The sequence below is a fragment of the Paroedura picta genome, chromosome 1 (genome assembly GCF_049243985.1).
Source record: "Paroedura picta isolate Pp20150507F chromosome 1, Ppicta_v3.0, whole genome shotgun sequence".
Classification (NCBI taxonomy): Eukaryota; Metazoa; Chordata; class Lepidosauria; order Squamata; family Gekkonidae; genus Paroedura; species Paroedura picta.
Window position 1 is genome coordinate 48,624,367 of NC_135369.1, and position 223,092 is coordinate 48,847,458.

Sequence of the window (223,092 nt, forward strand, 5' to 3'; positions counted from 1 at the left end):
AAATACTTTCACTGTGGCCAAAATTGTTTTGTAAAAACCATCTTAAATGATTGATAATGTAGAACAGCACCCATCACAGTCTATTCCTTGTCATGAGCATTCATGATACACAAACTAGAACAGCAAACTGGGATTTAAGTGAGGTAGGAAATAAACATGGTCCAATTCTCCTAAGCCCCAACTCCCCTAAATTAGTCTGGTAAGTTTTCAAATAGGGAAGTGGGAGAAGCAAGGGGAGCGTGTGAACATAGCATTCATGCGCAATGCTGACCAACCTCTCTTTAATCTCAGTTTCTTGTGATATTTGAGTGTAATTTTAAATGTCAAATGACACTAATGCTTTACTAGAACCTCTAAGGGAATTCTTTGTTGCTACCATTCTTTGTTGCTACCATTCTATCATAGCCTATTAGTGGTGAGCCCATAAAATCATTAGGGGACATTTTAAGCCAATGTATAGATTTTTTTGGTCCATTCCATTAGTCCTAATTCAAGGTAGTACACATATCTTGTTTTTGTTCTGTTTTGTTAAATTTTCCATGGACCAGATATGGCCATTTACAACACTGTCAGACCACTGGTCTTCCCAGCCAATGCTGTCTTTCCCATCCCTTCTGAGCTAAGACCTGTCACTGATTGAGCCTGGAATCTTCTGCTTGCGAAGTATAAATGCTTTGCTAATTGTGTGAGGCTGAGGAATGGTTTTCCCCATGTCAGTCCCCAAATACATTTTAGTGGGTCTGTGGAAATGACATGTTGGACATTCGACAATGTAGCTGAAAATAAGGGGCATTTTGGAATCTCACAATCTAATATTGTTATCCAGTTGTAGCTCAAATAAAAGTATAATATGGAAGTCCAATTTTTCTTATGAAAAAAGCCATATTCACATATACCATTAGTAGAATGGAGTTGTTTACCATGTCAGGATCACATGCCACTACATCTTGGGATACTATGAGGAAGGTGAATCATATACCTTTTTATCATCACTCACTTTTCTTGCAATTTGAAAAGATCCTGCCCACATAGGACTATTACTGATAAGGTAATGGTGTGAAATCTCACCATAGAAACGTACCTCCCATATCACTAACTATACATGTGAAGTTTCCAAACCAAATGTTATCAGTTGCTAGTAAATTCTGTGCATCTGGTGGCAATGTGCCAATAAAAATGGACTATTTGTGGCTTGTGAGAATTTTTAGGCCATTGATTCCAAGCCACACTGGTAACTTGATTTATTTTTTTTCTTTTTAAAGTAGTGGCTGGAAAACATAATCACTGTGTGGTGTAGTGCTTAAGAGCAGTGGCTTCTAATCTGAAGAACTGGGCTTGATTCCCCACTCCTCCACATACAGCCAACTGGATGACTTTGGTCCAGTCACAGGTCAATCAGAGTTCTCTCAGCCCCACCTACCTCACAATGTGTATGTTGTGGCCAGAAGAAGGGAAGGCAATTGTAAGCTTTGGGTATAAAAACCAACCCTAGTTCCTATAGAATTGTTATCTACCACTCGAGTTAGCTGACTCAGCTTGTGAGGAAAGGCCTAACATGGAACACAGCAATACCTGTAGGGAAATTCCCTATGTAAGACTGCAGCCAGTATGGGATCAATTTGTTTGCCACACTACTGGTATGCCTAACAAGTACCTGCCTTGCTCTTGGACACTTCCAGCTTAACTGTAGACTGCTTTTGGATCATGATTCTGGACTGTGCTACTGACCCTTGGATTTTAGCTTTGGGCTGAAATCCTAAAATCCTTGCTAGGAGACCTGTTGTCGCCTGGGACTTCCCACCTGGTGAGGAAGACAAGAACTTATGTATTTGAACTCATTGAATTAAAATGACTGATGATGGCATGCATTGGACTTAAGTAGTAAAAGTCAGTTACATAATATAACAAGTGATACATTGAATTTGCACTTACTATAGTATAACACACAATGCACAAAATAAATTTTCATTGCAGTGGATTTTTGTGTGTTAAATCAGCATGGCTTCTGCAGAGTAAACTCTTGCCTCAGTAGCCTCTTAGAGTTCTCTGACGGGGTTAACCACCATGTAGTTAAGGGTGTTTTGGTAGACATCATATACTTGGACTTGGCAAAGCTTTTGGCAAGGTACCTCTCCAAAGACTTCTGAGGAGCGTAGAGGCCAAAGTGTGTAGACCAGACTTGCTGTCTTGAGAGGTCTGCTGCCTACCTGGTGCATGAATAAAGGATGTAACAGAACGGCAGGACAGGCTCATCAAGTCCACAGATCATTATCCCTTCCTTCTCATCCATGTAGGAACAAATAATACTGCCCAACAGAGTATGAAACATATTAAGAAAGACTGTGGATCTGGGGGGAAATGTAAAGGACCTGGGAGCACAGGTTGTGTTTTCATCAGTCCTTCCTGCAAGTGGTCGTGGCTTAGGAAGAGGGAGAAAAATCATGCAAGTAAATGACTAGCTACATCACTGGTGTCATCGGGAAATGTTTGGATTACTGGATCATGGTCTCCGATGTCAATATGAGGAGTTATTATCAGGAGACGGTGTGTACCTCACAAGGGATGGAAAAGTCATTTTTGGGAGAATACTTGCAAACCTGGTGAAGAGGACTTTAAACTAGATCGAAAGGGGGAGCGAGACGAAAATTCAGAACTTGGTATGATGGCAAGAACTCAAGATGAGAAGAGTGCAAATCTACAGGGAATGGCACATAAGCAGGAAACTACTAACTTGCAAGGAAGTTCAAAAATCAAAACCATAGGGCACACAAGAAATGGATTACGATGTCTCTACACCAATGCATAAAGGTAAAGGTAAAGGTATCCCTTGTGCAAGCACCGGGTCATGTCTGACCCTTGGGGTGACGCCCCCTAGCATTTTCATGGCAGACTCAATACGGGGTGGTTTGCCAGTGCCTTCCCCAGTCATTACCGTTTACCCCCCAGCAAGCTGGGTACACCAATGCATAGAGTATGGGAAATAAGCAGGAGGAACTAGTAGTCCTAATAGAGGAAGGGGGATATGAACTAATAGGAATCACAGAAATTTGGTGGGATAATATTCACAATTGGAATACTAGAATCGAGGGGTACAATCTATTCAAAAGGGACAGACAAGAAAATAAGGGGGGAGGTGTAGCAATATATGTTAAGAATCTTCATACTTGTGAAGAAATACAGGTACCTGAGCATGAAAGTTCTGTTGAGTGTATTTGGGTAAATATAAAAGGAGTAGGAAATGAGAGTGGTATTATTGTGGGGGTCTGCTATAGACCACCAAGCCAGTCAGAGGACTTGAATGAGATATTGCTAGACCAAATTACACAATTTTCAAAGAGAGGGAAAACAGTGATCATGGGTGACTTCCATTACCCAGATATCTGTTGGAAGACCAACTCTGCTAAAAATACAAATTTCGTTAATTTCTTAACTTGTCTTGCCGACAGCTTCATTTTCCAGAAAGTAGAGAGGGCAACCAGGGACTGATATTTTAGACTTGATTCTCATCAACAGGGAAGAACTGATAGATGAGGTGGAAGTGGTGGTTACACTTGGTATTAGTGACCGTGTGCTTTTGGAATTTTCAATTGTGGGAAAGAGAAAACGTTTACATAGTAGGACATATAGACTGGACTTCAGGAAAGCTGATTTTAACAGACTTAATTGTATGTTGGGTAGAGTCCTGTGGTCAGAAAGCCTTAAAGAGATGGGAGTCCAAGAGGGCTGGAAGTTTCTTAAAAGTTAAATACTGAAGGCTCCATAAACAGCTGTCAAATAATTTGAGGAATAAAAAAAGGCATTTAAGAAATGAAAGGAAGGATGAGTATAAACAAATAACAAATAATTGTAGGGACAGTGTTAGAAAAGCTAAAGCTTTTTGGATTTGATATCCATCTTCAAATATTTAAAAGGGTGCCATATAGAAGATGGAGCAGAGTTGTTCCCTCTTGCCCTGGAGGGATGGACCAGAACCAATGGGATGAAATTAATTCAAAAGAAATTTCGTCTAAACATCAGGAAGAAGGACTGAGCGGTTTGTTCACCTTGCAGTCCAAGGGACTCACAAGAGTCTTCTCCAGCACCAGAGGTCAAAAGCCTCAATTCTTTGACATTCAGCCTTCCTTATGGTCCAACTTTCACAGCCATACATTGCAACTGGGAAGACCATGACTAGACGCACTTTTGTTAGTAGGGTGATGTCTCAGCTTTTTAGGATGCTGTCTAGATTTGCCATAGCTTTCCTCCCCAGGAGCAAGCGTCTTTTAGTTTCTTTGCTGCACTCCCCATCTGCAGTGATCTTGGAGCCCAGGAAAATAAAATCTGTCACTATCTCCATTTCTTCCCCATCTATTTGGCAGGAATTGAGAGGGCCGGATGCCATGATCTTAATTTTCTTGATGTTGAGTTTCAAGCCAACTTTTGCACTCTCCTCCTTCACCCGCATCAACAGGCTCTTTAGTTCCTCTTCACTTTCTGCCATTAGAGTGGTATCATCTGCATATCTGAGGTTGTTGATATTTCTCCCTGCAATCTTGATCCCAATTTGTGACTCATCTAACCCCGCCTTTCTCATGATGTGCTCTGCATTACAAGTTAAATAGGCAAGGTGACAGTATACAGCCTTCTCAATTTTGAACCAATCAGTCATTCCATGCCCGGTTCTCACTGTTGCTTCTTGACCTGCCTATGGGTTTCTCAAGAGACAGATTGTCAGGATTTTAGGCTGAGCCCAGCCTGCGGAGTCCAGTATAAAGTCGTATCCGAAATCCAACAGCCAGTTGCAGATTTCTAAAGAGCTTTATTAGACTAAGTCCACAGAACGCTAAAGCATGCCAAGATCTTCCTATGCAAAGATCTTGATAATAACAAAGTACAAGAGAACAAGCAAGGCAGTTATAGGGCTCACCAAATAAGGGAGGGGGAACCGTAGGTGTTTCGGCGGGAAAAAGAGAGAAACTACAGAGGTAGGTTGATTCCTAAGCGGTCAGATGGCCTTATCAAGCAGTTGGCACTTTGTTGAGACTTTGAGTTGTCTCCACAAGGACACTTACAGTGAGATTGATACATTCGCATGGAGCCTCTCCTGCTGGGAAAGGAAAGGGAGGCAGAAGACTTGGCGACAGGTTTATTGCTTCATGGCTTGGCCAGGGCCAGCTGGTGAGATCTAAAGAGTGTGAGAAATGAGGCACGGGGATGGCATGAATCGGGGTTCATGACACAGATAAGATGCTCTGGTATTCCCATCTCTTTAAGAACTTGCCACAATTTGTTGTGCTCCACACAATCAAAGGCTTTAGCATAATCAATGAAGCAGAAGTAAATGTTTTTCTGGAACTCCCTAGCTTTCTCCATTATCCAGTGTATGTTGGCAATTTGATCTCTAGTTCCTCTGCCTCTTCGAAATTCCTGCCTGTACTTCTGGAAGTTCTCGGTCCACGTATTGCTGGAATGCTGGAAGTACCAGTATATAAATGCATCTTTTTGCCATATGTAGTGGACTTGTCAGAAAACAAGGATATATTGGATTATGATTCATGAGATGCAAAAGATACTGAAAACATGAAATGTATGTTATTAAATATTGTACCAAATAATATTAAAATGTATAGTGAACTTGTTGAGTATATGGTAACTGCTGCTGCTGGGATTTTATATGTATCAAGGTGCAAAAAGAAACTTTACCAGAGCTTATGGACTGGTCAAATGAACTGCCTGTCTATGCAACAATGCCAAAACGTACATATTTGATGCACAATTGATCAATATCAGATTTTAGAAGAAAATGGAATTATCTTATACTGATCAATAAAAGTTAGATGGAAAGATACAATTGTATGTGTAAATATTGAAAATAATGTAGTATGCGATATGTGCTATTATGATGATCTTTGTCAGAATAAGATATGTACTTTATGATTTGTGAAATAATAATAATAATAAAATATTTCCTGCGTCCTGCTTACAAACACGGGATTGTAAATCTCACATTTGCAGTTCTATTGCATTTTCCCTCTGCCCCATTGCAACTTTTTGCCTCCTGACGAGGCTACAAGGGAAAGCAACACTAACTTCTCCCTCCAATCCTTGGCTTGTCAATCACAGCAAGCCACCAATCATAACATAGGAGTTCTCTCATGGACTAAAACTTCCCCCCCCAGCCCTGAAATTAATTTTTGTAAAGCACTTCTGCATTATTATGTAGTGATGCCACAACACATATGTATTTTTAATAGAAATCAACACTGCTCCGTTGCTATGGAGAAATGCCAGAATGATACAATACCACCACCCCCCTTTTGGAATTCATGTTCTTTTTAACTTTATTTCTGTCTGGGTGGCTTTAAACAAAGGTGCTCAGACCCCTGTTTGATCTGAAGAAGGCAAGCAGATCACCTGCCCCCCCCCTTCCCAGCTCATTCCCTCCCTTGAGATAACAGAAAAGGGTTTGTGTTTTGCCTACCTGATCTCCAAAAGACCATGGACACTTTAAAGAAGATTTTTATTTCACCTTTGACAATGTAGGTTTGCGGTTGTGCTACAACACGGATCATGCCATTAAAAAAAAGTTACTTGGAGCAAGAAATGGAGATGGGAGTGTGGGTGTGAGGGTGGGACAAATCTGCTGAGACTATCATGTGTTTCCCCCTCCATATGGTCTTATCCTTGGTTGCTCACTGGTTGCTGACCAATGGGACACACAATTTTGGGTGGTAAATCCAGTTTTCTAGATTCCCAAAATTGCAAGTTAAAAATGGCTAAATCGCAACCTGGCTACTGGACAGCCTCTAGTGGAGGTGGCTCTATATGCCACCAACATGCAGAGGCTGTCCAGGAACATTTTCCTAATGCGGAAATGGTCTAGTAGTTCTGTAATATGTAGTGCATATTTAAATATATATATCAAATATTTTAAAAAGAAACACCTTTATTTCTGTATAATAAGGAAAATTCAGCTGTCAAAAGACTTCTAAGCTTGGAACAAATACATTAATATCAGACGGTTTGGGTTTTTGTTTTTTATAATGCTGCAGTGAAAAACATGAATCACTATTAACTAAAGAATGTTGATGAGGCAGAGAAAGATCATGAGTTCCAATGATTAAGTTAGGCTGATTTAGCTACTACGGATTAATTTAAAACACTATGACTTTTATAGTAAACATTTGAGTCTACTTTCCAGTTGGATTGGGATATACATTACATGAAAAACAAGATTACTGAAGTGCACTGAGGTAAGAAAATCATTTAGTTTAAAGTCGGTGCAAAAGATTTCTGTCACGTCTTCAAAAATCTTCCTGCAGGGACCAGACTCTCTTCCTAATGAGTGTTTTTTTAACTGTTATTCCCAGAAACGATTGAATAAACCAGGAGAAAGAGGAGAGAAAACAAACATAACTTCCATGTGTTTCTGTTATGGAATGAGTGAAATTCAGTGTTTTATTTTTCTAATATGATAGCACTAGACCTCATCAGCACCAGTAGCTTGATAAGCACACAAAAATAATAGAGGCAGCTTTGTTATTGGGAAGAAAGTCCACTTGGCCTATTTTCCTAATGGCAATTATTTCCCATAGTCCTCTCTCCAGTAATTGGTTCTTCTATTGAAATGCTTTTAGGAAGTTTCTCTTGATGTTCCAATAAAATCTACCCTTTAGGCCTAAGATCTAATGTTGCCACCTGGAACAGGACAGAACCAGACCTTGTCCCCATCTGTGAAATATCTGAAATGTCACAATCTGTCTATTTGAAATGTCTGAATCTGGATGAACTCGCATTGCCATTGTTTGGGGAAAGCATGTTCAAGGAACTTGGCCAAATTGAGGTAGCAAGAGATGAAGTTCTAGGGTTACTAGGCAAAGTGAAAGCCATGGCATATACCCATGGGTATGTAAAAGGTAAAGGTAAAGGTAAAGGTATCCCCTATGCAAGCACCGAGTCATGTCTGACCCTTGGGGTGACGCCCTCCAGCGTTTTCATGGCAGACTCAATACGGGGTGGTTTGCCAGTGCCTTCCCCAGTCATTACCGTTTACCCCCCAGCGAGCTGGGTACTCATTTTACCGACCTCGGAAGGATGGAAGGCTGAGTCAACCTTGAGCCGGCTGCTGGGATCGAACTCCCAGCCTCATGGGCAAAGCTTTCAGACAGCTGCCTTACCACTCTGCGCCACAAGAGGCTCTTGTAGAGGGTATGTAAAACATTCAAATATAAAAAACTGTTGATCTATTAACGAGAATGTATATCTTGTTGCTAAGATCAGGCTCTGTGCTAAATGACTGGACAATAGCAAATATACCAGTTTTTAAGAAGGGGTCCAGAGATCCAAGAAATTACAGGCCTATCATCTGCCCTAGGTAAATTAAAAGAAACAGTTCAAGAGAATTATTAAGCACATCAGAGAACAAAGGCTGCAAAGGGAAAACTAACATGGCTTCTAAAACAGAAGTCCCATCTCATCAACCTCTTGGAATTCTTTGAACAAGTGAACAAGTATGTGCATAAAGGCAATTGGGTCAACATCACATATGTGACTTCGAAAAGGTCTTGACAAAGTACCTCACCTGATCTCCAGACTATATCACATCCCTGCTGATGACATCACATCCCTCTTGAGTTCTCTCCCCTCTGCAGACTCTACCCTCTCTATAGAAGCTCCTGCCAATTTATGGGAGATGCCAAGCTGGAGTTGGTAACCCTAGTGTCTAAGCCAGAGATCTCCAAACTTCTTGAACCTTTTAAACCCTGATACAATATGGTGGGTCCAGCCACCAAATGACTGCCACAACTTAACCTCCATCACATAATATCCTTGTGCAGTGGGGGCAGCTGTTACTCAAGAAATATGTGCTAAAGTAGAATCAGACAGCTCTCCCCAGGCCATTGAAATGGTATAATGATTGTTGGGAATACAAAATGTTATCCAGAATAATCCTGACCTAGAGGTCTCTGGCATGCTTATGCACAGAGTCAGTCTTTCCCCTTACTACTACAGCCCCAGTATCTCAGGATCCAGAAATCAGACAAAGGCACCAGAATAACTAGCACATCAGGAAACTTTCTGCTGCTGCTGCTGCTGCTGCTGCTGCTGCTGCTGCTGCTGCTGCTGCTGCTGATGATGATGATGATGATGATGATGATGATGATGATGATGATGATGATGTTAGCCAGTCAGTCAAGTCTGACTCTTGGCAATCCTATGGCTCAACTGTCACCATGATTTTCAATCTTGCACCACTACTTTTAGTTGTATAATGTTCTGGCCTGGTTCATTTTGATCATTACTAACCACTGCATTCTTTGTCAGCCTGGTTTTCTTTTACCACTGACCATTCCTAGCATAATTGCTTTCTCCACTGAATTGGATCACATGATATGGCCAAAGTAAGTGAGCCAGAGTTTCATGATCTTGTCTACCAATGATAAATCAGGCTTTTTGTACTGTAGTATTTCCTTGCTTGAGACTTATGCTATCCATGGAATCCACAGAAGCCTTCAACAACAGAGTTCAAATAAAACAATTCTTGTCTTGTCCAATTTTTTCACCATCCAACTTTCACAGCCATAAGTGGCTATTGGAAATATGATTGACTAAACTAATCTATTTTTGGTACTCAGGCTTATATCCTTGCTTTTCCATGTTTGGTTCAAGCCTGTCATAACCACTCCTAGATGTCAGAAATAATGTATTAGCAACAATTAATGAATGGATGTTGTAAGTCTGATCTGCCTGCACATCCCTGCAAACCGGTGTATATGATCTAATGGAACCTCAGGGTTTTGATCCTGCATAATTTAAACACATCACTTAATAGATACTCCTTTTTCTTTATGAGACAGTAAATAGTTCTCTTTCAGCATAGTGTTCATGGTCTCCATTGTATCTGTTGATGACTTTCACTCTTTTAAAATTATGAGGCCAAATTTTTACCCCTTATCATTTACTCAGAAGTCATTGCATTACTGTAATTTTCTATTGTCCTTCTCTGTGCCATTTCAAGCTAAATGATGACATAACTGTGGTATGGTCATATCAAGGACTTTTGCAGCGACACTATTTTCTACATTATTTTCTAATCTATTCCCTGTAATTCCATTTGCCTTCTTGATAATCTCTGTGCACTGGGCTGATGTTTTAGCGTCTAGCCAAATACATAAAACCCTAAATGCCCGATAAATGAAAAGGATGAATGGTTTTGACATTGACCTTTTACAAAAAGCCTATACTGTGTACAAAACATAGATATAAGTTATACCTAGTTGTAAAGTGATGCCTATTCATTGTGCCTTTTGAAATTTAGTGCTTTTGAGTAAAGCACTCAAGGGTGTTGATGTATGAGAAGGTCAATGCTAATGCAAAAATGTAGAGTAAACATGACTTTTAAGGCATCAATTTAGATTTGAAGCTATTTGACTACCAAAGAATGGTAGAGGTGATACAAAACATCCCATTACCTGGTCTCAGAGTTTCCAGAATAGTCAGAGAGGTGTAGAAACTAAAAATGCACAACAATATCACTGGCAATCATTGCCAAACAGATTGTGATACTAGTAGGCTTCAAATGCACATTCAGTCACAACTAGTGACATGCTAAACTGTAAAATATTTAATTCTAATTTTTTATTTATATTTCAGTTTCTATCCCACCACTCTCACTGAGAGTGAGAACCCAGTCCATAACTCTGAATCAGTTGGGCCAGAGGGTGCATGAAGATGTTGAACAGTGTAGGGGAGAGAACTACTCCCTGCAGAACCCCACAAGGGAGTTGATAGACCCACGATAACTGTCACCCTCTGTGTTTGGTTCTGGAGAAAGGACCATAGCTACTGTAAGGCTGTCCCCTGAATCCCAGCCCCAGTGAGGCAGCAGGCTAACAACTCATGGTTGACCACATCAAACACAACTGACAGGCTAGGATAAATGAGCTGACCCTATCCATTTGGTGCCACAGGCCATCCGTCAGGGACACCAGCACCATCTCCACCCCATGGCCAGGATGGAAGTCCAACTGGTATGGGTTGAACATCAAAGTTGCCTCCAAAAATGCTAGGAGCTAATCAGCAGTGGCCTTTTCATCCAGCTTACCCAGGAAGGCAGATGCAAGACTCAGTGGTAGCTGGCCAGGTCCCACAGATCCAACAATGTTTTTTTTCAGCGGGGGACAGATCCCTTCAGACTCTCCCCAGTAGTCAGGGAGAGCTTGACAATATCTCCCAGAGGGCTTCCTATCCACTCATCATTCGTCTTGAGCAGCCAGGATGGACAGGGATCAAGGGGGCAAGTGGCTGCCCTCACTGACCCCAGCTATTTGTCTAATTCAGCTACCAAGAGCCTTCTGAAGCCATCAAACATATCTCCCTGAGATAGCCAAGGAGCCTCCAATTCCCTTTTTGTATCAATCATGGCAGGAAGGTCACGGCGGAGTGACAAGACTTTATCCGCAAAATAGCTCACTAATACCTCACAGCCTAAATCCAATTGATTAGAGTTTGGGCACCCTTCATCAAGGCTACTAAGCATCCGAACTACCCTAACTTATTGTGCCGGATGAGAGCTCCTGGTTGTGATAGAGGCAGCATAAACTCATGTTTAGCCACCTTAAGCGCCAATCTCATACATCTTCATAAGCATGCAATAAGATGTTCCTGCCACCTCACCACAAGTCTTTCTCCACACTCGCTCTAGCCATCTCACTTCCCTCTTCCTCTCCCTCAGCTCCACCATATACCACAGGGCTAGTTTGGGGCGAGAGTGGAGAGGACTTCTAGGAGCAATCTTATCAATAGCATCCACCAGGTGATGCTGCCAGTCCTCCACTAGTGCTGACAATGAGTTACCAAGAAGCATCGGGTCCCGCAGAGCATTCAGTAATCCATTTGAATCCATAAGTCTCCACGGGAAGGCTACAATACATCCTCCATGCAAGTGGGGGTGTGGAATCTTAATCCGGGCCTTCAGGGCATAGTGGTCTGACCTCGGTCACCATTAGATCCACCTCTACCCCAGCACTAAAGATTAAGTCAAGGGTGTAGTTGGCCTGATTGGTGGGGCCAGTAACAACTTGGAAGAACCCTAGCATTGCCATGGCCAACAGTAGGTCTGAACCAGATTCAGGGATCGGCAAATCAGCATGGAAATTGGAGTCCCTCAAGACTATATGTCTTGGGTACTGCAATGCTCAGGCTGTCACTGCCTCCAGGAGGCCAATCAGAGCACCTTGTGGAGCGCTGGATGGAGGGCAAACCAAACAGATGACCAAGTTCTCCGCCAAACCCCACTCTATGCCAACATACTATACTCCTGAGATTGATGGTGCCAGGATAGCCTTGTAGGAGAAAGCCTCCAAGAAAAGTATTATCACCCTCCCCCTCCTTTCCCATGGAGCTGGGACTGATACCCAAAGTCAGGCCAGGTCTTTCAGGGCAACTGTCATGTCCTCCTGCACCCAGGTCTTGGTCACACACACCAGGTCTGCCCCCTGCCCTGCAACGTAGTTTTGCAGGGTGGAGGATTTGTTGTTAATTGGCCTAACATTGCAAAGGATCATAGATGGCTCTTCCCTAGCCTCCACCTTCACCATCCTAGGGATGGGCCAGAGGTCAGAAGGGCAGTGAGCATGTGCAGCCCCCTGACCATGAGATCCCCACAACCATCGACCTATTGGACCTCTACATCTCTCTGCTGTTCTCTTGTCAAACCTCCTTCCCCTATCATAACTCTCTTGACCCAGAATTCCTGGAATCCCTAACCCCACTTGGGTCCCCCCACTGAGTCCCTCCTTCTCCAGAGACCTCCCCACTAAGGAACTGGCCATATTCCCAGCAATACTCCCAGCAACTAGCCCTAGTATCTATTTTCACTAACCAACCCATCCCCCTCCCAAACTATCCTCCTCACAATAGCCCCCCCCCCAAGCTAACTAATACAGGAAAAAGTACCTATTAAACCTGGCTTCATAAACTTGCAACGAATTAATCTTGGTTTCAAGTAATGTCTGACTTTTTTCTAACATTCTCTGACAGATGTTTTATTGCTTAAAGATTGCTTTTTGCTGTTTTGTCATTGTTTTACATTTTGATTGTTTAAAGTTATTTTGCACTTGAGTTTATATTTTAATATTCTTTTAGTGAGTCATTCATGAACCTTCTTATGTAGAAAAACTGGTTCTGAATAGTCAAAATAAGTAAAATAATAAAGACCCATTTATGTAAAATACAGGTTGCCACCCCATTTGCCAAAATATAATGGATCAACCACAGGTGGAACAAGAAGAGCATCACATTCCAAGGGCTATTTTAGGTAAGAAATGGTTTCCTCCTCCCAGTAGTTTGCTGTATGATTCTTCAGCAATCATACACTAAAAGAGCATAGTTGAAAACTCAGAAGAAGCTCTTTGAAGTCCCAAATTGATATGTACCCAAGACACATCTTGCCCCAGCTGCCAGACCATTTTCAGCTATGGATCCAGTCATCTTGGGTGGGTTGCAGGGACAAAACTAGACAAAGCCCTGACAAATTGTGAATGGATATCCCAGGTGCTTTCAAAATGGAAACAGCTGCTGCTTTAACCTTAAATTCACACTGAGGCATGGGGTGGTGGCTAAAAGAAGGAGAAACTGACATAACAAGATTGGGATCCAACAGTCACTAAGGCTGGAGAGGCCAAAGGCAATGGTAGATAGTCCATAAACACTATTATAACCTGTCCTGTAACCAAGCAGGCCAGCACATGGACATTTTAAAAATAAAAAGCCCTGCTTATAGATGGCACAAAGAAATACAGATTTATAGAGCCTAGCACACAACTTTAAATAATGTGTGCAACTTTAAATCATGCATGCAAATCATGCATTGAAGTCATGAAATGGGTTTGAAATGCAATAAAATAGTTCAAACAGAAGCTGGGTCAAAACTAATGTTTCTGTAGGCATAAATACTAATAACCACTGAGTGCAATTTTTCTGCCTCACCATTCAACAGCAGCCTAAAATGCCACTCCAGGAACAGAATTTTTTTTTTGGGGGGGGGAGCCAGACTGATGGGGGGGAGGAGTTTCAGACTGTTGCAGGAGGGAGGAGGATGGAAAAATCATTCTCCATAGGTAGAATTTCTTGTGCCCTCCAAAATGGTAGTCTGGTTCAGATGCCTTCAAGTAGAGTGATGATGGGGTAACAGGCAATTTTACAGTATACACCTGGTGAACACTGACCAATGGAAGTGCTTCAAAATAATGGTTTTTTTAAAATATAAAAACTATTCTCAGTGCCTTAGTTTTCCTACAGAGAAACTATGCATAAATGCCTACTTCACCAAAGCTAAAGATGTTATTGTTTGTAAAGTGTCTGCAGTGTCTCAAATGAGGGGGGCTATAGAAATGCAAACTAGATGCCTAAGAGATTCTTCATCTATTATCTTCCGACAGGTTTCACTAAAAAGAGACACTTGGTTTTTATGTAAAAAGGAATCTTGAGTTCTCTCTTGAAAGAATGTTCAGAAAGAAACCATTTACAGGTATTGACCTCTAGATAATATGATAATCTCATAAAATGTTCATATTTGCAAAACAAAACACCGAAGATGGGGACCCAAAGTGCCTTACCACTGGTTCCAAACACCGAAGAAGTCACAGGATCATATCAGTGGTACTGTTTCCCAGCCAACCAAATGCTACAGAAGGTCCACAGCAGGGTCACAAAATCTCCTGTGATCTGGTCCCCATGAACTGGTACTCAGATTTCTGAACTTGGAAGTAACAAGAGGAAAAGTATAGGGGCAAGAAAAGGTTCAAAAGCAAAAGGGTCAACAATTCCATAGGACACTTTGAAGTCTTTGAAAGGTTCTTTGAATACAAGAACAGAAACAGAAAAGGCAATAATTATATAGCTATGTGACAGAACAGGCCCATTTTGATTCTGTAAGCCCTGTTCTACTTTGTCCACTCCTAGGCGCTGTCAACTTCTGGAAGGGCTACAAAGGCATCTCTCTGGGTATCTCACGACCATCACTGGCACTTAGATGAGGTTTTCCCACTGAGAAGACCAAACTCCCAGCTTCCCTGAGTGCTAGGCTAGATCAATTAGCATTTGAAGGAAGATAAGCAAGTGGCTAACATGCCCCTTCCCCGAAAGCTCAGAGGAAAAAAACTGGTTTGTTTGGAAACTTGCCACAAAAGAGGGGGGGCGCATTTCATCATGCCTCCCCCTTCCTGAGATTCCACACAGAAGGGAATCCTTTTCTAAAAATGTCTTGTAGTGAATCCCTAAAACCTAATAGAAGAAATACACAAGATAACATGTTTCAAAGTACAGAACACACATGCAAAATATTCAGTACTAGAAATCAAGCCGTTTCAGTACTAGAAATCAAGCGTTAGCAGCCGTCCTGGCAGGTCCCCCACCCGGGCTCCAGCCCCTGCCCACTGCCCGGGAAGCGCACCTGCTGGCTCTCGTAGTTGGCGGGTGCTCTTCCCGGGTGGCGTGGGAGGGCGCCCCCCAGGCTCCAGGTGTCCCCCACTGGCCAGGAAGCATACCCGCTGGCTCTTTGACCCAGTGGGTGTGATTCCCAAGCATGGAAGGCCATCCCCCTGGGCTCCAGGCCTACGGGCATGCTTTCTGGGGCAGCGGGGAGGGTGCCCCCATGGGCTAGCCGGGCTAGGCTTCCCTCCCCAGCCACCTCCCGCCTGCTGGATGATGCCGGGGCCTTGGGGCCTACCTGGTGTGTCGGCGGGCAGCACGGCAATGGCGAGCATGGGGCGAAGGTGGCCCACGTTGAGTGGTGGGTGGGACGGAGGCGATTTGCATCTCCCAACTGGTCAGTCCTGGGCCAAGGGGCCAATCGACAGCCGCGCCGATTGGCTGCCTTGGCCCCGGACTGACAAGCGGAAGGCCCAATCGGGAGTCGCTTCATACCTCCCGATTGGGCCCTCCACTTGTCAGTCCAGGGCCAAGGGGCCAATCGTTGGCCCCCCCATCCCGGACAGCGCCCACCCCCACATCCCTTACTGGTTTATTTATACTGCAGAGTGGTTTACAGATAATAATATCACACATAAGACAAAGTTCATTTCAAGCATCTGTCTTTCCTTGAAAGAAAGCCTGCAACTGCCTTGTTGTGTCCAGCAATGTGTCCCAATCTTAGGGCAAAGCTTTCCAGGACCACCTTTGTTGTTTTAGGTCTGGGGACTTCTGAGTCTGCAGCCAGTGTAGAGGTGCCCAGAGTTGCTCAGTGGGGTCCCCAAATCTGGACTGTTTCAGCTTTGCCACTTATTGTTGTGATCAAGTGGACTAACATCATCCTGCCTTCTCTCCTGTTTTATTTTGAAATTTGTACAAAAAAGAGAAGAGGGCATTTTGTGATAAGCTACAATGTATTTATTGAGTCTGCCATGAAAACACTGGAGGGCATCACCCCAAGGGTTAGACATAACTCGGTGCTTGCACAGGGGATACCTTTACCTTTACCTTTTTACAATGGATTTATCTTAAGATCACAAAGCATTGGCATCTGTTACACAAAGACAATTCCATATTTTGCATTGTTCCACTTTTGGAAGTAAATTATGTATAAGCTTACACATTTTCCCCAAAAAACATGCACAACAAAACAAGATGATAATGCATCAAATATTAGCACCAGTGACTTTTTATTGATGGTACAAAACTGTAGTTCAAAAATGGAGTACAAAAATGTAGAAATGAAGGTGATGGTCTGATAATTGCTGCAATCTTTGATGTCTCCCTTTATTCAGCATTGGTATGTAAATTTAGCACTTCCACTCTGTGGACCATTGTATCGTTTTCTGTATTTGTTAGCATAGTCTTTAGATTTTGATAGATTTTCTGACTTGAAATGGCACTGTTGTTATACCATGTACTTGAGGTCATTTGTTTCTCCCAGTTATTTTCAGTACATTTTTCACTTCTCTTTCTAAAACTGTAGGCTCTACTTCAAAAGAAGGAATCTGTCATATTTCTATTTTTCTTCAGTATATTATTCCCATCTTTTCTTTATTTTGTCCTGTTCAATTAATATATTTCCGAGTTGATCTTTCAGCAAGTCTAACCACGTTTTTAAATTTCGCTTTGATTTATTGAATCTTGAAGAATAGATCTCATGTTCTTCCCTTTTTGTTGTTTGGTTTATTTACACTGGTTATTATGATAGTTTGTCTCTACAAGCAAGTTGCTGGAACTATTTAGTATTTTGATTCTCTTTCTGCTACCTCATATTTCGCTTTTCATCTATCTTTGGCAATTCTGAGAGTTTCACTAGACACCCACTGTGGCTATTTATTTCTTTTGTCCAGGAGTAGTCTTTACTCATTCTTTCTTGCTAAAAACTGTGCTGCACTGCCAGGCTGCACCTACTTGGCTGGGTGGTTGTGCCAAGGCAGAGGATTTGTCAGAGCCCAGAGTCCAGGTTGGGAGATCAGAAGCCACAGGAGAGAGTTCACAGCAAACAGGGAGGGGAGCGGAGTCAAGCCAAGCCAGGGAGCAAGTCAAAACACAGACCAAATTGAGAAGCAATGTCAGTAGCCAAGCTGAAGGTAGAAGAGCTGGAACAGGGACAGAAACCAAGCTGAGGGTTGAAAAGCCAAAACTGAGTTGGAAGCCAAGCTGAGGGTCAAGGAGCTGGAAAAGGGTTGAAAGCCAAGCCGAGGGTCGAAGAGCTGCAACAGGGTCAAAAGTCAAGCCAAGAGTCTGGAACCAGGAATCACAGGAACAGAGTTTTGCCATAGTGAACTGGAACAGGAGTCTTCTGGGAAGACGGGCAGGGTAATACATGTGTTGTCCCCATGAAGGATCTTGTCTCAAGATCCTTCTGAAATAGCCAGAACCAGGTGGAGCAGCCCTCAGCCAAAGGGCCTGTACCTGGAGCTAATTCACATCAGAGGAAGGAGCTACAGCTGGGCTCCATCTACTTTGACAGTGAGCTGCCAAGCATGTTAATCTTTGGACAGCTGTCAAGGTAGATTGCCTTCAACACTGCTGCCACTCTGGTGAATGCACCGGGCTTCCAGGTTTCTTGGTCTGCTGTTGGTGATGCCACTCCTCTGACAAATCCCTAGAACTCAGGGGGGGAGGAGTCTTGTCCCGGGGTTTAGCATAGACTGGCATGAAAGGCTATGTCTCAGCCAGGCTGGGTCCAGGTTGATCATCATCCGGCAGAGCCGAGGCCAGGTTTCCCGGTCGGTCTGGGAGAGAATCAAGTTACAGCTCTGGACCAGCTTCCCTCTGGTCCTAGCACTGGTGGTACAGCCGGTGTGGGTATGACAATAACTTTGTTTTAACCCATAGTTCTTCTGGTTCATGTTCATTCCCAAGTCCCCAGGCCATGGATCATCCTCATTGCTCTCCTTTGCACCCTCTCGAGGGACCAGTCGTCCATCTAGTTTAGCATCTTGTCTCACACAGCAGCCAACCAATTCCTCTGGAGGCCCGACAACAAAGCATAGATGTCAAAGCTTTCTCCTAATGTTGCCTCCTAGCACTGGTATTCAGAGGTTTAGTGATTCTGAATGTGGGAGTTCTCTTTAGTCACCATGGCCCAGAAATTCTCTGTGAATCTGTCTAATCTCCTTTTAAAACTTTCTCTGCTTGTGGTCACCATTTAATCTTCTGGCAGTGAATTCCCCTTTTGTAACCACTCTCTGTGTAAAGAAGTATTTCCTTTTGTCTGTTCTGAATCTACTGCCCATCAGCTTCATTGATTTCTAGTATTTGGGGAAAGGGAGAAAAAATTCTTTTTCTACTCTCTCCATCAGTGCAAAGTTTTATGAACGTCCATCATGTCCTCGCATAGTTGTCTCTTTTCTAAGCTGAGGAGTCCCAGATTCTTCAGCCTTATAGGGATGGTGCTCTGACCCTCTAATCACCTTGATAGTCCTCTGTCTTTTGTGCTTTTTCCTGTTCAGCAATATCCTTTTTGAAATACAGTGACCAGAACTAGGTACAGTATTTGAACGAGGCTGTACCATAGCTCTATATAGGCACATTATAATATTGGCCATTATATTTTCAATCCCTTTCCTAATAATCCCTAACAAAGAGTTTGACTTTTTTGCCTCTGCAGCACACTGGTTTGACATTTTCATTGACCTATTTAGTACAGCAGCAAGATCTTTTTCTTTCTCAGTCTCCATGAGTTTGACCCCAGTTGTTGTTGTTGTTATGTGCGAAGTCGTGTCCGACCCATCGCGACCCCATGGACAATGATCCTCCAGGCCTTCCTGTCCTCTACCATTCCCCGGAGTCCATTTAAGCTTGCACCTACTGCTTCAGTGACTCCATCCAGCCACCTCATTCTCTGTCGTCCCCTTCTTCTTTTGCCCTCAATCGCTCCCAGCATTAGGCTCTTCTCCAGGGAGTCCTTCCTTCTCATGAGGTGGCCAAAGTATTTGAGTTTCATCTTCAGGATCTGGCCTTCTAAAGAGCAGTCAGGGCTGATCTCCTCTAGGACTGACCGGTTTGTTCGCCTTGCAATCCAAGGGACTCGCAAGAGTCTTCTCCAGCACCAGAGTTCAAAAGCCTCAATTCTTTGACGCTCGGCCTTCCTTATGGTCCAACTTTCGCAGCCATACATTGCAACTGGGAATACCATAGCCTTGACTAAACGCACTTTTGTTGGCAAGGTGATGTCTCTGCTTTTTAGGATGCTGTCTAGATTTGCCATAGCTTTCCTCCCCAGGAGCAAGCGTCTTTTAATTTCTTTGCTGCAGTCCCCATCTGCAGTGATCTTGGAGCCCAGGAAAATAAAATCTGTCACTATCTCCATTTCTTCCCCATCTATTTGCCAGGAATTGAGAGGGCCGGATGCCATGATCTTTGTTTTCTTGATGTTGAGTTTCAAGCCAACTTTTGCACTCTCCTCCTTCACCCGCATCAACAGGCTCTTTAGTTCCTCTTCACTTTCTGCCATTAGAGTGGTATCATCTGCATATCTGAGGTTGTTGATATTTCTCCCTGCAATCTTGATCCCAATTTGTGACTCCTCTAATCCCGCCTTTCTCATGATGTGCTCCGCATACAAGTTAAATAGGCAAGGCGACAATATACAGCCTTGCCGAACTCCTTTCTCAATTTTGAACCAGTCAGTGATTCCATGTTCAGTTCTCACTGTTGCTTCTTGACCTGCATATAAATTTCTCAAGAGACAAATAAGATGCTCTGGTATTCCCATCTCTTTAAGAACTTGCCACAATTTGTTGTGCTCCACACAATCAAAGGCTTTAGCATAGTCAATGAAGCAGAAGTATACGTTCTTCTGGTACTCCCTAGCTTTCTCCATGATCCAGCGTATGTTGGCAATTTGATCTCTAGTTCCTCTGCCTCTTCGAAATCCTGCCTGTACTTCTGGAAGTTCTCGGTCCACATATTGCTGGAGCCTAGCTTGTAGGATTTTGAGCATAACTTTGCTAGCATGAGAAATTAGTGCAATGGTGCGGTAGTTTGACCCCAGTAGCCTATACTTGAAGTTGGGGCTGTAATCCAGTATGCATCACCTTATCCTTACCAACACTGAACTTCTATGTTGTTGCCTATTCACCCAATTTGTGGAGATTCTTCTGGAAAGCTTCACAGTCAGCCTTTATTTTCACCACCCTGGATAATTTTGTGTCATCTGCAAGCTTTGCTACAATACCAGACACCTCTAGTTCCAGGTCATTTGTGAATAAGGTAAATAATCCCAGTCCCAGTATTAATCCTTGTTGGACCCCCCCCCCCCAATCTTATTTCTCTCCATTGTGAGAATTGTGCATTGATTCCTGCTCTTTGATTCCTGTCATTTAACCAGTTTTTAATCCATAAGAGAACTCGCCCTCTTATCCTATGCCAAATTTATTCAGAAGTCTTTGGTGAGGTACCTTGTCAAGAGCGTTTTGAAAGTCCAAGTATGTAATGTCTACCAGGATGTCTGGAAATTACTATGAAGCCCCTGACTATAGACTAGGCTTTTCAGTGAGTTCCTCTGTACTTCCTTTCTCAAAACCTCAGGATTGTTGGTTAATATAGCAGCATTTGTCCAGTTATAGAAGCGTAAGATGGGAGTACAGCAAATAAAACTCCCAAGAAGTATACTGCCAAAGTACAAGTTGATTCAGTTCACATTCAGGTTGCTGCTGAAAGGAAAGAGAGAAGCCTGATTGAGAGTTCTGTCCCTGTTAAAAGAGGCCAGATAACCTGACATCACATGTGGGGACATATGAGGGAGTACTCAGAAGGCATAGGCATAGGCATGCTGTCATAGGCATGCTGATGTTTGTTCAGTGTTGTACTGAGCCCCAATCTTCCATGTGCAAAAATCACATCTAGCTCTTGGGGCTGTGAAAACCATGCTGCTTATTCAGTTGGAGCCACATGTGATTCACACCTATCTGACACAATAAAATCAGAGTCCAGTAGCACCTTTAAGACCAACAAAGATTTATTCAAGGCGTGAGCTTTCGAGTGCAAACACTATTCCTCAGACTATGAACTACCATCATGACAGTGGGAATATGAGGCAGATGAGCACTGAGAGCACCTCACTCTGTGAGGCAGTTGAGCACTGAGAGTATATATGGTTATCGATTGGCACTGTTGCACGATCATTTTGAAATTGTAGTTGGTTTCATTGCATTGCAGCACAATTTATATCTTTTTGATCACTTTTGTACTTTGCCCCAGGAATTCATGATAAAGATTTCAACAGTTTAAAATGAAGTACTAGAATAAGAAGGAGAAGAGTTGGTTTTTATATGCCGCTTTTCTCTACCCAAAGGAGTCTCAAAGCAGCTTACAGTCGCCTTCCCTTTCCTCTCTCCACAACAGACACCCTGTGAGGTAGGTGAGTCTGAGAGAGCCCTGATATTACTGCTTGCTTGGAGCAGTTTTATCAGTGTTGCGGCAAGCCCAAAGTCACCCAGCTGGTTGCTTGTGGGGGAGTGCAGAATCGAACCCGTCATGCCAAGTCCGCACTCCTAACCACTACACCAAGTACGGACCATATGCCTAAGCATCCTCCCTAGAAAATTCACAAAGGCGGAGAACTTAAGTTGTCAACCATCCAAAAGGTCATTTGACACATACCACTGCCTAAGAGGAACCCTGAATACTCTTGAAAATACATGCTTTACATCAGGGGTAGTCAACCTGTGGTCCTCCAGATGTCAATGGACTACAATTCCCATGAGACCCTGCCAGCATTTGACCACAGGTTGATTACCCCTGCTTTAGTTTAAATGTGCCAATATTGGACTGGATGATTATTGATATATGTTTGCAAACATAATTTTTTTTACTGCAAGAAATACAAACTGAGCTAAGTTTTTCTGTTAAAAAACCAGCAAAAAATCCCAAAACCTTGAACTACTAAAAAGGATTCTAAATTATTTAACCTTTCCTATTTCCTAGTCATTGATTTGAGTGAAAATAAACATTTTAGCAGCTAAAGTGTCATTTAGAATCCTCCAGAACAGAATAACCTCTAAGTGATTTGTTCCTTTTATTCAAGCGAAACATATTCACACAGAGTATAATATTGAAAAAGCACTCTTCCACACTAATTGTAAATGCATGTGATTTGCAAGTATAAAAAGCTGGCTCTTTCCCTGCAGCTGTGCTGAGCCGTTTGCCCCTTTGGCAAAGATGCCACTCATCAGAAAGCTCACAAGCTTGGTTGCAATTTGCCCCCTAGGTTTTCTCTCACTAGGGTGGGGAGGGGGAAAGCATGGCCATTAGGCTTGCAAATGAGCCTTGAAAAGGGAAAAAGTGGAAGTCATCATACTGGAAACTCAATATTATTTTGCTATCCTACTTAGCAGAAGAACCACAGGAAGAAATGGATTGAACCGTGAAGTGACATCAGTTAAAACAGAAAAAAAGAACAAATAACTTTTGACTACAGTGTTCATGTATCAGTGTGAATATGAGAATACCAGTGCAATTACAAACTGAAGTATACACATCTATAATCCTATTGATGTCACTGGATTTCAAAGGGCATATCTCTTTTTAGGACTGCACTGTACACTGTTTGGTGAGAAAACCTGAAGATTTTTCACTCTTAACAACTGTTTCCATTCTGCCATGGACCTGTGAGATAGTTATCTCTTAGATTACTGATTTGAGTACAAGATTTCTTTTAATCATCAATGCTCCGTTATATGGAGATTACTTTGTGAATAAAAACAGAGGTTCAGTGTTTGAATTACTATCGATGTGTACCTAGAATAACATGGGGCCTAATTTATCCAAGTGGGGGACTTCCTCATACTGCTACAGTTTTTGAACTTGAAAATAAATGATTCGTCCATCTATTTCCACTGATGAAAATAATAAAAATCCAACATATGCTCTGTATTTGGACCAGCATACAGTAGAATGAAGGTTAGCTACTGGAATTCAGGATACAATTACAAGGTTTTTGTTACTATTTATTTATTTTGAATATTTTTATTATGTCCTTCCAAGATACCACTCCAGGGAACCTACCAAAGGCAACTTACAAAATTAAACATAAAAAATTAAAAGTTGATAATGAATACCCAGTATTACAGACCCAGCTGGAACAGAAAAATTAATAAATCACCGAGCAGTTTAAAAGAAATATAATAGTTTTCAGACTAAAAATATGATTTAAAATAGGGTAAAAACATAATCCCTTTTTAAAAATCCCTGGATTTAAAAACCCTTTGCCCTAGAGCCCCAAACAAAATAGTACAGGTTAGTACAAGCAAACCTCATGGACGGACATTGCATAGGAAAGTTGCCATCACTGTAAAGCATGGTCTTTGGAGGCCACCTGCCTCACCTCTGAAGCAGTACGGCTAGAGAGCAGAGCTTACAATATAGGCCTTAACTGGTGGGCTGGACAATACAGAAGGAGGAGATAGGCCTTCAAGTATTTATGATATATATTTATTATATACTTAGTGTACCTATACATATTTATATTTATATACATATTGCTTTAGGATGCTAGGGCTAATCCTGCGTTGAGCAGGGGGTTGGACTAGATGGCCTGTATGGCCCCTTCCAACTCTATGATTCTATGATTCTATCCCACCAGACCCTCAAGGAGGTCATGGGGCTCTGATTCTCCTTTTTAACTTCACAACAATTCTGTGAATTAGACTGTTTTTAGTCATTTGGTTTCTGGGAGTGTGATTAGTTTAGTTCCTGCTTGGATTTAGTGCTGCTACCTAAATGTTACATTATTTGTGTCTTCCTATTTTTATTGGCCAGGGTGGGGAGTGGAGTGGGACATTGTATTGCTTTAGATTTTGTCAGATCCTTATTGCTTTGATGTTGGTTATTGCTGTTTACTGATCATCTTTATCTGGTCACGTGACTTCAGGATAGGCATGCTGCTCTTTCCAGACAGGTGAGAGAAACGGGGAGCAGAGAGAGAAGAGAATTACATCACATGTATTTATCTTATTTATTTATAAATATAACATCAGCCAATGCATTGGTAACTCTATGGTGTTACTACAGAGTGTCCAGAGCATCAGCTGCCATCACATCATGACTGCCCCTTGGGTTCCTGAGAGCGCCTGGCAGGGACTTGGCATCCTTACCTTGGAAACCTTATAGAATATACTATGTCTGACCCTTGGGGTGATGCCCTCTAGCGTTTTCATGGCAGACTCAATACGGGGTGGTTTGCCAGTGCCTTCCCCAGTCATTACCGTTTATTCCCCAGCAAGCAAACTGGGTACTCATTTTCCAACCTTGGAAGGATGGAAGGCTGAGTCAACCTTGAGCTGGCTGCTGTGATTGAACTCCCAGCCTCATGGGCAGAGCTTTCAGACTGCATATCTGCTGCCTTACCACTCTGCGCCACAAGAGGCTACTATGATAAAGCCATCAGCACATAATGAACCACCATACATGGATCAGAAGAATTAAGACCTCAAGCGCAAATCTTTTCCTACTTTAGTTATAGTTAAGGCCCCTACTACTTGGAATGCCCTAGCCAAGGTTACCTTGCCAACAATAAGGAGAGTTGGTTCTTATATGCCACTTTTCTCAACCCGAAGGAATCTCAAAGCAGCTTACATTCGCCTTCCCTTTCCTCTCCCCACAACAGACACACTGTGAGGTAGATGAGGCTGAGAGAGCCCTGATATTACTGCTTGGTCAGAACAGCTTTATTAGTGCTGTGGTGAGCCCAACGTCACCCAGCTGGCTGCATGTGGGGAAGTGGGGAATGAAACCCAGTTCACCCGACTAGAAGTCAGTGTTCCTAACCACTATACCAAGCTGGCTCTACTTGGGTTCTACTTTTTCTTGGACAGTTTGCAACTGTGATACACATACAACAACCAGCATCTGGATATGCATTGCCCTAACAGGACCAAAGCAAAACACTTATCTAAAGTATATCTCAATTAATTAGCAGCATTTCTAATATTTTGCCTTGTCTGACGTTCTCCCACTTAAATGTATATATTATCTTTAAAAAAGAATGAGAGAGCGTTTTCTGGGGTTTATCTGTATGCCCTTTTGCTCGAAAAATTGTTTAGAACTGATTTTTGTTGCATTATATGATGTACAGTTGCTAGCTCTAGCTCTCCAAGGTTTTCAGCTGCTGATTTATTTAGCTACACCAACGACACTGCCTACAGCAACTCTGGGCAGTGATTCCCCCAGTGGCATGCATGAGCTGCCCTGTTCCACTGCAAAAATACATTCTGGCTAAATTTGCCCTGAGAGTTTGGAAAGATCTAAGGTCTTTGGAGACTGAAAATGTGTTTTTTCTTTGTTTTAGCTGGCAGGGTGAGCCGCTGGCATTTTAAAGTGCAAGTCATTAGCGTCCACCAGGGTGATGTTAATATGTCTGTGTTTCAGTCTCAGGACATTTTCCAGTTGCTTCTGCCACAACAATCTCTGCCATTTCAGTGCTTTTAAAGCCCCCTGTGGATTAAAGAAAGCTTTGCCATGCCAGCAGGAATCATGATAGTCTTCAGCTTGGACCAGTTACTACCTGGTTTATTCTTTGCAGTGGCTGACCCCAAAAGATGAACAACATTGGTATTCAGATTTAGGGAAGGAATGAGGGGGAGGGATGATGTTTAATAATGAATAATTATCTTACATGATGAAATCATAATGGAAGGATGTGGATGAATCTGCAACCAGGATATGTTGAGTCAGCATGTTTTTGCAACAGAATGGAAGGACTGCAACCAGTCCTTAAGCAGGGCGTCAACAGCCCGTTTTGCCTTTCCATCCGCAAGCAATGCTCCTTCCCATTCCAATATCATGTAGGCTCAAGCCTAATTTGTATTATGGGGTCAATTGCTGGGTTTTATCTGGGAAATCAAGTATGCAAACTGGTCTATGCACACTAGATTAGCTTCTATTTCTATGGCTGTTTTATTCAGAAAATGTATGTTTTTTCTCCAGAAAACCTGTGCAAGGCTACTTATGCTGCTGTATGGATAGCCATGCTTTGGACATGACATGCATAACCTATAATCCAAAATGGTCCACTAAGAATACCTTTGAGCTTGCAGTGTATCCCTTTTGAAGGCCTCAAAAGACAGATAGCAAATCCATACTTTTTTGAAACCAATAGTTTTGCTTACAGAACTGACAATGTGATTTCAGGATCCACTGAGTTCTTTTCCAGATTAAACAAAACAGGAAGAAAAAAATGCTTCTGGCAGAAAGCCAAGTCCTAGTTCATTACAATGTAAAAATGTTAACAAACTATTTGCAGTTTAAGTAGATTACAAAATTCCTCTCCCATTGCATAAGGGTGGCCATCTTTTGAACTAGCTTTTCTAGCTGTTCCTTTAGCAGCATTTGGAGCTGCAGTACTTAGTAGGTGTTCATGCTTAGCTTCATCAGCACAGTGCAGAAGAGCATTTATCCCAGCTTCATCATCTTCTGCCAATGACCCATTATGCACGGGGGTTTTAGCGCACATTCGGGGTGGAATGGCGGCGACTAAAATCACCGATAATGTACAGAGCCGGCTGCAACTGGCCGCAGCTTTGGTGCATGCCGCCGAAAAAGCCGCGTCAGTGAAACGCGGAAGAAAGCGCAGCTTCCGGGTGACCGGGGCACAACCAGAAGCGGCGCCCGGATCGGCGCGTGCATAATCGGTTACTCTGGGTTTTGCCGCCGTTGCGCCCCGCCCCGTGTATAACCGGTATGCGTCGCGTCTTCCCCCTCCGCATTTTCCATGTGACCCGAAATCGCCGTTTCGGCGGCTGTGCATAATGGGCCAATGTGGTGTTCAGAGAAATTCTCTTCTCTGTTTTATTTTCATAACAGCCTTGTCAGACAGGATAAGCAGATAGTTAATCAATTGCCCATTCACTAGGGGAACCTCATGGCCAATTAGAATCTGGGTCTCCCTGTCTTAAACCAACACGTTGACCAGTAATCTGGATCAGAATGCATAAATGTATCTACCTTGTAACTGCTCTTCTTGGTGATTTTTTCTCTTTTAGAATATTAGTTAGCTTAAACTGTATGGTACAGTCCTATGCAACATTAATCCAGTCTAAACTGTGCATAGCATTGTAGTGTCAGACCTCTATCAATTTAACATTCTGACTCCCCTTTCTCTGCTTCCTATCAGCTCCTTCCTATTTCATCTAAATCAGGGGTAGTCAAAACTGCGGCCCTCCAGATGTCCATGGACTTCAATTCCCATGAGCCCCTGCCAGCGAATTGTGGTCCATGGACATCTGGAGGGCCGCAGTTTGACTACCCCTGATCTAAATTATGACTCTGCTTGTGGTCATCTTAATTTGCTTCCTTACTATATTGTTACTCTCATTTATACATCATTCTATTAAATTCCAACAAATAACATTTTGGGGGGGAGGGGAATTAAAGCTAGATAGAGCTATTTTAAAATCCCCATCAGTAGGGACCACTTAAAAAATTGACATTTAATAGCATGACATGTGAAAATGGCTGCTCTATTAGATAGTTGCAGTTTTCTCACACTGGTCCTTATGTAATGTTTAATTTCTGTTTCTCCTCTCCAAATGATTGAATAGGGCCAGGGACAAAGATAAATAGGATAAACAAACAAAAACAAGCAAAGCAAATAGAGATGAAATGGACAGCAACCTTAGAGACCTGTTCTAATTAGTGCAAGGGTTTTAGAATCTATTTGGTAAATGCCATAAAGCTAAAGTGTGGAGCACAGGAAGAAGAGAAAAGAGGGAACTGAGGGCTTGGTCTTTCACTCCTCATGGAACAGCTGACTTCAGATATCCAGCATGTTTAATCAATTGCTGCTCACTTTAACTGGAAGAAATGTCACAAAGATTCTGCCTCCCCTGCCCAGTGGCTGTTCCCTACAGTTTCCAGCTCAGGCTCCAACCTAATTCTCATGTGCAAGTGTAATGTAACCTAATTGGAGGAAGTAGAAGAGGAGGAGGGAAAGTGTGGGCATTAAACTAGACAGGGGGTGTCTGTGTTTGGGCCATTCTTGTCACACATGGCTGACCTTTTACTCTGTCCTTCAGAGCAAAAATAATCCCAAGTTCTTAAGCGATGGAGCGGTGCCAGGTAAACTGTTCAGAAATGAGAGCCTGCAGTTGTTTCAATAATGGTTTCATTGTGCACATCCATGCCATCAAAAAGTGAAAAGCCATGAGGATGAACAGCAAAAATAAATAAAATATATTTATCCACATCTTGAAAATGCTGGAGAAGTCATATGGACTGTGTGGTTTCTTCCCTGATATTTGGCAGACCTGCAGAAGTATAAAAGAAAGTAGCAGGATAACAGAAAAATTCACGAGAGAAACCAGGGGCTATGAAATTGAAATAAACCCACAAGGGTTACAATTAAGATATTTCAAGAAGATTATCAAGAAAGATCAGAGAGGTTTTAAAAGTAAAGGTAAAGGTATCCCTGTGCAAGCACCGGGTCATGTCTGACCCTCGGGGTGACGCCCTCTAGCGTTTTCATGGCAGACTCAATATGGGGTGGTTTGCCAGTGCCTTCCCCAGTCATTACCATTTACCCCCCAGCAAGCTGGGTACTCATTTTACCAACCTCGGAAGGATGGAAGGCTGAGTCAACCTTGAGCCAGCTGCTGAGATCAAACTCCCAGCCTCATGGGCAGAGCTTTCAGACTGCATGACTGCTGCCTTCCCACTCTGCACCACAAGAGGCTCTTCAGAAAAGTAGAGTTTGCTAATTTAAGCAAGAACAAGCCTTGCAACAACAGAGATGTGCCTGATGTAGAGGAGTATGTGGTATGCATTGGTTATGTATATGCTCACTCTCCTCAACCTGAATGAAGGAAATACATTTATCACAAGCTGTCTGAACTGGCTGCCATCTCACCAGTACTGCAACAGAACAAGGCAACAAATAAGTACTTGTGTGTTGTTAAGCTGTAGCTAACTCCCAGAGAGCCTGGGTCAGGTAGCCTTTCCTGGCTCCCTTCCATGATGGTTTTTCAGGTCTTGACTAAAGTCCCAGGAGCCTCTTAGCTGAATACTGGTTTCCTACCCCTACTGTGTGTTCCCATGCTCAAAGCCAAATTGCCTTGCAGCTCCAGGAAGTTTACATTATTGTCCATGCCCAGAGGTGTGGTCTTTGTGATCTGCATTTTTTTCTTTGAAGACAATGCAATGTGAATTGTGCTCTATGTGAATTGTGAAAACTGAATTGTTGGTGGGGGAGGAGGGATTGTCTCTCTATATTCTTTGAACTTTAAAAACTTTTTAAAAGCATCTCATGGTTTTGTGATGCTATGTCCCTGTGTGTTCTATTCCTGAAATAAACTACAGAATCTTTTGCTTGAAATTCTGAGTTTGCCTGATTTGGGGGTACATGACATTCTGCCAAGAGCTTTTGAGGCAAGGGAGAAGCAAAGATGGTTTGTCATGGTCTTCTTCTAATATTCTTTGTCATCACTCTCCCATCCACCCTGCTTACCTTTCTGGATTAATGATATCAGGCTCACCATGCTGGCTTCCCTCCTCAAGTGACAAATGGACATGAAAAAATACTTCATGAATGAAAACACCCCACTGAATTGAGTTGATGAAACACGTAAGACATGGTACAGTATTGTACAAATATGTGAGTTGGAGATGGTAATGCTCTTCTGCTAAATTGGACCCTAGGACTCTCTTCTAGTAAGGTATCAAGAGACTGGCTTATCTACCATCAGTCTCCTGTCTTTTCAGAAACACTGGCTCGGCTTACCTGGCAGGGGAAACACCTTGATCAGCTATGAATTCCTGAACACAATTGATTTCTTCCCCATCAATTGTTATTGTGACATGTCTGTTTTTTGCAGTGGCCACAAGCCAGTTATGAGAGTAGCAGGTTACAACAGTCCATTAAAAACCCCATTAAAACCCCACTAAAACACATCTGAACATTCAATACAGACTCCTAAAAAACAGACTCCTAAAACAATAAAACCATGGCAGTCAATAACCCACTAGCCCCTTGAAATCTAATATAGGAGTGGGAGGAGGGAGCACAGATCACACGGTGGGTGCTTATGCTCTTAATGCTGAGGGGCCCATCAGATCTTCCTCACCATGCCGGCCTCAACCATAGACCTGGTGGAAGAGCTCCGTTTTGCAGGCCCTGCGGAATGCTGAGAACTCTTGGTCACCTGGAGATCAACTGTAATAGTGGGAGAACCCTAACAGAGAACTGATGCTTATAAAGTACTTTAGGTTAGATATTTTAATCGTTTTATCCCTGCACGTTTTTAAAAATAAGGCTTCTTAATTATATTTTGCAGTTTTGGGTCTTCAATTTGAATCCAGTATTTTATGCTTATTGGCTACAGCTACCATAGTAATTGTAATTGCAGGTAAGTAACATGGTTTGACTCCAGGTGGGTCCAACAGAGCAGCTGCTGAACAGAGACAGTGCAATGAAGTCATGAGCTAGCCCAAAGCTGACTGCACACTGTTAACTTACTCTATTGCTAAAACCTTTTCCTATCAGACTAGAATACCTATTTAAAAATCTATCATCTGATCCAACTAACTGCTCTGCTCAATCCTCTTAGCTTGGCTACCATTTTCCAAATGCCACAGTCTTCCACAGAACTATAACTGTATTGGCCCAGGGGCACCTATGAATTATTTATAGTAGTTCTGTCACAACTACTGCTATGATTAGGCACTGAACATATTAATAACTCTAAAAGCCTGCTTGTAACCTAGTAAAATAAAGGGAAGGGAGAAACAAGATACAAAAATAGGGAAAGCATTTTGCTCTGTTCTTTAAAAAAATAAATAAATAAGGGAGCACCTGGACTTGAACCAGGGACCTCTTGATCTGCAGTCAAATGCTCTACCACTGAGCTATACCCCCAGCTGAACAAATTGTTCTCTAACATACCCTATCAATCCTGCTAGTGCTGCCAGCTGTTTCTCTTTCATGTTCTTTCAGAAGCAGGTTTGTTAACTGCTGTGCTCATTGTATTTCTTGCCACTCACAGAACATATAATTATATTTCATCAAATCATATTTCTGGAATGCTTAAGAGTTTATATGAGCTTGTTTCAAAAGGGTTTTAAGTACCCTCTGCCTAGGGGGGAAAACCCAAATAAATTAATGTGAATTACTTTGTACGCATTTAGAATTATTGCAAAAGACATCCAGTGAAGGCAGCTGATGTCAAAACAAGCTCTCATTCTCTGAACATCATTTATCCATCCATCTTCCAGTCTCCTTCCTTAGGATGCCCTTTATCTTTATTTTGTAACCGTTTTATACTAGTAATTGATTATTTCAATTAATTGATGCTTGACTATCCATAGCATTAAAAGAAATCATATAAGAAGAAAATAGGATGCATAACAAAATAGGGTGCATAACAAAACCAGTAAAATATGCTAGTACAGTTTCTAAATGGTTCTTAAAATAAATGAGGCTATGTATTTATTGTACAGCATATGTAATATAGCCAAGAGATCTGGCCTACTTCCATGGGCACTGCAGAAATGCCTTGTCAGCTTGACCATCAAGTATCAGAACTGAGCTTGGAAGATGGAGTTGGCCCAGGTAAAGATCCTATCCTACAAGATGTTCCTGGGGTGAGACTCCTCAGAGTTCTCTGCATTGTTATGCCTGGCTCCTCCAGGCAGTGAATGGGGAGTAGTTTGTCCTGCCCAAGAACTTGAGGACTCCTCAGAAAGAATCTTCCAGGAAAAGTGACTGGCCCAGTGGTGGAGACATGAGCCCCCAGGGCCAGATGTTGTAAAGGCACAAGGTACCAACACAGCACTGGGGAACATCCAACTGTCTGTGGGGGTGAGGAATGAGTACCATAGCCATAAATATCCCAGGATAGGAGGCAACAGCTGTTGGTTCCCACTGCTTAGCAGAGGGAAGTAATGGAGGGTTGTCCATGATCACACTTAGGCAAGGTATCAAAGGTCCTATAGTACACTTCTGAGGGTTTTGAGATGATTTTTCTGGCCCTCTGTGGATGTCAGTATTGCAGCTTTTGTGACATTTATCAGAGGACCTCAGACAGGACCACCCACCCACCCGAGCCCCATTGTCCCATCTGCCGGTCATTGAGACACCATTGGAGCATATAGCCCTGGACTTCCCCGAGGGGCTAGATATTTACTAGTCCTGATAGATTACACCACTCAGTACCCACGAGGAGCATGAAGAATGCAGGAGTGGCACATGCTCTCGAGTATTACATTGTGCAGAGGATTGCCAAGGGAGAGCATGACAGATTGGGTGTCATCCTTCAAAATGGGGCCTAGCAGACACCGGAATACAGGGAACAGCCCGCAAATGGCTGAATTCCTTCCTCCGGGGCTGCGGACAGAGGGTAGTGATAGGAGAGAGAGAGTATCTAAAGAACACCAGCTAACATGTGGAGTCCCACGAGAAGTCCTCTCTCCTATCTTATTTAACATCTTTATGCGCCCTCTGGCTCAACTGGTGTGGAGGTTTGGGCTGGGCTGCCACCAATATGCAGATGACACCCAGCTCTTCCTCCCGATGGATGACCGCCCTGACTCTCCCCCAGAACCCTTAGCCAGATGTCTGGAAGCAGTGTCGTTTGAAGCTCAACCCTACAAAGACAGAGGTCCTATGGTTGGGTAGGAATGGATCATGGGGGGAAGCAAGTATGCCCAACCTGTGCAGCTCTCAGCAATGCACTCTGCCAGGAGCCTGGGTGTGATCCTGGATGCTTCCCTGACAATGGAAGCCCAGGTCACAAAGGTAGTAACGGCTGGCATTCTACCACCTCCACCAAGCCCAGAGCACCTAGCCACAGTGATCCATGCGACAGTCACCTCTAGGCTGGACTTCTGCAACTCGCTCTGGACTTCTATCCTCGTCCTTAATCCGGAAACTACAACTGGTGCAGAATGCTGCGGCCAGGATTCTCACTAAAACATCATGGAGATCCCACATCCAGTCAGTATACCAACAACTAGGCTGGCTCCCAATTGAATTCCAGATTAAGCTTAAGGTTCTGGTAATCACCTTTAAGGCCATACGCGGTTTGGGCCCAGTGTATTTGAAAGACTGCCTCCCTGCCTATACCCTCAAAAGAGTCTTACGCTCCGCCACGTCCAACTGGCTGCGGATCCCTGGCCCCAGAGAAGCATGTTGGGCCTCAACAAGGGTCAGAGCCTTTTCAGGCCTGGCCTCCACCTGGTGGAACAAGCTCCCTGAGGAGATCAGAGTCCTGCCTGAACTTCCACAGTTCTGCAGGGCGTGCAAGAGAGAGCTCTTCCACCAGGCATTCCCTTGAACACCTGCTGGTCCCCCAGACGCCCTCCTGTGACTGAAATAATTAATCCTCCCAATGTTAGTATTAATTGTTAATTATATTATAAATGTGGTATTGTAAACTTTTGGTGCTTTACTGAAAGTTGCTTTGATGTTACAGTCTGTATAACATTCCATGTAAGTTATAGAATGTAAACCGCCTAGAGCTGCAAAGAAATGGGCAGCATAGAAATCTAAATAAATAAATAAGGCAGGTCTTGGCATATGGCAAATATTCATGGCAATCTACCACCCCCAGGAATGGTTATGCCAAACCATCAAAAGTATGCTAGTGAACTGGAATCTGTACATGGATCCATTGCCATTTGCCATAATGGAGACTCACCAGGCCTCCACCAGATATGTGTAGAGCTCATGTACAGGCTGATGCCACAAAGAATCTTGGGGGTTGTGGGAAACCATTGGTTCCAGGATCCCCCCCAACCACAGGTGTGCCCCCCCCATGAATATGTGAAGCAACTCCAAGACAGATTACAAGACATCCGAGCAAGTCTGTGCCTAGGAGAACTTAGAGAATGCTCAGCAAGCCCCAAAGTGTCAATACAACAAGGGGACCAGAGGGCATGCCTACACCCTCAGTGATAAGGTGTTGGTGCACCACGAAATTTTGGGCATCGACCACAGCAATTCTTGGAGGGGCCCTTACCCCCATCATCTGAATGTTGGGACCCCTAACATATGAGGTACAGTGTGGGCCATCTTGGCAGCAATCCTTAAATATAAACAGCCTCAAATTGTGGAATAGGCAGGAAGAGGAGGAGGCTCACTTAGTGAAAGTGCCTGGGAAGTTGCCAGAAGGACTGGGGAGCCATCAAAGTCTAGAACCCTGAACTTGGAACATGCATTGTCCCGCGAACAAGTTATTTGTGAGGTTTTTCAGGGTACCCAGGAGTAGCCAGTCCCAGCCTACCAACCTCGCTGCAACCAGAAGACTCCCACAAAGGTTTGGCGTCACGCTGAAGCTTTAATAGAGCTTGCATAGATACAACAGAAGAGCCTCTTGTGGTGCAGAGTGGTAAGGCAGCGATATGCTGTCTGAAGCTTTCTGCCCATAAGGTTGGGAGTTCAATCCCAGCAGCCGGCTCAAGGTTGACTCAGCCTTCCATCCTTCCGAGGTCGGTAAAATGAGTACCCAGCTTGCTGGGGGGTAAACGGTAATGACTGGGGAAGGCACTGGCAAACCACCCCGTATTGAGTCTGCCATGAAAACGCTAGAGGGCGTCACCCCAAGTGTCAGACATGACTCGGTGCTTGCACAGGGGATACCTTTACCTTTACCTTTTAGATACAACAGGTGGTGCAGAAATAGCTAAGTCAGGGTTTTCTATCATACTCCCAGTTGACCCTTCTGAAGATCCTGAGTTTGAGCTATCAGAGTCACTGGATATCTTCTGGGAATCTCTCCTTTCCCAGATGCTGACTCTTCTGACCTCCACAACACTGGCAGTTCTGGACTGGCAGACGCCTAGAAGACTCTTCTCTCAGGTCTCTGTTGTTTTGTTACTTTGCTGCTCCTTGGTCTCCCTGACTCTTCCTTCTTCGACCTTTACCCACCATCTCTATCTCTCACCTGCTTCCTTTTTATACCCTTTCCCATCCTAACCCCTCCTCCTTCCTCAATCATCTGAAGTTATTTTAACCCCACCCCTCATAACAGCTTCTTTTCCAGGCTTGAATCCAGTCCTGTCGTTCCTGGCTCTTACCCTTATAGGAAGAAGCCTACAAGGAAGCATTACCACAAAGTAAGTTCACAGTAAACTAGTCCCTGGGCTTTTTACTCCCACTCCTGGTGTCTTCCCTTCTGGCATTTATCTCTTTTCCCCTCTGGGGTTTCTCCTGCCTTTGCATACTCTGAACCTGGCCCCACCCGCTGAGACAGCTCTTTGTTCTCAATCTCAGATAAGCTGCCTGTGGGTCTGTTTAGAGTATTGCCCACCTGCCCTGCAGCCTGCCATGGAGTCAGGAAGGGCCCCATGAATGCTGCAGGGCTGTTCTCCTTTCCTTGGCCAAGCCCCCATGTTTCCAACTCACCTGGGAGAGGGCTCTGGGAGATGGTGCTTGGGGGGACATCCTGACATTATTGATGTCCACTGGATGCTGGGACAGTTTGGTTTGGTGCTCAGCCTCCATCCAGCGTGGACCTACTTAACCCAACAACCAATATGGACCCACCCACCCTTGGACCTTGCTCTTATTTGGTGACTCAGGTTTGGCTCTGCAGTCAACGTACCTCCCGTCCAGGTGCCACTGGGTGTGGCCAGATAGGGCAGCACATTGAGCTTCTTAGAGCGCCATCATGTTAGTTACAAAACCTGATGCCACCATCTGTTTCTGTGTGGATTTTAGGGAGACAAATTAAATGACATAATTTGATGACTGATTAATTAATTATTGTGATTAATTATTCAGTTAGTAGCCCACGGGTCCACACAGTGGCTTGTGGCAGATAACAATCGGCATACATCAAAATAAAATCCCATAAAATTATAATCCCATTAAAACTCCATCTTCACCCACTGGCAGCTGTCTGTCCTCCCTTTCACTTGCTCCCAGATTTCCGGGGATACCCAAGCAGCCTGTTGTTCCAGCTAACTCAGGGAGGGGCCCAGATCTTCCTCACCTTGGCCCTGCCCAAAGACCTGGTGGAAGAGCTCCTTTTACAGCACCTGCAGAGTGGGGACCCAGCCAGATGAGCTGCCAGCTAGCGCTGCAGAAGCGCTTCCGCCGGCCCCCCCAGCTGGGGCCATGGATGACCCCCCCCCACAGGAGGTGACTGGGGGGGCTGAGGGCCCTGCCTTAGTGAGGGGGCTGCTGCTGCCACCACATCCACATTGCTCACTGCCCCGCTCCAGGCTGGGCTTCGGCATGCATCATGCTCCCTTGGCTCACTGCTTCTCTCTTTTCTCCCTTCTTTTAACTGCGGAGGGGGGAGGATCGGTGTCAGCCCTGCTGCAGAGCATGCGGGGCTTGCCGGACAGAGTTGGGCAGGATGGGGCGACTTTGGACCCGCAGGGGGTGGGGGTCGCTTTCTGGCCAGCTCTGAAAGGGCTGAGCAAAGTGTTTTGGCCTATTCCTCGGCAGGCGCAGGCGCAACCCTCCGGGCAGGCTGGACAGCTGCAGGAGCCAGTGGGGTGCTGGAAAAGCGTGTGCGCAGGCATATGCACAACAACTGAGGTGGCGTGGAGGCAGCCACTGCCACGGCTCCTCCGCCCACCACTGCCACCACATGCCACACTGCCGCTTGCCATCATGGTGCGGCTGGCAACCTGGCCACCCCGGGGAAGGAGCCAGACGACCCCAAATGGGGTCCCAGACCCCAAGGTTGAGAACCACTGACCTACACCATCAAAGGCTTATTCACATGCTCATCTTCTAACATTGTATATGGATTAAATGTCAACAATGCCCTTCTGTTCTCTATATAGGACAATCAGGTCAAACCCACCACCAATGGATAAATGGATATAAGTCTGATATAAAAAATCACAGGACAAAAAGTTGTAGGGGAACACTTCAAAGAAACTTCAAGAACAGACTAGAAAGGGAGATTGCAGAAATGCATGTTATTGCAACACTCAAAACAAGGGATTGGTTTATCTCACTACGTATGTTAATCTCATTCAACCATTCATATCCACATTACTTACAATCCCCTCTTTTTATTTTATTTGAGACAATGAGAGTGTTACGTGATGTAAGAAAATATGTAATGCTATTTAGAATCTGTCTGTTTTCAGGAAAGAATATCAAACAAAGCAGGGCTTGTCACTTGTGTGTTTGCCTCCATGCTTGGATGGAGATGGATGGGGATAACAAGTTACTTTTAATTACTTCTTTTCACAATTGGAAAAGTATCTGCCATTCATTCTACAGTTTTATTGCCCCAAGGTTTCTGTGAATGACAACTGAACACAAAGGACTGCTTTTCTAGCAAAGAATTATCATAGTGCATATTTAGACTTATGATGCTGTTTACTAATTTGCTACTAATTGACTCTCTCCTTACATCTGTACTCTTACGATCCCTGTTCCATTGTCTGAGGAAGTGTGCATGCACACGAAAGCTCATGCCTTCATTAAATCTTTGTTGAAATTAAAGGTGCCATTGGACTCAAATTTTGTCATTATTTTGTGACTGGAACACCATCTTTGATACCTTCTTCATTAGCATATTTCCTACTGCAATTACATAGGTGAACACCAAAACACTTCAGAACATAAGTGTTGGTTTTTATACTCCTCTTTTCAGTATCCATAGGAGTCTCAAAACAACTTACAAACACTTTACATCCCTCTCCCCCTGTAAGGTAGGTGGGGCTGAGAAAACTCTGACAGGACTGCTTTTTGAGAACTGCTGTATCAGGACTGAGATTAGCCCAAGGTCACCCAGCAGGCTGCATGTGGAGGAACAGGAAGGTTGCCAGATTAGAAGCGGATGTTCTAAGACACCACACCAAACAGGCGATGCTGCAAATCAGGAAGAATTAGCTGCATCAACATTCGTTTAATTCTATGACTGCCAACTCCAGGTTGGGAGACTCCTGAAGGCTTAGGGGAATATAACGTCATAGAGTCTGCCCTCCAAAGTAGCCACTTTTGCCAATCTTTGTAGTGTGGAGAGGAGTTGCACTTCCAGTAGATTTCCAGGCCCCACCTGGAGACTGGCAACTCCCCTTTACTGTTTTTTTTCCACCTTCCCGGAAGAGTCCAAAGTGTCACAGATTAAGGGCAGGAAAATGCTTGCTTTTATTTAGAGTTGCCAACTTTTGTCGCTCTTGCGCCTACCATTATGCAACTATAAGTCCGTAACTGTATGTTTCACTGTATGTTCGCACGGCCGGGCACCTTAATGACGTGAGAGAGACGGGCAAGGGTGGCTGTGTGATCCTATGCCTGAGCACAAGAGGAGGCTGCCCAGCCAGGAAATGGCAAAACCCGCGAGAGCCATCGGCAGGACTTTCCGCCCTACAGCACGAACCCTCAGCTGTGCTGCGTACAAGCAGGGACAGCAAGTACTGGCAGAGCGCATGCTCAGGACGGAGAGCTTGCCTGACGCAATTTCCAGTCGACTCTCACGCAGAGAGAGAGCGACCGGCCGAAGCGAAAGTATCCCCGAGCGGCCTTTCAGCGCTGAAAGACGCCACTTCTCCTGCCTTGCCTCTCCCAGGGGCTTCCTGCCCGCGCAGGCATTTCCGTTCCGCCTTAGTGGCGGCGCTCCAGTCAGAGAAACAGCAACGCAATAAAACTTGGGGCTATTCCCTACTGGTTCGCGGCGGCTTCTACCCCCCTCCCCCCGAAGGAAATCCGGCCGGTCGCGGCCATATCACTGTGTAATGGGGGGGGGGGGAGAGGAGAAGGGAGGCTGTCGCGATCTTTCAGGAGAACGAAGTGTGAGCCCTCCGGGTTCACGCGGTGTGGGGGCGTTCCCCAGCCCCTCTCGCCGCCCTCCTTGCTGACGTCGCGCGACTTCCTGCCAGGGCGCGGAGCTCCGGCCGGCCGGGGCTTCTGGGAACTCGCCTCCCCTTCCGCCCGGCGCTGGTGGTGCCTGAGCCGTGTCACGTGCTCCTCCTTGCTCGGTGTGCGGCGCGCGTGTGTGGGACCATGGCTGGGCTCCTGCGGACAGTGTGGCGGCGCGGCCCTTGCCTGTGGCCCTTCGCGCGGGGACCCGGCGCTGCTGCCCTCGCGCCCTCCTCGGCCCCGCTCCAGGCCGCAGCCTCCCGCAGCAGCAGGTGAGTGGCCCTGGCCGGCGGAGGCCTTGCTCGTCTCTTAATAACGAAGGTCACGTTCTTCTTTTTCACTATCCCGAGGCCGGCAAGTAATCCAGGCCGCAACCTTTGTAAGAGGAAGCGTCATTGAAATGGAGGAAACGTATTTAATTAATTGTATTTCTGTTCTGCCGCAGCCGGCTCGCGGCGGCTCAAAACCGTAAAATCAGCACAGTTCCATAAAGCAATCGTAATAAAAACATCAGTTTGCAGTAAAGAATGATACCATCGGTTGCTTACACTAATGAAACGTATATCAAAGGCTCCAGGATAGCTGTATGATTTTTGTAACGGGGTTCTTGTATAGAGGAGGAGCCTAGATGGTAACGGCATCCTGGCCTCAACCAAACTCCTGGTGGAAGAGCTCCGTCTTGCAGGCCGTGCAGAACTGAGATAGTCAGGGCCTCTAGGTCTTCTGGGGCCAGGACCGAGAAGACCCTCGTTGAGGCCGGGTGGGCTGCCTTTGGGTGGGGGACCACCAACCTGTTGGTGTTTGCCAAGCAAAGAGCTCTTTGAAGGGCGTAGGCAGACAGTCCCTTAGATACACTGCAGCTGCTCGAAAATGGGATGGATGTGGGCTCTCCTAGATAGTCCGCTGAGACCCCTGGTTGCTGCAATCTGTACCAGGTCAGGAACAAGGGCAGGCCAGAGTACAGTGAGTGGCAGAAGTCTAATCTCTAGGTGACCGTTGCACGGATCACAGTGAAATTAGATTACTCTTAGGAATTGATTGTATATCTGGTAGGATCTAGCAATAAAGTCACTGTCGTCTCAAATTGTAAAAGTATTGGTGAATCTTATTAGATATTACTTCACATCCTTGCAAGTGCAAGATAAGGGCCAGTGTTCATTATTTTGGTGGTGTGTTACATTTTTATTTTTTCTCTTTGAAGAAGAGTTGGCTTACAATCACCTATTGGCTTACAATCTCCCCACAACATTCCGTGAGGAAGGTAAGCCTGAGATAGCTCTGAGAGAGACTGACTCAAGGTCACCCATCTGGTTGCATTTGGAGGAATGGGGAATCAAACCCATTTTTCCAGACTCTTAGCCACTACACTGAGCTGGCTCTCTTTGCTCAAGTGAACTTAAGTGTCTGTGTTTATACACACATACATACATTTGAATAAATAAAAACATTTATTTACCCCCTTCCGTAATGCTCAGGGCGGTTCACATGAAACAATGGAAAAAATTCAGAGAAAATCAGTAGCCATAAATAATAGTAGAACAATAGTAAACAGTATGAACGGTAAATTTGAAACTGAAACATGTAGATCAGCGGTTCTCAACCTCCAGCAGCGTTCCCAGAAAAAAACCCAACATATATACAATCATGAACAATGGATCTTCTCACCATTGGTCAGTTTCAGTTTAATTTCTGTGAAAGAACACTTGCATAATTTTATGGTTGGGGGTCACCACAACATGAGGAACTGTATTACAGGGTTGTGGCATTAGGAAGGTTGAGAACCACTGATGTAGATGGACCCATGATAGGTCAGTTTAGAATGTTAATTACATGGGAGGGGAGGGAGGCTCTGGAGCCCAGTAGAAGAAGTTGGTTCCAATCGACCTCAACCAAAAGCCTGGCGGAAAAGCTCCCCTTTTGCAAGCTCTATAAGCTTGTGCGTCCTATCTTTTCAAATCTTCCAGGAGTCCTGTAAAAAGGATTGGCGCTGTGAGTGACTAGCTCAAAGTCATCTAATAAGGTTTAGGTTGAAGTTCAGCAGAGGTTATTTTCAGATGTTAAAGATGTTTTAAATACGGGATTATTAAAACTTTCAACAACTTGTTCCTCTTCCCCATTCACCTGCAGGTTTTTTAAAAAAGGGCACATAACAGTGTTGAATTTGTAGGTCTTGCCTGTATCATTGTGTCTTGGCCTAAATTTAATTTTGAGTGTTGTGGAGGAACAGCAGGATGAAAAAGTTAACTCTTGCATTTTCATTAGAGTGTGAAAGATGGTTTGCTATAGCAAACTAAAGTTTTTTTTAATACTGGTCAGCTAGGTCAGAAAGCCCCCAGTCAGGATGTCACTATATGTGTCTGCTAAGCAATGTGTCTTACATGAATAAGCCTCATTTTCATATTGGACTCAATTACACAAAATAGCAAAGTGTAGGAAAGAGAAAGAACTGCTGCTGTTCCTTGCTCTTGCCATAGCAAGAGCTGCTGATTCAGATTTAGCATCCATCTAAGCAGATTTGTACACCAAACATTGACAGACCATTGCCATCTAATTTAAGTAGTGACTCTAGAGGAAGCTTGGAATGAAATGCTGGCTGGCATATAGTAGAAGAGTTAGGTATCATTTCATTGAATGATATATCAAAACACAATTACGGTACGAAGTTGCATCTAAGATAAGTTGACCAGATTTTAACATTGGTAAAGCGGGACATCATTGACTGGGGGAGTTCTTGATTAAAAATTTGGTCTATATGGAGCAACAAAAAGTCTTGTAGAACACACAGAATGCAAAAATAGTATTGTAATATATATATTTTTAATTTCAACATAAGTACAATTTGCCAGGTACCCCTAGATGTCCCTCCAAAAGTGGGACAATCTGGTCACCTTAAAAGACCAAGTGGTATGGATGTCAGATGTTCCTGCATTTTCACACACACTTGTGCTACATGTTGCTCAGAAGTCTGGGAAAAGAGAGAAGGCAAATAGTTATTTTATATATGTATTTTATATAGTTCTGCAATGGAAAACAGCTCCTAGATAAGGGCAAATCATGTCTTTTTTAAGATTACAAGATAAGCGGACTGATTCTAAACCGAAGAAGTATAAGAAGAGCTGGATTTTATATGCCTCTTTTCTCTACCAGGAGTTTCAAAGCGGCTTACAATCTCCTAACCTTTCTTCTCCACACAGCAGATACCCTGTGAGGTAAGTGAGGCTAAGAGTGCCCAGATATGACTACTTGTTCAGTACAGCTTTCTCAGTGCTTTAACGAGCCCAAGGTCACCCAGTTGGCTGCATGTGGAGGTGCAGGCTCACCAGACTAGAAGCTGTCACTCTTAATCACTGCACCAAGCTGGTTTGCCAAGTTGCGCAACATCAAGTAGTTGCTGAAATCAAAAAGACTGAGAAAGAAACTGGTTATGGCAACAAAGATCATTGAGGTCTAAGCCTTCCCATGTTGCTTCTCCCCAGCAATTGATTTTCAGAGATTGACAGCCTCTGAAATTGAAGGTTCTATTTAGTCATCATAGTAATAATATATTTTGGGCTTCCACATTTGTGTTACTTGAAACTAACTGTGATGACAGATTGCAGGTACAATATTTGCAACAAAATTAAATTGTTAATGAGGTGCTTCATCATTAACTGAGTTGTGGGTACTTGCTCCATGTCATTTTTGATTCATTGAAAAGCATTTAACTTGGAGCTGATATGAACTTGTATCTTGGGATCCACACATTTCACAGCAGGTATTTTGTACTACAAGAAAACTGATGATTATTGTTTTCGTCTATATGCATAAAATCGTGACAATACACCTTGACAAAATGCTGAAGGTTCTGAAACCTATTGGTAGAAAAGCCCCTTCTCACTTAAAATACTGCTGTGGCCGGCCTTGCTGATGAAGGGAAGACACAGCCAAGCCATGCATGCCTCTTCACTACTCTGTTGTGGGGGTTGGTTTGTCTCCTGTTTCATCTGTGCAACAACTCTGTGCGGTAGGCCTCACATAGAATCATAGAATCATAGAGTTGGAAGGGGCCATACAGGCCATCTAGTCCAACCCCCTGCTCAACGCAGGACTAGCCCTAAGCATCCTAAAACATCCAAGAAAAGTGTGTATCCAACCTTTGCTTGAAGACTTCCAGTGAGGGGGAGCTCACCACCTCCTTAGGCAGCCTATTCCACTGCTGAACTACTCTGACTGTGAAAAACTTTTTCCTGATATCTAGCCTATATTGTTGTACTTGAAGTTTAAACCCATTACTGCGTGTCCTCTCCTCTGCAGCCAGCAGAAACAGCATCCTGCCCTCCTCCAAGTGACAACCTTTCAAATACTTAAAGAGGGCGATCATGTCCCCTCTCAACCTCCTTTTCTCCAGGCTGAACATTCCCAAGTCCCTCAACCTAGATCATCTTCGTCGCTCTCCTCTGTACCCTTTCAATTTTATCGACGTCCTTCTTGAAGTGAGGCCTCCAGAACTGCACACAGTACTCCCGGTGTGGTCTGACCAGTGCCGTATACAATGGGACTATGACATCTTGTGATTTTGATGTGATGCCCCTGTTGATACAGCCCAAAATGGCATTTGCCTTTTTTACCGCTGCATCACACTGCCTGCTCATGTTTAGTTTACAGTCCACAAGTACCCCAAGGTCTCGTTCACACACAGTGCTACCTAGAAGCGTATCCCCCATCCAGTAGGCATGCTTTTCATTTTTCTGACCCAGATGCAGAACTTTACACTTATCTTTATTAAATTGCATCTTGTTCTCATTTGCCCATTTTTCCATTGTGTTCAGATCTCGTTGAACTCTGTCTCTATCTTCCGGAGTATTTGCCAGTCCTCCCAATTTGGTGTCATCTGCAAACTTGATGAGTAGTCCCTCCACCCCCTCATCTAGATCATTAATAAATATGTTAAAAAGTACCGGGCCAAGCACCGAGCCCTGAGGTACATCGCTACTCACCTCCCTCCAGTATGATGAAACACCTTTGACAACAACTCTTTGAGTGCGGTTCTCTAACCAGTTCCCTATCCACCTAACTATCTAAAAATCCAGATTGCAGTCCTTCAACTTATCCATCAGAACATCATGGGGAACCTCGTCAAAAGCTTTGCTAAAATCCAAGTAAATGACATCAACCGAATTTCCCCGATCCAGCAAACCTGTTACTTGGTCAAAAAAGGAAACCAGGTTGGTCTGGCAGGACCTGTTGGAGACAAATCCATGCTGACTTCCTCGGATCACCAAATGTTTCATCTCCATAATCTGTCTGAGAGGCTCAATCTTTTTTTTTGTGCAACAACCCTGTCCACCCTCTAAAGCAGCCATTTCTGCTGATCTTTATAGAGAGCTGATTTTTATAATCTAGAAATGAGTAGTAATTGCAGGAGGTCTCCAGGTCCCACCTGGAGATTGGCTATTCCAGGGGTTAGAAATATTCCTTGAGGTTTGGAGGTGGGGCCTCAAAACGGTAAAATGCCTCAAGAGTCCATCCTCCAAAGCGGGAATTTTTGCCTGCAGAGCTGACCTTTATAGTCTAGAGATGAGCAGCAATAGTAGAGGCTTGCAGCCTGAGGGTGGAGGGGTGTGGGTATGACACACTTGGGCTGTGGGCTCTGGCAAACCCTTACCAGCAACAGTATGTATTTGTTTGGCAGGCCAACTGGATAGTAGAGATCATGGTGGAGGCTTGCAGGCTAAGGTTGGGGTGGTGTGGCACAGGTGTGTCCCACCTGAACTCTGGGCTCTGGCCAGTCCTTACCAGAAACAGTTTTTATTTTTTGGCGCAAACAGACGGACCAGCATGGGTCCTACGAGTCTGGAAAGTGCAGGAAGATCTAAATAAGGAACATTTGGACCCTGTAACTGTAAATGGTGAACCAGCAACTGTCTGGAGACACATCGGGGCTGAAGTGATTTTGCTCAAGCCTGGCCTGATAAATAACAATCAGTAGTTCCCATGGAAGTCCTATGAAATAGAAAAGCATAAGCGGCCCAGAATTTCAAGTGGAATTAGCTTGGGAGTTCACATACAAAGGGGTTTACAGGAAAGTAGACTGTGAGACTATGGGGGACAACTAGGTTTTCTGGTGTTATTAGGCAACAATTTGGCTTTGCGGACAAGAACAGGAACTGCAGTTGCCTTCAGTAGGCCTCAGAATGGCAGAAATCACCAGCCAAGTTATGCCCAGTGAAAGCGAGGTTTGGAGGTGGGACCTCAGAGTTATCACCATTGGTAAAATGAATTATGTTTACTTCCATCCTAAATGTATTGCTCATCAATTTCATTGGGTGATCCGAAGGTCTAACTATATGGGAGGAGAAAAGCGTAATTTATAAACCTCGGTTGTGTAGCATCCTTTAGTAGTCTTTTTTTCCTTCCAAACCAAAACGCCCTTTGCAGTGAAGAAGTTTCAATCTCTTACTCTTTTTTGGTTTACCATGTCTGCATCATTTCTAGCTTTTTGACATAGAAACACTGTACTGATCAGTCTGCTTGTATCTTTTTCCTGTCCTGCTTCCAAGGAGCTGAAAGTCATATACAAGGATCACCCTCTTTCATTTTACCCTCTCCACAACCCTGTAAAGTCGGCTAGGCTGAGAGAGGTCTCTGGCCTGGATAGCCCAGTCTAGGCCGATGTTGTCAGACCTCAGAAAGCAGGGTTGGCCCTGGATAGTAGTTGGATGGGAGACCTCCAAGGAATACCTGGGTTGTGCCACAGAGGCAGGCAATGGCAAACCACCTCTGAATGTCTCCTGCCTAGAGATTCCTACAGGCAGTGATTTGATGGCAAGTTTTATCGCCAGGCTGAGGAGAGAGTGTCATGGCTGAATGGATGCCTGAACTGGGGTATCCTAACACTAATGCTGTACCATGCTGGCTGTCCAAGTGCAGCTGCAATACAAGTGTTCATTTACAAAGAATCCCTAACTTGGAATTTGCCCTTTTCACTGCCACTGCAGAGGCTTTATGTTTTTATTGGCCAATCTTTCTTGTTTAGCCATGCCCATTTCTGGCCTTCTGTAAAGTTAGGGTTGGTTTTCACCTGGTGTTAGCAAATTGTCACTTGTTTACTTTGGGCCTCATTTGCCATTTTGTTGTCCCCTTATCCAGTTTGTTTAGAATTTGTGGCACTTTTGTGGCACTTTCGCCAGTGTGTTGAATTATAGTTTAAAATACTGTAACAAAATATGATGTTCATAGAATACTATAGTTATTTATTATTTTGATTTATATCCCACTACTCTTGTGGACTCGTGGCGGGTTATACAACAGAGCAACCCCACCCTCCTTAAATCGATCGCAAATCCCCCAGTACCATTCAAAACTCATAAAACGGTGGTATAATCCCCAATCTTCCCCTATCTACAGTCAAACAAACATCACAGGTGTAGCCAACCATCTCTTCATCTGAAGGAATGAAGTTTTGAAATAGTTACAAAAAGATATCAGATTCCTTCAGATGATGTTCCAGTATGCAACACATTAGACTTGGGGCGTCACCCCAAGGGTCAGACATGACCCAGTGCTTGCACAGGGGATACCTTTACCTTTACGTTTTAGACTTCAGAAGCATACAATGTAGAACAAGTAACTATATTAGTAGTAGCTGCAAGGATTTGTGTCACTGCAAAATAGAAGTCTGAAACTGTTTCATCAGTGATGGAATGGTATAGTCAGATCTGGAATACTGTTATAAACAACTAATTTGTTGGAAAGAACAACCAAATCAATAGATTTGTTAAAAAACTGAGTCTAATATGTTGCATAAAAAGGTAAAGGTACCCCTGTGCAAGCACCGAGTCATGTCTGACCCTTGGGGTGACGCCCTCTAGTGTTTTCATGGCAGACTCAATACAGGGTGGTTTGCCAGTGCCTTCCCCAGTCATTACCGTTTACCCCCCAGTAAGCTGGGTACTCATTTTACCAACTTCGGAAGGATAGAAGGCTGAGTCAACCTTGAGCCGGCTGCTGGGATTGAACTCCCAGCCTCATGGTCAGAACTTCAGACAGCATGTCGGCTGCTTTACCACTCTGCGCCACAAGAGGCTCTTAATATGTTGCATATTGGAATATAAAGTTTCAGGATAATTAAATTATAATTATAAATAAATTATAAGCAAACCCACATTCATCTTGGTAGCACAAGAAGGCGGTATGTGAATGCAAACTGTCCTCTTCTTGGTATAGACCATACAAAATTTTCCCCTACACTTTCTACCAGAGGGACCTTCAGCCACTTACTTTTCCATCTGATGTACAATTGTAAGGTGTTCATAGCCTAGAAGTCAAGGTTGTCATTGTCGTATTATGTCTTTGGCCTTTGCTTTTGAGGTATTTGAATTGTTCTAGACGGGAAGTTACCCTCAAAGTTAGTGTTATTGACCTCCTCTCAAGTTTGATGTAACCCATGGGGGGGGTGAGGTACTTCATTTCTGCTTGGGAAACTCCATTTTGTCTGTATAGGTGAGGTTGAGATGATAATCTAATAAGGACACAGAGCTCCTTATAGCCTTCAGTTTCATTATGTTGTGAACTTTGATGGGTTTGATGACTATTTTAATCACTATGCAGTGAATTGGGTTAAAATAATATTTAGAAAAATCATGTTGTAACTGCTTATTTAGTGCTTGATTTTTGACCTATTCAAACAGGAGATTTAAAAAACTTTGTAGATACTTCTGCATGTATCTTCCAAGTCTTCTGGTAATTGCTTTTGAAGAGACTGCTCTTTGTCCAGTCACGTTTATTCTCAGGTTCTTGATAGGATCATTAGCTAATAGGCATTTTGTAGTCTTTGACATTTTCTTCTCATTGTGTTAAAAATGCCATTAGTATTTTTGTCTTTCTCCTGTTAATATTATATCCTGCAAAGGATCCTTCAATATAATCCATTGCATTCTGCAGTGATTCTTGTAGATCCAAAACTGTTAATACCACATCATCTGCATACCTTTTCATTTTAAATTCTGTATCATCTACCTTTATTCTTTTAATTCCTGTGTCTTGCCCTGTATTTGTAACTAAGATTTCTAACACTAGGATGAACTGTTGGAATATCAAAGATCAATGCTAGCATGTTCCTTTGTCTATTAAAATGGTTTAAGTTTTTCTTTGATTAGAATTTTTCCTTGCTGTTTTCAATAAATGCCTTGGATCCTGTTCAAAAATTCAGGTACACAGTCCATACTCTGAAGTACATTTAATAAAAAAGGCATATTGTCAAAAGTTTTTCTGAATCCAAAAATAGAAATGCTGCTTTCTTTTCCCCTCCTTGTTCACAAATTCAACTCCTTGTTCACAAATTCACAAAATGCATATTATCTTCCATGTACCACTTTGGTATAAATCCTGTTTGATCATTATGTATTAAAAGTCTGGGCAGCACTTAATCTTTCTGCCATTATTGTAGTAAAAGTTTTGTAGTCCATATTCAATAATTTTGGTCCATATGACTCTGGTAGCATTGCTTTAGTTCCTTTATATATTAGTGTTGTATTGTATATGCTTCTTGCCCATAGTTGGTATTATCTTTCCTTGTGTTATCTCATTCATTATTTTTGTGATAGTATCATTATACTTCAACACGTTTATAGTACATCACTATAGTACATCCATTCAGACCTGGTGCTTGCCATTTTTCAATTTTTATTACCTGAGCAATTTCCCAGATTGTTATTGTCCTGGATTATTAATTCTTCCATGTTCAGATGTTAAATTTATAATCAGGATTTCTTTTCAATATTCCATTTCATTTTCTGAGATGGATTTCTTTTTGTAAAGCATTAACAAATGCTTCTTGTATTTTGTTTTTGCTATATGTGGCTTGGTCTCTTTACTTTATGCATTTTATCCCTTTCCTTTTTCCCTTCCTGAGACAGTATGCTAAATATGTTTTGGGTTTAAAATGCTTCTGCTTCAGAAACTAAAAATGCTTCTGCATCAGAATCTTGGATCTCTAGTTGGTTTTTTAATTGTCTCATTTCTGCTAATGTTTCTTTATTAAGATTTTAAAAAACGTTTTAAAATCTTTCTGAAGCAGGGTTTAAGAGTGGCAGTCCATTAAAATAAGTGGACTTAGAAGGATGTGATTTTGCTGAGGATGAGACTGGGTCTTGATGCATGATGTTTGTATATTATTTAAATAACTTGCTCTGGTTTGGTACATGTATTTAGGGTGGTAATTCTATTATGTATGCTTTCCAATCCTGGACTAAAGAACAAAAATCTCAGATTCAGTATGGAGTCAGTATAAAGGTAAAGGTATCCGCTGTGCAAGCACCGAGTCATGTCTGACCCTTGGGATGACGCCCTCTAGTGTTTTCATGGCAGACTCAATACGGGGTGGTCTGCCAGTGCATTCCCCAGGCATTACCGTTTATCCCCCAGCAGCAAGCTGGGTACACATTTTACCGACCTCGGAAGGATGGAAGGCTGAGTCAGCCTTGAGCTGGTTGCTGGGATTGAACTCCCAGCCCCATGGGCAGAGCTTCAGACTGCATGTCTGCTGCCTTACCACTCTGCGCCACAAGAGGCTCTCTATGGAGTCAGTATAGTATACAATGATAATGCAGTAGGGCAGAAGGTTATTTAGAAAAGAGGCTTCTACATTTTATTTCTTTCTTGAGTCACAGTTATTGACTTTAAAGCAATTTCAACTGGGTCCAGATTTAGAAATTGTTGATTAGTTCAAAGTCTGAAGCCATAGTTTTATGCGCAGTGTGTATGTTTGACCACTGAAGAAGGCCATTTAGTTGAAAAACATATGGTCATGTTGCATATTGTCCTTGTTTGAGAATATTGTATAATTTTACTCTGTTTTGAGGTTATCATTTGGGCCAATAAATTGTTTTTAATCATTTTGTAATAAATAAATGTATTCACATAATTGATGATTTTAACGTTTTATGTGGAGAATTTGAATCCTTAGGCCTTAAATTCTGATTTCTTTAATCCTTCGTGTTCTTAATCCTTGTTTTTAGGGGTTAAGTCCCCCCCCCTTGATTGATGTCTTCTGTCCGCTTCTGAAGACTTTAGTTTTGTTTGCCATGCCTCAGTTGTTAATTGCCCCACATCTGCATGGCTCAATAAACAACTCTGCAAGCTCTATAGGCAACAGAAGATTTATTGGAATGTGATACAAAAAACAGGAATTACTAGAGATGTAGATTGACAAAACAATTAAATGTAAATACATTAACATAGGGTGCGAACCACGGCCATACAAAGCATCATTTGACAGTTGACAGTATTACATCACAGGTAGATCCCTAAATAGGTTAAGGTAAACATGACGTTGGTGCCAGCCTGACCCCCTCTCAAGCCTGACGTGATTTAGGCCATCATGCAGAATCTGTCTGTAAGACTCACCAAGCCACTAATGGCACTTAAGGCAAAAAAACAAATTACTTACCATATCACAGCAGCATTACTTACCTTAAGCCTACTTAGACTCTATAACCAAATCCACAAACATTTTGGTCATTCTATTGCCCACTTAAACCTTATAAAATACCTTTCATTATAATTAATACCTAATTAAACAATATACCAGTTCACTCTATAAAAGCATATTTATTTATTTTATTGTATTTACATACCGTCCTCCCTTGCGACTCAGGTTAGTTTACATGAAACATAGGGGGCAGTACAATTCAACAAGTTGAAACAATAGAATGGTAACAATTGTCTCAGCAACCAGTAACAATAATTCAATACACTGGTTCTGACATCACTAGTGACAACGTTGTCAGTTGTGGTCCCATAGGTTGGTCTATGTATGGGAGCAGTTCTTGGGGAGGAATTTCTGGGGGGCCCAGCAGGAGCTGTTAATTCAAGTTGACCTCAACCAAATGCCCTGCAGAAGAGCTCCATTTTTGCAGGCCCTACAGAACTTTGGTATCTCAGATAGGACCCTGATCTCATCAGGGACCTCATTCCACCAGGTGGGGGCCAGGACAGAGAAAGCTCTGGCCCTGGTTGAGATCCAATGCACTTCTTTGAGGCCAGGAATCACTAGCCAGTTGGAAGTGGCAGAGCGTAGCGTTCTTTAAAGGGAATAGACAGTGAAGTGGTCCCTCAGATATATTGTGCTCAGACCGCATATGACCTTAAAGGTGATTACTAAAACCTTAAGTCTGATCCCAAAGTCAACTGGCAACCAGTGCAGTTGTTGGAGGGTGAGTCAGATGCGGGGCATCCACAGTGTTCCTGTGAGAATCCTGGCTGCCGCATTCTGGACCTGTAGATTCTAGATCAAAATTAAGGGTAGGCAGGCATAGAGTGAGTAGAAGTAGCAGAAGTCTAGTCTAGAAGTGACCGTTGCATGAATCACTGTGGCTAGGTCATCTGGGGCCAAGTAGGATACTAGTAGTTTGGCTTGGCGCAGGTGGCAGAATGCCAGCTGCACTACTCTTGTGACCTGTGCGTCCATAGAGAGGGAGGCATCGAGGATCATACCCAAGATCCTGGCAGAGTGAGCCATTGATAGCTGTGTACTGTCCAGGTTGGGCAAACATGTTTCATCACTTGGACCCTTCAAACGACTCTGCTTGAGCCACCTTGTTACTGTTTCCAGACATCTGTCTAAGGCTTCTATTGGAGAATCAGGGCTGTCATCCATTAGGAGAAAGAGCTTGGTATCGTCAGCATATTGATGACATCCCAACCCAGACTTCAGCACTTGCTGAGCAAGAGGGCACATGAAGATGTTAAAGATGTTAAATGAGATTGGAGAGAGGACTGTTCCCTGCGGGACTCCACATGTGAGTTGGTAGTGGCTTGTCGCTCTCCTATTGCTACCTTTTGTCTGCGACCCCGGAGGAAGGCGATCAGCCATTGGAGGGCTGTTCCTCACAAAGCTTTAGGGCTCTGCTGGTAGCAAAGCCCAACGATCTTGTCCATAATTTTTAAAAAATAAATGTCATTGTGTAGGTTTTGTTACATCTACTGTTTATGGATTTGGGCATCAAAGCATTGCTGGATTTGAAACTGATATTTTAACATTTCTGATCTATTAAGTGACAATAGATATTTATTTGCATCTTGATATCCATCAGTCTCCCATGTATCTTATTAGGTTTATTTGGTTTTTGCTGTACTATATAGATTGCCTTTTGCCAGGGCCAATGTTGCTTTAGTGAAGTAATATAACAAGCTTAGCCTGGGTTTGGTTCAGATTACTCTCCAGTAACACTCTCCATAAAGCAAAAAAAGGCTTTGTCGAAGAAATTCAAGAAAAGATTTTAAACATAACACATCTAGTTTTTTAAGAAGATTTTTTAAAAATGATGCAAAAATACAGTAAGATAAATAGGGTATTGACAGTTCTCAAGATGTACATAAATGTCTATTCACATTATAGGTCATAAATAAAATTTTATTTTCAGTTTCAAATTAATTCAAAAGAAATTCCATCTAAACATCCAGAAGAAGTTCCTGACAGAGCGGTTTCTCAGTCGAACAGGCTTCCTCGGGAGGTGGTGGGTTCTCCATCTTTGGAAATTTTTAAACAGAGGCTAGATAGCCATCTGAAGGAGAGGCTGATTGTGTGAAGGATCAAGGGGGTAGCAAGTTACAGTAGATGAGCGATTGGGATGTGAGTGTCCTGCATAATGCAGGGAGTTGGACTAGATGGCCCATGAGGTCCTTTCCAACTCTATGATTCTATGAAATTTGGCACACTATTTTTTATGCTAAATACATTTTTTAAAAAGCTAGATAAATTAGCAGCTCAATTCTTACAGCAACTATTGGTTCTCACAGCTAACACATGGTGTTCCAGAGAATATACTGAGTATCTTCAGGAAGCATGGGTGGGTTGAACAGAGAAAAGTAAGAAATGCAAACGGAGAAGGGGTTGCCCCCTTCTGTCGTAGCCTATACTTATAGAAAAAGCAGGCTATAACCTCCTAACCTTCCCCAACCAGTCATAGGGCTGCCTCCATGGAATATTCTGGACAGGAGCAGGTGCCCCCCCTCCCGATTCATAGGTGAACTGTGTGAGCTAATTAACAGGCTTGTTAGTAATCATCAGTAGGGAGGGAGTGACACCTGCAAAGAATTCAGAGTACAAAAGAATGAAAGCTTAGTTGGGAATTTTCCTCTAAGATGGCTTTTCAACGCAATCAGTGGAGTGAAACCACTCAGCCTCTTTCTCAGTTGCCCTCCTGATATAGTACCACCAGGAACAGCATGAGGGAGGAAATTGGAGCTGTCTCATGGAAAGGGGGAATTGGCAAAAATGATCTTCCCAACAGTTGAAATTTCAATTGAACCCAAATCCAGTTCCTCATCTGTTCAGAACCATGACCAAAGACTTAAATTTCTATTGTGTCCATTAAGTGAAAATGGGATTTAGTTCACATTTGATGAAGAGTTCATTTATTTCAATAAATGAAACAGTAAAATAAATTTTCAGAAAATATAACAGCTTTAACATGGTTTTATCTACCTATGAGAATCAGCACTGCAGCTCTCTTGTATGCTTGACATTCTTATGGAATCTGTATTGTGTGCATTTTCCCAGTATTCAGCAGTGATTTACCAAGTAGATTTCTGCTCCAGAGAGTTTAATGTAGGCTTTCTCAATAAGGGTTTTGTAAAACCTTGGGTTTTTTTTGACAGCCATGGAAGGTTTTCCCAAATGGGTGGGAGTTAGTTAATTATCTGTGTGTGTGTGTACAAAATTAACTCCCACCCATTTGGGAGAACCTTCCATAGCTAAGATCATGTCATCTGCAGCAAAGAAATTAAAAGACGGTTGCTCCTGGGAAGGAAAGCTATGGCAAATCTAGACAGCATCCTAAAAAGCAGAGATATCACCCTGCCAGCAAAAGTGCGTCTAGTCAAGGCTACGGTCTTCCCAGTTGCAATGTATGGCTGTAAAAGTTGGACCATAAGGAAGGCCGGACATCAAAGAATTGAGGCTTTTGAACTATGAACTTTGGACTGCAAGGTGAACAAACTGGTCAGTCCTAGAGGAGATCAGCCTTGACTGCTCTTTAAAAGGCCAGATCCTGAAGATGAAATGCAGATAGAATCATAGAGTTGGAAAGGGCCATACAGGCCATCTAGTCCAACCCCCTGCTCAACGCAGGATCAGCCCTAAGCATGCTTTTCATTTTTCTGACCCAGATGCAGAACTTTACATTTATCTTTATTAAATTGCACCTTGTTCTCATTTGCCCATTTTTCCATTGTGTTCAGATCTCGTTAAACTCTGTCTCTATCTTCCGGAGTATTTGCCAGTCCTCCCAATTTGGTGTCATCTGCAAACTTGATGAGTAGTCCCTCTACCCCCTCATCTAGATCTAGATCATTAATAAATATGTTAAAAAGTACCGGGCCGAGCACCAAGCCCTGAGGTACCCCGCTACTCACCTCCCTCCAGTCTGATGAAACACCATTGACAACAACTCTTTGAGTGCGGTTCTCTAACCAATTCCCTATCCACCTAACTATCTGAAAATCCAGATAGCAGTCCTTCAATTTATCCATCAGAACATCATGGGGAACCCTATCAAAAGCTTTACTAAAATCCAAGTAAACGACATCAACCGAATTTGCCCGATCCAGCAAACCTGTTACTTGGTCAAAAAAGGAAACCAGGTTGGTCTGACAGCACCTTTGGAGACAAATCCATGCTGACTTCCTTGGATCACCAAATTGTCCTCCAGATGTTTGCAGATCACTCCCTTTAATATCTGCTCCATTATCTTCTCCACAACAGAGGTCAGACTCATTGGTCTGTAGTTTCCCGAGTCATCCTTCCTCCCTTTTTTGAAGATCGGAATAACGTTTGCTCTCTTCCAGTCCTCCGGGACATCTCCAGTCCTTAAAGAGGTCCCGAAGATGATGGACACGGGTTCTGCAAGTTCTCTGGAAAGTTCTTTGAGCACTCTCGGGTGCATTTCATCTGGCCCAGGGGATTTGAACTCATCCAGTGCAGCTGAATGCCTCTCGACAACCTCTATCCATGTCAGTCTGCCACCCAGACACTATCCTTTGGCTACTGCCATCTCTAGATGTGCCTAAACCCTTTGACCTGTGGGAAAAAACAGATGTAAAATAGGCGCTAAGCCTTTCTGCTTTCTCTGCATTTTCCGTTAGAGTTTGTCCGTCTGCACTCAACAGTGGGCCTATTGCCTCATTTACTTTACGCTTGTTCCTCACATAACTGAAAAATCTTTTCTTGTTACAATGGGCTTCCCTGGCCAATCTTGGCTCACTCTCAGCTTTGGAGAAGGAAGGACTCCCTGGAGAAGAGCCTAATGCTTGGGGCGATTGAGGGCAAAAGAAGAAGGGGATGACAGAGAATGAGGTGGCTGGCTGGAGTCACTGAAGCAGTCGGTGCGAACTTAAATGGACTCTGGGGAATGGTAGAGGACAGGAGGGCCTGGAGGATCATTGTCCACGGGGTCACGATGGGTTGGACACGACTGTGCAACTAACAACAACAAAATATGTGTGTGTGTGTGCGCGTATCTCCTTATCCACTGTTGTTCCTCTATATATTTATGAAACAGCCTAATGGGTGGGACGTGTCCAGCTGTCCAAGTTGGAATAGGGCCAATCAGGGTGCAGCCAGCTTTCCCTGATTGGCCCTGCCCCTGTAGCTTCCACCCTCCGTCCCTGTACTCTAGCCTTTTTGCTTTCAGACACCTCAGTGCCTGGAGCCAGCAGCAGGTAAGGGAAGAGGGCTCTGGGCAAAGGGTTGTGGTGGAGGGCTTGGTAACGAGAGCCTCTTGGCCTGATAGGCTGGGCTTGCTAACGAGGGCCTTCCAGCCTGCTAACTGCCTGCTAAGGAGCTCTGTCCCGGCCCTGCTAACGAGCTGCCCAGCCCCCACTTGCCCCACTTGATCTGGCTGAGAGCTTCTGCCCATAGCCACCTTAAGCCGCCTGGCTAGGGGCCAGGCAAGGTGGCCCTTTCAAGGCCCCTTCTTAGGAACGGGCTAGTATATTTATAAAATTTGATAAACATTTATCATGATATATGGTCATGTCAATCTAAACCCCCCCCCCCAACATCCAGTGATGGGCCTGGAGGGGTGGGAAGGGAAGGGGCTCCTGGTAGGCATGTACACCACTATGCTTCCCGATGATTGTACGATTTCTGGGGTTTCTCAAAGCCTGAAGAATATTTCATGGGTTTTTCAACGGTAAAAAACGCTGCTTTAAGTTAGGATAGGCGTTCTAGCGATAATGTGGAAGACATTTCACATACAAGGTTTATATAACACTGGCTCAAGGCAGCTCTGATGCTTTCTGTAAAAATAGCCACTTACTGAAACCCTTGAAAAGATTATTTCTTGCTATGCTTGTAACCATTGGTAGAACCTGTCAAACCTTTCCTGGTAGGTTTGTGCATGGTAGTTCACATAGTTCTTTCGAAATATGGTGACATGCTGTTTCCTTTATTTGTAAGGGAGGTTCCATATACATAAGCCTGAGGGTATATAAATGTGAATAAATAAATAAATAACCATTTTCAGAGAATTAGGATTTGGGTAGGTTAAAAGGGCTGGCAGATCCTATGGAGAAAATGACTACTGTAAGATGTTGGTGTCAAATATATTCAGTGTTCTTCAGTTTTCTTTCCCTAACTTCTCCCTCCAAAGGCATTTTAGCATGCAGCTCTTAACCTCCTGGTTTTAATTTATCAACTTGGTTTATATTAACTCGTGTCAAAACTTTCTGCGCTTTTCTGTTTGGATTTGAATCTGTAGTAATAAATGATGCAGCGCTTGGGTTTCCCCTCTTCATTTATCTTTGGTATTTTTAGTCCCTATCCTTATTATTATTATTATTATTATTATTATTATTATTATTATTATTATTATTATTATTATTATTATTATTATGGTTTATTTCCCACCACTCCCCGTAGGCTCGTGGCGGGTCACAATAGTCTTATCCCCATTAAAATACCCATTAAAAGACTTTAAAAACAATCCCAACATGGCGGAAGCTCTCATTATTCCTACCCCCTGCTATCAGAGCAGCAGGGAGGGTGGGGCGAAGATCTAACTTACTAGGTCTGTGGGGGGGGGGAAATGCTGGCACTCATTCGCTGATACCGGCCTCAAACAAAAACCTGGCGGAAGAGCTCCGTCTTGCAGGCTCTGCGGAAAGCTGGTAAATCCCGCAGGGACCGCAGCTCACTCGGGAGCTCAGTCCACCAGGTAGGGGCCAGAACCGAAAAGGCCCTGGCCCTGGTCGAGGCCAGGTGCACTTCTCTAGGTCCAGGAACGTCCAGGAGATTCTCCCCCGCTGAGCGTAAAGCCCTGCGGGGGATATAGGGCAGTAGGCGGTCCCTCAGGTATGTGGGTCCCAACCTGCGTATAGCCTTAAAGCTCAAAATCAGAACCTTGAACCTGATCCGGGCAGCAATTGGCAACCAATGCAGCTGCTTCAGCACAGGCTGGATATGGGCCCTCCAAGGTGTACCAGTGAGGACCCGAGCAGCTGCGTTTTGCACTAGCTGGGGTTTCCAGATCAGAGACTAGGCCGGCATAGAGCGAGTTACAGAAATCTATTCTGGGGGTGACTGTCGCATGGATCACTATAGCCAAGTGGTCAGGGGACAGGTAGGGTGCTAGTAGTCGGGCCTGGCAAAGATAGAAAAACGCCTGACCCGCTACTCTCTTGACCTGAGCCTCCATAATCAGGGAGGCGTTGATGGTCACCCCCCAGATTCCTGGCCTGGGGAGCGATGGTAAGTTGCGCTTTTGCCAGGGTTGGGTAGACGCGCTGTCTGGTCCTGCCCTCTGCCTCCCAGCCACAGGACTTCCGTCTTTGAAGGGTTGAGTTTCAGGGGACTCTGCTCGAACCATTCAGTCACTGCTTCCAAACATCTGGCGAATGGTTCTGGGGCGGAGTCCGGGCGGCCATCCATGAGGAGGTAGAGCTGGGTGTCATCAGCATACTGGTGGCAACCCAGCCCAAAACTCTGTACCAGTTTGGCCAGAGGACGCATAAAGATGTTAAATAATGTGGGGGAGAGGACTGCGCCCTTCGGTACCCCACAAGGGAGTCCATAGGGACGCGAGAACTCTTCCCCCATTGCAACCCTCTGGGTCCGGTTCTGGAGAAAGGAGCGTATCTAGCGCAAGGCTGTGCTCTGTACCCCCGTGCCGGCGAGGCAGTGGATCAGAAGGTCGTGATCCACGATCTCAAAGGCCGCCGATAGGTCCAAAAGGACCAGCACGGCCGACCCGCCTCTGTCCGGCTGGCGACAGATATCATCCAAAAGGGCGACCAACACTGTCTCTACCCTGTGGCCAGAAGCCCGACTGATATGGATCGAGTGCCGAAGTTTCTTCCAAGAATGCCAAGAGCTGATAGCCGCAACCCTCTCCACCACCTTGCCCAGGAACGCCAGATGCAATACTGGGCGGTAGTTGACAGGGTCCTGGGGGTCCAGTATTGATTTTTTTAGGAGAGGGCAAACCACTGCCTCCTTTAGCCACTCAGGAAACTCCCCTGAACTTAGGGAGGAGTTGATGATGTCTCTGAGCTGGCCTCCTATCCCCTGGCCACCTCCCTTGAGGAGCCAGGAAAGGCAGGGGTCAAGGGGGCTAGTGGTCGCCCTAACCGATCCCAGCAACTTGTCCACTTCAGGAAGAGAGAGCCACCTGAAGCCATCAAACCTCACTTTTAGTATACTTTTAGTACTCTTTTAGTATACTTATTAGTATACTTGGTCTTAAGTATACTTTATTTCACAGTCTATTGTTAACTTGGAATTCTTCTAATTTGCTTTAATTATGTTCAGAATTCAGAATTCCCATATGTCCATTTCACAACTATGGCTTTTAACTTGCCATCATCTGGGAATTTTTAGCTGTTCGTGGACTGCATGGGTGTAGATTGGGGTACAAAACTTTTCTGAGCCTGTGGACACTTTTGAGATATGATGCTGAATACACCCAAAATGTCTGCTGTAGGAGACAGAGCCAAATGCAGTATCTCCCTCTGCCCTTGATTTGCAAAAGAATCACTGAATACATGAAGCTTCCTTATTCAGAATCTAGCCATTTGTCTGTTAGTATTATCTGTATTTCAGCAGATCTAATCATTGGGAGGACAGGAGGCCTAGAGAAGCAGGAGGTGGCTTCTGCTGCTGAACACATCTCCCTTCATGCCACAGCCCAGCTCCCTGGACTCTTAAGACTAGAGTAAATGCCATCTCTCTGCTTTGCAGAAGAACCTCATGGTAACAGTTTTTCAGGCATGAAAGGGAGTAGACTTATGGAAAACCTTTCATGTGAATGAGGACAGCCAATATCATGTCCTGCCTTATAATGGACCCACACACTCTCTGAAAGTCTTGCCAGGCACCAGAAGAAGTAGTGGTTGGTGCTATCCTGGGTAACCTTGGTGTGGATCTTGAAGTCTTATTTTTAGGGTTAGTGTTCCTGGGACATTGAATCACCTTTCAACATGTACTAGCACACTTGTTCATCTTGTCCTTTGATCAGGCATCTAGTGGTTTGCTAGTTTTGAGGATTTAATGATATATTATCATTTTAGATATGATGATATAGGAATTAGTAGCTGTGGTAATATATTAACTCAGAAGCAATAGTGAGAATGGTATCATTAACAAGGGATCGTAAAAGTACAATGGATTAAGTCTGCGATTTACAATCAAATAATAATTGTAATGAAATCTTTGTCAATGTGACTGTTTTCAGCATTTTCCTGTTCTACATTTCTTGTTCTACAGACATCTGGTCTCCCAGACAAGACTTTTCACAATTGCAGCAAAAGAGATACAAGAGAAAGGAGATACTCAAGAACAACCAGCTTCATCTGTTCGAATGAAGCAAGCCCAGTATTTCGACTGGGCCTTCAACAAACTGGATAGTTCTATCAGAAGAACTGGCCGCATCACAAGAACTCTTCTATTAAAAATATTCCATGATGTGTGCAGAACAGGTAGAATTACTTTCTGCTGTATATTTCAATTGCTTTGAACTGTGGAATAAATAGGAATGTTTAAAGTTAATTTAAAAAATGAAATGACCCAATCTTAATGCTGGTGGTGGAAAGTGCTGTCAAGTCACAGCTGACATAGGGTGATTCTGTGGGGTTTTCAAGGCAAGAGTAGTCCAAAGGCGGTTGCCATTGCCTGCCTCCATGTCATGACCCTGATATTCCTTGATAGTCTCCCATCCAAATACTCCCTGGGACTGACTCTGCTTTGGTTCCGATATCTGATGAGATCAGGCTAGCCTGGGCATTTTAGATCAGGGCACCCAATCTAGTAAAAAATGCCATGTAAGACATTTATATTTTATATGATTTCCCTTCAACAGAAGCAATTTGATATGCCCAGAGGCAGCTTGTAGGGATAGATAAAATTAAAGTGGGCCATATGGGAGCTACTTGCAGTGAGCTCTCCATTAGCAAAAAAAATACTGGCACTTATTTAACCCTTCATGGAGGCAACTTTGGGCCAGTTGCATACTGTCAATCCTACCTCCCTCACAAGGTTGTGGTGAGGATAAGATGGAGGAGGGGGCAAGTATGTAAGCTGCTTCGACCCCCCATTGGGGAGAAAGGCAGGGTGTAAATGGTGTAAATATAGTAATAATTTAAAGGGACCGCATTGTAACTTTCTAATGTCCCTTCTAATCCATAAGTAGCCAGACAATGTAATTCTCTTTTAAAATGTTAGATTTTATTCTTTTTCTTTCTACCCATTTCATATTTAGCATATATTGCATTGAAAATAATTTCCATATAGGTAAGCAGTTGGTATGGGTAACCCTTTTGCACGTATGTTTTACGTTCAAAAGGTTTTATGACCTCCGTTCTGTTGTAATGTTGGAGGTTTTTTTTTTAAAGCTATCGAGATCGGCAAATTGATCAATTCTAGACCACCACATGTTGTAGACAGTTTTTCCTGTGATAACTTAAATGCAAATATACACAAAATTGGTGACTAGGGATAATTCCTTGACACCCCAGTCAGGGGTAGTCAAACTGCGGCCCTCCAGATGTCCATGGACTGGTAGGGATGCTGGCAGGGACTCATGGGAATTGTAGTCTATGGGCATCTGGAGACCCGCAGTTTGACTACCCCTGCTCCAGATCATAAGAGATTGTCCAGTATCTTCTATTGTACATAATTAGAGATTAACATATAGGGTTGCTGTGTGAGGTTATGACTATATATACCGGCAGTGCTGATTCTGTCAATTCATTCTGACAGTTAAATGTAGTGTTGCTTAAAGCAGAGTTTTGTTTGGTTACCTGCTTTTTCTGTTCTCCCAAGTCTGATGTATATTTTAAATTTTTCAAATAGTGGACATTATACATCAGGAACTAGAGCTTCCTTTCATGCCACACATGCTCAATCGTCTGCTATAAACTTTATATGCTAGAACACACACACATGTATACAGGCATTCATATGCTGGGATTGCAAGTGCAAAACAAGTTCAGCTTGGTCTGCATGCAATTACCATGATACTAGAATCTCAGCACTAAAATTGTTAGCACACGTGTATCATTAGCTATAGAGTTATGAAAATTTTGGCAATTTTTGAGCCATGAAATTAAAAAAAACACAGGCAATGTGGAGAAAATCAATGTCTTATATGAATTTTGGGTGTATTTTTTTGGGTTGCTTTCTCATAGTTACCCTTTCATTAAGCCTTAACTAGTCTTTAGATATTTTGCTTCACATATGCAGTATTCTGAAACAAGCAACTAGTTCCCCCAAGCCAGTTCTGTCGATGACACAAAGAACATAATAGTTCCCCCAAACCATGTAAAAGTTTTGTTGACACACAAAGAATATAATATGGTGATTTATACGTAATGACTAACCATTACATCATTGAGCCTTAGGCTTGCATGCCTCTTTTCTCCTTCCCCCCAGCACCAGTTAATTATTTTCTCTTCAAGCTGCTACTAATGGTTTGTTCTTGCCATCCAAATCAGAAGTGCAAGATACTGATAGAAGCTGGTTTCCAACCAGCAAACTGTGATTTGTGCCCAAGTGGAAATTGTTAAATTAATCTCAGCATGGAGAAGAGGAGCACAAATTTTTGATTCATTGTACCAAAGCATTATATGGCATTACGTTAAAACTAGAGGGGACAGCTTTGTTCAAATATATCTCACCAAATGTGCATTAATAAATGCCTATAAATAGGGGTGTGGCTAAAGATGTCGTCCTGAGAGGGTGGCAGGGCATCTGCTCTGCTATCTCTGAAGCCTGACAGGGGTCAATTGTGCAAGCAATTGGCAGAAAAGAGGAGGGGTACGCAAACCCCACCTCACCTTTCTACCCAGGAAGTTCTTGGGGCCGTCTCCAATCCTTTAGGGAGTATATCTCCCTGGATTATAGGCTGTCAGCGTTCCAGGTCCAGAGGACGACTGCCATTTTCTACCTCGGACTTTCTTTTCTTTCTTTAATCTTAAAGTATCTGCTTCAACCCTACATGTTGATTTACCCCAAATGAACGCTTTGAACTGAGGGGAGGACATCGGCTGAGTTCCAAAACATCATTTACTGCAAGTATCTCTCGCTTTTTTTTTTCTCTGTCTCTCTTCCTGCATCAAAGCCCTTTGTTTCCCCCCTCCTCTTACTCTGCTCTGCCCGAAGCCACCTCGTTAAGAGGCAGGCTAATTCTCCTAACTAAGCAGAAGAAGGACTCAAATCAACTCGAATTAATTGGCAAAAGCTCTTATTGTAATTGTTTTGGTTTTCGAAGATAAGATAAGCTGTGAATGGGAAAATCTCACGAGAACTCTGTGCCAGCACGAGAATCTCTGCCTTCAATACGTCATATGCCTGTACCGGAACATTAGAGGATAAAACAGAGGACCTCTACTGGCCACTTGTAAAATTGTTTGGGGCCGGTTTTTTTTTAAAGTCAAAATCATGTCTATGTTAAAAAGATTGGCTCATCTAATAGAGATACAAACCCAAGATTACAAAGTATTTTTAGATGGATTGATCAAAAATATCTCCAAGGAGATCCAAGATGGCAAGGAAGAAGTCTTCAATAGGAATGATGGATCAATAACAGTGACTGATGACAGCTTTAAACAAGGTGGAAAACCAACAGCAGAAGAGAAATTTGAAATTCATATCTTCAAGGAGATCCAAGATGCCAAGGAAGACGTCTTTAACAGGAATAATGGATCAATAACAGTGGCTGATGACAGCTCTAAACAAGGTGGAAAACCAACAGTAGAAGAGAAATCTGAAATTCTGGAGACGGAAAATGGGATGCCGGAGTTCTGCAGCCCAGATAAGGACACCCTTTTTAAAAAGACATACAGCCATCTCAAAGCAACAGTGTACAAAAATCAATCAAAAGAAATATGGATCTGCAGTGAAAGTAACCGATTTAAAGGATCTCTCTGGGGGGGAAATTGTATTGATACTGGAGTCCAGGAGGTGCAACGGCCTCAAGATTTATCGATGCATATTCTGCGGGAAAGAGTACAACTGCACTTTCTACGCCAAAGGCCAATGGGACAGAATATAATTTTACGGGAACGACAAGATGTAGCAAGCCTCGAGATGAGACCCCCTTAAGAAGACCGAAAGCTCATATTGTTTTATGTTTAATGTTATACTGTATTCTATATTTCCATTTTTATGAAAAAGGGGAAGCAGTGTCTCTTTCTCTCTTGTTTTTTTTTGTCTCTTTTCTTTTGTAGGCATATAGGTAATATAATCATTAGTGCTGAAAATGTAAAATGGGGTTCCCGCCCCCTTATTTTTTCTTTCTTCTATTAGGGTATTGTCCTAGGACTAAAGCCTACACTGACTTGTAGAAAATGTTTAATGTTAAGCTTTCAACTTAAATCTGAAAATATATCTGTCAGGATGGTTCTTAGAATGGGTCAAGCATAAATTGTTTTGTAGATGTATCAGAACCAAGGATAAGGAGAAGCTATAGAAGACTGAAAGCTTATATTGTTCTATGTTTAATGTTAAGCATTTAATCTAAACCTGGAAATCTTATTATTCTCTGTATTAACTACATATACTGTATCCTACATTGCTATTTTTATGAAAAAGGGGAAGCAGTGCCTTTTTTCTCTCTTGTTTCTTTTTCTTAGTAGGCATATAGGTAATATAATCGTTAGCGTTGGAAATATAAAATGGGGCTTTCCCCCCTTATTATTATTTTTTTTTATTGGTGTATTGTTATAGGGCCAAAGCTCATATTGATCTGTAGAAAATGCAAAGCTCTCAACTTATACCTGTCAGGATGGCTCTTAGAATGGGTCAAGTATAAATGGTTTGTAGATGTATCTGTATTAAGGATAAGGAGAAATTATGAAATCCTTTTGTAATTTTTTTTCTTTGTACATCTTTAAGGCAAAGCCCTACTTTCCTCTCCCTTCATCAGGGTATTGATACAGGGCCAAAACTCATACTGTGCTATAAGAAATGTTTAATGTTAAGCATCTAACTCAAACCTAGAAATATCTGCTAGGATAGCTCTTAGATTGTATCAAGCAGTTAATGTGAGGTCTACGATCTCACAAGTAAGTTGATTAATAATAACTTTTCTTTTGTATATCTAAACAGGCCTTTTTTTAATGTAGTGGAAATGTGGATGGCTCTTAGACTCATGGCTCTTAGAGTTTTGGGCAAAAGTTTATATCACTGTGGAGTCAATGTGGGGTCGTATATTCTCAAATGATGATTATATTTCTATCTTTATGAAAATAAAAAAAATCATTATAAAAAAAAAAATAAAAAAAAAAAATAAATGCCTATAAATAGAAATGTTTCTGGCCATCCAAGTGGGCCAGAAGCTTGAGCTAGAGCTGCTGCTTTTATTGCCCACTGCTAAGGGACAATGTGGATGCTTTGACCTCAAGTTTATAAAGCTAAGCTAGATCTAGAGTTTTAAAAGTTTAAGTCATAGATTAATTCAGTGGCCTGCTTATAGTATTTCATTAAATATATTGTTCCATTTCAGGGTATCCAAGTAGTAACCAGGCCCTGTTGCTCTTGAGAAGCTGTGGTTCCTTGTTGCCTGAGCTGCATCCACAAGATCGAACCGAACTTGTCCACACCATATGGACCAAGCTAAAAGATCTGGGTATGACTACTCTGCTTTGGACGGAAAATATATGGCTGTTTTAATTCTTGGTATATTCTTATTAGATAAAAGTTAATGGGATTTTAGTGATACTGTAATATATTGTATTCAGCTCTTCTGTGCCTGCATTTTTTTATTCTGAGAGCTATGCTGACATCTAGGGGTGCTTTTAGCAAAACTAAGTCTTTTTGTTGTTCAAGTAAAAAGTTAACATATTGAGGAGCTTAGTTGAATGCAGTTTTATATGTCACTAAATCATTAGATGAATTTTTGTGCAATAGCTGGGGGGCAGTTAATACTACTAGTAATAGTTCTAGCAATAGTAAAAGTTCATAAGGTTCTCTTAGGAAGTAAATCTTTGATATCAAGCATAAAATATGTCATCTTGAAATCACTCAATAACATGACGTTTTCCGTCATTGTAAATTTATCATGCAGTATGTTGAAATACCTTTAGTCAGCATGAATGTTTCAGGATTTGAATTACAAGAATTCTCACTATGGGAGCTTGCTAGATGCAACTGCATACATTTCCAGACAGTTCACTGTCTCAATTTCTGTATTTGTCATTGTGTTTATAATCTTTGTTGTGTCCAATTATTTTATCATATCGAGTCTGAATTATTCTTGTATTTTATAATTTTTCTTTAGGTGTTGTCTATGATGTAAGCCATTACAATGCTTTGCTTAAAGTCTACCTTCAGAACGAACACACATTCTCTCCAACTGAATTTTTAACAAAAATGGAAGATGCTAATATTCAGCCCAATCGAGTAAGTGTTTCATAACTGCATCATACATTTCTTACTAGTATTGATAAATAGCATTTTTAATTTTCACTTTGTTTTGCAGGTCACGTATCAGCGACTGATTTCTTCCTATTGCAATAAGGGAGATATTGATGGCGCCAGGTAGTATTTAAATATTTTACAGCTTAAATACACCTTAAAGATGTTAAACTTGAAATCAAATCTAAAATTTGTGAGCTGTGTCAAATAGATAACATGCAGTATTGCAGATCTTCAGAATTAACCCTCTATGTAAATACTTATCAATTCAGAATATAAAATGCAATATTGGTTTTCTTATATGTTCCAAAGAAGAATATAGATGACTTTGTTTTTCATTCTACAGCCAGATTCTTGGTTTCATGAAGAGTAAAGAACTCCCAATCACAGAAACTGTGTTCAGTACGCTTGTGACAGGCCATGCAAGATCTGGGTAATAATTTTCTGCTTCATATTAATGGAATGTAATTATACAGTATGAAACCATGTATATTATTTAGAGATCTGGTCATACAAATTTCTTAAGGTTGTACAGTTTCTTGTTTTGCTACCTGTCTGCTGTGGAGGTATTGTGTCCTCACAGGACTTCTGAGGCAGACACTTTGTTTTCTTATGATTTACCAACCTTTTGGAACAGCCCTTTTTGTCTAGTTCTTTTCTTTTTCTTATTCTGCAAGTAACAGTCCCTAGGTACAATCTTGCCAGTCTTTTTTCTTTGTTTGATCTCCTATTTTTTTCTGCAGCTGTTTTATTGAAACAGCAAAATTTCATATTGGATAAAATATTTTCACTAGCTGCCTGTTTGGGTTTTTTGTTGTTGCTGTTGTTGTTTATTTTGGAAGCTTTTGTTTTGGTTTTTTTGCACCCAGTTTGCTGGCTTAAATGTATGGAACACTACCCAGCTGTGGTCCTGGTTACTTATCACCCTGCCCCTGGACATTGATTTTCTCTGTCTCTTCCCTTGCCCCAGCCTTCTGCATTGAAGTAAGCAGTCATGTGGTATAGAGTCCTCACAGTGGCTGCTCTTCAGTTTTGTAGTGGCCTCCCTCTCTCCCTAAAATTGGATGTCATCATGGGGTCTTCCACATCTAAGCCAAGACTTTTTTTTCTCTCAACTGGCTTTTAATAGATTTTAAAAGATTTGTCCCCCTCTCCCCACACCCTCCGTAACTTTGTCTTGGCTTGTACCAGGTTGTTTAGCCTATGAAATATTTTTTGTGGTGCTGTTTTAAAATATAATAGATTCAGTGTCTGTGAGCCACATCAAGTACTTTGCTGGAGAAGCAGGATAAAAATGTTTTAGATAGAATGGGAAGGAGTGAAGTAAGCTTGATTCGTACTTAATGTTTGTATTATTGTTGTATTATTAATGTTGGTGTGTATATCTCTGAAATATGTTTTTTTTCACTAAAATATTTAGAGATATAGGTAACGCAGAAAATATCCTTTCCGTGATGAACGATGCGGGAATTGAACCTGGTCCAGATACTTATGTCTCGTTACTGAATGCCTATGCGGAGAAAGGTGACATAAACAAAATAGAAAAGGTAATAGACATGGCTTCATAGCTGTTCTTCTGCCTAAAATCAGCATTGTAATCACCACTTTGAAGGAGCATACTTGCTATTTGAGGGGGGATCTCTGTCACTGTGTTGTAATTCCAATGAATAGCTTTTGGAATACATCCCAGAGATGTTTGCAGGAAATTATAAAAACTTAATATCAGTACAGTTTTTCTGTGAACCAGATCACTCTACGTTCCATCCCTTTGGGCATATCCTTTTCAGAGGAGACAATCCAAGTGCCTTCTTGTAGACCGGAATGTTATATTGTGGTGATTATAGAATTATAATGATAATAATGAGCTGTGAAGGTATTTAATATTATATTTGTTCTGCTGTTCCAGACACTAGAAAAGATTGAAAACACTGATAATCAGCTTTTGGACAGGGACTTGATGAGCATCATTAATACTCTTGCTAAGTCTGGGTATCCTCAATATGTGCAAAATATTTTGGAGAAGATGAAATGTGACAGAGGATACATTCCAGGTAATAATTCAAGAAAGTATGCTCAGTATATTATTCTGTTTACAGCTGCTTAATGGCAATTTACTTTATTTGTTAAGTTCAGGTAAAAAACGTTGAACATAAAATAGCACTTTTGTATTATTGTTAATTCATAAAAATGTGGTGCAGTGTTGAATAAATGCTTTTATTGAACTTGTCTAAGTTTATAAAATCTTCATAAACTTATTTTATTTGTAGCTTAATCATGACCATGATTTATTTAGTCTTGGCAGTATTAAAATGTAGGAACCTAAACAATTGCAAACTGTTTTATGATTTTGCAACATATGAGAATAAATAGGCACAATACGTACTAAGTAATTGTTTTTTTTCTCTAATTTTCTGTAGTTATGTGACAATCTGGTTTTCTTGCACTATCAGCATTCTTGAGTTGTCCTAAATTGCTTATCTTTGAGTTTCCATGTTAGCAATGCTTAATGTCTCAATGAAAACTATAAGAATAAGTGATATACTCAGCCACAAGACTTGGTGATTTACACACACACACATTATTATTATTATTATTATTATTATTATTATTATTATTATTATTATTATTATTATTATTATTATTATTATTATTATTATTATTATTATTATTATCCCGCGTCCCCCAGGAGGCTCAAGGCGGGTCACATAAAAACCAATCCCCTAAAACAATAAAAGCACAATAAAACATAATAAAATTAATACAAAAGTTAAGACAAGAATGGCAGCAAAATTCAATATAACTAACCCAATTCCACACCCATTAGGAAGGGAAAGGGAGGGGCCAGATGACAGACGCAACCGTCACATTTGTGAAGGGGGCTAGATCTTCTTACCGCCCGGCCTCAACTATAAGCCTGGCGGAAGAGCTCTGTCTTGCAGACCCTGCGGAATGATGACAATTCCCGCTGGGCCCGCAGCTCTTCTGGGAGCTCATTCCACCAGATTGGGGCCAGGACCGAAAAGGCCCTGGCCCTGGTCGAGGCCAGGCAAGCTTCTTTGGGACCGGGAATGACCAATAGGTTAGCCCCCGCAGAGCGTAAGGCCCTGCGGGGGGCATAGGGCAATAGGCGGTCCCTCATATACATTGGGCCCAGACCACAGATGGCCTTGAAGGTCAAAACCAAAACCTTGAACCTGATCCAGAAGATAACCGGTAGCCAGTGCAGCTGCCTCAGCAGTGGCTGGATATGTGCCCTCCAAGATGTAGCAGCCACATTTTGGACCAGTTGCAGTTTCCGGATCAAGCCCAAAGGCATGCCAGTGTAGAGCGAATTACAGAAATCTAATCTGGAGGTGTCCGTCGCATGGATCACTGTAGCCAAGTGTTCAGAGGACAGATAGGGCGCTAGTAGCCGAGCCTGGCGGAGATGGAAAAATGCCTGGCCAGCTACCTCTTTGACCTGTGCTTCGAGTGTTAGTGAGGCATCCATGGTCACCCCCAGGTTTCTGGCCTGAGACGTGATCTTAAATGGCATCCCGGCCAGAGAGGGCAAGCGCGCTTCCTGGTCTGCTCCCCTACGACCCAACCACAGGACCTCTGTCTTGGAGGGGTTGAGTTTCAGGCAACTCTGCTCGAGCCATCCACTGCTTCCAAACATCTGGTGAATGGTTCCAGGGGAGAGTCCGGGCGGCCATCCATGAGGAGAAAGAGCTGAGTGTCATCAGCATACTGATGGCAACCCAGCCCATAACTCCGCACCAGTTGAGCCAGAAGGTGCATAAAGATGTTAATTTGATAAATGTTTATTGCATTCACCTATTGTCCATGATGTCATCATATCTGGAATATAGTTGTTTCCTTATTTGCTGTGATTTGCTTCATGAATTTACACCCAAAAGTATATTAAGTCTGCAGTAATTTACCTATGGGTAAGCCTATTGTCTACAGTGGGACTTGTTTTAGTAAACATGCTATAAGGGCTTTAAAGATTTTTAAATCCACAGTGACTCTCTCAAGAGCCTTTTATAATGATATATTTTCTTCAATTAAAAATTTAGATGCTATGAATCTTAGTCTCAGCTTAATTACAGAAGGCTTAGAAGACACAGCTTTTCAAATTCTGAAGTCATTTCCCACAATGTCATTGGATGCCCAGGATGGAAATGATACAGACCGTGGCAACTTTTTTTTACGGCATTGTGTAAATATGGGAAAGGTATGTGAAATTATTATTATTATCATTATCATTATCATCATCATTATTATCATTATTATCATTTCAATTTATTAACCACCACTCCCGGGTGGCTCATAGCAATTTACAAAAGTCCAGCTTAAAACCCATTAAAATGGACTACCACAACATCCACAACACAACAATCACAGCAGCAAAATGGCGGAACCCTCAACCCCTCCCTACCCTTCTATGAGAAGGAGGAGAAAGGAGAGACAAGTCAGAAATTATATTCGTTGTTGGCATCAGGGGAACCCCAGTTGCTCTTCCTGCACTAACCCAGCCTCGACCATAGACCTAGTGGAAGAGCTTTGTTTTGCAGGCCCTGCGGAAGATGGAAAGGTCCCTGCGGACCTATAATGGATTTTTAAATTATTATTTTATTAGTTTACAGAACCTGTAAACTAATGGTCTGGAGAGCAGTGAGGTGCAGTAGGACTTGGAGACCTGGGTCGAAATCCTCCCTCAGCCATGAAGCTCATAGGTCATCATAAAGCTCCCTCCTTCCTATGCATGGTTCTAAAGAGAGCTTGTAACAATATGCTTCTGGTAAACATTCTTCCTTCTGGTAAACATTCTTTTTCATTAAAAAAATCTGTTGCTGCTCATTTGGAGCATACACTTTTTAAATCTTAACTCCTTTGACTGCTAGGTGAATAGTTCTGTAGTGACTACATTGCTTCTCTTCAGAACTAGAAGTTACTCTAATGTGGAGTTCTGGGCACTGACAATCTTTTCTGTGGCTAGCCTGTCCAACATCATTAGTATCTGGCTTCCTGGTGCTGACTTTGCGATTTCTTATTAAGCCTTCTCTGCCAGCTGGCTCCTTGTCATGCAGTTGTTATTGGTAAAACTTGGCCATGGATGTGGATCTGCTTGGGGGAATTTGTTGGGTTTTGTAAAAAGAGACAGTATTTGCTTCTAAAGAGTAATTGAAGCAGCCTTTTCCCTCTGTCAGTTGACTAGTGATATATCGTGTTAAATTGTTAAATCTTAATTTCCTTCTAGCCAGCAGCAAAGCTGAAACAATTCTGTGATGAGTTGAAAGAAGACAACCTTCATGGTACACCCCTACAGTTTACTCTGCACAGTGCATTGGAGTTAAAGAAAGAGGGTACTTTAAAAATTACCTCCAAGATTTGTTCAGCAAATTTTCTGCTTGGTCTCCTGTTTTTTAACCCTGTTTTTTTCTGTCTTTTTAGCTCTAGCAATTGACCTGATGAAGATAATGAAAAAAGAAGGCTTACCTATCAGACCTCACTATTTCTGGCCATTGCTGACTAAACACAAGAAAACAAAAAATGTTCAAGGTTAGTTTTCCCAGTTATATCCCTGATTAATGTTTTAATGCACAAGCTCTGTAGTCGAGAATAAATCTGAAGACTAGAAGAATTATTTACCCACGTTACAATACAAGCAGCCTCCTAAAAGCACCATATTGTTGTGGATGCAGAAATCTATCTTTTGCAAAGGTTTTTTTTTATTGTTGCTTTATTATGCCATTGCATTAATATTCTTAAACATAGAGTTTGACAATGAGTGAGAATTGTTTTTGTTCAATTGTTGCCAAGGTTCTTGATGAGTTAGTGTATCCTTGGCTGTATGTGTGTCTGATCTTCTATTCTTGAAAGACATTGATACTGCAAACAAAAGAATCTTCTAAAAAATCAGGTACATTGTGCAGCGTTGGTGTAAAAGTTGAAAAAATGGAGATGAGAGTTTTTTACTCCTGTACAGTGATAATTTAAATGTGAGCTTAGTTACAGTAATAAAGGTAAAAAACCACCATTGTTGAATGAGCGATCATGACCTGACAGCACGCTGATTGAAGGTCTGAAATGTTCAATCTCCAGATTTTTAAGTAGGTTTAAGCATTTAGCACACACTTTTCCCTGTTACACATGGGGATGTCTATAGGATATGAATAAGAATTGAACAAATATTAAATTTTAAAGTACAATATCTAATTCTTTGGTTTGCATTACTGGTAATTCAGAAAGAGTGGTCTCATAAAAAGATGCTTTTAACAGAAGTACTTCCCCCTTGGGGAAATTAAAAACTGTCTTTTTCATCTTATCTCACAGTATAATGTGCTTTAGAATGAGATGCAGAGTTGTTAGTGTGACATTGGGTGACAAACAAAATGCACAAACAACAAAAAAGTGCTTTTAGCAGGCTTCATATTGCAATTTTATTTTAAATATACAGTCACGTTCCAGTTTAGAAGAAATGCTGAAACAAGTATTCCCTAATTGTTTCTGGCTATAAATGTGTGTCAACCCCTTTTAGAGAAACCTTTAAAAAAACAATATTCTGTTCTTGTTAACTCTCTAGGTCCCTGATGATACTTTTGAGTACTTCTCAAGTTGTCTCTGAGTAGAGTTTCAATACTGGAACATTATCATAAGTACCGTAAAAACCCAAAGTATTGCTGAAATAGACTTTGGTTCATAATATTTATTAAAAGTTCTATAATATCCATGGAAAAAATGGTTTTGAATATATATAGATGTTTACATGCAAAGAAATGTTTTTCTGTTACCTAACAAAATGCTTTAGCTCTTGCTTGGTAGACTCAGGACATGGAAGCATTTGTACAGCTGTTGGAGAGGAGAGTGACAAGGACAAACAAGGAAGGATTTAATCTTCAGTGGTTGTTGGGGCAATGGTGAACTTATTCATGTTACAAGTCTGTCCTTACCCCCAGAAGCCCCAAAAATAGCAGCTGACGATACAGGAGGAGGGAATAATGAAGGTTCAGCCAACTTACAGAAAAATCTTTTTCTATGAATGAATGTTCTGCTCATGAAAGTTCCATAATGAATCTGGGAAAACGTTTCACTTGAACTCGCAGCTATGAAAGACAAGTGTGAAAGCTCCAGCTGTGCATACCAGGAACATCTAATACTCTTTTAGCTATTCAGTGTTCCTTAATGTATGAGCTTTGAGCATTGCATTCAGCGTAGTGTCATCGATGTAAATGTTCTTCCTTCTGACAGGTTTAATGCATATTGTTGTCCACTGCTATTTTGATGATAGAATTAACATGTATGATATATCACAGGAAATGGTGGAATGAAACCCAGCTTGTGAAATGGGAAGCTGAAAAATTTGAGGAATATCATAAAATATATACAAATTTGATTTACCGAGAGAGTAGCGGACAAAAGGATTTTGAATTTAAATCCGGGTTGACACTGCAAGCAAATTTTGCAAGATTGTTAGAACATCTGAAAAAGTGGTTGTTTTTCTAATTTAGCAAAATTTGAAAAGATAAGGTAATTAAACTCCTGTTGTGGTATACTTCCTTTAAAAAGAACAAAAATATTTGTTTTATGTACAGGTCCTTCCCAGCATTCAGGTTTGGATTTTATGTGAAAACCAACAATGTTCCTCTTTAAATCTTATTACTTGCCAGAAAGAGATCCACAAGGTAGAATTCCAACTCAAAAAGAAAGTAGGCCTTCATAGGTATGAAGCCATAGGTATTAATCTGCCATACTGTCTATTTAGACAGGGACCACAAATACTTGCCTGATTGGTATAGTCGTTAGGAGCAGCATCTTCTAATCTGGTGAGCCAGGTTTGTTTCCACACTTCCCCACATGCAGCCAGCTAGATGACCTTGGGCTCGTCACAGCACTGATAAAGCTGTTCTGACCAAGCAGTAATATCAGGGCTCTCTCAACCTCAGAGGGTGTCTGTTGTGGGGAGAGAAAAGGGAAGGCGAATGTAAGCTGCTTTGAAAATCCTTCTGGTTGAGAAAAGCAGCATATAAGAACCAACTCTTCTTCTGCTACTAGAAATCTATGCAGAGCCAATAATTCTGTAGTCTGTTTAGTGGGGTGTATGTACATATATATCATATAAACTTTAAAAAATTAAAACAAAACCTTTGCAATTGTATTTCCTAAGTAGTTCCATTTTCTGTTAATTTAAGTATTGGTGATCTATTAGAAGCATTATCTGTTGTGGACCCATCTTCTGGAATGGTCTGCCTGAGGAGATCAGAAAGGCTCATACACTTACATTGTTTTTACAGAATCCTCAAAACATTAATGTTCAGTGATGTGTGGTGGGTGTAGTGGTTAAGTGCCGAGGTCTCTAATCTGGAGAACTGAGTTTGTTTCCCCACTGCTCCATATGCAGCCATCTGGGTGATCTTGGGCTAGTTACAGTTTTCTCAGGCTGCTTTTAGAAATGAGATACAAAAACCAACTTTTATTCAGGAGGACATATTAATAAGGGATTAAGTAAAGGACCAAAAAAGACTTGCAGAGGGCATCTTCCAGTGGTAGTCAACAGGCCCAACTAAAATGTGGATAATGAATCTGCTGGGATCACTACCAGGCCAGTTTCTGGCAAGTCCTGCTCCATCAGGGGACATGATGGGATGGGGAGGACAGATGCTTTTCTGGAGGTGTTTTGGCCTTGAAGTATGTTCCTGCTTCCTTCTCCCCTCAGCTTTGCTTTAAAGAAACCAAAGATGGATGACTGTGCAGTGTTTGTTTATTTATTAGGTTTCTAGACTACCCCTCCCCACAAGCAGGCTTGGCATGATTTACAGCATATATTCCACACAGCATATTATAATATTGCAGTTAAAACCGTAATAAAACTGTAAAAGCTCTGTTTTCTGCCTATTTATTAATCTGCCCTTTTCCACATTATATCTTGGGTATTCAGTTTAATGGTGGGAATGATAATAAATGGCCTGGAGATTAACAGAGCAGGGAGCATAGATTTTATTGGCTATATATTAGCTGGTAGCTTGTTCTAGCCTCAACAAAATGCTGGTGGAAGATTACCACTTTGCAGGCCCTGTGGAACTTTGGTAGTTCTTTCAGGGCACAGGTCTCAATTGTCAGTTTGTTGCACTAGGTTGGGGCCACGGCCAAAAAAACCCTAGCCCTGGTTGTGTTTGATGATCTTAGCATTCTTCTGTGGGCATACGGAGAGAGCAGTCCCTTATATATGCAGGGCCCAGATTGCATAGGGCCTTGAAGATTAAGACCAGAACCTTAAACCTGATCTGGAATTCAACTGGCAACCAATGCAGCTTTTGGAGGATAGGTTGCGTATGGACCCTCCATGGGGTCCTGGTAAGGACTTGAGCAACTGCATTTTGTACCAGCTGCAGTTTCTGAGTCAGGAGAAAGGGTAGACCAACATATAGCAAGATACCATAGTCTAACTTGGAGGTGACCATCTCATGGATGACTGTGGCTAAGATAGTGTCAGATAGGGTGCTAGTAGCTTCAACATGTGCAGGTGAAAGAATGCTTGGCATGCTACATTCATGATCTAAGCCAGTGGTCCCCAACCTTTATGAGGCTGGGGACTGGCAGGGCACCGGGCCCAGCCCGCGGGGACCGCACCCGCGCGGGCCACGCCCGCACACCGGGCCGCAGCCGCGCGCCGCGCCCACGGATCGGGCCGAGCGGGAGCGGCCCGCACGGGCGCAGCCCAGCCCTGATTCCCTCTCCCCGCCCTCCCGCAGTAAGAAGCTTCCCGGGCCGCAAGCTTGTGGCCTGGGAAGTTTTTTACTGTGGGGGGGGGCGGGGAGAGGGAGCCGCGGCCCGGCGCCATGGCTTTTGCGGCCATGGTCCCCGCAGGTTGGGGACCACTGATCTAAGCCATTGTAAGGGAGGCATTGAAGATCACTCCCAGGTTTCTGACGGAGCACAAAGTTGTCAGCTGCATGCCATCAAGGCAGGGAAGATGCGCTTCCTCTTTGTCCTTTCCTCCCTAGCCACAGGAACCTCTTGTATAGCAGTCCTTGAGATGATCCTGAGATCTCAAACATAGTCTCAGTGGACGTTATTTTCTTATAGCTATGAGAGTTGTTAGTATCATTATTATGTTAGTGGGATTTAATCTACCAGTGTGCAGGGTTTTAATTTTTTAAATCATTTCATCCTTTAAAGTTCAGCTTTTTCTCCAAACTTGGGGCTTCCTACAGGTTTTTAGAGAGATCTCCCCTCTCTCTCTCTGTCTTTATTCTGTAGATTTTTTTGAACCACAGTCTATGCAGGAGTAATCAAACTGCGGCCCTCCAGATGTCCATGGACAGCGTTCGCTGGCAGGGGCTCATGGGAATTGTAGTCCATGGACATCTGGGGGGCCGCAGTTTGACTACCCCTTGTCTATAGTCTTGTTTGGAATGAGTTATGATAGGATTGTACTCTATTGCGAGATTTATTGAGAGCCAGCACGGTGTAGTGCAGGGGTAGTCAAACTGCAGCCCCCCAGATGTCCATGGACTACAATTCCCATGAGCCCCTGCCAGCAAATGTTGGCAAGGGCTCATGGGAATTGTAGTCCATGGACATCTGGAGGGCCGCAGTTTGGCCACTGGTGTAGTGGTTAAGAGCCATGGACTCTAACTTGGAGAGCTAACTTGATTCCGCATTCCTCCACACAGCCTGCTGAGTGACCTTGGGCTAGTCATAGTTCTCTTAGCCTCACCTACTTCACAAGGTGCTGTCGTAGGGAGAGGAAGGGAAGGTGATGTAAGGCATTTTGAAACTTAGGGTAGAGAAAAGTGGGATCTAATGACCAACTCTTATCCCCTTTCTTTTATTACATTATCTTTGAAACCCACTTTTTGCCTTGTATGGCATCATCCTTTTTTAAACTTTCATTTTGTTGCCCAGCTAGGCAATCCTAGTACTGTTGCATTGGTAATGAGATATTTTATGCTGTGTGATTGTTTTTTGTATTTTATAATATGCCTCAAAGATGGGCCACAAATAAAACAAAATAAATAGTTGCTATAAGACGTTACAGGGAGGGGTATCCATATCAGTGCCTTTGGCCTGTTTAGTAGCTCTTGATACCATTGGTGATGGTATCCTTCTGCACTGGTTCACTAGGATGGAACTGGGAGATACCATTTAACCACAGTTTCATTTCTACTTGACAAATAGATTCCAGGAAGTAATGCTTGGGGGATCATGGTTCTGGGGTACCTTTGGCTCATGGAGTATCTAATGTCCTCTCTGATTTGAAAAATCTATGTGAAATCAGTGAGCAAAGTCATCTGGAGATTTGGAACAGCTAGTTTTTGAGTCCAGTGGCACCTTCAAGACCAACAAAATGGGGGGGGGGTAAGCTTTTGAGAGTTTATAAACTTCTTTTGACTCTCACAACCTTGTACCCCAAAATCTTGTTGGTCCCTAAAGTATTACTCGATTCAGATCTAGCTGTTCTGCAGCAGTCCAATATGGCTACCCTCTGCAACTATATTCATGGAGATTTGGAGTTCAGGATTATTCATATTGGTATCTGGAGATGGTGAAAAAATGGATGTGAGCAAATGAACTAAAGCTTAATCTGGCCAAGACTGAGGTGCTGTGAGACTGGGAGTAACCTTGAAAGAGATGGTCTGTAGCTTTAGGTGCCACTGAATCCTTCCTTGCAATTTAAGAAACAGGTAGTGGAGGTAGCTAAGGATAGTTTTCTTCAGTTTAGACTGGTCTAACAACTGTGTTTGTTCCTGGACATAGTAGTCCTGGCAACTGTTACACATTAAGTACTCTACATTGGACTGTCTTCAGAAATGGTTCAGAACCTTGGTGGCTACAGAATACCTCAGCCGTAATTTAAAATGTGTTTTGCTGCAGGCATAATGTTTTCCCTGCTTCACAGCTGTTGCACTGGTTTCCAGTTTGTTTCCAAGCCCAATTAATAAAATTTACCAAACAGGGACACACGGGAGGGTACGAGTTTCTAAACATTTTCAGATCCCCTAATATACAGGAAAATGTCTTAAATTTATCAGTATTCCTTCTCCCCAAATAAACTGATAAAAACAAATCATGGTCCAAGCGGCAGAGATAATAAAAACAAAGATACTGTTTATGGGGGGAGAAAGAAGAAGATGTGGAAAACAGTCTGGTCATTTGGCTGGAGAGCTACCAGACTCCTAGAGGGGCATATTAATGTCTGCATGGGAACCCCTTTCCCCCATGGTACATTGTCTGTTTTATATTCTTTTTAATCTCGGTGTGCAGTTGCATCCTAATGTTTAATCCTTAATATTTATATGATTTTAAAAAATGGGGCCAACTGGGATGGATTTGTGACTGTATACTTTGCTGGGATTTATGTATGTTCTGCTATGATTCAGTAAGAGTTTGAATTTATATGTATTTTTACACAGTTAGCCTAACTTGCTTTAGTGTCTATTTTAAAGAGAAGAAAGAAAGCAGATTTTTCTCATAATGTAGATTAAACAGTTTTTTAATTATGGAACCTCTGATGGGATGTAACTTTAACGTAGCTTTCATTATGGTTTTTGACATCTTATAAAGCATAAGCTGTCTGTCAGAATTTGAAAGGCATTGAACAAAATTATATTGTAATTAATTCTTTCTTGATTAAAACTTGCCAGTTCTGGGCAAAAATCAGGCAGTGTTCTAAGGCAAACTTGAGCAGATGATGCGATTTTAATTTAGTGTGACTTGTTGGCATGTATTTTTAAGTGCTCAAAGGGAATTCACATTTGATTATTTGCACCGTAGTGCACTGCATAAAATATTCATGGAAGTGTCACTTTTCCATAGGTGGCACTCCAGGGCGAAGACGGGGACTTCAGGAAACTTTAGTTTTTTATAGTAACAAATATGTGAGGCAACTTAGAAAAAAATGAAAGCATATGCTGGTTGGATCTGATATCCTACAGCATCTGACAAATCATTTTTGTGCCAACAAAGATTCTAGTACCTGTATAGGTTTTGACATGGACCCAGAGTTAGTTAACTAGATCTGATATAGTAAAATTCAGCAAGCTATGTGGATTTCCTCCTATTGTTTGTCTAACACCGATTCTATTTTTACATTCCTCTCCTAAAGAGCTTAATGGTGTATTTTTTGCTAACGAAAAGCTGTCAAGCACTAATAGGACTGAAAAAATATTAATAAACATCAGAGCCACTATGATACTTATATCTGTTAACCAAACTGGAGCCAGAGAATGGGAAATAAACTTTTTAAAGGGTTCCAGAAAAGAATAATGCCTTTGTAGCCTCTGTATATCAGAGTACATCTTGTTAGTGGTACCCCAAAATAAAATTATTGGGAGAGTGAGAAAGAATGATTGTAAAAATAAGCTAATAGAAATTATTGTACGCAAAATAAAATAAAACAAACAAAAATGTAAAGAATCTACATTGGGCACCTGAAAACCCTAAGTAACTGTGCACATACCCCAACAAGAGAACATACAAAAGCTAGAAGGGAGGAAAGTGGAAAGTTTTTGGGAAGGGACAGATGACCTGAAATCCTGGTTTGAGGTTTAGAGAGGTCCATGGCAAATACAGCCAGTCCAATGAGAAGTGAGGAGCTGGCTAAGCAATGAGAAAAAATGGCACAGTGCACCAGGGATTCTCATCAGGAAACCAGAGTTCAGACCAGCAGACATCTGGACCAGGGATCTGAGGCATGTGGTCCTTCCTTTATCGACAGAACATCCCTAGGATAGGAGGGGTTTTGGGCCATCTTGACTTTGGTTTGGGTCAACTTAAATTTGCATCTCACTAGCTTGTTTAAAGTTAACTGCTGTCAAACTTTGGTGGGGAAAACACCTTGATTAGGCTATGTGGGACTAATCTGTATGAGCACAAAGGGCCTGGGGTGAGGCAATATGACTAAGGTACTTTAAACAGATTGAAGTGAGCCAGATCTGCATTGACACAAAAGTCGGGGGAGTCAAGATATTTCCTGAAAAAGAATAGAGCATAATTACATGATTTGATTGACTCTTGATTGAGTTTTTAAAAAATGAAATAAGAAGAACCTGGCATTGGTTACTGAAATAGCAACTTCCTTAGGCTGGAAAGATATGCTTGGATATTCTAGTGTTGAAAAGTCCTCTTGAGAATGAAGTGAAGTTTTATTGAAAAGTTATTGAGAAACCTGAACTGGGGGAAGATTACTCCTCTTCCTCTCATGGGATTTTCGAGAGTCATACTTATACTCGGGTGTCTTTATGACATACTCCAAGTTTCAAATTCCACTGTAAAATAGGGTGCCTATTAAAACAACTAAGTCCAAAGTAAGAGTGAGACCTCACTAACCAAGGGGGATCTTGGCTGGAGGAAGAGGAGGCAGGGTCCTCACAGGCCCTGGCCTTGGGTCCCATCAGTGTCTGTGAATGGTTCTTTTATGGTGGCAAGCATTTTCTTTTAGGGGCCCAACCTTTGCTGCACACATATACTTGGAAGTTAGAGCTGAGCTACTTGGACCTTTTGAATAGGACCCCACAGACTGACTCAAGAAGCGGGCAGGGGAAAGGTTAAAGATAGGAAAAGTTATTGACCACCACTGTTGATTTGTTCCTTCTATTACATCCAAACAGCTTTACTGTATTCCTGCTAAATTGCTAGGGTATATTAGTGACAGGTCATAGTAATGGAATGAAATAGTGTTGCCAGCTAACAGATTTCTGATCTCCATTGGTGAATAAGATTGCTCCATTCGTATCTTTCATACAGACATGTATAGCTGCCACTTAAGAGCTTGGTGTAGTTGTTAGGAGTGCAGGCTTCTTATCTGGTGAGCTGGGTTTGATTCTGCGCTTCCCCACATGCAGCCAGCTGGGTGACCTTGGGCTCATCACAGCACTGATGAAGCTGTTGTGACCGAGCAGTAATATCAGGGCTCCCTCAGCCTCACCTACCTTGCAGGGTGTCTGTTGTGGGGAGAGGAAAGGGAAAGTGAATGTAAGCTGCTTTGAGACTCATTCTGATGGAGAAAAGCAGCATATAAGGATCAACCAGACCATTGGCTCATCTAGCCAAAATGCTTTTCACGATCAACACTGGAGGACTGGATCAAGAAGCAAAGTGGCCACAGATCATCTCTGTTGTCCTCTCCCCCTATCAGCCCTTCCCTGGGTTATGGGACTTACATGGATTTGTGGACTGCAGTAAAGAGGGAGAAGAAGAGGAGAAAGCTGCCTGGTTTCTCCTATCAGCAGAGCTCTGTTCATGCAAGATCTCAGAAGGGCAATTTTGCTATCCCTCAACAATATAATTCACCAAAGAATTTGAAACAAATCATCCCTTCCCCACTTGACCAGATCACTACAATACTATTTTCATGTTAAAAGTGTGTGTTTTTAATCAAATATTTTTTCTGATTTATGTTGATGTCATTTTATTTTATCCTCTATTTTTGAACTGTAAAGCATCATGCTTTACTGAAGCTTTTGTGTGTCACATATGGTATGTTTTCAGTCCTGGCCTCTACTTGACAGAAGCATTCAGTTGAAGCCAAGCGAAACCAGGAACACCTACAGGGCCCCTGCTCCCTCCCTCCCAGAAATCCACTCGTGTTCCACCCTGGACCTGTTTGCACTGTTATAGTTACTTTTTTAAATTATATATTTTTATTATATATAAGCATTTACAGAAAAGTAGAGGGGGAAAAAAGGAAACAGCCAGCTGGCAGAATAATCATTAACCCATGTAACAACACAATCCATTCTTATCTTAAAAAGTACGTACTCAATTCCATCGCTTAAGTTGTAAAGCAAAAGAGACAACCAGCTAACCAAATAGTTATTGATACATGTGAAAGTATAGTTTACCATCCTCTTATAACGTACATATTCAGTTCCCATCACATATTAGTCCTAATCTAGAAGTTATGACCATCTTTCTTAGCAAAGTAATTGCTAATACATATTAGAGTATAATCTATTATGAGAGTATATTTATTATTATCTTAAGTAATATAAAGTCAGTTCCCTTCGTATATTGGCCCTAACCTAAGAATTACTGCTGTCTTTCCCACAAAAAGCCAAGTAACTGCTCCACTGTTCATCACATTCTTCATGTGGTCGCAGAAAATGAAATTGTGCTCTTTTCCATGATGTATCTGCTAGCAGGTCTTGAAGTATTTGTGTTTCTTGATCCACCCAACTCAGCGGTATCACCTGATGTTTTCTGTATAGAGTATTTCTAGCAACCTTGCTGTCAGGGCCAAAAGTGTCTCTTGGTTGATTCTTGCGTGTAGTCGCCTTTGAATAGACTCTGTATACTTTATCAATCCGAATCTCTTCCTCCTCTGAGTAGTCTTCCGGGCTTTTTGTGATTTCCTTCCTTAGATCTGTTTTCCCAAATTCTTCTGGAACGTCTTTAATTTTAATGCTCCTAGCTTGGGGTTCTGTTTCCAAAGTTCTCTCCCACTCCTGTTGTTTGACTTCCGGACATTGGATTCTCGTTTGGTGTGTTGCCAGCTGATTTGTGTTTTCATCAGCTGTTTTCTTCAAACTGTCGATTCTGTCTGAGAGCTCTTTCCTAGGTAAAGGTATCCCCTGTGCAAGCACCGGGTCATGCCTGACCCTTCGGATGACGCCCTCTGGCGTTTTCATGGCAGACTCAATACGGGGTGGTTTGCCAGTGCCTTCCCCAGTCATTACTGTTTACCCTCCAGCAAGCTGGGTACTCATTTTACTGACCTCGAAAGGATAGAAGGCTGAGTCAACCTTGAGCCGGCTGCTGGGATTGAACTCCCAGCCTCATGGGCAAACAGCTTCAGACAGCATTTCTGCTACCTTATCACCCTGCGCCACTTGAGGCTCTTCATTTCATTTTCAGTCTTTTTGACTACTTTCAGTATCTCTAAGTTGCTTTTGTTTAACAAAGTATCTCTAAGTTGCTTTTGTTTGTTAGATTTTCCATTTCTATGTGCAGTATGCAGTGACTGCGTCTCGCGAGAGTTCGGGTGATCAGACGTTATCAGTTAAAAAAATCTCCGTATTCTGTCAGAACCTTCCCCTGAGCTCTCATTAACAAATTCTCAAGCTCTTTCGTTGTCAGCTTTAACGAGTGTATTTAGCTGGCTTGCCTCCCATTCCTAGAAAGAATTCTCTTGTAGATTGGTTAGGGTGAAAGGAGGGGGGCTAATGCCTGGCTTTGAAGGAGAGAAGATCAAACAGAAAACTCACAGTTTTTGCATTCCTCAGACTTCTGCTCTTTTCAAGCTGGAGAAAAAAAAAAGATGGTTTGGGGAAAGTGCAGGCTTTTATCAGCTGGTCGTTCCAAGCTTAGAAGATTATTTATGACAAGGACACCATTATGACCCCCAGCACAGGTAGCAGTGATCCGGAGAACTTAGTCTCCGCGGATCTGTAGGACCCTCAGGATGCCGTTTGCGTATCTTGCTCTGGTCGGCCAGGTGCTTTTGCTGGGGAGCCCGTTGCAGATCGGGCTAGCACGGCGCCATCTTCAGTCGTCTCCCTGTTATAGTTACTTTTGTTACAGTTATTAATGTTAATATTATTATTGTGGTGGTTATCTATACATTATGGAAAAACTAAGTTCCTTGTATTGTTTTATGTTTTGTGTAAACTGCCCTGACCTCGGGTGTGGGCGGTATATAAATATAATAAACTAAATAAATACTGCTGCTAGTTATGGAATGTGGTTTTAAATGGTTTTAGAATATTAACCTATTTTTTGTTATTGGTTATTGTTCTTTTGTTGTTCACTGCCATGAGCCAGCTTGCCAGGAGGGTGGTATACAAATCACATATAAATAAAAAATAAATACTATTTCTGGTGAGTTCTTTAATTTGGGCTTGATAACATAGGCTAAAATCCAGAGAACTGTGTGACTTGACTTGACACATTTAGCAATGTTGTGCTATTATTTAGGATTTGGAGATGTTCCATTGTTAAATATGTGTGCTCTAAGACTACATCACCTTGATTTGTTCCATAGCAAGGCTGTGTAGCTGTCATATGAAGCTGTTCTAAGCCATTCCTCATTCAGTTAGTCTCTGTCAGCATAGGAAAATTGTTCATAATTTGTGCTTTAAGCCTTTCATTTGTGCTTAATCATGCAGTTTCATGTGCTGCTTCTGCTCAGAGTTGTAGATTCTTCCTTTCTTCCCTTCTTTGCTTTTACCCCCTGAAAATTTTCCATTATTTCAGTGTTAGCTCTGACCATGATTAAGCAAAATTTGAAACCAAAGTAGAAGCATAGAGGGAGAGGAAAAAACATTGACGTTCCTGGACATGCCTAAAGAAATTCTGTAGATTGTGTTCTAGAGCATCATTCTGCATTGCTTATTTTAATTATACTTTAACAGTCTTCTGTTTTGATGTATTCTCTCATATTGAGGTCAATGACTCTAGTTATTCATTGGTAAGAAAAATGTTGGTAACTTCACTAATTTGTGTGTTTCTTTCTGTTGTCCTTTACTCTTGTAGAGCAAGGCAAGTGTGACTGCAACTATGTTCACAATTTGCAGAGAGAGGAAAACAAAAGTCCAGTTAAAAAATCCCTGAACTGCTTGACAAGTCATCTGTGTTTTTGTTAGCTAAAGTTTTGCGTTCTGTTTTTTTGTTTTTTTAAAGGTACAGTTGAAATTCTGAAAGCAATGCATGAATTGGAGGCAGAGCCTGATGTGGAAACGTATACAGACTATGTTTTGACAAATACTGATGATTTGAGCTCTTTGAAGAATTTTCTAAAAGTGAGTCCAATTCTTTAACATCAAGTTTCTTTCAGCAGAGATGGTCAGAATCATACTCTTGAAGTACAGTTTTACCATCTTTTAAAAATTTCCAACTCTTTTTCAAAAATATTTACTATTGATTTATTTAAATAGAAAATAAGCCTGCTGTGGGATAAATACAGCGGGCGCTAGCTGGGACACTCAGTGTGGTGGGGAGGCTTACCGGGTCGGGGGGCCCTCCATGGCAAGGTGTGGCGGGCGCGTCTGGGTTAGGCGGCGGCAACGGTGGAGGTAGGGCTGCTGGTGGCGGTGCGGGCCGGGGCCGAGGGCTGAAGTAAGTGGCCGCCGCTGGAGGCGGCAACGGCGATGATGCTGCAGCCGCCGGTGCTCGGGCGGCCGTTCCCAAACGGTGGGAAAGCGAGCGGGCTTGCGCTGGCCGTGGCCGCCCCCAAGCCGTTGATGGGCGTCGGGCGCAGTTGGCGGGCCGGAGGAGAGCGGGCACGGCGCGGTGGCCGGAAGTGGCGGCCGGCAACGGAGGAGGCGGCCCAGGCCGGGCAGCGGCCTCGGTCGCATCCTGCCCTGCCCCTGCACAGGCCGGTCAGAGCGCCGGCGGGCAGCGGGCGGGCTGGAAGTGAGGGAGCGGGCCGGCTGCTGTAACTCCTAGCCATGCGGCTGGGGCACGGGGAAAGGCGTCGGGCCGCTCCAAGAGGCGGCCGTCGGCCAAAGCCACCTCAGCGGTGGCCAGGGTGACCTCTCCCCTCTTCTCCACCCCAGCTGTTCCTGAACGCAGCAGGTCCCTCTTGAGCGGGCGGGGGGAGGCGGCAAGATCCATCGCCAGAATGGAGGCGGGTGGCGGCATGCGGGCGGATCGGGAGGCGGCTATCGGCGGCTTCTCCTGCTCCAGCGGCCGGGAGAAGGTGGAGTGGTTTTGCCGCACCCAGGATGATGGTTGTTGCCTCTCCTGGCCGCAGGAGCGGCCTCGCCGCATCCACGATGTGGCGAGGCCGCTCCTGCGGCCGGGAGAAGAAGGAGGAGGAGTACCGCGGCTGGAGGACTCACTGCGTCAGCTGCAAGTTCAGTCTGCGCGGTGAGTCTCCGGCCAGGGGAAGCAGCCAATGGGGAGCTTCGCGCGGCTCCCCATTGACTGCTTGGGCCTGGATGGACACTCAGAGGGCCCAATAAGGAGCTGCTTTGAGATGTTTTTATAATGCACTTCCTCCCAATCAGGGTCCACAAGGTGGTGAACATACAAATATAAATATATTTTTAAATAATTGGAATACAGTTAAAATATAAAATTCAATTAAAACACGTAAACAACACTAGAAGGAAATCCAAAGCTGTTAATGAGGATATGCCAAATGAAACGAAAATGTCTTTACTTGGTAACTGACGAAACCAATAGAGGAAGGTGGACAAATCTATATCAGAAATTAGATCCAAAGTTTTGGTTCCATGACAGAGAGGACTCTTTCTCAGATCACTACTCATCTAGCCTCAGATAGTAGGGGCAATTGAAGCAAATCCTCCATGGATGACTGGAGTCAGTGGGCAGGTTTGTCGGGGGAGAAAGTAGTCTTTAAGGTAGATTGTTTCCAGGATGTTCAGGGCTTTAGAAGTTAGTAGCGTATTGAATTAAGTCCAGAAGCAAATTGGAAGTCAATGAGCCAACTGGGAAGGGTAAGCTATAAAAAAGTAGTAGTAGTAGTAGTAGTAGTAGTAGTAGTAGTAGTTAGTAGTAGTAATTATTATTATTATTATTATTATTATTATTATTATTATTATTATTATTATTATTATTATGTTGACCAAGACTAGAGTGATACGGTCCCTATGACTCACTCCAGTCAGCACTCTAGCCACAGCGTTCTGTACCACTGGTAGTTTTCGGAAATTTTTCAAGGGCAGCCCCGCACAGAGCACACTGCAGTAAACTAATCTAGATATTACCACATCATGCATCACAGTGGCAAGATCTTTTCTGTCCAGAAAGGCCCACAGCTGGCTCACCAGCCAAAGCTACTTAAAGATACCCACAGCCACTGCTGCCACCTTCCGTTTATCCAGCAGGAGGTCTAGGTCCAGGAGCATCCCCAACCTACAAATCTACTCCTTTAAGGAGAAAACAACCCCATCCAGGGGAGAGGATAATCATTTTCCAGGTCAGATCTTTCTCCCACCAGTAGCACCTCTGTTTTCTCAGGATTAAGTTTCACCTTGTTAGTCCTTGTCTATTCCAAAACTGCCTTTAGGTACCTGTTCAGAGGTTCCTGGGATGTGCAAGTATTGTGAGGTAGAGCTGAGTATCATATACATATTGGTGACAACTTTGCTCAAATCTCTAGACGACCTCTCCCAGCAGCTTTCTATAAAGATTGAAAAGCATGAGGGACAAGATGGAGCCTTGGAAAACCCTGTAGACCCTTTGCCCCTATGAAGGGGCATTATGTTTTCATAGAATCATAGAGTTGGAAGGGAAGTCATGGGTCATCTAGGCCAACCCCATGCACTACGCAAGACACTCACAACCCTATTGCTCATCCACTGTAACTTGCTACCCCCTTGATCCTTCACACAATCAGCCTCTCCATCAGATGGCTATCTAGCCTCTGTTTAAAAATGTCCAAAGATGGAGAACCCACCACCTCCCGAGGAAGCCTGTTCCACTGCTCTGTCAGGAACTTCTTCCTGATTTTAAGACAGAATTTATCAGGTCCCCTCTCAGTCGTCTCCTCTCCTGGCTAAACAGACCAACCTCCCCCAACCTTTCTTCATATGTGGTCTCCTCAGCATCCTTGTTGCCCTCTTCTGGACACGCTTCAGTTTGTCTACATCCCAAAACTGAACACAGTACTCCAAGTGAGGCCGAACCAGAGCACAGTAAAGTTTCTTGTATTGTTTATAAGTTTTATATAAACTGCCTTGAGCCTCCGGGGCGGGTGGTATATAAATATAATTAATATTATCTATATACATGAGAGAGATTTTATCTGCAAAGTGCTTGGCAAAATGATTGCAGCAGGCTGCAGAGCTACCATCTCCCACTGGTCAAAAGCCATTAGCACCTTGACCCTCTGGAGTAGTTCTACAGGTATACACTGTGTGGATTCAATGGTGGTGGAAAAGCGTTGATTCTTCGCTGCCTTTATGGCCGCAGAGCAGACTTTAGGCTTTACCTTGTCAGATTCACGCAGAGTGTTTTTCCACAGAGTGTTTAATTGTCTCTCCTGTCTTTTCATTGAAAATATTTCAAAGAAGAACAAATTTATCTAAATGAATTTCTTTGTGTAGTAGAGCTGAAAGTTTCAATCATTACTTTGTGTAGTTAGGTGCTACTGGGTGGATTCGTGGAATAGATCATTGATGTTTTGGTCATTTGTTACGTTTTAAGATTCTGGTATTCATGCCCAAATTAAATATGGTACAGTTTATACCCAGAGTTAGACTTCGTTGTCTTATAGATGCCACTGGAATCACTTTGCTCTGTTGCTTCAGACCAACACCAGTTTACATAAATTGGGCATGCAATACATGGTGCAGTTGAAAGGATAGTGGTGGTATTATTCTTAAGTTCACCATGTGCTTTAAACATTAGGAAGTGTGATAACATCCTGTAAATTGGACCAATGTTATCACCCATGCAGATGGGCTTCCTTTAGGCAACTCGGTGCTTGAGCTGAGATTTGAACCCATTACTGTCAGCTCTTAAATCAGCATGTTTCTTCACCAGGAACAAGGTTGCCCTCTACAGACCAAGACATACCTTGCATCAGAAATCAGGCATGAAGCTTCCTGTGGAGAACTGAATAAAGTGCTGGCATTACGTAAGTATCCCAGATAGCTTTTTTTTGTTCTTATAGCACAAAACGTTTTATGTTATCTTTCCATGTTATCTTTCCATGCAGGCCACCACAGGGTGGTGAACATAAAAGTGTTGAAACATATGTTGTTACCGGTATTCTTGGGGTATTATTTAAACCAGTTGCAGATCTGATTGGCTACCAGTATAGCTGAGCACAAATAAAAGCTGAATTGGGGGGTTGGACTTTTATTCAGGGATGTTCAGCTGGGAGGAGGACTCTGCTCCCGCTGCCCCATCTGATTCACTTAGGTCTGTGTATGGTGGCAAGAGACCATCCTGCTGAACACAGATATTGAGCACGATTTCTGCTGTGGCATGACTTAAACTGGCCACGGCAGAAACCCTCCCAGCGATGTCTACTTGCAGCGGGTGATCTCTCCCTGCCCCACACAAAGATCCTGGAAGAGTTAAAACTGCACCACAGGAGAAGCCAAACCTCCAGGGTTGGACGTAGGGTTGTGCACAGCAGCGCCCAAATTGGCTGTTCCGGGCCGACGCAGCTAGCGCTGTGGGGGGCATGCAGAGATGCGGGTGCCGGCGCGTAACTCGGCACACACACGCAGGCGTGGAGGTCCGTGCCTGCGTGTGTGTGCCGATTTACACACCAGCGCCCGTGCGGCCCTGCCCGCAGCACAGCACTGGCCATGTTGGCCTGAAACGGCCAATTCGGTCGCCGCTGCACACAACCCTAGCTGGACAGGCTCTTTTTTTAAAAGGATTTTCTTCCTTCTTAGATCCACAGCACCAAAAAATTTTTTGGTTGTCAAAAAAATCCCAGACCGAAATACTGTACTGGTATTCTGACTCTGGATTTTTTTTAAATGCTAAATATTTTTCCTGGCCCAATAGACCTGAGGTAAGGGGGGAAACCCCACCTGCTTAGCGCCACTTTTATAAAGAAAGAGAAATTCAGTTAAGAATCACTTTCTAGTCCAGTCTGTGAAGGGGCTATAAAAGCTGACTTCTGATTGTTCTTCTGATCTCCTATAATACAGCTGAAAACGGAAGCATCAGTGAAGGAGTCTGAACACGCAAGACAGTGTGCCTAATCTCCTCTGTTCCCCTTTATCATGCCATTCCACTCCACTTCATTGTCATTGTCTTTTGATTTTGTAAAAAAAAAAACTTGTTGGTTTCTAAGGAAACTCAAGCTTCTGATTATCAGCTGTGGCTGAGCATATAGATATGTACTGCAGCAGATTTTGGTTTTTAATTTAATGAACAAAACCTTTTAAACATGGATTTTTATTTAATGAGAAACAATTGTCATCTGATAGTAAATATTAGACCCATTGAAGAATGTTTTACCAAAAGGGTGGGGCTACTTAATTTGAGGCACGGTATAATGAAATGTTTACTTGCTAGATCCAGAGATTGAACAAGGTTCTTTTTAACCTCACGTCATTGTAGGAACCATTCCCATGTACTGGTGTTGGAAATATAGTATACCTCTGCACAAACAATATTGAGTAAGAGCCAGCAGGTATTTTCTGTTGCAGATTTCTCACACACATGTGTGTGTGCGCGCACACACACATACACACACACTCCTCTTCCCCAGTGCTCCTTTTCTCTGGAAAAGCTGATTCCCAGTGCCATGAGAGGCACTGTAAAATCACCATACCTGCCTCTTCATATTGGTGGACCTCTGCTGATAGAAGAGTGAGGAGGAAATGATTTTGTCACCTCCCTCCTCACTGCAGCCCACTGACCCACATGACTTTTGCTCCATAGAAGCCCCATGAGGAGTCATCAACTCCTCCAGGATGAGAAAGAACTGCTAGCAGGAGGTATTTGTGATCCTGGAGTCATCCCAGGATCAGTTAAGGATGCTGGAGTCAGCCCATTCTGTGAAAATGGTGGTTGTGTGCCCATCCATTTCTTGCATATGCTTTATGAATGGAAGTTCAAAAGCCATCTGAGCTGCTTATCTAGTATACTGGAATACGTTGCATTATAGTGACAGAAGAATACAAATACTTCAGCTTTTTGTTATTTAGGAGAGTTGGTTATTTTTGCTCAGAGCTTTTCTGAACATTATACCGTCTTAAGTGATAGTATGCTAGGCTGTACCAATACAGACTTTGTGTGTTGAAATTTTCCCCTCTGACAAAAACTCCCTGCATGTAGTAAATTAGATATTCTACGTGTTTTGTCCTACCAGTTTTCTCCAGGGAAGACGTTTACATCTGGCTAATGGAGCTCTATAGGCTTAGATATTTAGTGTGCCCAAATTTAAAATATTTATACTTCTGAACTTTGATAATAATAATAAAAAACCTTTATTGGAATAAAACAATAAGAGGCAAATACAGCCCAGCAGGGTAAAATTTAATAGGGTAAAATAGACTAATATTATAAACTTAAACAGGGTAAAATGGGCTGATTTAAAACATCTTAGTTCTGACTTGATAAGCAACCATTAAAAATTCAGCTACACACAATGTGGGGTCTGCAGAGAGATCATTTAGCAAGAACTGGAGTGTAGCTTCATCATTAACTAAACCCCTGAAACGAAGTAGAGGATTGAGAAGTTCTCTGTGAAGAGTCACATGAAGTGAGCAATCTAAAATAATATGTGAAGTTGAATCAGGACAGTTTGCAGAACAAAGACGGAATCCTTCCCTCTGATTTAAAACAGGAATGCAAAGAAACTTGAAAACTATAATAAGCATCATTGCAAACAAAATCAGTTTAAAAAATTGTTGTAAAGCAACAACCTCTTATCCTGGTATCAGACACCATCAAACTTGGTGTCTGGTTGAGAGGTAGGGGGAGGTTTTTCTATAAACAAGGTGAAACAACTGAAAAGGCTCTGTCCCTCATAGCAGACCACCTCATTTCAAAGGGCATGAAGCAATTCCTGCAATGAAAATTGGAATTCTTGCCAAGTTAATAGAGAAGAATGTATTCCTGAAGATAATCTGATTGTAGGCCAGTTTGGTCTATAATGGTCTAAACCAGCATCTTGCATTTTGCCTGGATATATACAGGCACTGATGTATAAACTCCCAATAGTGGTCTTGCTGATGTGTTCAGAATGAACTGTAGCTTCCATTCTGTCTTTAAATGCAGCCTCTCATGAGTGCATTAACTTACAATGGAGATTGATGCTTAGTGATACATTTTCTGTACATGGATGTGCAGTAGCATTAACAGAGTCCAAAAGATATGTAACCCAAAGCTAGGATGTTGCACGTCTTTCTCTTTTCTGATTTATGAACAAAGGCCAATGATTAAAGAAATATTATTGGAAGATCAAGTTTTAATGTGCAATAACGAACAGTTATATAAAATGGATTACATTTCCTTTGCAGTGTCTTCAGCAGATACGCCGTCTGTGGAACTCATTCAGTTCAGAGGCAGCCTAGTACAAGGATTCAGAAAGTAAGAGTTTCTCACTCTTTTCTCTGCATAGACTTCTTTAGTCTTGATTCTAGATCTGGAGCAAATTGTTATTAGTAATTTCCTGTTTAGGAAAAGGGACTGACCACCTCAAGAGTTAGATAGGATCCTATCTAACTCTTGAGGTGGTCAGTCCCTTTCTCTATGTGCAGCAAAAGGTAGTATGGATGAATGTCTTGAGTCCTCCCAGTCTTAGAGTCTGATCAAATCCTACCTTCCTTTTGGTGAATTGCTTAAGCCACCTCACAGCTGGATCTGAAGATCAAAATTTAGAACCTATGTAGGTGCTGGTATTAGAATGCCTTGGTTCTGGGAACTGTCAGAAATGACAGTGGTGAGAATTATGCAGAAATTTTGTATTTAAATTGTTTATTCTCCCAACCAGGTGGCTTACATGCTGTAAATCTTAATAAGCCATACCATTTCAGAGGGCAAATGGGACACCCCTTTCCTGAACGCCCACTTCCTATTTGACGCACTTCCAAAAACCTTCATGCCAAGGAGAAGGCTAACCTAAAAATTGTCTTGGCCTTGCAGTTTCGTATATATTTTGGCTTGTTTAAATTATGGGCATTTCTCCTTGATTATCATACTAGGAATGCATTGTTTCCAACTTCAGTTTGATGCTTGTTGTTAAATAATGCTGCCTATAGGAGAATGCCATCTTCTGTGCTGTTCAATGTATGCACATATCTATTATTATTATTACTAAATAGTGTTATTGTTGTTGTTGTTGTTATTGAAATTTATATCCAACCACTCACGGTGACCTGGCTCATGGCAGGTAACTACATAAAAACCCACAACAATAAAACCCCAAATAAAAACATTACAAAACATCACATCACCTTACATGGTGGCAAAATCACTTGCTCCCCATACCAGTACATCTGTTCCTGGGGCAGCAGGGGTCTATGTCAATAAAACCTCCCGCACATATCCTGACAGATGGCATGCCCTAAGGGGGAAGGAGGACACCAGATCAATACAGTTGGCAAAGGAAATGATAATTTAAAATCGTGTGCTAGTACTGCTGCTTGTGGTAGGATTCATTGAGGTTTGAATTATTTATAGTACTCTAAAGGAGGAGGTTAAAAGATTAGTTTTGTAAATTCTACGTTTCAGAATACTTGTAAGGAAGGTTTTATGATGCCTAGGATGAAAAGAGACCAATATGATAGCAATAGATATGGTTCGCTATTATAGTGGTGAAATTTTTCATTCATTTGAGTCGTGGTAATGGCTTAAAGGTAAAGGTAAAGGTATCCCCTGGTCAAGCACTGGGTCATGTCTGAATCTGCCATGAAAACGCTAGAGGGCGTCACCCCAAGGTAATGGCTTAGTGTTAGGTATCTGGTCAGAATATCTCAGATTTTAATTTCCAGTTAAAAAAATCCGGTAGTAAGTAATGGGAATGCCCTGAGACTCTGGAGAGCCCCTGCCAGTCAAAGTGAACAATACTGACCATGGTGAAACAGTGCTCTGACAGTAGTAGAAGAAGAAGAGTTGGTTCTTATATGCCGCTTTTCTCTATCCGAAGGAGGCTCAAAGCGGTTTACAGTCACCTTCCCTCTCCTCTCCCTGGGTGAGGCTGAGAGAGCCCTGATATCACTGCCCGGTCAGAACAGCTTTATCAGTGCCGTGGCGAGCCCAAGGTCACCCAGATGGCTGCATGTGGGGGAGGAGTGGGAAATCAAACCCAGCTTGCCAGATTAGAAGTCCGCACTCCTAACCACTACACCAAACTGGCTTCGTGTACTCGTATTATTTCCTTTTACACTTCTAAGCCAGCAGGTTGATCTGATCCAGCTTGGCAGAAAATGAGTAGGTTAGCACACGCAGACGGAGAAGAAAATGAAATAAGGGGAAATTGTGATAAGCCACTTCAGCCGTTCTTTCTCCTCAAATATTTTTGTTTGTGCCACAGAAGCAAATTATTCTCTTGACAAATACCTGGAAATATTGACTTGGAGAGTGGAATCATCCTACATTTTTTAATCACATTTAAACATTGAAAGTCAGACCTTGTACATGAATGTGTGTTTTAAGGTCATACCTTGTACATGAACGTATATTTTAAAAACTGTCTCTGTGTTTGACATGCTGTCTTCAAAGAACAGTCTTGAAGACTGTTGAGAGCTGTTTTGAAAATGCAGAACGTCACTAAACAAAGGAGCAAACGTTAGAGGAATGACAAGTACAGCTAACACTGCATATCTAAAACCTTCCAGTGCTCTAGATGCTTGCATAACTTCTACTTTTGAATAGGTCTGAGTACATTTCAGGATTTGACTCTGCAACAATGTATTACTATACAGTTTCTTTAAAAGAAGAGAACACTGTCTTGAAATATTCATCTTATATTTCTAAAGAGTGAAAAAGCTCTTTATTATGTTCATAGAAGAATTGAACAAAAGAAACAGAAGTCTTACATAAGAACAGGCTTCTTATAGATTTAGTATCCATTCATAAATGTGTAGCATTATAGGCAATAGTACTTGTGTGGTTGTGGGTAGCATACAGATAGTACTGGAGTCCCCTCTGATGCCCATGAGTGGCCACTGACACCTTTCCTGGCACCCCTGCCAAGTTATTTTTTTAGAAAGTGGGTGGGGGTTTTGCCCACAAAGCTTCTAATGGGCCACTGGAGGTTTAATTGCTTGCACAGATTTTTAAAAACGTTGCTTGGGCAGCAGCTGCCATCAAAGCACAAGGATCTTTATTGCATGACTGAAGGCAAGCTGTAACGGCAATGTTTCTCTTACAGTTGTCAATTTAGAGCCAGCTTGATGTAGTGGTTAGGAGTGTGGACTTCTAATCTGGCAAGCCAGGTTTGATTCCCCGCTCTCCCTTCACATGCAGTGGCCTTGGGCTGGCCACAGCACGGATAAAGCTGCTCTGACTGAGCAGTAATATCAGGGCTCTCTCAGCCTCACCTACTTCACAGGGTGTCTATTGTGAGGAGAGGGAAGGGAAGACTAGTATAAGCCTCTTTTAGACCCCTGTGGGTAGAAAAAAGCATCATATAAGAACCAACCCTTCTAAATTTGTATCCACGGTCCATACTTGGTGGCTAAAATGAATTTCATTATATATTTGTGTTGCGGAATTTAAATTTCTTGGTTCACTTTGATGTGCATTGAATGGTGCTTGAACCCCTCTGGGATTCATCATTAAGTAGAGGTAATCTGGTCTTCCCTCAATATCTGAACTGAAGAGGAAATTACAACTCAATTCAGTTACTATACTAGACCATGCTTTGTATGCCTACTGTACAAGAAGCATACTCTGGTTAATAACTGTTAGTCCATTTTCTGTCCTATCAGTACTCCTCCTTGTAAATTCCTTGTTTTCTTGGTGCAACAACTTCTGGAGATTTAACTGTGGGCTTTAATACAGTTGGTCAATCCAGATAAAATTACAAACTATAATTAGCACGGTATATGGTTTTCACATCCGCTTTAATGCTGCTGCCCTCTGCATAGTTACCTAGGAGAGCACATCAGGATGCGCTGATAAGTAAATGTCAACAGGATTGAGCTGAATATCATAATTTCTCATGTAGGTCACAAACTGCACCTCCAAATCTACACTGAACAAACTGTTTCTTTAGACACCATACCAGCTGTGACTAAAGAAGTTTAAATACTGCTTAGGATAATGTCAAAATTAAGAAGCTATAGCACTGGTTTAATCAAAGCTGTTTTCTGTACGTTGATACAACAATGTGTGACAATACCTAGTAAATACCTCTGGGCAGTGGCAGAGAGTTGACTTGTGTCAGAGGCCATGGGAGAAGCCTGTGAGTGAGGTGCAAGTTACTACTTTACAAGTTATGATTACAGATGTATTGGACGATTTTGCGAATTTGCCCCAGTGGAATGTGCCAGTTGCAGGGGGAGGCAAAATAGTACTGTTTAAAGAGTACCTTTGCAGTATGTTTTGATGATAATCAGTGGCAATAGACCTTGTAATAGGATTCTGCCCCTTGATTAGTTCATTATTTATTTTAAAATAGTTCGGCTCAGTTTTGATGCAACTGCATAATCATAGTTCGCAAAGAGCATGGGATGTCATATATTTCAGAATATGGTTTTAGCCTTTTCAAAACTGAACAACCTAAAGCATAAACTTACCCAGGGGGGATGCTTCCAAGAAATCTCCTGCTGGTTCTCTGAACAGTTCTCTGAGAATATCCTTCCATGAACTATTTTGACGTCATAAAGAACTGATGTGTCATATTAGTTGCTTGTCAGTTCAGAGAGGATCTTGCCCTGGAAAAGTCACCCAATCTTTGAAGCAGCATTTTGTTTTCTCTGTGGACCTGTGCTTGGCTCACTATCGAGATAGACTGCCAGAGGCACGATGAGCTTAAATAAATGTGTTTCAAAGCTCTGAGGATCCTTTAAAATGTTGTTCTCAATATAACATACAGGCAAACTATTAGCATTCTTTTTTAAAACATTCCTTTGTCAGTCATAAAGCATCAGATTTTACAGAATCATGAAAATTCATTTTCTGATATGCTACCTGCAAAAGGTAGTTTATATGCTATAAACAAAAGGCCTCTGTTTGAGGCCTTCCCATTTTTGTTGCAAGTCCCCTTAGTGTATATACCAGTCTATTATTCATAATACAATCTTTTCTATGAGAATTTTGAGAGATGAAAAATCTGGTAGTTATTTAGTAATTCAGCAGTATTAGTTTCTCCCCTTTCCCTTCTATCTCTCCAGCACTCTTTGCTCCATTTTCCTGTTATCTACCCTCCTTCCACCTGCTTTCTCTGATCTACCTTCTTATTCTCTCCCCAGCTCCAAACATGATTTGAGGTTACTATATAACAGCATACAGAATTTATGCATACCCAGGGATTGTGTCCAGTTTGCAGAAGCATATCCATTGACTATCTATGGCCCCATTTCAGAATTAGATATATGATTTTAAATACTCAGAGTATTGTGTACAGTTGTGGTAGCTTTGTCTGGAAAAGGTACTGATAATTTATCTACTACCGCAAGATGTCTTGATGTCAGCAAACTTGTGGAGGACAGTTTTAATGATTGCCATGATGGTGAATTCAAATCTCTGCTCAGATTAGGGCTAATGTTATGGCTCTGTCATTGAGCACTGATTGTATATAGGAGTGAGCACAGACTGGAAAATTCTAGTTTGGTGTTCAGGGTGTTTCTGAACTCGCGAGCCTTTACAACCCAATCCCATAAACTGAACCGGCATGGTTCACTTCTTCCTGCTTAGAAATGACATGCTAAAATGGCTCCCAGGAGCAGAGGCACAAGAGTGACCTCTCTGAAGGATCAGCTTAGTGCAGGGGTAGTCAAACTGTGGCCCTCCAGATGTCCATACACTACAATTCCCATGAGCTCCTGCCAGCGAACGCTTGGCAGGGGCTCATGGGAATTGTAGTCCATGGACATCTGGAGGGCCACAGTTTGACTACCACTGGCTTAGTGTCTGCTGCGCTAACTGGTGCTAACAGGAAGAGAGTAAAGGCTGTTTGGGGGGATGTCAGGAAATAGTGTGGGAGGAATAACTGAGATGCCACCTCCATGCAAATCCATGCAGGTTCCCCATTTATAGTACACATTTGCAGCTGTGTTGTGTTTCTTTAAACTGGGAACAACAGCTTTTATATTAGGATGTACATTTGCCACTTTGTTAGGTTTTCATTTACAGCTAGAGAGGCAAAGAGTTAACATCTGTTCTCACAATACTATAGCTTTATTTATTTATTTATTTATTTATTTATTTATTTATTTATTTATTTATTTATTTATTTAATGTATATACCGCCAGCTCAGGGCAATTTACAGAAAACAGGAAAAGATACAATTAACATATGGTAACAGTAACAGAAATAACAATATAACAATAATAACTTAACAAGATCATAACAATAACATTATAAAATAGAAATTGCGAGAGCCTCAGCTCAACTCTTACTGGGACCCAGTGGGTAAAACCGATTAGTGTTGGTCGTAGGGGGGGAGCTTGGGGGCCAACTGGAAGCGGTGGTTTGGGGTCGACCTCAACCAAATGCCTGGTGGAGGAGCTCCCTTTTGCAGGCCCTGTGGAACTATGTATTTATGTATGTGAGTTACATTTTGGCAGAGTTCTCTCTGGTTTCCAAGATTTGAATCTGAGATCTTTATGTGCCAGGCAAGGATTCACACTAAGCATTAATGATTTTTAAAAAATAAATAGAAAAGAAAATTTGATATTCTCTCACAATTTGTAAGAAGGATGAGGACTGTCTTCATATACAGTTTTTTGAATAATATAAAGCAGAATTATCAATAGGAATATAATAAATAAGTAAATAAATAAATGATAGATGACTTCGAAATATCTAAATTTTGTTAAAAAGAAATAAATTAGTTATACCATTGTCTTCAAAAAACTCTTAACAAGGGTGGATACAAAATCTTATTTATTTCTTCACGTATAATCTGGGATCATGAGTTGAGTGATTAATCACACAGTAACAGTTCAATCATGTGGTTTAATAGTTGCTTTTTGCATTACTTTTAAGGAAATAGACTAAGGATTGTTGGAAAATACAGTGCTTTCCCTGACATCAGGTTATTCAAGTTAATTGAATTTCCAAGTATAAGCATCAGGCTGTGAATGTAGTTAAGCCTCTCAGAAATCTTTAGAGGTAGACATCCAAAGGCTTTTAAAAGAAAGAAAATCATAGTTTCAGCTTTCTATATTTTTGCATGTGTGAAGTACATGTATATTATATGGCATTTCTAAACCTTTCTCCATAAATGTGTTAGAATATCAATGTAATACGATTTAATATAGCCATCACACCTGTTTCAGTGGTAGTTATAAATACTCTAAAATGTTATGGTGTACAAATACTTTGATACATTCCCCTGACTTATTCTGTTGTAAAAGAGGAAACTAAATTAATGTTTCTACCATTTAATTTCTTATCCTGTGCTGCCCTCTACAGGTCTGCTGATGTAAATCTTTGGAGCCAGGTAAGTGAAGACTGACTGAAATTAGTAGAGCTATTTGAAATGGTTTAAGCACAAAAGATTTATTGCCTTAGTTTGTGTTTGACTTGACATTACTGTACCTAGCCAAATACATTATTTTAAAAGTTAAAGGGTGTAATTAAGCCAAAATTAAGGCACCATTGATCTCCTAGTGAATTTGAAAGAACTTCAAAATACTAGATTTTGGCTGGATCATGCATGTAGACTGTCAATCAACTCCTTAATTGAAAGATGCTTGAGCTTTATGGCTTCATAGAAAAACAGTGTGGTGCATTTCCCCCCTGCTGATTATGTAGTTATGTATAAAGTAGGGCAGGGATGGGATAAGCTAACAAATCTGGCTCAATTATAAAATTTAAAGAAGACACATGTATTAAAATAAGTACTATTTTTACTGTATAAAATCTGAAGTATAAGTACCATAGAAGGTAACCAAACACCACGTGAAGCAGTTGAACAATTGGTTTAGCTAGTAAAATATGTAGATGATTTTTCCATAGCACAAAAAAACCCCATCAACAATAAGAAACTGATACTGGTGGTAACGAGCAAGTTTGCATTAAAATGAGTTTTTGTTGCCTTCCTGTTGTGATTACCAAATTTGGTTTAGAACGCATGCTTGTACCACTGAAACAGGAAAGTATTGCATGCATCTGTATAATGTCCCGTATCGATATTATTCTTATGTTTTCTGTCTTTGTGATTAACATGGTGTATGGTTTATAGATTTTCTAGGACTTTTGAATACTCTGGATTGTGATGTTTAAAAGATCAAATTGTAGGTCCAGCAGTCTGAAAGTCTTGTCTTCACACATATTTGCCAATGCAAAGTTCTTGCTAAATTAAGAAATTGATAATATCTATTAATGCAGACAAATATACTGGCATAACAAAACGGTGTGTTTTAAAATGCAAATGTTAATGTGACTATAAATTGTATATATGGTAGAATCTTTGTCTGTTACTCCTACAATTAATAACAAAAGCTGCACATGCAGTTTCTGTGGCAACCCCACGCAGTCCTGTCTAGTATATACGACTGTACGTGTACAAAAGTAGTCAGACTGTCATCAGTAAAATTTCCTATTTTGAATGGGGGCGTAGAACAGCATTTCAGCTACTTGTCCCATCTTGTATGTACAAGACCTCAGCACTGTGATAATCTGGTTGCACGGTTGATAGGTATTGAGGGCTGCATGGCAGCCACAGCTGCTGTCTGCGTAGACAGACTACAAGCAACTTGAAACAGCTACACTGCTGATGGGAAGTGTGTGTGTGCATCCGTCCATTCTTGTGTGTGTGGAAATGCTTTTCAGGAGCAGGGTGGAGCAGCTGACAGTCAAAATGTGCTACTCCTGAAGTCAGACTCAGCTACTATTGGATCAGTCATTTGTTAGGCATATGAAAGCTAAAACTTGCTGCAATATGATCTTACTTGTCTGAAAAAAACATACTCTGGGTGTAGTAAGTGCCTTTAGTATTGAATCCAGGTATGCTGTCATTTTTGTAAATGTGAATACTTTGTGTGGGGTCTGCTTTGGAAAATGTTCCTAGTTAAAATGCCATGACATTTCATATACAGTTTTTACATACATTTATAGTAATATAGCATGTGCCAGTTTAATTCCTTAGTGTTTAATTTCCAAAACAACAGTTGTTAATAACTGCTCTAAGCAATCTCTTTTCTTTTCACTAATATGGATGAAATACATGAACAGAACCATGTCGAGATTCTTATTGTTTCACTTCCCCAAAACATCTGGTGTGCAACATATATATTTTAAAAACACATTTACCAACATATATATTTTTAAAACACATTTACTTTCCTTTAAAAAAACCAAATTGCTATGATGTGGCATAAATAATACCTTAGTGAAGCAATGGTTTATTATTTGCAGAATTCAATTTCAGATACTATTTACCCTTGCTTGCTTCTCTTGGCTGCAATGTACGATTATTCTGTCTTACCAGATAACAGAACTGTTGTACAAAGATGGACGTTATTGCAAGACGCCTCCAGGACCAACTGGTAGAGTTTCAATTTCTATGATTGTAACTTATCCACAAATCCGTTCTTCTGTGTAATGATGGGCTTGAGGGATTACAACAGTAAACACTGATTACTTCTCTTTGAAAGTGAAATTTGAAAACATGTTGGGTAAACTCTTTATCCATATAATCGCAGTATATTTTATAGAGTCCATGAGGTTTTATTAGTTGTGACTTTTTAAAATTAAAAATGTTTCCCATACTTAAGAGCTGTTCACGTGTTAAGTGAAATAGAAATATTTAAACAAATGCTTCTTTTAATATAAACACATCTTCATGTTTGGAGCTCTGTCTAACAGCAAAAGTGGCATTTTGTGTCTTGAATGTTTCTTTAAAAAGAAATTAAAAGAATAAGGTGCATGTCACTATAGGGGACTCTTATGGAAAGCTCATTAGCTCTTCCTGATGCTCCTATATATTTTATGCTTGAGTGCTGAAGAAAATTAGTGCTGTTAGCTATACAGCATCTTTTGTTAATCTTGATTTTCATTGGCTAATAAGCAGCTCTCCACAGGATTATTGGATCTGGTTGTTAAAAATCATTTAATACTCTTTACTGTATTCATGTTCACTCGCTGGCTGCAAAAAGCATTGTAAATACTGTGGAATATGCAAAAACTGTATCCCCCGTGCTTTTGGAAGCTCTTTTTATTTCCTTTTGAATAAATGACAAAATATTTATGGCAACTATTTTGGGGTAGTGGGCAGAGGAGTGGAGGGGGGAGAGGCCTTGGGCAGTACTGCTTCTGTCACACAGCAGTGGGAAAAATAGATTGGAGAAAGATTTTGTACTGAAAAGCTGTCACTGGGTTTGAAAATAATTAATATTCCTTTCACTCACCAGTTAGATATGTGCTCCCAAACCACATAATCTCTATGCCTCAGTGATCATTGTTGCCATTTCAGAGCCTCTCATCAGGGTGACATCTCACACCAAAATGATTTCTTATAAATTAATCTTGATAACATGACAGTGTCAGTAATTTTAGTGGAATGCTTTCTCTTGTGTTTTTTTTTTCATCTCCCGCAGAAACTGTTGGCTATTTTCTTTATAGCTTGATTGACAGCATGAGTGACTCAGAGGTACAGGCCAAGGAGGAGCAGTTGAGACAATACTTCCATCAGCTGAAGAAGATGGTACCATTTCATTTTTTGCCTGTCCTGTCTGACATGTATCTATTAGATTTGAAATTGCAGCTTTTAAGTACAACCAGACCACTTCTCAATGACATGCAAGTGCTGGAGACTTAAATTATGTTTGAGATTTGTCTAACGGAAATTATCTTAGTTTGGTTGTATTTTTTAAATTCTCATAATTTTCTCCCCCTCTTTGTACAGAATATAGTAATCGCTCCCAACATCTTTAAAGGTATTTGCAGCTTACTGTACAGCCACAATGTTCCCGAATTAAGTAAGGTGTGTAGTGGTAAATATTTTTTCTCTGTGAATCTAAAATATATGTATATATATTTCCATTGATGTAGAAGATGTAAAGTACCTACCTAACCTGTACAAGCATCCTAATCTTATAAAACTCAAAATTCTTTAAAACTCCAATTATGAATAAAAGTTAAGATAACAGTAAAATCATATCTAAAAATACTACTGAAGCATGAATCTGTTCTCTTTAAGAAATTCATGCATCATATTTTTTAATTTATGTTCAAATATATACTTACTTTTTAGGAGATGATTTTATTGACTGAGAGCGAAAAACTACAGCAAGGTGGTATAGCAAAAGTAAGTAGTCTGGCAACTATTCAGTTTTCTTGGTTAAGAAATCAAATATGTTTGTTAGTTCCCCAAAGGAAGGTATTCCACCACGTTTTATCAGTGGTGGCCAGCAGTTCTCCCCTAGTGCCCAGCAGGGGGAGGTGAGGGGTTGGTTTGCTGCCGCACTTGTTATTGGACTTTGTATTTCTGTAATAGTTGTAATTTTAGCAGGGTTTTTAAGGGACTTTGTATTTTATTTTCATCTTGTAACCCGCCACTAGCTGGCTCTTCTGAGAGTGTCGGGAAATAAATTCAAATAACAACAACTACAATAATAATAGCATGAAAAAGGGATTTTGCTTCCAAGGTAGGGATTTTATTGTGTAATTTCAGCCTATTTCTAGGTAGTATTATTAACAAAGGAAATATTTTAGTTATACTGCTGAGATAGTCTAAGTGGTGTTCTTGGCTTTCCTTGCAACTGGTTTGAATTCCTCGGGTGTTAGTCTCTCTGACTCAGCTTTCACATTTAGAAAATATAGCTTCACAAGGATGATATGATGGACCCTGTACACTCCCCTCCCTCAGAGGCAAGATTTTCCTTCTTTCCCATCTGTTACTGATCCACCCCTAGTTATCAATTTTCTTATTTCCAGAAGAATTATGTCTGTCCCACCTTTTACAAAAGAATAGTTTGGCTCTTTACTTAGCCCAAGAACCTGAGGGAAGGACTGGGAATTCCCTTTAACTTGTATGACTTTTAAAAGTGAAATCAGGGGTAAAATTCCTGAGGTAATTTAATATAGATTGAGGTAAAAAATCAGTATGTGCACAGACTTAGGCTAATGAGAGTTTCTTAAGCTATTCACAGTTATTTAAAACTTTATGTTCAGAAGCTTTGTTTCTAGTGTTTCCCAAATATTCTAGCATACTTTCTTGGCTTATTCTCTGACTGTTTGCTTTCAGAAGGCTGTTAATGCTGTTTTCAATTTCCAAACCCATTATTTGGAAACACCAGTTCGTCTTGAGTTTTTAACTGACTCTTAAGGTCTCCGAAGGCAGTTTCTAACCACACCAGACCAGGGATCTCTTCACTTTTCAGAGCTAACCCCTGTTTGATTTGGTAGAGAAATTGTCCTCTCACTGGAAGATCTATCCCCGTTCTTCCCAAGACTTCCTTGCCAACTTTCCCCCAGTTCTCCCGTCTGTCAGGACTGATTCTGAAACTGTCAATATTTGACTCTTCTCAGCTACATCTGAAATCAGGCTGAATTCTCAGTATCCTGTTCTAAAGTCTCTCTCTGCTCAGCTGATAGTAGCCAATCAGATTGCTTGTATAAGCCTGTCACTCAAGGCTGTTTCTATGAATTAACCTTCACAGTCCTTTACCTTGTTGTACATATATTCTAAACTTAAAAAATGTAGCCCATCACAGACTATTTCAGGGTTGTACTTGTTCCTCACTGATCAGAAGGAGAAGATGCACAAGTATCTCTGACTTTGATCGCATTAATTTCTTTTTACTGAGTAGAGAGGCTTACACGCAGAAGGAGGAAGGCAGGATGGGATACATTGTCAAGCTTCTAAATAATGCAGGACATTCATCAGAGATGTCAGTAGAAGTTGTGTACTTATCCCTCAAAGCAGTTATATTTTGATGGGTGTGCATGGGGAGTGAGACTATAGTTTGATGTTTGTGGATTTTGTATCTAGTATACAAAGAGAAAATATAAGAAAACTATGATATACTTTACATTACTGGAATTTTATAATGGATTTATTCTTTTCTTATTCCCTGCATGTCTTCATTGGTTCTCCCCCCCTCCCCCATGTGTTCTAAGAAACTACATGTATTTTCATATCTTCCCATTATCCTGCCTTAGTTTGCAGGTCTTTCAGTGTCTGAGTTGGAGGAAAAGCTCACACAGCTTAAAGCTGAGAATCAGCCTGTTGAATATATTCTAAAGCAACTCATACTTGAGCTTTGTTCAAAGGAGGTAACTTTTGATACTGCTATGTTTTACATTGCTACTGTTTGAGTACTGTATTTAAATAGCTGGTAATGGCTTCATTTTATAAAGCATCATCAATGCACACAATATTTTACAGAGTACAGGTAAACAAATGACCTAAGCAACTTACAGTCTAGAGGATTAGTTAAAGCAATGCTAATAAGAAATAAGGAAATGCTCTTTAGCTTTATTTCAGTTTGCAGGACTTTAGTGTAGATAAGCAAGGGAAAGGGTACTATTTTGAGGGTTCAGTTTTGACCCTTGTAAATCAAATCCAAGTGCCAAATTAAAGCAAATTAAAGTAAAAAGTCAAATCATTTCAGCTACTCCATGAATGGCATGTTTTGGGATTTCTCTGTTTTGTTAATGGCAATCGGCAAAGTGAATGATCGTAACAGCTGTGATAGATTTATCATACATGCCAAATGTCCTTTCAAGCCACAGCTCTGGTCTCTTGTATCTAGATTGTCAAGCAACTGATACATGCACAGTCATTTGCAAGTCAAATATTACAAGGTGGTTAATGTGGGGATTGAAATTCCATTTTCCTGCTGGAGAAAAGCTTTCTGAGATAAAGAGGCTCTTGCTTTCATCAGCAGGCATCCAGCTGTAGTTCATATTTTTGTGTAGGTCTGCAATTTGCTGTGTGTTCCTAGGCTTTGGTCTAATTTCATGTTTGCATAGTGTCGCTATTATGTTCATGATTTTACAGAAAACAAGGTGTATTACTTAACCTTATAGTTCATATTGTGTAATGAAATACAGATGTGTGTGTCTTCATGTATATGGTAACAAAAAGCTGTCAAAAGCTTTAAGGTGACCTCTGTTTGTATGCAATAGAACCTCTGCGGTATTTTAAAGCTATATTATGTCTGCCCATGCAGCTTTCTTAAAAAGGATATGGAAATAGTCCCTTGGGTTTGAGAAGCCTGACACTAATTTTAATTTAGTTAAAACTTACAAAATTATAAAGGAATATATACGTTAATATTTTACCGAGAAATCAGGATTTTAGTAATATTACATATCTGAGATTCCCTATAAAGTCTACAAGCCACTTGCGTAACAAAGATTTCAATTGTCCGAGTTCAGATCACTGGCTAAAATAGCTAGAATTTGTCTTTGAAAATGTAAAGCATGCAAGCTTTTAACCAGCAGCATTAAGGCTATGCATTATATAGATAAATGTACAGGCAGTACTTGAATTCAAAATGTCATGTGGTCTTTTCTCTTTTGCTTAATGCTCTTTCTAGAATTTGCAGAAAGCCCTTGAACTGAAAGCCAGATATGAACCGGACATGGTTGTTGGTGGCTATGCCACCTTAATACATTTGTGCTGTCAACATGATAATGTAGAAGAGGCAATGAACCTGAAAGAAGAACTGTAAGTACACCAGCACTGAGAGATGTCACAGAGATTTATGCTGATACACAGACCTTATTGAATTAAGTAGGTTGTGTATTAAGCCCCCACTCATGCATTTTTAATTAGCTTTTCTCCCGATAAAAATATTTTGCTGAAATTCAAGATTGGTTGTAACAAGTTGTCATGATTATATAATCACTTTTGAACACACATGTTTGTTAGCGCTCCTCTACATTGGATATTCATAAGTTCATTTCTGATAGGGTCTTAACAATCAGCGTGGCATTCCTGTTTGCTTTCCTGGGTGAGCAAAGTACCTAGGTAATGTCACCTGTAAGTAGAATTAGGTTTTACTTTTTGCGAGCAAACAGTTTCGATTTGGACTCCCAATTTTCACAGATAATATCTTGGTTGTGAAAATTACCTCCTAGCTGAAATCTGTAATGCCCAGTTTGTCAAGGATGTAATGCCCAGTTTGTGAAGCCAGAACTTCAGACATTTGCCTCTTTGCCTCTTCCTTTTTTTCTGCGTAGTCTTTCTTATTTTATTTGAATGTTAAGATAAATATTTTTAATTACTATATGCTTTGAAATTTCCTTTTGCTCTTTTTGCGTAACATTGGCCCAAGGTGGAGATACATTTAGCCCAAATGTAGGAAGCAGAGATGAGGTAAAGCATCATTTCTGCCACACATCTCCTCTCCCTTCTCAGTTTATGTGCAAATTATATGTGCACAGGTTTGGGATTATATGTGACTACTGGAAACACTGATTAGTATGAAACCTAGTAGTTTCTAAATTTGTATGAAGAAGTCTGTTTTAATCAGGTTCTGTAAACCATGGTTGTTGTACACCTATTCCCATTGCTAAAATGTCCCTTTCTATATCCCTGACAAATAGAGGCCGCAGGTGCACTTAGGTCTTTCTAGCAATAGTCAAGACAATTTGGTGTAGTACCAGTTTAGTGTAGTGGTTAGGAATGTGGACTTCTAATCTGGCATGCTAGGTTCGATTCTGCACTCCCCCACATGCAACCAGCTGGGTGACCTTGGGCTCGCCACGGCACTGATAAAACTGTTCTGACCGAGCAGTGATTTCAGGGCTCTCTCAGCCTCACCCACCCCACAGGGTGTCTGTTGTGTGGAGAGGAATGGGAAGGCGACTGTAAGCAGCTTTGAGCCTCCTTCGGGTAGGGAAAAGCGGCATATAAGAACCAACTCTTCTTCTTCTTCTTAATCAAGAAGAACTCATTAGATAGTCATTTGATATTGATGCTCGAGCAAGTTCTTGGCAGTGCTTTGTAGGAACAAGTTGTACAATAACCTTGCTTGTTAAATGACCTGTGGAGTACCTCTGAGATTACTGACAGAACCGACTCATCTTTAAACAGCCCGTGGCGCCACGGGCGCCACGGACTATATAATTCGTTAAGCCCCCTAGAGGTGGGCTTTGTCCGTGATGAGGAAGGGTCCGGGTTGGACCCTTCCTCACGACAGACAATCGGAGGGACCAATCGGCAGGCGCGAAGCGCCTGCCGATTGGTCCCTCCGATTCCCAGGCTGAGCAACTGCGAGCCGCGCGCAGCGCGGCTCGCAGTTGCTCCCGGTCTGACGCTGCGGGAGGCGCGAAGCGCCTCACGCAGCGTCAGACCGCCGCCCGAGGCAACCCCCCTTTCAAAACCCCTTTTTATAAAGGGACTTTGAAACTAGTATTAAATGTTTCCACATATATTTATGTGCTGTGTTCTAAGAAGAGGAAAATTTAATGGTTGTTGACAAATCACAACCCCTTGGAATTATTACAAGAGATAGTGTCCAGCCCTCCTGGAATCTGAACACTGTTTAGCGTTACAGATACACCAACGGTAGCTAAACTTGATATCAGAATTGGTCCTTAGAGTCAAGTAAAATGAGCCTTTGCAAATGTGCTGTTCAATGTAGTCTGAGCATTGTGTTTTCCTAAGCTGATGTGTGCCCCTAGTGACATGAAAATAACAGCATAATGAATTCTTATGTAGTAGTGAGATATGTAGTTCTGTTTTAAAAGAAACTGCAATGAAATGATTTAAGCTAAGCAAACTGATGTCAGTAGGTAATATTTTTTTTCGAAAAAAATCCTTTTCTTTAACAGCCTATGAACTGAGAATATCAAGAAAGTATATAATGGCAGCCATTCAGTTGAACAGAGTGCTTAATTTTGACTAATATGTTTGGTTGTGGGTCAGTGTTATTTGACAACAATGTGTCAGGTTTATATTTTTATTTTTTCCTTTGTAAGTTCTCCAAATACTAGCAATATCTTTTAAGTATTTAAAGAAATGATGTAATTACAGTAGCTGCATGTATTTGTTTCAAGTCATTTTCTTTTTGCCAACATTCCCACTGGAATATTGTATTCTTCATGGTAGAAAATAGACTTTGTTGAACTGTGTTAACTTGCTGAGTAAAGCTTTCTTCAAAAATCACAGCAAAGGTTTGTCTTTGACACGTAAAAGCACAACCTGCCTCATTTCTTCCCCCTACTCATTCATGGAGCTTGATTTAAAGGTTTCCAGGTTTTAGAAACCCTGAATTAAGATTCACTCAAGCAGAATTCTAAACTGGGATTAAGTCCTGATCTTAGAATTTCAATTTGTGCAGGAGAAGCAAACTCCATTTGGCCCAAGTGGTCACATTTGGATCTCATGGTCGATTGAAACTTAAGGACATTGAAACTTAAGGTCGATTGAAACTTAAGTAGCCATGTTGCATCATGCCACACAGTAGTCAAAGCCCAAGTGATATCAGGAAGTCTAGTTGTGAAGCCAGAACTTCAGACATCCTCCAAAGCACCAAGATGATCACTGTTCCATACATAGTGCTCCATCTGTATGTTGTGGCTAATAGCCACTGATAGACATCTGCTCCATATGTTTATCCAATCCCCTCCTAAACTGTCTATGTGTAGACAGGACCACTTACTGTGGCCTTGAATTCCACTTGGTAATTATTCTTTGGGTGAAGAAGTACTTCCTTTGATCAGTTCCAAGCCTGTTACTCATTAATTTTTATTGAGTGTCCATGAGTTCTTGTACTATGAGAAAGGGAGAAACTGGATTAACTGCTTTCCAAAGTTTAGACGTTTCCCGTCTTACTGTGTGACATCTGAATTCAACCTCAACCCAGTCTTCAGGCTGGGTTTCTCGCACTGTTTCATAATGTGTTAGAAATTAAAATCTTATTAATCCATCATGGTCAAGAACAGAAAGTTGATGCAATTTCTTTTTAATATACTTTAGCTTCCGGAAAGATTCATCTGCTGTTCTTGATTCTATGAAGTATATAGCTTTGGTTAAAGTTTTGGCGAAATGTGGTAGACTGGAAGGTAAGTACTCTTGCTTTCAGTGTATTTATCTGCTATATAATAAAGGTATCTTGCCACCAGAATAAAAATGTAAGTTGATATTAATGGTATATCATGTCCTGCAAAGTGCTTGAACATTTTGCATACAAATTTGCATGTGAATTCAACCAGAGATACTTGGACAGTGTAGGCCATTAGTTTTAATGGATTGGCAAGCTTGTCATTTACATTTGCACAGCTCAGTGCTTTTTGCATTTCTGCAGCTAGTTTTTATTAGCATTGCTGTTTGGATTGAGTTTGAAGATCATGACTTATGGCACAAATTGCGTATGTGCCTAGACTAATGGCTTTGTTTTTTGCTTAAGAAGGTCTGAAGTCTGAGGATAAAGCTTATAAACATAACCTCCTTGTAAAGGGTCTAAACATGCCAGAAAAATAAAAATCTCTGCACATTTTTAACAAACGTACTATAATATTAAGTTATTTAAATTTGCCACTTTGTATTTTACATTTTACAAGCAACATCTGAATTTTATTACTAAATGAGAACTTATTTTTTGTTGCTTTTGATAAAGGATATATTTCCTAAAATACATTTTGTTTTGAATGTTGCTTTTATAATAGAGGACGTTTGTGACCAATAGGACATTGCCATAATTATGTTTTTAAAACACAGTCTACATGTAATTTTAAAAGCAGACAACATGTAATAATACCAAACCAAACATTTATACTTTGTCGCCTTAGTTGAAGGGGTACAATATAATGTTTAGGGATGAGTTTTTGTCTCCAAAGATGATAAAATTAGATCATTGCTATCAATGCAATGAAAAGATAATGTAGTGTTTGTTGTCTGAAGCACACAGCATGCTGCAGCAGGCAGTTTCAAAAGATGAGCCTGCTTTTATGTAAAGTGGTCAAAACATTTTGCCTGTGCAATAATTAAGAACATTACAAAAAATGCACTTATTCCATATACCAAAATGTTTGTTTCTGCCTTCCTAATGAAGCTTAATGAACCTAATGTTTTAACATGCACTCTCTTAGAAAGCTTTCATTGGCTCTCCTTGGCTAATTAGTATCGACACAGCAAACAGGCCCTATCGGTATCAGACCATTAGTCTAGCTGTATATACAGTGTAAACACATCTTTATTATCTGGCCTCGTGACAAGCCATCTGCTGAAGAAACAATGGTGTGATTTAGCAGATGTTAGCACTGAACGATAAAAGCATCCATTTAGTAGGATCTTGTTACTATAGGGCAGACTCTACAGGGTTATGTGGTGCAGAGTGGGCACACAGTTCCTATCTGTAATTTGTAGTCAAAGTTGCAGCAAAATGATAAAACCATGCTATTGTGGATTCATAATTGTAGTCTCGTTTAGAAATGCAAGTAGTAATTAACTTGAAATTGGCATTATACACCAGAATTTACATTCCTGCTGGTTTTTGAAATGCTGTTTTAATAGCAGTTTGTTTTCTCTCTACATGAAATTACCTAAGGGTCTTTTGTGATGTTTCATTGTAGATGCTATTAACATTTTAAAGGAGATGAAAGAGAAGGATGTTCCTATAAAAGATACAACTGCCTTGTCTTTTTTCCACCTCCTTAATGGCGTGGCTTTGAGAGGTGATGTTGAATCAGTGAATCGGCTGCTTGAGGCCATTGTGGCCCTGGGTTTAGCAAAGGTTACAGGAAACTTGTGTTCTCCCCTCATCACTGTTCATCTTGAAAAGTAAGTTGGTCTGGCTTTTGTTGTAAGTAAAGATGCAATCTGCTAGAATATGTATGTATAGGTGGTGGGAATGTGAGATTGCTCATCCGGTAACTAGCCTGTGCGGTTGGCTTCAGGGTGTTCGCGAGGGTAGTGTTTTAGAGCAGTGGTCCCCAACCTTTCTGAGGTTGGGGACCGGCAGGGCATTGGGGTGCGGCCCGCGCCCCGCACCCGTGTGGGCCACGGCCACGCATCGGGCCGTGCCCGCAGCCGCGCCCGCGCATCGGGCCGCACCCGCACATCGGGCCGCGCCCACACGGGCGCGGCCCGGCCCCGATTCCCTCTCCCCGCCCTCCCGCAGTAAGAAGCTTCCCGGGCCGCAAGCTTGCGGCCTGGGAAGTTTTTTACTCCGGGGGGGGGCGGGGAGAGGGAGCCGCGGCCCGGCGCGCAGGTTGGGGACCACTGTTTTAGAGCACCAGCCATTTGGAGATGTGGGCTCCTGCCATATGTATTCTGTAAACAATGTGCAGTCTTTATTGCATGAAATATCTGACACAACTTAGAACTCTAAAATATTTCTGTTCTTCCTGAATTTTGTCACATTATTTGTTTTTTGGAACTGGACAGGTGCCTCGAAATCCCATCAGCCAACTTCTTAGAACCTGCTATGTCTTAGAATGCGAGTAATGCTAGTGTCTACATGTCCCTAGGCAGGCTGGCTGGGTCCTTCCCGCCTGTAAACAGCTTCTTCACATTCATACAGTGTAATCCAAGAAACAACCATGGAACCAAGGCCTTGTGCTGGCATAGACGTTATTGGTTTATATAAAAGCCTGAATGCTTTTGTATGAGGACAGTGCTTTCAGAGTGGCAGTGCATCTAGGGTACTGCAATTCGGCTGCCCCAAGGCCTGCCTTTAGAAAGTAAGAGATGTGTAAAACAAGATGAACCTCTAAACAAATTTGAGTAAGTCACCCCCAAACTATGTTCATCGTCTATCTTCTAATGCAGCCTCACATTGGGCCATGAACATTTTGTTTCTAGCAATTATTGTTTCTGTTAATTATTGTTCTGTAAAGAGAAGTTCGGTGTACCCAGACTGCTTTGTAACAGAAGGCCCAGAAACTTGTTCTTGACTATATTTTGAAATGTTACCAAGACTGATATGTTCTATTCTCAAGGCCAGATACAATTATTTATGTTAACAAGAGAACTTTTGTAACCTTTTCCCGGTGACTTAGCATAATGGCAATGGGTGGTCCTGTGGGATGTGCAAGGGGGTGGAGACCCCAGGTTACTGGTTTGACCCAAAAAGCATCATCTTTCTCTGCCTTTAATGGAATATTATAAAGTCTCATGCAATCCTTTGTTCTACACACAGGCTCTTATGGGACCAACCCACTTGTGTCTTTTTGTTCTTCTGAAGTTGAATAAAAATCATAAAAGGTTTTCCAGTCTAATGGTCACTCTACTTGGGTACTGCACACTAGGCCAGAGGTGGTCAAACTGTGGCCCTCCAGATGTTCATGGACTACAGTTCCCATGTGCCCCTGCCAGTGAATGCTGGCAAGGGATCATGGGAATTGTAGTCCATGGACATCTGGAGGGCCACAGTTTGACCACCCCTGCACTAGGCAAATAATCTCACTGGCACAGGATTTCCTACTGAACACATCACATGCTCCAGCAGTGCCCCCTTTCCTCAGCTCCATTTTCACCACTGCAAGGATAAGGAAGCATTTCTAGCTGTTCTGTTGGCTTGTGTGCTGTTTTATCAAAAAGAATTATGAAAAATAGAAAGGTCTTATTTATTTACAATCTATATATGCCATCCTTCCCCAAAGGCTCAGGGTGGTGCATGACAGCTCAAATAGGTTTGAAATATTTTACATTAAAAACAGTTACATTTTAAAACCTAGGCACCTGTGATTTCCTTCCTATTTTGTGATATTGTGTTTTAATTATGTTTTAATGGGATTTTATTGTTTTTATGAATCTGTAAACTACCGCAAGACTTTTGAGAGTGGTGGTATAGATTGATTGATTGATTGATTGATTGATTGATTGATTGATTAGCTTGAATTCTGCCACCTGTATTTGGGGAAAGCCCATATCATTGGAGTTTGTCTGATTTGCCAGCATTTAACCCCAGAAGTTCAATCACACAGAGCCTCGAAACTTAAAACAGCACTGTGGTAGAAGGTGTTGTCTTCTTCAGTTCCCTTGAAACCAGTTCTAAGCTTGAGATTGATAAGTATTGAGCCCTATTCCCCCAGATCCAATGGCCGGACCACACTGCAGACCCCCTTCTGTTTGGTCATTAACAGCAGACCTGACAATTAAGGCAACCCAGCTTTCTCCAGATTGGGCAACTTCAGTCACGCTGGTGACAGAATTCAGATGACCCCACTCGCCTTTTTTGTTTGTTTGTTTGTTTATTTATTATATTTATATTTATATAACACCCTTCCCAGAGGCTCAGGGCGGTTTACATAAGAACAAAGAACAATACATAAAACCGTCTATAACATGTGAATAACCTTACAATAATAATAACTAATAGTTGTAACCATATAACAGTATCAACAATATGAACAATACAACAGTGCAACAATGCAAACAGGTCCAGAGTATACTGGTGGAGTTCTGAGGGGGGCAGGGGGAGGAGCAGGGGCCCTTCAGTCGCTGTTGGCTATGTCTGGTCTCAACCAAATGCCTGGCGGAAGAGCTCCTTTTTGCAGGCCCTGCAGAAGTGTTTAAGCTCAGTCAGGTCCTTTGGTGAAAGTTCACTTTCACTTGTAATCTCCTCCCAAAACCGCAAGTGATTAAAGTACAGAGACAAGAGAGAGTCAATCAGTTTAATAAACCTTTATTGGCATACAAATGAAGAAGAGATGAGATGGGGCTCTAACTTTCCCTCTGTTGCTGAAAAGATAATCTATCTTTTATCTGACAATGTAATATAAAACCTCACTATTTGGTTTGGCTGCAAGGAAAATAAGGGCCAATGTTCTTACCATTAAGGCAGGTTCTTGATACTTTTGCATCTCTGTAGTTTTGTATGTTGTTTCATAGTTCTTTGGTCTTAAATTTTATATTTTTATAGAATTCCTTTTATTCTATTTTATTGTCTATAAACCTGTATCTTATATTTTGTAAAGGCCTATGGCTATATACAAATACATTTAATTGATTACTGGCATACAAAACGATCATATCATAAGGTTAAGATACAGGGTGTGTAACACAAAATAAACAGAAATAAGAAGTCTATATTCAGATCAGTGTGTGCAGCACAAGCTAGGGTTCCAGCCCAGGACATTATTGTGGATCCCATGTGTACTCATCTCCACATCTAGCCTTGTTGACTGTCTCCTCCTTTGAAGAGGAGGCCAGCCTAGTATTTCTGTAGGTCTGCCTCTCCCAGCAGATCTACCATCAGGTGTTGAAGGATCCATCCCTGGTGGCAAAAGGATATATAGAGGACCGTGGTGATGTTCCAGTTCCTTTTTCACGAACTAGAGTAGGAAGTGACTCAGCAATTCTAACACGGTGTCTGACTAATGACAAAGTATATGATCCAACTCAAGTATCTCCTAGTGAAGACATGCCTTTATAGGAAGCAGAAGCTAAACATGTTGACTGCATTTGATGTCTACTTTGGACGGTCATCCAAAGAATAGGATTTTTAGCTCATCTACTCTAAGACCTGGGCATTGTGGCATTTTCCATTTTGGAGAGCATATCTGACTTTATGGTCCTGATATGGGATAAACGTGCTTCCATTCAGGCTAATCCATGCAAGATAAAGAATCTGTATAGAGTAATGCAAAACTCACATGAGTTCCTATCTACATACCCTCCACAGCTTTCATTAATTACAGAAGACATGCAGATAAGCTAACGATTGGATCCACACTCATCCCCTCTGAACAGGGAGAGCTGTAGATTGGACACTAAGAAGAAAATTCTGTTCTTCATTGGCACAGAACTTCTGCTTAGCAAGCTACCAAACCATTATGGGTGGATACCCACACTTCCTTTGGGAAAGCTTTTCACAATATCTAGATAAGCTCATGGAGGAGGCCAAGTCCCTAGCTAAGCTCATTCAGACAGAAGCAATCAGATTGTCAAAGCAGGCAATTAGAGTCGCCTGAAACTCAACCCCTCCAAGATGGGAGGTCCTGTGGCTAGGAGGAAGGGGATGGGAGCAGGCAGCATGTTTAGCAACTTACCCCAGGGATGCAACTTACCCCAGGCCAGGAATGGGGTGCAACTTACCCCAGGGATGCAACTTACCCCAGGCCAGGACTTTGGGTGTGACCATTGATGCCTCTCTGACCATGCAGGCACAGGTCAAGAGAATAGCGAGCTAGGCATTCTACCATCTGCGCCAGGCCCGGCTACTAGCACCCTACTTGTCCCCTGATCACTTGGCCACAGTGATCCATGCGACAGTCACCTCCAGAATAGATTTCCATAACTCGCTCTACACGGGCCTATCTTTGTCCTTGATCCGGAAAATTCAGCTAGTGCAAAATGCAGCTGCTAGGGTCCTCAGTTAACACATCTGTATATGGGGAGGGCCCATATCCAGCCTGTGCTGAGGCAGCTGCATTGGTTGCCAATTCCTGCCCGGATCCAGTTCAAGGTTTTGGTTTTAACCTTTAAGGCCTTATGCAGGTTGGGACCAACATACCTGAGGGACTGCCTGTCACCCTATGCCCCCGTAGGGCCTTACGCTCTGCGGGTGAGAATTTACTAGTCGTTCCTGGCCCTAAAAAAGTGTGCCTAGCCTCAACCAGGGCCAGGGCCTTCTCGGTCCTGGCCCCTACCTGGTGGAATGAGCTGTGGACCCTGCAGGATTTGTCAGCTTTCTGCAGGGCCTGCAAAACGGAGCTCTTCCGCCAGGCTTTCGGTTGAGGCTGGGGTCAGCGAATGAGAACTATCATCCTTCCCCCTTGGGATCAGCAGTTACATCACTCCCTCTATTCTCCCTGAAGCTCTGGTAGTGCGGGGTGGAAACAAGATTGTTTTTCTGTCATGTTAGGATTTTTAAAGTCTTTTAATGCATATTTTAATGGGGTTAAGACGGTTGTTACCTGCTAAGAGCCTCATAGGAAGTGGTGGGAAATATAATAATAATAATCCTTATCCATTGTTGTTCCTCTGTATATTTCTGAAACAGCCTAGGGGGTGGGACGTGTCCGGCTGTCCAAGTTGGAATAGGGCCAATCAGGGTGCAGCCAGCTTAGTCCTGATTCGCTGCCGCAAAGGAGCGGCCGGGCCCGGCAGAATCCGGGAGTGGCAGGGCCAGAGGACTTACCCCGCGGGCTGCGAGGCCGATCTGCGAGGTGAGTCTGCGGCCAGCCTGGCGAGGCCGGGCCAAGCCGCTAATGGGGAGCTGCGCTTCGCGCGGCTTCCCATTGGCGGCTTGGCCCTGGATGGACACTCAGAGGGACCAATCAGGAGCCGCGAAGCGGCTCCTGATTGGTCCCTCCGAGTTTTTATTCCGGACAGGGCCCGCCCTAACTCATCCCCGACAGGGCTTACTCTTTTATTTAGTCCGTGGCGCCCCGTGGGCACCACAGGACGTTTAAAGATTGTAACCAGTTTCACCTTACTGTTTCCACCTGTAATGGGTTAGGCCTAATGTCTCTCTCAGAGGGTTGCAATTCATTGGCGTGGTTCTGGATGCCACCTTAAATGAGATGATTTTTGCTAATTGACAGAGCCAACAGCATTAAGTCAACGATGGCAAGTTGTATAAGGAAGTATTGGCAACCAGTAAGGGCCTTGCGCTCTGCGGGTGAAAACCTGTTGGTCGTTCCCGGCCCTAGGGAAGCACGCCTGGCCTCGACCAGGGCCAGGGCCTTTTCGGTCCTGGCCCCGACCTGGTGGAATGAGCTCCCGGGAGAGCTGCGGGCCCTGCGGGATCTTTCAACATTCCGCAGGGCCTGCAAGACGGAGCTCTTCCGCCAGGTTTATGGTTGAGGCCGGGGCTGATAATAGATCTATGCCTCCCCCGGGGACTCGGGTTCTGGACCCGAAGCAAAACATCATCAGGACCTCCTCTCCACCCGCTAGTAGTGGGAGGGAGGGGGGGAGTTGAGCTGCCATTCTTGCCATGCCGGCAATATTGGCAATGTTATTATTGTTTTATGGGGTTTTAATGGGGAATTGCGATATTGTTACCCGCCACGAGCCGCAAGGGAGTGGCGGGCTATAAATCTAATAATAATAATAATAATAAGAGCCATTCAGCAGTTACTTGGGCATATTATCTCAACTTTAGTGAGATTGCACATGTGAACATCACAGATCTGCCACTTAAGGAAGTATGGTCCTAGTAAGCATCCCCCAATATTCTGCTTCTTGATATTCTCTTCTCTAATATGCTGAGACAAGAAGGTGCTAATCTAGACACACATTAATTAATGAACTAATCTTTGTGGAAACCGTTTTGAATTGGCTGTTGCTTCTGATATTTGCAACATGAATAAAACCAAAATAAAAACAGTAAACAAAGTTAAAACCACCTGAGCCCCAAACCCCCCAGGCCACCCGATGCTGCTCAATTAGCCTGACCAGATTCTGTGCCACAAGGTGGGTGTTAGGTGTTAAATTGATAGGATATTCAGGAATTTGGAGGAGGGGCCATATAGAACTTTTGTGCCCTAGCCTCAACTGAACGCGTGGTGCAAGAACTTGCAGGACCCCTGGTACCTCCAGCAAGGCCCTCAGCTCTTCTGGGAGCTCATTCCACCAGATACAGGTCCGAACTGAAAAGGCCCTTGCCATGGTTGAGGCCAGGCATACCTCATATGGGCCAACCTGCTTAAGCTTGCAGAGCAAAAAGTTCTGTGAGGGGCATAAGGAGTTGAGCAGTCCCTCAGAAATGCTGGGCCCAGACAAACAATGTATTGTTTCAATCGACAGGGAGGACAGGTTCCTAGAAGCTCTGCCTTGAAGAAATTGTAGCATGAGAAGTAACATGGGTTCCATACCCAAGGTCATCCATAAAGCAGAGGACTTAAACACAGAGGCAGACAGGCTGGGCATGATATATCACACCAACTATAAATGGTCTATCCAGAACAAGTATATCAGAGTAATTTTTAACACCAGGGGAAACCTGCAAATCAACCTGTTGCAAATCAACCTGTTATTCCAAGAAATCACTAGAATTTTGCTCCTTCGCTGGCAGCAATTCAGATTCTCTGGGGGATGCATTTTAGATTCCTTGGACAAGGATGTTTTTCTATTATTTTTTCCCTTTCCCTCTAATGAGCAGGGTCCTAGGAAAAATGAGGACTGATCTCAGGGTATTCTGATGGCTCTTTTCTGGCTCCTTCAGATCTGGTTCTCATAAGTGAGATGGATAAATTGAAGGACTGCAATCTTGATTTTCAGATCGTTAGGTGGATAGGGAATTGGTTAGAGAACCGCACTCAAAGAGTTGTTGTCAATGGTGTTTCATCAGACTGGAGGGAGGTGAGTAGTGGGGTACCTCAGGGCTTGGTCCGGTACTTTTTAACATATTTATTAATGATCTAGATGAAGGGGTGGAGGGACTACTCATCACGTTTGTAGATGACACCAAATTGGGAGGACTGGCAAATACTCCAGAAGATAGAGACAGAGTTCAACGAGATCTGAACACAATGGCTGTATCAACAGGGGCATCACATCAAAATCACAAGATGTCATAGTTCCATTGTATACGGCACTGGTCCCCAGCCCGCAGCCCGGTGCCGGGCCGTGAAGGCCTTGGCACCGGGCCGCAGCTCCCTCTTCCCGCCCCCCCCCCGAAGCGGGAAGCTCGCCAGGCCGCAAGCAAATCGGCCGCCGAAGCGGCCAATTAGCTCGCGGCCCAGCAAGCTTCTTGTTTCGGGGGGGGGGGGGAGAGAAGTTTGCCGAGCCGCAAACTTGGGAATGTTCAGCCTGGAGAAAGGGAGATTGAGAGGAGACATGATAGCCCTCTTTAATTATTTGAAAGGTTGTCACTTGGAGGAGGGCAGGATGCTGTTCCCATTGGCTGCAGAGGAAAGGACACAGTAATGGGTTTAAACTACAAGTACAACGATATAGGCTAGATATCAGGAAAAAAAATTTCAGTCAGAGTAGTTCAGCAGTGGAATAGGCTGCCTAAGGAGGTGGTGAGCTCCCCCTCACTGGCAGTCTTCAAGCAAAGGTTGGATACACACTTTTCTTGGATGCTTTAGGATGCTTTGGGCTCATCCTGCGTTGAGCAGGGGGTTGGACTAGATGGCCTGTATGGCCCCTTCCAACTCTATGATTCTATGATGCTGTGAAGTACTATGCCTGACAGGCAGAAATTACATATTCTTTCTCCCTGCACCCTTTTTGCTTATGTACAGCCCTCTAGTACATCACCATGTAGCAAAGTTACATTTGACTGCATGGAGAATTTGGCCTGAGAGCACTATTTCTTCTAGCAGGTTTTAGACATTTTATTACAATCCTGTAAACTGTCACTAGGTACTCCTGTAACAGGAAGTGGGCTTATTTGGAATCTTGGACTTCTGAGAAAGAGGAATATACTTTAACCTGATAGTTGTCATCTGTATTAGAATATATATTGTCCTTGGTACAGGCAGGGTTCACGGTGTGTTCAGTAAAGACTCCCCTGGTAGGCGTTGTGGCTTTTCATGAAGATATACAAGGGATTACGTTTTCGCAAGTAAATAGATCAGCACTTTTTGAAGAGATTCTCCAGTGTTTTTCCACACTGGTCTTTAACGTTGGTGTTAGGCAGTCTAATGAAGCCTGCTTTTTAAGTCTTCAAAATTAGAATAATAGAATAATAGAGTTGGAAGGGCCTCATGAGTCATCTAGTCCAATCCCTTGCACTGTACAGGACACTCACAACCCTATCACTCATCCACTGTAACCTGCCACCCCCTTAAGCCTTCACAGAATCAGCCTCTCTGTCAGATGTCTATCCAACCTCTGTTTAAAAATTTCCAAAGATGGAGAACCCACCACCTCCAGAGGAAACCTGTTCCACTGAGAAACCGCTCTAACCGAACTTCTTCCTGATGTTTAGATGGAATTTCTTTTGAATTAATTTCATCCCATTTGTTCTGGTCTATCCCTCCGGGAAGAGCCTCTTGTGGCGCAGAGTGGTAAGGCAGCCGTCTGAAAGCTTTGCCCATGAGGCTGGGAGTTCAATCCCAGCAGCCGGCTCAAAGTTGACTCAGCCTTCCATCCTTCCGAGGTCGGTAAAATGAGTACCCAGCTTGCTGCTGGGGGGTAAATGGTAATGACTGGGGAAGGCACTGGCAAACCACCCCGTATTGAGTCTGCCATGAAAACGCTGGAGGGCGTCACCCCAAGGGTCAGACATGACTCGGTGCTTGCACAGGGGATACCTTTACCTTTATCCCTCCGGGCCCCCTTCAAGGATCGCTGCCTTGCCGTGGCAAGGGGGCTTGCGTAGCTCAGTGAAGCTATGAGCTATGCCATGCAGGGCCACCCAAAACGGACAGGTCATAGCTGAGAGCTCTGACAAAAGGTGATCCACTGGAGAAGGAAATGGCAAACCACTCCAGTATCTTTGCCATGAAAACTCTATGGACAGTTCCAAAAGGCAAAATGATATGACGCTGGAAGATAAGCCCCTCAGGTCGGAAGGTGTCCAATATGCTACCGGGGATGAGTAGACGGCTAGTACGAGTAGCTCCAGAATGAATGAAGCGACTGGGCCAAAGCCAAACGGACGCTCAGTTGTGAAAGTAACTGGTGGCGAAAAGACAGTCCGATGCTGTAAAGATTTTTATTCCATAGGAACCTGGAACGTCAGATCCATGAATCAAGGCAAGCTGGACGTGGTTAAACAAGAGAGGACAAGACTGAACAGCCACATTTTAGGAATCAGTGAACTAAAATGGACAGGAATGGGTGAATTTAATTCAGATGACTATCAGGTATACTACTGTGGACAAGAATCTCGCAGAAGAAATGGAGTAGCCTTCATAATCAATAAGAGAGTAGGAAAAGCAGTCTTGGGATATAATCCCCAAAATGACAGAATGATCTCAGTTCGAATCCAAGACAAATCATTCAACATCACAGTAATCCAGGTCTATGCCCCAACCACTGCTGCTGAAGAGGATGAAGTTGACCAGTTCTATGAAGCCCTACAACACCTTATAGAAGCAACGCCAAAAAATGATGTGCTTATCATCATGGGGGATTGGAATGCTAAAGTAGGAAGATAAAAGATAACCGGGATAACAGGCAAGTTTGGCCTTGGAGTGCAAAATGAAGCCGGGCACAGGCTGGTAGAATTTTGTCAAGAAAATACAATGGTCATAGCAAACACTCTTTTCCAACAACCCAAGAGACAACTCTACACATGGACATCACCAGATGGTCAACACAGAAATCAGATTGACTATGTGCTCTGCAGGTAAAGATGTAGAAGTTCTATACAGTCAGTAAAAACAAGACCAGGAGCTGATTGTGGTTCATATCATCAGCTTCTTGTTGCAAAATTTAGGCTTAAATTGAAGAAAAGCAGTAGGCCACTCAGGTATGAATTAAATAATATCCCCGACGAATAAACAGTAGAGGCGACAAATAGATTTAAGGAATTAGATCTGATAGACAGAATGCCTGAAGAACTATGGACAGAGGTTCGCAACATTGTACAAGAGGTAGCAACTAAAACAATCCCAAAGAAAAAGAAATGCAAGAAATCAAAATGGCTGTCTGAGGAAGCTTTACAAATAGCTAAGGAGAGAAGGGAAGTGAAAGGCAAGGGAGAAAGAGAAAGATACACCCAATTGAATGCAGAATTCCAGAGACTAGCTAGAAGAGATAAGAATGCCTTTGTAAATGAACAGTGCAAACACATAGAAGAAAACAATAGAATGGGGAGGACCAGAGATCTTTTTAAGAAAACTGGAGATATGAAGAGAACGTTTCATACAAAGATGGGTATGATAAGGGACCAAAATGGTAAGGACCTCACAGAAGTAGAAGAGATTTTAAAAAGGTGGCAAAATTATACAGAAGAACTATACAAGAGCGAGCTTAACATCCCTGATAACTGCAATGGGGTAGTTACTGACCTGGAGCCAGACATCCTGGAATGTGAAGTCAAATGGGCCTTAGGAAGTCTGAGCAACAATAAAGCTAGTGGTGGTGACAGCATTCCAGTTGAAGTATTCAAAATCTTAAAAGACGATGCAGTAAAAGTGCTACACTCAATATGCCAGCAAATTTGGAAAACTCAACAATGACCACAGGATTGGAAAAGGTCAGTTTACATTCCAATCCCAAAGAAGGTCAATGCCAAAGAATGTTCAAACTACCGCACCATTGCATTCATTTCTCATGCTAGCAAAGTTATGCTCAAAATTTTACAAGCTAGCTTCCGGCAATATGTGGACCGAGAACTTCCAGAAGTACAGGCAGGATTTCGAAGAGGCAGAGGAACTAGAGATCAAATTGCCAACATACACTGGATTATGGAGAAAGCTAGGGAGTTCCAGAAGAACATCTACTTCTGCTTCATTGACTATGCTAAAGCCTTTGATTGTGTGGAGCACAACAAATTGTGGCAAGTTCTTAAAGAGATGGGAATACCAGAGCATCTTATTTGTCTCTTGAGAAACTTATACGCAGGTCAAGAAGCAACAGTGAGAACTGAACATGGAATCACTGATTGGTTCAAAATTGAGAAAGGAGTTCGGCAAGGCTGTATACTGTCGCCTTGCCTATTTAACTTGTATGCGGAGCCCATCATGAGAAAGGCGGGATTAGAGAAATCACAAATTGGGATTAAGATTGCAGGGAGAAATATCAACAACCTCAGATATGCAGATGATACCACTCTAATGGCAGAAAGTGAAGAGGAACTAAAGAGCCTGTTGATCCGGGTGAAGGAGGAGAGTGCAAAAGTTGTCTTGAAACATAAAGAAAACGAAGATCATGGCATCCGGCCCTCTCAACTCCTGGCAAATAGATGGGGAAGAAATGGAGATAGTGACAGATTTTATTTTCCTGGGCTCCAAGATCACTGCAGATAGGGACTGCAGCAAAGAAATTAAAAGACACTTTCTCCTAGGGAGGAAAGCTATGGCAAACCTAGACAGCATCCTAAAAAGCAGAGACATCACCCTGCCAACAAAAGTGCGTTTAGTCAAGGCTATGGTATTCCCAGTTGCAATGTATGGCTGCGAAAGTTGGACCATAAGGAAGGCCGAGTGTCAAAGAATTGAGGCTTTTGAACTCTGGTGCTGGAGAAGACTCTTGCGAGTCCTTTGGACTGCAAGGCGAACAAATCGGTCAGTCCTAGAGGAGATCAGCCCTGACTGCTCCTTAGAAGGCCAGATCCTGAAGATGAAACTCAAATACTTTGGCCACCTCATGAGAAGGAAGGACTCCCTGGAGAAGAGCCTAATACTGGGAGTGATCAAGGGCAAAAGGGGACGACAGAGAATGAGGTGGCTGGATGGAGTCACTGAAGCAGTAGGTGCAAACTTAAATGGACTCCGGGGAATGGTAGAGGACAGGAAGGCCTGGAGGATCATGTTGTGGTGATCTAATTAACAATAATTAGATTTTAAATACAAATACTTGTGAAGTCATTTAAAGAGAGTGGCATCCCCAACAGCTGATAATGACAGGTAGTCTGAGCCCTTTTAAATCAGTGGTTCCCAACCCGCGGGCTGCGGCCCGGTGCCGGACTGCGAAGGCCTTGGCACCGGGCCGGAGTTCCCTCTTCCTGCCCCCCCCCCCGAAGCTCGACAGACCGCGAGCAAATCGGCCGCCGAAGCAAGCTTCTTGTTTTGGGGGGGAGGGAAGAGAAGATTGCCAAGCCGCAAGCTAATCGGCCGCTTTGGCAGCCGATTTGCTGGCGGCCCGGAGGGTCCCGAGAGAGGGAGCTGCGGCCGCCGGCATGGCATTTGCGTCCTGCCGGGTGCAAACGCGTGTGCGCGGCAGTCCACGCATGCACGTTTGCACTGGGGCTGCCGCGCTTGCGTGGGGCCCCGGGCCGCCCTTTCCCGCCACTCCGGAGCAGCGGTCTGCGGCAACTGGAAGGTTGTGGACCACTGCTTTAAATGAATCCCCAAGTCTAACCGGGCTGCCTGTGAAGCTTGGGGAGGCATTTTAAAAAAGCAGCATGCCTGTCATTGTCATCTGTTTGCGCCCCCCCTCACCCCCCCCCCCCCCGTTCTCAGGCAGTGGAGACATTCTCTGCTGTTTGGGAAGAGCAGGAAGAAAGGGGAAAATCTCTGAAACTTTTCAGATTCAACCAAATCATTTCAGCTGAAGAAAAAAAAAGTGAAGGGTCATTTGTGCAATTTGGATTTGTCCCATATCGGTTTGGGCTGAATCTGAAATGGTATGCATTTTTTGTATGTACATACGTACTGGGGAATTATACAGCTTTTAGGAATGATGATAAAGAAGCTGAAATCGTTGCAAGAGTTTCCATTCCTTAGCTCCATTATCAACCAAATAGGACACTCCAACCAAGAAATCAGAAGGCTGGGGAGACATCAAGAAGTTAGAAAAGGTGTGTCACTAGTAATGAAGATCAGGGTAGTTCATACAATAGTGTTCCTTGTTGCTATGTATAAGTGTGAGAGCTGGTCAATGAAGAAATCTTACTGAAAGAAAGTGGATTCCTTTGAAATGTGCCGGAGCAGAGTTTCACAGATACTTATTTGTCAAAAAGACAAAAAGACAAATAAGTAGGTGCTTGATCAAATGAGAGCCTAAGCTCTCACTTTGGTCACATTATGAAAACACAGGAATTATTGGAAGAGGCAATGATACCAGGAAAAGATGAAAGTAACAGGAAAAGAGGAAGACCCAACATGAGATGTATTGATTCAATCCAGGAAGCCACGACCTTCAGTCTGCAAGACCTGAGCAAGGCTGCCAAGAAAAGAATGTTTTGAAGATTACTCATAGCATCACCATAATTTGTAAGCAACATGACAGCAGTTCACACAGACACACACACACACACACACACACACACACACACACACTATGCACAATATAATAATTTTAATTTTGAACCTGTATTGTCTCAGTTGAGGGCAAACTTGGTAAATAAGTATGAAGCAATGTGGTATAGGCATATTTTTCTTAGGTGAACTTCTCTTTGTATATTCAAGCCTATTGGAAACTTACCATATGTGCTATTTTATTTATTTTATGTATTTATTAATAATGTTATTTATTTATAGTTTGTCTTTCAAAAATCCTCAACTGTATGAGTTTTTAAACATCTTTTTCTTTTTTTGACATTTTCTGGCACATCTTCTGCTTCTTCACCAGCATTTCTCCCATTATGGTTATTACTTCTTCCTGGTCTAACCATAAGTGTGACTCCAGTCATTTAGGGATCACACAGTACATGTCATGAAGCTGCATAGTAAACCAACTTGCTGCATGACAGAATTACTGGTGGTGAATGAAACCAAGAGAAGGTACAAATAAGTCAATATAAAGGAAAAATAGTTGAATTTTGTAAGACAAAGGTGGTGTTTTTCATCGCTGTTGAAAGTGTTTTTGAAATTGATTGGGGAATTACGGTTCAGCCCTTATAAGAAACATTTTCATCTGTCTTGGACAGTGATTTAAAAAAATCATGCTATTCAATGTCAAAATATTTGCTGTTGAGGTACATGAAAACACCAAATTTCACCTGTTTAAAGTTTGACTTGGAAATGGAAGATTGTCTCAATCTTCCATTCTGCCAAAAATGATCATCAAATCACTACCTCTTGCTGCCCATTGAACAGATTCAATGCTGCAAAGAATGAATGAAAGCATCATTCTCCTATGTGACAGGTAATAAGTCTGCCCCAGATTTGGATCTCAGTATTCTTGTTGAGGTTTGAGTATAGGTATTTATTCAGAGTTTAGCTGTTTAACTAAGTCGTACTGAAAATATGTCTTGTTCAAGTAGTGTAGAATAATCCATCCCCAACTCCATTTTTATATATTTCTTTCAAATGTCTCCACAATTTTTGGATAGTTTCCCTCCTTTTAAAACTTGTGGGTTTTTAAAGTGAAGCAAAAGAGATTTGTCTCTCTTACTCCATTATTAAGAATTTTGCATCATCAGTTCCAAGGGACAAAAGTGGTTCATTTGCCCTAAAGGAACAGGACAGTGATAAGATGATTTTTCGTCAAGGATCATTGGGTCGTAATTAAGTTACATTCATTGTTATTGCATTTTGAAGGATGATTGGTAAATGACAGGCTTCATGTGTTGAGTACGGACAGTGTTCACCACAGTTTTTTTCTCTCTCTGACAGAAAATCCTGTTGAGCCTGATAATGTAAATGTGGCATTTTATTCTGAACAAAAGAGCAGGGAAATGAGCTATCTTGTCTAATCATTCAGTTGTTTAACACCGACTTCCAGTTTAGACTCAATTGGCTGGAAAGCACTTGACATGTGAAGTTAGTGCTGTTCGGAACGTATGTTTGAGTAAATTTTAAAGTAAGTGACAGCTAAATTGTACCTAGGGAAATTACAAAGCCTTCAACACAGTTAATTTTTTGGGGAGGATTAGTTGTAATTGCAACACCAGTCTCCTTGAAGATTCCTCGTTATAGCAGATGAAGGGGGGGATTTAGCTCTTTTGAGAGCCCTGTTCTCTTAACAGAATAATTTTTAAGCTGATTGTACCTTACTGAAGTGATTTCCTTCCACACTAACATCTGTTTCAGACTTGCAGAAGGTTTTTTTTTTAATTTGGCTTTTCTTTCGTTTCCCAGAGTCCTTTTTCCCCCTTTCCTCTCTTTTAAATTCCTGCCTCTCCAGTGATTTCAGGTTTGAGAGCTTTTCAATCAGTAAACCCCTTAGGTAAATTGCCACTTCACTAACACTTTATGCAGAACACTGAAGCACTTCATTCCAATTAAAATCAATATTTAGAGTCTTTTTTAAAAAACCATGCAGTCTCTAGCATCTGGGAAGTTGTTTATAACAAGGAAAAAGGGTAGGATTGTAAGAGTGGCATCCTTTAAGCAAGAGGGTTTATTGTAATTTAAAATTGAGAGGGGTACAAAAGAGAAGCCCAAGGCTGTTGATTGAAAATCGAGGTTGGAGCCTACAAATATTTTTCTGTGTGGATAATTTCCAATTTGCACAATTAGGTGAAAGCTCAGCTACGTTTGTGAGTAAACACTTCTGACTAGGGTTGTCAACCTCCACACGAGGCCTGGAGATCTCCCAGAGTTACAACTGATCTCCTGGCAACAGAGATCACTTTCCCCAAAGAAACAGGGTGCTTTGGGAGGTGAGCTGTATGGTATTATACCCTGCTGAGCTCCCTTTCCTACCCAAACAATATCCTCCCCAAATGCCACCCCCCTAATCTCCACAAATTTCCCAACCTGGAATTGTTAAAACAATTTCCTGGTTATTTTCAAGGTACTAATCACAGAATCACAGAGTCATAGAGTTGGAAGGGGCCATACAGGCCATCTAGCCCAACCCCCTGCTCGATGCAGGATTAGCCCTAAGCATCCTAAAGCATTCAAGAAAAGTGTGTATCCAACCTTTGCTTGAAGACTGCCAGTGAGGGGGAGCTCACCACCTCCTTAGGCAGCCTATTCCACTGCTGAACTACTCTGACTGAAAATTTTTTTCCTGATATCTAGCCTATATCGTTGTACTTGTAGTTTAAACCCATTACTGAGTGTCCTTTCCTCTGCAGCCAATGGAAACAGCATCCTGCCCTCCTCCAAGTGACAACCTTTCAAATACTTAGAGGGCTATCATGTCCCCTCTCAACCTCCCTTTCTCCAGGCTGAACATTCCCAAGTCCCTCAACGTATCTTCATAGGGCTTGGTTCCTTGGTCCCAGAACATCCTCGTCGCTCTCCTCTGTACCCTTTCAATGTTATCTACGTCCTTCTTGAAGTGAGGCCTCCAGAACTGCACACAGTACTCCAGGTGTGGTCTGACCAGTGCCGTATACAATGGGACTATGACATCTTGTGATTTTGATGGGATGCCCCTGTTGATACAGCCCAAAATGGCATTTGCCTTTTTTACAGCTGCATAACACTGCCTGCTCATGTGTAGTTTACAATCCACAAGTACCCCAAGATCTCGTTCACACACAGTGTTACCTAGAAGTGTATCCCCCATCCAGTAGGCATGCTTTTCATTTTTCTGACCCAGATGCAGAACTTTACACTTATCTTTATTAAATTGCATCTTGTTCTCATTTGCCCATTTTTCCATTGTGTTCAGATCTCGTTGAACTCTGTCTCTAGTACTAATAGGGTGTCGTAGTACTAATTATCCAATACCTTACGGTTGCTCTAAGTAAGTAATGATGGCCTTAGTTTGCTTTGCCAATAGTGGAGTCAAGACTAAGTTGCATTGTTGAATTGAGATTTTGCTAACATTATGCTAAATGTACTCTGATACTTACCTATGAAACATTAAAAATTAACTTTTTAAAAGATTAGACAGCTTTGTGCTTTAACGTTTGCAAGATCGCAAGCCTGGATGAAAGTCTTCCAAAAAATTTTTTTAAGTGACAAAGGGAGGGGGGATGCATATGAACATCACACTCAAGTTGACTACTTCATTCTGAATATTTTGTGTTCTAATGTAAATAGACTACATTTTATTTCTCTAGGAGCTGGCTAAAAATTTTTGGCTTAGATCCAGAGTCCCCCAGGCAAAAGTAGACATTACTGATTGTGTAGGGGAGAGATTGCCAAAGCTACATTACATCCCACTCCAGAAGGTCCCTTAGTTCCAAGGAGTGAATGTTGGGGGCTGAATGGCATTAGAATATGCAAGAACTTAGGCTGTTGCATTTTTCTCCTTAATTCAAGGTTAAAATTGGACTGTACAATAGTAAATATTCTGATAACACTTCAACAAGCAGTTAATTTAAGGGGAGAAATGTTACCATATACTTGCTTATTCTGCCATGGATATTTGAATGTTGTTTTTAGCTCCTCTGCCTTCCTTGGACTTATTTTGCACACACCATCTAAATCTCATCAAAAACATGTATCTGGAGCCTGAACACTATTAACATGTCTGTTTGACTGGCATCCCAATTATTCATTCATTTATTGATAGCTTTGACCTAAACAGTCAATTTAGTGCTATGGGAATTTGGCTGAAACAATATTGTTGTGCTTTTAAGAGAGTCACTGTACAAAGCTGAACGTCAACAGAGACCTTGGATATGTGAATTTGATTGCACCGCAGGGAGAATTATTGGGAATTCTTTTCAGGCTGCTTCTATGGGTGTAAACTGAACTTGCATCCAGAGCAGAAGAAAACATTGATTATATAAAGCTTTATACTCATCTGTGGTAGCTACCATAGTGTTTCTTTTGTATGACAGTAATCTAGCCTGCAGCATCCACTTGCAGTTTTGAAATTAACCTGTAATTTAGTCTTCACCCCAAATGACAATAATTCAAATGACTCTGTGGGGTGCCAGAAGATGCACAGTAAACAGGGCTCAGCAAAGAGGATAAGGTAGAGATCTATCAAGCTAGGCTTATTTCTACAATGTCATGTGGATTGTAGTAAAATCACCCTTTCCACACTTGTTTCAGGTTCATATTGTGTATCAAATTTCAGACACCTTTAAAAACAGCAATATGACATTATAAATAATGCAGGGCAAAACCAAAATAATATGGAATACAAAATTTCAAGTTTTGGGGGATGGTATTGATTTATTTTAAATGTGTTTGTCCTGACTTTGAACCACTTTTGTTCCTAAGATGGCTTCCAGTCATTTGAAAACTAGGCAATAAAACACTTTAATAAAATTGTGCAGTATAACACCCTATAAAAGCAGAATGTTTGAGGAATCAGAGGTCCTTATTTAGTTTGTATACCAGCTTTCCATATGAAGAAGAAGAAGAGTTGGTTCTTATATGCCGCTTTTCCCTACCCGAAGGAGGCTCAAAGCGGCTTACAGTCGCCTTCCCATTCCTCCCCCCACAACAGACACCCTGTGGGGTGGGTGAGGCTGAGAGAGCACTGATATCACTGCCCGGTCAGAACCGTTTTATCAGTGCCGTGGCGAGCCCAAGGTCACCCAGCTGGTTGCATGTGGGGGAGCGCAGAATCAAACCCGGCATGCCAGATTACAAGTCCGCACTCCTAACCACTACACCATGGCTCTGGGTAGTTTATTTTAATATTGTGCAATCAATTAGATTTTATTTGGTAATTAAAGAGAAACTAGATGCCTGAGAAATGTCTATGAAGAGAGCTGCAGAAGTTTATTTAAACAATTTTTGCTTTGTAATTTTCCCAAAAAAGGGAAACATCAATGCCTAGCTCACATTTATACCTTGCTCTTCCCCTGTCAAGAGGGTCAGAGCTATATACATGGCTGAACATTTAGCTTTTTTTTTCTTCACAACAACTTGTGAAGTGGTAGATTACACTGTGTGTATACACTAGCCTAAGGTGTGGCGCAGAGTGGTAACTCTTGTGGCGCAGAGTGGTAACGCAGCAGACATGCAGTCTGAAGCTTTGCCCATGAGGCTGGGAGTTCAGTCCCAGCAGCCAGCTCAAGGTTGACTCAGCCTTCCATCCTTCTGAGGTCGGTAAAATGAGTACCCAGCTTGCTGGGGGGTAAACGGTAATGACTGGGGAAGGCACCTTTACCTAAGGTGAATTTCATGGCGTGTTGGAGATTTGAACCCTGATCTTCCATATATTAGTCTCATCACTTACCTGCTACACCACACTAGTAGGCATGCATAACATGCCACAAATAAAGATACAGCCCTGACCTGGATAGCCCAATTCTCCAAAGCTAAGTAGGGTTGACCCTGCCATTACTTGAATGGGAGACCTCCAGAGTTGTGATGTGGCGGCAGGCAATAGTAAATTGCCTCTGAATGTCTCTTGCCTTCAAAATCTTATATCATCAGCTGTGATGATGGGAGCGGGGGATTAAGAACATTAAAAACAAGCAAATAGTCCTCTCTGGAGTATTGTAACTGCTTTTCAAAAGTATCATCAATCCCTTGAGTATGATACAGTACTCATTGCCCTAGTCAGCAACAAGTCCTCTTAAAAAAGGAATCACCTTGTCTGAAGATTAGCAAAGACAATCCTTCACCTCTTCCAGGGGAGGGCAGACCTGCAACTGAGAAAGCTCATCTCAGCCTAGGATATTCTTACCATCCTGTGAAATGGGATGGTAAGTAAAAGTTGTTGGGAGAAGTGAAACTAGCACGGGTTTTTGGGACATGAGATAGTTCACCGTGGAAAATAATGTTGTGGTTCTAGTAACATAAATAGTGAATGAACTTGGGAGATCCAAAAGCCCACACAGGTTGTGTTCAACTCACAACACCATGATCTAACTAGCTAGGTCATAATTATGGCAAACCATAATTTTTATCTGACCAGATAAACTATAGTTATAGCCTGCCCTGCTAAATGAGAGTTGCAAGAGAAAAGAAACTGATGCAATAAAATAAATAAGCATTCAGACATTGTTGGTTTCTTTTCTCTTGCTTTTGATTCTGGCTGTCTGGCCATTTATTTATTTTATTTATTGTATTTATATACCGCCTTCCCCGAAGGCTCCAGACGGTTTACATGGAACAAGAAAACGATACAGGTAACATTATTTCTAGAACAACAAGGTGAATAACAATAATATTATCATAACAGCAACAACATTAAGGAATGGTGGAACTACAAGGAGCCTCAGCTCAACTTTTACTGAGACCCAGTTGTTGGATAGATTCGTAGCAGTTGTAGTGGGGGGGGGGGGGCGCTACGGGGCCAATAGGAAGCAATGGTTGTTGCTTCTCAAATGAGAGTTGCAAGCTAAGGTTTGCAATCCTGGTTTGCAAGGTAAGAACAATTCATTGTTGCCCAATCTGTTACAAACCAAGAAGTAAATAAGATTTAATTAGCCATCTACTGATGTTTCCTGTCCCTTAAATCTCAGGAACAGAAAATTAGCCATGATGCAATAGTACCATTTTTTTTTTTGCTGATAAAATAAACATAATTATATTATGATCTGGTTGTAGGCTGTAATATGGCAAAATGCCTTGGGATTTCATAAATAATTATTTATTTGGTTTATTTATAGGATTTTTCACTCGCCATTCTCAAGAGTCATCTCACAGCAGTTACAAGTAAAAAGTAAAAATGTCCAGTACAACATTAAAACCATAAAACATAGTTAACCATATACTCTGGCAACAAGAGATAAAACCCTCCCACAATCTTCCTATCTCCTGCCCCCCACTAACCTGTCCAGTGCCTCAAGGATCCCATTCCCAATAGTGCCAGTTGGTCTTAACAATTTCTATAGTTCTTAAATATTAATTATGACACCATTTAATTGTGGAGGGGCCCCTTCGATCTTCCGTGCCCAGGCCTCAACCAAAGACCTGGTGGAAGAGCTCTGTTTTGCAGGCCCTGAGGCATTGCGAAAGCTCCTGCAGGGCCCTCAGCTCTTCCAGAAGCTCATTCTACCAGTTTGGGGCCAAAAAGCCCTGGCTCTGGTCAAGGCCAGGTGAATCTCCCATGGTCCAGTAATCACCAGCAAATTAGTACCCGCAGAGGGCAAGGCCCTGCTGGGAGCATAAGGTAGTAGGTGATGCCTCAGATATGCAGGGCCTAGACTGCAAAGGGCCTTGAAGGTTAAGACCAGAACCTTGAACTTGATCTGTGCTGCAACTGGCAACCCATTCAGCCACCTCAGCACCTGCTGGATGTGGGCCCTCCCAAGTGAGGACTCTTAACTGCTGCATTTTGTACTAGCTGCAATTTCCGGGTTGAGGACAAGGGAAGACCCGCGTAGACTAAATTACAGAAGTCAGTTCTGGAGGTGACCATTGCATGGATCACTGTAACCAGGTGTTCTGGAGACAGATATGGCACTAGTAGCCTTGCCTGGAGCCTCTTGTGGCGCAGAGTGGTAAGGCAGCAGACATGCAGTCTGAAAGCTCTGCCCATGAGGCTGGGAGTTCAATCCCAGCAGCCGGCTCAAGGTTGACTCAGCCTTCCATCCTTCTGAGGTTGGTAAAATGAGTACCCAGCTTGCTGCTGGGGGGTAAACGGTAATGACTGGGGAAGGCACTGGCAAACCACCCCGTATTGAGTCTGCCATGAAAACGCTAGAGGGCGTCACCCCAAGGGTCAGACATGACTTGGTGCTTGCACAGGGGATACCTTTACCTTTACCTTAGCCTTGCCTGGTGAAGATGGAAAAATGTCAGGTGTGTTACTCTCATGACTTAAAACTCTGGGCCAGAGGGCACATAAAGATATTTAAAAGCATAGGGGACAGGACCACCCCTGAGGAACCCCATATGGGAGTTGAAAAGGGCGTGATGACTCTTTCCCCACTGTGACACTCTGTGTCCAGTTACACAGAAATGAGAGCAGCCACTGAAGGGCCGTCCCACAAATCCCAGCCAGGCAGTGGGCTAATAGCTTGCGATCAACAACATCAAATGCAACTGATGGATCTAACAGTACGAGAATGGCGGAGATCATCCATCAAGGCAACAACACCAGCTCCACCCTGTGACCAGAACAGAAGCCCGACTGGTATGGATTGAGCAGCAAAGCTTCCTCCAAGAATGCTAGGAGCTGATCCACAAAAACCTTCTCCACGACTTTGCCCAGGAACGTAAGATGTGAGACTGAGCTGTCGTTGGATGTGTCCCGCGGATCAAGCAGTGTTTTTTTCAGTAAGGATCAAGCGATCGCCTCCTTCAGCGCATCAGGGGATTCCATGGTAGTCAGGGAGAGACTGATAATATCCCTGAGTGAGCCTCCTATCTGCTAGTCACCCCCACAGAGAAGCCAAGACAGACAGGGATCAAAGGGGCAAGTTGTCGCCCTCACTGAACCTAGGGGATATATTTTAGAATGGTTTAAATCACTGAACCTAGTAACTTGTCATAGAGTGTTGCCTGAAGCCATCAAACACCATCTCCTGTGATGGTCAATGGGCCTTCAGCTCCCTTTCTATATAAATCATGGCAGAGTAACAACACAGTCCAAAAAAAGCTCGCTAATACAGGTCAAAAAGCAACAGTGAGAACCGGGCATGGAATCACTGAATGGTTCAAAATTGAGAAAGGAGTTGGGCAAGGCTGTATACTGTCGCCTTGCCTATTTAACTTGTATGCAGAGCACATCATGAGAAAGGTGGGGTTAGATGAGTCACAAATTGGGATCAAGATTGCAGGGAGAAATGTCAACAACTTCAGATATGCAGATGATACCACTCTAATGGCAGAAAGTGAAGAGGAACGAAAGAGCCTCTTGATGCGGGTGAAGAGGGAAAGTGCAAAAGTTGTCTTGAAACTCAATCTCAAGAAAACGAAGATATGGCATTCAGCCCTCTCAATTCCTGGGAAATAGATGAGGAAGAGATGGAGATAGTGACAGATTTTATTTTCCTGGGCTCCAAGATCACTGCACATGGGGACTGCAGCAAAGAAATTAAAAGACATTTACTCCTGGGGAGGAAAGCTATGGCAAATCTAGACAGCATCCTAAAAAGCAGAGACATCACCCTGACAACAAAAGTGCGTCTAGTCAAGGCTATGGTATTCCCAGTTGCAATGTATGGCTGTGAAAGTTGGACCATAAGGAATGCCGAGCGTCAAAGAATTGAGGCTTTTGAACTCTGGTGCTGGAGAAGACTCTTGCGAGTCCCTTGGACTGCAAGGTGAACAAACTGGTCAGTCCTAGAGGAGATCAGCCTGAACTGCTCCTTAGAGGGCCACATCCTGAAGATGAAACTCAAATACTTTGGCCACCTCATGAGAAGGAAGGACTCCCTGGAGAAGAGCCTAATGCTGGGAGCGATCGAGGGCAAAAGAAAAAGGGGACGACAGAGAATAAGGTGGATGGATGGAGTCACTGAAGCAGTAGGTGCAAACTTAAATGGACTCCGGGGAACGGTAGAGGACAGGAAGGCCTGGTGGATCATTGTCCATGGGGTCGCGATGGGTCGGACACGACTTCGCACATAACAACAACAATCCATTTTATCATATTGGCTTACAATGGTAAACTGCCTTGAGTCTCAGAAACTCAGACTATAAATAATATGAATAAATATATTACACAAGGAAGAATGAGTTCACAAGGCCAAAAATCCCTGAGGTTTTTTCATGTATCATCAAACCATAGTTTTTAGGTATGTTAAAAAAAATAATTTACAGTTATTCAGACCAAAATTCAAATACATTTAATTAAAAACTAAGACAATTTAAAGAGAGTAAACAGTTATAATACTTAATTTTTTAAAAAAAGGTCTGACAACATAGAAACTATAAGATGTTAGATTTAATATTTAAAGCTTACTTTAATTTACCAGTGACAGTTGGCTCTTGGTACTTTTGAAATTGGATCAGATCAGATAGAAATTTTCTGATCCACATACGTAGTACACAGTTTTGTGGCAGCAGTGCAAAATTTAGCAGAGAGTTATTTGCCTATCTTCATCTTGAAGCAGCACCTTGATTTGGGGAAGATCTTGGGTAAGTGTTCAAAATTGGCTGAATCTGATGGCATCATAAATGGGGCAGAACAGAAGCACATGTTTGTCAGACTCTATCCATCCACTGGCACAAGGACAGGGTCTCTGAGCAAGGGTTTTTGTTTTGTTTTGTTTTTGTTTTTTGTAAAGTTCCTCCAGCACAGCTGTGGGTAGAGCTGAGCATCTCGCTTGGGTGATGGCCTTTCTATGGGTGTTACGTTCTAGGTCTGACAGATATGGGGCTGGAGCAAGCTTATATCAGATCCTATCTGGACACAGAAACTCTGGTGTTTTGGCTAGATCGTTTTGCCGACTAATGTCATTGACCCTTTATTTTTATGTATGTCTTTAATACAAAAGCAGCATTCAGAGTTTTCAGTATCTTCTAAGAACGCTAAAGAACAGAAATTTGAATACACACATTTCTACAAGCATATCTGAGCACTACCTTTCAGTCTACTGTACTGAAGTATAGTCAAAATATTTAAAAATAGTTTTATTTGCAAATATGTAAGATATAAGTCTCTTGTATTTCTATTAATGGGCATAAAAACTGTTTTATCAAAATGTATAATCCAGCAAGAAACTACTCAGCTGCTGCAGCGTCCATTTTGCTTGGCTCGCATTTGTCATCAGGAACTTTTATGGAATAGCTGTGGACTCTGGACATGATTTTTTGTCCCTTCTCTATAGTGGTATCAACTGTTTTTCAATCAATTGTTTAATCACCCATCTTATAATGGAGAGAATTGAGAGTTTTGTAGTGTGGTAGGGAAAAAGAAAATACTTCTTTACACATAAGTGATTAAAATGTAGAATTTGCTCCCAGGGGATGTAATGATGGCCACAGGAATAGACAGCTTTAAAAGCAGATTATATAGATTATAATAGAAGATAGGTTTATCAATGGCTACTGGTGACGGTGACTGAGGAAAGCAACATCATAGGAAGGCCTTAGCCCAGGGATTCCCATTCAGGGCTCCATGGACACTTGGGGGTCCCTGGGAGCTCCAGGGGGGGGGGTCCAGGCCTTTCCTTTCCTATTTTAATGGACTTGGCCACAAGCTAGGGAATGGATTGCCTCTGCCCAAAGGACTTGGTGGGGAAAGTGTGTTAGGTTGTAGTATGGGGGGGCTAGCCCGTCTCATTAACTCCTGCTATTATTTCAAGCCAATGTGAGGCAGAGCTACCATAGTACTAGTAAAGGTGAGGGGCAGCGAAATGACGGTGAAGGATGTAGACAATTATGTCATTTCCAGAGACATGTCACTTCCTGGGGGCATGACTGGGAGGCGTGACCAGCTGACATCATTTCCAGGGGTCCTTGAAGCTTGAAATTTTATTTCAGGCTCCATCATCTCCACCATCACAAGATTGAAAAAAGGCTGCCTTAGATCTATACCCTGTTGTTGGTCCTCTAGGTTGGTCACTGTAAGAGGTTAGGATTGAGCTCAAGTCCTCACTCAGTAGTAAAGCTCACTCCTGGAGCTGAAGCTGACCTCTGTCAGTCTAATTTGCCTGTGAGAATAAAATTATACATCATACTCAGCTCTACGTAAAGGTAAAGGTATCCCCTGTGCAAGCACCGAGTCATGTCTGACCCTTGGGGTGACGCCCTCTAGCGTTTTCATGGCAGACTCAATATGGGGTGGTTTGCCAGTGCCTTCCCTAGTCATTACTGTTTACTCCCCAGCAAGCTGGGTACTCATTTTACCGACCTCGGAAGGATGGAAGGCTGAATCAACCTTGAGCCGGCTGCTGGGATTGAACTCCCAACCTCACGGGCAAAGCTTTCAGGCCTTACCACTCTGCACCACAAGAGGCTCTAACAGGATATTAATAAAACAAAATAATCAGCTGCTGAATGTATTTAAATATAAAAAGGTTTGTATATTACCATTGGATGTTCGATATACTGAAAAATGTTTGAAAAATATATTTTGAACTGAACTTGGAAAATACATAATAGAATATGATGTGCATGTTGAAATTTCTAAGGCTTCGTGTGTACATGACTTTTTTCCATCTAAAATTATTTGGATTTTCTTTTAAGGGACAATTTACCAGCAGCTGTGGAATCATTGTTCGACTGCTGTAAGAAATATGGCTGTTTTCCTAGACTTCATGATGTCTTGTGCCGGTTGATAGAGAAGGGAAACAGTGAACTCTTGCAGAAAGGTTAGTTGCTACCAACTAGTATTGCAGATTTTTGGTTCTTTGTGATTGTTGATTTACTGAAATGAAGGAAAAAAGAATCTCTAAACATTATAAAGTTGAACTTGAGTGCAGCCAACTCACTCCCTACCTGATTGGCCTGCTCTTGGGGTATGCTACCAATAGGGAGAGAACACTCTGCCAATGAGAGCCAATCAGGTCATATTGCATGTAGACAGCCAGGAAAAGCTTCTACCTTTGGAATGTTTACTTATGCGTAAGTCATGGGCCACAGCCAGGAAAACCTAATAAGGCAGTGATTCTCAACCTTCCTCCCCAACCATAAAATTATGCAAGTGTTCTTCCACAGAAATTAAACTAAAACTGACCAATGATGTGAAGATCCATTGTTCATAATTGTATATAAATTGTTTGTTTTTTTCCCCGGCGTTTCTCAGTTCAGTTCTGCCTCTTGTCCCACCATGCTGATCTTGCTCTTTCCACTGCTTCAGACAGATGAACACTATCTTGATCTACCCTGGGCAAGCTGCTCACCCTGCCACGATCCCTGTGAAGGGGTCATTCGACCCCCAAAGGGGTCCCAACCCCCAGGTTGAGAACCACTGTAATAAGGTGTCTGCTCTCTGCCTCCACCTTCCTGCCAGTGTCAGAATTTTGCTGCCCTGCTGCCAGTAAGTTGCTCTGGCCTCTTTCAACTTAGAGGATTTGGGGGGGGGGGAGCACAAGATACCTCCTGATGCTGCCTTTGTGTGACATCTGGAGGGGGGGCTGTGGGAGGCCTAGAAATGCCCCCTGCTCTCTGGGACCCAGGTTAGCTAGGATTGAGGAAACATGTATTGTTTATAAGTTTAATGTAAACCGCCCTGAGCCTCCGGGGAGGGCGGTATAGAAATATAATAAATAAATAAATAAATAAATAAATAAATAAATAAATAAAAACCTCTGCCCTGGGAATGTTTACTCATGAGTACGTTGTTTGAGGTTTGCAATTGGAAAAAGGAGAAATGCTTTGGGGTAGATATCACAGAGAGTTGCAGAATAATGCTAAAGTGGGTGGAACTGGGAAGATATAAACTTTCCCTTTCCATATGGCTACCACCTTGGTATTGCTGCAGTCTTACCAAGACCATCAGAACAAGCAAATTTGAGATCAATGGCATAGAAGATGGGGAAAGCGTAGACAGGGCACAGAAGCACCATGATGGCATGGGGACATGTGGGGAGGGGGGCACACTGTTTCTCAGTAGCACCTTCCCAGTAGAAGAGTTGGTTTTTATACCCTGCTTTTCACTGCCCAAAGGAGTCTCAGAGTGGCTTATAATACCCTTCCCTTCCTCTCCCCAGAAAAGACACCTTATGAGGTAGGTGAGGCTGAGAGAGATGTGAGAGAAACTGCGCTGTGAGAACCGTTTTTAACACGACTGTGACTAGACCAAGGTCACCCAGCATGTGGAGGATCAGGGAATCAAATCCAGTTCACCATATTAGAAGCCACTGCTCTTATCTACTACACCAAGCTGTACAAATTGCCATTGCCTTAAAAAGATGTAGCTAGAGCACAGGCTTAAGAAGCTGTTGCAGGAGGATGGTGTAAGTCTTTTTTGACTTGCTCATTGACTGTTATAAGATTCTTTTCCTTTAAATTTGGACCTTCTGAAAAGTGGCTTCTCACAGCAGTTCAAGGAGAGAGCTACACAGGTATTTTCTACATGGAGAGGTGATTGTATGGTTAATAAGGTTTGAAATTTGAGAATGGAGGAATGCTTTTGTCTTCTGTGTTCTCTCTCTCTCTCTCTCTCTCTCTCTCTCTCTCCTGTGTAGAGGGGAGTGCAACACAGCCCTCTGTCCCCATCCCAAGTAAGTCTTTCCTCCAGGTGAACTGATCTCTGCAGTCTGGAGAGGGGCTTTCATTCTGTGGGTCCTACAGGTCCCACCTGGAGGCTGGAACCCCTGACCAGTGGCAGGGATGCTAGCCTCCAGTTGGGACCAGGAGATCCCACTTCTGGGGCTTTTCAAAGCCTGAAGAATATTTCAGGGTTTTCTCAGTGGTAAAAAAGTTGAGAAAAGCTGACTTAGAACAGTAATTGAGAAACCTTCTGTAAGTTCTTTGCTAACCAATGTTTTCATGTTTGATTGTAACATACAGCTGTTTTTGATTTACTCTGATATTGAACTGAACTGAAGACCGTACTGACTGAAAGATGTTCAGTTCTTTAAGCAAATTTTGCTATTAATTAAATATTTTCCTTGAAGGAAGAAACTTTGAGAAGTTCAGGAAATATTTGATGTTTATTGTTATTAGCAATTATAGCCACCCAGCATTTTTCTTTGTTTCCCACCTGGAGCCTGGCATCCCTTCACCTCCTCGAAATCTAAAGCCAGGGCTTTTTTCCAGAGGACTGATGTCTGTTGCTAGGAAATGACCTGCAATTCCAGCAAAACCTCTCCCCATCCTGTAATATCTCTGCCACAGAGTTCCCCCTCCCAAGAAAGCCCTTTCATCTCAAGGAGCCTGGATATGAGTTGTTGTGTTCCCCCCCCCCAAAAAAAACAAAAAACAAAAAAAAACAGGCATTTTCCCCTGGGGAGCTGATCTCCACATTCCAATTCCAGGAGATTTCCAGGCCGCAGCAGGAGGTTGGTGACCCCTGGGTCAGGAATGTTCCTTGAGGTTTGAGGCAGGGTCTCAAGAATCCAAGGGTGGGCAGGACCTTTTGCCATGTAGTCATCCCCCAAGAAGGCCACCATGCAGGTGAGCATCTTGGTGCCTGTTGCATTTCCAGGTACAATGGGCTTTGCCTCTAGTATTTAAATAAAGTCCTTCCACCATTTGGGGGAAATAACCCCTAGCTAGCAATGTAGGTAGTTTGGTCTTGAGAGCCGCACATATTTTTGCCACCACATATTCAAAGTGCATTCTATAATCATGAGGAGATTTTAAAACACATTCTGGCATTCTTAGGAGAACAACAAATCTATCTCTGTATAGTATTTGACTTTCGCATACATCTTGGTCTAAAAGAAGCACTATATTCTCTATTTTCACATTAGCCCGGTATTTTGTAAAATGTTACTAATTTAATTGTTCTAAAAATAAAATTAAGATTAGTGTAAAATGTACAGAAAACATTTAAATGATTTTTTCTTCAGCATGGATATCTCTTGTCACTGTTGCTTGACATCTTCTTGTTTAGTCTAAGTAGGGGATCTAATAAGCTTTTTAAAATTCCTATAGCTATGGATTTCATGAGCCAAGAAAGAGGTGAAATGATGCTGCTGTATGATCTCTTCTTTGCCTTCCTGAATACCGGCAAATACAAAGAAGCCAAGAAGATCATTGAGGTGAGACTATAACTATAAGCACACTAATCGTGCAGCTATTTAGAGTTTTAATTAGAATATATTTAAAGTTTTTAACCTTTAATTACTCTTGTTCTGATTAATGCTAAAGCATTCCAATCCTAGTAATGAAAGGGGGGGAAGGGGAGAATTGGCCAACTTTATTTCATTGCGTATAATTACAGTTAGGAGAAGAAGCAGCCTGACTGTATATTGTAATTGTTTCCTTACTTTGTCAAATTCACTATTAAATATCCAAATGATATTTGCATATTAAACCTTGAATTGTGAAACAATTAAATTAAAGCAGCATTCCTGGGTGTAAAGTTGCTAATCCTCTTCGCCATAAATTCTTTGTTCTTTAAAGCACGGGAATTTAATTTGCTGCAGACCATACTCAGATTTATTTGTAATGCTTGTCTACCAGTTAATCAGCCAAACAAGTGCTGTCTGCTACTGTTTGGCATTTAATTTAGCATTTTCCCCCCCTCTTACTATGGTAAGCAGCTTATAGAAAGTAGTAGGTGACAAACTTGGTTTATTTAGGATTAGTATATTTTATCTAGGCTTGATTGAAATTTTGCTTACTGAAATTGATAAGTCAAAAGGGCATCCTTAGAGCTTTCCCAGATTGTGATTATTTTCCTCTTACACAGTTGTGGGTGTTCTCCCCCCCCCCCAGCTCAGTGTTAGTTGACGGGTTTATATTAGTAGGAAGAAAAGAGAAAAGTGAATCTTTTGTAAAGGGTGAATTTGGTTGTTGGGGAGGGGGCACTAAGTTATTTTTAGTCAATTTGAAAATGCTTTCATAAATAAGAAAACAGTAATTCTCAATCATCCAGTGGTTTAGTTCACAACCAGATCACAAGTGATGATTAGCAGGCAAGAAAATTAGCTTGTATATTCAGAATTATGCAAAATAACCAAATTTACAAAATGTGCATATAATTTTTTTTATTAATTTCCTGCAGCTTTCCCATCCATTTACTGCTGCCACCCCCACCCCCTACCCGCCCTGGTAGTCAAGCTAAGTAAGCAAAACATATTATATGTGAGTCGCTTACAGATCTGAAGTGTGTCCCTCTGTCCCTTGCAGTTGGCTTGCCTGTCTTCATCAATAGGAAAATCAGACACATTTTGAAGGCTGGGAATAATTTGGACATGCATGTTTCTCATAGCATTTCGCCGTCCGCTTCCCAATGACTTTTTCTGCCAGAGAAGAAATAATACCAGTTTACATAATGGGTTGTTCCCATGTTAGAAATGAGTTCTCCATAGCCAAGATACTAATTTCCTTTTTCTGAATATCTGGAAGTTGCACAGTTCCTTAACCAAGGAAGCTTTCATCTATTTCAAATTCCTAAACTAGAGCCTCCACTATTCTAATACACTCAGCTTACCCAGTGCATCCCTGTCTTCAGAGACAGGAAACTTGAAATGAATTAATCAAGGCTTTCTAGGAATATTAAGGGCAGGGGAAGAGAGAGAGAAGGAGGAAAGCTGCAACCTTACAGGTAGAAAACAACGTAAGTTAGCTGCTTTTAATATTCTTTAATGACCTGAGGCAGAAGAAAATATTGAATGGGTAGAAGGACAGACATTGCAGTCCAAGCTTTACTGCTACCAACAGCCAGAGTTTCATGGGGTTTCTTGGCATTTGTGCCATTTGATAGGAACTCATGATCATGTTGTTGTTATTTTGTTTTACTAACTGAAAAATCTGGTGTCAGTGGAAATTTCCGTGTTCCAGAGGAAAGCTCTTGCATTAGTCAAAAGTAATAAAGTCTTCCATGAAGGCTGCCTCTGGGATGAAGGTGTGTGTGTGTGGGAAGCCTTGTAAACATTGTCAGTCATTTACATATTAATCTAATAAACAATTACTTAATTTTCTGTTATTACTAAATCTGTTATTACTATTTCTGTTTCTTTAAAAATGGTGAGCCTGGTATTCAGCAATTTGTAATTTTTTTAAAATCCAGAAAATCAACTTTATGTGGGTTATCAGGAGAGAAAGTGGACATCTGGCATACTTGCTTGTCTTTTTCATGTTCATTGGATTAGGGTTTCTTAGACTTGTTTAGAGTCTCAGTTGAGCTTTTTAGTATGGATTGTGCTGTTTCATTCTCCCTTCAGCGCTTTAATTTTACTTGCTGGTCCATGTAGAAGAACAATATGTAGTAATTACAGAGACTTGGCCTGTACTTTGTTAAGAAGAGGCAGGCAGGCAATAAGTTTTGAAGGCTTAGTAGAAACAGACAGAAAAGGGGTACTTCACCAGCTTCTGCCATTAACAGTGGCTATATTGACAAAAGCAATTTGTTTTAAAACATTGGCCCCCAACCTTTTTGAGGCTGGGGACCGGCAGGGCAACTGCCCGCCCGCGCATGCCGTGCATGCATGGCCACGCCCGCACATGGAGCATGTGTGCATGCGCGGCCGCGGCCCTGATTCCCTCTCCCCCCTCCCGCAGTAAGAAGCTTCCCTGGCCACAAGCTTCCCGGGCCGTGGGCCGCGGGTTGGGGACCTCTGTTTTAAAATGTGTTTAGTAGTGTGGAGCTATTTGCAAGTCTGAAGGACAGGTATCTCTGAAATCCAGGCATATGAATATAATATAAACATAAGTATAAATGTAGAACTGGTTCCCTACGAACAGTGATTTGTAAATTCCCTTTGGCTTGTGATAAGCATGGTTTGAACTGGTTTATACCACTGTTGACTCTGCTACTATGGCCTTTCTGGTGATTGTGTCCAAGTAGCTTTTAGATGAATAAAATGCATAGTTTGATACGTGGGAGATTGGAAATAGGTCCTGTCACATAAGGTTATTGTAACATTTTTGGAAAAATTAGAAACATCCCTTTAATTTTCTCAGGTTACAAATCTACCCTTTAAATAACTATATTTTCTTCAGAGACTTGTGGATCTAATTAGTGTAGTCATGCAGGAAGGGACAGTCAGTCCTCAGGGGAAATAAAAGTAATCTGAATATTTTTTGCATCTTTCTTGATTTATGGAATTCAAGTGAGGAGGACTCGACAGGAAAGCATTAAACATGACTTGGAAATTCTGAACAATAAATGAATCCTTTCATGGAAAGATTTTACCATATTAAGTTGGTCAAACCATAATATCTCCTACAGCACTCTGCACATTAGTTAGATCCACTTTTCTGTAAACCATCATTCATTTTGTTTTGGTTTGCTCAACAAATGTAAAGCATAAGAGGCTGGATTGGAAACACCAGCAATCTGCAGCCTGCCAAAAGCAAGGCAGTAACTGATTAGTGTGTGATGTGCAAGGTGAGCGATGGGAATAATCCAAGTAAGCCCGAAGCACATTTATTTAACACTGATCCATGGCTTGCCATTAAGTTTGAATCGAGCAATAATTTGTTTATGCTGTGTATATGGGTACCTATCTGTATAGCTGTACTAAGAAATTCATCATTATCTCAATCATGATTATATCTTTCATTCCTTTCGGAGTTAGAAAAATAAGTCGATTTTTCCTTATATCCACTTACCTACCAGCCTGTAATTATTTGATTTGTTTTGCAGATATTGTAAGCAGACCATAGCATGCTGGAATGTATAGACTGTTTAGGGTTTAGTTTAGACAATGTAGGTTATGCCGTTCTTCCTAATCAACATAGTTAATGTTTCCAGAATAGCCTGCAAATACCATTTTTTTGGCCCAGTACACTTTTCCTGTATATGCTTGATATTTTATTCTTAGTTGTATAAGGATATTATTGGCTGTCTGCTAGTTAGAAAAACAATCCCAGTGCTATAAGTAGCTATTCTTAGAGTCAAATGAACTCTAATGCAAACAAAATCTAATGTGTAGTATAAAGCATTAAAATATATTACCATGCTACATATTGCAATAGCAGAAACATGATGTTTTCTTTTGCACAAGAGCTTTGGTAAGAATTCACCAGGTAAGAACCTGGTGAATTTGATCAAGTAATTCAAGAGATACTGGGGGGGAAATCAGTTGGTGACATTCAGACTTGAAATGGGAGGTATTTTGGGCTGATGACAAAATATCAATCAAAATATGTTGAATAAAACTGTAGCAATAAATTGATTTAAGTCCAACACTGGGTCATCTATTTCATTGCAAACTGATTTCAGAACACAAATCTACCCTGGTTTAGGATTTTTTTTAATCTAGCATAAAAACTAGGAAAATGTTTCTGGACTGTATGATTGAAAGATTAAAGTACTCTTTCATCCAGATGGAGTTTTTTGTATGAATATGCATAAAATAAGCATGAAACTTAATTTAGTGGTACAGATAAAAACTATTGTAGGAAGATCTTATTTTAATTGTATAGGATGATTTAACTTGCCCTTTCTGTGTGTGTGGGGGGGGGGGTAGCAGCAGATGTAAAAATTACATGTAAACAATATGCCAATTGAAAAAAAACTATTCAGTAAATATTGATAGATGAGCACTAAATGAGGAATAGAGATTGACCAAGATTTGGCATTCTGGTCACATTACCTTGAATAAAGGAGTTAAAGAATAGACCTGAATTCTGGCCCATTCTCTTTCCAAGCCTCTCCAGAATACAAACTGTCTAGATTCAAACCCATTTCCAAACTAGTGAACTCCACTTAAGCACAATTTAATGGCTAAAGTTCAGATATTTTCAGTATATTTATTTAATTCCTTAACTGCCATTCTTGGGCCAGCTGGTTAGCGGTGGTTTACAACAAGCTACCATCAATCAATAATCAATAAAACATACAAAAATGATAAAACAACCCCATTTCCTCTCAGCCTAATACTCATAAAATCCCAACCTGACTCCATAGACCCCATCTCAATCCCCAGGCTCAGGGTAGGTGTTTTAAAAGATGGTTAGATGGATGAATTAGATAATTTTCTGATAACATATTTACATATACCAGCAGCCATCGCAGTGGTAGTATGTATGTATGTATGTATGTATTTACTTACTTACTTACTCACTCACTCACTCACTCACTCACTCACTCACTCACTCACTCGTTGGATTTATACCTCACCACTTCTTCAAGGACTCATGACGGCTTACAATAAAACCCTAACTAACCCTCCAAGAATGGCAGCCAAAACAACACCCTCTATCTCCTGAGCAGACCAACCAGGGTGGGGAGCAACAATATACATGCTCTAGCCTGAGCAGGGGCCACTTTGATCCTAACTCTTGCCTCAGCCCAGGACCTGGCAGAAGAGCTCCATTTTGCAGGTCCTATGGAACTGTGATAGCTCTGTCAGATCTCTCAGCTCTCCCGCGAGCTCATTCCACCAGATTGGAACAGGACTGAAAAGGCCCCGGCTCCTGTTGAGCCCAGGCAGACTTCCTCGGGGCCAGGAACCACTAACAGATTAGTACCTGCAGAGCCAAGAGCCTTGCAGGGAGCATAATCAGGTTTCTGCTGTTATAGAGAAGGCCATTATGTAACTAACTGGAGGTAGATTGGGATAAGTTAGCATAGTTTTTTTTTCTTTGACATAGCTTTTTAAAAAAAGAAATGTTTAAAGAACAGTAAAGAAATCAAGTATTTAGTACCAGGTAAGAATTAAAATTATTTATATATAGTTCTTTATAACCATAATAAATGATTATTACCAAGTTAGTAATTTCACTTGGATAAAGTTTTAGCTTTATTTTTAATCACATTTTATAGCACAACTTTGATCTCCTCCCCCCCCCCCAAAAAAAAATATTCTGTATTTATATGTCTCCATTTCATGCTAGGCACAATGTTGAGAATTCAGTAAGATGGTTAAAGATAAGCCATAAATACGGACTATCGTGCAAACCCTGGAGATTTAGTTAATCTGACCTAGATGTTCTTTTGATGATTGAGAGCCTACTGTATGTGAAAACACTTCTCAATTTCAAAATGAAGCACAAGAATACCCCCTATATAACTCAGCTGTCCTTATAGTGATGTATGCAATCATTTCTAAACAGAGGATTTGCTATATAAAGTTTTCAGCTTTTAAAGCTATTTAGATCATTGGCATTTGGAGCAGCAATGATATTGGAAGTTGGAAGTGAATGCTGCGTTTGAGTTCTGCCATGTCACAAAGAGGATTATCTACGGATACAAGTAACATACTTCTCTTTAATTTCCAGGAGCATGTTGTGTAAGATATTAACTCTTCAGTTTTCAGTTATTTCCCCATTCCTTATAATATCGCTTCACAGATGTTTGGGGGGGGTGACAGTGGCATATTAAACCAACATACAGTTTTGTCACCTGTATCATATATTACAGAATTATATACAAGTAGTTTGTTTGTATCTACTTGATAAGTCACAAATTAATTTCCCCATAATTGCATGCATAAACTCATTATTTGATATTCTTGTGGAGAGAGATCTTCTCAATGAAGTAAGGAAATTACTACTTTAATATAGTGGTTTTTAAGCTGTTCTTCAGTTTTTACTGTACTCATTTTGTCTGTTTGCATGTGTGTAAATGAGAGAGAGAGAGAGAGAGCTGGGAAACAGCCAGAACACCACTGATTACTTGGAGTGCTTTAGGCACGATTTTGATGAAGATACTACAAAAAGAGTTGTTTTGAGGGAACCCACTAATTGCCACTTCTTACAAAATATGCTTTTAAAACTTTTCATCCCATTTTTGTGTGCTGCAGCTATTTCATTTCCTCTTCCTTGGCCATAATTTTAAGTTATGTGTCACTTTGTTTGATTACTTAAAGTTTTCAGAGGAAAAAAATGATCAGACTAGTCTAGTTTTTACTATTCAATCATAAGTTGGCCTTCAGGAACGCTTCTTCCCATGGGCTCAGCTGTATTGGGTTCCCTTGCGCAGCATCTTTAAACATGCCCATCTAAAGGGAATGCACAAGAGAGTCCAAAATAGCTGACCCCATGGGGAAACTGCTAGCGTAGTTGTTTTTCAAGGTGTTTTCTGCAGTCCTTTTAAAGTTTAAAGGGACTGCATAAGTCCCTGAAACAGCTGAGTGTTAGAGAACAAGCTGCTTTTTCAGGCTTTCTGCAACTGCTTATCTGTGGCCCCTTTCAGTGGGATTTGCAGGGCTGCGAACTGCGAATGGGCCTCCTCATTCAGTTTGGTTTGCAGTTCATTTATGGCCTTAACTGCATTTTTCTGGTCCATGCCCATCCCTAAAATATAGCTCTAACTTCAGTGATGATTGTCTAAGGCATATGAAAGTTTGGCAATGGAAATTGTACTTCTTGGGGCCTGTGGTGCATTCTCAGAGCTTCCTTGTCAAATGATCATAACTTTTATTTATTTAGGTTCAAGGTGGGCATTGTTAAATTGGACGAGAGTGGGAGGGCAGTTTATGATAACAGGTTTATGTTAGCTGGGCAGCAGGTAGGTTAATAAAGCCAGTGAAACTCATTGATCATTGTTTGTTTGGCTTATAAGAGTGTATTTTCAGTGGATATGCTGTTCAAGGCAGAGGAACAATACTGTCTGCTATTTTTTGTTGATAAGGGAAATTTAAAATGTAGATAGGTAAAATTGTATGGACCCATGACCATTTCTTGAATATTAAGGTTGAACTTTGATTGCTGCATAAGAACAAAGGGTCCAAAATTCATGAGAGTATTTTGGGATAACCTTCATGAAAAATGCATGTCTTTTATTGCAAAAGGGTCAAATCCATGATGGGTGCTAGAGTCCTAGAAATAACTAAACAGTGTTCTAATTCACAGTTTGCAAAGTCAAGAAATAATGTTCCTTTACATTTAATTGTTTTCTATAAGTAAGCAATGGCCTTTAAAAAAAAATTTGCTTTGCAGACTCCTGGTTTGAGAGCTCGTCCAGGCCGTTTGCGGTGGTTTATGGATAAATGTATTACGAATAATTATGTAAGTATACTATAAAATTTCTTGAAATAGTTTTAGAGGAAGAATTTTGCATCATTTAAGGCAAAGATTCTTTGATTTCTCGGTACACAGACATATCCCCAATTGGCAGCAGTCTGGGTTGATAGTCAGTTTCCTGTCTTTGAGATTATATTCCGTCATCATCAAGTTCAGCTGAGCCGTTTGCCAGCACAGTTTACGTACAACTATAAAATTAATATACAAGGATTAAAATTCATAGACCTGTAGGTATAATTGATTATAGATAGTTATTAAAAGGTTTGAAATATTCACCTTCTAATGGCCATAGCTTCAGTAGAGAATTTGCTGTGGTCTTTAGAAGTGGTCTCATGAGATCAATCACCAAGAAGATGATATCTGTTGAGTTTATCAGATCTGCCTGGAAGAACAGGGTGAGAAATGTGGAACAAATGTCATTGTAAAATAGGTAATATAATAACACACGTTCCACTGTTTTGACTCTCTTCAGTTGGCAGAAATACAGGGAATGTGTAAATCTCTCCCTAACAGTAGTGCTGAGTGAAGGTGATTAAAACAGGCCAAGGTAAAAACTGATATTTGGGGAATTCTAGAGATTAAAAATAGTTTGCTGCCACAAAGTTTTGTGAATGTTTTCCAATCGCTGGAATATATTCCTCTGAAAACTGGGAAAATCTTAAATTGAGTAATTTGCATATTCATCTGGTATGATGGTTTTTAAGATGATGGTTTCCAAGCTTAACATCGTATGTAATTTTTATTTACATTAATTTAATTTAATTAATTTTTATTTATGTTTTAATGAAACTCTGCTGGAAGCTTCCGTGAGCTGGAATGCCAGGAGGGGCAGAATATAAATCAAAGAATAGAATTAATTAAAATAAATAAAATAAAGAATACTATACATTCACTTGCCTTCTGTTCAACAGCAAGCATCCATTTCCCCTCTGATGAATACCCCTGGACCTATAGCATGAGTCCTGTGGGGAAGAGAGCATTCTTCCTCCCTTCCCCAAAGAGGAAAAGTAAAGTCAGGAGGAGGTCCACATTTGTCCTTTCCCTACATTTTCTGTATGTGCCACAGAACATGGGGAAGGAAAGGATCAAGATTAACTACCAAATGAAAGTTAGAAAAGAGCAAGAATCCTATAATACCTTCAAGACTAATAAAATTTGTGTCAGGGTATGAACTTTTCTTTTTTTAAAAAATAATTTTATTATTTATTATTAAATGAAGCATTTACAGAAAAATTAAGAAAAAAGCGACCAGCTGATATGGTTTGCCATCCTCTTTTAACATACATATTCAGTTCCCATCACATATTATTCCTAATCTAGAAGTTTTTACCATTTTTCTTAGCAAAGTGATTGTTAATACATATGAGAATATGATCTATTATAAGAATATATTCTGTTCTTATCTTAAATGATATAAGGTCAGTCCCCTTCATAAATTGGCCCTGACCTAAGAGTTACTGCTGCCGTCTTGTTAATACCTATGAAGTATAGTTTGTCATCCTCTTTTAGCATACATATTGGCATACATATTCAGTTCCCATCACATATTGATCCTGATATAGAAGTTATTACCATCTTTCTTAGCAGAGTAGTTGTTAATACATATGAGAGTATAATCTATTATAAGGATATATTCTATTATTGCCTTAGATGATATAAAGTCAGTTCCCTTCATATATTGGTCCTGTCCTAAAAGTTACTGCTGCTGTCTTCCCCACAGGAAATCAGGAGAGTACTCCACTGTTGTACTCATCCTTCAGGTGGTCGCATAAAATGAAATTGTGTTTTTTTCCATAGTAGAGTGTTTCTGATTGTCCTTCTGTCAGGGCCAAAGAGGTCTCTTACTTGATTCTTGCTTGCAGTCGCCTTTGAGTAGGCTCTGTATACTTTATCTATCTGGATCTCTTCCTCTGGTCGCTCAGAAATATCTCCTGATAGCTTCCTGGGTGCTGTCGCTTTTGAATAGACTCTTTTTGTTTTGCTGATCCAAATCACTTCCTGCTCTAAATAGACTTCCAGGTTTTCGGTGCTTTCCTTCCTTAAATCTGTTTTCCCAAGTTCTTCAAAGGTACTTTGAGTTTTTACATCTCTAGCTCTCTCCCCCTCCTGTTGATTAACTTCCAAACATTGAAGTTTCGTTTGATTTATTGTTGGCTGAGCTGCGTCATCAGCTGGTCTCTCCAGACCATGGGCTCCGTCCAAAAGCTCCCCCTTAATCCCACGGATTTCCTTTTCCAGCTTATTGACTGCTTTCAGTATCTTTGAGTTTCCTTCGCATAACAAATGGAAAAGCTGTGCCTTAGTTAATTCTTCCATAGTTCTAGGCAGTCACAAACTATAAACAGAAAGTCTTGTGAGGTCTCGCGGGAGCACGAGCGATCCCAAATTATCAGTTTGTCGATCTCCATATTAAGTCAGTTTCCCCCACTGAATTTTCACCAACAAATCTTCAAAGCTCTCTCTTTGTTTGGTTAGTGGGTATAATTAGCTGGGAGTCTCTCACTCGACGAAAGAGGGAATTCACTTGTAAATTGGTTGAGGAGGGGGGGGGGGGAAGAGCTTGTGGGAAAAGAAAAGAAAAAGCCAGAAAGCTTTCAATCCTTACTGTTGTAAACTTCAGCTCCTGTCAGTCTGGTAAAAGATGGTCTGGGAAGAATGTAGGGTCAGCTGGTCGTTTCAAGCTTAGAGAGTTGTTTGCGACAAGGGCGCCATCGTGACCTTGAGCACACGCCGCTGTTGATCTGGAGAGTTCGGTCTCCCTACCTCCCCACGGATCTGTAGGACCCTCAGGATGCCGTTCCCGGTTCCTGGGGCGACCGGCGAGCAGATTTGCGTATCTGCTCAGGTCTGCCAGGTGCAGATGCTCCTGACCCTCGGCATGGCTTAAGAGCTGGATAGAAGTCCAGCAATTACGGCGCCATCTTCAGTCGACTCCTCAGGGTATGAACTTTTCTGAGTTGCTGCTCACTTCTTATCTTAAGATACAAATGAAGGCTAGGAAGTAAAAGCAGAATTGACCATGAGCGAAGAGAAAAAAGCAGCTACCTTTTTCTCTGCTACCTACTGGCAAAGCTTACAATTTGCAGTTGCTCCTGACCCCTTCCTTCCCCAAGTCCTTTGGGACATAATTCTGTGGCATAGCAAAATTGCATTATTGTAAAAAATATATATATAATAAAATACTTTTAGAATCATGGAGTTGGAAGAGACCTACAGGGCCATCTAGTCCTAGTCCAACCCCCTTCAGAATGCAGGAAACTCACAACTACCTGTCCACCCCACATTGACCCCAATTCCATGCCCAGATGATGCTTTGATGTTGCTGAGTAATGTTTTATAACTATCGTATATATTTTCTTTCTCTTGTTAAAGGTTGAAGCCATGGAGAACTTGGTGGAATTGACTCAAACACTGTTTGAGTGTGATAGAGATGAGATGTATTACTATCAGTTAAAATTATACAGTAAGTCTGTGCATGGTTATTCTGGGTTTTATCAGTGGGAAACTCTCAATATTTGATAAACTAGGCTTACCTATGTCCAGAGTAAAATGGTTTGAGCCTCCCAATAATAATATAATATAGATGAAATACACACAGCTCATAATGTTCACTCCTGCCCTATGGATCTCACTTTACTCACTTCACTGGTTGTTACATTTGATGTAGGGGATGAAACTTGATAGAATAAAATTTTATTGCAGGGAATCAGTCACTGCAACAGTGTAACACAGCTACTGCCCTGAACCTTTGTACGTTGCTGCAGGTACATGAAATAGAGAGAGCCAGAGAAGCAGAAAGATTGTAAATGATTCTTACAGTTAGTGTATGGAACCATGTAAGATTACCCATAAAGGTAAAAGGTAAAGGTATCCCCTGTGCAAGCACCGAGTCATGTCTGACCCTTGGGGTGACGCCCTCCAGCGTTTTCATGGCAGACTCAATACAGGGTGGCCTTGCCAGTGCCTTCCCCAGTCATTACCGTTTACCCCCCAGCAAGCTGGGTACTCATTTTACCAACCTCGGAAGGATGGAAGGCTGAGTCAACCTTGAGCCGGCTGCTGGGATTGAACTCCCAGCCTCATGGGCAAAGCTTTCAGACGGCTGCCTTACCACTCTGTGCCACAAGAGGCTCTTAAGATTATCCATACTGTGCTAATAATAACCAGAATGCATAGGACATCCATTGAGAAAGTTGATAGCAAAACGTGCCCCCCTACAATTATAGCTGTGTATCTTTTGGCATGTTCTCAGGACTATAATTGCAGACTTTTCAGAATTTACTTCTCTCATTTTAGGGATGTGATTTTTTTGGCTTAACTGTACTCACACTTGTGGCTGCAGAAATTTATTGAATTTGAAAGAAGGGTTGGGAACAGCAACATAGCACCATTAAGAAGTCTGCGTGTTTTAATTTAGGGGGGGGAATTGGTGTCAGATAGTTGGCATACATTCTGGCAGATGTGTGAATCTGAGATAAACATTTCTCCTTTTTAATCTGACCCATACTGTATTTCATGTAGAGGCAGACGAGCAAGTGAAGTGCCGTACTAGGGCAAATGTATAACTGCCATTGGGAGTTCAGGCAATACTTGTGAATATAGAGCAAAACTGTATTACATTCCCATGAATATTCCACATCTTTTTCTGATACCATGTTGTACTGCCAGACTGGAAACAGAAAACAATTGTTGCAGAAACAAGAGCACCATTCTTGTTCATTCGGTTTGGAAGCATTCACATAGCCTTCCTGAGTTTTTTTACTGTGGCTTTGTGGTTGATATTTCCAAGACAGAATTCATACTGTAATTTCATCTTTCATATATCAATTTCAGAAGGACATAATTGGTCCAGTGTGGAGTTCTTTTTGCACTTTTAGCAGAGTAGTGTAGATATGGGGGCACTCTTGAATCTTGAGGGGACATGGGGCCTCAAATCATCTTGATGTTGGGAAGGGTCAGTTTCAGTAGTGGATTATAAAAACAGACAAGTACAGTCTTTGCTGCAAGTCATCCTTTTCCTGATTGTGATCTAGTGGCCAAACAGCTGGGTATTGTGCTTCATGGATTGCCCTCTAGCTGTCAGGCTCATATAGGCCACATTACTTGTTAAATGTTGTGGCCTTTGTTTTCATCCTGCTGCCCATGTTGAGTTCCCTCTCCCCCCCCCCTTTTCCTACTTGCAAGCTCAATTGGCTCTCTAGTTGAAAGACATCTAGAAAGTGTTTCTTTCACATGTTGCCTGACCATTATTGTGGCAGATTTATTCATAAAGTACTTGAGACTTCAACTGTGCATTTTGTTCAGCCCCATAGCCATAGGTGAAATTTATTCATTGTGCTTGAGCTGTATTCCCATTTACCAGTTAGTTTTTCTTTCAGTTTTAGAGTGTTAACTTGAATAAGGAAACATTCTGCAGTTGGCTTACTTTGGTTGAACAATAATTGAAGGTTTTTGTAAACCATCTATTTGCTTCTGCATAGGTGGTATTTATCTCTTCAGGAGTTCTTTAAAGAACGTTGCCATTTCCCATCATTGTGTAGTACTAAACCATGTCTCAGAAATTCAAGAATCCCTGTGTAATTTCTCTCCTTACTTTGAAGTGCTGTCTTGTTTTGCTGTCTACAAAAGAATTTGAAAAGATGTTCCTCTTTGCTACATACATAATTGTTTTCAATAGAAGATAGCCAAATACTTTTTCCGTCTCCGAGTGAATATCTCCAAAGCCTTTGATAATATAACCAGTATGTGGGCAACCTGTTATGCATTAGGTGACAATGCTGGAAAATTGAGAACTTCATAGCACTGGGTAACTGCAGGGTCTGGACTGGGAAGAGATAGGCGAGAGAATTTTTACTGACATGTCAGGTTTCTGAAGTCTACTTAACATATCCATACTTTCTGCAAACTACTTCTTCTAAGAGACTCCGTTGCAGGTTCAAAAGTGTGTAGCCAAAGGTCCACAGAACAGCAGTCTCTGCATCTTTGACAGCTATGGGCTTGTGCTTTGTTCAAAAACATTTAGACATAGCATGGAATAGGGATCTTCTGTTCAAAGAAAATGTCAAGCACTCTACCAGACATTCCCAAACCCTTGGGGATTTTTTTAAAGAGGCCTGTTCTCATGAGGAAGCTCTGCTACTAATGACAAGAAAGAACTGCCTCATGCTTGTATGGTTCTTCTTTTCATACATCTGTGACCATTGTCTTTGCTTCTCAATTCTTGATAAGAGTAACCCATATATAAATCAGTTGGATTAATGCATTTTTAAGTACACTTACATAGTTAAATATTCCAGTTTACACAAACATAAAATTATGTATTTAGGAAAAACAACATAAAGTCTTGTGGTGCTTGAAGTTCAGACATCTCATGAAACCATGGTTTGTGGCATCTCAGTGGGCTCTGTAGCTCCGGCCATGGTTCAGAAGTTCAGTTTTCAGTTTTGTGATTTGGAGGCTAGCACTGATCAGTATTTGCCCATTTCAGATAACATAGGACACTGTAGTTTGCAGAATCCTGGTAGTGGAGGAGTAGTCTGCAAGAAACGATGAAGAGAAGGCAGGAAGATAAATGTTTTCCTTGTCACCAAACTACGGTTGTGGTACATCTTACCTGGGCAATAAGAGTCTTCAGCAGAGGCATGATGTGCCAAATGGCCATGAAATACAAGAACTAGTACTAAGCCTGTATGAAAATATATCTGAGCCCACACATAAATATAGTCAATCTTGTATGCATAGAAATGTCTCATCCGCTGCTACCCATAATATTTTTGGTATGTATTTGTGCCCATTGATGTTTGACAAGCGCAGATATCCCTTTGTGGATCTGTTGGTGTGGACTGTAGGACTGTAGGACACAAAAGCTTATTCCACAATATATTTTTAGTTTTTGAGATGCCACTCTGTTTTTGATGCAACAGACTGACATGGCTACCCATCTAAAACTATATTTAGGATACTTGGGTTTTCGATTCTTTTGAGGAAAAAAACATGATAGTAGGTTATTTGCAAATGAAAGAACATCCTCGTTTTCATTGTCAAAAGGGCTTACTGTATCCATTATCTTTTTTTGTATTGCATTTCATTTTCTCAGCAGTTACAGTGTTTGAAAAATAAAGTGTATTCTAGCTTTACAAATCCTGGTTCGCCATAATGAAGCAAATAGGCTCAAAAATCAATCTTTCTTCAATAGGAGGGAGTCCTCTTCATTCCCAACAGCATCCTGTCTCCTTCCAGTTGGTTACTCACATTGACAATATGTCTGCTGAGAGGAAAAATCCAAATAGATAACTTTTTTCAAACTCTCTCCTGCAAATTCTTCAGTCAGCAAGAAAATGCATAACCAATTCCATCTCCTCAAATAAATAGAAAGGTTTGCAGCTTTGCCATATTAAGACAAGAAATAGACGCATTTACTTAAATGTGGCCCTTCTAAGCCACCTATTAAAGTTGTTGCATGGACTGGTGTTATGCTGTTTCTGTAGCTATTTCTATGTATTAAGAGTCACTAAATTGAATTTTTCCTTTGGTGTTCAAATGTAGACATGCAGCTGAGTGCAAACATAAAATCATTTTTAAAGAACCTTATGTCCTTCATGTTGTATACAGGCAGAGTGCGTCTTTTTCTGCTGGCAGTTATCTATGGATGACTGGGGGATAGGTACCTCTCACTGCTAAGGGGATGGGAATGGACCTTGAAAGGGGTCCTTCGGGGCAGGACATAGGGCATTCTCCAAGTCCCCCACCAGATTTGAAAACCAAGAGGTCAAAACAAATAATACACAGAAGAGAATAGGTGGTAGAATGGACTGTGCCATGTCAGACTAGAGGAGGAGGGTCACATTTCATAATGTTCCCATGTGTTAATAATTGTATCCTTTCCAAACAGAAAGGTAGCACAGTGTTACATTTGCATGGGCTACCTCATTTGCCTGAATGTGTCAACTAGGCAGTGTTTAATATGTGACACTGGTGAGGCAAATGCATTCTGCCATAATGTTTTTCATTTCACAGCATTTCATTTTAACTGTTATCTGAGTAGAACAGCATTGCTGCAAAGTCCTACAGGTGCCTCTGCCAATATCATGTTTAAATTTGGCCTTATGAGAAACCATATGAGAAAAACAAACCTCTTGTAAATGTTCCTCTGGCCAGTTCAGTATACTCAAACCTGAAAAATATTGGCATTTTTGCTTGTTTGTGTGCAGGTGTAGGGTTTTTTTAACTTTTGTTTTTGTATACCCCTAGTAATCATAAATCTTGTAAAAGAAAGTTTAAGGTAGCAAGGTGGTAAATTAAATTATCTTGTTACATTGTAAAAACTACAAAGGATTGACTTTTTGATAATTACACATTAACATTCTGTGTTACATCTCTACCGAAAAAACACAAGTTCTAGCTAAAAGTATCTGATATCAGATGCCTCAGAGCAAAATGCAAGTCAAAAATTAATGCATAGTAGATGCTCTACTGTTAATATGTCATTCTGAACAAAGTGTTTGTACATATTTGGTCAAAAGTGTAGTGGGAGAGTCTTCACCTTACTAGCCAGCTGAAAGATTTTCAAAAATAAAACGAGATTACTGTTAGGAAGAGTTGTGTTTTTCATTATTTTATATAGTAAACATTATAATAGAACAGGTAAAGTAATTTCTTATCAGCAAACCAAAGCTTCACTTAAATTCAACTGTAACTGGACAGAAAGTAAATTCATATGAGTAGCCGTGTTGGTGTGGATCAGCAGAGTAAAGTTTGAACTTTGCTAGAGTGGACTCAAACTTTGGATAGAAAGTAGAAAGTCATGCTAGTTATAGGTACAAGCTTCTTAGGTCAGACTCAGCCCATCAAAAGACAGAATATCACCAAAAGTCATTATAATATAAATATGGCAAACTAATAAAATGACAGTACACATGGGGGAGTTAACATATGCACCTAGCAGTACTGCTTAATGGCACAAAGTTTTTAAGTGACATGAGCTTTTTCCAGGCCAATGTTAAACAAGTTATTCCATCTTCTATTATTTATAAGTCCTCTACTAACAAACAGCTAAGGATAGTATATGTGGTTCTGATGTCCATGTTTTATCCTTACCACAACCCTGTGAAGTATGCTAGACTGAGAGGGTCTTGGTGACCTTGATGGACCAGGGTCTTGGTGACCTTGATGACTAAGTGCACATTTGAACCAGGTGCCTCCATCTTAATTAGATATTCTATCCTCCACACAGCACATCCAAAATCAGATAGATGTATTGGCTTTCATAGGAACATACTCCCTATATTTCTTATTGGTCAAAACAATAACCCCTAGAAATCACTAATGGGGGCCTCCTCCAAGAAAAGTATTTTGACTCCTATAGAACACTTTATTTGTCACCCAACACTAGCAGTTCTTTCAGATCACATAGCTTTGGAATGACTGATCCCGCCATTGTTCTTGTCCAGGATTCATCTGAACAAGAAGATAGTGCCATGATTCAGTTTTTTAGTCTAGTGTCAGATGTAGTGAGGATTGATGTGAAATTTTTAGGTTACATTGCAAGATGTTATGCTGTCAGCCACCTCTTGTTCTTCATTGTAGAGCTTTTTTTTTGCATTAATTTAATCTTATGCCACTTTTAGAGGAGTTGTATGATATTTTATAGCCCTGTGAGTCTCCATGCATATTTAATATAACTCTCATGAAATTTATTACTGTACTCCATTTTCTTTTTAAATAATAGGAACCCAAAAAAAGTATATTTGTGTTCTCTACTAAGCAAGTAAAGAACCCCTTGTGGCGCAGAGTGGTAAGGCAGCAGACATGCAGTCTGAAAGCTCTGCACATGAGGCTGGGCGTTCAATCCCAGCAGCCGGCTCAAGGTTGACTCAGCTTTCCATCCTTCCGAGGTCGGTAAAATGAGTACCCAGCTTGCTGGGGGATAAACGGTAATGACTGGGGAAGGCACTGGCAAACCACCTCATATTGAGTCTGCCATGAAAACGCTAGATGGCGTCACCCAAAGGATCAGACATGACCCAGTGCTTGCACAGGGGATACCTTTACCTTTACCTTTTACTAAGCAAGTAAGGCAGTTGATTTGGACCAGGTTTGTAAAACAAGAAATTCCATTAATTTCCAGAGCGCATTAAACCATCTTACTGTGGAAAATGTCAGTGTGGTTCTGTTAAGTGATTCGTGTTTGTTTGATTTTGCTCATTCTTAATGTCTTCCTTTCAGAGCAAAACAACAATGTGGAAAAGGCTGATACCATTTGGACTAAAATGCAAGAAGAAAATGTCGTCCCACGGGAGAGGACCTTGAGGTTACTCGCAGATATTTTTAAAATGAATAATCAGGAAGTTCCTTTTCATGTTCCCGAGGTATATTTCAGTTTTGGTGTTTCCTGGTGAAATATTTGCATTGAAGAATACACATTGTTAAACTGGATATTAAGAAAAAATATAAGGAGAAGATAACAATGTTTGTGTCAACTACTTTCTTTTTTAGGCTTGGTATGATGAGGATGTCTACCCTACCCTTTATTCCTCTTTGCAGCCTTCTGAACAATCTCTTGATCGTCGGCAGAAAATATTCATACTCTGCAAAAAGGGTAAAGTTGAACGTAAGTGAATTATTATTTTGAGAAATGTGTTAACATTTTAAATACCGCCCTGGTGATCTCTACTACATAGCAAATGCTGTGCTGCATAAAAGTACTGCAGAAACAGATCTCTAAATCATACTAGATCTGTATTTCTTATATATACAAGCACTCTTTATATTCGTCCCCCTCCATCTGTGATAAATAATAGCTTTGGGCTAATTTATCACTGTGACCATTATTTGTTGTAGTTGGAAAGGTTACTCCTCCCCCACCCCCATTTTGGTTAAGTTTGAACATAATACATTATACTATATATATTATATTTATATACTGCCCTCCCCGGAAGCTCAGGGTGGTTTATATAAAAGTTATAAACAATACAAGAAATAATCCATAACTGTAACATTAATACTAATAACTGATATTTGTAACAGTGCAACAGTGCAAACAGGTCCAGGAGCAGAGCGTACTGATGGAGTTCTGGGAGGGAGGGAGCAGGAGCACTTCAGATGTTGTTGGTTATCCCTGGTCTCAACCAAATGTCTGGCGGAAGAGCTCCCTTTTGCAGGCCCTGCGGAACTGTTTTAGCTCCGTCAGGGTCCTAATCTCCTCTGGGAGCTCATTCCACCAGGTGGGGGCAAGGACAGAGAATGCTCTGGCCCTGGTTGAGGTCAGGTGGCCTTCTTTAGGGCCAGGGACGATTAGCCGGTTGGTGGTGGCGGAGCGTAGAGCTCTTTGAGGGGCATAGGCAGGGAGGTGGTCCCTCAGGTACACTTGGCCCTGACTGCGTATGGCCTTGAATGTAATTACCAGAACCTTTAGCCTGGTCCGAATTCAACTGTCAACCCCTGCAGTTGGTGAAGATTGGGCCGGATGTGGGGCCTCCACGGTGTTGTTGTGAGGATCCCGGCCACTGTGTTTTGGATCAGCTGTAGTTTCCGGGACAAGGCTAAGGGCAGGCCTGCATAGAGCAAGTTACAGAAATCCAGTCTAGAGGTGATTGTAGCATGAATCACTGTGACTAGGTGTTCCGGGGCCAGATAGGGCGCTAGTAGCTTGGCTTAGTGATGGTAAAATGTCAGCCATCAGTGCATGTTTGAGTAAATTCTAGAGGGAGTAAATTCTAGAGGGAGGATGGCTATCTTTCCTATTGGACAAATTAATTCTCTTTCTTTTGGTGTTAACAAAAAAAATATCACCAGTGACTGCTTTTGTTGCATATTTGCCTCTCTGAATATATTCCCCTTATAGCATTATGCCAAGTGTCAACTAGCGTAGTGTGTAAGAGCAGTGGCATCTAATCTGGCATGCCAAGTTTGTTTCCCTGCTCCTCCACATCCGTCTAGTTGGATGCCTGGGGCTCATCACAGTCCTGGTAGTATTGTTCTCACAAAGCAGTCTTTTCAGAGCTGTCTCGGCCCCACCTATCTCACAGGGTGTCTGTTGTGGGGTGAGGAAGGGAAAGCGATTATAAGCCGATTTGAGACTCTTTCAGGTAATAAAAAGCAGGATATAAAAACCAACTCTTTTTCTTCAAATACAAACATGCTGGCAATTCCTGGCCCCAAAGAGGTCCACCTGACCCCAACCAGAGCCAAGGCCTTGTTGGCCTTTCCAGTTGACATCTGGGCCCTGACAGAGCTATCAAACTTCTTCCTGTGAAACAGCACACAACCACCAGGCCTATGGTTGAAGCCATGGCAGGTTGAAATCATGTGGGGCTCCTTCCTCTCCTTTCCCATACTCTTCTCCCACTTGGGCCCTATTTTTATCATTGTAATGACCAAATTGGCTGACTTGTGCACCAGTTGTGGGGAGGCAGAACACAATTTTACTTTTTTTTTTTTTACTTTTATTGAACTTTTATTATTGTGTGATGAATTAACAATGGTTGTGATTGGGAATGAGCAGTAAATAAATAAATAATAAATTACTGTGTCATACCTTGTAAGCATTTGGTTGTATCTAGAAATTGGGACAAACTTATATGATCTAGTGGGAGGGGAAAGAAAACTCACATTAAAAGTGTATGTATGTGAAGGGGTAATTCTAACCCCTCTCCTTCCCAAAAAAATCATGTGCTATATTATTTTCTCAAAAGGTATTCCCAAGGAGATGGAAATAGAACAGAACCTATTCAAAACTAACTTGTTGTCTATTCAGCTCACACTTGTATTCAACCCATATTCATTAGGGGGTTACTAACAAACTAGAACATCCCTCAGTAGCGGTCACAGCACCCACAGTGTTGCCCCACTCCCTAAATCACTCCCTCCCCAAAGGATGGCCATAAAACCCATAACACTATTTGTCTTGAACTGTCCAGGAACAGTGCAAGACTGAGAAGGTGCAGTTGTGTTACGGGCAAAATCTTCTATTACACACTGTGATGTCTCAGAGTGCGCCTTTTAGATATTAGACACAAATTTATGTATTGAAAACATAAACATTGTGGATTAAAAAAAGTTTAAATACTTGCATGTGACTCTTTAAAATTAATCAATATCTTTGTAAGAACCAACTGGTCTGAATATATGCAACAGTATATGAACAGCATCTGTCCCATAACATGAATACTTGTGAGTCATTTGTCCTTGAGCATACCGTGACTTAGGTATAAAGGATCCAGTAGAACTCATATTCAAAGAATACGTGACTGATCTGCAGTAACAGTTCAAAATTGTTTCTCATTTATTCTCTTTTTTAATTTATAAATTTTCAAATACAGGCTGAACTAAAATAACATTTGCTTCTGCAGGAAATATAGGATCTTAGGTACTATCGTGGTTGCACTTGTATTTCAGATGTTAAAAATTACTTGGACATTTCTGAACTTAGTAAAAATTCAGTTTTTTTTCAGAAGTAGGGATGAAATTTTGGAGGTTACATTTCACTTTCTACAGAATGTTTACAGTAGCATCATCTTGTTTCAGAAAAGTAAATGACTGAAAAGTGTGGTTACCTTTTTTCTTTCTTTCCCTTTTTTTTGATAATGTCTTTTCACAAACTGACAGTTATTGTGAATGTGTGAAATAAAACTGTTAATCAGTCAAATAAATGCAGCCTTAGTTTACTTGTTAAATATCTGTATATTTGTAAATTGTATGTTTTTATGTAAATCTTGTCTTAGCCAAATAATTTGATTTCCCAATACTGAAAACACTGCCAGTATTTGCTGCCATGCTACTGTGATACAATATCAGTGTAATTTCCTGCCTGAGAATTAGGAATAGCATTAAAATTGCATGCAGCATGTTGGCCAAACTAGTGGCATAGTCACTTAAAAGAGGACATGTGTAGATGTCTGAAGCACACATTGCTGAAGTCATTACTGGCCATAGCTGGGTACATTGTGTGTATTTTTAATGAAGCCAAATTTTAGTTACTGAGAGTTTAGGGGGGAATTCTGTATTTTTAAGAACAATTACACAGAAAAGATCATCCACTGCAGTTGAGAAAACAGTTTCTTAAGCATAGCTTTGAACCCAAAGATACCTGAAGAAAAGTGGGATAGATTTGTTTCAAATGCTGCCTTTTAAAAAAAAAACGAAAAGATGTGAAAGCTCTTTTGCTGCATTTCGGTACAAACTGACACATCAATTTTTTTTTAATTCTCGTTGCAGAAGCATACAACATTTTACTAGAGGCACAAAAGAAAGGTATTATGCTTGATGCTCAGGATTATTCCTTCCTTTTAAAAGCACTGCTGAGTGAGGGTTGTCTTGAAAAAGCCCTCCAAGTAAAAAATATGTAAGTCTTAAATCTGTACCTTTGTAACTTGTATAAAATTATTTCATACTTTCATTTTCAGGTAAATGTTTTGTTTTCCTATTAGAAACATGGTCTTGCATGGGAGCATCATAATGGATGGGCATTTTCAATGTGCTGTATGTCATAAGTCAAAAAGAAGGTGGCATTCTTGGGTCATTTTGTATCTAATGGTGCATCACAACACAACCACATGCTTGGTACATTTAACAATTTAACATATGCACACATCATCCAAACACCATTCACTTTATATGGCTGGTTAGTCCTTAAGGTCCAAAAGCCAGACATGGAATGCTGCAACAGGGGCTTTTTAGTGAGTGTATTGACAGAATCAGTAGGAAGTCAGATTTAGTGAACTGATCATAAAATTCTACTTTAGGCATAAAATACAAATCCCATGTCATGTTTGCCATTCACTACAGGAAAATCTGTCAGAAATGTAGCTGTGCTAGGGTAGTTGATTAAATATGCAGTGGCCTTACCAGGGAAGTAGTTCCTTCGTTATAATTTTTTAATCTTCAAAATTGGTTCAGTGTTAAAGCTTTTGAAATAAGGTTAGCACATTTTACCCCAATAAATTATATTATGAAATGTTGAGAAATGGAGTGGGCTGTGTCTATTCAAGTTTAATGCACAATTAGATTCTGCAAAATAGCATGATCTAAAGTTCTATGAACATCTAGAGAGAATACATTTCTTCTGTGGTACTGTTGTGCAAGCACATACAAATATTTACTGAGAGCCAGTTTGGTGTAGTGGTTAGGAGTGCGGACTTCTAATCTGGCATGCCGGGTTCGATTCTGCGCTCCCCCACATGCAGCCAGCTGGGTGACCTTGGGCTCGCCACGGCACTGATAAAACTGTTCTGACCGAGCAGTGATATCAGCACTCTCTCAGCCTCGCCCACCCCACAGGGTGTCTGTTGTGGGGAGAGGAATGGGAAGGCGACTGTAAGCCGCTTTGAGCCTCCTTTGGGTAAGGAAAAGCGGCACATAAGAACCAACTCTTCTTCTTCTTCTTCTTCTTCTTCTTCTTCTTCTTCTTCTTCTTCTTCTTCTTCTTCTACAAATATTTCTGCTACACGAGGTCAAACAAGAACAAATGCACTTGCCATACAAGGTATTGTACTTGTAGTGCAAAATTCTTTGGATACCTTGTAACTTTCCTCACAAAAGATCCAGGGCAAACTGCTTAGCAAAGATAAATAGCCTGGTGGAACACTGCTTAGTGCAGGCTTTCTCTATATATATGAAACCAGGGTCTTCCAGAATTTTAAACAGTTCCAGAGGGCCTATAAAGAATGAGCTGTTCTTCCAGGGTTATGGTTGAGGCCAGGAAATTAACACCAACAGGATGCTGGCTTTCCGATCTGAGAACCTTTCTGAAACCGTCTAAGAAAAACATGCTTAACACTGACCCCCCCCCCCAATAAGGTTCTAATAAGTTTCCAATTATGAGAAGGCAGATTTTAACTTAATTTAAAAACCTAAAACCAATTTTTTTTAAATTAATGTTTTATTGTTTATGTAAAAGAGCCTCTTGGGGCGCAGAGTGGTAAGGCAGCAGACATGCAGTCTGAAAGCTCTGCCCATGAGGTTGGGAGTTCAATCCCAGCAGCCGGCTCAAGGTTGACTCAGCCTTCCATCCTTCCGAGGTCGGTAAAATGAGTACCCAGCTTGCTGGGGGGTAAACGGTAATGACTGGGGAAGGCACTGGCAAACCACCCCGTATTGAGTCTGCCATGAAAACGCTAGAGGGTGTCACCCCAAGGGTCAGAGATGACTCGGTGCTTGCACAGGGGATACCTTTACCTTTACCTTATTGTTTATGTAAATTACTGGAATTGAATGTTTTTAATCTTGATGTTACCCACTCTGAGCCAACTAGGGGGGAGTTAAGAATATTATTATCATTATTATTATAACTATTACTACTATTAATATGCACAAACCCTGTTTACATCATTATATTACTTGTTATAGGCCAGTGGTCCGCAACCTTTTTCAGGCTGCGGACCGGCGGCAGCAGGGGCGGCCGCGCATGCGCTGTCAGGTCGTGCATGTGCGTTTGCGCCATGTGCAGCCGCAAATGCGCATGCAGGGCACCCCACACGTGTGCATACGCAGGGGTGCCATACATGGCACAAACACACAAGCATTCCCCCCCTCTGCCGTGCAAGCGTGGGAGTGCCACACATGTGCGTTTGCGGCCGCGCAAGGCACAAACGCGCCTGCGCGGCCCTGCGCAGGCAGGGAGCCACGGCCCGGTGCCAGTGCCTTTGCGGCCCAGCACCGGGCCATGGCCCAGTGGTTGGGGAACACCGTTATAGGCAATACAGAACCTCTAAGGTACTCTTGCTTTACTATAACTAGCGAAATAGCATTATAATAAAATCTGTCAAGTCAAGGCAAAGACACTTGGTAGCCAGTCTGGGCTGTTCTTGAATGATGCATTTTGGGCTTCATTCTTAACTTCATTTAATCTAATGGGACAGGTTTCACACCAATCAGTGGCAGGAAGAAGAGGAGGAAAGAGTGAGGGAAGCCCTTTCAATTGGTCTGCTTGACCCAGCTAGTGCATGTCTTCATTAATAGCTGAGTGTTCTGCAGAAGAGGGAGTGAAGGACAGTGAATCCTCTTCCTGTTTTTACCAATTTGTAGTTGATAGCTGTCTTAAGGTTTGTTGATTTAGTTTTTGCTTCTGGGGAAAAAAGGGGGGCAGCTTAATTAATAATAAATTGATGAAGCATCCAGAATCTAGAAGCAAAGGCTGTACTTGTAGGTATAAGGAACATTGAAACAATAGGTTTTTTTTTCTTTAATTAAAAATTTGATAAAATAAAAACACTTTATGTCGGCACTGAAACACCATTAATAATGGTGGGGAAAGTTTAAATAATTTCATAGTCAGGGTAATACTTCTGAGAAGACCCAGTCCTTCATGACTGTGTCTTTTATCTTTGAATGAATTTGGATACGAATACAAATGAGTACATTGTCCATGCAAGTATATAAGGGAATATGGAGGTCTTCTGGATACTTCTGTCCCAGATCTCATAGTAATATATTTGTCTGGCTTATAAGAGAGACTAAATTAGTAGGGATTGTTTTTCTAAATATAAACACTTAACAAAAGTTTTCTGATGCTTGTGGCCAGTCAGGATTTTTACTCCTTGGAGTCTTATGAGTTTTAGGAATGGTTCTAAAATAGAAATGTAGTAGTATTGGAATGAAGGATTAGTTCTGTAATAGTGGCTAACATCTATTTAATCACACTGAAGATTGGAAGATTGGAGAAAGTAAATCCTTTGTTACATGTAATTTACAGTCTCATGCATGAATTGTTGACTTAAAGGCTTTGACAGATGGGACAAAGGGAAAAAAGCGGAACTGAGCAATGGACGCTTAGGCAGGGATTAAGGGGATTGGTTGGGAGAGTAGGAAAATCCTGAGTCCAGTGACTGCCTTTGTGGGTTCCAGAGGCTGAAAGTGACTGAGAGGATAGTCATATTGTGTACTCAATGAAGGATTTTCTTGGGATTGAGGAGAATAATTTAGCAATGACCCTGCTTACCTCCCAATCCGCTCAACTCATAAGTTCAAGTAGGTAGGCTGCTCAGTTGTTTGCCACAAGATGATCACTGCGGTTTATCTTGATTGTTGATATGGCAAATGGCAGGTGTACACATGCTCCTGCAAGTAGGGGTTTTCTGTGAACCTTGTAAAGTTACCCTGAGATAGTAAAATTTCATTAGAGAAGGTGAGGGCATTTGACGGCATACGCATAAAATGCGAAAGAAAACTTTTGGTAGTCTGCCCTTTAAAGGTTTGTAACTATATTACTAAAGCCGAGCCCCCCCCCCCTTTTTTCATCTTTTTGCATTGTAAGGGATATAGAACTGACGAGTTGAAATTTCATTTTAAATCAGCAAAAGAAATATGTAGAGTTTTTTTTAAAACCCTGTATACATCTAGATGACAGAAATTTGAAAATTAAATCAACCAAATGATATGGTGTTGGTTCATAATATCCTTTTAGTTTATATTTAAAATATACAGTGCTGAAAATAAATGTTTCATTTTTTATTGTGGAAAGAATAGTTTTACATTTTATAATTATGGTGACTGTTTTAAAAAGAAGAAAAAGTATCCTGCTTAGGATACAGCAGAACAATGCAGGGCATGCAGTTATTTTCGTCATCTAATATGTCAGCATTCAAGAATCTGAACCGATTGTTTAAAAAAAATCTTGTACTTTGTTTCTTTTGTTGCTCATTTCCAACTTTGTCATCTGTCAGAATGCACAAAAAATTATCCTTCTATAACCATTGACAGGATAACACAAAAGCTGTCTCCAGGTCGATATTTTGCAGCAATATTTTTAACATACGAACAGTAGTTTTTATAATTTCACCTTGGTGCTCAACCATTTATTATCGTATCAGAAGCATGTCAGTAATTCCTTTCTAAATGTCTGCTTCTTTTAGCGCTGAGACCCACATCAAGGGCTTCATGCTGAACGATGCTGCCAGCAGCCTCCTCATCATAACGCAAGTTAGGCGGGATTATTTGAAAGGTATGTCACAATGCTTGACCTTTACGTCACATTAATGCCTCTGCAGATTTTTCTTGTAACGCCCTTCGAATACTTGGATAAAGGAGTCCATTTAGCAAATTACCTGCTTATCAAGCGCCTTTTGTGGTAGCTGAGAGACGTAAATTACTGTACATGCATTTATAATACAGCTTGAATATGAATGTACTTGTCATTTGACCACTTAGTCCAGTTTCCGTTCCATTTAACACAAGATGGGTTTTCTTAAGATGAATCACAGCTCTTCAGACATGCAAAATTTGTGCTCCAGTACGAGAGAAAGTACAGGCTTTCAAGTGCGTTAAAATTCACAACACAAGTCATTTTGCTTTGGAAATTAACATACTTTAGAGCATCTGAAACAATTCCCAGCAGTTTCTTCAAGCACATTGTGTTGGTAGTGCAAGATATCAAGTGAGTTAAATTGAGTGTTAAATGTGCACGGTTGTGCACTAAATGATTATAATATTGGTTTTAAAAAACCTTAATCTAATACTTTTTAATAGTTTTCAATACCAACAGTAATGAAACATAACATCATGCTTTTGTGCTCCTTTTAATCTTATATTGCACAGTAACAGAAATGTTGGATGAGCAAAATAAATGCCTTGGGAATGCAGTGGTGGACAACTTTTAGTGTAGATCTACGTTCTTCTTTTCCTTACCTTCAGCTTACCTTCAGCTGTTGCTTACCTTCAGCTTTGAGACTCCACAAAAATGAAACGAAACAGAACAAAGCATAGCTACCTCAGTCCAAGTTGTTACAGCATTTACATAGAGTACTTGAAAAAATCGTATTTCTTGAAAGAAGTTGTACAGTTGTACACTTTTACATTTGGAATAACTGCTGCTTGATTAACAGTTCTAGATTTCTGTGTAGATTTCTGATTTTTGCATTGCTTCAGATCACATTCTTTTAAAAGGTATTGTTTTAGGCAGAGGATATTTCCCAAATAATAATATCATTACTTCCCTTTCAGTGAATTATGAATTGCAAAATAATGCTATTTTGACACCCAAGGGAGGAAGGTTTGTTTACCAAGATAGCATAAAACAAATATTTGGAAATATATGCTCATTCAATTGCTGTTCTGCTTTCTGGAGCTAAAGCTGTACCATAAGAACTTGGAATAGTGACACGTCATATTATGGGTGTCTGTTAAAATGTTGAGCTTTGGTCCTTTACAACTTAATGCCAATAATTAAAATCTTGGCTTGAACCCTAACAAGTCAGCTAGAGATACAGCATGATCCCATGCCACCAAGTAGTCATATTTGCTTGCAAGTTATGTTTCCTTTTGTTCCTCTTGCTGCTTGACAGCACCTCCCCTTGCTTCATTCTCAGTGCTGACAGCACCTCTCATTGCTCCATCACCCAGGTTTGTGCCCTTATATCTCTTGTGGTCCACTAGATTGGCAAAAGCTTGGATGGAGGGAATAGGTTAGAAGGTCCACACAGGTTGGAAGGTCCACACAGGTTATCTAGTCCAGCCTTCTGCTCAATGCATCTGTGAGGGGGAGCTCACCACTTCCTTAGGCAGATTCCACTGCTGAACTACTCTGACTGTGGGAAAAAATGTTCTTGAGGTCTAGCCAGTACTGTTCTACATGTAGTTTAAAGCCATTCTTAAACTGCCTAGGAGAGTCTGTATTCTTCAGATGCTCGGGGGTTGGTATTGGGATCTAACACACAATGGGAGCCTTGTGCTAAACTAACAGCAATTCAAATCAGCAGGCCAGCTCAGCATCCACACCAAATGCTGGCATGACCAGATCTTAAGAACATGACTTGGAAAATCTGTTTTTCCCCTCCCCTCATTTTAAATATGTTTTTAAAACATATTTGAAACCTTCTGGTGAGCTTGAAAGTTTGCATACTATGTGTCATTGTGTTGGTCCCAATAAAAGACTTTTCAGGGGTTGCATGCCTAGTTGTTATACCATCATTGTATTGTAATACCATGGCATGAAGCATGCACATGCAGTTTTATTTTAACAGGTGAAGCAGCATCTCTTATATGCCTCTGCTTCCCACAATGATCTTCTCAGTGTATGTCAGACATTGTGAGAAATGTTGTCCCCTTGAAATTTGACGTATGATAGCTATTTGCGAGTAAACTTACTTACAGGTGGTTTACCTGCTTGATACTTGAAACAGAAGGGTGGAAGGAAAATGTTTACCCATATGTAAATTGATTTGTATGTGCGCATGCTGCTTCCATCCTGAAATGGGAAGCTGAAAAACCCGCATCCCATGAATAAACTATTTGGATTTATCCCTGTTGCTTCTCTTCTTATTGGTCTCACCACAATTTCTCAAAGAAAATATAAGAATTATTAGGGACACATTAAATGAATAACAGTGGAGGTGGTCATGGGTGTATACCCTTAATTTTCTGTGACTTTTGCCATCCTGGATACAAAATAAGCAAAGCATGGGCCACAGAGTTATTTTAATTTTATTTATTCATTCATTCAGTTTATAGTCCGCCTTCCTCCTGGACTCAAGGCGGATCACATGATAACGCCCCATAAAATCCCATTAAAACTGTAAAACCATAAAGGTTTCACATATGTTCTAATACTGGAGAACGTACGGTAGATTATTTTAAACTCCTTTTAAACACCTGTACAAATGTGGTACAGCTTTTCTTCTTATTCACTCTTGAATGATGGTTTGTGAAATACAAACTGTTTTCATGTTTACTGATAACAGAACTTCTAATTAAAACAAATTAGAATGAAAGCAAATGCATGCCTTCTGTGGATCTGATGTGTGTTTTGCTTTGAATTAGTTGATTAAAATAACTTGTGGAATATAACCAAGGATGCTCATGATTTTAAAGCCATAAATACATGGGAATGTCTTTTGAGTAAGGCTTGTTTATAAGATATGATAGGCGTGACCCAATTACAAGAGCAGCAAGATTTTTTTTCCACCCCCTCCTTACTGAGCTGCAAAAACACATGAGTGGTAATCATTTTAATATCACCTATGAACAGACATAGCCATCTCCTATTCAATTCCTTAAATAAAGGATTTGTGGTATGTCACTATTGCTTTAATGTTTTTCCCAATTCAGAACAGGTATGCTGGATGATGCCCAGCAACGTGAAAAACACATACAAATAATATGTAGGCTGTTAACAAGATAGAACATTACCTGCATATATAAACTTGTCACATTATAAAAGGAAGGTGGATGAGCTAGGAAAGCAACCGAAATCAAATTATGCTCCTGTTGTTCCTGAGAAAGTTAGGATTCAGGTTAACAAAACCCTATGGTTAGAGAGTGTGCTTTTAATATAGAAACACTGACAATTGGGTGTAGATGCATAGTGAGCAGCCTATTGATAATGAAGCTAACTGGTAGTGTAGAGAAAGATGCCAGCCTTTACACCAAGTTCATGAATTAAATGCAAAAGGAAGGGTCTGCACCACTGTTCTGCAGCAGGGAGTTGTGGGCGTTGTGATGCCTGTGGACATCTTTCCGGGAGCTCACCCAAGTCTTTTTAGAAAGTAGGTGGGCCCAGATAGACTGTTGGCCATTAGAAAGATAATTGGATGTGCAGGCTTTTTAAAAAGTTGCATTGGCAGCAGCTGCCCCCCCCCCACACACACACACAAACACAGGGATCTTCATGGTGTAATTGAAGTTAAACTATTGTAGTCATTTTGTGGCTGGCTCAACTTCTTGAAGCAGCTGTTTTGTAGCTGCACCCCCAACAGTATGTCTGAATTCCAAATGCTCAAAAAATGTGGGGACCACAATTCTATAATGATGCATGTATCAGCCCCTTGCACCTTAGCGTTTTGTCATAAGAACTCATTTATGATAAAAGCCAAAGTCCACCTGTGTGAATTCATAGTGTAAGACTACCCTCCGCCATATGGATCTGCCTGTCAATGGAGGTCCTCTTTTGAGGCTCTTGTCTGGGTACTGTGGTACTGGGTACTTAGGTAGGTAGCTTCTGGGAAGAGGGTCTTTTTTGTGACACTACCTCTTTTGTAGAATTCCTTTACTGTTACTGTATTTTAGACACCGGGTTGAAGTTGTCCTGTCCACTAAAGCCTTTAATAATATTTCATATTAACTGTTCCTTTTAGGTACTGTACTACATGTGCTTATACATTTGAATTTTAGAATTGGTTTGTATTTAAGTAAAGTTGGTCTGCTAAATAAAGTAGTTAGGCTCTCCAAAGAGAGGCATGTACTTTAAAAAAATTAAAAGTCACATAAAGGTTTTACTTTTGGAAGCTCTCATCCCAAGAAGTAAATGCTGACTGACACTATGGTGGTAATAGTAGCTGTAGTATCATATTTATTATATACTAGATGCAAAGCCCATTGTATTGAAAAATACAATGGGCGTTACCATGGGGGCTGGTGGGACCCCCGCTGCGCCGGCTCCACCGCCCCCTTTCCCATACCCCCCTCCCCCCCGAGGTCCGGGCTTCAGCGGGGCAACAGGAGCAGGCCCGGTGCGTCTCCGACGGCCACCCCCTCCCCCCCAGGTCCGGGCTTTGGTGGGGAGACTCGCAGCGTCTCTGACGCTCTTGTCGCCGTTCTGAAGCCTTTCCCGGCAGCAAAGGCTCTTCCCCCAGCCCCCTCACCTCCGAGTCCACGGCGGGGCAAGTGGCCAATCAGGAGCTGGGCTGCACGCAGCTCTCAATTGGCCGCTTGACCCCGGACTGACACTCGGAGGGGCCAGTCGGGAGCCACTTTCCGAGTTTTTATCACGGGCTCTCCCCACCTCTTTCTCTACCCACAATGCCCTTACTGTTTTATTTTTACCGCTTTGCATGAGCGGTTTACAGATGGCCAAAGGCCTCTACAAAATGAAAATTGTAAGCCATGACTGAAACTATGAGCCACAAGAAACTAAAATAACAGCTATGCATAGGCTATATTCACATGCGGTAACAAGTCATTCTTGGTTTCTTTACAAAAACAAGCTTGGGAAATATTTGTTCATTACCTCCACTTGTACATGCCCATGAAATTTGCCCAGTAGTTTTGCCCAAGACCAGAATTCTTAATCTAACTGAGAAAGCAGAGACCGGTGTCATTTGGACAAAAAAATGAATGATAATTTGTCACTGAAGTGTTCAGCTTGAGAAAGGAGAGAGGACAGACTACATTCGCTCAATTCCATGATAAACCCCTGGGTTTATCATTATATGTGTAGTGTGCCAGTATATGATTGCTTTCGTTAGGTGTCGCACAGACAAACCTTCCCTTTTTCACTGTTCAGGATGTTTTCTCCTTTTCTTTCTTCTGCTATTAAATGAAACCTATGTGATGTTATATGAAGACATAAGTTTCAGTTTCTGAATGAGGAGCTTTTTTCTTGTTCTCCATACTCTCCTCAACAGATGCAATGTCTTCTCTGAAGACTCTCCTTGAAAGAGACGGAGTGCCCAGTCGACTTGCAGTTACGCGTCTCGTTCAGGCTTTTGCTCGGAAGGGAGATCTGCAAAGCATATGCGCAGTTGAGAAGATGACAAGAAGTCTCCACAGTTCTATTAACTTGTCATCTATGCTTTTTATCAATAACACAGTGTTGGCTCACATCAACAAGTAAGCTCCTTCTAGGGGATATTGCTTCAGAATTACAAGCGGGGGGGGAAAGACAATATGGTGACCTTTTTTTCCTTTAAAAAACCTTCCTCTTCATTATAGTTAGATGGATGCTAAAATAGGCTGCCATTGAGATTTTTTATTCGGGAAACAGTGGAGACTGGAGTCCATTTAATGAAATGCAGAAGCTTGCAGGTTATTACTGGATAAGTGAACTTTGAGTAGGCTAACAATGTCAAACATGTATCAAATTCTGCCTACCTAATCGGAGCCCCGTCTTAGGCTGATGTGTGCAGTGTCTAGTTATTGTTCTAATTCGCAACATGATGCAAACATCCACAAAGCCAATGCAAGTTTTTTTTCCCTTTGCATCAGTAAGGTTTTTCACTTTGCAAATGTCAGTATTACATTTGTGTTGCACCCCTTTACATAAAAAGGATGCATGTGTGATTTTTCAGAATTATAAAGATGTATATAACATTCACAGAATCTTGTGGATTTGGAAAGAAAGGGGAGAGCTTTATTTTCAAGTAATATGTTGAAAAGCTCCATTTTAAAGAGTAAACATTACAGTGTACGCTAGTTATTTGATTGACATCCCTTTAAATGATTCCCAGAAATAAGCATATAGAAAGTTTTTCCTGTGGCAGATTTTTCATTGGCACTTCGTTTGCTTTTTAGATTAGGTCTGTATGACTCTTTGTCTGACCAATATTTTTAACATGATTTTCAATATTATTCTGAAGCCAGGTGTCCCCAATGTGGTGGGTGCCATGGCACCTGCCAATACCTTACCTGATGTCTGCAGAGTGTTTTCAGAAAGTGGGTGGGGCTAGGTGGAGCTCTTCACAAGCATAGCTTCTGATTGGCTTTGTAGTTATTTTAACATTGCTTCTAACGACAGCTTACATAATAGTGTTGGTTTTATTCTGTCCTTTCTCAGTGTATTTTTTAAAATTACCTCTTGTCCCCTGGACTTGGGCTTCTGCTAAGTGGGCATGTAGCCCCATTTCCCGCAGCAACCATTCTGTCGTTTCAAAATTTCAGTGATGCCCCAGACTCAAAAAGACTGGGGACCCCTGCTATAAGCTGTAGTTTCTCATTGTGGCCCCTTCTAAGTTTATTAAATTTTATGTTATATCCCAGTTATAGCTGTTTGTTCAGATTTCAGTTTTATCAACAAATGCTTGGTTACCTCTTGAAAATGCTGCTTTGTTTTGCAGTTTTGCAGTTCAGGTACCTCTGTGGATTAACTGTTCAGACTTATCATAAAACAGTAACAAGTGCCGAAATAAACTCTTTTTATTTCTTATGCTGTCACTACTATTTCATGTGTTCCTCTTTTATGGTGCATAACTCTAAAGGGAGTGTGTGTGTAGCAGGCAAAACTGTTAAACTTCTCACATTGGATATGGCTGTGTTTGCATCCAAAAAGACAGCCATGAAAAATTCAAGAAAATATTTAATTTAATATTATAAAAATACTCTTTGGGTCCTTCTACGTTAATTATTCAGGTGCTATCTCTTGATGTTTTGTTTTTGCCCTTTTACTGTTTCAAAGAACCAACCAGCAGTAATCTTTGGTCTGTTAAGGAAGAAAAAAGGCAACATTTATGTCAGAGTTACTCAGCCATAGAACAGGTCATAGTTCGGTTGGAAAGAAACTGAGTTAGTGCCGACTCTACCCACTCAGCCATAAATTTGTTTCACTTTGTGTTGTGACAATATCTGCATGAATGGAGTCTTAGGTACTTTTAACATCGCTACTGTGTGTAATATTAATGTGGTAATAAAATAAAACATTCATGCACCTGTTTTATTGGTTTAGGATTAGGAACTAAACCAGTGCAATGTTTCTTTTTATCTTCCAGTAATAACCTTGAAGGTGCTGTGGAATACCTTGAGCCTCTTTTTACCTCTGGAAATCTGGAATCGAAACTTTCAAACTCAAGCATTGCCTTTGTCTTTGAAAAGTTGATTGAAGAAGAAATGGAACCAGCTTTGGAGAGATGTAAGTCAGCCATGCAAGTCAGTCAACAAGAATTGGCTGAGTAATGAAGCACATTACTTGTACGCAGTAGGTCCCAGGTTCCATTCCTGGTATATCCAGTTAAAAGATCTCTAGTAGCAGGTGCTGAGAGAGACTGTTCTTCCTACTTGTTGTCAAGACCATGGAGATGGTACTTTGTAGGTGTAGAAGGTAGGCTGCAAAACAAAGTCCGGCCAATGGCTGGTGTGGGAGATCTCTCTCCTGAGGCAGTCTTTTCTGTTACTTCTCAAGTGGGTGGTTGTGGATTCCATGCCTGCTCTGTTAATCTGACTCTATATTATAATAATAATAATAATAATAGCAATAATAATAATAGCAATAATAATAATAGCAATAATAATAATAGCAATAATAATAATTTTATTTTTATAGCCTGCCTTTCCTGGTTGGCTCAGGGTGGGTAACAACAGGCATATACATGAATGAAGGTACATTAATAACCGTTGATAATAACTGAACATTCCAAATTAAATTATTAATTAAATTATATAATTAACTTATTAGACCACCACCATTAGGGTCTTGTGTAAGGGGGGCAAGCTTCATTTCTACTGGACAATTAGCTTGAGGGTGGTGTGTTTTGAGGAGGGAGGCCAGCGTTGTCTCAGAACATCTCTGCCTTGTTCTTGCCTGGTGGAACAGCTCTGTCTTGTAGGCCTTGGGAACTGTTGACATTCAATTTTGTTAGCCTATCTCTACCCACATATGCTGTGTTGTTAATCTGTCACCATGTAAGTTTAAAAATAAGTAACTTTTAGAAAATTTCCCAAGTCTCATCTTCCAAAGGCAGTTTTTCCTTGCCCCAGGTGACTTAGTCCTCAATTCTGATACAGGTGAATTGACATTTTTACTTACTTGTGTTCTCTTTAAAGAGAATCTTCGGTTTTCTGTAACTTCATACAGTTATAGGATTCTACTGAAGGAAATACATCTGGACATTCTATGTTAATTTTAGATCCCAGGCAAAGTTCATCCTGTTTTCAAAAGCTTTTGGAATTTAGTTAATTTTTTAAAATTATTTTTGTGGGGCTAATAATTGTTCTAGATTGTGTTTGTTTTTCCAGATGCAGTTGGCTGGGTGAGCTGTTGTGAAATGGTTTTCCTGTCTGTTGCAGGTCACAAATGCTCTGTGACACACATACACACCCACCCACCCAGTTCTTTGGTGTACCATTCTGATACTGCAATATTATGATGAGTTTTGTAACTAGTGACCTTAAATTGCATACCTATTAATGAAATTACTTGTTTGCTTCCAATATATATTATTGGTGTGTTTTTAAAACAAAGGCATTGTTGCTTGTTTAACTGTCCATTTTATTTCAATCATTTGTTTTTCAGTGAGTGCCATGGCTGAACGATTAGCAAATCAGTTTGGCATTTACAGGCCTGTCACAGACCTTTTCCTTAAGTATATCAGTGCAGGAAGAATAGAGGATGCCAGATTTCTACTAGAGGTAATAATATACCAGAATACTAACAATGCTCTGAGCTTGTCAAAAGTGAATTGAAGCATTCTTAAATGTAGATATATGCTCAAAGGCCACATACAAAGTGTGCTGAAGTCACTGGTCTTGAATTTCATCCGCATGAGCTGGGAATTCTAGATGAAAATGATGCATGCCACAGTTGTACTGGTTTGTGGAAGGAGCGATTGCTTTGTTTTTAATCTAATGTGAAATGTGCCAGACCTTGGGAATATTGGCTATAAGGGTGGTATCCAGTACCCCACCTACCCTACCCCATTTTCTTCATCCAAGAGGAAACAGGCTGTGCTTCAGAGTATGTGGAGGGAAAAGAGGCAGGAATAAAAGATGGCCAAAGTGAGATAAGACACAGCTGCATTCGTTGCAATAGGTTTTAACTCTCATTATAAACAACTTGAGGCCAGTTTTTCACTAAAAAGCTGGAGATACATTCCATAATTCTTTATTAGGAACTATTTTCAGGAAAAGCATGTTTTTTCTTTCATTCCGTAACAGCATCTTTTGAGGAGCCAAACACCTTCCCTGAGTACCATTGAAGATTTAGTAGTGGTAATAGAAGTAGTATTGTTAGTAGGAACTGCATTTGCTCTCTGCTTCGTTCTGTGTCACTGACACATTCTGACAAATGCAGATCTCTCATGGCCTTCAGTCTCTCTGTTTTTTTAAAACTGCCTACCTTCAGGGAATGAGACAACGGCATTCATGCCGCTTTAACAGTGCTGAATATAAAGCTGAGAAATATGCAGAATGAACCATGGGTGATAAGAGCTGCCATTGGCAGTGTACACAAACAGGCTCCGACGGGAAGTCTTTTCCCAGCAGGTGGCAGTCAAACAATCACAGTGATCTTGCAGATTGCTGCTTTTGTGTAGACTCCCTATGTCAAATTGAGGCCTGTTACCAATTTCTGATAGTAAATAGTGCTACATTCACTTACATTCTACTTAACTGCTAAGTACGTTAAAGGGTAAGAGGAAAGAAAAACCCTCTCTTTAGTCATCAGAAGGTTTTGTGGCATCTGGGGGAAGGGGGGTGGAGTTGGCAGTGGTGAATTTGATCAGTGTCTGCTGCTTATATAATTAAGTGAACTATATATCCAGTGCTTGGTTTGTCACCTTGTGCTTGGGTTATTTTTATATGGGCTCTGCAAATTTAACTATTTTTTTGCATAATAAAAACCTGGTTTACTTAGCTTATAAATGTTAAAGGGAATTTGAAGTAACTAGCTGATAATTGTTTTAGAGGGTAGGTTTGAATCTAGTAGCACCTTAGGGACCAACAGGATTTTCAGGATACCCAGTAAACGGAACTCTGACTCTCAAAAGCTCATTATCCCAAAATCTTATTCGTCTATAAGATACTACTAGACTCGAATTTAGTTGTTGTGGGTGGGAGATGAATGGTACTAAGCAAAATATACATTGTGAAAAAGCTGTAATTTGCAAAATAAACTAGTGAGCAGAAAGGAATTACTACTTGTTTTCCTACAAATTGTTGGGACCCATTTGGGACAAAGTACACGACTTGAGGCAATTGCAGTAAGCATCCTTGAGCCTATGGGGGTAGGGATGAATTTTGCAATGAGTTGCACACTCCCAGATTTATTTATTTATTTATATTTATATACTACTCTTCCTGCAAACTTAAATGGACTCCATGGACTCCAGGGAATGGTAGAGGACAGGAAGGCCTGGAGGATCATTGTCCATGGGGTCGCGATTGGTCGGACACGACTTCGCACATAACAACAACAACACTACTCTTCCCTGAGTCTCAGGGCGGTTTGCAGGGCTTTTTAAGGGCTCTTTTTTAAAACAGCAGTTTTATGGTTTCAAGTTTCATGGCCCTCCTATTTTACAGTACCTCATTTCAGCTGCATACAGCTTGGCTGTTTGTTTCTTTTCTTTGGACCACTGATCTCACCATACTACAGTAACTAAGGCTTGATTAGTATAACAGGCTTTTTGTGGAACTGGCCTGGAAGACAATTCAGAAACTTCATTGGTTCAAAACACAGCTCCCTATTTATTATCTGGGAACAATTCGACCAGTTTGAAATCTTTGTTACTGAGTGCAGTTTGAGATAACTGGAACTTAGCTTTTAAAGCTCTTTACAATTAGAGATCCACATGTTTCAAGGACTACATCTCCCTGCATATATTGTGGTCAGAGCAGTATAATACTGGCTTTATTCATTTGATTTTAATTCCAGATGTGTTTTATCTTATTTTTCCTGAGTTCTTAACACACATATACACACATACACACCAAACCCGATATTAACAACATAGGGAGAAAGGCACATTTAGAAATACTTTATTTTAAATAAATAAAACATAATCGTGAGGTACAGGGGCTGTGGAGCTCTTTTCAGTAGTCTCACTGAGCATGTCTAAGTTCTTGGACTATGCTTCTATCATACCTATATGGTATAATAAATTTTTTAATATTTAGGGGAAGTAATGACTATAAGCTGGTCTGTTTTTTAAAAAGTAACCTATATTTGCATCTTATATGAAGTCTGAAATGTTAACATGGCTTTCACATAATGATTAGTCAAGGGGGAGATACAGGGATCTATACAGAGCACTGAAGCTTTGCTTTCTGATTAGACCTCTTATTCAACCAACTTCTCTGCCTTCCTTGAATGATACTAGTCATTTATAAAGTCTCTCTTCCACAATCATAACAGCTACAAAACCTGTGTTTTCAGTTCCACAGATTTATGTTCCTACTAAACCGTATTTTGCAGACAGCCATGGCGTTACATATGATCTATTGAAAAGCTGATAAGGCAACATTTTGTGGCAACTCCTCAAAAACTGGTGTATGTTAATATTCAAAGAAGTGTGACAATGGGCCATATGTGATAAACCCTTTCCTTCAAACAAGGAGTGGAAGGAGAGCAATTGCTGTGTGTAGAAGGGGCCTTCTGTTTGTGGAAGAGTGGTTTAACATTTTGGTTGGAGCATTGCGTGAAAAAAGCAAAACTATATCCAGATATGATTATCTGCTTTTGCCAGGGTTTGTGAAAGACTTGTGCAAGCAGAAACATGAGAACTGCCTAGAAATTACCTGTTGCATCATGGCATGAACTTGGACAAGCTGTCTTACTTCTGCTGACAGTTCTTTGTTTCCAGTGCGCTGATAGCCCTACTGCATGTTTCTTTGGAGCCTTCCTTGAAGTCATCTATCATAAATCAGTTATTTGCCTGAATAATCTATTCCTGCTTTGTAGAAATTTAATAATGAGTGAAAGTACAGAGATTTCAGCTTGGCTTCCTTTTCTGCTATTTGATTGAGGATTGATTCTTCCAAAGTTAAACTTTTCACTAAGATCTCCCAAGTACTTGACAAGGCAACATTATATACATTGTTCATTCTTAATGGCTCAGCTAATAAAATAGTTCACTGTGCCACCTGTGTGTTTACGTGTTCTGCAAATTGGAATTTGCTTATTCTGTGTGGTTTTAGCATTGAGAAAGTTATTCTTTATTTTAAAAGTACATTTTTTGGTTTTTTTAAAGACACTTTGAAGCATAAACTAAAACATTGCTTTGCATACTTGATTTTTTTTTAATCGTTTCCAAGGATGGGATAGACACTTGATTTACTGGGTCTGTCACAAACTTTTTTTAAGTTTAACTTTTGTCTCTTGAGCACTGGCTGTCTGTTGCAGAGAAAGCCTTTTATAAAATAGAGAGATTGAAATCAGTCCTTTTGTATGCATAAGTGTAGGTAATTATACTTTAAAGAGAACTTGCTTTGTACATTTTAATTTTTATAAAGAAACGAGCAGTTATCTCCCTGACACCTTATTAAATGTATAATTAACCTTATGATCCCTAGCTCACTTGTGAATGCTTGGCAGAATAATTGGAGAGGAACAGTGTTCTCTCCCCCCCCCCTTTTTTTTTTTTCTTTCTTTTACAGTCCTAAATCACTTTTTCTGTGGGATGTTAAGGCATTTTTTTCATTTTCTACCCCCCCCCCCCCCCGCTGCCTCAGGAAACCTAATGCTTACTGTGCCAAGGACAGAATTTGCCATGGAGCAAAAATTGGCATAGCACATCATTTGTTTTCCTGTCCTGCAGGTTTTTAATAAGTGGTCGCCGATTAAGGCCTTTGGTAATAATGATATATTACTGGTTATTGCGAACCTTTCTAATTGGAAGTTTTCACCTTAGCTAGTTTTATTTATCAAGAGATTACAGTTGCTTTTGCTCATTTAATTTTCTCTTTTCCTCCCTCTTTCATTTTAAAAGAGATGCAGTGCAATAAATGAACAAAAGAAGATTATGGTGGCTTTCATTTCTAAGGCATCCCGGCAATCAGGACAGGTAGAACAACTTTTCCACTTGTAATTTGTATGTTCTTTCCAGCATCTTCCACTTAATACTGCCCTCTGAACAGCATTCACGGCTATTTAGCATTCAGGGCACAGATGTTAACACGCCGTATTTTATCCAGCAAGAAAGGAAAGAAAAGCAAATTCTTGAATGACGCATTAATCCCATAAGAATATGGAATCTGTTATTAAATGATGCACCTCAAACAGTGGTTAGTCTTCAGTCCATGAAATATATTAAACAGCATAAGTACTGTGTAGGTCAATGTATCACCCATGTACTTTTTGTAATTCTGTTCTTATTTTGGTGAATTTGTGTTTAATCTCTACTACCGTCAATGAAATTGAGGGAGGAATTTGGAGGAGGGGGAACAATTGGTATAGTCAAGCTGGGCAACTTATTCATCAGCTGATCAGATGTTAAAATTGGTCCCTTCTGCATTTAATGCTTGCCATGTAAAAAAAAAGAGAGAGAGAGAAAGAGAACGGAACTTGCTTGCTCTCTTGCATTAACTGACATCCACCCTGATCACGGTATTTGCAGAGCTGTTTCACCAGGCCTATGGTTGAGGCTAGATATTTGTATTGATTTTTAACTCGATGTTACCTGCCCTGAGCTTACTATGGAAGAACGGGATATAAAAATAAAATTATTATTATTTTATGGTATGTGTCAGGCCATGACAAGCGGGACAGATTCATCAGTTTTTTTTTCCTGTGATGCCATAAATCTTTGGCACTGTTTTTTCTTGCACCACTCTGAGACCATATGTGGAGAGGGGTGACAGATATGGGGCTGGAGCAAGCTTATATCGGATCCTTTGGTTGCCAGTTGCAGCTTCGATCAAGTTAAAGGTTCTGGTTTTGACCTTTAAGGCCCTTTGGGGTCTGGGCTGCATATATCTGTGGGACCACTTATTGCCTTATGCTCCCCACAGGGCCTTGCATTCTGCAGGTACTGTTGGTGATTCCTGGTCTGCAAGAGGTTCGCTTGCCCTCAACCAGGGCCAGGGCCTTTTCAGGAATGAGCTCCCAGAAGAGCTAAGAGTACTGCAGGAGCTTTCACGGTTCCACAGGGCCTGCAAAATGGAATTCTTCCACCAGGTCCTTGGTTGAGGCCAGGGCACAGGAGATTGCAGGGCCCCCTCCACAACCAAGAACTATTGGCATCCTGTGGGACTGGGGTCCTGAGGTGCTGCTGGGGGGGGATATTTTCTCATTGCTGGAATTGGTTGGGATTTGGTTTCATGGTTTTTATGTATTGGGGTTTTATTCTTGTTGTAACCTGCCGCAAGTAAGAAATCTAATAAAAATAATTAATATGGGGGCAATGCTAATAGGATTTTGTGGCATCTCATTCTCTATTTAAATGAACTCTTGCACTGATCCTGCCTGCACATACTTCTAGTTGTTCTCCATAGCTGTGTTGGGCATAACTTTAATGACAGAAAGGTGGAATATATATTTTCTAAAATAAAATATGTTCTCCCTGGTCACAGGTTGTTATAAAGGCATGTCTTTCTCAGTATATATAAAAACCAAAGTCTGTTTCTATGTTTTTAATTTTTCTAGAGTCATAAAATCAAGTCATTGTTAGAACTGATTCCTGACATTCAAGATGTGGAAAACATTTCCTCTTTACTCATGAAAGTCTATGGTAAGGTGTCGCGTATTTGAATTTAGAATTTCCTGGACATATCACGTCCTTCAGAACACCATGTAGGGAGTCTTCTTTGATGTATTTCAGAGCTTATGTAGCCTGCTAATTTGCACTGTAGCTGAAGATTATTTGGCCCGACAAAATAATACTTTAACAAATTACGGCAGGGGAGAAGACCTTGGAAATTAATGAAGATAATATTAAGCTTAGCAAACAGTCATCCATCATGGCGTTCCATGCATTTTTAGCTCACTTTATTGAGTGCATCAGTTTCAGACTACAGTTTTTATTTTGATGAAAAATGCTTTTTGAGCACTATTAAATGTCTGCCTTTAGCCACAAACTGATTCTTCTTACTGAGATGTTAGCTGTTGATACTTGTATGTGCCCCTGAGTCTACAGGTTGCATTTGTTGCTCCCCCCCTTTTCTTAGCCTGTCCCCTGGAAGGCGGTGGGTTTGCTCAGGTAGAAGGAAATACCTCATTCAGAGATCTACTGTGTGGTTTTAAAGGCACACACAAGACTGATTCTTGCCAAGTACATATTTTCCTTAGGCAGGTAACAAGTGAAGAGTTCTATTAAGTACTGTATTATATTTGTCAAGAAATTTCATTATCTTTATGAACTTAGTTATACTAATTTGCAGTGTGTTTTTTTTTTTTGTAATCCTCAAATTTGGAATTCTCTGCTGCAGGTGTATGAGACCTCAGACATTGTTTCTGTTTTTCAGGCAGAACAGCTTGATTCAAGTCCAGTCCCACCTTAGAGACCACCAGGATTTTCAGAATATGAGCTTTCAAGAGTCAGAGCTCCTTTCATCAGATTCTGAAAGTTTATTCCCCCCCCCCCTCCAAAAAAAATGTTGTTGGTCTCTAAGGTACTATGGGATTCGAATCTAGCGATTCTACAACAGACCCTCCAAAACTGTTTTTCAGATAATATTTTTGTGATCAGTTTTTCTGAAGTATGAAAGGCAAATATGTTGCAGAAAAGTGAGCTGCAAAGATAGGCTGTCTATGAGCCATGAATCACATGGTCTCTCATTCTGCATGTGCCCAGAAATGTAAACCTCTGGAACAGTGTCCAGGGTATGGGCCGGGGGGAGGGGGGGGATGGACGGACTGAAAGTGAAAGAGAGTTCTTTTTAATTCCTAGCTAAGAAAACGTTCAGTTGTGCAGGCCATTAAACATAATCTCAGTTTTAGATATTTCGTTTTTTGCTTTTTCATACAATAGATACTTCTGTTTTAAAGAAATGGGAAGTTAAGAATTTCTATTATACCTTCATTAAACCTTCACTTAGTGCAGGTTCTGAAGCCTCCCATAATTAGAAAGAAACTTCCGCTTCCAGCTGTGAGTGGGAAGTTTTTCCTTGGCAAATTGAGGAGTCTGTAAGAGACCTCTTTGCAGAATAAACTTTGTATTTTTTTCTCATGAAAAGTGTTGTAACTTTCTATTGTGAAAGCAGCTATCAAAAAGATAAATAAAACCAGATGGAAAGACTGCATAGTTTTGCTGCTTGAGAGCTGTGGGGAGCAAGGGGGACTGGGAATCCAGGTGTTGTTGGTTTTTTTCTTTCTACACCTGGATTCTTGAACATTGCTTTGAGTCCTTCAAAGAAGGGGTCAATGTGGTATAGTCATCAGAGTGCTATAGTAGGATCTGGAAGACCCAGGTTGGATCCCCACTCTGCTGTAGAATTTTGCTGGGTGACCATGTGCCAATCACACACAGGCAACCTATCGCACAGGGTTGCTGGGAAGATAAAATGGAGGCAAATGATGTAAGCCATTTTGGTCCCCATTGGGAAGTAATGTAAATAAACAAACATTGGAAATCTGCCCATAGACGCTGTCTACAACTAACAAAGGGAAAGCTGTTCCTGGTTCACTTCTAGTGATAAGAGAGCAAAGCATCACTGTGGAGAGAATTCCCTCTTTTGACTTGCTTTCAACAGCTCTTTCCATCCCTAGCCTTCAGTTCTTGTTGTCAACAGGTTTTACTTTATCAATCATTACCTTTTTCTTATTTTTTCCTTTTGCCACCAAGTCACAGTTGATCTATGGCAACCTTATGGTATCTTGAGACCAGAGACAATCAGATGTAGTTTGCCATTCCTGCCTCAGTGTCACAACCTTTGAAGTCCTTGGTGGTCTCACATTGAAATACTAAGCAGGGCAATCCTGCTTTGTTTCCCCAGTTGGGCTAGCTTGATCAAGGATCTCTTTTTGCCTAATTAAATTTATTTACTTCAGTATGAAAGCTTTCTAAGAAAAGAGGAGGGCGGGAACTTCATTTAAAAACTGCCACTTAAAAGAAAGACTATGTTTAGTATTTTCTTTCTTCAGTTTCTGGAATATAGAATGTACATTTTTTTACAGTAATCCGCTAAAGTGATAAAAACAAGACAGAGACCCAAGTAGGGTTGGGCGCTTTGGCGCCCGAGGCAGCCGGTCTCTCCCGGCACAGCGAGCGCTGCGCCGCGAGGGGAGGCACGGGTGTCAGCATGCCGGTGGGTACACACACGCAGGCACGGTGTGTGCGCCCACTGGGGCGCTGATGCCCGCCCCTCCCCCCCACCTGCGGCGCAGCGCTGGGAGAGACTAGCTGTTTCAGGTGCCGAAGCGCCAAACCCTAGACCCAAGTAAGGTTTTTTTCCCAGTTGCCTGGGCTTTTTTGTAGAAAGAAAGCCATTGTAGCCACAACTGCTACTTTTTTCACACTTGGCACAGGGACAAGGAAGTCAGTTTATCTCTTAGGCCCGCAAGGCAGAAGTGCCTCAGGAGTCCCCAAATTTGGTATCTTCACTTTTCAGCCTTCATAATTCTTCAAGAGACAAATTTAATCTGCAATTAAAGTTTTACCTCTTTTATTCGATTAACTCCTGCATCCCTACTACATTTACTTAATCTAAGAATGTTTTTACTGGCTACTACTCTACAGTAGGATGCTTTAGGATGCTTAGGGCTGATCCTGCGTAGAGCAGGGGGTTGGACTAGATGGCCTGCATGGCCCCTTCCAACTCTATGGTTCTATGATTCTATGAGTAACAAACTTAAGCCCAGTAGCTACTTGCAAGACATATGCATGAGTCCTAAACTGATGTTAAATCTCTCCTGAATTTTTTTCCTCTTTGCTTTCTCCTTAGCATTAGATGGGGATGTTGCTTCAGCAAAAGCTCTGTACGAGAAAACGAAAGCAGAGGAATTGCCCCTAGATGAATTGTCCTTGAAACGCTTGGCTTTCCTCCTGAAGAACGCTGGAGAGCCTGTTCCTTTCACGGAGCCCCCTGTGAGTGTATACCAGTTTTCAAATGGAATACCTCTGCAGACTTGCATGTGTGTGTTGTGTTAAAACAGTATACTTAATTATGCTGGGATTAAGGCTTCACAGAGAACCCTCAGAGGAGCCGGCAAACGAAGCGCGGAGTAGCTTGGTAGGCATTGTAGCAATTGGGCATTAGATGAGACCAGTAGGTGAAGGGGAAACCCTTCGGGGCTCTTGTGTTCAAAGTGCATGATGATTATTCAGCATTCATGTTGAGGTGAGTTTATCCAGCATCCTTGCATTGTTTGATCACCATCATTTCAGAATAGGTTCTGGTGTCAGCTAATAGCTAGTTTTTAAAGGCAAAGGGGTCCTGTCCCCCCAAAAAAGCATTTCTAGGGTGGAAATGTAAAATGTAAAAACTAATTTTCTCAGGCAGCTTGACTTATCTTAATGATTTTACCAACAGAAACACATACTGTAGCCCCTCTGCCTAATTGAGGGAAATAAATGCATATAAAGCTGTGGAGAATGCTTAAAATAACGTTATCAGTATTACTTAATATGAGAATCTACAAAAGCAGGGACTGAAGAGTTAACATAGATGCAATTAGTAGGGTTAATTAGTGTGGGGGGTTGTTTGTTTTTGAGCTAGGATTATCTAAGATCTGTTTTGAAAGCAGCTTATTTTCTCTGGTAGTGAGAAATCTCACTTTTCATTTAAATGCATAAATGAGCTAAAGCAGTAAAGTTCCTTATGTTGTACTAAGAAGGAAATGTACTCTGGTTGCACATTTATGGGAGACTAGGGGCAAAGCCCGTTGTCTCCAAGAATACAACGGGCGCTAGAGCTTGGCAGTGGGAAGAGGAAGGGGAGGAGTTGTCCAGTCTGTAAGGACATGGGGTTGAATGTGTGTGTTGTGTGGGAGGTTGTGATGGCGTGGTGGCAAAGGAGGGCATGGATGTGGAGATATGGGTGTCAAGAACCTGTGGTGTGGAATGTTCATTGAGTATGGGAGAGGACTGACCTTTGGGAATTGTGGCATAGTGGTTACAGATGAGCTTTCCCGAGCCATGTCTTCAGATATGTGAAGGGAAAATCAGACTGGAGACTCTTCTTAGGGGAAGATTACAAGGCAACCAATTCCTCCCAGTTCTGCGTCATTTCCCTTCTTGTGTGAATTAGGACACTCTGCCCTAATGCCCCTCTGCCCTAATACACATGGGGTAGTCACAGTACACAGGTGTCCACCCTGTTCCTTCTTTCCCATCTTTTCACTGCTGATAAAATGTTATGTGCCCACATGCTTCTTTCATGGTTGCTTCTTAGAAGAACGGATTTTTGTACCCTGTGGTTTACTACCCAAAGGAGTCTCAAAGCGGTTTACAAACACCTTTGCCGTTCGTCTCCCCACAATAGTCAACCTGCGAGTTATGTGGGACTGTGAGAGGTCTGAGAGAACTGGGAATGGGCTGCAGTGACCCAGCAGGCCTCAGGTGTCTCAAAGCATCTTCCTCTCCCCATAGCAGACTCCCGATGAAGGAGGTGGGGTAGAGAGCCTCACAGGGAAGCTGGCAACCCTAAGAGGAAGACTCTCTGTGCACAGCAGTCTTGACCTTAGTAAGGTTTTTTTATTTGCCAGGCCAAGGTTGGAAAAAGTCGTCAGTTACCATGTGTCTCTAGTCATTTACTTGTTCACTATTTACAGTTTCAGACTATAAATATTTATTTAGATCTTCCTGCACTTTCCAGACTCACAGGACTGATGCTGGTCTGCCTGTCTGTGCCCCAGAATACAAACAGTTGCTGGTAAGGGCTGGCCATAGCCCATAGCCCAGGAGGGACACACCTGCACCACTCCCTCCCAACTGCAGGCAAAAATGGCTTCTTTGAAGGCTGGACTCTGAGACATTGTACGATTTTGAAGTCCCACCTCCAAACCTCCAGGAATATTTCCAACCCAGGGGTAGCCAACCTCCAGGTGTGGCCTGGAGAGCTCCTGGAGTTACAGCTCACCTGCAGAGTATAAAGATCAGCTCCCCAGGGAGAAAGGGCTACTTTGGAGAGGGTTGTGGTAGAGAAGAAACATTTAAGGCCTCCCACACAGGTTGTTGTTGAATTGAAAGACTTGAGGCCTACTGCACAGGGTTGTTGTGCAGATGAAACAGGAGAGAAAAGAACCAGTTTCGTCTGCAGAATAATGCTGTGCAGTAGGCCTCATATCTGCAGAGAGTTGCAAAGAAAAAAGAAAATGGCTTGGCTGTGTCCAACCCCCGGCCAGAGCAGTATTTTAAGTGAGGCTTTTCTGTGGCCTCCCTGTCAGCCAGCTGTTTGGCAGAAGGGGATAGTCCCCCCCCTCAAAAGGAAGGCCCTCAGGCTCCCTTGCGTTGCTCTTGGAAAGGCCTCCTCCCCTCAGTCAGGGGCTGTCAGAGGCTACTTCACAGCAGGCCTGAAGGGAAGGGAGGGGGAGCACTCACCAGCCTCCTGCCAGCTCTGTCAGGGTTCTGAGGCCATTTGCAGTTAGGACAGCCTTGGGGCGAAAAGGGCTGGCACAGCCTGTCCAAGCCTCTCATCCCTACCAACCTCCTCTCCCTGCGGTCTCCAGATTGCCCTGGAACTCTGGTCTGTCCTGGTGAGGGCCCAATTGGAAGGTGCTTCACACCTTCCGATTGGCCCCTCCGCTTGTCAGTCCGGGGCCAAAGGACCAATCCGGGAGTTTTGATCCCACCCCAACAGCTCTTACTGTTTTATTAAGACGGAACAGATTTAGTATTATTTAGGACAGTAGCTTTCAAGCAAGGTATTTGGGCAGGGCCTCTTCCCAATCTGGAACAGGGTACCAGTTCTGGTCTTTGAGGACAACAGGTTTCACCTTGTAATGCTTGGGAAGTGGAGAAATTTGAGTCAGTGAGGAAGGAAGGCTATAAAAATACAGTTGTAGTAATAGTGACTTGCCTTCTTGCCAACCCACCTCTTTAACCTTTCTGTTGCAGGAGAGTTTCAAATTCTATGCAAACAAACTACGGAAAGAACAAGAAGGATTTTCATCAGAAGAAGATTAACTTTTTTATACACTAGTTGCTGCTGTGAATAATGTCAGTGTGAAAAAGTCTATTAAATAATATGTTGTTGGGGAAAATAAAATTGAAAATAGAACTTTTCAGTGTAATGTACCTACTGTCTAAAATGTGTCGTTAATTTCTTCCTGTTTCTAAGTCTGCTGGCTGTCGGGAGCAAAGTATTCCCTTCTTATAAAGTTGTGTGTGGCACGTGTAAGCTTTCATCACCAGTGTGGACACACACCAAGCAATTCTAGCTCTGTTCTAAGGAATCCGAAACTCCATACTTCCTGAATATGTTTCTCCCAATTCTTTTTGGATACATATACTTTCACTGATGGTTTTCAAAATTCAGAATTAATTTGACAAGAAACAGTTGAATAAAGGTAACAGGCAAGGAAATGGGCTTTGGGCATAGTGACAAATAATTTAGCCACAATGTAGAGATCCAGCTTGGGGTACTCTTTTCCTGGATGGTATCTGGTGAAATAAAGCTCTTTAAATGGTAAAATGGACTTGTATATTCTGCCAAGTTCTTTATCAGCTGCAGAATATATTCAACCACAAATCATACAGGGGTTTCATTTTTCATGAGGTCAAGCTACTGTTGCAGGATTGCATTCCCAAATAAGGAAATTTCTGTACAGTTTGTTAAAACTTTTGACACCAAAGTATGTCATAACCTTCAGGCTTCAAGCAAGCTTTAATTAAGATGTATATTTTCTCATGAAAACATATGCTTCCTAGCATAATCTTTATAAACATTGCGTAAGCTGCATTTTACAGTCCATCGAAGTGTGCTCTTGTGTTTCTTTACATTTGTAAATACATTACACAAAGTAAAGGAAATAGTATGCATTATGGGTAATTTAGTCACCTTATCTAGCTTTTTATTGTCTTTGTCAAGCCTTTAGCCTGTAAAACATACATACAATTTTAGTGATCACTCTGGAATGACATTTGCTCCTGGCAGGTGTAAATTAACTGCAAACAAATAAACTTGCAAAAGGATCCACATTTAATAAGACATTCCTTATTCTGCCTGGTATTTATTTTTTTTCTGGCTCGTCTGTTGCTTGATGCTCATTGAGGGCACAGTTGGTGCTCCAGGAATGAGCTCTAATTTGACTGGTAGAGTTTTAGGCCCCATAGGTTACCACAGTGGCTGGATCCAGCCACAAAAGAGGCAGCGCAGCTGACCCAGCGGGGGCCCTTGCAGGCTCACGCAGCAGCCGCATGAGGTTATCTGGCCATGTGAGGTACACAAGATGTGGGCTGGGTGGGGCAATCTTGGTGGCTATTTAGTTGGGATCACACCTCAGCTTTACCCCCTTTGTGCTTCCTTGCTCCTGGATTACTTTTTACTGACTACACAGGTATTACCTGTTGTACTGAGCAGCATTTCACTAACATCTAGCACAGAGGCCTTTCCTAGACTCTGGAGATGCCAGGAAGAGAACCTCAGTAGGCATGGGCATAGTTCAGATAGTCTGAAAAATAACCAAATCAGTGTTGATTCAGACACTTTTGGGGACGAATCTGGTCTGAATTGACCTTCCCCTGTGTTTAAACTGTCAAAATCAGCCCTGGCTGAATTGCCAAAACATTATTCAGGTGCAATTTGGCTGTGTGGAGATCGGGCAGTTTAAAGGGACCAAATTTTCCTCATCTATCTATTCTGTGTTGTGGGGTAGATGTAGTGTTGAGGTAGTCGCCAAATTTGTAGCGTAGCCTTGAAGGAACCCTCAAGTTTCAAACAGATTGGACCAGGGGGTCCAATTCTATGGCAACCCAAACAGGGTGCCCCCATTCAAAATCCATTGTTTCCAATAGTAAGGGGGAAATGATTCTCTGTTCTTGTTCTGCTATGGGAAACAATGGAGGTTGGATGGTCCAATCGTTTAAAAACTTGGCCATTCTTTTGAGGAGAGGCTCCCGCAGCTACACTGCAAATTTGGTGCTACCTCAAACCCCACCACCACCCATGAAGACAGAAAGGGAGAATTCCCATTGATTTTAATGGCTCTGAACAGCTTCAGATTTGGCCCAAATTGATTCAGGCTGAATCCGAAATGGTCCATTTTGGGGTTTTTTACCCATGGCTAAACCTCTTCTTGGAGATGGGCATGAACCAAATTTTCCCTTGAGGATGCCCCAGTTTGTTCTTCCCAGATATTTCACAGACCTTTATTTGGTTCGGGGTTTAACTGGCAACCATTTTAGACTGCCAGCAGATGGGTGTGCACTGTCTGAAATGGGACAGGCAAGACTGTTTTTCTAGTCTTATTCTGAGGATTAACGGATTGTTTTGGGAATGCCACTCTGAACCATTTGGAGAATGGCTGTGATAAGAATGCAGTTGTGTAACCAGTGAACCCCTACCCTTGGATTGTTATATATGAAACTGACCTAGTGAAAACCAGACTGTTGGACTGTATTCTATTGTGCCAGAAACTCTGGATCAGTACCTATAACAACAGACCTCAATCAAGACACTTGCACTTGTGTTCTTCAATCAAGACTATGAATTTTGGACATTTGTTCTGGCCTAGAATAAAAGCAAAGTCAGGCCAAACTTTTCAAGAGGGCATCAGTGAAGCTTCTTGGGGGAAGTGACATTAGTATATGTCTGTGTTTTGCCAGGTCTAGCTGGCTACCTTGATACTGGGCTTGATAGTTTGGCTTGGATTCTTTGGTTTGATATTGGTTGTGTTGGGCTTGATCCATTGGACCATGAGTTTTTCTGGGATTCTGTTTTGGCACCAATTCTGTTCGCATTTGAAAAATTTGGGACAGTTGGTTTCTCAGGTGCATTTGGCTAGTGGCTTTGCCCTGGAGAAAACAAGATACAACCCCCAATTAAACTATGGAGACAAATAGGATGGCTAGGGGCATCTTGTTTAGGGGCTTCTATAATTGGGCCCCTTGATCCAATTTGCTTGAAACTTGTGGAACATTTCATGGACAGGCAACACTAGGTTCACTGCAATTGTGGTATCATATGCTTAAAACAACTCCTCAGAGTCCCATGTAGAGAATAATAGTCCCTCCCCCACTTTTGGAAGTCTGAAAAGAAAAAAACACAATCAGTCTGAGTCCTCTAGGCCGGGGGTCATCAACCCCCGGTACCAGGCTGCCGGCAGCCGTGCCTGCCTCCCCCCCCCCCCGACAGCGAGAAGCTCGGGGAAGAGGCAGGCCCGGCACACCGGCAACGCAAGTGCGCACACGCAGTTGCCGCGCATGTGCATTTCCGTCCCCTGGTGGCGAAAACGCGCACACGCAGTTGCCACACTTGCGCGTTAGCACCCCCTGGTGGTGAAAACGTGCATGTGCGGCAACTGCGCATGCGCGTTTGCGCGCAGCTGCCGTGCAGCGCCCGGGCCATCAGCTCTCCTCTCGCCCCGGAGGCGGTCCCAGACCAAAGAAAGGTGGAGTTTCACATGACCAGTGTACACTGACAATGCCACCAATCGATGCTCAGTCTTCACACAGTAGCGAGGATGAGAGGAGCCTCTGAGCCAGGAGAGACCCCCAGCTAGACTGTCTCTTTCTCATCCAGTAGCTCACTGAGCTGGTGGCATGCAGCTTGTAGGTAGTCCTCCATTGCATCTGCTGTTCATGCATTTCATATTTCCACTGGTGCCTACTGCTTCCCTGATAGCCTTCATCCTCATGGTTCAGCTGTAGGTCTGCGGGGAGCCTGCTCAGAAGGGGAGGAAGTAAAAAGTAGCAGAGCTGATTTCTCCCTCCTGTCCTCAAGGCAGCAAGCTTATCTTAGTTTGCAAGTGCTGCACTTGCCAAGGCAGCAGCCCAGAACAAAAACAAGCAAAATATACTGACCAACACGCAAGAGTTGGTAGATGAGGTGAAGGAGGTGGGGACCCTAGGGGGAAGTGACCATGTCCTCATAGAATTCCTTTTGAGATGGGGAGCCAAGGAAGCTTGTAGCCAGACGCGAATGTTGGATTTTCGTAGGGCAAACTTTAATAAACTCAGAGACATGATGAGTGTCATACCATGGACGAGAATGCTGGAAAGGAAGGGAGCATGTGAAGGGTGGGCGCTACTCAAACAGGAGCTATTGCATGCTCAATCAATGACTATCCCAGAAAGACGAAAACACTGCAGGAGCTCTAAGAAGCCTATTTGAATGAACAGAGAACTTCAAGAGGAACTAAGAAAGAAAAGGACAATGTTCAGGAAATGGAGGGAAGGACAGAGCTCTAAAGAAGAGTACCTACAGGTTACTAGGCACTGTAGATCAATCATCAGAAAGGCCAAAGCTGAGAGTGAGCTAAGATTGGCCAGGGAAGCCCATTGTAACAAGAAAAGATTTTTCAGTTATGTGAGGAGCAAACGTAAAGTAAAGGAGGCAATAGGCCCACTGTTGGGTGCGGATGGACAAACTCTAACGGAAGATGCAGAGAAAGCAGAAAGGCTTAGTGCCTATTTTACATCAGTTTTTCCCCACAGGTCAAAGTGTTTAGGCACATCTAGAGATGGCCATAGCCAAAGGACAGTGTCTGGGTGGCAGGTTAACTTGGATAGAGAGGTTGTCGAGAGGCATTTAGCTGCACTGGATGAGTTCAAATCCCCTGGTCCGGATGAAATACACCCGAGAGTACTCAAAGAACTTTCCAGAGAACTTGCACAGCCCTTGTCCATCATCTTCGAAACCTCTTTAAGGACTGGAGATGTCCCGGAGGACTGGAAGAGAGCAAATATTATTCCGATCTTCAAAAAAGGGAGGAAGGATGACCCGGGAAACTACAGACCAGTGAGTCTGACCTCTGTTGTGGGGAAGATAATGGAGCAGATATTAAAGGGAGCGATCTGCAAACATCTGGAGGACAATTTGGTGATCCAAGGAAGTCAGCATGGATTTGTCTCCAACAAGTCCTGCCAGACCAACCTGGTTTCCTTTTTTGACCAAGTAACAGGTTTGCTGGATCGGGGAAATTCGGTTGATGTCATTTACTTGGATTTTAGTAAAGCTTTTGACAAGGTTCCCCATGATGTTCTGATGGATAAATTGAAGGACTGCAATCTGGATTTTCAGATAGTCAGGTGGATAGGGAATTGGTTAGAAAACCGCACTCAAAGAGTTGTTATCAATGGTGTTTCATCAGACTGGAGAGAGGTGAGTAGCGGGGTACCTCAGGGCTCGGTGCTTGGCCCGGTACTTTTAAACATACTTATTGATGATCTAGATGAGGGGGTGGAGGGACTACTCATCAAGTTTGCAGATGACACCAAATTGGGAGGACTGGCAAATACTCCGGAAGATAGAGACAGAGTTCAACGAGATCTGAACACAATGGAAAAATGGGCAAATGAGAACAAGATGCAATTTAATAAAGATAAGTGTAAAGTTCTGCATCTGGGTCAGAAAAATGAAAAGCATGCCTACTGAATGGGGGATACGCTTCTAGGTAACACTGTGTGTGAACGAGACCTTGGGGTACTTGTGGATTGTAAACTAAACATGAGCAGGCAGTGTGATGCAGCGGTAAAAAAGGCAAATGCCATTTTGGGCTGCAAATGCCATTTTGGGCTGTATCAACAGAGGCATCACATCAAAATCACAAGATGTCATAGTCCCATTGTATACGGCACTGGTCACACCACACTTGGAGTACTGTGTGCAGTTCTGGAGGCCTCACTTCAAGAAGGACGTAGATAACATTGAAAGGGTACAGAGGAGAGCGACGAGGATGATCTGGGGCCAAGGGACCAAGCCTTATGAAGATAGGTTGAGTGACTTGGGAATGTTCAGCCTGGAGAAAAGGAGGTTGAGAGGGGACATGATAGCCCTCTTTAAGTATTTGAAAGGTTGTCACTTGGAGGAGGGCAGGATGCTGTTTCTGTTGGCTGCAGAGGAGAGGACGTGCAGTAATGGGTTTAAACTTCAAGTACAACGATATAGGCTAGATATCATGAAAAAATTTTTCACAGTCAGAGTAGTTCAGCAGTGGAATAGGCTGCCTAAGGAGGTGGTGAGCTCCCCCTCACTGGCAGTCTTCAAGCAAAGGTTGGATACACACTTTTCTTGGATGCTTTAGGATGCTTAGGGCTAATCCTGCGTTGAGCAGGAGGTTGGACTAGATGTCCTGTATGGCCCCTTCCAACTCTATGATTCTATGAAAATTATTTTTGAAAAGACCAGAAAGGAAACAAAGGCCTCACACCAATTACAACCCAGACAGATACTTTTATTTCGGTCAATGACTGGTACAAAATAAAAAACAGTAAAACACTGTATAAGATTGATTAAAAGTTCCAAAATACTTCATGTGTTCAATAGATCCGTCCTAACCCTTGTACATATTCAGCCAGGCAGTTCTACATTTAATTGCTAATCTTGCATATTTGGCAATAATATAGGATAAATTCTTATTTTTAACTGAAAGGAGTTCCTTTAATTTGAATTGTCTTGAAGTAGCCCTTAAGTCAGTAAAGATGGAATACAGTGATTCCTGATGCAATTGGTTATAAATACAGCAATCAAAAATCACATGTTCAGTGTTCTCAATGTTACTGTCCTGGCATAAGCAAGTTCGTTCCTGGGGTGGAAGCTTATTATATTTTCCCTCTACCCATGCTGAAGGGAGAGCATTATAGCGCAATAATGTAAATGCCTTTCTAAATTCAGAGTTGTCAATATTAGAAAGATTAAGAGATAATCTATTTAGAAGAGTGGTGTCATACAGTGGATTATTGATTCTATTCAAATCATGCTGTCCTTCCACATCCTGTATTCTTTGCTTTACCAATTCTTTGGCATGGTCAAAACCCAAAGAGAGCAGAAATTGTTGGGATAGACCAGTGGTCCCCAACCCACGGGCCATGGCCCAGCGCCGGGCTGCGAAGGCCTCGGCGCCGGGCCGCGGCTCTGTCTTCCCTCCCCCCCCCCCCCGAAGCGAGAAGCTCGCCAGGCCACGAGCAAATCGGCCGCCAAAGCGGCCGATTACCTTGCGGCCCGGCAAGCTTCTCACTTCGGGAGGGGAGGGGAGGGGAGCTTGCCGAGCCGCAAGCTAATCTGCCGCTTTAGCGGCCGATTTGCTCGCGGCCTGGAGGGGCCGAGAGGGGAAGCCGCGGCCGCTGGCATGGCGGCGGCGCAAACGCGCATGCGCGGACTGCCGCGCACGCGCGTTTGCGCCCCTGCCTCCTTAGGCAGCCTATTCCACTGCTGAACTACTCTGACTGTGAAAATTTTTTTCCTGATATCTAGCCTATATTGTTGTACTTGTAGTTTAAACCCATTACTGTGTGTCCTTTCCTCTGCAGCCAATGGGAACAGCATCCTGCCCTCCTCCAAATGACAACCTTTCAAATAGTTAAAGAGGGCTATCATGTCCAGCAGACTTAATCCAAGGGGCAGACAGCAGTGGCACAACACTTCAAAAACATCTCGCCTTAGGATGGAGCCAAGCTGCAGGCAGGCCTGCTTTTTATCCTCTTGGTCCATGCCCAGCCATGGAGGGCTATGAAAGCTCTGTCATTATGGACAAGGACGACTCTAGTGCTCCACCCTAATATTTGACCTCATTTCCTATGACAGCTTCCTCTCTCCCTCCTCCCCCCCATCCCATTGCCCAGGAACAAAACATTTTAAATGGGGGGCAGGGCAGACCTGAATATCAAGCAACATTTGCAGAATTATGTGGGACTCAGATCTGGGTATTTTGAGAATCTTTCTGGAAACCCTGATGTCTTTCTGGAAACCCTGATATATCTGAAAAATACCAGTAAGGTATTTTATTTTTATTTTCTTTCTTCCCCTTTTCTTTTTGTAGATATATTCAGACTAGACATAGTGGAAAACACATCTCTAGCAATGAATGCTTACTTGTAATCAAGCTGTTTTCCCTTTGCCACTGAAAGTTGAAGGGTGTGATTTAGAAATAAAAGTAGTTTCTTTTGAGCTTCATGGTGTGCAGATTTTAGATGATCGCTATGTTTTCTGAGCAGTCATCGACTTATTATACTTTTTAACTCAAGTCAAAATTATGTTTCAATCATTTTGTTTTATTGACTGGTGCTTTGAGAAGAAATGTAAAATGGCTGTTTTTTTAAGACAGCTGGGAAGGTGTTAAAAATCTTGTTGAAAACAGGAAGCTTTGATGAAATAAATTAATTTGCATTCTATTTATTGTCTGGTTAGCAGTGTCGTGCTTGTGCTTCAGTAATTCTCACACCAACAAGCAGTGATAGTATCCAGCCTGGCTTTGCTAATTCTCCCTGTGCATGATATGGATTCCAGTTAACAGAGGATCTTTTTCTACAAAGGCGCAAGATGTGGTCTTCATGGGCCCCATGCCTAAGGACCCTATCTTCAAGCAGGAGTATTTAAGTTTTTATCTTACTTTTAAACAAGGTATTTTCCATTTTTAAAACTACAACACCAGAAAATGTATTTCAGTATAATATCCCCATAATTGAACTATGTCATGTTGGAAATCCTTTCTGTAAAGCTATGGCTCTTATTATAAAGGTCATCTGGTAGATCAACTCCGTAGAGGGAACTGTGGTGCAGAAATGCAAGTGGATTAAGCTGTAAATTCAAGGGAGAAATTGTGTATACCTTAAACCCAAGGGCAAAAATGTAAACACTAAACATCTTTACACTCAAATATGTAAGGGGGGGGGAGAAGAAATTATTTACATATTAAGGAAAATTGTATGGTACAGCCCTGACATTTTGTGTTTCAGAAGGCAGATATGAAATGCCATGACTGTCCAAAAATTCCATGCCTGAGACAAATTAGCCTTTGGGGGAAATTGTCTCTTGGTACAGCTTGCTTTTCTTTTTATGATACACCTTCACATACTGTTTCCACCAGGTAAGCATGTACTCATTCATTTTTATACATCAGTTCTGCTGTGTTGATGAAATTAATAGGCCAGGCAGATTACTGGTTTGACAGCAACTGCCACCACAACACAAGGATATTCACTGCGTGACTAAAGGTAAGCTGCAGCACCACCTCCTATAGCAGCCGTTTTTGGCATGCCCCCACCAGACTGTGTCGGAATTCCCAAGATGGCCAAAGGCTAAAAACATTGGGAGACCACTGTTCTATAGGAAAAAGTAGTATTCTGTTTTTCACTGTGATTAAGCAGATGGCTCCAGAAGGCTTTAAGCAGGACAAAAATAGTGGGCACAATCAAGAAGAAGAAGAAGAAGAAAAAGAAGAAGAGTTGGTTCTTATATGCTGCTTTTCTCTACCTGAAGGAGTCTCAAAGCGGCTAAACAATCACCTTCCGTTTACTCTTCCCACAACAGACACCCTCTGAGGCTGAGAGATATTACTACTTGGTCAGAAGATATTACTACTTGGTCAGAACAGCTTTATCAGTGCTGTGGTGAGCCCAAGGTCACCCAGATGGCTGCATGTGGGGGAGGAGCAGGGAATTGAGCCCAGCTCACCAGATTAGAAATCGGTGTTCCTAACCACTACACCAAGCTGGCTCTCTCAAGGGGGGGGGTCCACTGGGGGCACTCTGAAGCATCCAGCCTAGTCAATTGATGGTAATATTTGTAGAGCCTATATACAAAATAGGAAAGATCTAATAGGATTCATGATAGCATAATAGTAGAGTATTTCTGTTAGGCAGTTCTTATTATTGTCCATGTTATTTGTTCCTTCCAGGGGAGAAATTTCAACCCATTTTAGTCTCTACTATTATGGATTTCCCTGGACATCCAACTGAGAACCTCCAATGACAAATTGAAGAAATACTATGTTCCGATGAATAGCTTCTTTTCAGCTTGTGTGGGCCTGTTTCCCACAAAAACCTCACATACCAAGATGAAATTGAAAGTGAAAAGATTGTCTTTACTATAGCAGTTTTTAAATAACTCCAGTGTGAATGCCCAAAAAAGAGAACTGTGCTGTACTAGAGAAACAGAAAAGCACAAACAGGAATCGCCAAGGCTACGTTGTGCAGTAATATCCACCGTATGTTTAATATTACCACACATTCAAGAGTCAACCAGAAAGGGGTCCTAGGTTAAGTTACCTGCTTTCTGCCTGTCTTCATCAGTAGTTGCTCTATAATGGAAATAAGTACATAAATGAGTACTTAAATACAGATTAAACATCATCTCTCAAAAAGCATTATAACAAAATACAAGCTACAATGTAACATACCTTCAATATTATAAATCATTAATCATATTGCATATCACATCGGCTGATGCTCATCACAGTATGGGGATTGTTTTCAAAGTTGCTCATGGGAGGCTAGCATCAATTACTATTTATACAGAAGCTGGCAATTCCAGATGTAACTAATTACTTAAAGGGGCCCAATACATTCAAAAATGGCAAATAGTTTTACAAAAGGCAGCTATAGTCAATGTTAACATTGAGACCCCACGGGTGTCCAGATGATGGATAAAGTTTTTCGCTGAAGGCATGTTTGAATTTTCTCCTTAGTGTATAATGAAGAATGAAGCTGTTCCAGACCCAGAAATGTAAATTCTTCCAGACTATGGTTACATTCCAACCAATGTTGGACAAGAGGAGCATCTTTAATCTTATTTCTCAAGTGGCGAAACTCCAATATCCCATAGGGATAGATTCAAATGGGTAGCTGTGTTGGCCTGAAGTAGCACAATAAAATCAGAGTCCAGTAGCACCTTCAAGACCAACAATTCAGGGCATGAGCTTTCAAGTGCAAGCACTTGTCATCTCCTTACATGACAGGGAATATATAGCAAAAATCAATTCTGTTACATCAATAGACTGTGTCACAACCAAATGCAGCCAATGATAAGGAGATCATAGTCTGAGGAAGAGTGCTTGCACTCAAAAGATCACGCCCTGAATAAATCTTTGTTGGTCTTAAAGGTGCTACTGGACTCTGATTTTATTCCAATATTCCATAATCATTGGCTGCTATCCAGTGTCATTTAAACACACAAACAGCAAGGAGGGCTAATGAGTTAGTGAGGGAAAGCCAAACACAATAAGAAATGTAGATAGAAGACAACAATAGAGAGAGAGCGATCCATATTCCTGGGTGATGAGCTCCAAAGGTTCAGTGCTATGACTGGAGGTCCATTCTTGGGTTGACATAGCAATGGCAAACCAGAGCCTCTGAAGATGACCTGGGATAGGTTCATATGGGAGTAGGTGTGCTTTGAACTAGACTGAATATGGTTCCTGCCACCCATCTCAGTCAATGTTCTAGACACAGCATTCTGTACCAGCTGAAGCTTCCGTACACATTTCAAGAGTAGGCCCTCATACATTGCACTATTTAATCTAATCTAGAAGTTACCAGGGAATATACCACAATAGCAAGATATTTTCTGTCTAGGAAGGGCCACAGTTAGCTCACCAGCTGAAGATGCTGACAGACACCCCTGGCCACTGCTGCTACATGTGTATCTAACAGGAGGTCCAGATTCAGCAGCAGCCCCTAGCTGGGTTCCCCTGGTGATCATGCAACCCATCTATAACAGGAGGCATCCCAGCTCCTGGATCAGAACATCACCCCACCCATAGCATTTGTTTTATCTGGATTACATTTAATCTCAAATCCCATTTCGTTTCTGGATATTAAAAGCTTCAAGATTTTTGTTTAACATCTAACAAATACCTCAAAAAAACAAAAGAGTAAAGTGTGGCCCAGGCTCCTATGCTCACCTTCCTAAAGAGAAAGGGTAACTAGCAAGTTGAAGATTTCCAAAATGTTTCAGGACCATCTTGAAACCTGTAACTCAAGGCTAGATCAAATAGTGCAGTAACACAATTTTATATTACCATGGAGTTTCTAGGCAGCTAGTATCAATTTTGGTCTTGTACTGATGAATCTTGAGAGGTTTTACCAGCAGCACCATTTCTGTCCCCATCCTTCTCCAGAAAGGAGAATGAAAAAGTTTGACACAGATGGTTCAAACTTCACCTTGCTCATGAGGATCTGGCACCACAAATCTTATGCACCCTCTTTCCCACCTGGTCCAGGGGCTTGAACCTTGGTGTTACCAATATGCTGATGACACCCAACACTACATTCTAATAAATGCGCGACCTGACTTGCCTCCTGACATTTTTTTCACTTTCCTGGAAGTAGTGACGGTTTGGCTCAAGCAGAGTCACCTGAAACTCAACCCCTCAAAGACGGAGATTTGTGCCTGGGTAGAAAATGGCCAAGAGAGAAAGCGCACTTGCCCATCTTAGATGGGGTGCAACTTACAGCTGCACAATCTGCTAGGAACTTGTGCATAATCTTCAATGCCTCCCTATTTATGGAGGCTCAGGTCACCAGAACACAGCTTTACCAGCTATGCCAAGTGAAGCTACTAGTGTCCTACTTGTCCCCAGAACACCTTGCCATAGTGATCCACGCAACAGTCAGCTTCAGCCTGGATTACTGCAGCTTGCTATACATGGGCCTGCCCTTGTCCCTGGCCTAGAAACTGCAGAGGGTCCAAAATGCAGCTCACAAGAACAAAAGTGCGTTCAGTCAAGGCTATGGTATTCCCAGTTGCAATGTATAGCTGCGAAAGTTGGACCATAAGGAAGGCCGAGCGTCAAAGAATTGAGGCTTTTGAACTCTGGTGCTGGAGAAGACTCTTGTGAGTCCCTTGAATTGCAAGGCAAACAAATCGGTCAGTCCTAGAGGAGATCAGCCCTGACTGTTCCTTTGAAGGCCAGATCCTGAAGATGAAACTCAAATACTTTGGCCACCTCATGAGAAGGAAGGACTCCCTGGAGAAGAGCCTAATGCTGGGAGCGATCGAGGGCAAAAGAAGAAGGGGACGACAGAGAATGAGGTGGCTGGATGAAGTAACTGAAGCAGTCGGTGCAAACTTAAATGGACTCTGGGGAATGGTAGAGGACAGGAAGGCCTGGAGGATCATTGTCCATGGGGTTGCGATGGGTCGGACCCGACATCGCACCTAACAACAACAACAACAAATGAACTTTGATGAGTCACTTCTCCAGATACATGTGAAACAGACATTAGAACACCCAGTTCAGACATTGGGTTGTTACGATTATTATTGTGTTGGTGGGAGATCTAGTAGCCCTATTTTGCTATATGACAAAGGATGTAATCTGTTTAATGTCAGTAAAATCAATCCCAGTGTCTCTAGGACTTCTCATGTATCACCACCACCTACCTCAGCTTGCCCCTGCTTTCATGCTAGATAAACTTACAAGGGTACCTTTTGGCAGGGACAGCTTGTCTGGAAAGAGGGAGGAAAACTGATTCTGCTGCTTTTACACAATTGTGATGGTTTCTATAGATACGAGGGGCCTGCCTCTGATCACTGTGCTCACAATATTTAACAGCAGTTTGAATACTGAATAATCAGTTCTTTCACTTGCCGAAAGGGTTGCAGGAATACTCGATGAAGCAACAGCAATAGCTATCATCCTTTGGGGCGTGGAGAACTGCAGGCAAAATTAAATTTATAACAAATTTCATACCCAGTCATTCTCCACAATGGGGACTCGAAGCTGCATTGTTCTCCTGTCCTCCATTTTAGCCTCACAAACAACCTTGAGGTAGATCTGGCTGAGAGTGTGTCAATCAGCAACCTTCCATGGCTTGTTGAGGGTCCGATTTCTTATTACAGGTTGCCTATTGTGTTTAATGACATGATTCAGGGTCCTATGAGTCCTTTCATTTTTGGTACTGTATCTTCCATCATCATTCTGAGGCTGGTGTCCAGTTCTCAGACATGTAGCATTTTCTTCTGATGAATTATGCCTGCCACAGAGACCCTTAGTTTAAATTGCAAATACCAAAGGGTGTGTGTGTTAACTTGGGAAGGATATTCCAGTGTGCATTCTTTTTTGGCCATGAAATACCCACAATCATCCTGAAGCCAGTGATAGATTTATTCACTGATGAGTTTCCCAGCCACAGACAGACAGAGAAGTGGGCAGGTCAATTCTTATATTGTTATGTATTTGCTGTATCTGGTCTGGGGACTCATGAAGTCTCTCAGCAGCCCTACTAGTGCCCGTCCAAATAATCAAACCTGGGTACCCTGAGTAGCCATGGTCTCATGAGCTCTGCAACCTGAGCAAAACACAGGGGCTATCCGCACAAGGACCAATTTTGCTGAATGTTTGCAGTATGCAGAAACGCTATATTTAATAGTGGAATTTCATCATTCCGCATACCTTTAATTCTAGTGGAATATTGAAGTCCCAGTAGCATTGTATTGATTCCTCACATGTTTCCGGTCTTGCTGGAATGGCAACAAAGGAAGCAATATTTTTCCACGCTTCTTCCTGCTCCTGGCCATCAATCAAACAGAACAGCCAATGAACTGTTGAGTTCGTGCTCCCGAAAAGCCCCTTTCCCCTTAAGAACTGTTTTTTAAAAAGCCGAAAACACCAGTAGCAACGAATACGTGTTCATTCATTGTCTCAGAAAGACCTTTTTTGCTGGCGTAGGAGCTGGCGCTTAATCATTTACACGCTCTTCAAGTAAAAAAAAAAATCCCCCCCCCCATGGGCGTGATTTGTGGCCGAAATTACGGGCAGTGTGGAGCAGGGGGCAGTACTGTGCTTGAGAACTTTAAAGACACTTGCAGTAGGGAGCTTTGTTTTACTCTTAAGCACTTCTGTGGACGGACTGTAGCCGGAGAAGCCTCGCTCGTTCGTTGCTTTCCGTGGTCTAAGGGGGAAAAATGGCGATCGTTTCTCCGGAAGTTTGGGGGCAAGAGTGGGGGAGGGACATTCTTTCTACCGCTACATTGAGAACGTACATGCCTTTTGCTGATGTGTTACACCTTGTGCTCAGAAGTGTAGCAGTTTTTTTTTAGGGAGAATCCAGGTCCATTCTGCACCAGGATCTATGTAGCAAATTGGTTGTGGAACGAAAAAACGCCATTTTAAATAGTGGAATTTGTTGTTATGCATACCTGCCTTTGTAGTGGAATCCAGTTGCGTTTCTATCGTTTCCCACAGGTTTCCGGTCTCAGCAAAAATCACTAGCCAGGAAGCGATATTGCCCAGCTTTGTCCCGCCCCTGGCCGTCAATCAAACGAGCAGCCAATGGGCGGCCGTTATTATGCTCCCGAAAAGCCCCTTTCCCTTTAAGGAAGGTTTTTAAAAACACACACGTTGCAACGAATCTGCGTTGATTCGTTGCAACAGAGAGACCCATATAGCTAGCAGGTGGTGTTTGAGCTGCCGTTTCATCGTTGCCACGCTCCCCCCGAGTGAAAAAAAATACCCCCCCCGCACGGACATGATTTTCGGCCGAAAATAGAGTGAAAAATAAAGGGAAAATAAACCAGCAAACGGGGCTGTGTGTGGCTTGGTGCTTGGTGGCTTTAAACAGCTCTGGGGAGGGACTGCAGCCAGGGAAGCCTCGCTGGGTAAACGAAGGCTCGCCGGTGCGTTGATCTCCATTCACTCCGAGAAAAAAAAATGGCGATCGCTTCGCCGGAAGATCAGAGGAGAGAGCCAGGGGGAGGGACTTTACAGAAACCGCAACAATGGTAACGCACAGAACTTTCCTGCTAGTGTTGCAGATTGGTTGCAAGAGTGTAGCACTTTCCGGAGGGTGAATCCACTTTTTGGGATTTCCCTGAAAGTGCTACAATGAAGTGCTTTTTGCGGATCGATTTCAGGAGTGTTGCAGATTGTCAAAGACATTGTGCGTAACAGCAAATCAGTAGCAATTTCAATTTGCAACCATTGTGCAATTTTGAACGAGTGCGGAATGGCCCCCACTTTTCTGGATTTCCTGAAAAGCGCTACAATGAAGCGATTATTGCGGGAGTGTTGCAGGAGTGTTGCATATTGTGTATGACGTCATGCAGAATGTTGAATTAGAAGCGTTTACCAAAGGTAAGACTTCTGCTACATATAAGTCATGCGGAATGGCCCACATTTTTAGAAAAGGCAAGAGTTGGTGGATGGGGTGAAGGAGGTGGGGACCCTAGGGGGAAGTCATCATGTCCTCATAGAATTCCTTTTGAGATGGGGGGGCAACGAAGCTTGTAGCCAGACGCGGATGTTGGATTTTCATAGGGCAAACTTTAATAAACTCAGAGACATGATGAGTGTCATACCATGGACGAGAATGCTGGAAGGGAAGAGAGCATGTGTAGGGTGGGCGCTACTCAAACAAGAGCTATTGCATGCTCAATCAATGACTATCCCACAAAGACGAAAACACTGCAGGAGCTCTAAGAAGCATATTTGGATGAACAGAGAACTTCAAGAGGAACTAAGAAAGAAAAGGGAGATGTTCAGGAAATGGAGGGAAGGACAGAGCTCTAAAGAAGAGTACCTACAGGTTACTAGGCACTGTAGATCAATCATCAGAAAGACCAAACCTGAGAGTGATCTAAGATTGGCCAGGGAAGCCCATTGTAACAAGAAAAGCTTTTTCAGTTATATGAGGAGCAAACGTAAAGTAAACGAGGCAATAGTCCCACTGTTGGGTGCAGATGGACAAACACTAACGGAGAATGCAGAGAAAACAGAAAGGCTCAGCGCCTATTTTACATCTGTTTTTTCCCACAGATCAAAGGGTTTAGGCACATCTAGAGATGGCAGTAGCCATGGGATAGTGTCTGGATGGCAGGTTGACATGGACAGAGAGGTTGTCGAGAGGCATTTAGCTGCACTGGATGAGTTCTAATCCCCTTGGCCAGATTAAATGCACCCGAGAGTGCTCAAAGAACCTTCCGGAGAACTTGCAGAATCCTTGTCCATCATCTTCGAGACCTCTTTAAGGACTGGAGATGTCCTGGAGGACTGGAAGAGAGCAAACGTTATTCCAATCTTCAAAAAAGGGAGTAAGGATGACCCAGTTAGTCTGATCTCTGTTGTGGGGAAGATAATGGAGCAGATATTAAAGGGAGCGGTCTGCAAATATCTGGAGGACAATTTGGTGATCCAAGGAAGTCAGCATGGATTTGTCTCCAACAGATACTGCCAGACCAACCTGGTTTCATTTTTTGACCAAGTAACAGGTTTGCTAGATTGTAGAAATTCAGTTGATGTCATTTACTTGGATTTTAGTAAAGCTTTTGATAAGGTTCTTCATGATGTTCTGATGGATAAATTGAAGGAGTGCAATCCGGATTTTCAGATAGTTAGGTGGATAGGGAATTGGTTAGAGCAGTGGTCCCCAACCTTTTTATCACCGGGGACCACTCAACACTTGACAATTTTACTGAGGCCCGGTGGGGGGGGTAGTTTACTCCTCTACTCTCAACCACTGCCCTAACGCTCTCTGATCACTATGGTAATGTTTAAACATCCCTTCAAAATAAGATACAGACACACCACAACAATGAACATAAGGAACATTTTATTTTCATGGAAATTTTAACTCATGACAATGACAAATCAATGGGAACCCTGAGCTTGTTTCTCTGCAATGAGATAGTCCCATCTGGGAGTGATGGGAGACAATGACACCCGAAGTGAGTTGTAAAGGGCCGGGGGGATGAAGTAAAGGGCGGGGGGGGGAGAAGGCATCCTTCACGGCCCACCTCCAATTAGTCAACGGACCACATGTGGTCCACGGCCCACAGGTTGGGGATCACTAGGTTAGAGAACCGCACTCAAAGAGATGTTGTCAATGGTGTTTCATCAGACTGGAGGGAGGTGAGTAGCGGGGTACCTCAGGGCTCGGTGCTCAGCCTGGTACTTTTTAACATATTTATTAATGATCTAGATGAGGGGGTGGAGGGACTACTCATCAAGTTTGCAGATGACACCAAATTGGGAGGACTGGCAAATACTCTGGAAGATGGAGACAGAATTCAACGAAATCTGAACACAATGGGAAAATGGGAAAATAAGAACAAGATGCAATAATAAAGATAACAAGATGCAATAATAAAGATAAGTGTAAAGTGAAAAGTTCTGCATCTGGGTCAGAAAAATGAAAAGCATACCTACTGGATGGGGGATATGCTTCTAGGTAACACTGTGTGTGAACGAGACCTTGGGGTACTTGTGGATTGTAAACTAAACATGAGCAGGCAGTGTGATGCAGCGGTAAAAAAGGCAAATGCCATTTTGAGCTGTATCAACAGGGGCATCACATCAAAATCACAAGATGTCATAGTCCCATTGTATACAGCACTGGTCAGACCACACCTGGAGTACTGTGTGCAGTTCTGGAGGCCCCACTTCAAGAAGGACGTAGATAAAATTGAAAGGGTACAAAGAAGAGCGACGAGTATGATCTGGGGCCAAGGGACCAAGCCCTATGAAGATAGGTTGAGGGACTTGGGAATGTTCAGCCTGGAGAAAAGGAGGTTGAGAGGGGACATGGTAGCCCTCTTTAAGTATTTGAAAGTTTGTCACTTGGAAGAGGGCAGGATGCTGTTCCCATTGACTGCAGAGGAAAGGACACGCAGTAATGGGTTTAAACTACAAGTACAACAATATAGGCTAGATATCATGAAAAAAAAATTCATAGTCAGAGTAGTTCAGCAGTGGAATAGGCTGCCTAAGGAGGTGGTGAGCTCCCCCTCACTGGCAGTCTTCAAGCAACTGTTGGATACACACTTTTCTTGGATGCTTTTGGATGCTTAGGTCTGATCCTGACTAGATGGCCTGTATGGCCCCTTCCAACTCTATGATTCTCTGTTTCTATGTTTCTAAAAATGTCAACTAGTCAAATAAGCGGAAACCCTAAAAGCCTATTCTCCTTTGCCCCATCTTTATATGTGCAGACATTGCAAAAAGCATACCCTTGGAGCTCAGGTAGTAATTGCTTCCCTTTCAGCTCTCCCTTCACCATCTAACTCCATACATTCTTTTTCATATTTGTGTGTTTTGTCTAACATATCATTTCTTATCTGACTGTGCATAATAGCCTCATTTCCACATTAAATGGAGTTTTAAAATCCCTTTCCTAATGTCCCTGTACTTAACCATATGGTTTGTTTGCTTCTGCAGATTGGTCTTAGCGACAATAAATGTCATTTGGTTCATTTGAGGGGTAAGACACTTGGTTGATTCAAGCCTGTAATGTCTGTTACACAGTCTTTAGGTGGTGGGGGTGGAAAGTGCCCTGAAATTGCAGCCGACTTACAGTGACCCCATAGGGTTTTCAGGCAAGAGACTTTGTGATCTCCCATCTAAGTATGATTCAGGGTAAACTCTGCTTAGCTATCCAGGTCAGGGCAGTCATTATGATAATGAATAGCCAGTAGCCAGACCAGGGGGAACCATGCAAGTCATATAGTATCAAGTTGTCTGGTGGTTGCTGCTGGGCCTAGCCCCATGAGTGCTTGCTAAACAGCCTCAGAAAGGGCCATGCCCCTCCCTCAACATTTACTGACAGAAATCAAGGCTGGAAGCTTGTGGTTGCCTAGCAATGGCCACTGATAGCATTTATTTCTTAAAGCTACAGGTGCTGTTTTTATTACTTGCAAGACTTCACGCCCCACCCCAAATATTTTTTTTTAATTTCAGATTTACTGTGAATCTGGGGTATTTATCAGATTTGTAGAAAGATATCCATTCATAGCTTCAATCTCTGTATTGAAGTATTCCCAGATATTGCAGTGCTATGATTGATATAGCCATGTGATAGATGCCACAGTTCTCTGTTCAGAAAGTATCTCACACATTATCTGAGAGTCTATAGCAGGGGTAGTCAAACTGCGGCCCTCCAGATGTCCATGGACTACAATTCCCAGAAGCCCCTGCCAGCATCCACAGTTTGACTACCCCTGGTCTATAGATTAAGAATATTTTATTAAATGAATTATAAATGGGGTAAATGGTACATATGAATACTCTGGATGTGTTTAATTCAACTAATAAATTAATTCATTAAAACCTGAGTAATCTGTCAAAATACAGATTGATAGTTTGTCTTTCCATTCTTGGATATAGTTAGTTTTCCTAAATAGCTGTGTATATAATTAAAGCTAAATTAGATAAAGTAATCCTTTGCTGCCAAACTAGACAAGTATCATTGTCTCGCTTCCAGAACACAGAGATAGGGAAATATTGAAATGACACGCAATCCCTGATAAGAACTGACCATAATTGTGTATAGATGTGGAATGGCATTACCCTGTCTCTTGACATCTCTGTGATGAATACCTTTGCATTGTGGAGTAGATGGGGTGGGGGGATGTTCAGTTTTACATCGGACATAACTTTGAGAATTGTGATGGTGTGGAACTTTAACATCTAGATGAACAGAATCAGGTAGTTTAGGTTAAATTTTTGAATTCATCAAAACACTGCATGTCTCTTTTTCCCTGTATTCTTTTTCAGTAACTTGCATAAAATGTGCGGTATCTCCAGCCTGAATAGCTCAGAGAACACGTTATCTAATGCGTCTGGGAATGGGATGGATGTGTCTTGCTTTGTATGAATGTCTTTTTCTAAGCTGTGCCAATAACATTATGAATTTGTCTAAATGCAGCAAGTGAAAACAACCTTGGAAAAGAGTGTGTTGTACCACTAACAGCAGGGGGCAGAAAAATTATGGTAATTTATAGCTATGCTTTTGTTACTCATGCACATGAGTGTGTTCAGTGGAAATTTATCAGGCTTCTTGCATTCAACATATTACAAAGTGGCTATAATGTACTTTTTATTATACGGAAGCGCTGATGAGTTCTCCATGAAATACACAAAGCTAAATATTCATACCTTTTTCTTTCTTATTTTTTTTAAAAGAGCATAACAGAGATACGTACATTTCAAACATTTGACTGTATTAGGACCTATTGTACTGGAGGGGGGATTGCCTTTCTGAATAAAGATAACAGCCAAACTGTTGCTATAAATTATTACTGGCAGAGAAAGCTCTGTTCATTCAGAACACAGCAAAACCATTATACATTTAGACTTTAAAAATCACGTCGTTGGAGTCTAGATAAAATGAATCCCTTGCCAAAGCTGACTCCCTGATCATTACACAGTACTGGTCCAAAATGCCGCCATCAGCACTGTGACTTGAACCTGGATCCAAACCATGACTCACCAAAGATGGCTAGTTGGGTACATGTTCCTAATATGGAAACCAGGTTTTATAAAATGCCCAGAAGTTGCAGCCAGGCAATGGAACAGGTGCCTGGCAACCAGTGGGAGTGCTGTGGGTAGATATATGGGGAGATGCCAGAATTGTGTGAACTGAGTAGTTGTTTGTGTGTCTAGGTCTCCAGGTGGAATCTGGCAACACTAGAGTTGCCAGCGTGAGACTGACAGCCAGGGAGAGGCCGATAGGTTGTGGAGCATTGCTGGCAACTGAATGGCATTGCTGATGATATGATGATGTCACTTCCCATGTAACTGGAGGTGACAACACAAGATCACCAGTGACACTCTATTTTTCATCCAAAACTCTATGGTTTAACCACAGAGTTTTGACTGAGAACTGCCCATCACTGGTGATATTGTGATGACACTTTCCATTCCCTCTCCATTTCTCCCCCTCTTTATCTATCCACTGAGCACTGGTAGGGAATGCCTACAAGAGCCTACGGGAGGTCTCTTGCTCAAAGCAACATAACACTACAGTAAATTCTTGTGCACCTTGCATGTAGGTGCATAGACCTGTTTGAAAGAATGAACCAGTATCTAGATGAATGTGACATTTGTCTCACTTATTCAGTCACTGGTTGACTATAGCCCCTGGAACCACATTCCGTTGCTTTGAATATTTACGCATACTGCTACCACAAACTTATTTGCTAGAATATTTATGGGAAAGAAAATATGAGAAAGAAATCTGAAGGAAATCGATCTTCAAGAAAAATACTTGTGGCAAAAATGATTAAGGTAGCCATCCAGTATTAAGTAGGGAAGGTAGGAAATGACTACCTGAATTAGGGGTAGCAAAAAATGCAGTACAATGAATAGGCCTTTGTACATTGAGTCAATCTGCCCGGCACGCTCATCCACACTGGCACTTTCACTCGTAAAAGCTATTAAAGCTTGCGTTCTTGTCAAGAGGAGGAACAGAAATCCGACGTGTGCTCTACACAGAAGTGCAAGTCAGATCGCTTCAAGCTGAGCCGCCATTTGCAGTAAATATGTAAGATTTGGATTTAGTGAAAAATAAGCAAAGACAAATAGCTTTTCAATATTACCAAGAGTGCTCTGCATTAAAATATCAAGAGCAACAACATTTCAAAATAACCCTGTTGTTTTAAAAGTTATGCGCTATGGTAAAGAGAGGATTTCTTTGAAATCTGCTGCCTTGCAGCTAGTTGTAGTGCTTGAAAGGGTTAAGCGGCTTTTAAAAAATATCTCAACCCACTGCTTAAACGTTGTCTCCTGAATTAATAGTTGCTAACACTGTATTAACTGTTGTTGTTCATCTTTGGCTCTCGGTATTTTTCTAAAAGCCACATGTCAGAGAAATGCTCATACAATTATTTCACTGTGAGAATCCAAGGGAGTCATTCTCGGGGGAGGCTAAAAGGTCCTTCACTTCCAGGACAAATGGACGTGAACAGTTTCTCTTGCACCTTTTGTTTGGATCATCCAATTAAAAAAATGACTGGAATTTTTTAGCCAGCTAAAAGAAATTTCCCTCTCAAATCACCTTTAAAAAACTCACACTGTATTAAACCACTTCAACAGCTCTTGTTGGACACTGGCTTTATAGAGAAATGTATAAAATGCACTTCCACATTATGTGGTGATGAGGAGGATCATATTGGGAGGTGGGGGTTTCAATGGTCATTTGCCAAGAGGGCAAAAATGGAATCTTTCCATTTCAGTGACTGTCACTAGTCGAGTTAGTGGGAAGAGCTCAGTTTAAATCCTTACTCATCTCTGAAGCTTACTAGATGTCCTTGGCCTAGCTATTTCTATGAATGGGGGATTGTGCTATCATGGCTGCCCATACACAATGAAACTCACATTGTTTTTATTTATTTATTTATTTATTTATTTATTTATTTATTTATTTATTTATTTATTTATTTATTTCTATACCGCAACTCGCCGTAGCCTCACGGCGGTTTACACATACAATTCTAAAACAATAAAACCCCAATAAAATCCCCATTAAAATAACAATCACATACTAACCAACTATGCAATGGCGACCATAATCTCTAATAATCCCTCCTTGTTCAAGAGGGTATGTCATATGACACTCACAATGTAAATTTTGAATAGGCTTTCACAGAATAAGCTAGTTTGTGGTAAGATTCAAGTGGTTAGCCATGCAGTCTCTCTTTTAATTACTCTCAGGTTCTGCAAATATGACTGCATCTGCTCGTTAATCTTGACATTTTTATTTCCTTTACTATGTTTTTCCCCTACAGCTGAACCCAAATTCATGATGACAAGATAAATTTAGCTTGTTATTTCTGTAAGACCCTTGTCTCTGGTAAATGTCTTCATTAGGCTGTGTACTAATCCATGACACACTCTCTACTTATATATGTGGTCTTGTAACTCTCATTTCATTATCTGATGAAGTGTACTGTGCATATGAAAGCTTATACCTTGAATAAGAATTGGTTGGCCTTAAAGGTGCCACAGGACTCAAATTTTGTTCTACTTTTCAGTGAGAACAAAATTAGGGAACCATGAGTAGAATTTTTTTAATGTAATGCTTCTTTGGTGAGTAGGCAGCAAACAGTAGGGGCATTTCCGCACATCTAAAAAAATAGTGTTATGCCAGCAAAATGTCATAATGCTAAAAAATAACACATCTCTAGCCATTCCTCACCTTCTGGTTCTCTCGCTTTCATCTGCTGCCTTATCGCGCTTCTTGGGACTCTGCATGTCTGCTTGAAATTGTGGACGAGAGCAACGTGGTTTACACATGACTCTCCTCCGCCTGTCAATCAAGCCAGGCAGCCAATCACCTTTCTCCATGTTTTAAAGGGCCCGCAATGCCAGCTAATTTTTTAAAAAAGAAAACGCCATTGAGATGCATAGAGCTAATCATAGATGCATAGAGCTCTTTATAATGCCACCCCTTCTGGAATCATGAGCCTTGACTCTTTTAAAAATTTATCTTGAGCCTGATTTTTTTTTGGGGGGGGGCAGGCCTTTACGGAGGCATGGTTTGTGTTTTAATGGGGGGGGGGTTGCGTTACAATTTAATGCCTATTCATTGTTGCTTAAAAAAAACCCAACAACCCATCCCCAGGAGAAGGGAGAGGGAGACATGTGCGAGGGCAGGCACTGGAGGCGGAGATACTTTGGCTTGGTGTGTGGCTTGCTGGTTGCTCTCCTCTGGCTAGCACTACCTAGTTTGGAGAATCCACTTTATGTGATTCCCCAGCTAGCTCTTTAAAATGGAGGATATAGCTACTGGTTTGCTGCTTGGATGCTGGACGTTGGCGACATCATGCAAAGCGCCAAACATATAGCATCAGCAGAAGGTAAGCATTTCACTATATTTATCGGGTGTGGAATGGCCCTAGGAATTGGCTGTTAACCTTCATGTCCTGCTTTTGGGTTTGCTGGGAATGTCTGGCTAGCCAGTCTGCAAAACAGGATACTGAACTAGAGTGAGAACAAGTCAACTACAGCTGGCTCCTTTGCATATTCTCAGGCCTTAGGCAAAGTCTTTTTAGCTATGTAACTTGATTATTTTTAATGAGAGGTATCACAGGTTGGACCTGGGATATGCTGCAAGAAAAGTATGTTCTCTAACACTATAATAATTTTCTGTGTTTTCATTTCACTGCTTTTAGCACAAGGACATCAAATAATAGCTATATGTACAAAGTCTCCATACGGACATATAACTTAACCATGGCTGTTGATGCTAGCATGGAGAGTTTCCATGTGATAGCTCTGATCAAGCCCCCTAAAATGGTGTGACAACCACACAACCTGCACAGAGCTTTGGCTCAGGTTGTCATAGTAGCCAGTGCAAACAATGAGACTGTAGGATAACACAGAGATCTGCATCAGCTAGGGAAAAAAGATAATGTTCCCCACCAATGAATGTAGGTCATTAGACAGCCACTAGAAATTTAGGCCTAGGCACCAGCCAGAAAGGACAAAATACAGAGAGGTAGGCCTTCTGGTTCTAAATCTCTATTGAACCACAAGTGATGGTTAGCAGAATGCCTTAGTAAGTGCAAGCATGGGCAGAGTGCATGCTGTCAGAAAGCAACAAACAAAGAAAGGCATGTTCATCAACCTAGTGGTGTTGTTGTTAGGCGCAAAGTCGTGTCCGACCCAGCGCGACTCCATGGACAATGATCCTCCAGGCCTTTCTGTCCTCTACCATTCCCCGGAGTTCATTTAAGTTTGCACCAACTGCTTCAGTAACTCCATCCAGCCACCTCATTCTCTGTCGTCCCCTTCTTCTTTTGCCCTCATTTGCTCCCAGCATTAGGCTCTTCTCCAGGGAGTCCTTCCTTCTCATGAGGTGGACAAAGTATTTGAGTTTCATCTTCACGATCTAGCCTTCTAAGGAACAGTCAGGGCTGATCTCCTCTAGGACTGACCGGTTTGTTTGCCTTGCAGTCCAAGGGACTTGCAAGAGTCTTCTCCAGCACCAGAGTTCAAAATCCTCAATTTTTTGACGCTCAGCCTTCCTTATGGTCCAACTTTTGCAGCCCTACTTTGCAAGTGGGAATACCATAGCCTTGACTAAACGCACTTTTGTTGGCAGGGTGATGTCTCTGCTTTTTAGGATGCTGTCTAGATTTGCCATAGCTTTCCTCCCCAGGAGCAAGCGTCTTTTAATTTCTTTGCTGCAGTCCCCATCTGCAGTGATCTTGGAGCCCAGGAAAATAAAATCTGTTACTATCTCCATTTCTTCCCCATCTATTTGCCAGGAGTTGAGAGGGCCGGATGCCATGATCTTTGTTTTCTTGATGTTGAGTTTCAAGCCAACTTTTGTACTCTCCTCCTTCACCCACATCAACAGGCTCTTTAGTTCCTCTTCACTTTCTGCCATTAGAGTGGTATCATCTGCATATCTGAGGTTGTTGATATTTCTCCCTGCAATCTTGATCCCAATTTGTGACTCCTCTAACCCCGCTTTTCTCATGATGTGCTCCGCATACAACTTAAATAGGGAAGGTGACAGTATACAGCCTTGCCGAAGTCCTTTCTCAATTTTGAACCAATCAGTGATTCCATGCTCGGTTCTCACTGTTGCTTCTTGACCTGCATATAAATTTCTCAAGAGTCAAATAAGATGCTCTGGTATTCCCATCTCTTTAAGAACTTGCCACAATTTGTTGTGCTCCACACAATCAAAGGCTTTAGCATAGTCAATGAAGCAGAAGTAGATGTTCTTCTGGAACTCCCTAGCTTTCTCCATGATCCATCGTATGTTGGCAATTTGATCTCTAGTTCCTCTGCCTCTTCGAAATCCTGCCTGTACTTCTGGAAGTCCTCGGTCCACATATTGCTAGAGCCTAGCTTGTAGGATTTTGAGCATAACTTTGCTAGCATGAGAAATGAGTGCAATGGTGCAGTAGTTTGAACATTCTTTGGCATTGCCCTTCTTTGGGATTGGAATGTAAACTGACCTTTTCCAATCCTGTGGCCATTGTTGAGTTTTCCAAATTTGCTGGCATATTGAGTGTAGCACTTTTACTGCATTGTCTTTTAAAATTTTGAATAGTTCTACTGGAATGTTGTCACCACGACTAGCTTTATTGTTGCTCAGACTTCCTAAGGCCCATTTGACTTCACATTCCAGGATGTCTGGCTCCAGGTCAGCATCTACCCCAATGTGATTATCAGGGATGTTAAGCTCGCTCTTGTATAGTTCCTACCAACATGGTACTTAACTAATATAAGAACTATTTATTAAAGAACTTAATTCTACTTAGAGGTAACGATAACGTCCCTATGTTGCAGGACTAAGAGATGGAGGAGAAGAGAGAGAAGCTGGGGAAACAGGAAATTACCGTCTAGGGACAGGTCAGTGAGATCAAAGGTAGGTGGTCAACATCCCTGTCTCTCACTAACTCTATGGAAGGAGAGTTCCTGTTTACAATCTCACAAGTCAGGAGGCATTGCTCAGAGAGCTATTTCCAACCAAAGAGAGTCTAGAAGCTACAAGTTGGACCATATCACTCCAGTCTTGTTCCACCTTTGCCTGTTCCGTAGTTGCTTCAGGTCCAGTTCAAGACACTGATATGGACCTATATAGTCTTATATGACTTCGAAGACAGCATATCTGAAGAGTTGCCTATTCCCATATGAACTTACTCAACCACATCTTCAGAAGCCCTCTGTCAGGTGCTCCCCACCATCTGAGACTAGATGGTGGCAACTTGAGAAAGGGTGTTCTTGTTGGAATATGTAAGATCTGCAGTGTGCATAACTGAGCAGAATATGAAGGGTGTCCTGCAGGAGACATAGGAGGACATGTATATTTAGCATAAAGGTGCTATTGAATTATAGAATCATAGAATCAAAGAGTTGGAAGGGACTGACCAGTCCAACCCCCTGCACAATGCAGTAACTCACAACTACCTGCCTACCCACAGTGAACCCACTATCATGCCCAAGTGATCACCCCACCAAAAGTCTCCAGAATCCAGCCTGGCCTGGAGGAAATTCACAGTGGTGATCAGAAATTCCCTGGGTATGTAAAGAAGGGCCACAAGATACACCCATTCATAATATGAGTAAGTTCATAAAATCAGCATTTCTGTCAAATGACTATCTAGCTTCTGTTTAAAAACTTCCAAAGAAGGAGAACCCACAACCTCTTGAGGAAGCCTGTTCCACTGGCAAACTGCTCTAATTGTCAGGAACGTCTTCTGGATGGATTCAAATGGGTAGCCGTGTTGATCTGAAGTAGCACAATAAAATCAGAGTCCAGTAGCAAATATTTATTCAGGATGTGAACTTTCGAGTGCAAGCACTCTTCCTCAGACCATGAACCTTTGCCTTGGTCCGACGAAGAGTGCTTGCACTCGAAAGCTCACACCCTGAATAAATCTTTGTTGGTCTTAAAGGTGCTACTGGACCCTGATTCTTCTGGATGTTTAGGCAAAAATTCTTTTGAATTAATTTCAACCCATTGGTTCTGGTCCGTCCCTCTGCAGCAACAGAAAACATCTCTGCTTCATCTTCTATATGACAGCCCTTCAAGCACTTGAAGATGGTTATCACATCCCTTCTCAGTCACCTCTCCAGGCTAAACAGACCAAGCTCCCTCAACCTTTCCTCACACGAGTTGGTCTCAAAACCCCTCACCATCTTTTTAGCCTTCCTCTGGACACACTCCAATTTCTCTATTTCTTTCTTCAGTTGGTGCCGAAAACGGAACACAGTACTCCAAGTGTGGTCTTACCAGAGCAGAGTAAAGCGGTAACATCACCTCACGTGATCTGGACACTTTTAATATTTTTAGTACTTTTAATACAGCCTAAAATCCCTTTGGGCCCCTATTTGTGGTACTTCTCAGGGAGGTTTGTCTATCTTGCCCTATCACTGTATTCTGGCAGTGGGTGGAGACTTAAAAAAATTGTTTGACATTCCCTTGCAAATTAGTAGTAGCCCTCCTCTCCTTTTGTGTGTTTTTATGTGTTTCTATATTGTAATTGTTTTAAATATTTGATATTGCAATTTTAAATGCTCTTTACTGTTTGAAATGGTAGGTGGGAGTGATGTGCCTTCTCACCAGTACTTTCTCTCCTCCTCCCAGGTTCTTTCTTCCAAGTCTAACATCTCTGGAAGGAAAATCTGTAGGTGGAAACTTGAGCAACTTTATTCCAACATCCTTGCAGTCCAGTTTTAGACAAGCATCTGGCGTGGTCGTATAGATTTAATTCATTGTCCATTGATTCAGCTCCTTATACTAGTTTCCCACACTTTTCCTTCTTATCAAAAACTTAAAATTGCTGAAATATGCTTCCACTCCACTGACCTACTATCCAAACCCATTTTACTTCAACACTGCCTCCAAGGCCTATTATGCACGGCCGCTGAAACGGTGGCATGGAGAATGAGGAGGAGGAAGAAGCGAAGCAAACCGATTATGCACGGGACGGAACACAACGGCGGCAAAACCCAGAGTATCCGATTATGCACGCAGATACTCCGGAGCCGCTTCTGGTTGCACCCTGGTCCCAGGAAGCTCCACTTTCTTCTGCATCTCACTAATGAGGCTTTTTCGGCGGCATAAGTTGACTCTGCACCCAGTTGCCGCCTGCAGCGTGCATAATTGGTGATTTTAGCCGCTGCCATTCCACCCTGAATGCAGACTTTCCATTCCGTGCATAATGGGCGCATACTGGTCTTTGGTATTTGCAGTTTCAGTAAAAGACTAAAGATAAATTTACTGCCCTGACACTGAAAATCTCTTGAAGCCAGGATGAATCACCAGGTCAACACTACAACAGCTGTATCTTAATTTTTGCAGAATGAACATGGATTGTGATACTGCTGCTTGAACCTGATCCCAGGGCTAATTGTGTCCTTCAGCGCTCATAAGGATAGAGATGGAAGGACTATGAAATGTGGCACACGTTTTGAATGGAATAGTCTGTTCATGGCCGCCTCCTGTGAGAACCCTCTGTTCTAAAGCACCATAACGCTGTTGTAGCTTTGCTCTCCCTGAGTCCTATTGTATATACATCTCCTCTTGTCATAACACCACCTCTGAAACACTCACACTGCATAGTTCCTTCTGCAGAACACTTAGAGGGTGGAATTTTAAAATGTTAAAAAGAAGGCTGTTTAAGCAATGTCAACTGCCTGACTCGTTTCAAAAAACGAAGGAAACTCTCAAGAAGGAGCTAATGCCTATGGTTATATTGTTATCTTATGGCCCTTAAATTCAGAATGCAGCTTTGTGGCTTCAAATTTACCCTGTTGTCTTTTCCTCCTCCTCTTCCTTATACCCCACTTTAAAAATATATCAAATTACATTCACAACAAAGAGTCAGCCTAAAATTTAATCTTTGAAAAGAGATTTTTTTAAAGAAGAAGAAGAAGAAGGAAAAGAACCAAATTGCCAATACACAGCCTGGAAACTCCTGCACTGTAGAAAAGAGATCCCTTTCTAATCACAACAGATCATTATGCAGAAGAATAAATCATTTTTTAAAAAAATTAAGTGTCTTAAATATAATAAAAAGGAATAATTAAGGATCAACCAGGAGCCCACCATCTTGACAATTTAATGAGGCCACAGAGAAATGAAAAATGTCTTGCTTACCTTTAATAATAAAAAAGGAAGCCAAGCAGTTTCAAAACTCTTGAAAGATTTGTTCCATTCAAATTTTATATTTATACAGGGAAAAACATTGGAAAATACAGAATCAAAATTGACTGTAAGGCTGCATGTTTAATGCCCAATATTTGCTCTTTCAGTGTTTCTACTGGTATCCGAAGCTAATTCTGTCATCCCCTCCCAGGAACAACCATCTAACCTATTTGAACTGTGTTGGTTTCCTCTCTTGACTGCACGCCCCTCCTGCCTCCCTGAGCATGCTCTGGTGATGCATTAAAGTTATATACACACGGTGCAAAGTTTTAAATGCACAGTTACCTAAATGCACAGGACCTAAAAACTGGCCCTAATGGCTGCTTGTTGGTTAACACAGAGAGAAAGCTTCTCCGGGTGTCACTGTCCTCTTTGGTTTTAACTGCACTTCACCAGAAGAATAGCTCCTATGCCAAAGGCATTAAAGACCTGAAAAAAATCTGTCCCCCCCTTTTGTGTGTGTGTTGTAACTTCTGTTCTATTCAAGAGTTCTTGGGAACCTGAAAGCTTGCAAAGTAATTGCCACTAGGTTGATCCTAATAAAAGGATGTCTTGTCTTGTGTCCTTGACACCAAATTGGGAGGACTGGCAAATACTCTGGAAGATAGAGACAGAGTTCAACGCGATCTGAACACAATGGAAAAATGGGCAAATGAGAACAAGATGCAATTTGATAAAGATAAGTGTAAAGTTCTGCATCGGGGTCAGAAAAATGAAAAGCATGCCTACTGGATGGGGGATACGCTTCTAGGTAACACTGTGTGTGAACGAGACCTTGGGGTACTTGTGGATTGTAAACTAAACATCAGCAGGCAGTGCGATGCAGCGGTAAAAAAGGCGAATGCCATTTTGAGCTGTATCAACAGGGGCATCACATCAAAATCACAAGATGTCATAGTCCCATTGTATATGGCACTGGTCAAAAGGACGTAGATAAAATTGAAAAGGTACAGAGGAGAGCAACAAGGATGATCTGGGGCCAAGGGACTAAGCCCTATGAAGATAGGTTGAGGGACTTGGGAATGTTCAGTCTGGAGAAAAGGAGGTTGAGAGGGGACATGATAGCCCTCTTTAAGTATTTGAAAGGTTGTCATTTGGAGGAGGGCAGGATGCTGTTTCCGTTGGCTGCAGAGGAAAGGACGTGTAGTAATGGGTTTAAACTACAAGTACAACGATATAGGCTAGATATCAGGAAAAAAATTTCACAGAGTAGTTCAGCAGTGGAATAGGCTGCCTAAGGAGGTGGTGAACTCCCCCTCACTGGCATTCTTCAAGCAAAGGTTGGATACACACTTCTCTTGGATGCTTTGGGCTGAACCTGCGTTGAGCAGGGGGTTGGACTAGATGGCCTGTGTGGCTCCTTCCAACTCTACATTTCTATGATTCTATTATTCTTGACTTTTTGGAGCCTATGCCTGAGTCAACATAGCTGTATCCCATAACACAGCCTATGGTTTCAATGCAGGTGTGAGTCCTGACACTTCTACCTGAAAAGCTCTTAGAGACAGAGAAATACAAGAGGAAGAGGCACATGCATGCCCACAAGAACAAAATTTCCCTCTTTTCACCTTTACATGTAAAGAAAAATTCCTAATTAAAGAACACTCCATGGTTATCTACCAAAGAGCCTGGGGTCGAAATAATTTAAAGTTAGATTATATCCCTGGGATTTAGATGGAGGTGGGTAGAAGTAAAAGTAGGGAGGGGAGATTTTGATGTCTTTGAGTGCTCGTGTAAGCCTCAACCATACACCTGGTAGAAGAGCACCATTTTGCATGCCCTTCAGGACTGTCAAAAGGGCCTTGACCTCTGCTGGCAGCTCATTCCACCAGGCTGGAGCCAGGCTGAAGAGGTTCTGGCTGTGGTTGAGGTCACCTCTAGCAGGTTAGAATTTGCTGGATATCCCCAGATGCTCGGAAAGCATAAAGATTTGAAGGTTAAAACCAATATCTTGAACCCAATCAGGAACTTGGCCGGCAACCAGTGCAGCTGCTGGAGGACAAGTAAAATGGGGGCACTCCTCAAGGTTCTGTTAAGGACCCGGGTGGCCACATTCTGGACCAGATTTAATTTTCTGATCAAGGTTAAGAGAAGGCACAAGGAGCATTGAACCACCCAAGATAGCTCACTACACTGACAAATTGAACTCCTGAGTAATTGTTGTAGTATAAGGCAGAGGTGCCTTGGCTTTGAGATGCTTCATTTCCTCTGTCCTCTCCCAGCATGACTCTGACCCTCCATATGAACTTAGGAAGCTATTCCATGATGAATCAGACCAATGGCCCTTTGTGCATTGGATTATCTATGCTGAGTGGCTTTCATGCTGGGATGCTAACCACCACCTCTTGGACCTTTTGCAGGCTGTTTGTTCCCTTAAGCCTTTCTGTTCCTCTTCCAAATTCCTCTTCCTGGTTAGGCAGCAAAATGGGAACTATTCAGGCTATGTCATACACTGGACAACAGAAGAGGATATTCTCCATCAACACCATCTCTTTTAATATGCAGATACATGATTAGGCAATGAAAATGTGTGACCTCCCCCTCCATGTTCCTCCCAAGCATAGTTATAGCTCTCCACACTTAAATGATTCTCCATTAGAGGTACATCAACAAATGAGATAGCTAGATAAGTCAGTGAACCTAAGAGGAACATCTCAGTTCAAAGGGAAGCACTGGTCTGGAGACACATCTGTATTGGGACCTACTTTCATTTACTGGTCTAACTTCCTGTAACAAGCTCCATGTGTTTTCCTGGTACTCATTTGTATTAGCCTGGTCACCATGACTACAATCAAGCCAACTACTGGAAGGGAAATTTAAACAACAAACATGTCTTTCAGAATCTCATTTCATGAATGTTTCAAATAGACAGTGATCATTTAAATAATGAGCTTTCTAAGTTATTAGAAAATGCTTTTTCTGTGCATTAACAAATAAGCAAATGAAGTAGTTTAACAAGGACATTTATTTCCTAATGTCTTCTGTAACTTCAAGTTACTTCCAGCTGTCAACTTTTTAGGATACAAAAAGGTTCTATACCATTTTGTTACACTTTCTCCCTAACTGACCATCAGCACATTCACCATCCTTGCAACTGCTATATAGAGTACCCAGTAATATTACTATTCCCAAATACATAGGAGGCCAAGAGAGCACGCTGGGCTAAAAATGTAAAGCAGAAATGATATTTGAACCAGGGACTGCCCCTGGCACAACACCTATTCTTATTTATCCCATATTTAGTGCAATGGGCAAAGAAACTGACTAAATTGCTTCTTGATAGAAAATGCTGAAATATTATTAAAAC

At 41.8% G+C, this 223,092-nt stretch overlaps 1 protein-coding gene, 1 long non-coding RNA gene and 1 other non-coding gene across 3 annotated transcripts; 1 reads left to right on the top strand and 2 right to left on the bottom strand.

Moving 5' to 3' along the window:
• Positions 1 to 31,237: 31,237 nt before the first annotated feature.
• TRNAC-GCA (transfer RNA cysteine (anticodon GCA)) lies at positions 31,238 to 31,309 on the bottom strand. The gene has a single exon. It is a non-coding gene; the product is annotated as a tRNA-Cys (tRNA).
• A 7,939-nt stretch (positions 31,310 to 39,248) lies between these two features.
• Positions 39,249 to 190,674, top strand: LRPPRC (leucine rich pentatricopeptide repeat containing). The gene is made up of 38 exons (XM_077337524.1): positions 39,249 to 39,492; positions 59,964 to 60,175; positions 65,200 to 65,322; positions 65,974 to 66,095; positions 66,175 to 66,233; positions 66,457 to 66,543; positions 67,531 to 67,657; positions 68,017 to 68,161; positions 70,169 to 70,326; positions 71,353 to 71,458; positions 71,547 to 71,654; positions 84,714 to 84,832; positions 88,545 to 88,638; positions 91,994 to 92,063; positions 99,061 to 99,088; positions 101,081 to 101,138; positions 102,189 to 102,295; positions 102,497 to 102,574; positions 102,845 to 102,898; positions 104,755 to 104,868; positions 106,137 to 106,267; positions 109,526 to 109,611; positions 111,121 to 111,328; positions 137,896 to 138,020; positions 141,253 to 141,359; positions 149,155 to 149,223; positions 152,611 to 152,701; positions 159,463 to 159,605; positions 159,733 to 159,847; positions 163,453 to 163,579; positions 168,087 to 168,175; positions 173,571 to 173,775; positions 175,647 to 175,786; positions 177,167 to 177,282; positions 181,578 to 181,652; positions 183,233 to 183,317; positions 186,469 to 186,611; positions 189,582 to 190,674. Exons 1-38 carry the CDS (start codon positions 39,365 to 39,367, stop codon positions 189,648 to 189,650), a joined length of 4,221 nt encoding a protein of 1,406 aa, XP_077193639.1. The 5' UTR covers positions 39,249 to 39,364; the 3' UTR covers positions 189,651 to 190,674.
• Positions 190,675 to 192,953: 2,279 nt separating this feature from the next.
• Positions 192,954 to 199,880, bottom strand: LOC143837554 (uncharacterized). The gene is made up of 3 exons (XR_013231014.1): positions 199,802 to 199,880; positions 199,671 to 199,702; positions 192,954 to 193,347 (listed from the first exon to the last, which is right to left on the bottom strand). It is a non-coding gene; the product is annotated as an uncharacterized LOC143837554 (long non-coding RNA).
• Positions 199,881 to 223,092: the final 23,212 nt, after the last annotated feature.

What these genes read in the sequence shown, in the direction of transcription:
- LRPPRC (XM_077337524.1), top strand. Translation starts at nt 39,365, where the DNA reads ATGGCTGGGCTCCTGCGGACAGTGTGGCGGCGCGGCCCTTGCCTGTGG. An exon ending in CTTTGAAGAATTTTCTAAAA is followed by an intron (nt 84,833 to 88,544) that starts GTGAGTCCAATT and finishes TTTCTTCACCAG; the next exon opens with GAACAAGGTTGCCCTCTACA. An exon ending in ATGTTCCCGAATTAAGTAAG is followed by an intron (nt 102,575 to 102,844) that starts GTGTGTAGTGGT and finishes CTTACTTTTTAG; the next exon opens with GAGATGATTTTATTGACTGA.